Source organism: Notolepis coatsorum (assembly GCF_963971535.1).
Source record: "Notolepis coatsorum genome assembly, chromosome: 8".
Lineage (NCBI taxonomy): Eukaryota > Metazoa > Chordata > Actinopteri > Aulopiformes > Paralepididae > Notolepis > Notolepis coatsorum.
Window position 1 is genome coordinate 82,698,393 of NC_140172.1, and position 288,358 is coordinate 82,986,750.

Below are 288,358 nucleotides of genomic sequence, written 5' to 3' on the forward strand. Positions count from 1 at the left end.
TCGTGTAGAGGAGATCCACCCACCACGGAAAGTCGTCACAGTGATCCTGAACTGAGAGTCAAGTGCGAGGAATCGGGAAGCAGCCATGGGAGACAGCGAGAGGAAAAGCTTGGTGTGGGACATCAAGAAGAGCCTGCTCACTCTACCTGCGGATGAACTGTTTCGCATTGCCGAGGCATTGGAACTGATACCAGGACTGGAGACGTCTGACCGAACTCACCTTACCGTAGACGACGTGGAGGGGTGCTTCAACTTTATCAACGACTACCTGTACAGTAAGGTTTTACTGGAGTTAGAGGATACAGGGTTGTCTTATTTATTACAGATAAAAGATGTAACTGATGGACTTATGCAGAGTGAGGTGGTGGGTCTAGAAGAGGGTGAAACCGAGGGCCTACGGTCCGCCAGTCAAAGTGATGCAGTACCAGTCGACCCCGTTAGCGTCTTTTATGATGTAAGTGAAACCATTGAGGGTGTGCCCACTCCAAAAGTAAGCAACCAGGTTTTACAGTGCCTGCCCAGTGTACCACCACCCACAGCTCAGGCTGTGCCATTGAATAAGAGTGTAACAGACACCGAAAGTAAACAGGAAACCCCTGGTGTGTCGCCAGATAAACTAATATCTTTACGAGAACTGTCGTACCTTCACCGCAGGGAGTTTAAGCTCCAGGGAGGTCAGATAGGAGACCAGGGATCAGACATTAGTTACAACAGTGTCTGCAAACAGATCGACGAAGGTCTGAAGGAGCAATTCAGCGATGCAGAGGTTGTTAGAGCAGTCTTGAGAGTGATCAAAGCTGGCAGCTTTAAGGATATGTTAATGGTAAAAGACGATTTGACTATCGATGAGCTGAAGGGTTTTCTCCATTCTCACCTCGGTGAACAAAGTAATACCGAGTTGTTTCAAGAACTCATGTGTACAAAGCAAAAGGATAGTGAAACACCACAGCAGTTTTTGTATAGAGTCATAGGACTCAAGCAGAAGATTTTACTAGCATCAAAATATGCTGCTACTGACGTTAAGTACAACGAACGAACCGTTCAGGATGTCTTTCTCCACACTGTATATCAAGGTTTAGGACACAAACATGATGACATTCGTAGGGAACTCAAACCCTTACTTGAAGACAGAGTACCTGATGAGGCCATTCTCAGACAGATGAAAAAGGTCATGAGCGATGAGAGTGAAAGACAGCGACGGTTAGGGCCTACCAATCGCAATAGACCCCCCCCATGTACATAGTGCAGGTGCTGAGGTGAAGGGAGCACAGTGTCCCCCCCCCCCACTAGGGAAGAAAATACAGGAAAGAAACTTAAACTAGACCCGATCCAGCAGTTAACAGAGAAAGTAGAGAAACTTACCAATCTAGTGGATCTCCTGCAACAACCACCCCAGGTCAGAACAGGGAGGATAAATAGGCAGAGGGACAGGCCATATGGCTGTAGCAAATGTGTAGCACAGAATTTACCTAATTGCCCTCACTGTTTCCATTGTGGCGAAGAAGGCCATAGAGCGTTAGGCTGTCAAAAGAGACCACCGCGTCAGGGAAAACTGAGGCCGGTCACTGCAAGAGGACAACCATTGACCGGTTCCCCTTTACTGTCCCAACCTGACAACCGTCGTACTAGTGAGCCTGAGAAGGAAAGAGTAAGAGAGGAGAAAACTGCACCTAGAACAGGAACCAAGACGGTAAACCAGATACAGAAGCACACAGACCCCCCTAATTTACCAAACACTAAGAGTGAATGCCTCGCCAAGCTCGTAGGGAGAAGAGCTCTCACCCATTGTAACCTAAACGGTTTAGCAGTCCAAGCCCTGCTTGATACAGGGGCCCAAGTAAGCATGATTGACAGAACTTGGAAGAATAGATACTTACCTGACATGCCAGTCAGACCCCTTAGCGAAATCATCGAAGAAGAAGAGGAGTTGAAAGTCTACGCGGTAAACGGTGAGGTCCTCCCATTTGATGGTTGGGTGGCCCTTACGGTGAACTTAAAGGGGAATGAAGATCCTAACCTGTCAATCACTGTGCCTTTCCTTGTAAGCAGCCTTGTCCTTGAGAGACCCCTACTGGGTTTTAATGTGCTGGAAGTGATGATACAAGAACAACCTGGAAGACTGATCCCAACTCTCACCAGCCTGCTCTGTAACGCCATGGTGATACCAGCCGAGAAGGCAGAACTCCTGGTGAGTTATATCCAGACTGACAGACCCCCTGTCCAGGTTGGTCGCCTACGAACAGGTAAACAAGCCACTGTCATCCCCGCCGGTCAAGTGGCCTGGGTCAAGTGCCAAATCCCCCCCCACGTGGACCTGTCTGACCCCACCTTCCTGTTCGAACCAGATGACAGCAGTTTAGCGCTGGCAGAACTGGATGTTGGAGAAGGCCTGCTGCAAGCGCAAAACCCCAGGAAGCCGTATGTCACCGTGCCTGTGGGAAACAACACAAGGCATAACGTCACTCTCTCCAGGAAGACAGCTCTGGGCAGCATCCATTGTGTTGGGAAAGTCATCACGACAGACTCCCCACGGCAAACCCCCATCCCAACCTACTCACCTGAAATCTCCCAGCCCACGGTACCCCCCAACCGTGCTGCTACAACGTCGGCTGTGCCCAGCTCCATCCTGTTCAAACCCCCCGTCGATCTCAGTCACCTCGACGACGAACAACAGACAATAGTCAACCGGATGCTTTGTGAAGAGGCTGGGTCCTTTGCACAAGACAGTGGTGACATCGGGTGCATCCCGAGCCTGCAGATGACAATCGCTCTCCATGATACTGTCCCGGTCCAGAAGACGTACTCATCAGTACCAAAGCCACTGTTTAAAGAAGTAAAAGAGTACATACAGGAACTGTTAATGAAAGGTTGGATAGTCAAGTCAAAGTCTCCATATTCTGCCCCAGTAGTCTGCGTCAGAAAGAAGGACGGCAGCCTACGGCTATGCATCGACTACCGCCTCCTGAACAAAAAGACTGTGCCCGATCGTCATCCACTACCTAGAATACAAGACCTGACTGACACGCTTGGAGGCTATACCTGGTTTAGTATCCTAGACCAAGGGAAAGCCTACCACCAGGGCTTCGTCGCCGAGGGTTCACGACCCTTCACCGCCTTCACTCCTTGGGGTCTTTACGAGTGGGTGCGCATCCCATTTGGACTCTCGAATGCCCCTGCAACGTTCCAACGGAGCATGGAGGAGATGCTAGGTCCCCTCAGGGACGAATGCTGTATCCCGTATCTTGACGACGTACTCTGTTACGCAAAGACATTTGAAGAACATGTAGAGACCCTCCGCAAGGTTCTCCAAGCCCTTCAACGTCACGGAGTGAAATTGAGACCTGAGAAGTGTGACCTCTTCAAGCAAGAAGTCAGATAGGTGGGTCGCCTTGTGTCAGCAGAAGGGGTCAAGATAGACCCACGAGACATTGAAGCCGTGAAAGCCCTGTCAAGTAAGACACCCAGAACTGTCGGCGAAGTGAGGAAAATAACAGGATTCCTGGGATATTTCCGTTCATACATTCAGGATTTTTCCCGAATTGCCAGACCCATCTACGAGCTACTCCAAATCAAGCCAGGAAAGACCCCAGCCCCAGCGCGGAGTAAGAACATCAAACGCCCCCAGTTGCCCTCCAGAGAGCCCATAGAGTGGACCACGGAACAGCAGAGAGCACTTGAACAACTAATTGACCTTCTCACAAACCCCCCTGTCTTGGCATATCCTGATTTCAACCTACCCTTCAGGTTGCACACGGATGCCTCCGACCAAGGCCTGGGAGCTGTTCTGTATCAACATCAAGATGGAAAACTGAGAGTCATCGGGTACGGGTCAAGAACATTGTCACCAGCCGAACGAAATTACCATATGCACAGTGGGAAACTGGAGTTCCTTGCATTGAAATGGGCTGTGTGTGTGAAATTCCGTGACTACCTGTATTATGCCCCACACTTTACTATCTACACCGACAACAACCCGTTGACCTATGTAATGAGTACTGCCAAGCTCAATGCAGTCGGTCATCGGTGGGTTGGAGAACTGGCAGACTTCCGGTTTGACATCAAATACAGACCCGGAAAGTCCAACATAGATGCAGACACTCTTTCCCGCCTTCCCCTGGATATGGAGAGATATGAAAGGACCTGCACAGAAGAGCTCTCTAATGAAGCAGTACGAGCAACGTGGGAAGGAAGCCAAGCAGCTGAAAGGAAAGACGTGGCATGGGTTGCGGCGCTCAACATCGCGTCCCCAGACTCAAACCAGCAGTCTCACCCACACCTACAAACAATCAGTCACGATGAACTGGTGAAGGCCCAAAAAGAGGACCAAGCCATCAACACGATCAGGGAGTTGAAAGAGTCGAACACGAAATTGTCAGATGACGTACGAAGAACCGTAAGCGCAGCAACCCGAAAGCTACTTCATGAATGGAGCAGATTACATATTGAAAATGATCTCCTTTACAGAAAGACCAATCAATACCAACAGTTGGTCCTCCCTGTAAAATATAGAACACTTGCCCTGAAACATCTACATAATGAGATGGGTCATGTTGGAACAGAAAGAGTGATCCACCTCGCAAGAGAAAGATTCTACTGGCCTTTCATGTCCAGAGAGATTGAAGAATATGTGACCCAAAGATGTCCTTGTATCAAGTCTAAGAAGCCGGTCACCCATGTCCGAGCTCCCATGGGCAGCATTACCTCCAACTTCCCATTAGAACTTGTGTGTATCGACTATCTACATCTGGAAACCAGTCGTGGAGGGTATGAATATATCCTAGTGGTGATCGACCATTTCACAAGGTTTGCCCAGGCATACCCCACCAAGAACAAGAGTGGGAAAACGGCTGCAGAGCGTATCTTTAATGACTTTATACCCAAATTCGGTTATCCCTCGAAATTACATCACGACCAGGGTCGAGAATTTGAGAATAAACTGTTCCAAGCACTGCAACGGCTGTCTGGGGTCGGCCACTTTAGAACATCACCCTACCATCCACAGAGCAACCCAGCGGAGCGGCTCAATCGGACCATACTACAGATGTTGAGGACATTGACTGAAAATGAGAAATTGCGGTGGAAGAACCACCTCCCGCATGTGTTACACGCGTACAACTGTACCAAACATGAATCAACGGGTTACTCACCTTTTTTCCTCCTCTACGGTCGTCATCCACACCTCCCCGTTGACCTGTTGTTTGGGTTAACGAAGAAAGAGGAACCGTACTCACCCAGAGGATACGCGGAGCAATGGGCTGAGAAGATGTCTGAAGCCTATCGGATTGCTTGCGAACATAGCAAAAAGTCCAGTGCAAGAGGAAAAGTAACTTATGACAAGAAAACAAAAGGAGTAGTACTGCAGTCAGGAGACAGAGTTCTGGTGAGAAACCTCAATCAGCGTGGAGGACCAGGCAAGTTGAGATCGTACTGGGAGAAGGCGATCTACGTGGTCAAAAGCCAGCTCGCTGAGAGTCCAGTATACATTGTCTGCCTTGAACATGGAGACCAGAAAAAGACCAGAACACTACACCGAAATCTCTTACTGCTGGTAAATGATTTGCCCGTGGAAATGACTCCACCACCAGCCAGAACTGTCCCTGCGAAGAAAACGAATGACAGACCAAGACAAGGAAGAATGTCGGACACACAAAGACAAGTAGAGACAAGGGACAGCAATGACAGTGATTCGGATGATGACAGTGACAGAGGATACTGGCTAAGGATACCTGTTGAAAGGACAGAGGAAAGATCACTTGGACACCGTGAACGACGACCTGAAGTCATGCCAGGCCTGCGCCCTGAGAGTGAAGACGACAGGGGAGGAAACACGGATGGAAATTTGCCTGTCTTGGCCAGACCGGAGGGAGATGTTAGTGAATCAGGGGAAGAAGAAGAAAGGGAGACCCCCCGAGCTCACTCTCCAATACCCCAACCCCACTCCCAAGCTCACTCTCCAATACCCCAACCCCACTCCCAAGCTCACTCTCCAATACCCCAACCCCACTCCCAAGCTCACTCTCCAATACCCCAACCCCACTCCCAAGCCCACTCTCCAATACCCCAACCCCACTCCCAAGCTCACTCTCCAATACCCCAACCCCACTTCCAGGCTCACTCTCCAATAGCCCAACCCCAACCCCAAGCTCACTCCCCCGTAGCCCAGCTCAATCTCCGAACCCCTCCACTCTCGCCGGTAGAACAGGTCCAGTCAGAGGTTAGGAGGTCTGCCCGTGACAGAAGGCCTAAACAATGTCTCACGTATGATATGCTAGGTGAACCGTCAGTGCAGAACAAGGTGACCGTGAATTCAGTAGTACAGTGGCCACCGATGGTGCCCGCACCACACCACAGTCCACTACCACATCAATTGATACCCTTCGTAATGCCATGGTTGCATTCAATTTTTTACAGCCTTCCACAACATGGCCAGTATGCTTACCGTCCAGCCGTCACCCGCGGTCCGCCCATGGGAAGTTTGTTAGGGGTTCACGCCTGAGGGTGATATTGGATGGGTGTATTTAGTGATTTTCGGAAATGTCAGGAGCCATTTTTTTAAGGTCAGGGAGTGTGTGATGCCCACTAGAAGTGGTATCATGTTAATATCTTTAGATTATGTGTCAAAACAGTGTGAACATATGGGTACAGGATTACCTCCATCAGAAACAAGTTAGAAGAGTCATTTATATGTAATGGGAGACATTAACATAATCTGGTCAATAGGTGGCGGTATAGGACCAGGGGCGGAGCTAGGGGGTGGCTACCTGGGCTCAAGCCCCGGATGTATTCTGAAAAGCCCCGACTCTATTTAAAAAAAAATAAAAAAAAATAAAAAAAAATAAAAAAAATGATTTTTTTTTTTTTTTTTTTTTTTTACAATTCATCATTGTTACATGAAAATATGTTTGCACCAGATTTAGCAGAAGCTAATTTCCATCTGTGGTCTATCCAGCTGCTAACTGTATTTGAGTGAGTTAAGTCTTGGTGTTATGGTAGACTCAGACCTAAGCTTTAAATCACAATCAACAAGTTGACAAAAACTTAATTCTTCCACCTTAGAAACATAGCTAAAGTACGGCCATTTATAAATCAAAAGGACGCTGAAAACCAGATCCATGCCTTTATCTCAAGCCAACTCGACTACTGTAATGCACTCCTTACCGACCTCCCGAAAAAATACGATGATAACTATTTTATTGCAATGCACTATTGCATTATTTTATTCTATTTTACTAACTATTTTATTGCACTGCACTATTTTACTTTGTATCAGTGAATCATAGACGTCTGGCCATAAGAGCATTCGGAGCATCTCTGCTCTCCCACTATTGAACTTGGGGGAGCAAAGGTATGATCTTGCTCCACCACTTTTTGATTATATAAAAAATATGATATATCCCCCCCCAATATATAAATCTAACCATAACTACGTTATGGTTAACTGAGTTTTATAGTGAAAAGAGCAGCTTTATTGGTCAAGATTGAAGGCTCTATATTGCAGGAAATTGCACGTACAGGTTCATTAAATTCAAAAAAAATATGTCCCTTGCCTGCCCAAAAAATAGAAAAAAAAATAAAAAAGATTATATAAAAAAGAAAAAAAAAAAAAAAAAGGGGGGGGGGGCCCATCTGGGCTAAGCCCCGGATCTCCTACAATCCTAAATCCGCCCCTGTATAGGACTGGTGTTTAGTGACTTCGCCTTCCAGGGACCCGTTACTGTGTGCTTAGGAACGCACGAGGCAATCTCAGCCTCACAACCGGGAGGAGCCAGAGTCAATAACATCGTGTCTGCACCTTTCCTTTGTCAAATGATTAACTACAACCTGTTTCATAGGTGGGTAATATACTACAAAACACACATAAAGGTTAACAAGGATACATGCAATGTCGAGGGTTCAAATGAAGTAACTATTGTCGATGTTTGAGTCAAGTTTAAGAAGTTTAAGACGACAGGTAACGTGGTTGAGAAGCAGACCGTCTATTGACGGCGCCACGTTTCGTTGGTACATTTAAATAGTGTTGGAACACAATTGTCCATTTAAGCACTAACGTGTCGAAGTATCTCCAAGGGGATTATAAAGGTTTATGTTTTGAAATACATACTGTGTTGGGTTGAATTGCTGTGTAGTAAATGTGTATATTGTGTACAAGATGGTTAGAGGGAAAGTACTTTAGCTTACCCTACCAAGCAGGTAGCTAAGTACCGGGGCTGTACCACATGCTCTCTCTCTCTCTCTCTCTCTCTCTCTCTCTATCTCTCTCTCTATTGCGCCCTCAGTTAAATGTAAATATAAATCTATTCCCTTGAGTTATACCATGGTCACGGTTTAGCAAATTCCTAGTAGGGTTGAGAACGGCCCGATACAAATATATATATAAATGTACTTTCAGTGCACATTTGAGTTTCAATAGAACTTGAGACAGGAACACAACTATGGATAACACTGAGGTGTGGAGGTATTTTGGTATACTAGAGAATAGTGGATATGACTGATGATAAGTGACTGATGATAAAGGTAACACTTATTGGTGATTTAAGGAATTGTTTGACAGACAATGAGAATGACAGTGTTGGTTAAAAGACATACTATGGTCCCTTCCAACATGCCTAGACATGTCTAGACAGAGGTTAACAGGATAATGTTTCTCTTCTCACGTGCTTATATTTAAGACGCAAAATATGTATAAAGACATAAGTAATCACAATGTACAGTATATAATACTGGATAACTACATTTAAAAGGAAAATGCTATTGAAGTGAACCAGGGTATCCTAAAAGGGTAGAATGTGTGTTGCAATGATGAATATGCTTTTGAATTAATAACAAGTATGGGATTATAATTGAATGTATTGAAGTAATGTAACTAATTGATACAATGATGATACAATGATGACACAATGATGATACAATGATGATACAATGATGATGATGATTGATTGATTATTCTATTGAATGAATAAATGTTGTTGAAATATACAACCGGGAGGAGCCAGAGTCAATAACATCGTGTCTGCACCTTTCCTTTGTCAAATGATTAACTACAACCTGTTTCATAGGTTAAACATATCTCTGCTATCAGGTGCCATATCCTGGTACCTGTAACACAGGCCCCATCTTTCATATACAAATGGAAGTATACCCTAACGAGGAAATGTGGGCATAGGATCTTCTTTATCGGAAGTTCCATGCTCAAAGGGCCCCGTGTATGTCTGGATCACCGTTGACAACTGTGTTCTGACATTTCTTTTTCTTTTCCCTGTTAGGGGAGGGATTAACGATGTTTTCCAAAACGGGTGTTGCTGCAATACATTTAGGATACGACGCGTGTTGTGTGTGAATTGTCTTGTCACTGGTATAGCTTCTCTCTCCATACAAATCGGGTTGTTGTTTTACATGTGTAAAAATGATCTGGTTAGTTGTGTTGAGAACATCATGTGTGTTCAGGTACCGTGAACTCACAACTAAGGTTTTTTTTTTTTTTTTTTTTATCCTTTATTTATCCAGGAATGTCCCATTGAGATACAAGATCTCTTCTTCCAGGGAGTCCTGACCAACACAGCACACAACAAGTTTCAACATAAAACAGGGCATTAAACAAAAAACATACAATTCAAATATAAATACAGAGGGTCATTTGTGCAGTGGCAAGGAGCATAATCACATCAACAATAGCATCAGGTAAAACAGTTACATGTTTCATAAAGGGCTAATCGTAGCATACCTTTAAAAGCATTCACAGTAGGAAGTGCCTGTAGACAAAGTTTCACTTGCAGCGTATTCCATAAAAAGGGAGCATAGTGGGAGAATGCAGCTTTACCAAGCTCTGACTGCATCAAAGGAACATTTAACAGCATCCCATTTGCTGCTCGTCTGGTATTAAAAAAGCAAGTATAAAAGGACAGAAGTCTGGATATATATAAGGGCAGCTTACCTAGCAATGACTTAAGGATAAAAATCAACATGTGTGATTGTCTTCTTTGGTACAGAGAGGACCATCCTAATGACTGATACAAAGTGCAGTGGTGGGTGCGAGAGCCTGCACCCGTTACAAAACGTATGGCAGTATGGTACGCAGAATCCAGCTTTTTAAGCAGGGAGGAAGGAGCATGCATATAGATTACATCGCCATAGTCTAATACAGGCAGAAAGGAACTCTGCACAATTCTCTTCCTGGCTTCAGATGGGAAACGTTAATTAACCTATAAAGCTATGCTTAGTGACATATGAGTGAAGAATGAATTATTTTCTCAGCCTGTAATGACAATGAACAGTGTGTTCACATATTAACAGGGTTACCTGTTCAACTGGGCCGTATCAAGGGTAAGGTAGGAGGGGTGATCCCCCCGGTTCCCTGGGGCTTCCCCACCCTCCTCTCAGACATGTTGTTTACAATATATTGTGTCACTGTGTTTGTGGGGATACGATGTAAACCTTAGCTTAGTTGCTGGGGTTGTGCTAACCGCTTGAGAAACTATATTTTCCTAAAGAAAAGATTGTTTGGTCGCTTTTCGTGTGTGCTTAGCAAGGCCTGTGGCCGATACTAATCAAGGATTCTGTATTCTCTCGTTATGAAAAACGGCGTTCCTCTGTAGCAAGAGTGTACTTGCCATTTTTTTGTTGTGATAAAGGGTTGTATGTGTCTTGTGATCTACAACTGGGTTAGGTTGGCCACAGAAGCACATGTGTAAGTCTGGTACCGGGGCTCTTAAAGGGGCCCTCTCTATTCTGTGTTTTTTCCGTAGTAAAAATCAGATAGCAGGTTAGCACATGAGCTGTGTGAAGCTGTTAGACACTTCATGTAGCTGACTATGACTGTGTCATGTTCTTTTTTGTCATTACATCGTATCATGGGTGTGGGGTCGTAAAGGGGTGAACTGGTAATCCTTTCCTCCCCTTTTGATTGGTCAGGGGTTAAAACATCCTGTCCTTCAAGGTTCCTGTCACGTTGCTGTTCGGCACGTTACAGGGTAAGAGGGGGGGGGGGGGAGGGAGTTTCCTGGTCCCACGCCCTGGCAGATTGGGCGTGTGCACCGCAGAAATTCCCCCGCCATAGAGTACGTCACTGTGCGCGTCTCTGTTGGTAAGACTTCCGTGAGTTGTTCAGGTCCATGTGATGGATCTGTTTCAGGGAGTTGTCAGAGCTCCTCCTCACAAAGCTCCTCCTCGGGCCTTCTGTGAGTTAGGACTCTCCTTTCCTGTGAGGGAGCCTCCTCAGAGTTCAGAGCCTCCTCCTCAGATTGTCAAGGTGAGTAGAACTTCGAAAAGGAGTTCTGCTCTATTGTGTGTGTATTCGTTTCAATTCGAGTATTGAGTGTGTATTGGTTCAGTGCCTCCTCCTCGGAGAGCCCTAACCCAAATATTACATAGCTCAATGTTGCAATATATTCTTTTCAATCTATACAGCTCGCGTGGGAAGTCTCTCTGGGGATTTCCGTCTCCTCCCTATGGGAGGGTGGTGGGATGTAAAAATGTAAAAAAAAAATTACCCTCAGCTGCGTCACGAGGGATTCATGTCAGTCTGTGTTCTTTCTTTTTTGAATAAAAAGAGGAAGGTACATGAAGCACGACGGCTCCGTGTCGTTCTCCCAGGCGACTTGGAGGAACAATGTTTGGTGTCTTGCTAGACTATCCATTGATGTGTTTGGGTCTCGACGCATACATAGTGCTGGCTCGGTGTGTTTCTGTTAAAGAATCACACAGGGGCTAAGTGCGCCTTGGTTGCTTGTTAAAACAGCGTTTTTATAGGGCAACTGGGATGGAGTTTTGTCTCTTCCGAGTGCCAGTTTACTAGGTTGTCTCGATGAATTCTCGTTCATATCTGGGGGATGTTAACGGAATAGATCTGAACATAGGTAGAGGGGTCTCACGCCCTTGGGGTGGGCCACTGAGCACGGTCCAAATGGGACCGTCTGGGTGGCGCCCTCTTTTCATGTTTTAGATCGACACGCATACCTACCCCCTCTTCTGGAGTGGGCATGTCGGCGTGGTTAGGACACGGGACTGGTCTGGTCATGCTGGTCCAGGTCAGTTAACCCGTTGTCCGCCGGGGATGCAGATCTGCTGTTCTGGTACCCTGAGGGACTTGTGCTTTTTTCGGGGGGGAAAATGCCGTGTCGGTCCGGGTGTCACAGGGTTAGGCGCTATGGAGACCCTTTGTTGGGTACATATTGTACTCTGCACTATCGTAATGGCTTACGGCCATGCCAACCTGTACACGCCCGATCTCGTCCGATCTCGGACGTTACGCAGGTTCGGTCCTGGTTAGTACTTGGTTGGGAGACCGCCTGGGAATACCAAGTGCAGTGTGCTTAGGGCTGGTTCTCCATTCTTTTCGCTCCTCTCTCACGTGTGGCGAAGAGGGGGCTGTTGGGGTGGTCTTGGACCTCCTCTGGTAACCCTGTGCTTCCCGTGCCACCGGGCCCGGTCCGAAGTAAAGTTTTGTTGATACCGTAGGCCTGGGATAACCCTTTTTTGAAAACTGAAACACTTGTACTGCGGTATAGCCCGTGTATGCCCGCAGGTGTGTTTTGGAGTTTTTTCTTGAGGGGTTATAGGAACAACCACCGTCGGTACCAAGAGGGTGGTTGATTCCCTGGTGTGTTGGAGCAGTGTCAACTCCCGGGTTACCCGGTTGAGTGTGCCCCTGCACATTCATGACGTCTGCCAATCATGTCAGCCTTCTCTGCCTCGACTCCTCTGGGTGGTTTTTTTTTAATGGAGGCTTTGTCATGCAACAACGCCAGCATACGCCCCTTCCGCCGGGGGGGGGGCTGTTTTCAGCTGACTCCTTTGGCGCCTGTCTCGTCCGCAGTGCTCCAGGCTCAGGTTACAGCCTGTTGCCTGGTTTCCCCGGTGCGCTGCCTGCTTCCGTTGGTTAACCTTTTTTGTGTGCTTACGGCCATGCTGACTGCCTGTTCTGCAGGGTCAGTGTGCCAGGCGGTGTGCTATTGGGGGGAAAGGGCCCGCTCTTGGAGGGGCCTTATCCGAATACGCTGGCGATGTGGGGGGCGGTGTCACTAAGTGACCACCTGGTGGGGTCTTGATGCCTGGCGTCATTGACCTCTCCGGGCCCCCGTTTTCCAGGGGATCCAGTCCCTTCAGTGGGTCTGGGTCTTCCTTCGCGCTCCGCTGCTACGGCCTTGCCACGGGGTTGGGTTTGCTCTTGACCCCGTGATTTCTGGGGGCAGGAACGAGGTTGTTCCTTCCGTTCGTTCCCGGGTGGCATGCGGGTTGTGCGTGTGTGTAGTCGTGGGGTCAAGCCACGGTCTGCTCACCCTGTGCGTTGAGTTGCTTGAGTGCCTCTTCGCACGGTCGGATCCGTCGCCCTCCAGTGAACCTCCAATAGGGGGGGTATCCTCCATTAGGGAGGGTCGGGGGGGCTCGGTCCTCCCCGGTCTGATGGTTGTGGGGGGCCTCAGCAGGGTACATTCGTCGGGCTATGGCTCCGCTCAGCCCCTGTTATGCAGACGGGTGCTGAGCAAGCCATAACGCTACAGAACGAAGGGTTATGTATATAACCCAGTTCTGTGAGTTATGGTGCGCTCAGCACCTGGACGCCGCTGCGGCCCTTGATTTTTCATTGTGGTGAAATTTGTTGGGAAGGAGATGAGTGTGTGGCCCCACCCCTGCTTATGTAGGTAAGCGGATGGGGGTGTGGCCAGATGAATGCTGGCATGTAAAGGTTCATGGTGGAATTTTTTATTCAGTGTATATACGCTGAAGCGAGATATATGCAGACAGGTGCTGAGCGCACCATAACTCACAGAACTCATAACCCTTCGTTAACGGTATATTTTTTTAATGATTCGTTACGGCGTAGTCAATACTTCCATGCGTATAAATTGAGGAAGGCGAGAACACACAGGGACCTCTGCCGCTCTCCGGCGCGCTGCAACACACAGAGCGGCAGGCGTGGATAAGGGGGCGTGCTAGCGCGCGGTCACGTGGGCATCATGAACGCAAGTTAGTTACCTTAAGTGTTCACGCGCACAGGTCGGGCCTTGCTCTTGTTACCTGTCGACCTGGGTTAACCATTTTTTAAACCTGAAACGCCTTAACTGCATTATATAGCCTGTATATACGCGCAGTTGTGTTTTGCCGGGTTTTTTATGTGTTAAGGGAGCAACATTTTCTGTTGGGATGGTTGTCTCCCTGGTATGCCGATAGCGGAGTCAACTCCTCAAGAGGATGCCCCCGCATATTTTATGACATGAACTCTTTCTCTGAACCCCGACCCCGCGGGTTTAATAGACTGGCGGGGTCAGGGTTCATGGCGAGGTCAGTTTACTGGCGGAGTCGGGGTCCGTGACCCCGATCCCGCAAGGTTCGTGACCCCACGAGATTGTGACATTGTGCACGGCATGCCGAACACCCTCCCATCCCCCCCCGCTCGGGGGTGGGCCGTCGGGGTACTGTTTTTTACAGTCAGCTCCTCTAGGCGCTCCTGTGTGTTCACAGTCCTCCGGGCGCAGATCGAGCTTTGCTCTTGTTACCTGTCGGCCTGGGTTAAGGGATGTTTGTCTCCCTGGTATGCCAGCTGACCCCACAGGATTATGGGGGAGAGCCTCCTCTGAGAACTTTGGAGCCTCCTCCTCAGGGAGTTTCAGAGCCTCCTCAGGAAGTTCGTCGGGTCCTGGTGTAACGGGGAAGCCTGTGGGTATGTCCACAGTCACGGAAACAGGGGTGTTGACGAGTGACTGTGGCATTGCGGGCTGGTAAGTTAAACTCACTTCCTCATAACAGTTTTTTTTTTTTTTTTTATCCACTTTTTCTCCCATTTTCTATATTTTCTCCCATCCCAATTTCGCATCATCCAATTCAACCCTCCCCTGTCACGAACGCTGTTTCTTGCCTCCCACAAGCCGGCTGCAATGTGGACTAAGTCATACATAGCACAAGTCCCCTCCGGTACTTGAGGTAACAGCAGTCGCATCTTTTCACCTGCGCAGCTCGATCTCTCAGTGGCGAGGAGTAACGCGTGGGAGGCTCACGCTGCCCCTGACACTTCTGATTCTACTGCGCAGGCGCACCAACCGACCTGTAGGAGTCGCTGTCCACAACGCCCGATCCCCACCCATCAGTTTCCCACCCCCTAATACGGCCAATGTGTATTAGTACGGACGACCAGCTAAACTGAAAGCAAATGTGGAGCGCTGGGCTCGAACAGGCGAGCCCAGCGTCTCCAGATTTCATGGCGAGCGCCTTGCCCACTACGCCATCCTCATAACAGGGTTAACAGACGCATAGGTACGGTAGTTAGGAGTGAATTCACTTCTTAGTGCAGCGGCCTGTGTCGTCGCCCGCGGCGCGGGAGCCCCCTGTTCGACTCCCCCTCGGGACATTAACATTTAACATCAACACAACGCAGACCAATATGATCCGTCACACTGGCCCCTGGACTCGGCGGTAAGCCTACCTTGAGTGGCCTGGGGCTGGGACCTCCTTCGCGCCCCTCTGCTACGGCTTCGCCCGCAGGGTCGGGGTTTGGAATCCCGACCCCTCGGAACGCCTCGCGGGCAGCGTCGAGGTCGTTAAGCTTATGTTTTCACGTACGTTCCCTGGTAGCCGGCGGGGCGCGCAGTCGGGTAGTCGCGGGCCCTTCTGTCCCACGGTCTGCTCACCCTGTGCGTTTGTTGGGTGCTGTCCCCTCTTTCACACAGTTGGTGTCCTGTTCCCCGGACCCTCCCCGGTGTTCTGATGGTTGTGGGGGACCTCAGTGGGTGCATGTCGGGCTCTCCGCCCTGCTCCACTCTTGTGTCCCACTAAGAGCAGAGCGCAGAGCTATTACGAAATATAATGAAGGTTATCCTATAACCCTAGTTATATGAGTAATAGCGAGCGCTCTGCTCTCACTCACTGAGGGCCCCTAATTGTCTTCCGAATAACGGTCAAGACTAGGGAAGAGCGGAAGTACGGCACTATACTTCGTTATGCCCTCTCTATACTCCGTTATGCTCCTCTCTCAATGCTCCGTTATGCTCCTCTCGCTATACTCCGTTATGCTCCTCTCTCTATACTCTGTTATGCGCCTCTCTCTATACTCCATTCTGCGCCTCTCTCTATACTCCGTTATGCGCCTCTCTCTATACTCCGTTATGCCCTCTCTCTATACTCCGTTATGCTCCTCTCTCTATACTCCGTTATGAGCCTCTCTCTATACTCTGTTATGCTCCTCTGTCTATATTAAGCATTCTACATAAGCACTCAAAATTGCCAATATCTCCATTTCAACCTATTTCTAAATTGCGTGACATTTTGGGATTTTCTGAAGAATCGTGAGCTCCTTAACAACCCAACCTAGACCGTGCCACCTGTTCACATTTGTAGTTGCCTGTGTGTTACTCCTTGTTACCCCATGGTGTATCCAGACCGCCAAGGCGCTCTATTAGGCAGTAAATGGGGTGTCTCCATGGTTTACGCCACCAGGCCTAGCCTCATGCCAGAGAGAGAGAGTGACTGAAGTGAGCAGCCATGTTTTAACAGGGTGTGGTGATCCATGATTGGGTGGTGGGTGATGGTTTCTGATTGGGTCTTGGAGTCTTGAAACCCATCCACCAAACAGTGCTGTGCTGCGTTGGAAGGGCAGGCATAGCAGGGACCAATGGTGGAGGACGGGTTCTGGCTGGAGGGAGGAAACAAAATGGAGAACAAGACACACACTGGGGAAGCACATACATTGGGATGTAACACATATATTGAGAGGAATGTCTCTTTTTGAATTCCAGTGGCCAGACAGCCAGTGGTGTTGGGGGGCCTTCTCATGTCCCGAGGCAGCACTGTGGGAAAGGGAGTAAATAGGCCCTAGCAGCTACGCTGGTGGCTACTCTTGAGCCAAAATGGTGGGAGTTATAACAAACTATTATTACTGGCACACAATATGGAAACTTACGAGCAATACTATATCCATGTGTCAACGCCCAACACTGTGGCCACTCTAGTTAGTAGTTACACAGAAAACACAACGTCATTCCCCATAAACTGATGCTAACAAGCAGGCCAACACACAATGTAGGTTTGTGAGTGTGTCAGTGGGCTGTGAATACTTTCGACAACAAATGTTTGTTTCCGCGTGCGAGTTTTGCGCTCTGATTGGCCAGGTCATGTGACATGTGCGCCAATCGTGGGACAGCAAGTTCTGCGCCTATTTTCGGGTCTAACAGCCTGCAAACTACCTGGCGTTCTATCGCCATGCTCTAAGACAAACTCTAACCTTAACCAACTTCGAAAGAGTGCCTAAGCTTAACCGTCGAAAGAAGGGCAGGCGTTCTATCGCCATGCTCTAAGACGAACTCTAACCTTAACCAACTTCGAAAGAGCGCCTAAGCTTAACCAGTGTAGACACTTGCGGTCCCACGATTGGGCGTACATGTCACATGACCAGAAATGACCTGGCCAATCAGAGACGCGGAAAACAAACATTTGCATTTTGGCTCAAGAGTAGCCACCAGCGTAGCTGCTAGGGCCTATTTACTCCCTTTCCCACAGTGCTGCCTCGGGACATGAGAAGGCCCCCCAACACCACTGGCTGTCTGGCCACTGGAATTCAAAAAGAGACATTCCTCACAATATATGTGTTACATCCCAATGTATGTGCTTCCCCAGTGTGTGTCTTGTTCTCCATTTTGTTTCCTCCCTCCAGCCAGAACCCGTCCTCCACCATTGGTCCCTGCTATGCCTGCCCTTCCAACGCAGCACAGCACTGTTTGGTGGATGGGTTTCAAGACTCCAAGACCCAATCAGAAACCATCACCCACCACCCAATCATGGATCACCACAACCTGTTAAAACATGGCTGCTCACTTCAGTCACTCTCTCTCTCTGGCATGAAGCTAGGCCTGGTGTGATTTTGGGGACATTGAACTTGGATAATATTGCATTTGTTTATTGGCCTTTGTAAGTTTGTATTAATGACATTGCATTTGTGTGTGTGGCCAGTGGCCACAGAGAGAGCATTGATAGCTTTAGATGTGTGTAGATTATGTTTGCCATTCTTGTATGTATCTCTAATGTGTTATTTTCCTCTTTTTCAGGAAGCACGGATGGGGTGAGCTGCCATTTCCTTTGGACATTGTTTTTTCCTGTTTTTGTTAGGTAAGGGTAGTTTAAACTTTAGATAATGTAATTTCTTTTACCATAGATTAGGTTGGTTTATTTGAAGAATAGTGGTGTTTGTTTGTTGTTTTGGCCTTGGCTCACCCTTGAGCTACATGTGCTTCCTTTGCATTTACCAATAAATATCCTTGTGTTTACAAATCTGGTCCATCATTTCTTTCAACCAACAGTTATGGGTGTAAAGTACTTGAGTAATTGTACTTCGTTACAATACTTAAGTACTGTTTTGGGGGATTTGTACTTTACTCGAGTATTATTAGGTTTGTATTCATTTTAATTCGTATATTTTAATTGTTTATCTGGCCGAACTACCGTTAACATTATTAATCCTGCGACCGCAGGTAAACAGCCAATCAAATCCCCATCAATGGAAAATGAACCCACCCATGCTGATTGGTCCTTGTGCAACACTAGAAAGCGGATCTTTGATTAAACACCTGCTATCAGAAGAATAGACAGTCAGATCCGCATTATGCTGTGGTTAATATTGTGATATTATTCAGGGTACTCCAGTATTCTGTCTTAATATTGTGATATTATTCAGGATAATCCAGTATGCTGTGGTTAAGATTGTGATATTATTCAGGCTGTGATGTGAATGCTGTCCATGTTAGTTTACCTTCAATGGAGAAGTGCATTAAATAATTTTTATGCAAAAAAAGTGTCCTTTGTTCTTTCATTGTCTATCGCAGAACACATTCCATTGTGGGCAGAGTGTATGCTTGGTTTCATTCCAGCCTTGCCTAAACACCAGCTGATGATTTCACTAATTGGCTCACCTCTTCAACTAACTCACCTGGTGCAATGTATAGTTAAAATGTAAACTTGGCCCACGATGGAATGAGTTAGACCCCTGGTCTATCCCTTTAAAAAAAATTACTTTTACTTTTTAGTACATTTAAAAGTAGGACTTTTTGACTTTTACTCAAGTGTGTTTTTAGCCAGATACTTTGACTTTTACTTGAGTCAGATTTTGAGACTGTACCCATACTTTCACTTAAGTATAATTTCTGGGTACTTTTTACACCCCTTTACCCTTAGACCCACAGGGGTCGTAACAATATGTCTGTTATATTATGATTATTGTAAATAACATCAGCTTTGTTATTCCTTCATCTGCTGTGCTTGTGTGCTCTGTCTGGGAACCTACTACACCGAGTCGATTTAGGTTTGCACTGCATTAGCATAACCCTGTCTGTTGATACTTTATAGATAACAGAACAATGAACACTTGTGGAAAGACAGTTGATGAAATAATTTTTCTATTTTAAACTTTGACTGTTTTCATATCTTGACTTCTATATGTAAGTATATCTAGTTGGAACACAGGTCTTTCACATACTGTAGGACGTTTTCAGCTGAGTCAACTCAAGCAGAGCCGACTTGTATGATGAGTGGCTATAAAAGCCAACAACAATTGGTCTGTGATGTGGAATAATTTGACCAGATTATTCATAGAGGCAGACAACAGGGTCTTTGATTAACCCTTTCACTGCCCCACTACAGAAGGTTAACCCTTTCACTACCACACTACAGAAGGTTAACCCTTTCACTGCCACACTACAGAACGTAAACCCGTTCATTACCACAATACAGAAGGTTAACCCTTTCACTACCACTACAGAAGGTTCTGTTTCATAGTGGATCCGCTCGGCATCACTCATGCACTATCCCCGCATGTGCACGCGCACTGAATAAAATTCCACAATGTACCTTTATCCCAGTATTCGTCTGACCACACCCCTCGTTAGCTTACCTTCATAAGCAGGTGTGTGGTCACCTGCTCTCCTCCTTCTCGCTTTCACCACAAGGAAGTGCCTTCGGTAGATCCCCCTTGACGTGTTGTTAGTTGAAAAGAGTTGTGACGTGTTTACATTGTGCTTAGTTTTTTCTTCTCTCATAACTGTTCAAAGGAAAAAGCTAAGTCATAATGTCTACTTCGGAGAGTAGACCCACTCTTCACCAGCGGTTCTCCATTCCCGCCTCCGTCGTGCGTTCTGGTGCGGGGCTGCTGCCACTTTCGTGGTTGCCGACCCAGCCCAGGAGGCAGCCGATGGATAGTTTGCCTCTCCGAGGAGCCGAGACGTCGGTGCCGTCGCTCCGGCGATGGCATGATCTCGACTCTGGTTCCTCTGGTTCCAGGGAATCGTCCGTTGTTGAACGGACGGTTCTTTTGGTTCCGGAGGATTTGCGACGCAAGCTTTTCGCGTCTGCCCGTTCACGTCGCAAGATGGTGGCATGCAGGCGCGAACGGCCTGGGTTTGGGGAATTGCTGGAGACCAGCGAGGATGCGTCGGGCTCTGCTTGTCCGATGGAAACTGAGGATATCATGGAAGAGTCGGACGGATTCTTGTTTGAAGGTCCTGTGGAGGCGAGTATCCCTCCTATCCAGGAAACACCGGAGGGGGGAGAAATGTCTCCTTGGGGCGCCTTGTTCGAGGATGTCGAGGAACCACCTCGGCCTCTTCAGCAGGATGCCCTGCTATCAGCCACATCAGACTGTGGCTCCTCAATGGGTCGAAGCCTGCTGCATGTGAGGGATGCGGGTTCGGTGGAGGAAAGTCAGCAGGGGGAACTGCAGGCTTTGTTTCCCGAGCTCATGGCGGTAGCTGCCGCTGCAAACGGCGTGCCGCTGCCGCAGCCATTGCCTGCTCCTGTCCCCGATGATCTCATAGGTCATCTCTGGCAGCATCGCCCGGTGAGAGGGGTGGACGTTGTCTACCCATTTTTCCCCTCAATGGGGGCCTATGTTCGTCAGGGCCAGGCGGTGTCTCACATCATGGGACTTACCCCCGCCTACGTACCAGTTACGCGGGTGTTGGGGTTGGTCAAAGGTATGAGAGAGGGCGTGCCACGGCTTGATAGGCCGATGGCTGCTCTCCTCTGTCCGGATGTGGTGTGGGAACCATTATGCAAGCCGGTTCTCCATGGAAGATCGGCTAGGCGATTGGCATATTGGGGTGACCAGTCATTTATCGCTGGTACACAATCGCTGACTGCGGCTTCTAACATCGCCCACCTGGCTAGATTTGTATCGGGGATAATGACGGGCGGCACGGATCTGACCGAGGTAAAATGCGATCAGATCACCCAGGCGGTAGGAGCTGTCCTGCATCTTACCCAGGTGCAGGCCATAGCCTCGGGGAAGACACGCGCCCTGGCCACCCTGACCCAGCGCCACCTTTGGCTGGAGCAGGCTCGAGTGCCGGAGAAGAAGAGAACCCCTCTTCTGACGGCCAGCCTCTCCGATGCTGGATTATTCGGGAAGGCCCTGCAGCTGATGACCTCAACGTGCAGAGAGATGGCAGAGGAGAGATCCGTTCTCCAACCCCATTTTCCGCCTCCCGTCCTTGCCGGTGGAGTCAGAAGGCTTCCACGACGTCGAGCTCCCTCCGCCGTGCCTACCACTGCCTCCGCTGCTGGCCCCTCCAAGAAGGCCAGGAGGAGAGACGGCGCTTCTGCTGCCGCCGGCCCATCCACGACCGGAGGAGACGGTAGGGAACGTCGAGACCAGCAGACAGTTACCTACCGTCCCTCCGGGGCTCCTCGGGGTGGCAAAACTCGAGCGGCGCGAGGTAGCAGATGCCGCTAAAGTGACTTTTCCCTCTGTGTCCCATCTCCTCTACACCCTCCCCGGCCCCTCATGATTGTGTTTTTGTGCCATGAAAATAAAAAGTTCCCTGATAAAAGGGGAACTATATTATTGGCCAAACAAACTGTGTGTTTCTTCAACAAATCATATGATGGGGTTGCGTAAATGTGAATCTGCATTATTACATTGAGAGATGAGTCATGTTGTGTTACGAGATTAAGCAAGACGCTCCACATGCAGGTAGAAACTGGTGGTATATTCCATTGCTTAAACAAAGTAAATGTGTTCCACAACGCTGTTGTGTTAGTTGCAGTAATACTCGTACACACATGTTCCACGGCCTGGCCGTTACTCTCTGTCAGCGTTGCTATGTACGACATAGAAAGCGGGTGTAGGATTCACACACACGACTTGTTTTGTTATAAATCCTGTTCCTATTTTGTGGGTAGCGGGCATTGTATTAGCTTACGCTATACATTAGCATTCTACCGAAGGTTTCAAAATGCTACAGTTGTTATTGTGTGTAGGGAAAAAGGGTTTTGTGAGGGGGTGTCGAATAAACCCCTCCTTTCCACTTGGTTGGTTTAGGAGTCCTCCTTGCTGCGGCTGGATAGGTATTGAACCTCCGGTTCTACAGCTGGACTGCAGGAGGCACAGGCTGTTGTGAGAAACTGGTTGCTTTCTGGGCTGGGTGAGTAATGTTTTGCTATGCGAGCGCCAGTTGGCTGCTAATGCTATGGGGGTTAGCTGACAATTTTACAAAGGCCGGCCCCAGATTGGGGTCCTCTGCTTGGCCTCTTAGGCGACGGACGGAGGGTCCTGGTCGGACGCCCATAATGGTCAAACTAGTGGGCCGCGACCGAGATCTGGTTTGAACCCGGGGTTCTCTGGACGAGCAGATGCTTCTCAGTCCCGTGAAGGCCCCATCTTTCAAATGAAATGTGGGTCTGGATCTTCTTTATCGGTAGTTCCATGCTCAAGTCGGCTGCAGCCCGTATGGGAATTGTGCCGACTCCGCCGTATGTCTGTTAAATCACCGTTGAAAACTGTGTTGACATTTCTTTTTCTCTTCTCTCTTAGGATGAGGAGGGATTCAGGCGGCGGCCTGTCTGAAGTGTGGCTTGTTATGTCGTTGTGTACAGTTCAGGTGATAGCTGCTTAGCTTGCGTGCTAGTGTGTGGCCTACTGTTAGCCAGTCAGCTGTTAGCTGCGGCGCTAGCCCGTTGTGTTCACTAGGCTAGGAAACGTTAGCTTGTTGCTATCAGTCGGGAGTGGCTGTTAGCTTAATGCTACACTGTTGAACGTTACTGTGAGTATAACAAGCCTTAACACTCTGACTACGACGTCATCTTTGACAGAGGATGTTAGTCGACCCTACACCGGGTGCCCTGCCAGCGAGGACTTTGTCAACATGGAGAACGGCGGCTGGGTGGCGCAGCGGACATTTGCCCTCGTCACCAACGCAGGAGACGCCGGGTTCGACTTCGGCTGTCCCATTAACCAGTGTTCACAGTCCTCTCGGCCTGCGCTCAGGGTGGAGGTAGGAGTCCTGCGGATTACGATTTTTTTCCTAGGGAAAAGGTTGTTTGGTCACTGTCATATGTGCTTAGCAAGGCCTGTGGCCAATACGTAATCGAGGACTTATGTCTGTCTCGTTATGAAAAACGGCGTTCCTCTGTACTAAGAGTGTACTTTTGCCCCTTGTTTGTTGTGATGAAGGGTTGTGTGTGTCGTTGAGATCCACAACTGGGTTAGGTTTTGGCCCACAGAAGCACATGTGTAAGTCTGGTACCGGGGCTCTTAAAGGGGCCCTCTCTGTTCTGTGTTTTTCCTTCGTAAAAATCAGATAGCAGGTTCGCACATGAGCTATGTGAAGCTGTTAAACGCTTCATGTAGCATGCTATGACTGGTGTCATGGCTCTACTTTGTCATTACATCGTATCAGCGGTGAAGGGTCGTAAAGGGGTGAACTGGTAAACCCTTCCTCCCCCTTTTTCAGTTTGGCAGGGGTTAAAAACCCCTGTCCTTCGGGCTTCCTGTCACGTTGCTGGTTCGGCACGTTACAGGGTAGGGGGGGGGGGGGGGGGAGTTTCCTGGTCCCACGCCCTGAAAGATTGGGTGTGTGCACCGCGGAAATTCCCCCGCCATAGAGTACGTCACTGGGCGCGTTTCTATTGGTAAGGCTTCCGTGAGTTGTTCAGGTTCCATGTTATGGTTCTGTTTCAGGGAGTTTTCAGAGCCTCCTCCTCACAGAGCTCTTCTTCAGGGAGAAGAGCCTTCTGTGAGTTCGGACCCTCCCTCCCAGTAATAAAAGAAAAGAGGGAGCCTCCTCAGAGTTTCAGAGCCTCCTCCTCAGATTGTCAAGGTGAGTAGAACTTCGAAAAGGAGTTCTGCTCTGTTGTATGTGTATTCGATTCAATTCAATTCGATTATTGAGCTTGGTGGGTGATGCAACGCAGTAGAGACGTGGTTCTTCTGCGCTGCTCCCTACTGGTAGTGTGTGTATTGGGTCAGAGCCTCCTCCTCTGGTGTTTGGGGTCTTCTCCTCTGGGAGTTCAGAGCTCCTCCTCGGAGAGTCCTCACCCAATTGTTACATAGCTCAATGCTGCACTATGTCTTTTCAATCTATAGACATATAGGCTTTAGACACCATATTACAGCGTGTGAAAACTGGACAAAATCCCTGTGAATAAGAATCTGCCATTATAAAAAAGAGAGGTTGACTATTTCAGTCAGAAATAGCGGTCAGAAATAGCCGAGAGGCTAACGTTAGTAAGCACCGGTTATTACTAATCTATTACTAAAAGGTATGTATTGTTTTATAGTGCATGCCTGGTGTAATTATTCTGTTTATTTATCGATATATGATGTGAAAATTAGGGAGGAGATATCTTTTTTTTTAGACTATTGCGTTTTTATTGCGTTTTTATTGCGTTTTTATTAACATGGAAGTGGATGGGATGAAACTGGACGCCAGGGTATCTCGTGTACCCCTATATTACTAATTTATTTTTTAAAGCGGTTCAAATCATAATCTTTTGACATAATGAAAATATATGTAAAATGAAGATATGGTCCCAATTTCATGAAATAATAATAAACACACACCGCTGTGCTCACACACACAAAAAAAAGTCAAGAAAAGACAGAATCGGTACCAGGGAGCCACAAGGGTTAACACTGAAGAATTGTCGCTTTGTTTTGGGTACTGGACTCTGCCTTGTTACTGGACTGCCTACGTTCCTATTAATGACATTCTCAGTTTTTTTTTCTCCACGAGTGGATTATCAATAAGCTGCAGAGCCGCAGAGCCACAGAGCCAACTCTGCTCTGGGCAGAGCCGCAGAGCCCTACTCTGCTAAAGGACATCCCCCCCGAATGCATTTACGTTATTTTTGCTCATTTCTGTTTGTGAAATAAATACGCCCATCGTGTTTGGCTAACTCTGAACTACCTGTCTGTGTCGTGCTGTTGGGGTTGTTTACAAACCATAACATTACGACCCCACCATGTCGACCCCAGCCGACACAGACGGTGTTAGAGCAGCCTTGGCAGGTCAGATACAGGTGACCAACGACCACACCCAACAGCTAGAGGCGGCTGCGGCTGTTGTGCAGGACCTCCGGGCCCAGGTCCAGCCTATCCTATCTCTAGACACTCTAACCACTCAGCAGACTGCGCAGGGTAATCAGCAGGCGGAGGTTCTACACCAGCTGCAGACTCTCTGTGCAGCATTTAACACCCTGCTTTTAACCCCACCAGTGGCAGGAGTCCCAGCCGGACCACCACCCGCCGCCGCGACTAACCCTGCACCCAAGGGCGTAACTCTGTTGTCAGTGGTGGGGGGGGACACATTTGGGGGTGTGGTCAGTGGCAGAGGGGTGCTACGTATAGTTGTATGGTCGCAGGGGTGGGGGTAGGGGGGGTGAAGGGGGGGGGTGAAGGGGGGGGGTCCCCCACTTTTCGTAGATTTTTTTTTTAATCAGTTGTGCAAGTCAAGAGTTGTTTCTATATAATTCACTTATGACAAGTCATAATGCCGCACGAGTCTCGGAACATGCGTATTACGTTGTGTGCATGAGAGAGAGAGAGAGAGAGAGAGAGACAGAGATTGCGCTATTTATCACAGTTTCACACCAAACTGGGGAGGGGTGTTACAGTATGTAGCCTATTTGAGCACACCTGAATACTGGGCTGTTGTTGATATGCAAAGACAGCTGTGGTACTTAGCGCCGGGTGCTCACCTGGCTACTTGACTTTGCATGACAATGGCTCAGAGATGGCCAAGCAGCCGTTTTCCTATCACGTCGCGTCACCGGTTATTATCGTGCAGGGGACACTAACTGCATTCTGAAAACATGCCGGGGACATGTCCCCGGTGTCCCCCCCCATAGTTACGCCCCTGCCTGCACCGCCCGACCCCACTCCTCGGGAGCCCCATCTCTCCAGCCCACGACTGTTCGACGGTAACTTCGAGGACTGTGCCACGTTCATCATGCAATGTGAGTTCGTTTTCATTCATCAACCCAGCAGATTTACGACAGAGGGAGCCAGGTGGCTTACATGACTAACCTGCTCACAGGCCGAGCAGGTTACTGCTTCCTGGTCCATGAGGGCTGACTTCTGTTTTTCATACACAGATTTTGTGGCAGAGCTCCGAAGGGTTTTCCACCACCCAGCCCGTGGCCAGGATCCTGGAGCCCGGTTGGGCACCTTCCAGCAGGGCAGTGGCAGTGTCACCGACTACGCGCTGGAGTTCAGACTGGTCGCAACCGAGAGTGGTTGGAATGACCGGGCGCTTCATCTCACTTTTCTGAAGGGGCTCAACGACGCTGTGAGAGACCAGCTCGCCACCCAGGAGGAGCCCGATTTGCTCGAGGCCCTAATCAGCCTCGCCATCCGCATCGACGGACGCCTCCGGGAGAGAAGGCGCGGGCGAGCCAGACTGGGACCCCCAGCCGTTCCCCAGACCTCCCGCACTCGTGACTGGACTGCTGCTCATCCTGCCTCCTCCGCGGCTGGTGGTCCCTTCACCTCCCGGCCTGTGACCAGGGAGGAACCCATGCAGCTGGGACGCACACACCTTAGCCTGGCCGAACGGGAGTCCCGGCTCAGGTCCGGTCTTTGCCTCTACTGTGGCCTTGATGGACACCTTATCTACAATTGTCCTACCCGGCCAAAAGACTAGGCTTGCTGGGACCCCGGGAGATCCTAGTGAGCCGTTTTTCCTGTTCCCACACCCATGCACCACCTAACCATCTGACGAGCGTCACCCTGGCCTGGGTGGACCAGCGGGCGACGGTGGGTGCACTCGTTGACTCTGGGGCTGATGAGAGCTTCCTGGATTTTGAGTTTGCCACCCAGGCCAACATTCCACTTGAGAACCTCGAGAGGCCCTTGGAGGTCTTCGCGTTAGATCAGCACCGCCTGGCCGACATCACTCAACGCACCTGTCCTGTCCTCCTCACCATTGCTGGTAATCACGTTGAGAGACTCCAGTTCTTTATTACCAGGTCCCCTTCAGTCCCAGTAGTTCTGGGTCGTCCCTGGCTCGTGCTGCATGAGCCCCACATCGCCTGGTCCTCCGGCACCATCATGGGGTGGAGCTCCTCCTGTCATGCCCAGTGTCTTCAGGCTGCGTCCAGTCCGTCGCCCCGGAGTTCCCCTAGTGTGCCGCCCCCAGACCTCTCAACTATCCCCCCTGATTACCACGACCTGGGGGAGGTTTTCAGCAAGTCCCGGGCTCAGGCCCTTCCTCCTCATCGGCCTTACGACTGTGCAATCGACCTCCGCTCTGGGGCTCCCCTTCCCGGCAGCCGCCTTTACAGTCTGACCGTCCCTGAGAAGGCAGCGATGGAGGAGTACATCTCTGAGTCCTTGACAGCAGGCCTCATTCGGCCCTCGTCCTCCCCGGTGGCGGCCGGCTTCTTTTTTGTTAAGAAGAAGGACGGAGATCTCCGGCCCTGCATTGACTATCGCCAACTCAACGAGATCACCATCAAGAACAAGTATCCTCTTCCTCTCATGAACTCCACCTTCGAGCCCCTCACCAAGGCTACCGTCTTCACTAAACTGGACCTTCGGAGTGCCTACCATTTGGTCCGTATCCGAGAGGGCGACGAGTGGAAGACCGCCTTCAAGACTCCCAGGGGTCATTATGAGTATCTGGTAATGCCGTTCGGCCTCACCAACGCTCCGGCGGTATTCCAGGCGCTCATGAACGACGTCCTCCGTGACATGCTCGAGGAGTTTGTGGTGGTCTACCTTGACGACATCCTCATCTTCTCCAAGACTCTCGAGGAACATGTCCATCATGTCCGCCGAGTACTTGAGCGCCTTCTCCACAACCGGCTCTTCGTTAAGGCAGAGAAGTGCCGTTTCCACTCCAATTACGTCGATTACCTTGGCTTCATCGTGGAGAGTGGCCAGACCCGAGCCAACCCCCGCAAGATCCAGGCTGTGGTAGAGTGGCCGGAGCCCTCTTCTCGGAAGGAGCTACAAAGCTTCCTCGGTTTTGCAAACTTTTACCGGAGGTTCATCCGGAACTACAGCCAAGTGGTGGAACCACTTACCAAGCTGACTTCTCCCTCCCTGCCGTTTGACTGGTCTCCAGCGGCCTGCGCTGCGTTCCGTTCCCTCAAGAACAGATTCACCACCGCCCCGGTCTTGCTCCACCCAGACCCCAAGAAGCAGTTCATTGTGGAGGTGGACGCCTCAGATACTGGACTAGGGGCTATCCTTTCTCAGCGGTCGGCGACTGACCAGAAGGTCCATCCGTGCGCCTTCTACTCTCGTCGTTTCCTTCCTGCTGAGAGGAACTATGACATTGGAAATCGGGAGCTGCTGGCAGTGGTGGCTGCCTTGGAGGAGTGGCGTCATTGGCTGGAGGGGGCCGAGGAACCGTTCACCATTTGGACAGACCATAAGAACTTGACATCCGCGCATCCAAGCGCCTCAACGGCCGGCAAGCAAGGTGGGCCAGCTTCCTCAGTCGGTTCGACTTCTCTTTGACCTTTCGCCCTGGGTCCCCGCAACACGAAGGCCGACTCTCTGTCCCGGTTACACTCCAAGGGGGATCCAACCACTGAGGATCTGACTCCCATCCTCCCTGAAGTCAGGGTCACCTGGGGCATCGAGACCGTGGTCAAGCGTGCCTTACATTTCCATCCCGCTCCAAGCAACGTACCTTATCGTCGCCTCTTCGTCCCCGACTCAGTCCGGTCCCGGGTTCTCCAATGGGGCCATACCAGCCGGTTTGCCTGCCACCCCGGCGTCCACGCACCTTCTCCTTCCTGGCTCATCGGTTCTGGTGGCCCACCATGAGGAACGACGTCATGGAGTTCGTACTGCCCTGCACGGTCTGCACCCGCAGCAAGGCCTCTCACCAGGCACCCTCCGGTCTACTACAGCCACTTCCCATTCCGAGCCGCCCTTGGTCCCATGTGGCGTTGGACTTCGTCACTGGCCTTCCACCCTCCCAGGGAAACAGTCCTTCTGACAGTGGTGAATCGTTTCAGCAAGGGGGTTCACCTCGTGGCCCTTCCCAAGCTTCCATCAGCTTCCGAGACAGCGGACCTCCTGACGAGCCACGTGTTCCGCCTCCATGGTTTTCCCCAGGACGTCATCTCGGACCGGGGGCCCCAGTTCACTTCCCAGGTATGGCAGGCTTTTTGTAGGGGATTGGGGGCCACTGTTAGTCTTTCATCTGGTTACCATCCACAGACTAACGGGCAGACAGAGAATGAACCAGAGCGTGGAATCTGCTCTCCGGTGTGTTGCCGCCAAGAGGCCTGCATCCTGGAGCCGGTTCCTCCCCTGGGTCGAGTACGCCATCAACTCCCTGGTCAGCTCCGCCACCGGCCTCTCGCCGTTCGAGGTATCTCTGGGCTACCAACCCCCTCTTTTCTCTGCACAGGAGTCGGAAGTGGCAGTTCCCTCCGTGCAGGTTCATCTCGACCGGTGTCGTCGTGTCTGGGAGATCACCAGGACTGCGCTGCTCCGGGCATAGGAGCGCGCCAGTCGGGGAGCTAACCGACGCCGGATCCCTGCGCCAACTTACCAACCAGGGCAGAGGGTATGGTTGTCCTCCAAGGATCTCCCGCTTCAATCCACCGCCAAGAAGCTGAACCCCCGGTTCGTCGGCCCTTTCGAGATCCGGAAGGTGCTCAGTCCCACGGCGGTGAGTCTCAAGCTTCCAGCATCCATGCGCATTCATCCTGTATTTCATGTGTCCCGAGTAAAGCCTGTCTCTCTCAGTCCCCTGATGCCTCCTGCCCCAGATCCGCCTCCTCCCGAGATGGTGGATGGACACCCCCAGTGGAAGGACCGACGCCGAGGACGGGGGTTCCAGTATCTGGTGGACTGGGAGGGATACGGTCCTGAGGAACGGAGCTGGGTCTCCCGCCAGCTCATCATGGATCCCGCCCTGATCACTGACTTCCATCATTCCCATCCGGAGAAGCTGAGGCCGGGCAGGTCGCCGGGTGGCTCCCGTGGAGGGGGGGGTACTGTGAGGGCTGGCCCAGTACTGCGCGCTTCCAGGTGCCAATTACCATCACGCACCTGAGAGGAGTTCCAATCAGCTCGACGGGAGCCCTCTTATACACGGTTTGCTGAACATTCAGTGTCGGGTCGTTTTGGTCACCACCAGCTACTGCTTGTTCCTCTTGTGTGTTTCTCCAGTACGCCCTTGGAAGTTGCCGCTGTTACCTCTCTCTGCCTCCGTGGACCCGTGCCTCGTATTTACACTTTGCCCTTGGTGAGTTTTTGGAAGTCTATTTTTTGATGCTCTGAATTCCTCATTTTTATTCCTGGACTCAATACCTTCTTCTGTTTTTTGTGTGTTCCTTAACACTGAAGAATTGTCGCTTTGTTTTGGGTACTGGACTCTGCCTTGTTACTGGACTGCCTCGTAATCCCTATGTTTCTATTAATGAGATTCTCAGTTTTCTTTTTCTCCACGAGTGGATTATCACTAAACTGCAGAGCCGCAGAGCCACAGAGCCAACTCTGCTCTGGGCAGAGCCGCAGAGCCCTACACTGCTAAAGGACATTCCCCCCGAATGCATTTACGTTATTTTTGCTCATTTCAGTTTGTGAAATAAATACGCCCATCGTTTTTGGCTAACTCTGAACTACCTGTCTGTGTCGTGCTGTTGGGGTTGTTTACAAACCATAACAAACCTTTCACTACACTACAGAAGGTTAACCCTTTCACTACCACACTACAGACAGTTAACCTTTCACTACAGAAGGTTAACACTCACTACCACACTACAGTCGGTTAACCGTCTGTAGTGTGGTAGTGAAAGGTTAACCGCCTAAAAGGTTAACCGCATTAATAAACAAACTTTTCTTTTCCTGAGGTCCATTAGTTCTTTATGTTGTCTGATGAGACTGTTGCAGTGTGTGTGTGTGTGTGTGTGCGCATGTGTGTTAGAAAGAGAGTATAGATACTATGAGAAGGCTGTGTGTGTGTATATGTGATGTACAAGTTGAAGGTTATGTGTAGAGAGAGAGAGCGAGGGGGGGTAGTATCTGTAGATAGATATGTCTGGGAGGGAAGGCTATGTGTATGTGATTGTGCATGTGTGTGATTAGAGAGGCATATATAGTGTGTTTACAGTGCATATATGTGCGTTAGAAAGGGAGAAAGAGAAAAGGGTGTTGGTATCAGTTGGACACAACTTTTGCTTAGACAGGGGTATCGAATGAAAGCTGTGGTCTTCCCAAATATATTTTTCATTGACACGGCCCAAATTAACCTGTACAGTGTTCAATATACTCTGAAACAATGAAAAGCAAATACATGTGATGTGCTGATTGACACTAGGGTTGTGTTGGTGTTATTGTTGTTGGTATTGTTGGTGTGGTTGAACAGGTTCTATGGTGTTGTTGGTGGTTGAACAGGTTCTAGGGCAGTGGTTCTCAACCTGTGGTATGCGTAGCACTAGTCGTACTTGGTGGTACTGCTGGTGGTACTTGAAATAAAAAATAAAATAAAAAAAGATTATAATTTATTTTTATTTTTTATTTTATTAAATTTTTTACTGTCAGGCCACTGAACTTAGAAGCAGCCATCAGGCCAGTGTTTCTAGTTGCGGCGGCGTGATAGTTAGATAACCTAAGTGGGGAACAACCAGGAGATAACTGTGACAGAGAGTAATGCAGTCTAAACAGTCATAAATCTTTTATTCAACTTCAGCCCTGATCATAACCATTTTTATTTTTAGATTTTTTTGTAATGTCAGATAAAAAAATGTAATACTCCCACTTTTCTGAAAAGAGTTGTTGTTAAATCTGACATTACAAAAAACAAAATCCATAAAAATCTGTGTTGTTGCTAATCATTGACACATGCCTAGCCTGTAATAATCCCCCCCAGAAAAATGTACTTTGCATTTGATATATTGAAAATATTTTACTTTTTGTGTTTTTTTAACAATAATTTGTGATGCCATCACACAAACCGGCATTTAAAGGGTTACAATTCGAAAATGTATTGAATATGTTTTTATTTTGTTTTTTTTACAATAATTTGTGATGCCCATCACAAACACTGGCATTTAAAGGGTAAACATTCAAAAATTCCTGCACCAGAATGCAGTCTTTGTAACAAAATAATTCCTGGTAGGGGACCCCCACTTAGAAAGTGGCCTGACTGGGGCTATATTTCACACTATATTTCCCAGCCTGAATTATTTCCCCAGTCCGGCCCTGCTTATGTGAGTTGTCAATGGACAACAACATTGTGTGTGTGTGTGTGTGTGTGTGTGTGTGTGTGTGTGTGTGTGTGTGTGTGTGTGTGTGTGTGTGTGTGTGTGTGTGTGTGAGAATGAAGGACACTTGCTTGCTGTGAGAGAGAGAATTAAGTACATTTGCTGAAATACAGTTGTTCTTAATTTTCTCACTTGCTATGTGAGAATGTTAGTTATTATGTTCTCAATGCCCCTTGCATTGTATGAGTTGTGTGGAAGAGTTTGCTAGTTCTAGTGCTACTGTAGTATATTTCTACAGAATCCTACAATAATCTAAGGTTATTGTAGTACAGGACAATGGGATTGCTTATCTGGAAGGAGGAGAAAGGGATCATATACGATAGAATTGTTGGTCTCCTCATCTGACTTAAAGCAGATGAAGAAATAAACGTGTAGCCAGACAAACCATGAACTATAGTTCAACTCAACATTTATTTGAGCCAGAGGCCAAGGTGAATAAGAAGTTGCCTTTTTACATATAAACGATTATCAGAAAACATTAACAGGGCTGCCGTGTACAGAAATCACAATAAGGTTTGCATCTCAAACCCCAATATGTACAGAAAGTCACTCGTTAACATAATTTGAACATACATTGACAATACTGTAAGCCCTTTTTGTATGTAAGTAAGCCTGGTTTCTAAGCTAAGTTTACATTATATTCTAACCAAACAGGGTGGTTCCATTTCGGCTTACTCACATTAAAACAGCACAGCAGTAGTCTCTCGATGGTGGGGAGCGGTTGGAGCACGCAGATCTGGGTGGGATCTGGGCTCCAGAATTACACTTTGTGGGCCCTTATATCCTATCATTTCTAGCCAATATTAGCACATGGTTGATCCAATCCAGCGTCTTCTTCTGGGGGTTGGGTCTTGTCCCACGGGTGGGGAGTTGGTGTGATGTCATCAGGTGGGGTGGTGTGAATAGCCCCCTCCTTTGGGCCATAGCTTCTCATGTTTGGACAGAGAGGGGGCCTGCCTATGGCCCCCGTCGTCGTCCTCCTCCCGGGAACAGAAGGGCCTATTACCATACAGTACTAACCAGAATTCTATAACAAGAGTGTAATCACCCTTCAAACCTTTTACCAACTGTATCTCCCGTATATATGAATTTACCCATTTCTAATATTATGGTTTACTCTTTTGATAATAAACAGTTGATTAATAGATAACTTTGTTTGTGACTTAGTGTCCATGATTAATCATTTCTTCAACAAGTCTAAACTGGTCTGCCCTGTGGTCAGCCCAGCTGTCTTTGATCAGCATTTACATACAGTCAGTTCGAAAAGGTGTAGTGGGGGTTGAGAATGGCTCTCTGTTGTTATCTGCTGCCTGCAGCTGTCTCCACTGACAGTTGAGACTGATTTAGCCACTGAGTCTCTCTCTGCTATTGAAAGATACATCTGGCTTTTGATGTGGTCCTCTAATTTATTCACACATATTAATTATGAAATTCAACGTCAATTCTACCACACTACCCCTTTGTACATTGTGGCTGTGTCTGACAAAAGTTAACAATAAATAATGGTATTAGGAATACATTTGCCTCCTGCGTGAACTGTGCATAGCTGAATAGACTGTATTTTAACGTCGGCCATATGGTGGTACTTGGAGAGCCAGCTACGTTCTCAGGTGGTACTTGGTGTATAAAGGTTGAGAACCACTGTGGTGTTGTTGGTGGTTGAACAGGTTCTAGGGTGTTGTTGGTGGTTGAACAGGTTCTAGGGTGTTGTTGGTGGTTGATCAGGTTCTAGGGTGTTGTTGGTATTGTTCCGTGTAATCTGACGGGCCAGATATTATTGCTGGGGGGCCAAACATTTCCGCCACTGTTCTAGGGTATTGTATGAACAAGTTCTACTCTTAGTGCGGTGGCTTAGCACCAGATTTGAGAAGGATGTGGACACGCCGGACAAAAGCACCAAATTTTTCCCACGTGTTCCTCATCATCATAGCTTTCATTTTGGGGTAGGGGCCACGTCATCATGATGGATTTCAAGATGGCCGCCATGTAAAATCAAGGTTCTGCCCATTAATAAATATCTTGGTCCATAGCGCACTCAATATTTGAGCGAACACAAAGGTATTGGTATCCCTGTAAACTAGAGAAGCTAAGCTTTCCATTGGTATCATTTTGGGAAGGGGGTTTTAATAGGCAATGATTCAAAATGATGTTACATTTTCGCCTAGAAAAAACTGCCATGCTCATCTTCCAAAAGGTCCCTTGGCCGTTCACATGAATATATCAGAGTGAACATTGGTTTTATAGGTACCCACAAGCCTCTTCTTTCCAGACATACCCACTTTGTCCAACTTGCATGCTATTTGGGGCAATAATCAAGCAGGTTTGTGCATGTGGTACAAATGTGTTGAACATTCTAACAACTGCCAAAAATGTGAATGTTGGGTTAAGGTTTGTTGTTAGAATGTTGAACATAGAAGATCAATTTTGGTGTCAAACTACAAATTTTCTGGGTCAATAAATGTGCTAATGCTATGAAGAATGTCACCAGATGAATATTTGTACCATTCTAACAACATATTTACATAATCTTTTACTTGTTTAACAGTCAGACATGCATGCATGCATTTAATATGCTGTCAAGCTCCTGCATGTACTCCACGTCAGCCATAGCGTTGAGGCATCCAGTGAGATAGAGGCCAAAGGAGTGGAGCGCCTCTCCGTCATCGGACTTGATAGTAGGCCAGTTCAGTGCATTGTATATATGCCATTGAGATCTTGTATCCATTTCCAAAATGTTCTTTCAAGAGCCTCCTTGCCTCGCGATAGCCTCGCTCTGGTTCCATGTGAAGACAACTTCTTATCAGCTCTCTCGGCTATCCATCTGTGTACTGCTCCATGAAGTACAGCCGGTCTCTGTTACTATCTGTCTTGTCCTCCACTACGTGTTCAAAGGCCATGATGAATAGCCTGTACCGCATTGGGTCTCCCTTGAATATAGGAATCTGTTGAGGGGGCAGAGTAGCATGGTTTTGTTGCTTAACTAGGAAATCCACCATGGCTCGTATTTTGCAGAGACTCTTGTTCCTTCTGTGTAGCACCGCCAGGTGCTCTGGAGCTGCTACTGTAAACAGGTTCTCCTTTTATCGCTACGGCCTGAGGAGTAGGCGTAGCCTGCTCGTGAGCTTGTGATTAGAAGGGCTTCTTTTTCTCTAATGTAAGAGTTCATTCCATCCCTACGGGACACTCTGGATGAGGCTCGCTGGCCCTCGTACTCTTCCAGTACTTTGAACTTAGCCTCTGTGGCAGCTAAAGCAGCATGGACCTGTAAATCCTCTCGCTCTGCTCTTAGCTCCTGTTCCTACCTCTCTGCTCTTAGCTTAGATGAGGTAGCTAAGAGCAGAGCCTCCTGTTCATCGAGTTGTCATTTTTGCTTTAGAGCGGAAGCCTGGGCTAGCAACTCAGCCCTCTCTAATTCAGCTTTCAGACACACGCTTGCAGATGATGTTCTGGGAAATGTAGTGGATGGTGCTCTAGACCCTTTCCTTTTTACGACGCCGGATGCACTGTCTTCAGGCCTGACCTGATCTTGGTGCTTCCTAGACTCCGCTATACGCTGATGCACCTCTTTCATCCATGTGTCAGCCTTTACTGTGAAGTTGTAAAATGTGTCAGCCTTCGGCGTGAACCATTCATCCTGATCTTTCTTCTTCTCCTCTTCTGATGTCTTGCTTAGTACCACCTGGACTGAAGTTTAAGCTCACCGAACTCTCCAAATAGATTGTTGAATTCTACCAATCTTGTACACCTTCCAAGTTACCGTCGTCGTCCTCATCCATTAATTGATTCATCTTATTCATGTGACCAGTTAGTTGACCTAACTTAGCTCTCCTCTTATTGATGGCCTGACAGACATCTTCCTCATAGACCCTTTGTGTCATCTCAACCTTCTTAGGTTCCGACATTTTGTTGTTATCCTTCTTTCAGCGCTCCAGTAGTTTGTGTTGATTCCTTTTTCCTCTTGGAACAGAGTTTTCTTACTTATGAGGGCCGACGTTCCACTCTACTGGTTGAAGTTGCTTACTCGTGAGTAGTACGTTCGTTGATAAAGAAAAATAATGTCCACAGCCGCTCCAGTGTAAAACATGGATATCCAAATGGTTTATTTCTCTTCCACAGCGGTCTTTCTTTACAGAAGTGGTCCTAAAGCTACTTTCCTAAATATTCACGTCACTACTACAAGGTAAGAAAACTGTGTTTTCCCAGTCTCCAAAATCACCGCCGACTCGACACATGAAAATTCCTCCACACTGGAAAGCCGTAAAATCAACTTGCCGGCTCTTTCCAGAGCAAAACAGTAGGCTTGGCACCCTGGTTGAGAAATGCAGGCTTCAGTCTATGTTGTTTAGTCTATCTGTTAAGTCCTGTTCAGTCGTGTTTCAAGCTACACACTGCCTGTTCTTCTTCTTTCTTCTTCTTTAGAATTTCCGGCAGTGTAGACGCATCGTGGCGTATTACTGCCCTCCACAATTCTTTTGATGATCTCTTCTTCTTTCTTCTTTTGAATTTCCCGCAGGCGTATTGCTGCCCTCCTCAGTTATTATACTACACTAGTGGTGTGCCATAGTTAGGCCTCTGGTAAACCAACTTTTGATTGTTTACCCTCTTCTTCTTCTCATCTTCAACACACACTATCTCCTTCTTCTCTGCTCCTCTTGCCTGTCCAATACTAATAAATACAATAACGCTATATCCTCTGGTACAACTCTGAAGCATGCAGAAATGTCAGCACTGCCTCTGTGATCAGCTGGTGGTTCTCATTATCCATGCCAAAGAAAGATTTAAGAGAGAAGGAAGAGACTCCCAACTCTACCAGACTTTTATAAAAGATTTCCCTCTCTTTCCTATACCTTTCACATTTTAGGAAGACATGCCCGACAGTTTCAGTCTCTCCACATTCACACCCCCCATCTGGATGTTTTCCCACAATGCACAAGGTACTGTTCAACCCACAGTGTCCCAGCCTCAATCTACACATCTTCACCCTATCACTCCTCGACCCATATCCATCCACCTTGATTTTGACCCGAGGCTGCAGAGAGAAATAGTCCCTTCCCTTGGTCCCCCTTTCTCACTCAGCCTGCCACTCAGCCTCAACTCCTTTCTTTATCTTCTCTCTGAGTTCTACTCTTCCCATTGAAATGCCTATCTCTTCCTCCCTTCCCAGGCTCTGTTTGGCAAGGGAGTCAGCCATCTCACTTCCCGCAATCCCAGCGTGCCCCGGGACCCAACAAAACTCCACTGACCAGCCTGCCTTCGCAATCCTATATAAAACCAACATTATTTCCTGAATGAGATCAGGGCGAGCTTTAGACCCACCTGCACTCAGAGCCATCAGTGCAGCAGCCGAGTCAGAGCATATAATCACCTGGCTTGGTCCCACTTCCTCCACCCACCACAATTGTGGACTATATATAGACACAAATGTTCTAGAAAGTTCGGTTATGACATCATACAGTCACAAATGTTCCAGAACGTTCGATCATGACATCCTACTGTGACATAACAAATGTTCTAGAACGTTCAGGCATGACATCATACTGGGACGTCACAAATGTTCTAGAATGTTCTATTATGACAAATAAGACGGTTCAATGACTTTATCTAAATCCAATCAATATTCCTAATGCCGTTTCAATGTAAGGTTATAAAAATAAACATATAAACATTCATATAATACAATAACCTAAATATAGCTTTGGCTCCTCCACCATCTGCCATGCTCTTGGGAAAGACAAGTCCACAGCACTTCCCATCTTCCATTCATACACGGGCTGTGACACAACTTCAACATTTTGCGGGAAGGGGAAGAAGTCTGCATGGGTAGCTTGGAATGCCTACCCTCAAGTCACAGAGGCCTTCAACTTCATGGCAGAAAATCCATTTACTCCTGTGACCATAGAAGCCCAGCACTTTCACCTTCTGGAGCGCTTTACCATCATCCTCTATGACAAGACTAGTAAATTGAAACCTGTCGATGAAGCACGGCGAGTGTTGTTCTGTCAAAGAAACAGATCCATGGAACACATTCCACCTACCCAAGATGCACTTCTGCAACATGTAAAGCGAATTGCTTACCAGTCTGGGATCTGGGCGATGTCTGACCTGGCCCAACAGCCGGCACCCAGTCCTGAAGGATGGGGATGGACCTTGGATGGAGAGGTCTGGCTTCCTGTGTGGAGCAATCTTTTTTTGTATTTTGTGCTGCCTTACAACCTACAACCCGCGCTTACTAGTGTTTGCTTTTGCTCCTCAGTGATTCCCCTGGACCTGTCAAGACACCTTGTGACCCCTCTCAAGCCTCACGTTCTCCCAGACGTTCCCTGGACCTCTCCCTCATGCTTCCAGGACTCCAGCCTTCCTACCGCCTGCCCGCTGATGAGGATGCTGACCAGGATCAAGGCCAGCATGCCATGGGTCTAGTGCCAGAACCTAGACACATATATACGGTACAGTCTTGATTCTATTTAGCTTTTCCAGTGTTTTGTATTTTGTGGTGCCTCGCATTCGCTACAAGCTCGTACTTACTCATATTTCCTCTCGCTCCCCAGTGACGCCTCCAACCAACTTTCCCTGGACCACTCCCTTGTGCTTCACAGACCCCAGCCTTCCTACCTCTGGACTCTTGCTCACACACATGCACATATGCTGGACTCTTGCACACACTCTTGTGTGTGTGACTCTTGCACACACCTATGCATATTGGTCATACGCAACATCATTCCCACATAGTCTTTGCACCATATACTTAGTTCCACACTCCATAACAGTTAAATACACCTATACGGGCTAAAGAGTTATGATAATAATAATAATACATGTAATTTATTGAAGTTCCTATGTCTCTGTGCCACCTCCCTCCGCCATAACTTTACGAGATAATTTGTTCTTATACACGAATGATCCTAATAAAATGTCTATTCGATTCATGTATGTCTGACAAGTAAAAGATGATGTAAATATGTTGTTAGAATGGTACAAATATTCATCTGGTGACATTCTTCATAGCATTAACACATTTATTGACCCAGAAAATGTGTAGTTTGACACCAAAATTGATCTTCTATGTTCAACATTCTAACCCTAACCCAACATTCAAATTTTTGGCAGTTGTTAGAATGTTCGACACATTTGTACCACATGCACAAACCTGCTTGATTATCTCCCCAAATAGCATGCACAAAGTGGGTATGTCTGGAAAGAAGAGGCTTGTGGGTACCTATACAACCAATGTCCACTCTGATATATTCATGTGAACGGCCAAGGGATCTTTTGGAAGATGAGCATGGCAGTTTTTTCTAGGTGAAAATTGAACATAATTTTTAATCATTGCCTATTAAAACCCCCTTCCCAACAGTTGGGCTTAATGAAAATGATACCAATGGAAAGCTTAGCTTCTCTAGTTTACAGGGATACCAATACCTTTGTGTTCGCTCAAATATTGAGCGCGCTATGGACCAAGATATTTATTAATGGGCAGAACTTTGATTTTACATGGCGGCCATCTTGAAATCCATCATGATGACGTGGCCCCTACCCCAACATGAAAGCTATGGTGATGGGGAACACGTGGAAAAAATTTGGTGCTTTTGTCCGGCGCGTCCACATTTTATTCTATCTAGAGAAACGATGACGTTACAGCTCAATTTGCGCGTTTTCTGTCACTACATTATTTAACTTTTCAGTTGCTGCCGCCAATGAAAATTAGCTCACTACGCAATGTAAGCATGCTCAGACTGTTCTATGGTATTTGAGATATTGCTTATCGCCACCTACTGGCCTGGCATGCTTGTTGGAGCAATTTATATGCCTTTCTGCATTTACGTCTAGACGGAGGTATTTTTTTAAAACCCTGCCATGCAGGGCTGGACGCGTGTATCACTTCCGCAACGGATTTAGTCGGATTTCGGTTTCCGGGTTCGCCTGATTGGCCACTAAGCCCACGTGACCCTACGCTAGCACGCCCCCCTTACCCCGCTTACGCCTGAGAGTCACACACAGCTAGCGGCAGGCAGAGAGCCTTGCTACTACTAGCCGAGTGATGAATGAAGCTGTATCTGTTTCACCTAACAGCACTATTGATCCGTGATCATAGCCATCCATCTCTAAAGCTAACCACTATTTGTAAAAGCCACAACCACGTTACTATATGTAATAATGTAAATCATTGTGTCGTTGTACATATTGTGTATACACCGTTAGAAGCTAACGTAGCTTAGCTTGGTAGCTGCTGTTGTGTTAACGCCATACCACGACACCCAGCTTGTTAGCCAGCATGAATGCCCGATGTAGAAGGCATAGACGCAGGTCGCTTGTTGGCCGGCATGAGTGCCCGATTTGGGGTGGTTCTCTCCTCTTTGTGTGCCTTTGTCCTTGCGGGTGTTCTGCCGGGGGAGCTTGTGGACGCGACAATAGTGGTGGTTGTAGGGTGTTTGAGCTTGTAGCGCTAGTTAGCTCATAGCTATCGTTAGCTTCTAACGGTGTATACACAATATGTACAACGACACAATGATCAAACACCTTATAAATACTATTGTCATGTCCATAAGTTCCCTGGCAGAATACGTGTGAGGACAATGGTATACAAGGAGGAGAGAACCATTTTAAATCGGGTATTCATGCTGGCTAACAAGCTGGGTAGCTATGAGCTAACTAGCGCTACAAGCTCAAACACCCTACAACCACCACTATTGTTGCGTCCACAAGCTCCCCCGGCAGAACACGCAAGGACAAAGGCACACAAAGAGGAGAGAACCACCCCAAATCAGGCACTCATGCCGGCCAACAAGCGACCTGCGTCTATGCCTTCTACATCGGGCATTCATGCTGGCTAACAAGCTGGGTGTCGTGGTATGGCGTTAGCACAACAATAGCTACCAAGCTAAGCTACATTAGCTTCTAACGGTGTATACACAATATGTACAACGACACAATGATTTACATTATTACATATGGTAACGTGGTTGTGGCTTTTACAAATAGTGGTTAGCTTTATAGATGGATGGCTATGATCACGGAGCAATAGTGCTGTTAGGTGAAACAGATACAGCTTCATTCATCACTCGGCTAGTAGTAGCAAGGCTCTCTGCCTGCCGCTAGCTGTGTGTGACTCTCAGGCGTAAGCGGGGTAAGGGGGGCGTGCTAGCGTAGGGTCACGTGGGCTTAGTGGCCAATCAGGCGAACCCGGAAACCGAAATCCGACTAAATCCGTTGCGGAAGTGATACACGCGGGCTGGACTGGGACCAAAAATCGGCCCTGGCATTTTTGGCCCAGACCGGCCCACCATAATCGGTCGGACACCACCCACCAGTACACCATCCTTGCGGTCACCTTAAATATGCGTACCTACTGTACTATTCCCCCAAACCACTACAAAGCTGGGTAGTAAGTGCCATGGACAAGTGGACCAGTGTACTCACTCGCTCTTGGCTGAATCTTGTTTTGGGTGGTGATGTAAAAACACCTGCATCATAGCAGGCTCAGGATGGGCAAAGTAGTCTATAGCCTGTTCATCCCTGTCTCTCTCCTCCACAACCTGGCTTGACTAGACATAAGGAGAGAGAGATGATTACAATTAACTGGTACATTCAGGTCCAGCATTGTTGGAATTCCCTGACAAAGATGTGCAAAAAGCTGTACAATTTAAACAATACCATACTGGTAATGAGCAAATAGTTGTTTATTCAATTAATGCATGGAGCTGTTCTGTCTTATTTCATTTGATACTAACTACTCAGTTCATACAGATTTCAAGTATTCAAATATCAATGATGAATATTGCATAAGGTTTACACAGTTAATAGATCACCTTTTTGTTTTATATTCATGTTCAGAGAGGAGTAATAGTTAGAGCTTTGTATGTGATTTATATGGCAATTAAATCAATGGTGTGCTTGTTTGTTTGGGAGTTTGACCTACAGTTAATGTGCCTACCATGTGAAGGTGCATGCTCAATGGACAGCACAAAAACTATTTGTGTAGGTGAAGACTAGAGCTACCACAGATAGTAATAAGTTATAAGAGTAAATAATCGATAAAATATATATCCTAATAGTTACCTTATTACCATACTTGGCTGAAAATAAACTTTGCTGCCTGTTGTGAATGTGTTTTTCCCTGTAGGCTAATACATAAGTAGGCATACATGTTTGCAGTTGAGCAAAAAATAGCAGTTGAGTAGGCTATATGTGCTGTGTTTTTATGTTTAATATTATGATGATACGATATGGACCTAGTAGTTGGGTCATCTGTGGCACTTCGTTTCTCAATGGATTTGTCATCTAGGAGGGTTAATAAACAAATTTAGCTGGGGTGTATTTAAAAAAAATGCGGGGGAAATTTGTGAGAGACCAAAATCCAAAATGGCTGCTGTGGAAATTAACTTTTTAATGGTTTGACCTACAATGATGCACAATACATGGTACCAGCCCCCTCTCAGTCATGTATACCAGCCCCCTCTCAGTCATGTACCAGCCCCTTCTCTCAGTCATGTACCAGCCCCTCTCAGTTCTGTATACCAGCCCCCTCTCAGTCATGTACCAGCCCCCTCCCAGTCATGTATACCAGCCCCCTCTCAGCCATGTACCAGCCCCCCTCTCAGTCATGTACCAGCCCCCTCTCAGTCATGGAACACAGCCCCCTCTCAGTCATGTACCACAGCCCCCTCTCAGTCATGTACCACAGCCCCCTCTCAGTCATGTACCAGCCCCCTCTCAGTCATGTACCACAGCCCCCTCTCAGTCATGTACCAGCCCCCTCTCAGTCATGTATACCAGCCCCCTCCCAGTCATGTATACCAGCCCCCTCTCAGTCATGTACCAGCCCCCCTCTCAGTCATGTACCAGCCCCATCTCAGTCATGGAACACAGTCCCCTCTCAATCAATCAATCAATCAATCAAATTTATTTATAAAGCACATTTCACATGACGCGTGTCAACCAAAGTGCTGTACAGAGGGTAAATACACAAGATACATATAGACAACAATCACACTCCGTTTTATGGGAGGGCACACAGGCAAACACATAGAAAAACAGGGCATGAGTCAGTGAACGGGAAAGGCTAGTAGGTAGAAGTGGGTTTTGAGCCTCGATTTGAAGGCATCTATCGAGGGGGCGAGCCTAATGGAGGTGGGGATGCTGTTCCACAGTACAGGGGCTGCGATAGCAAAGGCACGGCCCCCCCTGAGCTTGAGGTTAGACCTCCGGACTGTCAGGAGCCTCTGATCGGCTGACCTGAGGGACCTGGTGTTGGAATAGGGGGATAGGAGGTCTGAGATGTAGGAGGGTGTGTGACCATTAAGGGCTTTAAAAACAAATAGGAGAACCTTAAAATCTATCCTGTAGCGTACTGGGAGCCAATGAAGGGAGGCAAGGACAGGGGTGATGTGGTCTCTCTTGCGGGTTCCGGTCAACAGTCTGGCAGCAGCGTTTTGTACCAGTTGTAAGCGGGACAGGGAAGACTGGTTAATGCCTATATAGAGGGAGTTGCAGTAGTCTAATCTAGATGAAATGAAGGCGTGGATGACTCTCTGAAGGTCTGCAGGGGAGAGAAGGGCTTTGAGTTTGGCAATGGTGCGTAGTTGGAAAAAACATGCCTTTACCACTGAGTTTACTTGTCTGTCAAATTTAAATTGTGGATCAAAAATGACCCCTAGGTTCTTGACATACGGCTTGACCAGGGAGGACAGGTTGCCAAGGCTGTTGGTAAGGGTGGTGACAGCGTCTGGGGGACCGAAGAGGATTATTTCGGATTTGTTTTGATTTAGTTGTAGAGAGTTTTGTGCCATCCAACATTTAACATCATCCAGGCAGGATATGAGACTGTTAAGTAGAGACTGGTTGTTGGGTTTCAGGGAAACATAAAGCTGTGTGTCGTCAGCATAACAGTGAAAAGAGATGTTGTGCTTCTGAATGATTGGACCAAGGGGTAGCATGTAAAGGGAGAACAGGATCGGGCCAAGGATGGACCCTTGTGGGACCCCACAGGAGAGGGAGGTTGAGGGGGAGGAGCAGTTGGCGATGTTGACAGCAAAGCTTCTATTTGTGAGATAGGAGGAAAACCATGCTAATGCAGTGTCACTGACACCAACCCCATGTTGGAGACGATCTAATAAAATGGTGTGATCAACAGTGTCGAAGGCTGCACTGAGGTCAAGCAGCATTAAAATAGAGCAGTCACGGTTGTCAGCGGCGAGGAGTAGGTCATTTGACACTTTAAGGAGGGCTGATTCTGTGCTATGGCCAGTCCTGAACCCTGACTGAAATGTCTCCAGGATGCTGTTCTGGTGCAGGTAGGGAGACAATTGGCACAGAACAACCTTTTCAAGTATTTTTGACAGAAAAGGAAGCTTGGAAATGGGCCTGTAATTACTGTGCAGGGTGGGGTCAAGGTTTGGTTTTTTCAATAGGGGCTGGACTACTGCATGTTTAAAGCAGGATGGAACAGTACCAGTTGCCAGGGAGCTGTTAATAATGGAGAGGATGCTGGGACCGGTTGTGTGAAAAACCTGTTTCAGGAGAGCAGTGGGAACAGTGTCAAGGGGGCAGGTTGCAGGTTTCATAGAGGAAACTATCTCTGTGAGGGTGAGTAGACTGATGGGCTGAAAGCAGGTCAGTGTAGATGAGCAGACCAGAGGGACAGCTACATTACGTGTGGGGGGTAAGATGTTCCTTCTGATATTTTCAACTTTGGTGGTGAAAAAATTTGAGAATTCCTCACACTTAGCTGGGGACACATCCAGGCAGGTGCTGGGGGGGGGGGCTAATGAGAGAGTTGATGGTAGTGAACAGGGTCCTGGGGTTGTGGGAGTTGTTGATGAGGTCAGAAAAATATGTGATTCTCGCCGCTTTAACCGCTAGCTGGTAGTTAATGCGACTGTCCCTAAGCATTTCAAGTGAAACTTGAAGTTTGTCACGTTTCCACTTCCGCTCTGCCTTCCTATACTCTTTTCTCTGGGCTCTGGTGTTATCATTGAGCCAGGGCTGCCCTTTAGGCTTAGGTTTAGGCTTAGTCATGTACCACAGCCCCCTCTCAGTCATCTACCACAGCCCCCTCTCAGTCATGTACCAGCCCCCTCTCAGTCATGTACCACAGCCCCATCTCAGTCATGTACCACAGCCCCCTCTCAGTCAGGTACCAGCCCCCCTCTCAGTCATGTACCAGCCCCCTCTCAGTCATGTACCACAGCCCCCTCTCAGTCATGTACCACAGCCCCCTCTCAGTCATGTACCAGCCCCCTCTCAGTCATGTACCACAGCCCCCTCTCAGTCATGTACCAGCCCCCTCTCAGTCATGTATACCAGCCCCCTCTCAGTCATGTACCAGCCCCCCTCTCAGTCATGTACCAGCCCCCTCTCAGTCATGGAACACAGCCCCCTCTCAGTCATGGAACACAGCCCCCTCTCAGTCATGTACCACAGCCCCCTCTCAGTCATGTACCAGCCCCCTCTCAGTCATGTACCACAGCCCCCTCTCAGTCATGTACCACAGCCCCCTCTCAGTCATGTACCACAGCCCCCTCTCAGTCATGTACCACAGCCCCATCTCAGTCATGTACCACACGACTGGCGGGGGGGTGCTTAGTAAGAGATGTGATTGGGCCAGCCCAGTGTTAGTCAGTACCAATACATGGTACCAGCCCCCTCTCAATCATGTACCAGCCCCCTCTCAGTCATGTACCAGCCAGCCCCCTCTCAGTCATGTATACCAGCCCCCCTCAGTCCTGTATACCAGCCCCCTCTCAGTCATGTACCAGCCCCCTCTCAGTCATGTACCACAGCCCCATCTCAGTCATGTACCAGCCCCCTCTCAGTCATGTACCACAGCCCCATCTCAGTCATGTACCACAGCCCCATCTCAGTCATGTACCACAGCCCCCTCTCAGTCATGTACCACAGCCCCATCTCAGTCATGTACCAGCCCCCCTCTCAGTCATGTACCTGCACGACTGGCGGGGGGGTGCTTAGTAAGATATGTGATTGGGCCAGCCCAGTGTCAGTCAGTACCAATGGGCCGCTGTTCCAGCCTAGTAGTGGGCCGGTCGTTGACCAAATGCAAAAAAAAAAAAAAGTTAAAAAAATATATATATATTTTTTTATAATTTTTTTTTTTTATCATCATAATGGCCCAAATATGCGTCGGCCCACCGGGCATTTATGCCAGATGGCCAGTCCAGGCCTGGACAAGGATTTTTTTTAAACGGAGAGAGAAAATATCCGATTTGAAAAATATCCATATACTGTACGTGTAGTCAAGGCCTTACATTCTGAATAAGATACCTCCGAGTTTAAAGGCCCAATCAGTGACCCAAACCTAAACAAATGGGTAGCCCAATGACTAGTCTCACATAGCCATACCTCTCTCCACACTGTTAGCGCTGTGCCAGTACTGGAGAGAGGTCTGACTGAACTTATTCCAGTACAGGGAAAAATTGCTCTGGCTTGTTTGTATTTTCTTTAAACCAATCGCACTCATCCTGGCGCTAACCTTCAGGATACAGCGACGGTGCCCTTGTCGCAGATAGCGGAAGGGGAGGAGAATTCGGACAGAAATACTCGGCCAATGGCATGTTTATAGCAGTGGCGGCTGCTGACCAAATTCTTTGGTGAAGCACAAATTATTATATTATATTATATATTAAATTATATTTTTAAAACATCCCCAAGGCTGCAACACCCCCATTCCTCCCAGGTGTCAGGCTCCTCATTCGCACATCACCACCACCCCTCCTGCTCCACTACCACCACCCCTCCTGCTCCACTGCCATCACCACCCACACCACCTACCCATTCGCACATTCTCATGTTGACCACAAATTCAACGAACCACACTTCGACCTCCCCGGGCTGAACCGACCACTTTCCGGACTGAACAACAAACTTTTCATCCAAAAGATTTTTATGAAAAAAAAAATATATAAACCAAAAACGTAAACGTTTTTCTGACTTTTAAAAATGTTCGGGACCTCCATGTTTTGGGGGTCTTCATCGTCAAAATCGGATCCAGGATTCAGCTCCCAACAGTCGGGCAAGAACTGCAGGTTTTCAGCCTCTCTCCAGGCTCCTGGACGCCTGAATGCCTTCTACAACAGAACTGCGTTTCCGCGTCTCTGATTGGCCAGGTCATTTCTGGTCATGTGACATGTACGCCAAATCGTGGGACCGCAAGTTTCTAGACTGGTTAAGCTTAGGCGCTTGTTCGAAGTTGGTTAAGGTTAGAGTTTGTCTTAGAGCATGGCGATAGAACGCCTGCCCTGATTCCGACGGTTAAGCTTAGGCACTCTTTCGAAGTTGGTTAAGGTTAGAGTTTGTCTTAGAGCATGGCGATAGAACGCCAGGTAGTTTGCAGGCTGTTAGACCCGGACAGAACTTGCTGTCCCACGATTGGCGCACATGTCACATGACCTGGCCAATCAGAGCACAAAACTCGAACGCGGAAACGCAGTTCCGTCGTAGAAGGCATACACGCCTCCTGGACAGAACGAGCCGCGTGATTTTTTTCCATAGCCTATGTTTGCGAAGAGGCTACGGGAAAAAATCACGCCGCTGTGCGTCTCTGATTGGATCTTAAGTTTGTGTGGCACGACGTGAACGCCAATCAGTCTTGTGCGCAAAGTCTCACTAGCCCGCCTACCCTACCCCATTTTGATTGGATAATTACATTTTTTTTTTATCAACTTTTTCTCCCATTTTCTATTTTTCTCCCATCCCAATTTCGTATCATCCAATTCTACCCTCCCCTGTCTCAAACGTTGTTAGGCCATGCCTCCCACAAGCCGGCTGCAATGTGGACTAAGCCTTACATCACGTGTCCCCTCCGGTACTCGAGGAAGCAGCAGTCGCATCTTTTCACCTGCACAGCACGATCTCTCAGCGTTGGGGGTCTGCGTTTGGAGGGCACGCCGCCCCCGTCGCTTCCTGATTCTGCTGCGCAGGCGCACCAACAGACCTGTAGGAGTCGCTGTCCACAACGTCCGATCCCCACCCATCAGCTTCCCACCCCCTAATACTGCCAATTGTATTAGTATGAATGACCAGCCAAGCTGATAGCAATGCGGAGTGCTGGGCTCAAACCCAGCGTCTCCTGAATTGGTGGTGAGCGCATTGCCCACTGCACCACCTAGCCGCCCGGATAATTACATTCTTAAGCCCAACCCAGTGCAGTTATTTTGCACTGAGTGATTGACAGCTGGCCATTACTGCAGTTATGATCAGGCCAGAGCAGAGAGCTCAGAGCTGTCACTTGGCCAGTTTTGAAGAAGAAAAAATAATTCACTGAAATTTTTTTTTACAGAGGAAAACATTTCTAATAAAAAAAAATATATAATAATAATAAAAAAAAAATATATATATATATGTAAATTAATAAAAAAAAATTCTTCTTCTTTCTGACTGTATATTATGAGTGAAGTACTGCCTCACGTGTTGTCATGGAATAACCTCCACTGGTTTATAGCCACAGTCTACATCCTATGATACAGACTAGCCCATGACGAAAAATAGGAAATAAGAATGAAGGCATGTTTTCATTATTTTGATTGACTGAGCTTTTGATACAAGGACTAATCTTAGACAAAATATCCTTTTTATTGTATTCACTGAGTTTTATGGCTTTTTTGTTTCCATCGTCAGATCAAACTGACGTATGTGGATAAAGATTGGGGCTTTAAGCACCTGGGCAAGTATGAATAACTTTTCTCACTTTATCACATTTTAATTATTCTTGCTCTGTTGCATCATTAATGTATTTTCAAGACTTTTTGTTTTGGTCTGATGCGTGTGTTGGAGTTTAGTAACTTAGTGAATTTCTCCAGACCTCTCTTGGCAGAGCCTGAGGTGTGGCCAGCTGGCAATAGTGACCCCTATCCCCACTCAACTCCAACCTACACATCAGAGCAAAACAAAACATGTAAACAAAGTGCAACATAGAGGTCATTGTTTGACGGCATTACATATTCTACCGGTCCGTTAAACTATAAGAAAGGCATAGTCACAGTTCAGATTGGGTATTGTGGTATAATATGTCCTCATGTAAATATGTTCCCCTTACCTGTGCCCCCCCCCCTCTCTGTGGAATAAGACACCCCCCTCCCCTGTGTCCCCCAAACCTGTACCCCCTCCCCCCCATCTGACCTATCAAATGGGACCACACCCCCCCCCTGTTACCTATATAGATCTCCTCTTGAGATCTATCCAGGTCTTCTTACCTGGGTAAATTCAGCTGATCACCTGGGGGGAAGCCCTCAGCCATTCTCTCTATGTATTCTATCTGTTTGGTTAATAAACCCTTGTTATTATCCAAGCCTCGGTTGACTGAGCACATTCTTCATCAGGATATCTACAAATATCCCACAATTGGCGTCTACGAACTTGTGACGGACTTCTTGCGTCCTACCGGCGTGCTGTATTGTTTCAGCTATACAGAGAAAAGTGAGTATAATAGGATGGTCGACCAAAATTGTATGGCAAGGAATTAAAACCTTCCCGCTTTTCTCTGTGCCAGGTGAACATTACAGAATGTTGTCAAATATTGAGATCATGGCTGAGTAAGAATAATGTGCATTAATATATCTGATCTGTATTGAGAATCGTACCGGGGAAACGCGTGTACCTGGGTCCTTATCTGGACAGATGTTCTGAGAGGATGGGTTGTCTGTGCTATTCCCGGATTTGAGCTGTTGCCAAACCGAAAGTTAGGGCACAAAATAAGGTTGTTGGTTTGCTAACCCAAGTATAGCTGATGCAGGCTAAAATATAGGCAACAAAAGGAGATACGTGAGCTTATTAGAGTGATATCATTGGAAAACGCTACTCTCTTAGAAACTATTCTATGATTCTTTTGGCAAAGAGGCGGGAAGTTAGGACCGAGAAGCTGTTATAATCTAATTAGATTTAACAGAGTAACGATATATATTCATAGATGCAACCTTAAACTAAGCTCACAATCTCTTCCATTCCTGAAAACGATGTATTTGGATTGAATTAACCAATTGATTAATACAGAAAGCGGGAAGGTGACCGGCGATGTCCCGGTAGTACGTGAATGTACAATTAACGGGACATTAGTCGCGGGTTCAAGAGACCGTGAGTATGATTAAAAGGTATATATAATCTAATATATCGCTGGTAAATTTCGAAGTCAGGTTCGGTCGTTATGACTTTAATAACGATGTATAGTTAGATCAAGGGATAAATGCCTTGTCGCAGCAGATGCTGGCCGACTAAACGTACAGCGATCCAATACAGTCAGATATACACACACGTTATCTTATATGTATTAATGTTTGTTTGTCTGTTTAAAGTCTCGTTTGTATGTGCACAGTATAGAACCCGCCGTGGTGCTGTATTGAGTAAAGAAACCGACGGATAGCGCGACGAGCATAGGGAGACGAGTTACCGTTATACAGAGAATAACATTGAAGTGCAGTTCACGCGACAAACTAGGATAGTAATTTCCGGAATCAACAAAACCGGCCCACGGGAACGACCATTTGGGGAAGTATAGTTTTATCGTTTCAGTTTGTTTACGTTTTCACATATGCACAGGCGCGTTCATTCGGTAACAAAACGCTGGTTTAGGAATTCCAGGCTATTGAGAGCTCGTGGGAAAAATACTGTATGAATTGCAAAGCGTTATTTCCGAGGCGAATGAGAACGCACGAACGTCGCATGGAGCGATGACGTCACGCTATGCGCGCCGTGAAGTTATGATTTTATATTAAACTATCCATAGGCGAACGTAAAGTTTAATGTGCCCAAGGCCGAAGGTGCGTGAAATCCACTTGTAGTATATGTTTTATTTGTATATGTATGTGCGCGCTGCTATTGGAAAATGTTGAGTTGCGGTGGCGAGATGCGGGTTGCATTATCCCAGACCACCGGAGAAACGAGCCGAACATTGCATTGACGACACGTAACGTGCTACAGCCTCTGGAACCACTATTCGACTATAATATACGACGTCAACACAACAGCCTTCCCCGGTGAGTATGAAAATCATAATATATATGCTTTGATTGATTGATTGAAAACTTTATTAACAGATTGCAGAATGGGTACAATACAGTACAGCTCAATACACACAAATTGCTAAGGGGATGCAGACCAGAGAAAGACCCTTGTCTTGTTTACATCAGGGTCCCCCATTTTCAATTTATCAGGACATATTATGACATACATGACATACAGATAGTCAATACTGCTACATCTATACATTTATGACATACCAGATTTGCAAATTCAGTACTGTTTGTGATACAAAAGGAGTCAAGAAAAGGGAGTCATTTGACGTAGAAACTGTACATACACAACTATCATCTCAGTTACAGCAAATTACAACTATCTCAGATCACTTGAGTGTTTATGTTGCTTTAATTTACACATTATAAGTCACATAAAGCTAATTACAATGTCTGTTTCAGAATTATAATACATCTGTGGGCATACCGGCCATACTGACCAATACGGAGAGTTAAACAAACACTCCCGGTTTCCAGTATATGGCAGTACAGGAATTGTAGTCCACATAAACAGCGTTAGATTAGGCTTTATAAGCTTTTAAATGTTGAAAACTTGGGCACAAACAACATAGATCATGTTTAAAAGTAAGATGTTTAGGTTATATTCACTTGAGTTAATGTGTTTATCTAAAGAACCAATGAAAGATAACTAGCCCTTTCCATTGTAAGACATTTTTAAACATGATTCAAAAATGTGTGGTTCCACATTCATATGATGCTTGTGTACATATGCGATATGATTGATAAATGATAACACTATCATTACATCCTAGGACGGGATGGATGAGAAATAGCTGATGTTTTGTTAAGCTCACAGACAATCAACAAAGAACCCACTCAAATGGTCTTAGGAGTGGAAAATTAACATGTGTTTTTATTTTCAGTCAGGCTCTGAGGCGAGATGCAGAGACCTACACCCAAAATTGTATCACAAAAGACTGAAGCTCCAACAATTTGCATGTCAACCGAGAGACAGTGCAGAGCTGAGAGACAATCGATTGACCATTTGGAACAAATCTGCATCCAAATACCCACATGTAAATTTCTTCAGAGTGGGCACTTGGGAGACAAAGCAATGCAAATGCCTGCACTCGTGACCACAGACTTGGTGGACTCACCTGGCGGTGGATGGCAACAGAGAACCACTTAATTAACATGAATTAGACACAGGTGATGAATTTGCAGTTATGAAAGGCTACCATATTTCCCATACTAACAGAATAACTAACCAGTTGTTTTCATCTCTCTCTTTTCAAGAAGGCACACAAATTAGAGATATGATGTCTGAATAACACCAAACAAAGTAGAAGTGCCTGAGATGAAAGATCAATGATGAAAACAACTTAACATACTATCCCCTCCTTCTATTCTCTGCTTAACCACTAACTCCTTGCAATTTCAAGTACTTTCCATGACTGCAAATTATCAACCACCAAAATTGAAACACAAATTATCTAAAATGTACAAGATATCAACAACATTGATCATTTAGCTGACACTTTTATCCAAAGCGACTCACAGGTTCTGTACGACAGGACATCAGGCAGGGCACAACTCTATCAGCTGAGTAACAATGTTCATCAAAGTGTTGAGTGCCACAGTGTAGGTTAGTTTTATTAGTGTTGATTGCCACAGTGTAGGTTAGTTTTATTAGGTTGAGTGCCACAGTGTAGGTTAGTTTATTAGGATAAATGCATGACAATAAGGTTAGTTAGAGGTAGATTTTTATTCTTGGTGTATTAGAGGTTAAATTAATTAATACTACTTAGATAGACGAGACAATGAATGAGTATATTCCATGCAAAATACCTGGCTGCCTAGAGGTTTTTGTTGTGTGTTTTTCTCCATGCTTACAGAGCGGCGAGAAAATTGGAAAGAGAACCAGAGAGGTCACGACCCAAACACCGTTAAGGACAGGTTAGTACGAAGATGCATCAACTCAATGGTAAGTAAAATAAAGAACATGCATAATGGTATTACACAATAAATAAAAAAAAACTATGAATTGAATTAACCCTAAATGACTTTCTTCTTTAGCAGAAAGGTGTTGAATCATTTATGTGGAGGTTTTCTAAGGCAGTTTTCATCATCCTCAGATCATGAATTGGTGAGAGGACAGGACGAGTGAGACGACACATGACCTGAACCACGAACGACAGCATAGAATCACCAGGGACGCCGCCAAAGAGCTGCGGACACAACCAGAGACGACGACAACAACCGTGGGAGAACCACCAGCCCACACAACACAGACGTCCCCAAAGGAAGGGGAGCAGAGACAGAAAGGACGACATGCAGCCCCACCCCGGCACTGCAGACCACGGCAGACCAAACCCATCACCTGCAGATGGGAACCAAAGCCCCGACCATCAAGATGGATTCCCATGACAAGATTGTCATCCGTGTGAGAGAGAGCGTCCTACAGACAGGCCAATACACCAGCAAACCCTCGCCCCTCTGGTACCGCGATGACGGGGAGCGGGGGACCAACCACCACACAGCACGTTCAAGACCACCCTACCGCCATGCCTCAAGGCCTGATAAAGGTCAAGCGTGAGCACAGTGGCGGATGTGTGGTGGTGATGGAGAACAACGCAGGCTCCAGGAAAAGAGTCTGCAAGACCACTATAGTTGACTGCTACAGGTGACCCTTGACAGGGAATGAACGGCGACCAGTGAATATTCCCGACTGCATCGTCAAGAAGAGACACATCAGAGACCTGTGGACCAAGAGACTTCTGAACGCCACATTGTCCACATTATTATGTATTTATTTAAATTTTACTGTGTTACTGTATTACATCACATTTGAATTACTTAGGTTACAAAATTGTATTGTCAGACAAGAAAGAATCAGTTGTTTTATTCTCTCATAGAAGAGGACATGTAACGTTGTTTTGCACCTGTATGGTGAACCATTGATAGTATATGCACTAGAATTACATACAGAAGCGATGCATAAGACGTTTTATCTCCTCATTTATAGAGAAGAAATGGAGAAAATTGCCTGATTCTAAGTAAAGACCAACAAAACTGAGGCAATCACAGATGAAAGTGACACTCAAACTACAACTGGATCCTAAGTAATTTCATCAAGAATCATCATAAAATGTGCAAATATATATATATATATTTTTGAACAGTTTCCCATAATCAATCATGTTAGTTTTATTAACCACCAGGTTAACGGTTGTTAAAATGTTTTTGTACACATTAGCCTTATGTGTAAATCCTATTCCTAATAATTATGCACACGATTTTGTGTTTTCACCCTGTGCACTCTGACCACACAGAGACAGTGCATGTATTTAATTGGTTTATTACGATGCCTGTATGCACAACCATCACATTAGCTCCCCTGAGTCACGACATGAACGACTGAAGGTATGCCAAGATATTTGCACAGCTATAGCTTCTAATGATTATGTTAATTGTTGTTTGATATCAGAGTTGAGGACCACTCATTGATATAGGTATTTTGAGCGATTAATAAAAGAAAAGGGTGATATCTATTCCCACATCTCTGATATCAAAATAACACAGACCGCAGTCCAGCCGATCATGTCATGAATCATGTATATAAATAATACTAGTTTAAACTATTAGGCCAACCAACAGAACACATTGGCCAACATTTTCATTATTCCAGTCGATCATGTCATGAATCATGTATATAAATAATACTAGTTTAAACTATTAGGCCAACCAACAGAACACATTGGCCAACATTTTCATTATTTTAATTATTTTCTATTTTATTCATTATCTGATAACCGATGGATTACATCGGTCCCCACTTTTACCTGTTCCAAACAATCCTGGTATATTATACATTAATCTCACCCACATTATAAGAAAGAAAAGTGAGTATTGTGGTATAATATGTCCTCATGTAAATATGTTCCCCTTACCTGTGCCCCCCCCCCCTCTCTGTGGAATAAGACACCCCCCTCCCCTGTGTCCCCCAAACCTGTACCCCCTCCCCCCCATCTGACCTATCAAATGGGACCACCCCCCCCCCCTGTTACCTATATAGATCTCCTCTTGAGATCTATCCAGGTCTTCTTACCTGGGTAAATTCAGCTGATCACCTGGGGGGAAGCCCTCAGCCATTCTCTCTATGTATTCTATCTGTTTGGTTAATAAACCCTTGTTATTATCCAAGCCTCGGTTGACTGAGCACATTCTTCATCAGGATATCTACAAATATCCCACAGTATACACATCAAATCAACCAACCAACCACAACCTCCAGTAATACTACTTTATTCTTTTTTCACATTATTATTATTATTATTATATATATCTTTTTTTAAATCGACAGAAGTCAAGTATCCAAGGCATTTGTAAACTTGTGTGTCCACAAATAATCAAAATGTTTCTTCTCATCAGTGTGGTATTTAACCAGTCACAACTCTTTAAAATAAATACTGATAAAAAAAAGAAAAAATATAGAAGATAAACTCATAATCTATTCAACCTGACGTTCCATACTGATAAACCATCCAGGTCAAGGATTAACAAAAAAAAAAAAAAAAAATAATAATAATAAAATAAAATATTTATTTTATAGTCAGTCTCGAATTGATGGCTGGGCTGTATGTAGTATGACAGCAACAACTTTAAAGGTAAAAGAAGGACGGATCCTTCTTTTAAAAAAAAGGAAGTAATACAAGGACAACAAGAGGAAAAAAAAGGTTAACAGTTAAAAACCAACAATTGGTGGCAGAAGTTTGTGGGATTTCACAGAAAACATGCCTTCCGTGACGTTGCAAGATCTCGGACATTTAGACATCATATGAAAACTAGGATTACACATAAAAAAATATTTAATAAATACACCTGAATTTGCATACAGACACACCCCGCCAGCTCCTTATAAGGCCAGGGTCGTGTGCAAAACGGAAGCGAGAGGGTCAGCGTTGCATCTATGAAGTGCTGATCCTCATATTCAACAGGTAGCGTGGAAACGATTTGCGACGAATCAAAATTAGATTAGATTCAAATGTATTGTCATCATACAGCACACTATAGCTATAGTGGAATAGACTGTATTCGATATTTATACCATCTTGTTGAGCGCTCCTGGCCACCTGCCTCAGTGCACACACACACGCGTGTACTGTATAGCCTACGTGCATAATGAACGAACAGTAGGCTTATATTATTCTAATGACTTGTTTTATTAGGAGATCGCAGATACTGTATGCGCTTCCCTATAGTAGTAATGGCTCCCACAGTCGGGCGGACCAGACTCAGCGTGGCATGACCGCAGTCGTTTGAGGTTTCATAGTCAAGCGAACCACCGCGTACCAATTTCCTAAATTTCTCAAGCCAGTTTACTACATTTAATGCAGGTCAATGTCAACCAACACGCCAAGCATCCTTTTGTGTGACACCGGTGAGCGTTGCGGACCTCTGCGGAAGCCTTTACTACTATAGGGCAGCGCACAGTATCTGCGATCTCCTAATAAAAGTCATTAGAATAATATAAGCTTACTGTTCATTCATTATGCGCATAGGCTATACAGTGTGTGTGCTCGCTGAGGCACGTGGCCAGGAATATGGAATATTAATACAGTCTATTCCACTATAGCTATATCCACATGATTGGGTTTAGTTCTTATTTATTTATCCACTTTCATTTGCAGTGTTGGTGTAGTGTTTTTATTTATTTTCGGACATCACGATGTGTCGTTGAGGCATGACTTAAAAACAGAAATTTGTATCATACAAATATTGTCGTATTTATTATTATTTAATTCCAAGGATGTCTGTAGAATCGACGTGAATGCAATCACCATGATTCCTCCCAAGTAAAGAACACGGTGCAGACCAGTCTGTCCGACTTACAACTGCTCTTCAGTGCTCCTAAATCCTGCTCTTAGCTACGAGCAATCCCAGAGAAGGGACAGTTTGTGAATACCAAAATCGTCCAGAAAAAGTCTCAAGTGGAGCTACGATGAAATTTGCTCTTAACTTTTGTCTTAAGTCCATTGGTGAATGAGATCCATTGTCCTCCCAGAATCGGACTGTTCAACATTCAGCTCCAATCCTGAAGATAAAAAAATCGAACTGAACCCTTGCACTGAAGAACCATATAAGTCTGTTTTTAAATGTTTTGGACTGCCCATGTATTTGCAGTTGTAAAATCAATCCAAATCACTTTGAGTGTGAGTGGGATATATCACAAGAAACTACTAAAACTCTACTGTCTTTAACTATGAATAAACACAACACTCAAACAATCTTTAGATAATAAAGTTTGAAAACATTGTTTCTCTCAAAACGTCAAACAGACGTATATGGTTCTTCGTCTGAGCTACTCAATTAAGGATTACACACAAACAAAAAAACTAAAAGATTTTTGCGTCAATAGTATATTTTCATAACTGAATAAAATAAACTGTCCTCAGAGGAAGATTGGGTCACTGGAACAGAGCTTCCTAGAAGATGTTTGGCTGTGTTCTTCTATCTAGGTCACTGGAACAGAGCTTCCTAGGAGATGTTTGGCTGTGTTGTTCTGTGCAGGACCTACACTTAAGTGTAAAATTCACATTTACTGTATGTGTTTTACCAAGGTTACATTTTATTCACGAATGGTAAACGGACTGCATTTATATAGCACTTGTATCCAAAGTGTTTTTATAACTTCTGCCTCACATTCATTCACACATTCACACACCAACGGTTGGGGGCTCCCATCACACACTGCTCAAAGACACTTACACACTGCCGGGAGGAGCCGGAATCGAACCGGAAACCTTCTGATTACCAGATGACCGCTTATCGCCCCACAGCTTCAGAAACTTTGATTCATCGTGACATAAGGTTAGAATAATTATATAAATGTTTGCATGATCATTCTATGCAAAGAATAAAAAGACTATAGTCACATTTTCCTACCAACTTAGAAGGAACACAGTGACATAGCAGTTTATGGGTTAATAGGATTAATGTAGAACGCCCTCCCTCCAATCAGCACGCACGACTTCGTATTGGTTTGTGTAGAGCCATATGAAATCCGTTTTATTATTTTCCAAATTCCATTTTATTTTTTCCCAAATTCCATTTTTTCCGTTTTAATATTTCAGAATTCTGTATTTTGCCTTTTATGCTCATTTTACCATCAGAAATAGTGTCTAATAAGTGGGAATGAATAAATGTCCACTATTGAATAAGATATAACAGTCCATTTAATGTTTTTAAGTGCTTCAACTCAAATACAGTTCAATTTTACACAATATTTTTCAATTAATATTGTGACAAAATAAAAATACATATTTCAAGTGTAAACAATAGATACAGCTAGCTACTACTGACATTATCACAATGACAATGTCAGTAACCTAGCTATATCTATTATATTGTGATGAAATATAGTAATGCATAATTTAGGCACCTTTAGTTTCGTTTATTTCGTTTATAAAGGACAGTGTATAATGGCAATCGTTTGCATTAAACAAATGGATGAGTGCACCAGATTTAGCAAGAAGCTATCATTTCCATCTATAGTCCTATGTACTGTAACGTTTCATAGCTATTTAAGTTTATTTAGATTATAAAGGGCAGTGTATAATGACAATAGTTTGCATTAAACAAATGAATGGGTGCACTAGATTTAGCAAGAAGCTATCATTTCCATCTATAGTCCTATGTAATGTAACGTTTCATAGCTATTTAAGTTTATTTAGATTATAAAGGGCAGTGTATAATGACAATCGTTTGCATTAAACAAATTGATGGGTGCACCAGATTTAGCTAGAACTTCTAGAAGCTATCATTTCCATAGATAGTCCTATAACGTTACATAGCTATTTAAGTGTATTTAGTTTATAAAGGGCAGTCGTTTGCATTAAACAAATGGATGGGTGCACTAGATTTAGCTAGAAGCTAAACGTCCTAACGTTATAGCTATTTAATCACAATAGTGTCGCAAGTGTTTTTGCGGGTCCAGTCCACGGAACGTTGACAGAATTAGCAAAACACCTTATCACCGGAGGCATAAAAGTCATTAGGATACTGTTCTGCTCTGAATTGAGGGCTTATTGTGGAATTGTTTAGCTTCTTGACGAACAATCTGAACAATCTTCTGAAGCAGCCAGACGCTTGAGCACCGCGGCTGTGTTGTGTGTAACACGCTGTAGCGTCCCCGCCTCCCCGGTCGCGTGTGCACCAAACGTTCCACCCAAAAACGAAATTTCAGTCCAGATTAGGCCAAATTCTGCAATATTCCACGTTTTGCAGTTGATTCCATTTTTATTGGTTAATTCCGCGATTCCGTCCGCGATTCCGTGAACGCGGATTTCATATGGCTCTAGGTTTGTGGCTAATAAGAATCAGCATGGAACAGCATGGCTTGTGCCGAGAAAGGATTCTATTGATCAACAACATCTAAGAAATAGGGGGGGTTCCATCTAACTATCCTATTAAAACGGGTTCTATCTAACTATCCCATTAAAACAGGTTATATCCAACTATCCCATTAAAAAGGCAGAATATCAACTTCTCACATGTTACAATGTCGCTCTTAGAAGCAGGTATTTCACACTGGGGGACATTTATTTATTCTGAAATTGTATGTTTAGTGTGTCCGGTATCCCACGACAGTATTGGTATTGGTGCATCCGTGAATACAAAGCAAATGTAAGAACCTCGGCAGTCGTGATCATGGAAGCAACTGTAATACTGTCCCAACAGCACTTTAGAAATAACAGAGACTCCTGTTCAAACTGTCCTCCTCCTCGTCTAGAAGATGCAGCAATACCACAGCACCGATCATTACAGTTCCATCACTTTTACAATATAGACTTACACCATTTTGGACAAACATGAATCCATTCTTGGCCATGACAGAGACCTTATATACTTGCATCAAAAACACAAAAAAAACAAGTAGCTCAGGTGGCTCTCGTTATCGTTATCAGTGGGAGAATTTCTCCCGGGAGTGATACCCTGCGATACCCATAATCTCACACAAAAACTCCAAACAGTTTTGCACACATTCATTTAGTTCGACAGTTATTGAGAGTAAATGAGTTTGAATATGGTCACCAGTCAGTATTACAGCACCATGAAATGATGTACAGTAGATGAAAATAGCAATACCTTGTCTTATAGGAGACTGCTATCTTATCATTTAATTGAGTTGTAATTAACACCGTCCAACAACCATAGGCGGCTGGTCTATTAGGCCAGGCTAAGCAATGCCTACCCAGAATATTATGCTGGGAATTTTGAAATGTATATATAATATATGTGCGCAGGCTGCTGGCTATTGTGTGTCTTGTGCTGCAGCCCGCTGGCCGAGGTGTCAACGACGAAGGTGTCAGTCGGCTAGGTGACAGCGTTTAACATTCCAGGTACAGGCAGTAACCAATCACGCATAGGCTCAGGTTAAATAATGTAGCCAATCACATCATTCACATGATAATCCTGATCGCGCAGGCCGCGTAAAGCAAACATCTGTGTTCTGAATCTCCGCCCGCCGATCGTTTTGTAGCGAACACCAGCGCGCTATTTTGAGTAAAATTTCTCAAAGCAAAATGGATATACGGTATTTTCCCAAGGCATATAAACAAAGTAATTTAGAAGCTGCACCAGGCTGCCCCTGGACATAACTACGGATCACTGGAGGCTATATGTTGCTTTATCTTGGCATAGAGGGCTTGCTCTAAGAGGACATGATGAGAGTCCGAGTTCATCAAATCGTGGAAACTTTTTAGAGCTACTGTATGTACATTGTTTTCAAAGCATGATGAGATCTAAATTACGAAAGACGTTCCCTTCATTGCCGTCAGCACTGCAACTTGTAATTCAAGTTGTGAACGGTCTTTCTCAGCAATGAGGCACATCACATCCAAAACCAACAATGCGCCAGTCTGCTTCACATTGAAAGTGATCTCGCAGACAAAGTTAAAGCAGAAAAGATCATTGATGCCAAGAAAGACGAAACGTCACATTTTGCTGCATTAAGGTAAGACAATGGTTAATCTATTATTGGATGCCTTCATTTGAACACTTAATTTGCACTGTGTATTGACAAAAAAGGAAACATTTTGCTCGCTCCGCGCTATATAGCCTACCCTAATGTCGGGTTCACACGCCGCCTATGCCAACAACATGTCCCCAATGACATCACTGGTTAGCCATATTCAAACCCATTTACTCTCACTAACTTTCAATTGTCAATGCTATTCTTTCATGTGGGCCACTTAACAGATCTGGGTATGTGGCAATGTGTGGAACACATTGCGAAAGGAAACAAAAGCCATACTTGCAGGTTTGTGGCGCTAGCTGGGGGCAACAAAATACCTTGCATAGAAACAGGAATCTGCTAAAGCCCAGTGGAACCTGTTGTCCAGATGAGTTATTTTAACACAAAGAAATATAAAAGAAAAACTAAAAAACAACAACAATGTGATAGGTATTTTCTTCCTCACACAGCACCAAGCCATCGGTTTCCGTGTCAAACATGTATTGCAGTGCAACACATTTCTGCATTTTTCTTTGTTTCTTGTCCCACGACAAAGATGATAACGTGGTGAGATACAGCATGTTTATCAGGTACACAATCATACAATGATGTCCAAGTAAGTCCTTCTGAAGGAACATCTGCACTACGCACAGACACACACATACAGTATGAGGTAAAGGTAAAGGGGGTGGGTGGGGAGTTAGCTAAAGCTGAGGTATCAGTTCTGGTGGGAGTGTTGTTCTGTGTCACTGGAACAGCTTCCTAGAAGATGTTTGGCTGTTGTTGTTCTGTGCAGGACCTACAATTAACCCTTTCACTAACACACTACCAAAGAGTTAACCCTTTCACTGCGACAATACAGAAGGTTAACCCTTCCACTGCCACACGACAAAGGGTTAACCCCTTCTGATTTCTATACAAGGTGAGCCTGTGTGGGGGAAGGACGTCCAGTGCCTGACTGTGTGACCGTGTGTGTTTTTGGACGTGTGTGCACGTGAGGACTGTAGTGATGAAGGCACACAGAGGGCGGTCGAGTGGGCGGTTTAGAAGCTCCCTGCCTCCCTCCCCCATCCCAGCGAGAACTCAGACCCGGACCGGAACATGGTCCAGCGAGCGGGCGGGGGGAGGGGGGCTCAGACCCGGACCGGAACATGTTCCAGCGAGCGGGCGGGGGGAGGGGGGCTCAGACCCGGACCGGAACATGTTCCAGCGAGCGGGCGGGTGCAGGGGGCCCCTGCTGCACAGGGGGCGATATTGCTTCTTTCAACTGGTTCCCGGGGCAGCTCTGGGTGCTGACCCCCCGGTTGAGCGCCGGCGGGGGGTGCGTGGCCAGCGCGGCGGCGTGCGGCTCGCTGCGCGGGATGTTGACGGGGCAGGAACGCGTACGGGCGTGGCCCTTGTGGCCCCCCGGGTGGCAGGTGAGGAGGCTGCCCACGGTGTCGGTGGGCGACAGGTGGCGCTTCAGCCAGCGCTCCACCCGCTCCTCCTTGTACTTGAGGGAGTACCAGGTGAGGAAGATGAAGAAGAAGGCCACGCACTTCAGGCTGGCCGCCAGGCCGAAGTACACGAAGCGCAGGGAGGTGACGTCATACTCCCAGCAGGAGCCGTGGACCCCGCAGTCCTGCTGCCACAGCATGCAGGTGGTGTCAATCACTGCCCCGAAGTAGATGGGTGTAGGGATGTAGGCTGTGGGGGGTGGGGTGAGAGGGAGGGTGTGAGAGAGAGATGGGGGGGGGGGAGAGAGATAGAGGGGGAGATGGGGGGGGGGGGGGGGGAGAGAGGGGGGGGGGGGGGGGGAGGGAGAGAGTAAGAGAGAGTAGAGAAGGGTGTTGGTGTAGAAAGCCAGTCTGAAACAGTAGACTAGTAGATCCCACGTGCCTGACTTGGTTTCTATCTTCTACGGATTCAAAATAATTTCCGATTCATATTCAAGTTTTTCAGTCTTGTAACCTCAACCAATGCAGTCAGCACTCTAGAGCAGAGGTATTCAATTAAAATCCAGAGGTCCAGTTAGAGAAGAATTCCTTAACTTAGTGCTTTTAAAATAAAGTTATTATTATTAACACATTGAGTGCCAGCAGGGGGCGCACGATTTATCACTTGAATGCCTGATTTTCCGATATTTCATGATTTTCGCGGAGCTATTTCTATATTCTATATTATGGCTATGTGTCTAATACACCCGTCGCTTATCAATGACTTGCTTGCAGTCAACATGTACGAAACGGATTGTTTTTTCATCTGTACATTTCCGTTTGATACCATTTTGAAAAACGGACGTTTTTGGAAATTTCTAGAAAAAGATTCTGCAGGAATCGCCCTTTAGGGTAATACACACAACACGGTGTCATTTTCCGGCTGATTTATGAATCGTTTTCAAATAAACGCTAGATTATAGATAGTATATGTGTACTTATGCACGCTAGAGAAGCGGGCTGAAAAATCGATTATCTATGACCTGGTCAGCGCTAACGTCATATACACACATACACAAATAGGGGACACGTTGTGAAATGTGTGAAAAAAACATCCGATTACCCCAAGACTGGTAAAATAGATTCCTTACCTCATATCAGATGTTCTGCAAAAAGATTATTCCAATTCCTGATTGCCATTCTAAATATCGATCGCGTTTATTGATCCAATGATCCAACCTCGAAACACATATTCCACGCTGCTCTGAGGGTCCCCAATGAATGCAATCGTCTCTGGTTACATGCCTGAGGTAAAATGTGGAATCCGGGTTTTTTCCCCCCTATGCATTTCCATTGAGTCCAATCCAATGGGTGCATTACCATCCGGGAGACGATAAGGGGCGGTATTTGCCCTTTTCGAGGTCAGAGCCAGTCCCAATGATAACGTGAGGCTGAATTGATGAAAAATGAATGGATATCGCTAATAAAAGCAATAATGATTAAATAACGAGCTTTCTCGTTGTTGGCACTCAAAGTGCTAAGCAAAGGTCCAGAACATCATAATGACTAACTTTTTTTTAAATCCACTTTTTTCTCCTCTTTCTATTTTTTCTCCCATCCCAATTTCGCTGTGCCAATTCTCCCCTCCCCTGTCTTGAACGTTGCTCGCATATGCCCCCCACTGGCCGGTTTTAGGGAGGATAGAAGCCTTGCATCACGTGTCCCCTCCAATACACGAGGAGGCAGCCTGTCACATCTTTTCACCTGCCAGCGCGGACTCTCATTGGCGAGGTGTAACGTGTGGGAGGCTCACACTACTCCGCCATTTCCTGTCTCTGCTGTGTAGGCGTCCCCCAACCGACCTGTAGGAGTCGCTGTCCACAACGTCCAGATTACCACCCATCGACTTCCACCCGCTAACTCTGCCAATTGAGTTAGTATGACGGCCGGCCCAAGCCAGAGGCAACGCAGACAGCCGGATTCGAACCCGGTGTCTCTTGCGTTGGTGACAAGTGCAATGTCCGCTGCGCCACCCAGCCGCCCCATAATGACTAACTTGATGATTCAGAGCAACTGTCTAGCAGTTGTATCAATGTCTGTATGTAGTCAACAACTGAAATCAAATCAAATAACGAAAGTACAATTTAATAATATTTCAACAATATTTATTGCCAGTTGTTAACTAGGAAGTGAATGAATGTGTCAGGATTCTGGTGGATCCATCATATTGGGCTCTTAGGTCATTTATTTTCTGTGCCCTTAGTTCAGATTTGAGTGGGTATGTTTTATTAAAAGACGTGTGCTTTGACTCATGCCTCACATTCCCACTTTTAATAATCGCCAGTCTCAGAACATATGAGACAGTGGTTTTGAACTGCACGCCATGTGAAATAACTTTTCTCTTTTTAGAGCACGCCACGTGAAATTACTTTTCTCTATTTAGAGCACGCCATGTGAAATTACTTTTCTCTTTTTAGAGCATGCCACGTCAAATTACTTCTCTTTTTAGAGCACGCCACATGAAATTACTTCTCTTTTTAGAGCATGCCATGTGAAATTACTTTTCTCTTTTTAGAGGATGCCATGTGAAATTACTTTTCTCTTTTTAGAGCACACCATGTGAAATTACTTTTCTCTTTTTAGAGCACGCCATGTGAAATTACTTCTCTTTTTAGAGCACGCCATGTGAAATAACTTTTCTCTGACTGTTGTCACTCACTCTGTGTGTGTGTGCGTGTATCTCCCTGACTCGAGTCACAATGCGTATCTGAATACACAGATTTGATTGGCTGAGTAGCGTCACGTGAGATGACGCTACGACCTGGGACGCTAAACCAATGCCGTAAAGGCTAGAAAAGCTGCACTAGTAAAAAAGAAATAGAAATTCTCCATCAAAATGTATTCACCTATTGGTGACCTCTGCTCAAGAGGATAGACATTCAGCTCATTCTGTACCAACTATTAAACATATTAAGAATGTTAAGGACAGAGAAAACAGAAAAGCATTTCTCAATATTCCAGTATTCCAGATATGAGCTAAGATCCTGGTTAAAGTCTCCAAGGATTTTATATGCATATTGATCCTGATAAACACTATCCCTGTACACATGGGTAAAAATAATATTGCTGGGGATTATGATCTTATCCGGACTACGGTGAATGTTATATGGCATTAATTTGCATGCACCAACTCTAAGACGGAATACACTCGCATTCTGAATAAGGAATGTGTAATGTTCATATAAAAGGACCCTGGCTGTCAATGAGGGATATAAGGTATGCAAATAAGCCATATTAATTCATAAAATCCTCCCTGCACAGCAAACGCCAAGACCCATCAATCTTTTTTCTGACTTCAGTGATTCTATGTGGCAGAAGGTGGTCTCTGCTACATCTCTCCAAATCAATCAGCTCATTATTCAGGGAGGGCAGCCGACGTGATCTGATCTCACTCCTCAGTTCTAAACATAGCCCATCCATCTCCTCCTGACAGGAAGTACAGAACGGTTGTTGTGATGTCTGGGTGTCCGGTGCTGCATGGCCTTGCTACTCACCGAGGGTCCTGAGCAGAACAAACTGCATTCCCAGCGCAAAGGGCCTCTCCTGCTCTGCTACAGACCTGTAGTTACACCACACACACACACACCCACACGTCAATTCCCTTTCAATGATTAATTCACTTATATATAAAATAAATATAATATGGAGTTTCTGAGCACTAGTTGATAGAATCGAATCGAATAGATCTTTATTGTCATTGTTACAACGAAATTTAAAATGCAGCCCTAGGTGCTAGTAAAAATATAAAAACAGTCCTAAACACAGTATTAAATATAAAAACAGGAGTAAGGCATAAATAACATTAATATAAACAGGGGGGTGTAAAAGATAATTGCACTATCCCTTAATGTTGTGTGTGCGTGTGCGTGGGGGGATGAAATTGGCGCTTATAGAGCGCAGTAGGAGAAAGTGTGTATCACATGTTCTTACAGCACAAGCACACTACTAGCATAAGCGTGATGTAGAGCACAAAAAGAGTAGACTGGAGGCGTGAACATGCCCTTGTGCTTCAAATTGATTGGTCTATTATGACATTCATCCTGCCTCCAATAAAATTCTTGAATCAGAAACTGGTTCTTTGTTGAACTCTAAAGTGTCCTATATAATTCATAATGCAACAACGAGGAGTTAAAGCGCCATATATTCGGTGCAGGCCTCATGGCGACTGAGCTAAATAATTGGTTTATGGTCTGACCAAGTAACCGGTATATAAAAGGTATTACAGACATTTATAACTAGATCTTTAGATGCAAATAAGAAATCTATTCTGAAGAACGACTAATTTTACTGACCGGTATCACACCAGTATGGTCTGGCCCAACCCCTTAAAGGTGACATGCATTATAAATGTCTTTTTTCAGTGTCTAGCATTGTATTATAGTAATAGGAGTTAGTATCAATGTGTCTGTGTCTCTAAATAGCATATTGGCGGATTGCCGTCATTCAGGTCATTCATTTCCTGCTCCATTTAATCAGGTCGTTCTGATTTGACTTGCATGGTGACGTCACGTGGCGAGGATGGAGCGGATAGTGAGCCGCTTGGCTCTGTGGTTGTAGCGCACCAAACAGGGTTTGACAGAGAGCGAGCGAGAGAGAGAGAGAGAATCAGATAGACCCTTGTGACAGAGCACACATACACACACGCGCGTCGCGCTGTCGTCTCTCGGTCTGTCTCTCTCTCTCTCCCCCTCTCTATCTCTCTCTCTCGATTCGGGAGCATAACTAACGCCTCGTCTATAGCTGTAGCGTGCGGCACAGTGGAAGACTTCCTCAAACGGGAGAGGGAGAGAGAGAAAGAGAAGGGGACCTGCGTATCTCGCACGCAGCTGTGTTTACACAGTGCTCTCTCTCTCTCTCTCTGTCTGCCACTCGCAGACTGTGTGGATGACTGTCACTGAAAGTGCTTATGGGCGGAGCCCAGCCAATAACAGGCTGAAATCTTGAGGCTGGAAAATTATGCTTTTGAGTACTCCATTAGAAATATAAAACAATGATTTTTTTTTTTTTAAATAAACCTTACAGATGTCTTCCATAGACTCACAGGAATTGTGTAAAGTTGCCCAAATAGTGCTAGGAATAGCAATGCATGTCCCCTTTAATGCCTCAGAGGCAAGTTGCCCAAATAGTGCTAGGAATAGCAATGCATGTCCCCTTTAATGCCTCAGAGGCAAGTCGCTGGTTTCCTCCCTCCAACACACCTGTTCTATCCATGTCGCTATCCATCACTGCATTAATGTCAACCCCTACCACCAGACGGTAACCGTCCAGGTCAAGCAAGGTTTTAGTAAGCAGGTTGTAAGATCTTTTACATAGCACTAAGACTCCCTTTGATTTAGTAGCCGCAGAAGCAGATGCAATTGAGTGATACTTTTTTTGTTGTTGAAAAATTACGTACCACGAAGAAAGTGTGATTCCTGTACCATGGCAACATCCACATCCCTCCGACATAAAAGTTCTAGAATATTCTTATGTGGAATATTTAAACCGCATTGAATATTTACACCTGGAGGATTTGGCATTGAAAGATATACATTTCAGGTCAGACATATTTGAATATTACAAATCTAGAGTACAGTCAAATTGACGTGGCTTGGACCTCTAAAAATAAACCCCAAAACAAATAATAAATTAATAAAAAGAATGAAGGAAGGAGAAAGAAGAGAAAAACTTAATTCCTCCTCTTATGTGTGTAAAACTTGTTGATTTCTAGCATGCTACACATCACTCAGTCCTCCACTCTCTCCCGATCAAACACAGCATAAACTTTAAAACACTACTCCTCACCTTCAAAGCCCTCCACAGCCTGCCCCCCCCCTACCCGACTGATCTCCTTCTTCCCTACCGCCCCACCCGTTCCCTCCGGTCCTCCTCCACTGCCTCCCTCACTGTCCCGACATCCAAACTCAAAAACGTTGGTGATCGGGCCTTCTCTGGCACTGCACCCCGACTCTGGAACTCCCTCCCTCAGTCCATCAGACTCCCCTACACTCTCCACCTTCAAAGCTCGCCTCAAAATCCACCTGTTCTCCCTTGCCTTCAACCCCCCCCACCCATAACCCCCCCCCCTCCAACCCGATTGATGTCCATCTCCTGTCGCTCCGTCTTTTTGTGCTATCCATGCTGACTTCCCCTGATCCCACCATGGTCTCATGTTCCTTTTGTTTTTGTTTCTTTGTTTTTACTCTGGTCCCAACTACTGTCAGCGACTTCGGGTCATTGAGAAGAGCTATATAAAAAAAAATTAATTATTATTATTATGTTTGTATCTGGGAAATTCTCAGATACAGATATCAGCCTTGTTTTAGCCTGGTATCGGTCTTGTTTTAGCCTGGTATCTGCCTTGTTTTAGCCTGGTATCTGCCTTGTTTTAGCCTGGTATCAGCTTTGTTTTAGCCTGGTATTGGTCTTGGTTTAGCCTGGTATCTGTCTCATTTTAGCCTGGTATCAGCCTTGTTTTTAGCCTGGTATCGGTCTTGTTTTAGACTGGTATCGGTCTCGTTTTAGACTGGTATCGGTCTCGTTTTAGCCTGGTATCAGCCTTGTTTTAGCCTGGTATCAGCCTTGTTTAGCCTGCTATCGGTCTAGTTTTAGCCTGGTATCAGCCTCGTCTGAGTCTGGTATCTGCCTCGTCTTGGCCTGGTATCTGCCTTGTCTTGGCCTGGTATCTGCCTGGTCTTAGCCTGGTATCAAACCCATATCAGATAACAGTATTGGTGCATCACTACTACAGTGACATTCACCCCTTAACACATTGATTGCCAGCCATGCGGAGCGCTAAAAGCCTCTGTATGCCAGCGTCCACTTCAATGATAGAGCTCTCATATTTGCAAACGCATAAACTATGTCTTAAATTATGGCTGTGTGTCTAATCTGGCCGTCGCTTATCAATTACTTGTTTGCAGTCAACATTGTTTTTTTTTTTTTTTTTTTAAGTCGGTTCATTTACGTTTTATACCATTTTGAAAAAAGTTTTTTTTTTATCTACTTTTTCTCTTATTTTTCAATTTTTCTCCCATCCCAATTTCGTATCGTCCAATTCTACCCTCCCCTGTCTCGAACGCTGTTAGGCCATGCCTCCCACAAGCCGGCTGCAATGTGGACGAAGCCTTACATCACGCGTCCCCTCCGGTACTCGAGGAAGCAGCCGTCGCATCTTTTCACCTGCACAGCGCGATCTCTCAGCGTCAGGGGTCTGCGTTTGGAGGGCACGCCGCCCCCGTCGCTTCCTGATTCTGCTGGCAGGCGCACCAACCGACCTGTAGGAGTCGCTGTCCACAACGTCCGATCCCCACCCATCAAATTCCCACCCCCTAATACTGCCAATTGTATTAGTATGAACGACCAGCCAAGCTGATAGCAATACGGAGAGCTGGGCTCGAACCCAGCGTTTCCTGCATTGGTGGTGAGCGCCTTGCCCACTGCACCACCTAGCCGCCAACGCTCGTTTTTCAGGAAAATATTAACAACACTTTAATCGCCGTTGACGCTGGAACACGTCATTCCCCGCCATGCTTATTCTGCCGAAGACGCTGGACAGCGTCTTTGATATCAATATTTCAAAAATCTGTGATCGAAATCATATTTCTCCCCCGGAGACATGAGATGTACTGGTGAGCCCCTATCAACTCTCTAACGGTTCAAGAGCGCCATCTGGTGGCCGATCGGCGGATCGCCCAGGGAAGAAACAGGAAGTGGAAGCGGGTGCTCATTTCAATTTGGTCCGATCACTCGGTAATAGTCCCAGGACTCGAGCTGATCACGACGGATAGTGATCCGTTACCAATAACTCGATAAACAACATGATTTGGACGTATATACTATTATACAACCTGGAAATGGATCGTATATTTCGACATCCCATAATAGAAAAAGATTCTGTTCCACGCTCATCTCCCAACGGCGAGAGGAAGCTACGGTGAGTTTCAGCGTTATTTTGTAATGTCTTCTATACTAACTGCTCTAATGATCATATCACCCACACTAGATGAATGATATAACGTTGCCCACGGAATTATAAACGACCCCCCCCCCCATCCGGTCATCATCAGATCATACATAGTAACTTCTAGAAGTACGTCCATTTGACATTTTTTATCTCGCACAGATTCCTACCAAACTGTATTTGATCATCAATATAATGCATTTAGGGCTATAAATCAAGTTCTGGAGAAAGCTGCAGAAAACGATAAAAACATACTTATACTTTAGACCGTATTTTAGTATGAATATGTGAATGAAAAAGTATAACGTTGCTACACCCTGAACAATAGATATATGACGTTGAATGAGCCATAGTAATGTCAATTTAGCAATACAATTTTAAAAGTTATAGCCCTGCAAAGAAGGGGAACGTCTCCATGTTAAATAGGGCTGGCGAGGGATGGTAAATTATGAATTTAACCCCGGCGATCAAGTTGTTAAGATTCTGTGATAATCGCCCTTTACTGGAATATTCTGGAATACACAAAAAACTGAAATCTTTCTGCCTATTTATGAATCGTTTTCAAATAAACGCTAGATTATCGATAGTATATGTGTACTTATGCACGCTATAGAAGCGAGCTGAAAAATCGATTCTCTCATTTCCTGATCAGCACACACACGCACACACACACACAGGGCACACGTTGATATCTCTGTGAAAAAAGTTCTGATTATCCTAAGACTGGTAAAATAGATTCCTTACCTCAGATCAGATGTTCTCCAAAAAGATTATTCCAATTCCTGATCGCCATTCCAAATATCGATCGCGTTTAGTGATCCAACGCTGGGTACTGGAAATATGTATTCCACTGTGGGGGACAATAATGGACAATAGAATTCACATTCATATTCTGTCACCTCCATGTTCAATGTTATGCACAGGGTGTGGTTAGAGGGCATTGACGTTATGTAGTCACACGGGTTGACGTAATGACGTATTAGTTTGTATTAAGGAAGTGGGAAGTAAACATGAGACGTTACGTGTATTGCATCTAAACAACCGTCTGGCAGTCTGTTTGTTCCGCACTCCTACATTGGTGACTCTGACGATCGTTTTTGGACGCTTCCAAAGACTGGATTAAATTTTTTTAACAAGCAAACATGTCTGTGAACGCTGTAGCAGTGAAGCTACCGGAGTTCTGGGAGCAGCAGGCTGCTGTTTGGTTCGCGCAAACGGAGGCGCAGTTCGCTATACGGAGGATAACAGAGGATGATACAAAGTATTATTACGTGGTATCGGCGCTCGGCGGGGCTACCGCATCCAGAGTAGCACATCTGCTCGGGAATCCTCCGGAGGATAGTAAGTACGACACACTGAAAGACGTGCTGCTAGAAACTTTTGGTCAAACGGAGTCGGAGCGTGCACGTCAGCTACTGTCTTTGCCGGGCTTGGGCGATGCTAAACCATCGGAGCTAATGGATCGAATGTTGGCTTTACTACCAGGCAACCACAAGCCTTGTTTTATCTTTAAGGAGCTATTCCTGCAGCAACTACCATGGCAAGTGCGGTCGGCTTAGCTCATTCCCATGTGAACTCAGTGGTTCTAGCTCCTCAAGGCTGTCCAGTACCCTTACTGCCTCTGAGTTCTCGAGTATGTTGGCTGAGTTCCCAGTTCTTACCATGCCAACTTTTTCAGCAGCTACAGCTAAGCACGGTGTGGAACATTATATACCGACTGCAGGCCCGCCAGTACATGCCCGTGCACGGCGCCTGGATCCAGGTAAACTGGCTATTGCTAAAGCGGAGTTTGAGGCGATGGAGTGCCTCGGCATAGTGCGCCGGTCCAATAGCCCCTGGGCCTCGCCACTCCATATGGTGCCAAAGGCCGCCGGAGGTTGGCGCCCGTGTGGTGATTATCGCCGCCTGAATGATGCTACGACCCCTGACCGCTATCCTATACCACACATTCAGGACTTTTCATCTCGCCTTGCGGGGAAGGTCATATTTTCTAAAGTGGACCTGGTTCGTGGTTATCACCAGGTGCCGGTGCAGTCACAGGACATTTCCAAGACCGCGGTAATCACCCCTTTTGGGCTTTTTGAGTTCCTCCGCATGCCTTTTGGGCTCAAGAACGCTGCCCAAGCATTTCAGCGCCTCATGGACAGTGTGTTAAGGGACCTGCCTTTCCTGTTCATTTATTTAGATGACATCCTCATCGCCAGCTCCTCCAGGGCTGAACACATGGTTCACCTCCGCACACTTTTTGAGCGCCTGAGTCAGCATGGCTTGATTCTTAACCCAGCCAAGTGCCAGTTTGGACTGCGAATAATTGATTTCCTCGGGCACCGCATCACAAAGGATGGGGCAGTGCCTCTGCCATCGAAAGTGCAGGCTGTGAGCGAGTTTCCGCAGCCCTCCACCGTCCGGGCACTACAGGAATTTTTGGGTATGGTGAATTTTTATCATCGCTTTGTGCCTGGCGCAGCCCAGCTCATGCAGCCCCTCTACGAGGCACTCAAGGGCAAACCTGCTAAGCTCACTCTCACTTGGACAGAGGAGATGGAGGGAGCTTTTAAAAACACCAAGCAAGCCCTGGCTACAGCGGCCATGTTGGCGCACCCATTACCTGAGGCGCAGATCGCTCTCACAACCGACGCATCGGATTATGCTGTTGGGGCAGTGTATGAGCAGCTAGTCGATGGTCACTGGCAACCCCTTGCCTTTTTTAGTCGGCAGCTCAGAGCCAGTGAGCGCAATTACAGCACCTTTGACCGGGAGCTCCTCAGCCTCTATCTGGCGGTACGGCATTTCCGTTTCCTGTTGGAGGGCCGACCATTCACAGCATTTGTCGATCACAAACCGTTGACCTTTGCTATGGCCAAGGTCTCAGAGCCATGGTCCGCTCGCCAGCAACGCCAGTTGTCCTCCATCTCGGAGTTTACAACAGACATCCAACATGTGGCCGGGAAGGACAACCCTGTCGCCGACTGCCTCTCTCGTGCTATCATCAGTACGGTCCACCTCGGGATTGATTATGCACAGATGGCAGCCGATCAGCTTTCCGACAAGGACGTCCAGGCATGTAGGACCACCGATACAGGTCTTCAGTTGGTGGACATCTCTTTTAATGACACTGGTTCTACGCTCCTGTGTGACATCTCACTTGGGCAGCCTCGGCCTGTTGTCCCTGCCGCTTGGAGGAGGCGTGTTTTCGACGCCCTTCACTGCCTTTCTCACCCGGGCAGGAAACCATCTCAGCTGTTGGTGGCAGCCAAGTTCGTCTGGCACGGTCTTAAAAAGGATGTTCGGGATTGGGCTAATGCTTGTCTAGAGTGTCAACGGGCCAAGGTACACCGCCACACCAAGGCCCCACTAACCCCTTTCAATGTGCCTGAAAGGCGGTTTGATCATGTGCACATAGACTTGGTTGGGCCACTGCCACCATCACACGGTTGCACCCACCTCCTTACCATGATTGACAGGACAACCCGTTGGCCAGAGGCCGTGCCACCATCTTCAACTACATCTGCCGACATTGCACGAGCATTCATCGGCACCTGGGTTGCCCGTTTTGGTGCTCCATCGGATATAACCTCCGACCGGGGGCCTCAGTTTACATCGGAGCTCTGGAATGCTGTGGCCCAGGGTCTCGGGGTAAAGCTGCACCGTACAACGGCTTATCACCCTCAAGCCAATGGACTGTGCGAGAGGTTTCATAGGTCAATGAAGGCCGCATTCAGGGCCAGTCTTCGGGACAATGGGTGGGTTGACAGACTTCCGTGGGTCATGCTGGGCCCCCGATCAGCCCCTAAGGAAGATCTTCAGTCCTCGTCAGCCGAACTGGTTTATGGGCAGCCATTGCGAGTCCCCGGGGATTTCATGCCCAACACCACAACGCCTTGGTCTGCTGGCCAGCAACGGTCTGTTTTCCTGGACAATGCCAAGGTATTTAGGCCGGTGCCTACGTCACAGCACATTGTGCCCCAGGCTTATATTCCACCTGATCTCCATACAGCAAAGTACGTCTTTGTCCGCCATGATGCCCATCGGTCACCACTACGGCCACCTTATGAGGGGCCTTTTCGTGTTCTGGAGACAGGGGACAAGTCATTTGTAGTCGAAATAGGAGGGAAACCGGACCACATTTCAGTGGACCGTCTGAAACCGGCTCATGTGGACCTGGACTGTCCGGTTTCTGTAGCTCAGCCGCCGCGGCGCGGCCGCCCTCCGGCCATCAAAACCTCAGACCGCCCTCCAGGGTCTACTGGTTCCACCATGACGCAGGGTTTCCCCCTGGCCGTTAAGTCCTCAGACCACCCTCTGGTGGTAACTGGTCCCGTCGCTACACAGACTCTGGACACCCGAAGCCGCTTCGGCAGGATTTTACGGGGTCCTCAACGGCTCATGCTGCCAGTTCTTGTGAATTCTGGGGGGGGGGGGCATGTGGGGGACAATAATGGACAATAGAATTCACATTCATATTCTGTCACCTCCATGTTCAATGTTATGCACAGGGTGTGGTTAGAGGGCATTGACGTTATGTAGTCACACGGGTTGACGTGATGACGTATTAGTTTGTATTAAAGAAGTGGGAAGTAAACATGAGACGTTACGTGTATTGCATCTAGGGATGGGTACCGAATTCGGTACTTTGGAGGTACCGAACCGAAACATGTCGGTACTACCGAGTATCGAATCAAGTGAGAAACCGGAAAAAAATAAAAAAAAATATATTTATTATTATTTTTTTATTACTTTTTTAACTTTTTTTTTTTACTTTTTTCTTTTCATGTCAACGTTCACACGCACAATATATGCTTACCTAGGATTTGACTTGATTCAACAACAAAGCAGTCGGAGCAATGGCAAGCCGAAAACTGTCGAAATTGTAGTTATTTGAAGTTTGGATTTTTTTTTTACGACTGAGGTAGGTAAATTAAATTTCTTGAGACTAAAGTAACGAAAAAAGGTACCGTTGGGTACCGGTATCGATTCACAGGTACCGGTATGTGAAAGGTACCCATCCCTAATTGCATCTAAACAACCGTCTGGCAGTCTGTTTGTTCCGCACTCCTACACCACGCTGTTTTGGGGCTCTGCAATGAATCCGATCCTCTCGGGTGACTTGTCTGAGAAGTAAAATGAGGAAGCTGGATTCCCCCCCCCCCCCCCCCCATGTGTTTCATTCAATCCATTCCAAAGGGGTGCAGTACAACAGGGAGAGACGATAGGTGGCGGTATTTTCCTAATGGAGCTCAGAGAGAGTTTGCAGCACTAACGCGAGACTAGATTGATGAAATATGAATTCAAATCGCTAATAAAAAAAAAGCGAGATTTATCGTCGCTGGCACTCAACGGTCGGCATGAACTAACGATAAATCTCGTCGCTGGCACTCAATGTGTTAAGCTGAACTATTTTTTTTATAATTTTTTTACTTACAAACAAACAACACTTATAAAATACCTACAATGACATCAATAACACAACAGTACATCAACATGGGCCCCTTGAATTTGGCTGCGTTCAGCCTCCCAGACCCCCATGAGAGGGACTCCCCCCTCCCGCCATCCGCCCCTAGAAACCAGGCTCCCCCACATCCCAGGTCCGTCCCACGTGGGACCGAGCACTCAGCGACACGGGTCCCTTGAATTTAATTGGGCCAGGTTCAGTGGAGGGGCGAGGGGTGGTACTCCCCCCCCCCCACCGAGCCAAGCCCGCTACCTCCCATGTCACCAAGCCCCCAACACGCACAACGAACCCACAACCCACGAGACCCCACTCTCCCGGGTCAAACCGCGGAAACGATGGTCCCCCCCCTCGACATTCCCCCCCCTGAGCTAAGCCCGTAGAACTCCCCCATATCCCAGGCCGATGCGTGCAGAGCCGGGCCCCCAGCGACACGGGTCCCTTGAATTAATTGGGCCAGGCCCAGCAGAGGAGAGGGACAGATTCTCCCCCCCACCAAGCCAAGCCCGCTACCTCCCATGCCACCGAGAGCCCCACCCCACGCCCACCGACCCCACAACATACAGGACCCCACTGGGCCAAGCTCAGCCGCTCTGACCCCCACAAGAGAAACCCCTCCCTCCCGCCCTCCTCCCCGAGCAACAGAGCATCCCCATAACCTGGTCCACCATGCGCAGAGCCCAGCACCCAGAGCCCCCACCCGCCCCAAGCCCAGTTCTGTTCTGCAGCTGCTCACCCGCTCCTCGCCAAACCGGAAGCCTAAGCTGAACTCTTACCCAGTTATGATCTGTATGATTAAAGCAACAGTGTCTCATTTGCAACCTTATACAGCAATGGTGCTCAACCCTTTTCTTAGCAAGGACCCCCGTTTGATGAGATGTTGTCCCAGGGACTCCCCTTTTTATAAGATATCTGTTGCTAGAAACGAGGTAGTCCAGAATTATACTTACTGTGTAAAAGAGAAAAAGAGAGTGAAACCTATAAACTGAAAAGCCACTCTTATACCTTTTCTCATTGTGCTACAGTAACTTCTAGTGAAGAAAATAGCAGTCAAACAAAACCCCGGTTTTGCTGGGGTCCCCCTGGGAACCCCTCTAGGACGCCTAGGGCTACCCCGGACGAGTCTATTCGAAAGGCAACCGGTTCATGCTTCCGCGTTCGCGTTTTGCGCTCTGATTGGCCACTGCCGTTTCTGGTCGCACCAATCGTGTGATGGCAAGTTCTTTCGCCGGTTAAGCTTAGGCACTCTTTCGAAGTTGGTTAAGGTTAGAGTTTGTCTTAGAGCAGGGCGATAGAACGCCAGCCCTGATTCCAAACTCTAACCTTAACCAACTTCGAAAGAGTCGCCTAAGCTTAACCAGTGATAAACTAGGCGTTAGGTAGTTTGCTGCTGGTCGAGGCGGAAATGGGCGCGTCACGCGATTGGCCGTACATGTCACATGACCAGAAACGTCAGTGGCCAATCAGATTCGCAAAACGCATGAACCGGTTGCCTTTCAAATAGACGCACCCCGGACCACACTTTTTGAGAACCTCTGTTTTAATTAGCACGTTGTCTTGGCTTGGTGAAGGTACCTGAGGGTGACGATTATAGCAGAGGGCTGGGCGCAGGCAGTGATGAGCGTGACGATGAAGAGGAAGATGAGGAAGGGGATGAGGGTGCTGCAGGTGCGGTCACACTTCCCAGACACCGCATGGCCGTTCTCGTTCAGGTAGGTCTTGACGATGACGAGCTGCAGCTGGTTGCTGCCCTGGCCGCCGGAGGACACAGGCGTGATGACCTGCCGGCTTTGGACGCAGGCGCAGTCAGAGTAGTTACGGGTCTGCAAGGAGTGAGAGACAGGGAGTGAGACACAGTGAGAGACAGTACGGATGGGTTACTACTGAGTAACGATTACATTTTTTTTTAAGTCCGATGACATCAACGTTTCATTTACCGCAAAACGAAACCTCTGAAGTGTGCCGCATGTTCACTCGCACAATACAAGCTTAACTAGCATTTGACTTGATTCAACAACAACAAAGCAGTCGGGGCAATGGCAAGCCGAAAACGTTGCAAGCTACAAAGCTAGATGCAGACAACGCTCGCTGCAATATTATATATATATTAACAAATTGTTCTAAATAAATAATAATGATAATAAATAATTTTTTTTTTTTGTATTTTATTTTTTTATTCTTTTTTAAAACAAACATATAAACAAACATGACAACACACGATAAGATATACAAGCATTAATTGTCAGGGCACATGAGATCACATTTTGGTTAGTTGTTTTATATAAGATATACCCATAATACCTGTTATCTAAAAAAAAAACCCTACATACGTATGCTCAGCTCGAAACCCCCCCTCCCGGACCCCACCTTGAGAAGTACCTCCACTATCCCTCGCACCTAACCAGACACTACCATTATAAGCTAGCTTTTATTCTCTCCACCACTTCTAACCACATTGACATTTTGGATTCATTGAGACCCAGAATTCTTGCTGTAGATATTTCATGGTAAATTACATCGAGATATGTAAGAAACCAAACTTTACGGCACATTTTTTCCGGTTGAAACCAGCGTGATGCGATCAGCTTTTTGGCTACTGTGATACCCGATAAAACCAATCTCTTTAGCTGTGGATTCACTGCAAACTCAAAAACATCATTCAACAGCAATACCGAGGGGTGTACAGGTATATTCCAAGATACGAGTTTTGATATTTGTTGGGTCACATCTTTCCAGAATGCCTTAACTGGTGAGCAGTCCCAATACATGTGCATAAATGTCCCTTCGTCCCCATTTGTACATTGGGTGCATTTGGAATCTTGTTTGAGCCCCATTCGGCACAGTCTTATAGGAGTCAAGTATGTCCTGTGAATATAGTTAAGATTGATTTGTTGATGATCCGGGTTCCTTGATGTAAGTCGGACATTTGCCCAGGCTCCTTGCCAATCAAAGTCATTTTCCAGGTCTGGTATATCCCTCCTCCAGACAGAGTCAAGTTGGAGGGTTTCATACGAGGACGTTAGTAATTGATGATAAAATTCTGAAACAAAACCTCTCGATGTCTCTCTTGAGTAGAAGAATTTGTGGTATCTGTGGTGTTCAATTGGTCTGTCTAATGGAACACCGTGAGACTTCAAACATAGCTCTAACTGTTTGTGAAAAAGCCATGTGGACTTGGTGAGATTAAATTTTTTGCGTATTTCTTTATCACTACAAAAACCCTGTTTGTTAAAAATATCCCCTAATGAGTGTATGCCTTGCTTTTCCCATATAGGGAATCTTATAGGTCGTTTTCCAATTAAGAGAGCATTGTTATTGAATAAGGGAGTATGGTTGTGCCATTCTTGTGGGATAGGATTTTTTTTTTGTGATTCACGCCATATCCGGATCGCATGAGTAATTATGGGGCCAAATTTTCGTTCACAGTGCTTGATTGGTAGTTTAGTGTGTGCTATGTCCTTCAGTCTATGTGGGGCTACTATGTTTTCTTCTATTTTCCTCCAAGAGGAAAACCATGTTGTCAATGGACTTAATGAGTACGCCTTAAAATATAGGAAAAAATCTGGAAATGCCATGCCACCATCTGCTTTATTTCTCTGTGCGGTGGATCTTTTTATACGTGGTGGTTTGTTATTCCAAATAAATTTGTATGTGGAGGAGTGTAATCTTTTCCAGTAACCCTCTGGAGGGGGTAACGGTAGCATTGAACAGAAGAAGTTGATTTTAGGTAGTACATCCATCTTAACTATTGATATCCGTGCTTGTACTGTGTTCTTAAGTTTTGCCCATCTATCAAGGTCGTCTTTGATTTTGTTTTGGATTTTTGTGTAGTTGTGCTTCACCGTTTGTCTTATGGTAGGGAATATTTCCACTCCCAAGCATCTGAAATGTTTTACCATCGGTATCTGTCCTGGGAGGGTTGTATCTTTTTTTGCAGGGGTGTTAAGTGGAAGGAAAGCCGACTTCGGCCAATTTATCTTAAATCCCGATAAATCACCAAAGTCCTCAATCAACTTGAGCAGATGAGGCAATGTGGTGTTGGGGTTTTTCATGAACAATATTACATCGTCCGCATATAAACAAATTTTTTGTTGTGTGCCCTTGATTACGATAGGTTCTATGGATTGGGATTGTCTTATATATTGTGCTAACGGCTCTAATGATAGATTGAACAGACCGGGACTAAGAGGGCAACCTTGTCTGGCTGAGCGCGATACCGGAAAGATATCGGAGATGATTGTGCCTGTTATAATCATGGCCGATGGGTCTTTGTATAATACTTTAATCATATCGATGAATCCTTTTCCTAACCCCATCCTTTCTAGCACTGCCCACAGATACGACCATTCCAGCCTGTCAAAGGCCTTCATAGCATCCAGGGACAGTATCGCCTTAGGTATGGTATCCTCTTTGTCGGCATCAAGTACGTGCAGTATACGTCTTATGTTCTCAGTGATCAGGCGGCCTCCTATGAAGCCAGTTTGGTCCGGGTGAACTAAAGACGTCATATGCTTTTGTAATCTGATGGCTAATACCTTAGAGTACAGTTTGATATCTGTTCCGAGGAGGCTTACAGGTCTATAACTACCGCACTCGTTGGGGTCTTTGTCTTTTTTAAGGAGGACTGTTATGAGTGCAATATTGTCGGTTTTATGGAAGTTCCCCTCTTTGACTGAGTATAAGATCATATTTAGTAATAATGGGCCAATTATGTCCCAACAAGAAAGGTACATTTCTGATGGGAAACCGTCTCTTCCTGGAGCCTTACCACTTTTCATTGCGGTTATGGCCATCTTGAGTTCCTCTAGTGTGATCGGTATTTCTAACTGTTTAGCGTCATCCTCTGAAAGTTTAGGGAGAATAATTTGATTAAGAAATGTGTCCATTTTGTTTTGATCGAAGGTCATTTCTGATTTATATAAATCGGAGTAGAATACTTTGAATGTATCGTTTATTTTTACCGGATCTGTTACAAGTACTTGTTGTGCTCTAATGGTAGTTATATCTGCAAATGTTGCATTAATTCTTAATCGCATGGCTAATAGGTGGCTGGGTTTGGAACCATGAGAGTACTGCTGTTGTCTTGTGCTGCGTATTTGTATTTCCGATTGTTGTCTGTATATGTCATTGATCTCTATTTTTAGTACGTTAACTTGATTTTCTAGTCGAGTTGAGTTGTTGTATTTCAGAGAATTAAATAACGTTGAGTAAAGCGTTTCCAGCTCCTCCAGTTTTGTGTTTTGATTCTTGCGCATTTTGGAGGAAAAGCTATCCGTGAAGTCTTTGATCATTCCCTTTACCGACATCCATATTATTCTGGGGTCTTGCACCGAGTTTACATTCTCCCGTTGGAATACTATAAGAGCTTCTTTGAGTTGTGTAATGAATTCCTTGTTGTTAAGCAGCAACGAGTTAAATCGCCATCTTGGGGCTCGGGAGGATAGTATACCAAATGTACCTTTAAGGAGTAAATAACAGTGATCTGATAGTGCGTTGGGTATCATTTCCACTTCATAATTATCAAATAGTTTCTGTGATGCAAGGACATAATCTATTCTGGATAGTGTCTTATGTCTCGCAGATCGACAAGAGTACTTTCGGGTCGTGGGGTTAAGTAACCGCCATAAGTCCTTTACACCTGTAATCTTTGACCAATCCTTTAATGCCTTCGATGAATTCTTTTGTTCGCTGGAAAAGGCGAGGTAAGATTTGTCTATCCTTGGGTTCCAGATGGCATTAAAATCCGCTCCTATTATAAATGAGTAATCGGGAATGTCTAACATTGCATTGGTTAGTGTAGTGAAGAAATCTTCTTCGTACAAATTTGGGGCGTATACCGCTATCAACGCTATTTTCCTGTTCTTATGTTCAATCTTAGCTATAGTTATCCGACCTTCTACATCAGACCATACTCCCTTTAGTACAATATTCAACTTACGTTTAACGACTATTGCTACACCCCGAGTTCTCGTACCAATAGAGGAGTGACTGATATTATGGTATATGTTGTCCGCTAATTTACCTATGTCTTTCCCTAGAATGTGTGTTTCGCTTAGCAGAGCAATGTCCACATGTTCTTTTTTCATCAGTGTGAGCACGCTTTTGCGTTTAAGTTGGTTATTTATTCCCCCGGTGTTCCATATCATTATATTCAAACTAGCCATAGTCTATACATGTTGCATTGTAATTTTTGGTAATGCTTCTAGAGTGCGAGGCAATACTAGATATACATCCCACTAGTGAGGTCCCGTTGAGAGCCGAGCTTAAAAACATACATATATACAAATAAAAATCCCCTACCCTTCCCTCCCACCGAGAGTCGTACAGGATTGTGTTCCATGAACACAACCTTTGCGTATGACTCTCTCCCTTGCACCACCGGATATCCCAGAATGATCCAATTATCCTTAACATTCCTATGTATACCATAGGATCTAACACTCTAAATTCTACCATAAGTAGAATGTCGACTGTGGCTTGGCCACTTACCCGTAAAAAATAAATAAATAAAAATTTAAATGAGATAAACTAAAAATAAAGACCAAAAATAAGCTTCAATTGTCATGCCTTAATCACTTACATTTTATATGAACTTGTAATTTATAGTAATTTATAGTAACCCATGAATAATATGAAGGTATTGAACTGAAGAGAGAGCCTCAATAAATCAGAGAGAGCGGATGAAAAAGAAAGAAAAAAAAAAACAAGTAAAAGGAAGAGAACATTAACTTAGATCTTAAAAGAGCATTGCTATGCTTAAACATCTAAAGTATTAATTGGAGAAGTAGTGAAATTATTTCCCATTAATAAAAAAACAATTTTTAAATACGTATATGCAGCATTTCCCCCGACCGGGGTGGGCGATGATCGTTGTGTAGAGTGATCTTTCAGCCGGCCGGCTATGATGGCTCTGTGGTTTGCCTCTAGATAGCTGTTGATTATTCCCCCGAGGGGCTTCTGGTAGAATGAATGACCACGTATTGCTGATATTCCAGAATGTTCCATATATCAAAGAATGCTTCGATGTTCTAGATTATTCCAATATGTCATTTTTACATTGTCTGAATGTTCCAGTATGTTCTGGAGTGTTCCAATCTTAAATCCAATATGTCCGCAATAATATACACGTCGGGGAAAGTATTCAAAAACTCTGAGCACGTAGGTCTCTCTGTCCCAAATCCTTGATTATTAAAGGTTGTACTATATGGTGACCTTGCATAACTGAGATTTAAAAGGCCATTTATACATTAATCTGCTCCTGTTCAGACAGGAATTTGGCTGCCTCTTCAGGCGATTTGAGGAGAAATTTTGCTCCTTGTTTGTCGACGGCGCGAAGTATTGCAGGGTATATTAGTAGGGGTCTGTATTTCCCCAGATATAGTTGAGACATCACCGTCTTGAACTTGGCACGCAGTTCCACTACCTCACGACAATGATCTTCAAAGCAGTGTATTGGTACCTCCATGTGTTTCAGATTGCCTTTCATCCTGCGAATTCCACGCATAATCATTTCTTTTATTCTGACTTGGCGCAGTACAACTAATATCACTCTGGGCTTAGCGTTGCTGTCACTGGAGCGGGGTCCCAATCTGAAGCTCTCATCCACCTCCGGTATTTTAGGAAGGATTCCTGTTCCCAAGATTTTCTGTAATTCTGTGGCAAACTCTTCAGGGTTTTCACATTTCACTGATTCGTCCAGACCGACAATGCGAATATTCAGCCTGCGTTTTTGATATTCCATCTCGAATATTTTGGCTTTCTGTTCTTTATTGATTCGCGTGAGCTCCTCCGTTATTCCGCTGAGCTCCGTCTTGATTTCATTGTAGTTCCCCTTCATCTCGGCAGTTAGGTTAACTGTGTTAGCGTCTACTTCTTTGTAGATGTGAGTGAATTTGATTTCGTGGGCTTCCACTACTTTCTCCAGAGCCTCGGTGCGTTTATTCTGTGCTTCGGCGTCCGCTCTCAGCGCATCGATTTTGCCTTCAATAGATTCTTTAATAGCATCTACTTTTTGGGTTATTATCTTCTGTGATTCTGTGATCATTTCCTCCATTCTCTTCTCCATTGTCTTCCCCATTTCTTCCATTTTCCGGATGATATGTTCGGTGTCTGCGGAGGTCTTTGATGGGGTTGAACTTGAAGCGGCCTCTGTCGAGTCAATACTTTCTGCTGCCCGCTGTACGTATCCTGGGTTACGTAGCGGGATCTCTTCGACTAGTTTTTGGTCTTTCCCTAGGTTTTTCCTTGATGGCATCTCGATTCTTTTGGTCAATATAGTTAGTTGATAGTCTCAGTTGATATATGCGTCAAGTTTTAAACGCATTAATGGTATATAATTATGATTTTAAAACGAAAAAAAAAATAACGGGTGAGCAGCTGTGTCACATGCGACCTACTCCATTCCACAGCTAAACCGGAAGATCGATAATAAATAATTTGAAGTTTGGATTTAAATATTTATTTTTTCAACTGAGATAGGTAGATAAAATCTTTAGAGACTAAAGTACAGAAAAAAGGTATAGTCTGATACCGGTATCGATTCACAGGTACCGGTACCGGTTCAAATGTGAACGGTACCCAACCCTAACTCTCAGGGTAAAATATACTATATTCTATATATCTATATACATGGGCGGCTGGGTGGCGCAGCGGTCTAAGCGCTCGTCACCAACACGTGAGACAACGGTATCGAATCCGGCTGTCAGCGTTGCCTCCGGCTTGGGCCGGCCGTCATACTGACTCAATTGGCAGAGTCAGCGGGAGGGGAGTCGATGGGTGGTAATCTGGTCGTTGTAAACTCCTACAGGTCGGTCAGGGCGCTTGCACAGCAAGGACAGGAGATGTCGAGGGTAGTGTGAGCTCTCACACGTTACACCTCGCCAATGAGAGTCCGCGCTGGCAGGTGAAAAGAAGTGGCTGGCTGACTCCGCATGTATCGGAGGAGACATGTGATAGATTCTTCAACCTTCCCTACGACTGACCAGTGGGGGGCACATGCGAGCAACGATCAAGACAGGGGAGGGGGGAATTGGCATGACTAAATTGGGATGGGAGAAAAAACTGAAAAAGAAGGTGAAAAAGTGGATAAAAGAATATATATATCTATATACATGTAGAGACGTCTCACCCCAGTGCTGTCGTTGGCCACGGCGCTGCAGCCGGCCAGGCAGGGGTTAAAGTAGGTGATGCCGTCAGAACCACACACTGGAGCGTACTCATGGATCTTACAGCCACAGTTCACGTTACAGCCACCGGTCAAGTTCCTCTGGGTCATCGTCAGTGTGGGGCTGGAGAGGAGAGGGGGGGGGGGGAGGGAGGAGAGAGAGAGAGAGAGAGAGAGAGACACAGCCAAGTGTTAATACAGCTGTTATATGTAGCTAGCGTAGCCAAGTGTTAATATACTGTACAGTACAACTGTGATATGTAGCTACTAGCATAGCCCAGTGTTAATATGGCTGAGAGAAAGACAGGAACCAGTAGAGAAGCAGATCCTGAGACGAAAGTGGGGATGGATAGACCACACTTTGAGGAAACCGGCAACCAGTACTACACACCAGGCCCTGACTTGGAATCCCCAGGGGAAGCAGAAGAGGGCGGCCTAAGAACACCTGGAGGTGGGACACTGAGGCAGAGCTCAAGAGACAAGGAACCAGCTGGGGGGAGGCAGAAAGGACAGCCCAAAGCCGTGTTGGATGGAGAATAGTCGTAGATGGCCTATGCTCCATTGGGAGCGATGGGCCTAAGTAAGTAAGTAAGTGTGATATGTAGCTAGCGTAGCTCAGTGTTAATATACAGCTGTGATATGTAGCTAGCGTAGCCCAGTGTTAATATACAGTGGCAATATGTAGCTAGCGTAGCTCAGTGTTACAGCCAGGGGACCAGCAAGGGTTTAGTGCCACTACTCCCCCATGTTTCTCAGACATAGATTTGTTTGTGGCAGCCCGCCACAATATCCCCACCGGAAATACCAGAATTCTTTTTCCAGCACTGCGTGTCTGGTATTAACACATTGGTTGCCAGCTGGATATGACGATTTATCCCTTGGATGCCAGCACGTTAATCAATGGGAGGATGAGCACATTTGCGAGCGATTAAACTATATCTTAAATTATGGCTATGTGTCTAATACACCCGTCGCTTATCAATGACTTGCTTGCAGTCAACATGTACGAAACGGATAGTTTTCTCATCAGTACATTTCCGTTTTAAACCGTTTTGAATACGAGTATAGTTTGAGATTTCTAGTAATTCCAGAGAAATCCGCGATAATTGCCCTTTACTGGAATACACAAAACACGTTGTCATTTTCCGGCTGATTTATGAATAGTTTTCAAATAAACGCTAGATTATCGAGAGTATTTGTGTTCTTATGCACAATACAAAAGCGGGCTGAAAAATAATTTATTCGTGCCACGCTCAGCACCTAACGCCACACACACGCACACACGTTGTGAACGCTGTGAAAAACAACTCTGATTAACCCAAAACTGGTAACATAGATTCCTTACCTCAGATCAGATGTTCTGCAAAAAGATGAATCCAATTCCTGATCGCCATTCCAAATATTGATCGCGTTTATTGATCCAACGTTATAGTCCGAAACGCATAATTGAAAGCTGCTCCGAGCCTCGCCAGTGAATCTGGTAACAAACACTGCTTGCCAGAGATGGGGAAACCCTGGACCGGAGTTTTTTCTCTGATGCACTTTTTCACTCAATCCAATCCAATGATGTGCATTATCTTCCGGGAGACGACAGGTGGCGGTATTTGCCCTTTTCGAGCTCAGAGCCATTCCAAATGATAACGTCAGGCTGGACGGATGAAAAATTAATAGATATCGCTAATAAAAGAAATAACGATTAAATAACGAGAAATCTCGTTATTGGCAACCAACGTGTTAATGATGTGTCTTGTTACCCAGTAGTGTAAGGTATGTTGTTTTTTTTTATCATTTTTTTTTTATTATTATTCACATGAAACAAAACACATTAAACACAATCACAATACATAGAACTAGGGTTGGGCACCGAAAACCGGTTCTATTAGGAACCGGTTCCTAACTTCCGGTTCTGGAAAAAAAAATAAAAATAAATCTCCTTCGAAATAAGCTGTGACCTGTTTTGACCTGCACCTCAAAGAATCGGAATCGAGAATCGTTTAGAACAGGAATCGATATGGAGAATCGGAATCGGAACCGGAATCGTTCAAATCCAAACGATGCCCAACCCTACATAGAACTCCACAAGAAAATAACAAAAACAATAATAATACAGAATAACAATTTATACAGACAAAGAGAAAAGAAAACAGAGTTCAACCTTCTAATTTCTAAATCCAAGGGGTACTATCTAATAAATGGTCTTTCCCAGTGTTCAGCCCCGATTCCCGGCCGTGTGACCTTATATTAATAAAATGTACATCTCCAATTCACCACAAGGACCACTTTTTGAGAACACGACCCGAAAACAGAGCAATGAACCTTCATGAAAAAACAAAAACCTGTAGAGGTGTTCCATAGACTCACAGAGACCGTGTAAAAGTGACCAAACAGTGAAGAAAGTTAAATAGCTGCCCCCCCATTAAATCCCCAGCTAAACTCAAGAGGACAAGACAAAAGACAAGACAGACAAAACATTTCCTCCTCCCCCTCCCAAGAGACCGCCGGACCCCCCCGATCAAGCACCCCAACCCCGCTCAGCCGCACACGGCGGTCCTTACCTTCTCAGCTGCTGCGAACCACAGGTCAATGCCAGCCTGTCCTACCCCAATCACCCGCGCCGTGGATATCTCAAGATAAATCACATCCAATAGTGTTAGGGACCAGTTAATCACTGTAAGCTTCTCAGGCTCCTTCCATCTCATTGCTATTAGCTTCTTCGCTGCTGTGACACCCGCTAGGACAACCCTTTTTAGTTGAACGGACGCAGGTAGTGTCGTTATATCGTTCAGGAGTAGCGTAACAGCTGTGAATGGGATAGTTAAGCCACACAGGTCTGAAAGTTTGTCCGTTATTGACCTCCAGAAGCGGGCCACTGGTGGGCAATCCCAATACATATGCATATAAGTGCCAGTGGCCTTTTGAGAGCACAAAGTGCACCGAGAGTCGGTTATCAGTCCCATAGCAAATAGCTTCCTAGGTGTAAGATAGGTCCTATGAATATAATAAAAATTAATTTGCTGGTGATAGGGGTTGCGGGAAGATAATGCCACATTTGCCCAAACATCATCCCAGTCAAACTCGGGGTCCAACTCCGGGATATCCACACGCCAGATTGTATCCAATGATACATTTTTATACGTGGATTGAATTAAGAGCGTATAAAAGTCTGAGACAAACCCTCTGGATGTCGTCCTGTCCACTATGAGCCTGAGGAAGGGGTGTGGGTGCAAAGCTTGAGCCCACGGCACGCCATGCGCCCTCAGTGCTGACCTTAGTTGAAGGTAAAGAAAGAAGGACTCGCCGGGAAGATCATAAAATTATCTTAAGTCCTGAAACGCACGGAGGCCGTTCTTATCATAAATATCCTCCAGAGTATGCACTCCCCTCCTTTGCCATTGAGGAATATTAACCGGCTTGTGCCCAACAAGTAATTGCTGGTTATTAAAAATTGGAGAGTCCAGGTGCCATGGGCATTTAACCCCACACGACCTCTGTACATTACGCCACGTTTGGATCACGTGAGTTATGATCGGTCCATACCTCAGCCGGCATTTCGAAATAGAGACAGTGGAGTACACTACATCCTGCAATCTTAGCGGTGAGACCGCCGCCGCTTCTAAGGAGCGCCACGATATAGCCTCTACAGGGTCTAGCCAGCACATCAGAGGTCTCAGTGAAAAGGACCAGAAATAAAGCTTAAAATCAGGGATTGCGAGGCCCCCATCTTGTTTTCTATGTTGAGTAGTAGCCCTTTTGATTCTCGGGCGTTTGTTATTCCAGATAAACTTAGATACCATTGATTGTACCTTGCGCCAGTGGTCTATTGGAGGGGGCAGGGGGAGCATTGAGCTAACAAAATGTATCCTAGGCAGGACGTTCATTTTGATTATGGAAGCCCGGGCTTGTAAGGAGTTAGGAAGGGGCAACCACCTGTCTAGATCCTGGCGTATTTTATCATAAGTACCCGTGAAGTTGTACTTAGTAGTTTGGTTCAGCGTGGGGAATATCTCTATGCCCAAGTATTTAAAATGTTCTACTATGGGATATCAGCTGGTAGTCGTACCGCCTTGGCCAGCTCATTAAGAGGTAGGCAGGCTGATTTGTCCCAGTTAATCTTAAAGCCTGACATTTTACCAAAGTCGTCGATTATTCTCAATAATTTTGTGGCCGACCGGGAGGGGTCGTCCATGACAATCAGGTCATCCGCATAGAGAGCAATTTTGTGTGGAGTATTATTGACCATTATTAGATTATGTCCTCCGATTGCCTAATAAATTGGGCCAAAGGTTCGAGGGAAAGCGCGAACAGTCCTGGGCTCAGAGGACAACCCTGTCTAGAAGATCTGGAGACTGGAAAGAGTGTGGAACAGTTTTTGCCTGTCAGTATCATCGCAGACGGCGAGGCATACAGGACTTTAATCATATGAATAAAACTCTTCCCAAGACCCATGACCTCAAGTACCTTCCACAGGTATGACCACTCAAGTCTGTCAAACGCCTTCATGGCATCCAAAGACAGAACTGTGGACGGAGTTGTATTGTCTTTACTGTTATCGATTACATGCAACAGCCTCCTAAGATTATCTGTAGCCAGACGCCCCGGGATAAAACCAGTTTGATCGCAGTGTACCAATACCGTCATAAATCTCTGCAGGCGGCGGGCCAGCACCTTGGCAAACACTTTTAAATCGGCCCCGAGAAGACACAAGGGCCTATAGCTACCACAATCATTGGGATCTTTGTCCTTCTTGAGAAGTAAGGAAATCAACGCCATGTTGACATCTCTTGAGAACTCCCCTTGCTCGATAGCATAATTGATCATATCGAGCATCAATGGACCCAGTTGGTCCCAAAAAGCTAAATACACCTCGGGTCGAATACCATCCCAGCCTGGTGCCTTGCCCCTCTGCATTTCAGCAATCGTCTCCCTCAACTCCATAAGAGTGATCGGTTTCCCCAGTTCCTTGGCCTCTTCCTCAGAAATGTGGGGTATCTCAAGCCCGCCAAAGAACGATTCAAATTTAGAGTCGTCGAGATTAACCTCTGAGCTATATAACTGCGAGTAAAACTCTTTAAAAGTGTCGTTGATCCTTTTCGAATCAGTAGTGATTGTACCCTGTCGCGTCTTGATTGAGGGGATATCCGAGAAATGATCATTCAAGCGTATTTTCATTGCCAATAGATGGCTAGGCCTGGAGCCGTGAAAGTAGTAATTTTGCCTTGTCCTATGTATCAAGAACTCAGACTGTTGTTGAAGTATGGAGTTTATTTCCTTCTTGACTATCTTACGTTGTGTGTTTAGTCGATCACTATAGTTAGTTTGCAAAGATGCGTATAGATCCGCATATAATGTTTCCAGTCCTTCTAGTTTTTTTGACCAGGATTTACGTAAGTTGGAGGCGAAAAGTGTGACATGACCCCTGATAAATCCTTTCAATGCGTTCCATAGGACCCTGGGGTCATCGACCGTGCCAACATTGATCTGCAAGAATTCAGCTAGTTTACTCCTGAACTCAGAGCAGAAATCATCGTTCTTTAATAAGGTTGAGTTAAAACGCCACCTGGGAGCTCTCGTGGAGAGCCTGCCAAAGGTTGCCACAAGGAAAATCCCCTTGTGGTCCGAGAGAGCCAGGGGAACCAATGAGACGTCGAAACTATCAAACAAATTAGGGGATGCGAATGCATAGTCTATTCGAGAGAAGGTTTTGTGTCTGGCAGACAGGTGAGAGTAATCCTTGAGGGTGGGATTGGATAAGCGCCATAGGTCTGCGAGCCCAGTGTCCTGGGCCCACATCCTGAGGGCCTTAGAGGACCGTTTTTGGTCGCTTGTTTCAGAGGATCCGGACCCATCCATCTCCGCATCCCAGCACGCATTAAAATCGCCACCCACAATGAGAGCGTATCCAGTAAGTTCCAACATATTCTTCGTGATTGTATTATAGAACGCTGAATCAAATGTGTTAGGGGCATACAATGCTATTATTGCCATCTTCCTATGAGAGAACTCAACTTTTGCTATAGTAATTCTTCCCTCCGTGTCCGACCACACATCCAGGACTTTGATATCAAGGTTACGTCTTGTAACTATGACGACTCCTTTCGTCTTATCATCGGCTGAGGATGAGGAGATAACGTGATATTGTCGATTTGCTAGCCTTGACACATCACCCACCAATAAATGCGTCTCACTAAGGAGAGCAATGTTAATATTTCTTCTCTTCAATAACCAAAGGACACTGGCACGCTTGTGTGGGGCGTTAAGACCTCCTGCGTTCCAAATTAAGATATTCAGTTTAGCCATGGTCGAGTTTGTCTAAATGCGTAGAGAACATACCAGTGCAGCCAGGCTGAGTACAGAGGCGCTGATCCAGGCGGGCCCAGACGGTCAATCCCAGGAGTTCAGAGGAGGAACAATTACACACATATAAGACAACAGCACATAAAACACATAAAAATACCACCCCAGTTACAACCCCCCCTCCTTCTACTCTAAACCCTAACCCACCCGTCCTATTATAAGCCCTCCTATACCCACTCTCCAATCCCCACCCTATGCCCCATCCACTAAGGATGGTCATCTTCCTATCATTTCCCTATAGAGTCATGGATCCAATAAGACGCTCCCCACTCCGACCCCCCTCTAGATAAACCCCTGATTAAACCCCCACTAGTCCAATAAACACAAATAATAATAAAAATAAAATTCAATAAAGATATCGGTCGAAAACCACCTGAGCCTTGGCCCTAACATGAGATAACCATAATGGAAAAAATAGCCATTATTATATAATAACTCAACATCACACCTGCAACCATCTATTTCCGAGTCTGCGCTTCAACGTTGCAATGTTATAGCACAAATGGACAGTGATGGGAATAACGGCACTATAAGTAACTTCGTTACTAACGGCGTTTGTTTTTTCAGTAACGAGTAATCTAACGGATTACTCTTCCAATCTTAATAACGTCGTTACCGTTACTACAAAAAAATGCGGCGCATTACTATGAATGAACCTGTTTCTTTCATCAGACATATCTCTGCGCCGAGAGGCAATAATAATGTTCTTCCTTGTTTAGTGGACAGTGCGCGAGCCAAGCATACATGCTGACGATTGGCTGAGGTTGAATACAATGTCATGGTAAGCCAATCAGAGGTGGAGGTGGGCGGGTGTCTAAAGCATCCAGAGTCTGACACACAGCGCGACAAGACAAGCGATCACTGATCAGTGATCAGTCAGCATGAGAGCGCGGTCCGTGTAGTGTACGTTTTGAGCTCAAAAACGAATCCAACGAACAACACAAGCGACTCAGTCAACATGAGACCGCGGGTCCATGAGCGTTTTGTGTTACTCTTTGCAGCGCAGGGCACTGAGTGGCCCTACTGCAGTGCTGACAGCCTTATCAACAGTGCTGCACTTCCTGGTTTAATAGGCTTCAGGTGCTCAGAGATATAATATATCTGTATGTCATGCATGTCTTAAATGTAATGATTAGATTAGTTTAGATGATTCGATTAGATTCTTATATCTGTATGTTGTGTATGTCATTGATTGATTGATTGAAAAGTTTATTAACAGATTGCAGAATGGGTACAGTACTGTACAGTACAGCTCAATACATACAATTGTTAAGGGGATGCAGACCAGAGAAAGACTTTCGTCATAAATGTCATGAATTGAAAATGGGGGACCCTGATGTAAACAAGACGAAACTCTTTCTCTGGTCTGCATCCCCTTAACAATTGTGTGTATTGAGCCGTACTGTATTGTACCCATTCTGAAATCTGTTAATTAAAATGTTCAATCAATCAGTATATATTTGTTATTTATTTTTGGCATAGTGCTTAACAAGCATAATTTAATGTTGCCCAGTTGTGGCCTGTTGAGGGGCAATACATATCAAAAGTTCCAAAACATCTATTCTGTTTGTATTTGTATGATCCACTATATAAACATAGTAATTATAATATCTACATAGCCTACATGGCATTTGATTGAGAGGCTAGTCTCACTTTGTCCCACAGCAACATTAAAATAGTTTAGATTTGTGTATGTTGTTTATGTAAAAAAAAAATCTTGAAAGTAACGCAATAGTTACTTTCTGAAGTAACTAGTTACTTTTATAATTTGTAACTGAGTAAGTAATTTAGTTACTTTTTGGAAGAAGTAACTAGTAACTGTAACTAGTTACTTTTTTAAAGTAACTTGCCCAACACTGCAAATGGATAAAGGAAAATTCAAAACAAAATTTTATTAAAGCATACCAGCCGATAGTCTAAGGCAGGATCGGGTCACAGGTAAATTGTGCAAAATTGTGCAAACAGATGTCATTTAAACAACGACAATAATAAGAAAGGGAAAAAAGGGGGTTATGGTCAAAGTGCACACCTGTAACAGTCCCTCTGATCAGGCACAACGGCTGAAATGACATAACCTATGTAAGAATAGAATTAAACACATTCATTAATCCGGGGATGGTAATAGGCAATACCTGACACAACCTGTTATCATATATTGTTTCAATAAAGATATCGGTCAAAAACCACCGTGAGCCTTGGCCCTAACATGAGATAACTATAATGGAAAAGGAAAAAAAAAAGTCATTATTATATAACAACTCAACATCAACCCTGCAACCATCTATTTCCGAGTCTGCGCATCAACGTCGCAATGTAATAGTACAAATGGATAAAAGAAAATTCAAAACAAAATTAAATTAGAGCATACCAGCATATAGTCTAAGGTAGGATCGGGTTCCAGGTAAATTGTGCAAACAAATGTCATTTAAACAACGATAATAAGAGGAAGGGGAAAAGGGGGTTATGGTCAAAGTGTACACCTGTAAGTTCCCCTCTGATCAGGCACCACGGCTGGAATGACATAACCTATGTAAGAATAGAATTAAACACATTCATTAACCCGGGGATGGTAAAAAGCAATACCTGACACAACCTGTTATCATATCTTGTTTATATATATATTCAACCGATCTTCTCCTACCGGAGCCCAACGCTCAAAACAGCCTGGATATAAAAATAACAGCATACAAGAAGTTAGTTAAGGACCCGATCACAGTTGAATTGTGCAAGCCGATTACACTTAAACAGCAACAACAACCAAAGTGCGTAAATAATAACGGGTCTCGAATGTCTCAGCGCAGACGATAGACGCAGCCCGCTAGCTAGCCCGAGGCTAGCGCGTAAGCTAGTGATGAATCCGGATAGCACGTTAGTCTATTATGTACATTGTTCAGCTAGCTCGTTAGCTTCCAAAGAGGCGATACACAAGTACGACCATGAGGTCAGCTTTAGCAAGTAACAGAAGTCATTGGGAAGCCCCGCTAGTTGGATGGGCAGTGGGCAGTTAGCATGTCTGGGCATGACAGCAAGTGTTTGTGAATAGCCGGCCCTAACAATGTATTCAGGCCCACATCGCCACGTCACTCACCCGATATAGTTATCAAGCTACATTCTCGGGTATCCCCTCGAGATATTCCTTCGCTTTATCCAACGACCAAAATGAACGCCGACCATCGACCTTATCCAACACAGATAATTTCGCGGGAGCGAATAGTGTGGGCCTCAGGCCTAGTTTCTAAAGCCTGGACAAGACCACTTTGTATTCGCCTCTCTGTGCTTGAACCTCCGGTGTAAAGTCTTCGAAAATGGCCACTTTGTGATCGCCAAGCCTCAGATTACCCCTTCTGGCACGAGCCGACCGCATGATGAGTTCCCTCTGCTGAAGCCTGTTCAGCTTGACGATGATGGGCCTCGGCTCTTTGTTCACAACAGGAGTGGACCTGCCCGCTCTGTAGGCCGACTCACAGACCGGAGGCGAGGGGAGGACGTCATTTCCCAGTATTTTTTGCAGCAATTCCGGCATGGTCTCAGAGAGACGGCCTTCCCTGCTGCCCTCCGGTACTCCAACAATCCTGATGTTGTAGCGTCTCTCCCGGGACTTTATTTCCTCAATTACCGACTGTAGTTTGGTAACTTCAGCCTGCCTAGCCAGCAGGGAGGACTCGAGATCCACCATCTTCTCGCCCTGTAATGATACCTCCGTCGTTAGCGCAGCTAGCTCGATAGTATTAGCCAAGGAGACAGCGTGCAGCGACTCCATCTTGTCTATCAGCGGGACGAGCGCCAGCCTTATTTCCTCTGATATCTCTCGATGAAGGTTGACACAAAAATCCGCCAGCACTTTCTTTTGTGCTTCAGCGGAGCGTGTCTCAGACTCTGCATGTAGCTTGGTCATGACCAAGAGCACAGCTTCGCTTATCTCACCGACACCGGGCGATGGTGCGGCCAGGCCCGGCGATGGTTTGCTGGTTGGGGCGCTCATGGATCTGGTTTCCACCACCGACATCGCAGAAAGTCGAAAAAAGTCGACGACAGTATTTGAAACACGACAACTTAGCAAGCAGACAAAAAACTAATAAAAATAAAATAAAGACTAATGGGGAGAAACGTATATTCTGCACGGTAGAAGGGAGCTCATGTGAAACACGTCTACTCCATGATCGCTCAGCTCCGCCCCCCTAGTGTAAGGTATGTTGATGCTCACCCAGTAGTGTAAGGTATGTTGATACTCACCCAGTAGTGTAAGGTATGTTGATGCCTCCCAGGGTGATACTGTCGCAGCCCACGATGAAGAGTGTGGAGAAGCAGAGGAGGGACACGCCGCTGCAGATCATGGCCAGCTTGGCCGACTCCCTGGCGCCCAGCTTCAGCTTCTTGATGATGTAGCCCCCCAGCACAATGCCTACACCGGCACTGGGCACAATGATCAACCCTAGGTGAAGGGAAGAAGGGGGGGGGGGTTACTGGTGAATGATTAGAGACCGCCCCTGTAGGTTACAGGTTTGATTCCTGCATGTTTTCGATCTTTGTCCAATGAAGTGTCCCATTTCTCCCCTTGGCCCTACGCCTCTGTTTTGCGCATTCCCGCGAAGTGTAGGGTTGTCCCATTTCACTTTGGATCAAGGGGTAGTGACGTTTCAGCCCTCTAGATGCCCCTACAAACGGAGTGTGCCAAGATGCAGGCTCGATAACAAGGGCAAGATGATATTTCCCAGAATGCACTGCAAACCTTTCGCACATTTTTCAAAGAAGAAAATGGCGGAGAGCGGTTCCAGTAATTTATACAAATGTAACATTGATTTCTCCGTAACGAATCATTAAAAAAATATAGTCAACTGGAATATGTTAGTTGTTTACACATATGTTGGATTATGTAGTTGGTTTGTCATGACAAACTAATAAAAAATCGCTAATTTAACCTGTCTGAACCTTTCACCACAGTCAGTACATCCTATGGTTTAAGATTAATAACACAATTCATATCCAAGACAGCAGATGAAATCCAATATGGCTGGCATAACAATGTTTTTAAATAAATTTTTTAAATAAAAATGAGATATTTTCGTTTTCTAAGAAGATATATTACTCAGAATAATTTTTTTGCCAAACCACTGCTGCCTGGGCGCAGTGATCTCCTCACCTTAAAAGCCCAGTTTTTCAAAAAACAACAGGGCTTTTGAGGTGATGAAATCACTGCGCCCAGGCAGCAGTAGTTCAGCAAAAATTATTTCTGCTTAGAAAATGTCAAAAAGATTTAAGTATTTCTCCACGTGGTAAATACACAGGTCACAACATGTTTACATGTTCTATCCAAGCTCCCGGAGGGTCATCAAAGAGAAGCCGCCTATTCTCAGTCCTTGCCCCACAATGGTGGAATGAACTACCCATCCCAGTTAGGACAGCCGAATCCCGTCCAATCTTTCGCCGTCGACTAAAGACTCACTTCTTCAACCATTATCTGAAATGATAAAAAAAAAAAAAAAAAAAAAAAATCTAACCCCGACTAACCTTACTGTCATGCACTTGTCCTAATAAACTAACCTACACTGTAACACTCAACACTTTGATGAACATTGTTACTCAGCTGATAGAGTTATACCCTTCTTGCTGTCTTGTCGCACAGAACTTGTAAGTCGCTTTGGATAAAAGCGTCAGCTAAATGACTAAATGTAAATGTAAATGTAAATGTTTACAGGAACGTTTTGGAGTGTATTTTGTGACTGTTGGGAACTAGGCTACACTGGCACACTGACGCTAAGCTAGGCTAATGGTGCGGCTGTTCCCTAAGCCTAATGCATGCACAGAGAAGAAAATGTAATGCATCTGCTCGTCTAACTCCAGGGTAGATGGCAAATAAGCTAATTTCCCAAAAAGTTGGCATGTTCCTTTAACTGTACAGGATGCAGGCGTGGCTCGTCACCCTCACATCCCCAATAACCAATGGGACGGAGATAAATCATGACCCGATTGATGGATGTTGATAGGAGTTGGGGTTATTGTTACAAAATGGCTTTCTCATGCATGGCAATAACTTCTTCTGATTCCGATTCAACTGAACGGGAAAGTGCATGATTAAACGGACCTACAATACCTGATGAGTATTCATCATACCAAACTCAAATAAACGCACAGACTTTTACCTCACGGGTCCAGAAATACTGTACCACACATCTATCATCAACAGCTAAAGAGGAGTACTACAAGCATACCAAGATAAGCATAATCTCGACTGGAGGACCCTTGCGTTCCCTTTTAAGCATCTTGACCCATCAAAGACGCCTCTGCAACAGCTCAGAGTGGTTTCTCTTATCTTTGAGATATTACAATCGCTCCTCCTATCTACAGTATGTATGCGTCTGCTCTGTGTCCCAGCTGCCCCGGTCATTTAAAGACTAGTCAGTTTGCATTATGAATGGCTGCTGACTCACAGCTGCATCACTGTCTGTCTGAAAGCCTTGCAAAAAAAAGGGCTTCTTTCATTGGAATTTTTAACTGAAGGTATATAATGTTGACATTCAATTACCCAAAATGTTAGAAGTATTTAATTGTCATGCAGATTAACACACGTGTGAGATGGGCGACCCACAGGAACACACAAACACATGCACTGATGAAATGTCTGTCTACACTTGACCCATCCCGTCATCCCCCCCCAAGGGCAGCCGGGAGCAGACATGGGCTGCGGCGGCCGGGGACCAATCCAAGTGCTCCTGTCCGTCTTCGTCAGGGACAGCGTTAGCAATCTGTTCTGCATGTCTTTCCATTGGGTTTATCTTATCGGGAGGGGAGAACATGCAAACTCCACACAGAAAGGCCCGGGAGACACCCCACCTTATAGGGAGGTGTAGTCTGACGTCACTTTGGACCGCCCGCGAGGTCCACCCGTATAGGGATTTATCATTGGGAAAATGGATTATCGGCTATTGTAACAATTCTGCCTCATGAACATTGGCAAGCTTTCCATTTTTGCACAAAATGAGTTCCCTTCTATCACTAACATTGTTTAACCCTTTGAGGCCCAAGGGGCTTTTTGCACCCGTGGGCGGAGAACAAAGGGATTTAGAATGTCTTCCAAATGCTCAGTAAGTTGCGCTTTTCAGAAATCGGTAGAAATAGAAAAATGCCAATTTCTAGTGCTTTGAGATGTAATCTATATGTCTCCTTACTTGCTAAACGTAATACGACTTGTAAATATGTTTAATTCTTGCTAGATGGTATGAATTATGAATGATATGAATTATCTCCGTTTGCCAGAGAACGCGCATGCACACACAAGAGCAGCGTGTGGCGCTGTGAAAAGGTGAAAAGGTGAGAGGTATCAGCCTACCCCCCATCCAAATTCTAAACAACAGATTGGCTTTTCTGTTCTGCTTTTTTTTTCTTTTTATGGAGCATATGAGCAAATTCAGTAACTTTCTGAACTTGTAAGTCGCTTTGGATAAAAGCGTCAGCTAAATGACTAAATGTAAATGTACATGTACATATCCATTATTAAAACTAACAGCCTGAAAAAACAATTCAGCTTATTCAATTGTTGTAGAATGGCTATAGCCAATTTTACACACTGCTTAGCCTATATTTCTGACAACGTGATTGGTTCAGATGCATCAAACCTGCCAGCTCTGTAACAACTCATCTCGAGTCTGCGAGCAGCGGTTCCAATAGTCGTGTATTATACAGGCTGTATATACCCACGTTGCGCTAAAACATTAACTACTGTAAAGTTATCGGCTAACTGAGTATTCCAGCTAAGCAGTCTCTCTCTCTCTCTCTCTCTCTCTCTCTCTCTCTCTCCCTCCCTCCCTCTCCCATGCAGAGTTTGGGCTTTTCCTTTGTACCCTGAGAATTGTTTTGCAGAACTCTACATGCAGGATCTCAATTGGATTTTTGTCCCATTTTGCCCAATCCGTTACTAATAAAGGGCCCCATACCTCACTGCCGTACAGTGCAATCGATTCTATTTTTGCCTTCTCCTTGAGTTCCTTTACAGCTGAACAGAAATGTCCAGTGGAACTGATTTGTAAACCTAGATAACCTAATATTAGTAACAGTGTTTCCCACAGGATTTTGTGAGACTGTGGTGGGTGAACCTCGGCCCCTCTAGGGGGGTCTATTTTCATCCGTCTATATCTCTGTATCTCTCGCTTTCATTTTTTTTTTGTTATCACATTTTTTTAATTTTCAAACATGAAACACAGTTCACAACATAATAACAATAATACAATACATACAATAATAATAATAATAATACATAAAAAGACACCAAAAACATCGACTCAACACTACAATGACTAGACAATAAATAAAACAGATTGTACGATTAACACCCTAAGCCATAGCCATTGGATAGATCCTGAAAAGATCGGAGACCAGTCATAGAAGATATCCCCCAATGTATGGATGCCTTTCCCTTCCCACCTAGGGTATCTAATGGGTTGTTGTCCAATAAGGAGTAAATTGTTATTGAATAGGGGGGAATGCGTGTGCCATTGATGGCGGTTAGTGCGCGCTTTCTGTCACGCCAAATCTGGATCACATGTGTGATAAGAGGGCCAAATCGCAATTTGCATTGCTTAATTGAAATGTTGGTATACACAATATCTTGAAGTCTAGGTGGGGACACCATCTTCTCCGCCAATGGTCGCCAGAACACGGCTGCTTGAGCGTCAAACCAAGTGATGAGGTCTCAAAGAGTAAGCTTGAAAATAATATTTGAAGTCTGGAAATGCTAAACCCCTGTCGAGTTTACTCCTCTGTGCAGTAGATCTCTTTAAGCGTGGGCGTGTGTTGTTCCAGACGAATTTATATGCAGCAGAGTGCAGTTTTTGCCAGTAACCAAGAGGAGGAGATAACGGTAGCATGGAGCTGATGAAGTTAATTCTGGGTAAAACAGTCATCTTAATTATTGAGGCACGGGCCTGTAATGAGTTTTTTTATTTGGACCACCTGTTAAAATCATTCGTAATCCCGTCACCCAAGCTGGAGTAGTTATACTTTACTGTCTGGTTAATAGTGGGGAATATTTCAATCCCAAGACACTTAAAGTGCTCTACCATGAGTATGTTTGCTGGGAGGATGGTTGCCTTCGCAGTCTCATTGAGTGGAAGGAAGGCTGATTTTGGCCAGTTGATCTTAAAGCCGGATAGACTGCCAAAATCATCTATTACTTGGAGAAGATGAGGTAGAGCAGTGGTTCCCAAACTGTGGTGCGCGCACCCCTTGTGGTGCGCGAGCGCCCTCTAGGTGGTGCGTGACATGAAAAGGCTAATGGTGGTAAATAAAATATTTTTTTTCTTTATTTTTTTTATTTTTTAACAATACAATTTCATAAAAATCTTAGTCAAACCTTTAGTATTATGGATATTAAACATGCTGGCAGAGTACATGCATCCATGTTGTCGTGAACATTTTAATTAAATAAAGAAATTCCCTATCCATAGTCGCCGTGGGAAGAGATAAAATAAAAAATAAAATCTGTGCACGGAGACCAGCAACAATTTTTTCTAACAGAAACCCATTGGGGGGTGCGTCAGCTAGGTCGGGAGGTGACAGGGGGTGCACGGCCAAAAAAGTTTGGGAACCGCTGAGGTAGAGAGACGGCAGGGTTCTGCATGAATAGGAGTACATCATCTGCGTATAAGATGATATGGTGATGTGTGCCCTTAATTGAAACAGGGGATATAATCTGGGATTGTCTTATGTACTGAGCTAGAGTTTCGAGCGACAAAGCAAAGAGTCCGGGACTAAGAGGACAACCCTGTCTAGAAGAGCGTGAGACAGAGAAGAGTGGCGAGCAGAGTTGACCTGTTAAGATCATGGCCGTTCTCTGTAGAGAACTTTGATCATGTGAATGAACCCCTCACCTAACCCCATCCTTCTAAGGACTGCCCACAAATAAGACCACTCCAATCTGTCAAAGGCCTTCATCGTGTCTAAGGACATGACAGCCGTAGGGGTTGCGACATCCTTGCTGGCATCAATCACGTGTAGTAACCGTCTGATATTATCCGTGACCAGTCGGCCTCTTATAAAGCCAGTCTGATCGGGGTTAACCAGAGATGTCATATGCTTTTGAAGTCGGATGGCTAGCACCTTAGCATATAGCTTGAGATCGGCTCAGAGGAGACTTAAGAGTCTATAGCTGCCACATTCGGTGGGATCCTTATCTTTCTTGAGTAGGACAGATATAAGTGCCATATTGACATCCCTGGAAAAATTGCCCTCTTTGACTGAGTGTAAAATCATTGAGTAATAAGGGACAGAGTACATCCCAGAACGCAATATAGAGTTCCGGTGGAATGCCGTCCCAACCAGGAGCCTTGCCCCGCTGCATGTCGGCAATCACCTCCCTGAGCTCATCTAGTGTGATAGGTTCAGCTAACCGTTTAGCGTCATCCTCTGAGATTTGTGGTAAGTTAATTTGACTAAGATAGTTGTCCAGCTTGGTATGATCATAGACCACTTCTGACTCGTACAGGTTGGAATAAAACGAGCGAAATGTATCGTTGATTTTGTTGGGGTTGGTGGTTATCTCCCCCTGTTGGTTCTTAATGGCAGGGATATCCGCAAATTGTTCACTGGCCCGTATCTTCATAGCTAGTAGGTGACTAGGTCTAGAGCCATGAAAGTAGTAGTGTTGTCTTGTTCTGTGCATTTGAAATTCAGACTGTTGTCTTAAAATAGAGTTAATCTCCTTTTTCACCACCTTAATTTGGAGCTCCAGTCGGCTAGAGCAGGGGTTCCCAAACTTTTCAGGCCAGGACCCAGAAAATAAGGCGTCAGAGAGCCGCGGCCCAATGCACATCGTCAGGCTTTTTTATTTTTTATTTTTTGCCAGGCGACCGATTTTTTAAGCCAAATATCACTTCAATCCTATTAAGTTAGTTCAAGTTAGTTATTCATTTATATGTGCTATTTATGAGAGGGCTAACTTGTTGCAAAATAATAATGATAATAATAATAGTCTCATTAAAATACTATTGTTGCTTCGGTTGTTTTCAGCGTTTTATGTGCATAATCTGTTATTTAGTTTGAAATGTTTGTTGAAATAAGTAGACTTTTCGTTTTTGTTTATTTATTAAGTTAATATAAAACCATATAGTCACATTTTAGAATACAATAGAATAGAATTTTAGAATACAACTAGAAACACTGTCCTGGCCTGCTTCTAAGTTCAGTGGCCTGACAAAAAAATAATAAAAAATGTAAATCATCCCGCGGCCCACCCATGGCTGCTCGCAGCCCACCTTTGGGTCGCGACCCCGACTTTGGGAACCACTGGGCTAGAGTAGCTGTGCTGCATAGAAGACATCATTGTTTTATGAAGCTCTTCCAATTCTACCAACTTGGAGAGACGACCCTTGCGGAGATTGGAAGCAAATAGAGTGGTGTTACTTCTAATAAACCCCTTAACACTTTAACTGCCGAAGGTTAAATTCATGATATACCATCCCTTGCCAGCTCTATTTGTCTATGGAGAAGTTCCCCTTCTTTGCAGGGCTATAACTTTTTAAATTCTATTGCTAGATTGCCATTATTAGGGCCCATTCAATGTCCTATATGTATTGTTCAGGGTGTATGAACGTTAAACTTTTTCATTCACATATTCATACTAAAATATGATCTAAAGTATAAGTATGTTTTCATATCTTTCTGCAGCTTTCTCCAGAAAGTGATTTATAGCCCCAAATGCATTATATTGATGATCAAATACAGTTTGGTAGCGATCGGTGCCAGATGAAAAATTTCAAATGGACGTGCTTCTAGAAGTTTCTACGTATCATCTGATGATGACCGGATGGGCGGGGGATCGTTTATAATTCCGTGGGCAACGTTATACCATTCATCTAATGTGGGTCAAATGTTCATCATAGCAGTTAGTGTCGAACACGGTAATACTACACGCTAAAACTCACCCCAGTCTCCACGGGCCGTTGGGCGATCAGCGTGGGGTAGACAGTTTTCCATTATGGGATGTCGAAATACCCGGTCCATTTCCAGGTTGTATAATAGTATATACGTCCAAATAACGTTGTTTATTGAGTTAGGGCGAGCGATCTATTATCGAGTGTTTCAAGATGGAGTCGCGGGAGCTATAGAGAGTGGCCGGAAGTAATATGGGTGATCACCACTTCATCCACATGACTTCCTGTTTGGCGCTTCTGCCGATCGGCCACCAGATGGCGCTCTTGAACCGCTAGAGGATTGAGAGGAGCTCAGAACTGTGTGTGAAGGCTGCAGAGGGGAAATATGATTCCGATTAGGGCTGCAACTAATGACTAATTTGGTAGTCGACTAATCTGCAGATTATTTTTTCGATTAGTCGACTAATCGAAAACCAATGTAAACAACAACACATTTTTTTTTTTTTTTTTTTTTTTTTTTTTAATTGCCTATCTTTGTGAAAGTGGCTTCTCAGCTCTGGTCCAGCTGAAGACAGAGCAGAGGAACAGATTGGACATTGAGCATGACCTCAGAGTTGCTTGTCTACCATCACCCCAGACTTTGAGACTCAACATCATAACATGATGATCCCATAGCAAATTAAAATAATGACTCATGAAACATTTGAATTTGGATCTTTAAGCCACTTTAAATGAAAATTTATTTGAAGAACAATACAGCAATCACTCATAACAAGATAAATAAATTAAATAATACAAATTAAAGTGGAAGTGTACTTTAAATAACTTTTGTTTGCTGTGTGTGAGAGGAGTCCGTGTGTGTGTGTATGTGTGTGTGTCTTACTCTGATCGCTGTGTGAGTGAGAGGAGTGTGTGTACTGTGTAATTTGTGTGTGTGTCTTACTCTGATCGCTGTGTGAGTGAGAGGTGTGTACTGTGTAATTTGTGTATGTGTGTGTGTCTTACTCTGATCGCTGTGTGTGAGTGAGAGGAGTGTGAATGTGTGTGTGTCTCAGCGTTTCCGTTAGCCGGTAATTACCGGTATTTGACCGGCAAAATCTGTTGAAGTCCGACATATTTAATCTCTCCGGTCTTAATGTCCGGTGAAAATAATTCCCTGAGTCTAAGCACAATTTGATTATTTGAATTGTATTAAAATAGGCTAAAATTAAATAGCATATGCGATGAACGAAACGATCATTACATTTGTTTCCTCGTTGCTTCTAATAATGACAACGACGTTGTCAGCGAGAGCTTAGTGCTGGGTGTGCGAACTTTTGTGAAGCTGCAGAGCCGGAGCAGCAGCAGCACAATGCAGTATTCCAGCAGTACTCCAATTCAGCCATTTTAAATTCAATGTTGGGTGGGGGGCGCTGCTGTGCGGTCCCCAGAAAAGAGCCAATAACAGCTGAATCAGCTGCTCTGCAGCACCATACTCTTTGCAAATAAGTCGTTGCGAGGTGGAGAGAGTCGTCACGCAAACCCACGATAATGTTGCCGTCTCTCTCTGCCAAATTTCTCAGTTCTTCGCTTGATATAATTAATACAAATGTCCAATATAACGGAATTCGTTAGCTCATAAAAATGTGATTATAACAGACTGTTGTTTATTAATGTCGGGCGACTGCCCACAGACACCTATTTAAAGTCGGCAGCAGCACGAGTCTCGGGACTTATTTTATTTGGAATATAATGACTTTATACGCAAAAGTAGCCTAGTTTTAAAGGGGAACTATCTTATAAATGGCCTTTTTGAGTGTTTAGCATTGTTTCCTAGCTATGTGAACTTATATGAATATGATCTATGTCTCAAAATTCTCATATTGGCGCATTCTTCCAATTCTCCTCTCACAATATTCACCCTCACTGAACTGAGTCGTTTGAAAATGTGCCTATATGTGATGTCATATAGTCACTGCTGCATGTTAATGTTCAGGCGACGACGACGCTCCGCAGTGGTTTAGGTGGCACCTGCAGCCCAGGCTCAAAACAGCTCGAGATCTTGAGGTAGAAAAATGCTGTTTTTGAGGACTTGATTAGAAATACAAAACAATGAATAAAAAAAAAAATATATTACAGAGGTGTTCCATAGACTCACAGGAATTGTGTAAAAGTGCCCAAATAGTGAAAGAAATAGTAAAATAGTTCCCCTTTAAGTAAAAATATTATAAATCTACATGCCTTGATGATGTCATTCTTTTGTTTTGTTGTCATTCTTTTGCCTATCAATTGTTTTTAAGCTCAATAAACTCTGACCGGAATTTCTGTCATTTGACCGGTAGATTGAAATCTACCGGACACTGAGGCCGGCAACAATTTTTTCTAACGGAAACCCTGGTGTGTCTTACTCTGATCGCTGTGTGTGAGAGAGAGGAGTGTGAATGTGTGTGCGTCTTACTCTGATCGCTGTGTGTGAGTGAGAGGAGTGTGTATGTGTGTGTGTCTTACTCTGATCGCTGTGTGTGAGTGAGAGGAGTGTGTATGTGTGTGTCTTACTCTGATCGCTGTGTGTGAGTGAGAGGAGTGCGTGTGTAATGTATTGTGTGTCTAGTCTGATCATCATCTCCTGCAGGGGAACAATGTTTTCAATGTCCAAAATTTGCTATGGGATCATCATGTTATGATGTTGTCTGGAACCCTGAGAAGCCACTCTCACAAAGATAGGTAGTGCAAAAAAAAAAAAAAAAAATTAAATAATTTTTTTTTAATGACTAATCGACGCAACAATTTCTCGTCAACGATTTTTTATAATCGACGTTGTCGATTATGTCGACTAATCGTTGCAGCCCTAATTCCGATCACAGATTTTTGAAATATTGATATCAGACGACGTCCTAGGCAACTTGAGCATGGCTAGGAAAGACGCCTAAACACGTTTTCGGCACTTAAAGTGTTAATTTAACCGAATTCCATAAAATTCTGGGGTCCTGTACCGATCCAGCATTAAACTGCAAGAATTCAATGAGCTTCTCCTTAAAGGAAAACTCCAACATTTTGGGAAATTAGCTTATTTAACATCTTCCCTGGAGTTAGACAAGAAGATACATACCTTTTTTGTCTCTGTGCATGCATTAGGCTTAGGGAACAGCCGCTCCGTTAGCGTAGCTTAGCTTCATCACTGGAAGTGGGGCAGAGTTAGAGCCCGACGTTCCCTACAGTGCCCTACAGTCACGAAATACACTTCAAAACGTTCCTGTAAACATGTTGTGACCTGTGTATTTACCACATGGAGAAATAAAAAATTATTGAATTCGACGATTCTTTTTCTTACGATTAATTGCGAATATTTTCATGTTGAGCTGTATAGATTGTGGATGAATACGCACAGAAAGGTACACCGTGCAAATGTTCATGCTTTATTTGTTTTAAACGAGACGATTTAGAAATGGGCAATGGGGAAATACGTTGCAATTTTGCGAGGTGGACCGGCTGGAAACCGCAATGACGTAACCACTACACCTCCCTATAATGAGCTGGAGGGGCTCCCAGTTTGTGAATGAGTAACGTACGTTCATTCTGGGGTTCGCAGCTGTGATCATTTGGCAAGTTAAGACAACCTCTCCAAATATTGTATGCTCACACAAAGGTAATGTATGATGGTGACTTTACACTGCACCAGAAATAAAGGGAGATAGATATTGATAGATATCGGAGGTAGATATGGGAGATAGGTATTGATAGATATGGGAGATAGGTATTGATATACAATGGGGGAAATAAGTATTGAACAGTCTGGTGCAAATTTCGCTTGAATACGCTCATTGGAAATACATTTACTGAACAAAATGTTGATGTGTTCAATACTTATTTCTCCCATTGTATATGAGAGATACATATTGAAATATATGGGAGATACATGTATATATTGATAGATATGGGAGATACATATTGAAAGATATGGGAGATAGGTATTTATAGATATGGGAGATACATAGTGAAAGATATGAGAGATATGTATTGATATATACAAGAGATTATCCTCCTCACCGGTGTAGATGCTGGCGCTGGAGGCCGGGATGCCAAACTGGGACTCGATGAACTTGGGGATGAAGGTGATGAAGGCAGTGACGATGGCACTCTCAGCTGTGTATGACAGACTGACAAACAGGAAGGTCACGTTGCTCAGGATCCTAACTGCTGCCTTCGGCAGGTCTGGAGACAGGAGAAAGAGAGAGCGAGAGAGAGAGAGACAAAGAGCATTCAAAGATGTCAAATGCACCATGGAGAGAGCAGAGTATTTCTTGCTGGACCGTGCTGCATAGTTGTGCAATTCGGCAGAGGTCAGTATAACTGAAAGTCCCGGACTGTAGTGTACTCAAATATGTCAAAGATGTTCAATATTAACCTCTTAAGCCCGATCAGCCCGTTAATGGGCTGAGATTTATTTCACGTCACAAATAGATCAATACAGTCCGTATTAAGTGATGTTGTGTTTCTTTTTCAAATGTAGCCAAGAGTAAAGACCCTAACCCTATCAAAACAGCAGTCAAGGTGTATATTTTCAGCATTACGTTTGTTTAGCAATGATTTTAAGTAGGGATGTTCGATATTGGCTTTTTTACCGATCCCGATATACCGATATTGTCCAACTCTTAATTTACGATACCGATATCAACCGATACCGATATATGCAGGGTTTCCCCCCCCCCCCCAAAAACGGAATAATTTCAGGTAATTAACATTACATATATCTTGTTGTGGAATTAACACAACATTATGCATACTTTTGACAATAAATAAAATCAGAATTAGTTCTTACTTGCTTGCCTGGGTAAATAAAGGTTAAATAAATGTAAAATAAAAATAAAATAAAAAGATTCTTTTTTTTAAAACCGATACCGATAATTTCCTATATCACATTTTAATGCCAATATCGGCAGATAATATCGGACATCCCTAATTTTGTGTTATTAGCGAAATATGAGCTTATAAAAATATCTGCGCATTGCATCGGAAATTGGAGGATTTACAGTAGACGCGAGGACAGGAAGCAGTCATGAAATTGTTGTAGTCCTAAGAAAGAGGAGACCCAGAGCTTTCGATGGACATCTAAATTTCATAAAACTACACTACCCAGCTCACACCATCTGCAGACGACAAAGGAAGGCCAACAATTATTTTCTAAGAAATATTGACGTGAATATCGTGTTTATATCCCATGGGTCGAACAAACCTCAACATTATTGTCATAAACAACGTACAACGTACCGTACTTTTCGGACTATAAGCCGCGGCTTTTCCCCCCATTTTTTCGACCCTGCGGCTTATATAACGGTGCGGCTTATATGTGGACAAAAACGAAAAAAAGAAATACAGCTTTTTTTACTGCATTGAAATGTTATTTATCTGTTCCCTTATTTACTTAATACAACTTGTAAATGAGTTAATTCTTGTTATTTGTCCGACAGTATTGTGTCCCAATGGGAGTCATTCTCTGTAGAGGTGGGAACTTAAAGCTCAATATAAGAACGGCTATGCACCACCACCCACAGAATCGAGAAAGAGCAATCAATCTGTCAATCCTTTCCGTGTCCGGGCCGGGTGAGGTTTCCCGTGTTGAGTCAAATTAAGCCGCAGGCTCCACTCCTTACATATGGTAATTAAACATTAAAACACATGCGGCTTATAGTCCAGTGCGGTTTATATATGTACACATCATTCAATTTAGCTGCTGCGGCTTATAGTCAGGTGCGGCTTATAGTGCGAAAAGTACGGTATATTGTTTATTTAGCTTTCTGTGAACGTCTATGAAAAAACCATGTCTCAATCCGAAAGAAATGGCGGAGCTATGGACATTAGGGGTGGGAATCACCAGAGACCTCACGTTACGATACTATACGATACTATACTTGCATCACGATACTATACTTGCATCACGATACGATAGTATTGCGATACTAAATATATCGCGATAACCTGAGTATTGCGGGGGGAAAAATTACCTTTTTTCAACTGGCAAAGTAAAACTTTGTCAACATGTTTTATCTAATAAAATAAAGTTCAGTCTGTTCATCTCACTTCAATCATTTTTATTGCCGAACATGGTATTTTCTCAAGCAGACAGATGTAAACACTGTAATCTGTGTTGCATGTACCTGACAAACTGAACTGTTTGTATTACAGTCATATTCCAACTGAACTGAATGCACATGTGTGTGTGGACTACTGTACTATTACAGGTATTGAAATTAACAATGCAACTTCCTTATGAATAATTAAATATCAATACTTGGCGTCCCTGTATCGATACAGTATCGCCACGCAAAGTATCGCAATACTACTACGTATTGATTCCCCCCCCCCACCCCTAATGGACATTATACATATAAGTATACATTGTGGGAGATATCACCCCCCCTCTCATGGATATGTGAAAGACGGGAGATATTACTGCCACGGAAGGAGCGGAAACAATTAGGTAGCTGATTAGTACTGATAGAACACACCTGTGCATCATTAGTTCACCCACATCCCACACCCCAGACGGTGTTAAAAAGAGGAGATTTGGGCCGATCCATAGATGTATGACTAGGCCATAATAAGGTAATTTATAGGCCTTATATTCTTTTTCTTTTTTTTATTATCTTTTCCCACCTCCTTTTTCCGTTTTTCTCCCATCCCAATGTTAGTCGTTATGCCAATTCCCAATCCCCTCCCTGGTTGTTGCGCACTCTACCCCCTACCGTCGGTCTGGGAGGGCAGAGACTATCACATGCTTCCTCCGACACATGTGTAGCCAGCCCACTGCTTCTTTTCACCTGGCAGCGCAGACTCTCACTGGGGGAGTGTAACGTGTGGAAGGATCACACTACCTCTCCCAGATCCTTCCCTTGCTGTGCATGCAGGCGCCCCAACCGAACTGTAGGAGTCGCTGTTTACAACGACCAGGACCCACCCCACCGGCTTTCCCACCCACTGACACTGCCAATTGTGTCAGTATGGACGGCCGACCAAGCCGGAGGTACCGCAGCTGGATTCGATCCCACTGTATCTGTGGTGGTAGACAGGCGCTTAGTCCGCTGCGCTACCCGGCCGCACTTATAGGCCTTATATTCTATATTCATATAGCATGTGTCCGGATGGCAAAATGCAGTACTGCATCTACAAAAAACCCTGTAAATCATCTGCCTTTTGTTCATCTGCTTAGATTTTTTGTACACTTGATCTCAAGAAAGTGCTGAATTGACTTTTGGTCAATGTTAGCATGGTGTTATTCACTGTCAAAGATGAAAAACAAAACCTAATAATAATAATAATTTATATTCTCCTTTGGTTCATTACAATCTACTCAAGCGTAGTAACAGACACAATATTTCTGACACTGGGAATACATTCCCTGAGGTCCATAGATGTCCCTAGATACCAAGAACATGCAAATGGACCTTGTAGAAGTGGAGAAATCTTCCATTTACCTGGGTATGTACTTTTAGGCGAATTTTCTGAACATAATGGCTAGGGCTTAAGTGGTTAAGTAAGAGTACTGATATCAGTACTCAAACCGACCCCTGCCCCTCACAGCTACCTTTGATGTCCTTGCCGAAGCCCATAGAGGAGGTGACCGTCTGGCCCTTGCTCTTCTCCTTCAGGACGTCGTCGTCACTCGACAGGTCGTCCATGCTGACCTTTTTCCTCCTCTTCTTCTTCTTGTGTCGCGGCGGCAGCTTCTTGGGGAAGGTGAACATGGGGAAGATGACCAGCAGCATGGCCACGGCACACAGCAGGAAACCACTCCACCTGGACACACCAGGGTTCATTGCTAAATTAAATCCAAGGACTTTCAAGTACTTTCCAAGCACTATTTTTTCATTTAAAAAAAAGGGCATTTAAATTATCCAATATGTATGGCTTAAAACCAATTTCCGACAATTAGTTACACTATAAAAAATAAATAGATTTCTTGATTCAGAAATCATGGATGAACAGAACTTTCAATGTGAATGGTTGATTTGATTTTCAAGGACTTTTTAAGGACCTTGTTAAGAAATTGGCTGTTTAAGGAATTCCAGACCTCGACTTTTTTGGGTAAAAAAATCAAGCACTTTAAGCACTTCAGGGAGCTTGTGCGAACCCTGACAGTACACTGTCCTGTTAACACATCCTGCGCCAAAAACGAGTTTACTGGAAAATGGATCTAGCATCAAACAATTGGAATTTTTTTCTCCAGACTCATCGGCCACAGGTAAGAGGAATCTAACGTTAATTCCAGCTCGTTTGTGCATTTATTTCATTGCAATCCATCCGATCAACGTATGATGTCGTACTAAAGAAAGCCGTTACTGACAGTGACAATCAAGGAATCATAAACGACCCCCCCCCCCCCCTTTCCTTCACGCATGATGGAGCTTTTGAATTTGAATCTTTTTATATAGCGTGTATAGGAACGAAACGCCAATCGATTATGTATAATATGCGTCGGGGCCTATAACTCGCGTTCTAGGAATTACTGCTATACACTCTAAAAACACTTATATTCACGACGGTACTAACACGACAATGTATGAATGGAAAAATATAACGTTCCCACATCCGAAACGATAGATACCCGATGTTGAATGGGCCATAGTAATGTCGATATAGCTATAATATTTAAAAAGTTATAGCCCTGCAAAGAAGGTGAGCGACTCCATAGGGTTACAGCACTAGCAGAGAGTGGTATAAGATTGGCAAACTGCATGGCAGATAATGTGTTAAACATCCCCTCGAGGTGGATTTTGAAACCTTTACCTCTTTTCTATATTAAATAACAATTTGTATGAAATAGTTTTTTCCACCACATCATTCGATAAACCACTGAAAATGGCTTAGCAGCATCTCAACATGCAAGGATCTATGGACACATTGATATTTACCAGGAATTCCAAGTCAGCAGGTTATATTCTTTCAAGACATTCAATACCTACACTAGGGCTGTACCGAATATTTAATTTTTTTTACATTCTATTGAAACTTCGAACTATTGGCTACAGCCTTAACCTACACATGATGTTTTTGTGTCATGCTGAAGCTAAAGGTTACCACATATATTGGACCGTGATAGGTTTGACCTATAAGTGACATCACACATGCAACTCAGATTTCAGGGCAGTACAGAGAAGCTCTCCAGGGGAATGTGAAAAAGGTGCTCTGGTGACGTTCTACACAAATAACAATCTGTATAGTCAAAGACATGCCTCCAAGAGGAGTTCTGTATCGTATCGCTCTCGCTCGGCATCGCTCTCTGCACTCTCGCATATGTGCACGCGCACTGAATAAAGACCACAATGTACCTTTAATCCCAATATTCGTCTGACCACACCCCTATCAGCTTACCCATATAAGCAGGGGTGGGGCCACCCACTCGCCTCCTTCTCGCTTTCACCACAAGGAAGAAGTGCCTCGATAGATCCCCACACTTGACACCATGATGGAAAGGATTAGGAGCAGCTTTGGGAAACAAGGATACGTTGACATCATATCTTTATTTTCTCTCTCACTATTTTCGAGAAAATACGGCGATATTGTCTTCGTACTGGAGTGTCTGGAAGATGTTGATCATTCTAAAAATCCTCCACCGGTTTTCGTATTGGGAGCACGCCGCTGCATGCTTCTCAACTGCAGTTCCTTGCTGTGTTTGTTGGGGTGAAACCTGTCAGGCCACAGCTGAACTGTCGGACATGCCGCTGTTGTGAGAAGCGATGCGTTCCAGGTTGGGTGAGTAGTGTTTTGCTGGCAGGCTCCACTTGTCTGTTAGTGCTATGGGGGCTACTTGACAATGTTTATGGAAACCGGCCCCAGGCTAGGGTCCTTTGTTCAGCCACCTAGGCGACAGAAGGCCTTGGTCTGAAGACCATTATAGTTTTAACTAGTGGGCCGCGACCATTAACACTGGTGATCCCTGTGTGTTCTGGACGAGTGGATTCTCTCTGTCACCGTGTTAAGGCCCCATCTTTCATATCCAAATGAGAGTATTCCTTCACGAGGGGATATGTGCATGGATGTGCGATAGCGGCAGATCCATGTTCAAGTCAGCTACACAGGCCAGTTTGGTATTGTGCTGATTCCGTCGGGTGTTGGTAAAATCACCGTTGTGAAGCGGTGTTGACATCTTGTTTTCTCTTTTCTCTTAAAAAGTGAGGAGAGGTTCAGAACGGCGGCCTGTCTGGGTGAGTGTTATGTCATTGTTTACATGTTCAGGTGATAGCTGCTTAGCTTACGGTTAGCCGGTCAGCTGTTAACTGCTGCGTTAGCCTGCTGGATCGCTGCATGGCCTGCTTAGGTTGGGCCTACTGTTAGCCAGTCAGCTGTTAGCTGCGGTGCTAGCATGTCGTGATCACTAGGTAACGTTAGCTTGCTGCTATAGGCCATGGCCTGGCGCGGGGTAGCTTAGCTTCTCGCGCGCCGCCATGAGCTCGCTTCTGGTCGCATACGCCGTTAGCTCGGCGTCTCGCGAGCAGGAGCAGTAGCGCCTGAACGGTTGGAGCGGCCGTTAGCTTGATGCTATTCTGTTGAACGTGCTTTGATTTTAACATGTTTTACACTCTTGACTACGACGTCATCCTTGACAGGGGATGTTTCGTCGACCCTGCCCTGAGCCAGGACGGCAAGGTTGCATCAACAAAGAGGACTGTAGTGCGGGTTGGAGCGGCGACGCTGCCCAGTTCGAACAACACAGGAGCGGCTGTGTTCCTATGGTGTCTGTGACTGCACTTCGCTGATCTACGTTCCAGGTAGGAACAGGTTTGAACAGACCTTATAACACGTCTTCTGGTTTTACTTTTCTAAATGTATTGTGAATAACGATGTTTTTCCCAAAACGTGTGTTGCTGCAGTGCATTTAGGGTACGACGCGGGTTATGTGTGAGCTGTTTTTGTCACTGGCAGTTAGCTTCTCCGTGCAAATCGGGATGTAATGATTTGGTTGTTGTGTGAGAAACATCATGGTGTTTATATGTACCGTGTACTCACAACTAAGGTAATTAACCTATGAAGCTATGCTTGGTGACAAGTGAGTAAAAGAATGTTCTTTTCTCAGCCTGTGATGACAATGAACAGTGTGTTCACATATTAACAGGTTTTCCTGTTTTAACTGGCCGTATTGAGGGTAAAATAAGAGGATTGTGTTTCCCCCCGGTTCCCTGGGGACTTTTTCATCCTCCTATCAGACATGTTTGTGCACTAATTGTGTCTTTTGTGTGGTAGGGATGCGATGTAACCCTTAGCTTGATTGCTGAGGTTGTGCTAAAACTGCTGGAGAAACTTTATTTTCCTAAAAGAAAAGATGGTTTGGTCGCTGTCGTGTGTGCTTAGCAAGGCCTGTGGCCGATACTAATCGAGAATGATGTATTCTCTCATTGTGAAAAACGGCGTTCCTCTGTTGAGTGTTTTTGCCATTTTTTGTAGGTGATGATGGGTTGTGTGTGTCATGTGACCTACAACTGGGTTGGACTGGCCACAGAAGCACATGTGTATGTTGGACCGGGGCTCTTAGAGCCCTCTCTATTCTGTGTTTTTCCTTAGTAAAAATCAGATAGCAGGTTAGCTCATGCGCTGTGTGGAGCTGTCAAACGCTTCATAGAGCTGACTATGACTGTGTCATATTCTCTTTTTGTCATTACATCGTATCATGGGTGTGGGGTCGTAAAGGGGTGAACTGGTAACCTTTCCTCTCCCCCTTGTTTCTGTCGGTCAGGGGTACACCCCCTGTCCTTCAAGGTTCCCGTCACGTGGCGGTTCGGCACGTTACGGGGGGGGGGGGGGTTTCCTGGTCCCACGGCCTGGTATATTGGGCGTGTGCACCACAGGAATTCCCCCGCCATAGAGTACGTCACCGTGCGCGTCTCTGTTGGTAGGACTTCCGTGTGCTGTTCAGGTCCATGTGATGGATCTGTTTCAGGGGGGTGGTCAGGGCTCCTCCTCACCAAGCGCCTATTCGGGCCTTCTGTGAGTTCGGACTCCTTCTTCCATGTGAGGGAGCCTCCATCAGAGTACAGAGCCTTCCTCCTCAGATTGTCAAAGTGAGTGGACCCTCTAGAAGGGTCCTATTCTATTGTATATGTATTCGATTCAATTCGATTATTGAGTGTGTATGGGTTCAGTGCCTCTTCCCCGGAGAGCCCTAAAACCAATTTTTTACATGGCTCAAGGTGCAATATATTCTTTTCAATCTGTACAGCTCGCGTGGGAAGTCTCTCTGGGGATCCCCGTCTCCTTCCTATGGGAGGGTGGTGGGATGTAAAACTATGATTTTTTTTTACCCCGGCTGTGTAGACTGGGATACATACTGTTGATGCTTCCTTCTTTTCTATTCCAGAAGTGTTGGAGTTAGGGAGTGTCACACCCCTCTTGTCGTTCCCCTGGGCGCCTTGGGGATTCAATGACAGGTCTAAATAGCCTGTTCATTGATGGGGGTGTGTCCCGACGCACGTATAGTGCTAGCTCGCTGTAAACAGGCGATTGACTGGCACGCCTTGGTTGCTTGTGGTTGAAACAGCGTTTTTATAAAGCAACTGAGATGGGGGTTTTTCCTCTTCCGACGACCAAATCCCACGACCTGGGTTGGTTTTTCGACGGATTCTCGTTCATGTCTGGGGGATGATGACGGGATGGATCTGAACATATGTAGAGGGGTCTCACGCCCTTGGGGTGGGCCACCAGGCGCGGTTCGCCCGAACGTCTGGGTGGCGCCTTCTTTTCATGTTAAGATCGACACGCATATCTGCCCTTCTCCTGGAGTAGGCATGTCGGCGTGGTTAGGGCACGGGACTGGTTCTGGTCACGCTGGTCCAGATCAGTTGAACCCGTTGTCCGCCGGCGATGCAGATCTGCTGTTCTGGTACCCTGAGGGACTTGGGCTTTTTTTCAGGGGGAAAAATGCCAGGTCGGTCTGGGTGTCACAGGGTTAAGCGCTATGGGGACCCTGGTTGGGTACGTTTTTACTCAGCACTGTCGTAATGGCTTACAGCCATGCCATTCTGTACACGCTCGATCTCGTCGGATCTCGGCCGCTACACAGGTTGGTCCTGGTTAGTACTTGGTTGGGAGACCGCCTGGGAATACCAAGTACGGTGTGCTTAGGGGCTGGTTCTCCATTCTTTTTCGCTCCTCTCTCACGCATGGCGAAGAGGGGCCTGTGGGGGTGGTTTTTGACCTCCTCTGGTGACCCTGTGCTTCCCGTACCGCCAGGCCCGGTCCGAAGTAATGTTTCGTCGACCCGTAGGCCTGGGTTAACCCTTTTTTGAAAACTGAAACACTTGTACTGCGGTATAGCCGGTGTATACCCGCAGGTGTGTTTTGGAGTTTTTTCTTGAGGGGTTATAGGAACAACCACCGCATTGGGTAACACCGAGGTGGTTGATTCCCTGGTGTGTTGGAGCAGTGTCAACTCTCGGGTTCACCGTTTGAGGGTGCCCCTGCACGTTCATGACGTCTGCCAATCGTGTCAGCCTTCTCTGCCTCGACCCCTCTGGGTGGGGGTTTTTAAATGGAGGCTTGGTCATGCAACACCGCCAGCTTACGCTCCTTCCGCCGGGGCGGCTGTGTTCAGCTGTCCCCTCTGGCGCCTGTCTCGTCCGCAGTCTCCAGGCTAGGGTTAACAGCCTGTTGCCTGGTTTTTCCCCGGTGCGCTGCCTGCTTCCGTTGGTTAACCTTTTTTGTGTGCTTACGGCCATGCTGACTGCCTGTTCTGCAGGGTCAGTGTGCCAGGCGGTGTACTATTGGGGGGACAGGGCCCGCTCGGCTTACGGCCATACCAACCTGAACACGCCCGATCTCGTCCGATCTCGGAAGCTAAGCAGGTTCTGGCCTGGTTAGTACTTGGATGGGATTCCGCCTGGGAATACCAGGTGCAGTAACTGAGGGGCCTTTGTCCGAATACGCTGGCGATGTGGGGGGCGGGGCACTACGTGCCCACCTGGTGGGGTCTTGATGCTGGCATCATGGACTTCTCCGGGCCCCCATTCTAGGGAGTCCAGTCCTTTTGGTGGGTCTGGGTCTTCCTTCGTGCTCCGCTGCTACGGCCTTGCCACAGGGTTGGGTTTGCCCTTGACCCCGTGATTCTGGGGGCAGTAACGAGGTTGTTCCTCCGTTCGTTCCCGGGTGGCATGCGGGTTGTGCGTGTGTGTAGTCGTGGGGTCAAGCCACGGTCTGCTCACCCTGTGCGTTGAGTTGCTTGAGTGCCTCTTCGCACGGTCGGGTCCGTCGCCCTCCCGTGAAGCCCCTAATAGGGGGGGTGCCCGCCATTAGGGTGGGTCGGGGGGGCTCAGCCCTCCCTGTTCTGATGGTTTGTGGGGGGCTGTCAGCGGGGTGTATTTGTCGGCCGTTGGCTCTCGCTCGGCCTCCCTTGTGCAGAGAGCGATGCCGAGCGAGAGCGATACGATACAGAACGTTAGGTTATGACTATAACCAAGTTCTGTTAGTATAGCGACGCTCGGCATCCGACGCCGCTGCAGCCTTTGACCTCGCCTTGTGGCGAAAGCTTGGGAAGGAGGCGAGTGGGTGGCCCCACCCCTGCTTATATGGGTAAGCTGATAGGGGTGTGGTCAGACGAATATTGGGATTAAAGGTACATTGTGGTCTTTATTCAGTGCGCGTGCACATATGCGAGATAGTGCAGAGAGCGATGCCGAGCGTCGCTATACTAACAGAACTTGGTTATAGTCATAACCTAACGTTAACCATAGCAAACACATGTTCCTGAAGACAGTATTTAAATATGGAATGGCATAATAGATCGACCATTGAAATTTGGACTGTTGCCAACTAACACCACCATTGTAAACAATGGGAAATCAATGAAATATAGCAGTTTCAATATTAACCACATTACCATGCTAGCTAAGAAAAAAGTATGTTTACAAACATTACAGCCTACCCTATCGGCATGTTAGTGTATTTGTCTCTGTTTGAATGGCGTATTTATAAAGATCAACCTCAGGATATGTTTTAATTTGGTTGTATGCGATTTATCCGTATTTTGGTTGTTTGAATATGAAATAAAGTTGTATATATCCAGAAGTGACCACATTTCGAGTCAATCCATACTTAATACGACAATGGAAGTAAGACATGGAGAGGCAGGGTTACTGTAAGTGGCAAAAACACACTAGCCCTGGATTCTCGAAGTCAACTTCCTGTCTGTTGTTGCTATGCAACTGCGGCACGGGGGAAAATTCACTCCCGGTATATTGTTTACGCTTCATTTAGTGCAGAAAACGGATCGGAAAGCGGCTAATTAAACATAATCAAGGGTAATTTTTCTTCAGTGCATCAAAATGCCAAAGAGCTGCTGTGTGATGTTTTGTAAAATCAAACTAAATCAAAACTCAAGTTTTATATAATACCAGTTGATGCATCATGGAGGAAAAAGTGGCTGGCGGCTATCAAGAGGGCACACGTAGACACAGACGGGAGAGTCGATCAAAGCAGCAGACACTGGTCCCCCAAGTCAAATCATACGTATGTCTGCTCTACCCATTTCATAACAGATGAAAATAAGGAACAAATATTTATATCGTAAATTAATTATTGGCTGTGAGGCTGTAAACAGCAGATACATGTTAGCTGCTAGCTACTTCACCATATAGTCCATTCTCAGTGTATGTGCACTGGAGGCTTCAAGTAGCCTACATGCCTTTTTCATGTTTATATGTAACTTAGTTACTACTATTTAAAAAACAGAGCTCACTTTTGCTCGTACACACCCGTTTGTTGTCCCCTAAAGATGGCGGCGGTCTTGTGACGTCAGAGTGTCTTTGAGAATATCAGATTATCCCAAGTGAAGGCAATGTGCTGTGTACAGCTAGGCTCCTCTCCATTGAAGACATCCAAACATCTTTTAATCAATACATCTGTAAAGGTGTTTCCCCCATTGATGGCATTCTGCAAATGAATGCAATCATGCAGAATGACCCCTTTAACACTTTGAGTGCCACTCACGAGATTTCTCAGGTTTTTTTATAGGTGGTTGCTAGCCACTCACGAGATTTCTCGGAATTATTATTATTTTTTTTTTTAGCGATCTGAAAAATGATTGCATCACCCGAGCCTATCCGAGTATAGCCGAGCGGCGCCGACGATCACTGTGGAAAAAAGCGCCCCCTGTCGTCTCCCAGATGACATAAGTGATTTTGGAATGGACTCATGAAAATGAATGGGGGAAAAATCCGGTACTCCACATTTTCCAGTTCACTGATCCAGCCAGGGTTACCACAGTTCATTCTGGAACCTCAGATCCCCGCGGATCATGGAGATCTACAGTATCGCGTTGGATCCATACACGTATCGATTTTTTCGAATGGTGATCAGGAATTGGAATATACCAGTTGGATACCATCTGATGTCAGGTAAGGACTCTATGTTATCAGTGTTAGGATAATCAGAGTAAGTTTGATGAAGTTATAAGCCGGTTTGTGAAATGTCTTCTTTCGGTTTCACTGTAAAAGTCCGTGAGGAAATCAACGGAGCGATTATCCGTGCGTGACCGTAATGTGCTTGCGTGCACGTATAATATTGATCATCTAGCGTTTATTTGAAAACGATTCATAAAAAGGCCGACGAATATCAACGTTGTGGAATATTCCACTAAAAGACGATTTTCATAGAATGCTCCAGAATGAGCTGTTTTTTTTATATCAAAACGGGGGCTTTTCTAACTGCTCTGAAACGGAAACGACGCGATAAAAAAACAATCTGCCTTGACAGCACTGACTGGAAAATAGTATTTGATAATGCGATGGGCAGATTAGACACATAGCCATAATTTAAAACATAGATTAGGCGATATTAACGTTAACATTGGCGCCGATGGTGGCATTCAGCCGGTAAAACGGAAAACCAGGCGTGGCGCTCAAAGTGTTAAGTACGGCATTATGTGACATGTGCTTACCGTCTTCTACAGACTCTGACAAGAAGATATACCAATTACCTCTCTGTGCGTTCAGTAGAAAGCTATCCGGCTGCAAGCTAGCCTAGTTTACAGTAGCACAAATTAAAGAAAGTGGATGTGGACCAGCTAGCCTAGCTGTTGGCCAAAAACTCCTCTCCCTGAGTTCTAAGCTAGGCTAGTGGTCCGTATCCGCTTACATTAATTTGTGCTAAGCCAGGCTAGCTTGCAGCCGGATAGCTTTCTACTGAACTACTAAAAAAAATACATTTTCGTTAATGAATTCTATGAAAATAAACAAAATACTCTAACAACAGCCCAGTAGCTGGTCTCTCACCAGTTTCCAACGAAGCGCGGGTCGCTCTGGTCTATATCGACCATGGGGTCCACATAGAAGCCGATCATAACTCCTCCCAGCAGATACCCGGCAGCAGGGCCCAATGCTCCCATCACATACATGATAGCTGGAGACAAAAGAGAGGAGGAGGAACTGGCATGAAGACATGTTAGTGCGTTTGGTCTCAACAGTTTGCATTGTTAACATTTACAAAAACGAGACCAGTTGGGGCAGCTGGGTGGCGCAGCGGACATTGCGCTCGTCACCAACGCAAGAGACACCGGGTTCGAATCCGGCTGTCGGCGTTGCCTCCGGCTTGGGCCGGCCGTCATACTGGCTCAATTGGCAGAGTCAGTGGGTGGAAGTCGATGGGTGGTAATCTGGACGTTGTGGACAGCGACTCCTACAGGTCGGTTGGGGGACGCCTGCACAGCAGAGACAGGAAATTGCGGGGGTAGTGTGAGCCTCCCACACGTTACACCTCGCCAATGAGAGTCTGCGCTGGCAGGTGAAAAGATGCGACAGGCTGCCTCCTCGTGTACCGGAGGGGACACGTGATGCAAGGCTTCTATCCTCCCTACAACCGACCAGTGGGGGGCATATGCGAGCATCGTTCAAGACAGGGGAGGGGAGAATTGGAAACAGCGAAATTGGGATGGGAGAAAAATAGAAAATAAGGAGAAAAAGTGGATAATTCTTTTTTTTAAACGAGACCAGTTCTAAATGTAACTTTAGCCCCTTTTAAAAAAAGAGATCCTGCAATATTGCCATAAAGAAAAACCCTCATTCTGCCAGCTTTGCTTTTTTTTAATAATTTTTTACATGGAATAGCATTTGGATAGCATGCCAGCATTCCGGAATCGGAGGCGTGACCCTATAGACATGAAGTGCAACACAACAGCATCGGGTGGCAGTCCTGTCAAATGCACCATGGATAGTAGAAGTGCATCTCACTCTCAGGTCTCTTATTATTATGTCATGACCACTAAACACCTCAACCATATTGTCTTCCTCCATAGCCCCAAATATCTGTCATAAACTGGATCTTTAGAAAATGATCAGAAGCTTTTGTTTGTTCTAAAAAGGACAGGGATATTGCCATCATACAATTATAAACTGTTGAATGACAGGAGGGAATACCCACATGAAGATAAACAGAGTACTTTTGATTTGTCTAACTGGCAGGCAGGCTACTAGGGCAGGAGTCACACTAGCTGAAGGAAATATAATCTATTTAAGATAATAAGATAAGATGATCCTTTATTGATCCCCTTGGGGAAATTCAGGTGTCAAAGCAGCATGGGGGGGGGGGGGGGTACAGGGTGGGGGATGCATAGCTCCACAGTCCTATTATACACTGTAGGTACACAGTATAGATACAAATACAATATAAAAAAAAGTACAAACACAAGATAGTCCAGTGATGAGAGTCCAGTGATATTCTCCCTGTGTGTGTGTGTGTGTGTGTGTGTGTGTGTGTGTGTGTGTGTGTGCACGCGTTTGGAAAGACCAGATGAAGTATAGTATATTTATAGTAAATGTACTGAGGATGGACAGATAATGTTGATATTTAAACATAAAAAATAGAATACATGGGCGGCTACGTGGCGTAGTGGGCAAGGCGCTCGCCGCGAATGCGGAGACGCTGAGCCCAGCTCTCCACATTGTTTTCAGTTTAGCTGGTCGTCCGTACTAATACACATTGGCCGTATTAGGGGGTGGGAAACTGATGGGTGGGGATCGGGAGTTCAAAACGTGGCACTTTACAGGTCTATTTGTATTAAAAACAATAGATTGTTTTTCATTTAAATGTCTGGAAGAGCTCAAAAATAAAAATGTCAAATGATATTTCCGTTGCCTTTTTTGAGTTGATCTAAATGTTACTGATTGTGTTAAATGGTCATATAATATAGTCTCATATCGATCGCAGGCACCTGAATCGAATCGCATCGTGGCAGACTGTGATATCGGCAAATATCGTATCGTTGTCCAAAGAATCGATATTGTATCATATCGTGATGAAACTGGTGATTCCCACCCCTAACTAGGTCAACACTATACTATAGTTTAAGGCTACTTTCACTGTTTTACTGCATTACAGTACTGTTATATTGTCGTTTTTTTATCAATAAAAAATATATATTACATACCGGTATATATTTTTGGTGCTCCTTACATTTTGGTGGGTGCTCCTAAATTTTTGCTGGTGCTCCCAACTTCACCAGTGCTACCAAGTAAAGAAGTTTATTTCGAGCCCTGTATACACTCCCTATCCAACAAAGGTAGTCTATGAGAACTGCACAAAGTGTGGCTCAACATTTTGTTGGTAGGGCTGACAGTGGCTCAGGAGGTAGAGCAGTGTGGTAATCGGAAGATTCCTGGTTCGATTCCCACTCCTCCTGGGCAGCGTGTCGAAGTGAGCGTGTCGAAGTGTCCTTGAGCAAGACACTTAACTCCTAACTGCTCCCGATGAGCAGGTTGGCACCATGGTTGCCTCCGCCGTTGGTCTGTTAATGTGTGAGTCTCTCTCAGACCCAAACGCATTTCCTTTGATTTAATTATACATCAAATGATTTATGAAGTTAACTTTTCACCTGGATAACGTCAACATTCAGGGTGAATGTAATGTGAGAAATTGAATTATTTGGGTCTGAGAGTGTGGCTGGTCTGCCGTTCTGCAGCTGGATACTATTGGTTTGTTTTGGCAAAATTCTTCTGCTCTGTGTGACAATAAATAAATGAATGATGATATGCAATTTAAAACCAAAACTAAGGCCTCAGTATGAGTTTAAGACGTGAACATGGTCATGTTTGTTGAATAAAAATAAAAAATAAAAGAAAGTTAAAAAAACGTGATCGGATCGGGACATCCCTACTAAACACGTTTCGCAATTATGCCACAACAATGTGGAACGCCCTACCCACAGCCGTAAAATTATGTGAATCCCTACCCTCCTTCAAAACCGCTCTCAAAGAGCACCTACGGGAGGCTGCAATTCGAAACTGGCCCTGGTAAATGTCCAAACCCCCCACCCACCCAACCCCCTCCAATGTATAGTTTCTTATGTCGTAAATGTCTGGATGTAACAGTACTAGTGTTGTCACGATACTGGAATTTCGACTTCGATACAATACCTTGAAAAGTATCGATATTCGATACCATTTTCGATACCAAAAATATATATATATATATATATATATATATTTTTTTTTTTAACAAATTTTGCTTTTGTTGCTGGTTGATTCTCCTCAGCTTCTCTCTGGTACTATAAGAGAAGATAAATATAACACTTTTAAAACCATTTGTTTATCTTTAGATCAGACATTTAAAAATAACTAAATTATCTAATCTAAATCAAACCCCTCTTAAAAACAAAAACCTGTTTAACCTAGCCATCTATAAAACATCATGCTAAAACTGTGAAACAAACTCCCATAAAGAAAGAAATACATAGCAAACATTACTCAGTTATGCAATAGTGCTGCTGCTTTTTATTTGGTTAAAACAACAACAATTTTCATGACGGAGAGAGAGAGAGAGAGAGCGAGAGAGATTTCTCCGGAGCTATGCTCGGAGCATTTATTAACGTTACATTTTCAACAAGATTGCTGCTAATTAAACACTTCATGGAAACGGGGTAACGTTATGTGACGTCGAGTTCATACGTGTACTAGAGTGTAGTATGAACTCGACTTAACGTTACTCCGTTTCCATAAAGTAGTTATAAAGGTGGCCAGCTAGCTAGCATAAGCTAACGGAGGAACGACTAGCTAACGTTAGCTAATAGCTGTATCGTTGGCACTGCTCTGTAACAACGCTTGCAAATGGGCATCGTGGCATCTTTAGCTTTTCCTTCGTCGTTTACTTCAAACCCGAAGTACTTCCAAACAGCACTTTGCTGTTTTCTTTATCCACAAGCACAAGTTGCGGAGGCTCTGCACTTGCCCTCTTCGGAGCTAAAAATCTTTGTTGACAAACTGAAGACAGGTCTGTGAGGGGAGGGCTGCAGGGAGGAGGAGGAGGAGGGGCAAGCGTGCTCTGCAACAGCGTGTCTGTCTGTCAACAACTTGCGGTAGAACACTGCGAGCAAGCCAGCTGATATCGATACTGCAGAAAGTATAGATATTTTGGGAAATGAGTATTGAAACCGTTTTAAATATTCAGAATCGATATGTTTTTTTTTTTTTTTTTTGTCAGGCCACTTAACTTAGAAGCAGGCCAGGACAGTGTTTCTAGTTGTATTCTAAAATTCTATTCTATTCTAAAATGTGACTATATGGTTTTATATTAACTTAATAAATAAACAAAAACGAAAAATCTACTTATTTCAACGAACATTTCAAACTAAATAACAGATTATGCACATAAAACGCTGAAAACAACCAAAGCAACAATAGTATTTTAATGAGACTATTATTATTATCATTATTATTTTGCAACAAGTTAGCCCTCTCATAAATAGCACATATAAATGAATAACTAACTTGAACTAACTTAATAGGATTGAAGTGATATTTGGCTTAAAAAATCGGTCGCCTTATTTTCTGGGTCCCGGCCTGAAAAGTTTGGGAACCCCTGGTGTATGTCATAAATGTCATGATGAATAAAAAATGTAAAGAAGACGAAAGTCTTTCTCTGGTCTGCATCCCCTTAACAATTGTGTGTATTGAGTCGTACTGTATTGTACCCATTCTGCAATCTGTTAATAAAGTTTTCAATCAATCAATCAATCAATCAAACTTTGGACCTGTACTAGATAAGACTTCAGGCTATGGAACCGTTATGTTTTCCAGCTCTTACCTCTCAGCTGGAACTGTGTTCAGTTCAAAGTGTGTTCAAACCTCTGTAACTCTATTACATTTAGGGATGGGTACCGAATTCGGTACTTTTGAGGCACCGAACCGAAACACGTCGGTACTACCGAGTATCGAATCAAGTGAGAAACCGAAAAAAAAGAAAAAGAAAAATGTAAAATTTTTCTTTTTTTACTTTTTTCTTTTCATGTCAACATTCACACGCACAATATATGCTTACCTAGGATTTGACTTGATTCAACAACAAAGCAGTCGGAGCAATGACGAGCCGAAAACTGTCGAAATTGTAGTTATTTGAAGTTTGGATTTTTTTTTTACGACTGAGGTAGGTAAATTAAATTTCTTGAGACTAAAGTACCGAAAAAAGGTACCGTTGGGTACCGGTATCGATTCACAGGTACCGGTACCGGTATCGGTTCAAATGTGAAAGGTACCCATCCCTAATTACATTAGCACATTAGTTGTGGAAGAATGTTCAGAATGTTTCCTTTCAAAAAGGGACCAGACTCATGCATGTGCTGGGTATGACTTTGGGTATGCAATTGTCAGGCATGTTATTCAAAACTAGCCCCATTTTTGCCTGATGGATAAGAGGTTAATGATTATTCTCCACTACAATTGTCTTACAGCCCGAAATTAACTTTTTGGCTCACCTGCCAAGGTCTCCTGTATTATTGTGCTACTTGTAAGACTACTATGTCAAGATACTTATTAGATATTTAAGACTATTTCATGCTTTTTTAGGGCCTTTTATTAGTAAATGTAAATTTAAGACATTGTAAGACTTTTTAAGTACCCGCAGCCACCCTGGGAATGACCCTAATCTAGCATTAACAGGAGAGTACAATATAGGTCAGCTTTGTGGGTCATGTGTGGAGATCATATGAGGAAAGGGAGAATTTGAGGCTGCTGGACAATACGATTTCCTCCAATTAGAGAGACTTAACATTTCCAAGGTCTATAGTGGTGCTGAATCAAACCCAAATCCCAGTGGCGTGACTGGAGAAAGGCCCCACCAGGCACCGGACTGTAATGTTATCTAATGTAGGGGCTTTGTCAAAGGAATGTCTTGGGCCGAGGTCAATGAGGTTGGTCTACCTAAAAGTTAAGGGGAAGTTAACAGCATTTGGGGCAAATAAGTCGAGGACCTACAAAGCTTCATATTAGTGGTCGACTGATATTTCAGTTTGACTATATTGGTCCTTATTCCCGAACTGACTTACGAGAAAAGTTATGAGCAAATTTTCTCGTGACTCCACTTAACAGTTACAGCCATTAGGACTGTCTACCATTCTACCGCGGAGATTGATTTACCGAACAAATATTTTTTTTCAAATTATCTTCACCTAATTATATCATAAATTGCTAAAATACTTTATTGTAATACGCAACGTGAGAAAACGGTCTCGATCTGCGAGCACATTCGCACTGCGTATTGGAGGGGCTCGCAGCATTTATAACCACAGGATAGTGAATAGGACAAAAACAGAATCAGAATTAATATATTCTTATATTTAACATTTTAAGCATTTTATGAATTCGTTAGATTGGACATTTGAAAACCGTCGATCTGCGAGTGCATTTGCGCTGCGTATTCAAGCTGAGAACACAACCCTCGGCACAACCCTCCCTCCCCTTTACCTGGAGACGAAAAGTAACCTGGTGTAACCCGAGTGCCCCTACTGGTTGATACCGTTAATACAGCAACCACCGGCTACATCTGTATAAGCTTTCAGGTTGATTTTGGCTTCTTCTCTGGGATTCGCTCGTAGCTAAGAGCAGGATTTACGAGTGTGGAAAGGAAGTTGTAAGTCGGACAGACTGGTGTGTGCCTGTGCTTCATTTGAGATAAATCGTTGGTGATTGTGTTCATGTCGATTCTACAGACATCCTCGGATTTAAATAATTATAATAATAATTATAAAAGATATGACAATATTTGTATCATTAACTCATTCAGCGCCAGTCACGATAATAGTCGGGTTAACTCGCCATCGCTTGAGCGCCAATCACGAGTATAGTCTGGTTTTAATCGTTATTTCTTTTATTAGCGATATCCATTAATTTTCATCCATCCAGCCTGACGTCATCATTGGGAATGGGTCTGAGCTTGCAAAAGGGCAAATACCGCCGCCTATCGTCTCCCGGATGGTATTGCACATCATTGGATTGGATTGGGTGGGCATGTGCATCAGAAAAAAAGTCCGGTCTGGGGTTTTCCCTTCTCTGGCAAGCAGTATCATATACCACATTCACTGGGGAGGCTGGGAGCAGCTTTCGATTATGTGTTTTGGACTATAACGTTGGATCAATAAACGCGATCAATATTTTGAATGGCGATCAGGAATTGGATTAATCTTTTTGCAGAACATCTGATGTGAGGTAAGGGCTCTATTTTAACAGTATTGGGTTAATCAGATGTTTTTTTCTCAGCCATCGCAGCGTGTCTGTGTGTGTGTATGACGTTAGCGCTGACCAGGTCATGGATAACAGATTTTTCAACCCGCTTCTCTAGCGTGCATAAGTACACATATACTATTGATAATCTAGCATTTATTTGAAAACGATTCATACATCTGCCGAAAAATGACAACGTGTTTTGTGTATTCCACTAAAGAGCTATTATCGCGGAATTTCTCTGGAATTCTCCAAAATCTCCAAAACTATACTCTTATTCAAAACGGTATAAAACGGAAATGTACCAATGAAAAAACTATCCATTTCGTATATGTTGACTGCAAGCAAGTCATTGATAAGCGAGGGGTGTTTTAGACCCATAGCCATAATTTAAGATATAGTTTAAGCGTTTGCAAATTTCCCCGACCTCCCATTGACTTCCTTATTGGCACACTAGCCCATATATGGTCAAAGGGGCGTGGCACTGAATGTGTTAGCGATATCGAGTCATATGATATCGTTATCGATATCGTGATATCATTTTTGGCCATATCGCCCAGCCCTAAATAAAACAACACATATGTACATGCGCAATAGCAACTGAGGTACATAAGTAATTTTTTTTTAAATGTTAACACATTAATTGCCAATAACGAGTATACTCATTATTGGCCGCCATGCGTTGAGTGCCAACAACAAGTAAACTCGTTGTTATGATCGTTATTTCTAGGGATGCCCCGATCGATCGGCCACCGATCGTTATCGGCCGATAATCAGTATAAATATGCGATCTGTGAATTCCGATGAGTCATAATCGCCGATCGCGGAAACCGATCAAGCGGAGATCTCACTCGCTGTCTGTCTCAGACACACAGGACCTGCAAACTGCCGCCGCTGCTCCTCCTCCCTAGCCCCGCCTGCACCCGTGTACAGTTTGTAAACACAGAGGACTGAGAGGCGGCTCCTCTGCTCGAGTCTATAGTGCATTCGACCTGAGCTAACGTTAGCTACCTAGCTATCATTACTGTTTAAACAAAATTACCCAGTCAACTATTCACTTTTAGTAGGCAATATTGTCTAACGGTATTTAGCCGGCTACCTACTGATAGCTCCCGATATCAACAAATGCTCCAGCAAGTACACACAGTCAGACAGTGGAGCTGTTTGCAGATAGCGAGCATTTTGACTTGTTGCGTGGTGGCGATGTCTCGCAGATAATACAAGTACAAGTCTAATTATATAATATATATATTTTATAAAAAAAAAAATTATAAAATAATTTTTTATTTCTTTTTAATCAAAAACGATCGGTATCGGATCGGTATCGGCCGATATGGCTCACGACGATCGGTGATCGGTATCGGTGGCAAAAAACGTGATCGGGGCATCCCTAGTTATTTCTTTTATTCGCTATTGGCATTCATAATTCATCCAGGAAGCCTCCGGGAGCCAGCTGGACCCTGTCTGATATTGCAACGCATCAATACAGCCACCTGGTGGATTTCGGGCTAGTTACACTCCACTCTAAACCGGAAGTGGCGCTCGGTGCATCGGGGAAAAAGCTCGGTGGACGGTATGGTCTAAAATGTATATCACGGTATAATTTGAAGCATAGACGGTAACGGTATATATCACGGTATCATCGTTTTTGATAAAAAAAAATTTTTATTTAATTTTATATAATTTTTTTTTATAAAATATATATATTATATAATTAGACTTGTACTTGTATTATCTGCGAGACATCGCCACCATGCAACAAGCTCCACTGTCTGTGTGTACTCTAGTAGCCTCCAGCTACGGCCAGGATTCTCCGGAGCTGCAGCTGGACCTATACTCGAGTAGCCTCGAGCTACGGCCAGGATTCTCCGGCGCTGCAGCTGGGCCCTAGTATTGGTATAACGTTAAATCACATTCACAAGCCCTCAGCTCGAATACGCATCGAATCAGTGTTATAAGACATTGATATCAGGAGCTATCTGTAGCTACTGCTAGCCGGATATATAACGTTAATACAACGCCTCAGTGAATTATTTAGTTCAATGGGACATTTCGTTTTGAACGGTGAACTAACTTGCGCTAACGTGAGCTAACAGGTAGCATACATGTCTCTACTAGACTTTGTGGAGCGTTTGTTGATGTCAGGAGCTATCGGTAGCTGGCCGACTAGATACCGTTCGGTTAGACAATGCCTCATCATGTATTAAACTAAAAGTGAATAGTTGACTGGGTCATTTTGTAACGGTAGCTAAGCTAACGTTAGCTCAGGGAGACGCCGCCGTGTGACCATGTCCCGTCCCACTAGACTACTAGACCCGTGTTTACATGCGTGCGGTAGGGGCTGCGCGAAGCCTCCTAAATAACTTTTTCCAGTTCGCACATATCTATTATCTATGACTAATTCTATCTATTTTTAGGGGCAAATGCGAGTGAAATAGTCGCGCTGTGGTTACATGACGTCATTGCTATTTTAGAGCTGCCCTACCGGTTACACGGTATAGTCAAAATCCATACCGTAGAGCAAATTTATACGGCCAGATTAAACCGAATATATATATTTATTATATATATATATTTAATTGTATTTGTATATTCTCTAATATTCCCTGATATCCCTTGTATATTCCTTGTACAATATGCATTGAATATCCATTCTAGCCTACTGAACATCCCATAATAGTCTCCATTCTACTATTGGTCGAGACCTTGGTGCCAGGCTGCCATACCCCCCAGACCCAGTTCAAACGTACCGCTCAACATGTACGAACAAGTCCTAGTTCCGCGTAGGAATCTGGCTACCGCACCACTAATGGTACTATTTGTTCATAGTGCGTATATATACTGCGCTACTAAAGTAGGACTTTCCTTTTAGTCCAGTTTCTTACCCTCCAATAGAGTGACAGACGTAAAGCCTCCCCGCGACGCCACGTGTGGGAGTAAGGCTAGTAAAGGCTAAATGTCAAGGTTCGGAACTCAAAATATCAGTCATATTCCATTTGGATAAATGTATGCGTGTTGACATTACTAAATAAAGATGTCAAGCTAAGATGTCATGTTCTACAGTATGGCTTACTACTATAGTAGTTGACACACATCAACAAGGTGACAAAAACATAATTTCCCCACCTTAGAAACATATCTAAAGTACGGCCGTTTATAAATAAAAAAGATGCTGAAAAACTGATCCATGCCTTTATCTCACTTCTCACCGGCCTCCCAAAAAAAACACAGAACGACTCCAACTCATTCAAAACTCAGCAGCTAGACTACTAACTAGAACCAATAGGAGAGACCACATCAGTCCAGTATTAGCTAACCTACACTGGCTTCCGGTAACATTTAGAATCGATTTCAAGGTCCTCCTCCTTATATACAAAGCACTATATAAAAGATAGAAAAGAAACTATCGTCTACAGCTCAACATCAGCAAGACGAAGGAGATGGTGGTAGACCATCGGCGGAGCGGGAGGAAGCCCCCAACTCCCATCATCATCGAGGGGGTGGAGGTGGAAAGGGTGGAGAACTACAAATTCCTGGGTGTTCTCATGAACAATAAACTGGACTGGACAGACAACACTGAGGTCCTACAGGAAGGGACAGAGCAGACTGTTCTTCCTGAGAGGGCTCAGGTATTTTAATGTCTGCAGCAGTCTGTGGTTGCTGGTGCCCTCTTCTTCACTGTGGTATGCTGGGGGGGAAACACCAACACAGACAAAATAAACAAACTGGTAAAAAAAAAGCAAGCTCTGTGGTGGGAGCGGACCTGGACAGTCTGGAGGTGGTGGCAGAGGGGAGGACGAGGAGGAAGCTGTATGTATGCTATCCTTGAAAACCCCTGCCACCCCCTCCATGATGAGCTGACCGCAATGTGGTCCACGTTTAGCCACAGACTTATCCCCCCCCCCCCCTCGACATACCACAAAGCGCTTCGGGCAGTCCTTTGTGCCGGTGGCAATCAGGTTCCACAACCAGGCAGGGCCAGGACGGGCCAACTGCCGTGGACTGGAGGAGCTGGGTTGTGGACTGTAACCAATTAATTTAATTATTTAACATCATGATTGGACTAGTTTCTTTTTCTTTCATCATTAACAAGGCGGGTTAGACCGTGCCGGGTCACATATTGTCTGTATTTATATAATACAACTATAACTAATATCATCCTTTACTTAACTTTCCAAGGATTACAGAAGTGCCAATCTGCCAGAGGCTGTGAAGTGTGCAAAGCTGAAGAAGCAGGAGCAACATTTACAGCTTGTGGGCTCAGAGAGGGCGGTTTACAACTCCATGCTTAAAGCCTCCAAGGAGATCTGTGACGGCTTTTCTTTGGGTGGTCATGTGACACCTGCAAGCAGGCCCATGAAGATGCATTAAAGTTTCGACTACGCTCAAAAGGTGACTACATACCAAGCCCTGATACATTCTTTCACAACCCAATCCTGTTATAATTGTTATAACTACTGCATTACTCCCTTTTTTTCTTTCTAAAGTCCTTATTCATTCATTGCAGGTTCACTACCCATCAGACCCCCTTCAGCCAGGCCCCATGTACTTCTTAGCTCCCCGCAGGTGTGGCATATTCGGTGTTTGCTGTGAGGCGATTCCACAGCAACTATTTGGTGGATGAGATCCAGACGACACCGAACGCCACTACCCAGTATATTGCTAGCCAATGTACAATCAATTGACAATAAACTGGACGACATCCGAGCAAGGATTCAATTCCAGAGAGACGTTAGAGACTGCAATGTTCTCGGCTTCATTGAAACGTGGCTGTCGCCAGAAACCCCAGATCACGCCATACAACCGGCCGATCACTTCTTCATCCACCGCAAGGACAGATCAGCAGAGTCCGGCAAACAGCGTGGAGGAGGTATCGCCTTCATGTTTAACAACAATTGGAGCGATCCAGCTAACGTGAAGGAATTATCGAACCACTGCTGCCCAGACCTGGAATATATAACCATCAAGTGTCGTCCTTTCTTCCTCCCGAGGGAGTTAACGGCGATCGTCCTGGTCGGAGTGTATATTCCACCGCAAGCCAGCAATAGTGTCGCGCTCTCCAGACTTCACGATGAGGTAAATAGAATCCAAGCGGCGAACGTTAACGCCGCCATTATAGTGGTGGGTGATTTCAATAGCGCCAATCTGAGAAAGGTCTTACCTGACTTCTATCGGTACGGTGGTGTAGTGGTTAACACTGTCGCCTCACAGCAAGAAGGTCCAGGGTTCGATTCCCGCTTGGGGACCAGGTTTCCATGATGCCAGTTACCCAGGTGGGGTATCTCCCAGGCCTTTCTGTGCGGAGTTTGCATGTTCTCCCCGTGCTCGCAAGGGTTTCCCCCCCGATAAGATAAACCCAATGGAAAAACATGCACAACAACAAGATCGCTAACGCTGTGGCGTCCTTGACGAAGACGGACAGGAGCACTTGGATTGGTCCCCTGGCGCGGCTCACGTTGACGCCTGTCTGCTCCCGGCTGCCCTTGGGGGGGAAGGACGACGGGATGGGTTAATCGCAGATATGCATCGCATGTGTGCCAATTGATGACCTCGGAGCAGGTCCTAAATTATAAATTATAAATTATTATCAGCATGTGACTTGTAACACCAGAGGCGGTAACATCCTAGATCACTGTTACACGCAATTCAAGGGTGGCTACAAGGCTCATTCTGCTAGTGGCTTTGGTAAGTCGGATCACGCGGCCATTTTCCTTTCACCAAAGTACAAACAGAGAATCAAAAGCACTCCTGTAGTCTCGCGAGAGGTGCAGAAATGGGATTTGACGTCAGAGGAGACGCTCCAGGCTGCGTTTGACTGCACAGACTGGAGCGTGTTCCGCGACACAGATAACATTAATGTCTACACGGAGACAGTGCTGGACTATGTTCGTACTTTGGTGGAAGAAACAATCCCCACTACCACAATGAGAGTTTACCCAAATCAAAAACCCTGGGTAGACAAATCCGTCCGTGAAGCTCTGAGAGCGCGCACCAAAGCATACAACGACGGCCTAGTGGCAGGCAACATGAATGACCACAAGGTGGCGCGATACAACGTAAGGAGGACAGTGACAGAGGCCAAACGGCGCTACAGGGATAAAATTGAACTCCAGTTTGAACAGGCTGACTCTAGAGCTATGTGGCAGGGGCTCAAAACGATGACAGACTACAAAGGCGCCTCCCTCAAACTGAACAGTGACATCTCCTTAGCAAATGACCTCAATACCTTCTATGCGAGGTTTGATGCTGGTAATAACAACACCAGCCCACAAGCCACGGCAATGGGGGGGGGGGGGTCTGCTGCTGATGGAGACTCAGTGTTCAGGGTAACAGAGCATGAGGTGAGGCGGACCTTTAAAAAAGTGAATATCAGGAAGGCAGCAGGTCCGGACGGCATCCCCGGCCGCGTCCTAAAAGTCTGTGCCGACCAACTGGCCCCGGTATTCACTGACATATTTAACCTGTCCTTAGAACAGGCTGTCATCCCCACCTGCCTGAAGAAGTCCACTATTATCCCTGTACCCAAAAAATCCAAGCCTGCTTGCCTCAACGACTACCGCCCTGTAGCTCTCACCTCCATAGCCATGAAGTGCTTTGAGAAGCTAGTAAAGGGCTACATCTGCTCCTCCCTCCCCATCAACATGGACCCCCTGCAATTTGCATACCGCCCCAACAGGTCCACGGAGGACGCCATAGCCCATGTGCTGCACACAGCAGCATCACACCTGGACAAGAGGCAGGGGAACTATGTGAGAATGCTATTCATCGACTACAGCTCGGCATTCAATACCATAGTCCCCTCCATACTCATAGCCAAGCTCAGGGACCTGGGCTTGAACTATGACCTCTGCCAGTGGGTCTTGGACTTCCTGACGGGCAGACCCCAGGTGGTGAGAGCAGGCAACTGCACCTCCTCATCCATCACCCTCAACATAGGGGCCCCCCAGGGCTGTGTTCTGAGTCCCCTCCTCTACTCCCTGTACATACACAACTGTGTGGCTCAGCGGAGTAGCAATACAATCATCAAATTTGCTGACGACACAGTGGTGGTGGGCCTGATCTCTGCCAACGACTAGAGGGCCTACCTGGAAGAGGTCAAGGTCCTGGCGGGATGGTGCCAGGAAAACAGCCTCTCCCTGAACGTCAGCAAAACAAAGGAGATGATTGTGGACTTCAGGAGGTCGGGGGTCAAGGACTACAGCCCCCTCAGCATCGACGGGGCACCGGTTGAGAGAGTCAACAGCTTTAAGTACCTCGGAGCCTACATATCCGAGGACTTGACATGGACCACACACATTGACAGTGTTGTGAAGAAGGCACGACAACGCCTCTACTTCCTCAGGCGCCTAAGGAAGTTCCAAGTCAGTCAGAAGATCCTTAAGAACTTCTACTCATGTACAATAGAGAGCATCCTGACTGGCAACATCGCCTCCTAGTTTTGGAATAGCACCGCACATGACCGCAGCAGACTGCAGAGAGTGGCTTGATCAGCCGAACACACAATTGGATATGGGCTTCCCACTCTCCAGGACATTTACACCAGGCGTTGCAGGGCCAAGGCTAAGAGAATAGTCAAATAACTGCCTCTTTGCATTGCTGCAGTCAGGCAAGCGCTACCGGAGTCTCATGGCCAGTACAGATAGACTCAAAAGGAGCTTCTATCCCCAGGGCCCAGTAGTTCAAAACGTTTAATCTCAATCAGATCTGATCCGATTTTGAAATCACATTTTTTGTGATCCAGGATCAGACAACTCTGACAGATTTTGTCCTGGTATTTCAAAGCAATTCAGGATAGGATCACCCTGATCCAGACTTCAAGATTACTAGATCCTGGGCCCAGTAGTTCAAAACATTTAATCCCCATCTGATCGGATCAGATTTGGATTTTTGGTAGTTCAAAACAAAAAAACAGGATTAGGATCACTTTGATATCCTATCAGATAAGAAAATCAAATCCAAGCTTTAATCTGGATCAAATCTTCAAAACAGGTAGTTCAAACCGACAACACAGGATTGGGATAAATTTGATCGCAAAAAACTGGGTTATCTTGATCCCACCAGAGGGGTGGATTTCTAGTGGATTACCAGAGAAAAATGTACTATACAATTTATTTAAAAACATGTTTCAATATAAATAAGATGGCAAAGTTTGTTAACTGAAATAATAAATATGGCAAATAAATTATATTTTTGTGACGTTTGTGGTGGCCTATTTTTTTTCCAACAAAATGTTGATGACATACATGTTTATGCTATAAAAGTATCACAACTTTCTCAACTAAAATTGTTGAACTACTGGGCCCAGGCCATCAGGATGCTCAATGTGGACTCTATTTCTACACTGTTTTCATATTTATTATGTGCTGTATTTCTCTACATCATTGTAAATAAGACCTTGCTCTCAATGATCTGAGATTAAATAAAGATTGAATGAATTAATAAATTAATGAATAATTAGCAAGCATAGTGTAGCTCGTCCTGTCTACAGTACTTCATACCATGCTGAAAGATCGGTTTGTTTTAATTGTTTCCGCTGGTATTGCCTCAACGTTTCCACATGTTACTATCATTGGATGACATTTGGCCAGATGGTGGCGCTATAACAATAAACTTTATGCATATCTCGAAAACCTGTTTCATCCAATTTACGGGTGTATTGCTCATGATCCAAGGGAATGCAGTGTCAAATGTGGTGCCATTTGGTCAGATGGTGGCGCTATAACAATGAACTTTATGCATATCTCTAAAACCTTTCATCCAATTTACGGGTGTATTGTAGGGGTGGGAATCGCCAGAGACCTCGCGATACGATACTATCGCGATACTTGAGCGATACTCGATATATCGCGAATATTGCGATATATATATATATTTTTTTATCAAATTTTTTATTTATTTTTTAACTGCAAAGTAAAACCGTCAACATGTTTTATCTAATAAAATAAAGTTCAGTCTGTTCATCTCACTTCAATAATTTTTATTGCAGAACATGGTATTTTCTCAAGCAGACATGTAAACACTGTAATCTGTACCTGACAAACTGAACTGTTTGTATTACAGTCATATTCCAACTTAACTGAATGCACATGTGTGTGTGGACTACTGTACTATTACAGGTATTGAAATGAACAATGCAACTTCCTTATACAAAAAAAAAGTTTTAATTTTTATTGTATTTTTTATGAATAATTAAATATAGATACTTGGCGTCCCTGTATCGATACAGTATCGCCACGCAAAGTATCGCGATACTACTACGTATCGATTCTTTCCCCCACCCCTAGTGTATTGCTCATGATCCAAGGGAATGCAGTGTCAAATGTGGTGCCATTTGGTCAGATGGTGGCGTTATAATAACAAACTTTACATTTTACACATTCAGCATTTCCGAGGGCCAAGCAATCGGCCAGTTCCGAACGGGCATGCACTCTGAACAAGCACGCACTCTGAACAGGCACTGCACTAGTTAATGAAAAATCAAACCCTTCCACTTTAAAATTTTTATGAACTCCTCTTGGAGCTTTCTCTGTAAATCCCTGAAATCTGAGTTGCATGTCTGAGGTCAGTAATAGGTTGAGCCTATCATCGTCCAATATGTGGTAACATGACACCTTTAGCTTCAGCTACACAGAACTCTGAGTAGGTATAGACCTGTCTTGAAAGAATATAAGCTGCAGACTTTAAATTCATGGTAAATATCAATGGGTGCTTGTTGCTAATTTGCATATTCATACATCATCTTCGTTTTACGTCCTTTTTCCCCACTACAGTGAGGTTGGACGGGGCGATGACTCCACACCACTGGGCATGGTTTTCAGACGTGCAAATTAAAACAAAGAACTTGTTTGTCTTCTCGTTGCAATCAGCGCTCATCTGGGATCGCTTTTGGAGCAGACGCTCAGCTACAACAATGGTCAATAATTTTCACCATCAGCGGTGACTGGTCAGTTCAAGACTGTTTACAACCGGACGTGATCACTCGTCGGAACGGCTTGTCAAATGATGCTTGCCGGATATTTCGTCTTGTAACTCGAGACCCAAAGCACACAATAGGTTGAGTGTGGTGACGATCGAAAGGCAGCAAATTCAACTTTCCAACAATGTATTGAATGATTGGGAGAAAGGCAGCCCGAAGCCGACGAGAACAAAGTGCTGCGATGTGTGCGCATCCGTATGAGGGCCGTTGTACATTAAGAGGTTAAGTTAAGGGTTAAGTTTATAAAGAAAATAGCAGGGTGACTTTCTGGAGACAAGAGTGCATTTTCTGGTACAAAAAAAACATTAAAAACCACCGGGTTGCAAATCGAACACACCCACTGAGATAGCTTTGACAGCTTCTCGCTCATAGATCTGTAAAGTATTACTGAACATAATAATGCATTCTATTCTGTATTCTAAGAACTTCCGGTTTAGCTACAATATGTAGCGCACGCGTTTGGTAACAGCTCCGCTCCCGTCACCGTTAATTTCGTTCAAAAACATTATTTTAACAAATACCAATGAGATTAAACCACATCGTATGTATTGATAGGAACTTCTACTAACTATATCAAAAGACATAAAGACTCAACATGGATGGTAAGGATAAGAAAAAGGTTGGAAAGAAACACGAAGCAGTAAATCCAACGGCGACGATTGAGACACGTTCAAAAAAAATAACAGGCGACGCGGCGGCAGATCCGTTGTTGACAATCCCCGATGGGGGGAATATAACGGAGAATATACCGGGACCATCGGCGACTGGCTCCGAGAGGGAGACAATAGAGGACAACATAACGGGAACGACAGGAAAAAGTACCGTGAAGGACAAAGCAGAGGATTTTGAGAAGATAATAGCTAACAAATCCATCGGTCCCATCACTGCACCTACAATATCAACTGACACAGGCAGTGCAATTACACAACCCGACTTCAACTCTCGGACTAGCCTGATTAAGGAACAGATGGTAGCTTTCAAATTACACGTCGCACACATCGATGCTAAATTTGAAGAAGTTATGAAAGCGGTCGCTGTACAGTCCGTGCGAATCACGACAGTGGTCAGTGGAGAATACGGTGACAGAAATTACACGGGCAGTCAAAGAGAACGAGAAGAACGTCAACGATGGATTGATAGAGTTAACGAAGGAGATAAAAAAGGTGGAAGAAGCATGTCGGAGGAAAATACAAGAAGTCAAAGATGAAGCAATGGAGAGGCTGCTCGAGACCCAACGTTACTACAGGCGAAATAATATCCGCATTGTGGGACTTGATGAATCAGTCAATTGCACAGACGACAAGTTTCCAACAGTGTTAACAGAGATTTTGGGTAACAACATTCTAACCACAGAGCCGATAGTGGACCAATGTTACAGAATCGGTACTCGAGAACAAAGAGGCAACGGTCCAAGAGTCATCATTGTTACTCTGCGCAAGACGGCAATAAGAGATGACATCATCAGAGTTGCACGCAACCAAAGGGGGAAACTGAAATATGGTGAAAATTCAATATTTATCTACGAAGATCTATGCAAAGAGGCCATCGCTCAGCGTTTCCCCTACAAGGAGGTGATGCAGAAATTGTTCAAGTGTGGCCTCAGACCAAGGCTAATATACCCGGCACTATTATCGATCGTGGGAAAAGACGGCCGGAGGGAAGGATTACGCACGCCTAAAGACGCAGAGGAATACTTGAATCTACATGGAGCAGGTCCCCCAGGGCAGAACGCAACACTGTCTCGCACCAGATAAGCCTACTCATCTCTCTCTTTCTCTTTGTATTTCAGTATTAGAATGACTTTACCACGACTCAACAAAAGTAGCAGATGATATGCATGCCGGCAACACCAAGGCACAAGGTGTATAATATGGTTCGTAATGCATTATATTTACAGACTTCTGGTCTCCATGGAGACAAGAATATATCATTGACACTGAACAATCTGGAATATTCTGGGCTCATCGCTCGACTGCTCTGGGACACTAAGGAATATCCCGAAAATACTAGTAGTCATGAACCCTGGGTAGGAAGATCATTCTGGAACATAACAGCAGTCTGTTCGTATATACTAGGGTATTCTACAACCTTCTAGAATATAATGCACCATTACAACGAAGGCCTGCAACTTTAACATTAACATCCGGTGTGTATAAGCATATGATCAATTGACTGAAGTTTAATCAGGCCTTAATAAGGCTTTAAAAAAAAATCAGCCACACCTAAATGTATGAGCACAACAAGGTTATTCTAATAATTTAAATAATCACTCCACAGATTTAGAGATTGGCACAATGTAGCACTAAAAGTCTCTGTTTTTCTCTTTTATCTATGTATTCAATTTTATTCTAGTGGTTTCTCCACGTTGAGTTTTATTTTAGCTCTCACTCCCTTTTTTTATCTTACATTGTTCTTTTCTATTTTTCTTCATTTTAAGGTGTTAGTGTTTGTCTCCAATCTTTTCCTTTTTCTGATGTTTCCTACATAAGTTAGTAGAAGGTTCAAATGAATATATCAATGAAGGTATTCTTTTTTTCATTTTTCATAATATTTTACTACATTAAGGGAAGGCGCAAGACCAAAAGCGACATTCTATTGAATTAGAATGAAAATGTTAGATCCTATGGCAATTAGCATAGGAAGAGTAGGATTACAAAGCTCAGTTTGGGCAATCCGGTGGCCTAAGGGAGGGAGTCATACGCGGAGGATGTGTCTATGGAACACAGGCCTGTACGACTCTCTGGGAGAGGGGGAAAAAGGGGATTTTTATTTGTATATATATATGTTTTTAAGCTCGGCTTTCAACAGGACCTCAATAATTGGATGTACATCTATTGTAGCTTCGCACTCCAGAAGCATTACCAAAAACTACACAACAATGTATAGATTATGGCTAGTTTGAATATAATGATATGGAACACTGGTGGGATAAATAAACAACACAAACGCAAAAGCGTGCTCACACTGATGAAAAAAGAACATGTGGACGTGGCTCTACTAAGCGAAACGCACATTTTAGAGAAAGACATATACGTTAGCGGACAACACATATCATAATATTAGTCACTCTTCTTTTGGTACGAGAACTCGAGGTGTAGCCATAGTCGTTAGACGTAGGTTAAATATTGAATTAAAGGGAGTATGGTCGGATGCAGATGGTCGTATAACTATAGCTATGATTGTACACAACAGGAAAATAGCGTTGGCAGCGGTATATGCCCCAAATTTGTACGAAGAGGGTTTCTTCTCTACACTAACCAATGCAATGTTAGACCTTCCCGATTACTCATTTATAATAGGTGCAGATTTTAATGCCATTTGGAATTCAAGGATGGACAAATCTTACCTCGCCTTTTCCAGCGAACAAAAGAATTCATCTAAAGCATTAAAGGATTGGTCGAAGATTACAGGTGTAAATGACTTATGGCGATCACTTAATCCCACGACCCGAAAGTACTCTTGTCGATCTGCGAGACATAACACATTATCCAGAATAGATTATGTCTTTGCATCCCCGAGACTATTTGATAAATATGAAGTGGAAATGACACCCAATGCACATCAGATCACTGTTATTTACTCCTAAAAGGAACATTTGGTATACTATCCTCCCGAGCCCCAAGATGGCGATTTAAATCGATGCTGCTTAATAACAAGGAATTCATTACACAACTCAAAGAAGCTCTTATAGTATTCCTACGGGAGAATGCAAACTCGGTGCAAGACCCCAGAATAATATGGATGTCGGTAAAGGGAATGATCAAGGATTTCACTGATAGCTTTTCCTCCAAAATGCGCAAGAATCAATGCACAAAACTGTCTGAACTGGAAACGCTTTACTCAACGTTATTTAATTCTTTAAAATACAACAACTCAACTAGACTAGAAAATCAAGTTAACGTACTAAAAATAGAGATCAATGCCATATACAGACAACAATCGGAAATACAAATACGCAGCACAAGACAACAGCAGTACTCCCAAGGTTCTAAACCTAGTCACCTATTAGCCATGCGATTAAGAATTAATGCAAAATTTGCAGATATAACTACCATTAGAGCACAACAAGTACTTGAAACAGACCCTGAAAAAATAAACAATACATTCAAAGAATTCTACTCCGACTTATATAAATCAGAAACGACCTTCGATCAAAACAAAATGGACACATATCTTAATCAAATTATTCTCCCTAAACTTTCAGAGGATGACGCTAAACAGTTAGAAACACCGATCACACTAGAGGAACTCAAGAAGGCCATATCCGAAATGCAAAGTGGTAAGGCTCCTGGAAGAGACGGTATCCCACCAGAAATGTACCTTTCTTGTTGGGACATAATTGGACCCTTATTACTAAATATGATCTTATACTTCCATAACTTCCATAAAAACGACAATATTGCACTCATAACAGTCCTTCTCAAAAAAGACAAAGACCCCACCGAGTGTGGTAGTTACAGACCCTTAAGCCTCCTCGGAACCGATATCAAACTGTACTCTAAGGTATTAGCCATCAGATTACAAAAGCATATGACGTCTTTAGTTCATCCGGACCAAACTGGCTTCATAAGAGGCCGCCTGATCACTGATAACATAAGACGAATACTGCACGTACTAGATGCCGACAAGGACGACACCATACCTAAGGCGATGCTGTCCCTGGATGCTATGAAAGCCTTTGACAGGCTGGAATGGTCGCATCTATGGGCAGTATTAGAAAGGATGGGGTTAGGAAAAGGATTCATTGATATGATTAAAGTATTATACAAAGACCCATCGGCCATGATTACAACAGGTAGTCCAAAATCTTTCCGGTATCACGCTCAGCCAGACAGGGTTGCCCTCTTAGTCCCGGACTATTCGATCTATCATTAGAGCCTTTAGCACAATATATAAGACAATCCCAATCCATAGAACCAATCGTAATCAAGGGCACACAACATGAAATTAGTTTATATGCGGACGACGTAATATTGTTCATGCAAAACCCCAACACCACATTGCCTCATCTGCTCAAGTTGATTGAGAACTTGTGATTTATCGGGATTTAAGATAAATTGGCCGAAGTCGGCTTTCCTTCCACTTAACACCCCTGCAAAAAAAGATATAACCCTCCCAGGAGAGATACCTATGGTAAAACATTTTAGATGCTTGGGAGTGGAAATATTCCCCACCATAAGACAAACGGTGAAGCACAATTACACAAATCCAAAACAAAATCAAAGACGACCTTGATAGGTGGGCAAAACTTAAAAACTCAGTACAGGCACGGATATCAATAGTTAAGATGGATGTACTACCTAGAATCAACTTCTTCAGTTCAATGCTACCGTTACCCCCACCAGAGGGTTACTGGAAAAGATTACACTCCTCCACATACAAATTTATTTGGAATAACAAACCACCACGTATAAAAAGATCCACCGCAAAGAGAAATAAAGCAGACGGTGGCATGGCATTTCCAGATTTTTTCCACTATTTTAAGGCGTACACATTAAGACCATTGACAACATGGTTTGATCCCCAAGCATTAGTATCCTGGAGAAAATTAGAAGAAAACATAGTAGCCCCACATAGACTGAAGGACATAGCATACACTAAACTACCAATCAAGCACTGTGAACGGAAATTTGGCCCCATAATTACTCATGCGATCCGGATATGGCATGAAACACAAAAAAAATATCCTAACCCACATAAATGGCACAATCATACTCCCTTATTCAATAACAATGCACTCTTAACACTTTAACTGCCGGAAGACGTGTTTAGGCGTCCTTCCCCGCCATGCTCAAGTTGCCGAAGACGCCGTAACTAGTCTTTGATATCAATATTTCAAAAATCTGTGATCGGATTCATATTTCCCATCCGCTGGCCTGAGACCAAAAAGCCCCACTGAACCCTCTAGCGGTTCAAGAGCGCCATCTGGTGGCCGATCGGCGCAATCGCCTAACAGGAAGTTACTTGGACGATGTGCTGTTCTCCCATATTACTTCCGGGCACTCGGTAAAGGTCCCGGCACTCTAGCTCGTCACAATACATAGCGATCCGTTGCCAATAACTCGATAAACAACATGATTTGGACATATACCATTATACAACCTGGAAATGGACCGGGTATTCCAACATCCCATAATAGGAAAATGTATACTCCACGCTCATCGCCCAACGGCGCGAGGAAGATACGGTAAGATTCAGCGTTATTTTTCAATGTCTTCTATACTAACTGATCTGATGAACATTTGACCCACATTAGATGAATGGTATAACGCTGCCCACGGAATTATAAGCGCCCCCTCGCCCATCCGGTCAACATCAGATGACGTGTAGTAACTTCCAGAAGTCCGTCCAGTTGGATTTTTTTATATCGCGCCGATTGCTATCAAACTGTATTTGATCATCAATATAATGCATTTGGGGCTATAAATCACGTTCTGGAGAAAGCTGCAGAAAGAGATGAAAACATACTTATACTTTAGATCATATTTTAGTATGAATATGTGAATGAAAAAGTTTAACGTTCATACACCCTGAACAATACATATAGGACATTGAATGGGCCCTAATAATGGCAATTTAGCAATAGAATTTAAAAAGTTATAGCCCTGCAAAGAAGGGGAATTTCTCCATAGACAAATAGAGCTGGCAACCTATGGTATATCATGAATTTAGCCTTAGGCAATCAAAGTGTTAATTGAAAAACGACCTATAAGATTCCCTATATGGGAAGAGCAAGGCATACACTCATTAGGGGATGTTTTTAACAAACAGGGTTTTTGTAGTTATGGAGAAATATGCAAAAGATTTAATCTCACCAAGTCCACATGGCTTTTTTACATACAGTTACGGCTATGTTTGAAGTCTCACGGTGTTCCATTAGACATACCAATTGAACACCACAGATACCACAAATTCTTCTATGAAAGAGAGACATCGAGAGGTTTTGTTTCAGATTTTTATCATCAATTACTAACATCCTCGTATGAAACCCTCCAACTAGACTCTGTCTGGAGGAGGGATATACCAGACCTGGAAAGTGACTTTGATTGGCAAGGAGCCTGGGCAAATGTCCGACTTACATCAAGGAACCCGGACCATCAACAAATCAATCTTAACTATATTCACAGGACATACTTGACTCCTATAAGACTGAACAGAATGGGTCTTAAACAAGACTCCAAATGCTCCCAATGTACAAATGGGGACGAAGGGACATTTATGCACATGTATTGGGACTGCCCACCAGTTAAGACATTCTGGAAAGATGTGACCCAACAATTATCAAAACTCGTATCTTGGAATATACCTGTACACCCCTCTGTATTACTATTGAATGATGTTTTTGAGTTTGCAGTAAATCCACAGCTAAAGAGATTGGTTTTATCGGGTATCACAGTAGCTAAAAAGCTGATCGCATCACGCTGGTTTCAACCGGGAAAAATGTGCCGGAAAGTTTGGTTTCTTACATATCTCGATGTGATTTATCAAGAAATATCTACAGCAAGAATTCTGGGTCTCAATGAATCCAAAATGTCAATGTGGTTAGAAGTGGTGGAGAGAATAAAAGCTAGCTTATAATGGTAGTGTCTGGTTAGGAGCGAGGGATAATGGAGGTACTATCCAAAGAGGGGTCCGGGAGGGGGGGGTTCGAGCTGGAGCATATGTGTGTAGGTTTTTAGATAACAGGTATTAGGGGTATATCCTGTATAAGACATTGGTATAAATGGTAATTTCGTTGGATATACACTGTATATTAATGCTTGTGTATCTTATCGTGTGTTGTCATGTTTGTTTATATGTGTGTTTAAAAAATAAAAAATAAAATAATGCATTTTATCAAGATCACTACCAATATATCTTTTTCCCCCTCCTTTTTCCGATTTTTCTCCCATCCCACTGTTAGTCGTTAGGCCAATTCCCAACCCCCTTCCTGGTTGTTGCGCACTCCCCCCTACTGTTTGTCCGGGAGGCCGGAGACTGTCACATGCTTTCCTCCGACGCATGTGCAGCCAGCCGGCAGCCAGCCTGGCAGCGCAGATTCTCACCGGGAGAGTGTAACGTGTGGAAGGTCACACTACCTCCCTCCAGATCCTACCCTCGCTGTGCAGGCGCCCCGACCGAACTGTAGGGGTCGCTGTCCACAACGCCCAGGACCCACCCATCAGCTTTCCCACCCCTAACACTGCCAATTGCGTTAGTATGAACGACCAGACAAGCTGATAGCAACGCCGAGAGCTGGATTCGAACCCAGCGTCTCCAGCGTTGATGGCGAGCGCTTGCCCACTACACCACCTAGCCACCCAATGCATGTGTAAGTTGACGTGCACTAACAACATGCATGTGTCAGTTGACGTGCACTACCAACGTGCATGCGTCAGTTGATGTGCACTACCAACGTGCATGTGTCAGTTGACGTGCACTAACAACGTGCATAGTAAATTGATGTATTAAAATGTCAGGTGGCTGCAGTGCAGCAGAATATGGAGCACTAAACAGAACATTATTATCACACTATCAAAGAAATATTGTACTGTATTCTAATGGAAGGATGTTACACCTTTGGGTATGATCTTTGATTCAGTATAATACTGTATAATACTGTACCAATATGGTGTAGAATAAATAGTATGATTTAGTTATCTTATAATAAAATAGAAATTAGATAGTATATAGAAGTATAATACATTATATGTGTGTGTGTGTGTGTGTGTGTGTGTGTGTGTGTGTGTGTGTGTGTGTGTGGGGGGGTGTGTGTGTAAATGAATGAACCTAAATATGTAGTTTGACGGATAGATAGACAAAATGGGTTTATTTATGTTGATTTAATTTGGTTGTGTTGATGTTAATATTTTTTTTGCAAAATGGGTATATTCTGTTTGGTTTTACACAATATGTCTATCGGTGTGTTGTGTGTGTGTAGGGGCAGGTATATATACGATTTTTGCTTCTTCCTGTTCCTTTCGGCCATGGTATTTTTGGTGAATTATATGAATATGTACTGTGGTAATTCCATGTACGAATAAATGACGACGACGACGACGACGACGACGACGACGACGACGACGACGACGACGACGACGACGACGACGACGACGACGACGACGACGACGACGACGACGACGACGACGACGACGACGACGACGACGACGACGACGACGACGACGACGACGACGACGACGACGACGACGACGACGACGACGACGACGACGACGACGACGACGACGACGACGACGACGACGACGACGACGACGACGACGACGACGACGACGACGACGACGACGACGACGACGACGACGACGACGACGACGACGACGACGACGACGACGACGACGACGACGACGACGACGACGACGACGACGACGACGATGATGATGATGATGATGATGATGATGATGATGATGATGATGATGATGATGATGATGATGATGATCTTTGATTCAGTGACCATAACAGTCTGGATGGACCCCGAGTCTTGCAACTGGAGCACCACAGCCCCCAGTACCATAGCACCACAGCCCCCAGTACCATAGCACCACAGCCCCCAGTACCATAGCACCACAGACCCCAGTACCATAGCACCACAGCCCCCAGTACCATAGCACCACAGCCCCCAGTACCATAGCACCACAGTCCCCAGTACCATAACGCCACAGCCCCAGTACCATAGTACCACAGCCCGAGTACCATAGCACCACAGCCCGAGTACCATAGTACCACAGCCCCCAGTACCATAACACCACAGCCCCAGTACCATAGCACCACAGCCCCAGTACCATAGTACCACAGCCCCAGTACCATAACGCCACAGCCCCAGTACCATAACACAACAGCCCCCTCATTTCATGTGAATTTGGGCCCCGTTTCAATTGCCTCTTTACAAACCCAATGGTTGCTAAAGAAAGCTTTTGTCCCAGCAGCAGTGTGATGTCAGTCCCTTGTTCTTATGATCCACGGCAGGGCAACAGCCCACACAGTGAGCTACCGGACGGCCTTGTTAACCTGGCTGGGCCATCGGACTTAAGAACCACAGGAATGTAGAGCCTTGTGGCGCTGCCTCCCACACTACCAGGGCCTTTCCTGCTTAATCAACGACCAAGAATAATACTGGAACAGACAACATGGTACATATTGATTTGGGTTCATGTTATAGCAACACCATCACCGATCTCTAAGAAGGGAGATCCCCCCTTGAACGGCCCTTCTAAGGTTTCTCCCCTCCACATTGCCTGTGGTGCTTTTTCCCTATTGCTAGGTTTTTAGTGAGTTTTTCCTTACCTTCGCGTGGGGTATGTCTGGGAGTGTTGCATTAATTTAATTGATTTATTTTACATTTTATTTAATTCAATTTTGGATTTCCTGGTGTTTTTGTCTTGTTTCTTCTTGACTTGTTTAATACTATGGCGACCGCAGTCTTGCAGCGATTTATGCCTCAAGGCCTCTACATGCTACAGCAACTTCAAAGCAACTGCAACACAACATCGACAAAGCAACGGTGTTGCAGACACTCTGCCTTTATGCTTCTGCAACATCGACGAGCAGCCTATGCAACATTGTACCCCGGATGTAGCTAGGTTCCCTAGATAGATGAAATTTCCCTTCTCAACCAACCCATTGATAACAAGCAGAAAAAGAAGCATTATTTTTACTTCCGGTCGGGGGATTTCAAAATAAAAGAGCGACGTCTAAAAGCACCGTAAATACGTTTATTTTGTACATTATCTAACGTTAACACGAACCTAAACTAATCTAAAGTTAGTTTAGGTTCGTGTTAATGTTAGATAATGTACAAAATAAACGTATTTACGGTGCTTTTAGACGTCGCTCTTTTATTTTGAAATCCCCCGACCGGAAGTATTTGTGATGTATTCTGCTTGTGTAACTTTAGGTTCGTTTTAACGTTAGCTAGCAGCAGGGATGGTCGCCTTTGTGCAAATGCAGGCAGCTACAGGCACTCGAGGTCAAGGAAGAGCTGCTGAATTTAATCGGCAGGAGGAGAGAGAGCTCGTCAAAGCTGGATATATCCCTGTGGCTGTGGTTGTAGGCACGAAAATGCAGCTCGAACTACCCATTATATTAAATTAATTGATTGCTGTTTAACAACTTGTCCGTGTCCAGTCCTTTCGAACTGCCCCACCGTTCATTGTAAACAATGATGCATGTAATTATATTAACGTTACTGTGTGTTGTTGTAGCTATGTTAATAAATTCTGAATGGCATTGACGTTAGTTGGGTATGATAGAGCATTGAATAGCATCATCAACGCTAGCTGGCTGGCTACAACAATGGAGGATGGTATTCCTCGCTGCGGGACCAATATTATTCGATGACAGCCCCGCCCCCATTCACTACCAACCAATCACTGCTACGCAATATCAACGCAACGGTTGTTTAGATTAGATTTTGGGGAGATGTACGCAACATCCTCGCAACACAGTCTACAAGACCCTCTGCAACAACCGCATTGAAATCGCGCTGATGTTGTGTTGCAGTTGCTTTGAAGTTGCTGTAGCATGTAGAGGCCTTCAGAGGACAGCGGTTTGTAAACAAACCGATGTACTTTCTAAGAGCTATATATATCATTTATAGTATTGCTATCTGTCCATTCTCATTGTCACTTGAGTGCATAAACCGTGCCTTCATAATGGCTTAAAGAAAATAAAAATCCATCGGTTGGTTGTCATTTTATAGCGTCGTGAATATAAGGTTTATCGCGCTTTTCGTCTCTTCTTTTTTTCAGGAAGCTAGATAATAGGGTAAACGTTGGCGCCATTATATCAAACGCCATTTCTGCTGGATATATACGAATGAAATAAACCAAACTGCGTAGCATCCGGACTATTACAGAGCATCTATGGATGAAATGGGGGCGGCGGGGAACGCCGATTAGTATTATTGATTAGCAATAGTGTGCGCGTTCAGGTAGCCAATGTCAGTGGTCTATCACGTTAGGTTTTAAAACAATGTCCAATCCAGCTGTAATTTGGGGTAATTGTATCCTACCATCAGGCCATGTGATCGCCGGCAGCATTTCTTCATTAGTCATCGGATTCTGGTAGATCGATATGTACATTGGCTAATCATAAATCCCATTATTCCAGGCTGAAATATGCGATCGGTAACGTGATCAAAGATGGAGGATGTTCGGGCGCCCCAGTGGCGAACCACATATCGCGCTCAGCCGCGACACGGCCGTCGTTATTTGCCGAATGTCTTCCCCCCCACTCTCTCCCATTCCTCCTCTGTCTCTCTCTACTGGACTGCCCAGTAGCAATAAAGCGATAAAACGCAAAAAAAAAAATCTTAAACAAAAAAATAAAAAATATTAAAAGAAAAATTGATGTTTGGCTGGGATCCTGGGCCCTCATTCATCAACGTGGCGTAGAAAATGTTCTATTTCCACACGTAAGCACAGAATGTAGAATCAGTGCACGCACAGAAGAAACGGGATTCACCACACGTGCGTACGCAGGTTCTACGCACACCTGTCATGATGAATATGACTTTGATCCTACGTTTGAGCTTGTGCACTGTTTTAAGTATTTGCATACCAGAACCGCCCAGATTAACCATATACGGTAATGGAATACCCCCATGAAATGTGGAAAAATGGACTAAGCCGAGGGAAGCGTGTTATGAGACAGGCTGACAGACGTGTACACTTACGGTGATGTCGGATATGATATCTATTAACCATTGCTGCCTGGGCAGCGCAAACACTAATAAAGACCGTGCTGGAATATGACTGCCTTTTCCCGTGTTGTTTGATTAATACCCAGGGATTAGAGTTCTCCTAAATTTTATTCCAAATCGCGATGGATCTTCCGTCAATTTTCTACCTGCTGCATATGATTTCTAGAGGCATACTACAATCTATTTTGATGTCAGTATTGGGTAGCCTATATAAACAATAATACGAGAGCATATACAAGAACAATGAATCTCACTGCATGTATGATGTAGCCTGCCTTTCAATACATGAACTTGAATTCCATCATGTTTGTGTGCGGGACTCACAAGGCGTGGTACCGGTACAGTAATAACAGTCTACACAATATCACGATGGACCATGCCATAGCCTATGTTCTATTATGACATGATCTGTGAGACAAATGTTCTAGAATGTTTGATTAAGATATCATACTCTGACAGCATGCCTATGATCAACAAAAACGCGAACTTGAATCCCATCATCATATTTACATAGTCTGTCCACTATCTGGTGTCATTGCAATGCGTTTTTTATTCTTTCTTATACAGTAAAAAGGGGGAAGAACACTATATCGTGGGTGTTCATATGACTTGTATTCTGCTTACAGCTTCGGAATTCCACTTGTTTCGTTTAACGTAAAGCCTTTTAAATATAATCAAAATGTTCCCGTGTTTCTGCGGTCTGTGCGCAAAATAATAACGAGTTGAGCTACGCGGAGCGCAGTCAGTCAGTACACCCCGTATATTCCGATAACGCTATATAAACCATGCTGCATTCATTCTGAGAGAAAGATCTATTATTCCAAATGCTATTTATAGGGTTTTGACCATAATTACACTACTGTTGCTATTTTACAATGAACTATAATGAATTACGGTTCATACAGAACATGCCAGTGTTGAAACTAATGCACAGAAGCTCATTTCCTTGTTGTAATAATATATTCTACCACTGGGCGTCAGCTAAGTGTGCTCCGAGCTGTGCGTACACATAAGCACGAAGTCAAGTTCAAGTTGAAATTGATGAATCCCACTCTTTGCTTAGAAATGGTCGTACGCACAGGTTAAGCACATATCTGTGCGTAAGACACGTTGATGAATGAGGGCCCAGGCTCATATGATCCGCCCCCGTATGATCCGCCGGCTGTAAAAGATTTTTTTTTTTAAATCCCCTCAATGATACTGCAGTGGAGCGATGGCGCCCCTAAGCGGATCTGGCCGGTATTGCATGTTTCGAAAATCAAATATGTGGGTAGGTCATGGATCTCGATGGCGGACTGTAATAGCGTTATAAATATGGAATAAAACAATAACAACTTGCCACGAGTATATACGTGGCTCTGGTCCTCAACGGGTGGAATCGAAACACGTATATACTCGTGTCTGGTCCTTAAAGTGTTAAAGTAGACGTGTCCGGCCCATGGGGACATTAACGTGTGTTGTCAGGCCTTACAAATAAGTTTGATTTGATATAGGGGAACATGCCAGGAACTGCCCCACTTACTCACTAGCTTGAACCATCTGCATTTAAAGATGGGAGCAACTGAAGAGATAACGCCAAGGGAATCAAAATGCCTGCCAGCTGGTGCTCTATCTTGATTCTTACGAGTCTTAAGATTTAGCCCAAGAGACAAGATATCTCTCGCCTGACATCTCTTCTCCTCAAAGTAATACAATCGTCTATTCTGGATTTAAAATAATAATAGCAAAAGGGCCTTTTCGAGACGTGGCTAGAATGCAATTACATACAATGGACTCCAGCAGATCCCATTTTAAGGGTGGTAGATATAGGAGCTGTATTTATGGATCCTCCCATTAGGGTGACCGGACAATCTGCCAGTTGCTATAAGGGGTTTTGTTCACTCTCATGGGCTACCTCACCGCTCCTTTCCTTTCCTCTCCTCTCTACTTTCCTCTGCCTCCACCCCTGTGCTCGCTGAGCCACCTGCCCTGCCCTGTTCAGGGTGTTGAGTTGGTTTAATTAAGCTTTACCTTGTTTCAGGGTACTGGGGTGTTGAGTTGGTTTAATTAAGCTTTACCTTGTTTCAGGGTACTGGGGTGTTGAGTTGGTTTAATTAAGCTTTACCTTGTTTCAGGGTACTGGGGTGTTGAGTTGGTTTAATTAAGCTTTACCTTGTTTCAGGCTACTGGAGTGTTGAGTTGGTATAATTAAGCTTTACCTTGTTTTAGGGTACTGGGGTGTTGAGTTGGTTTAATTAAGCTTTACCTTGTTTCAGGCTACTGGAGTGTTGAGTTGGTTTAATTAAGCTTTACCTTGTTTCAGGCTATTGGGGTGTTGAGTTGGTATAATTAAGCTTTACCTTGTTTCAGGGTACTGGGGTGTTGAGTTGGTTTAATTAAGCTTTACCTTGTTTCAGGGTACTGGGGTGTTGAGTTGGTTTAATTAAGCTTTACCTTGTTTCAGGGTACTGGGGTGTTGAGTTGGTTTAATTAAGCTTTACCTTGTTTCAGGGTACTGGGGTGTTGAGTTGGTTTAATTAAGCTTTACCTTGTTTCAGGGTACTGGGGTGTTGAGTTGGTTTAATTAAGCTTTACCTTGTTTCAGGCTACTGGAGTGTTGAGTTGGTATAATTAAGCTTTACCTTGTTTCAGGGTACTGGGGTGTTGAGTTGGTTTAATTAAGCTTTACCTTGTTTCAGGGTACTGGGGTGTTGAGTTGGTTTAATTAAGCTTTACCTTGTTTCAGGGTACTGGGGTGTTGAGTTGGTTTAATTAAGCTTTACCTTGTTTCAGGGTACTGGGGTGTTGAGTTGGTTTAATTAAGCTTTACCTTGTTTCAGGGTACTGGGGTGTTGAGTTGGTTTAATTAAGCTTTACCTTGTTTCAGGCTACTGGAGTGTTGAGTTGGTATAATTAAGCTTTACCTTGTTTTAGGGTACTGGGGTGTTGAGTTGGTTTAATTAAGCTTTACCTTGTTTCAGGCTACTGGAGTGTTGAGTTGGTTTAATTAAGCTTTACCTTGTTTCAGGCTATTGGGGTGTTGAGTTGGTATAATTAAGCTTTACCTTGTTTCAGGGTACTGGGGTGTTGAGTTGGTTTAATTAAGCTTTACCTTGTTTCAGGGTACTGGGGTGTTGAGTTGGTTTAATTAAGCTTTACCTTGTTTCAGGGTACTGGGGTGTTGAGTTGGTTTAATTAAGCTTTACCTTGTTTCAGGGTACTGGGGTGTTGAGTTGGTTTAATTAAGCTTTACCTTGTTTCAGGGTACTGGAGTTAGGGATGAGTTCGAATTTTCGAATAGCCGTGCCAGTCTCCACATTCGATTTTCATGTCAGAGTCGAAAAAAATATATATAATTATTTATTATTATTATTTTATTATTTTATTTATTTAATAATTTATTGTCGGTCAGCTGAGCCGATCAACGTTCTGAAGGATTATCTGAAGTGCCTATTTATGTGCAATACCCTTTGATTTGAATGATCAATTCTATTAACACATTCCCTGCCACTGGTTATATCCATCAATATAGCCAGTCTGCCACCACTCTAAGCCTATGGAGATGTTCACCTTCTTTGCAGGGCTATAACTTTTTAAATTGTATTGCTAAATTGACATTACTATGGCCCATTCAACATCGATTATCTATCGTTCAGGATATAGGAACGTTATACTTTTTCATTCAAACATTCATACAAAAATACCTTCTAGAATATAAATATGTTTTTATCGTTTTATGCAGTAATTCATAGAACGTGAGTTATAGGCATAAACGCATATATAGATGATCAATTGCCGTTTATTCCCTAGACACGCTATATTAAAAAATGCAACTGTATATGATCCTATACGTTATGAGTCATCATGCGCGGATGAAAGGGGGGGGGGGGTCGTTTATAATTCCGTGATCGTCAGTAAATGCTTTATGTAGTATGGGTGATATATTGATCAGATCGGTTTGCAGTGAAATGAATAAACAATTGGGCTGAAAATAGCGTCAGCGTCCTCTTACCGTTCGCCAATGAGACTGGCGGTGAAAGATCCCAGGTATAGGACGTCGATCGCCTAGGTACATTTCCGGTTTGTATGTCGCAATAAACGCCGAAATCATATCGATTATCAAGTTTATAAAGCGATCCATTATGTACATAGTAGTGTTGTCAAAAATATCGAAATATCGATACATATCGATACTGAATATTTAAAATGGTTTCGATACTCATTTCCCGAAGTATCGATACTTTCTGCAGTACCGATACCAGCTGGCTTGCTCCCACAAGTTGTTGACAGACAGACGCGCTGCCAGAGCACGCTTGCCCTTCCGCCTCCTCCTCCTCCTCAGAGACCGGCAACAGACACAAGCTGCTGCAGCCTCCTCCCCCTCACAGCCGGGAGCCCTGTCTTCAGTTTGTAAACAAAGCTATTATTAGCTAACGTTAGCTGTCGTTCCTCCGTTAGCTTATGCTAGCTAGCTGGCCACATTTATAATTACTTCATGGAAACGGAGTAACGTCAAGCCGAGCCCACCCACACTACACCAGTACACGCATGAACTCGACACAACTACCCCGTTTCCAACGTTAGGTCGAGCGGAGCCCATCCTACACTAGTACACATATGAACTCGACACAACGTTCCCCCGCCTCCATGAAGTGTCCAATTAGCAGCAATGTTGTTGAAAATGTAACGTTAATAAATGCTCCGAGCATAGCTCCGGAGAAATCTCCCTCTATCAAGTACCCTTTTTTTCGGGTCATAACTAGAAAGGTGCGCTCAGTAGACCTCAAATCTCCAGCAGCCACTCTCTCTCTCTTTCTCTCTCTCTCTCTCTCTCTCTCTCTCTCTCTCTCTCTCTCTCTCTCTCTGATCTAAAGATAAACAAAGGGTTTTAAAAGTGTTATATTTATCTTCTCTTATAGTACCAGAGAGAAGCTGAGGAGAATCGGGCAATAACGTTTTAAAGCGTTTCCGGCGGTGGATGTGTTAAAAATAATAACTGAATTTAACTGAAACTGAACATTTGAACTGAATTTAAACTGAAACAGAAAATAACAATTTCGTGTGTTTTTTTATGTTGGGGAGGGGGGGGGTTGAATTTTGAAGTTTCGTTATTTCTTTTATTCGCTATTGCCATTCATAATATATCGAGGCACCTTGTGCATGCTGTCCTGAATGTGTCTGAGATTGCAGACGGCCAATACCGCCGCCTAACGCCTTGTGGCCGGTATTGCACTCCATTTGAAACGATGTGGTTTGTTTTCTCGGCCGAGCTGCGGCGTGGGGGCGGGTTCTAAACACTCCGGCAAAACAAGCGCTTATAGGGATGGCTTGGACAACTGACCCCGCCCGTCCATTCATGTGCAATGCTGGATAACATCAGAAACAGGATCACTGTGGATATCTGGAATGGCGATCAGATAATTGGATTATTCTTTTTGCAGTACATCAGAGACAAGGTAAGGACTATATATTACCAATCTTGCGTTGATCCGATATTTTTTTTCCCGCGATCGAATCGTGTCTGTGTGGTATGTGTGTGTGTTGTGTCCCGTTGGTCACATCACAGCACGGATGGGCGCCCCGCTCCAAGCCCCCTTTCATGCGTGCATGATGAAAGATAATACCGATAATCTAGCGTTGATTTCAGATTAATTGTTGATCCAAGCGAGGAATGGCAACGTGTTTAGTGAATTCCAATAAAACGCTGTTTTCGCGTCTTTTCCTGGGAAGAAACCCACTGACAATCGACAGTAGGGATGCCCCCCGGACCCCGGTTTTAAACGGGAACCGGTACTATATTAGAAAATACCGGAGTATTTATAAGCTCTGACGTCCTCGGTACTGCTATCGATACTCTAGAGAAATTATTATTATTATTATTATTATTATTTAAAAGTTGCGAACGATCCTCTCTGTCTCTGCACGAGAAGCGAGCCGCAGCCAGCGAGTCAATTATTACACACACTCCTCGCGAGTCGCTCGCTAGTGCTACACATAGACATCCGGGTACTACATACGGGTACTCCTTAATGAAAGTCCCCGACGCCCCGTGCTATAGCGCTCTGCACACAGACAGCAGCTCTGCATGCACTGAGTCGTGATCATGGCGGATAGAGCGAAGCGTTCTAAAGTATGGATATACTTTACAAGGGTCAATGCCGACAATGCACGTTGCCACAAGTGCAACAAAACATTTGCCAGTAAGGGTGGCAATACGAGCAAATCAATTTATCAAAACATCTGTTGGCAAAACATGATATTAGTGTGCAGAAATGCGCGTATTCGACTGCCTTGCGCGCAGTGTTCCATCTGCATCCACTGCAGCCGTAACCGTAAGCCAAGATACGGAGTTGCCTAGGCTAATAACGAATTATTACAAATAGGCTAATAAACAAAACAATTGTTTAGCTACAAATACTACAATCTAAACTTTTTATAGATCGTCAAGCTGAGGCGTCAGCCACTATGTCCCAGGCCAGTGAGCCCAGGGCCACCACATCCTCCCTCTACCTCCCTCCACCACCCAAAGTCCTTTATCCCTAGCAGCTAGAGGAAGGATGACAGAGGATAGGGTGAACCAGTGTCACAGTTCTGTTAGCCTTTTGCATTTGTTGTTTATTATAAAAAGTCTATAATTCAGAGTCAGACACATTTAAAACATTGTTGCTGAAGAAATTATATTAATTTATTATATTTATTTATAAAGTTATATAAAAGAACATTGCTGCTGCTGTTGCTGAAGAAATTATATTTATTTATAATACTTATTTATAAAGTTGTATTTATAAATAATAAAGCAATGTTGATTCTGTTCTTAATTAATTGTCTTTTTTTCTTGCAAAAAAAGAACCAAAAAGAACCGATAAGAGTATCGATAAAGTACCGAACCGTTAAGCAGTATCGATAAGAGTAGTAGTATCGATAAAATCCTAACGATACCCATCCCTAATCGACAGCGTTATTAGATCCATAGCTATAATATAAAATATAGGTTTAGCTCTACAAACAAGGTGAGCGTTTACATGGGGTTAATGGGTGGCATGGCCTATGCACTTCCAGGGAGGGGCGTGGCATGCAATGTGTTAACACATTGGCCGCCAACAACGATTATATACGCGTTTGTCCGACAACCGTTGAACGCCAACCACGTATATATTAGGGGTGTAAAGGTACACGTATCCGCACCGAACCGTTTCAGTGTGTACCGTACCATACCGAACGGCTGTGTAGTGTACCGAACGAATACAATGGTATGTTAACCACTAACGATCACCCACCGGGGGCTGTTTTTTTCACAATCTAATATAATTTATAATTTTTTTTTTTTTAATGTTACAAGTCGATTATTAATTTCAATATAGAATATTCGTTGACAGCCCTACAAATACAATTAGTTACTGCACACTACATCACCCCTGAGTGGAACAAACATTCAAACATTCCCCTACTGTACTGAAAACTAGGGGTGGGGGAAAAAATCGATACGTAGTAGTATCGCGATACTTTGGTGGCGATACTGTATCGATACAGGGGCGCCAAGTATCGATATTTATTCAGAAAGAAATTCTTAAAAAAATCTTATTTTTTTTGTATAAGGAAGTTGCATTGTTCATTTCAATACCTAGGCTAGCCATATCACTGAAGAAGGACATAGTTCCGAAACATGTCTGTTTCCAATTCAGGCTGCCATTAAAACTATTGAACCTGAGAGTGCTGGTCCGGCTATCCTGCTTTTGTTATATTTATTTCAATACCTGTAATAGTACAGTAGTCCACACACCCGCATGTGCATTCAGTTAAGTTGGAATATGACTGTAATACAAACAGTTCAGTTTGTCAGGTACATGCAACACAGATTACAGTGTTTACATCTGTCTGCTTGAGAAAATACCATGTTCTGCAATAAAAATTATTGAAGTGAGATGAACAGACTGAACTTTCTTTTATTAGTTAAAACATGTTGACAGTTTTACTTTGCAGTTCAAAAAAATCAAAAAATTTGATAAAAAAGAAATTGCAATATCGAGTATCGCGATACTATCGTATCGCGGCTCAAGTATCACGATAGTATCGTATCGCGAGGTCTCTGGCGATTCCCACCCTTACTGAAAACCCGTACCGAACCGTGGTTGTTGTGTACCGTTACACCCCTAGTATATACGTTATTTGTAGGGCTGGGCGATATGGCCTAAATATGATATCACGATATTTTCTGACCTTTCGGCGATACACGATACACATCACGATGTTTTTATTTTTTCCCCCAAACAATTCATTATGAGGCTTACCAAGACAGTATTTGAGTTTGCAAGCTAACATTAAAGACAAAATAAAATACCCATGCATTTAGCATTTTTATATTATATATTAGATTTAGATTATTGGATTATTAGATTATATATTGCATATATTTAGCAATGAGATATTATATGATTTAGATATGAAATATGATGAATTGAAAATGGGGGACCCTGATGTAAACAAGACGAAAGTCTTTCTCTGGTCTGCATCCCCTTAACAATTGTATGTATTGAGCTGTACTGTACCCATTCTGCAATATGTTAATAAAGTTTTAAATCAATCAATCAATCAATAAATAATAGCATTTTAGCATTTTTATGAAACTACTGTATTTTGTATGTCTCTAAATGTTTTGATGAATTGAAAATGGAGGCCCCTTATGTAAAAAAGCTGAAAGTCTTTTTCTGGTCTTCATCCTCCAGTCCACTGTTGTTGAATTGAGCTGTACTGTATTGTACCCATTCTGCAATCTGTTAATAAAGTTTTCATTCAGACGGCAAACAGAATAATTTTGATTGACAGTCGAGTCTGCCAATTACGTCATACCGCTTGCACCCGCCCTGCTGTTCTTAGCACCAATTGGCAAGCGCGTATTCATGTTTTACTTCCGCTTTTGTCCGCCATTGATTTTGACGAGAGCTCTCAACAACATCAACAACGTTAGCTCCCCGCGGCCGACGTTTAGCTTTTAGCTCCGCAGGATGACTAAACGAGGCATAATGATTTTACTGCAACGAATGTTATAATAAAAGCCTTTCCATGCATCTGTCTGATTGAAAACTTTATTAACAGACCGCAGAATGGGCACAACTTACTCAGCACGGGCTGAGATATGAACGAGAATGCTTGCTATCTATCTAGGTCTAGGTTGCTATGTTCGGGTAAATACGCTGATGTTATTGAACGTGTAACTATATAACGTTAATGCCACAAAACGAATGCATTTGTTAATCATAAGTAGTAACTTTGATGCAGTAGTGTGTGTGTGGGGCGGCGTTGTTCAAAAGTTTGAACGCATGGACCAGATTGACGCGACACAATCCTCTTGGGCAAAACATCACGATATCCACGATACGTTTAAAAAGTGTATCGTTAATGAACTGTACCCGATATTTATATAATCGTCATATCGCCCAGCCCTAGTTATTTGATTGTTATTTCTTTTATTAGATATTTCTATTCATTACAGGCTGAAAGAATAGCACTGTGACGAGTTGATTACTGGCTGAGAACACGATTATCCAACAACTTTCAGGGGGAACGACACGAGGAGCTAGCTTCAGCTAACAGGAAAGGCTTTGGCTACCCACTGGGCCGCAACCATCATCGAACTGGTAGCAGGAGAGACCGGTAGAATTAAGGAACTCAATAGACTTTTCAAAGACTTTCAGAACCGTTTCCACCTTGTACAGAGGCTATGTTTATAGAATAAACATCAACATCAAGGAAAGGTATCACGTTTCCAGTGTGTCATTTTCTTCTGAGTCGGATGCATTAACGGGGTGGAACAGTGTTACAGCCAGTACGGGGAAGGTCGACTTCAAGTTCCAAGTAAGATAAACAACACAATGCAGAAACTTCACGGAACCACAGGTGACAAGTTGATTACTGGCTGAGAACACGATTATCCAACAAGGCGCACGGACTCTGGGTTATCCTCATGAGAATGTAAAAGTGCAATACCGGCCGCATCACGCTAGACGGCGGTATCGAGCACCCTTTCTACCCTTGTATCTTTTTCTGTGGGACGGCCCCAGGTCTCCGGTTTCACTTTTCCTTGTTGTCCGAGTGGAGCGGTTCTCCCGGTTCCATTGAAGCAGGGTTAGAAAAAATGCCCTCGAAAATTGACCAAATGCCCTCGAAAATCAGTTAAGGGGGGCAAGAAAAGCCCTGACAGTTTACTAATTATATATATAATTATATATATGCTCTACAGTGCGAGCATTTCCCTCGTATTTGCCCCTAATAATATGTGTGTGTGCGACCCGGAAAAATCATTTACTCGCAGTGTGCGAGACGAGTGAATATTACAAAACAGCTCCGCTGTTAATAGTTCAGAAACTGGACTGAAATTCAGTTTTTGGGTGGAACGTTGTTGCAAGGAGGGAGGGAGGCGGGGATCGCTGCGTGTGGTACTTGAGAGGTGCGAACACAGACAGACAGAGAGCTCTGCTTTCATCAAGCATGCATAGTGTAACATTAAGTTACACTGCTATCTTAACGTTAGCAAGCTAAGCATCTGCATAGCGCAACCTGTGTAACGTTAAGTAACTTGTGTTCCGCGGGGAAAGACTGTTCCATTTGTAACACAACTCCAAAGAATAACATCCAAATCCAATCCCGATTCCACAGCGCTGAGCGCGCAACGTATTTCATTGATACTCAGTCTGGCCAGAGCCTATACTCGCAAACGTTCCAATGCTGTCTTCGGGATCATTTTAATCCAAACGTCCATTCAAAACTTTTTGTTATGAAATAATTCTGGGATGTCTGACTATTTCCCTATGCATTGGTGCGAGTTCAGCTGACAGTCGCCATAAAGTCCATGACATAAGTTCATGTCTGAGATGCTCTGTTCTTTTGTTGTGTTTGAGGTGGATGTTGTTGTGTGTGGGGTTTTTCATGTATCAATTTGAAACAAGCCTCTTGACTGTTGGAATTAGGGATGTTAAAAATAGCTGATATGAAAATTGGCCACCGATACCGATACCGATTGTTCAACTAACACAATCGGCCGATACCGATACCGATAATTGTGGCAAAAAATAATTTTTTTTTTTTTTATTTTTTTTTTTTATTTTTTTTTTAATTTTTTTTTTAATTTTTTTAATGAAACTACTGTATATTTGTATGTGTGTTTGTATTTGTAGGCCTCTTTACTTACTTAAAAAAGGAAACATCAAGAAATATGTTTATGGTATCACTGATCCCTCTCCCAGTATCGTCTGGCGGCCTGCAGAGGGATACTATTTTCTCAACCAGAGCTTTCAACCAATGCAATGGAACCATTCTGGCGGCCTGCAGCGGGATACTATTCTCTCAACCAGAGCTTTCAACCAATGCAATGGAACCATTTTGATTGACAGTCGATTCGGCCAATTACGCCACACCGCTAGCACCCACCTCCTGCTTACCACCAAGCGAATATTCATTTTTCTACTTCGGGGCATGCCGCCATTGATCTGCTTGTGAGAATGCGAGTCAAACTCAGAACCACAACAAGCTAATAAGTTAGCTGCCCGGCAGTGCCCGCCGACCAGCGCGCTCCACAGGATGGCCAAACGAGACACAATGATTTTACTGCAACAAATGTTATAATAAAACAAAGCCTTTCTATACATTTGTCTGGTTGAAAACTTTATTAACAGATTGCAGAATGTGTAGTTGGGTACGGAATGAGCAACGGAATGTAACCGAGCTATGCACGGCTTGCTTGCTATCTTCGGGTAAATACTATGCTGATGTAATTGAACGTGTAACTAACTATAATAACGTTAATGCCACAAAACGAATGTTTGTGTCATTTTAACAGCAGATACTTTCTTAAATGCCATCCTCCCGACAGAGCGGTGTTGATGGGGAGCTCTGATGGATTCGCTTGGTTGTGTTATTACATTAGCATTGAACAGCTAACCGAAAGCTAGGGTTAACTAATGTTAAAGGTTTAGCCATAACGTTACGTTGGCTAAAGTTGGGGCTATTCTTAATCCAGTAATAATGGCTGCAGACCTGCAAGCAAAGTACAGCAAGTTGGCAAAGGAGTATTCCAACGTAAATCACATTTTCACCAGTAACGTTAGTCGTCTGCCTCCCGGCTATGAACGGACTCGGAGTAATGCCTTGCTGCTATGGGTAATAATAATATGCTGATGTTATTGTCCGTGTAACACTAACTATATAACGTTAATGCCACAAAACGAATGCCTTGTTAATCATAAATAGTAACTTTGATGCAGTAGCTTGTGTGTGTGTGTGTGGGGCGGACGGCGGGCGTTGTGCAGGTAGGTCGCGAGTGAATTTTTTTTTTGTCTTGACGCTACACAAATGGATGGTTAGTTATCGGCGACTGCTATCGGCACATTTGAGCTTATCGGCCGATAGGCCGATAGCAGTCAACAAGGCACTTATCGGCCGATACCGATACCCGACCGATATATCGGTGCACCCCTACTAATAATATTATTCAATATTAGACATTCATTGATCCAGAGGCAACCGGCTATTCGTCTGCTATTTGTAGATATATCAAGACAACAACACAACTTGCCCTCAGGGACAATAATATTTCATCTATTTAGATACAGTATGTATGTATTTACAGATAATTGAAGACCCTCAAAACATGAAACCAAGCCATGTCACACATTGTGTGTGTGTGTGTGTGTTACTTGAACAATTTTCACTGTGCTCCTAAATTTCTTTGTGTGCTCCTAAATTTGTATTTAGATTTTACTTATTAACATTTTATTTAGGAGCACATGTGCTCCTTGGGAAAAAGGTTAGCGTAGAGCCCTATATATGGAGACATTAACATTACGTTATCAAACATAGGGACGAAGACTGTAAAAAAAAGTGTCAACAATGTTTTATAATCTTTATGTTAATTTTCATCATAAAAATTCTGTGCCCCCGAAATACAAATAAAAGCCCCCGAAAATCTATCAAGGGGGGCAAAAAAAGCCCTTGAAAAAAAATGTAAATTTCTAACCCTGCATTGAAGCACGTCAAATATCTCCGATCCATATGTTGTGGTGAATTATGCCGTTGACGAAATGGACATTGGGCCTCATGCATGAAGCGATATAAGAACAGATTTCGTTCTTAACTAGCATTTCCTCTTACTTTGTTCTTATATTACCTGGGATTCAGCAAAGTCTTCTTATTGTTGCTTTTTTCTCAGGCAAGAACAAATTATAAGAGTGGTCGAGAGCACTCTTACCAAAATAAGAAACTCTTACCCAAAATAAAAATGTAATTAAAAAAGCATACCATTGGTTAATTGCCCCCAAATACGACTTTAAAAATACAGAACTTTTCAATAATTATTATTATTATAACTTATTGCGTGCGTTCTGTCTGAAATGGATTATATATTACTGTTAGAACAGTTATGCTCTGGCCGCCCAGGCCATTGATTGATTGAAGATTTTATTAACAGATTGCAGAATGGGTAAAATACAGTACAGCTCAATACACACAATTAGGCCTGCCGCGATAAGCAATAAATCGATTAATTGCCGCGATAATTAAAATGAATGCAATGATTTTGACGGGCGCGATTAATTGCTATTTGCGCGTTTGTTTTAATGAGGCGGAACCAGTGCCCCTTGCAGTCTCTCTCCGTGTGGGTTGGCCGCTGGCGTTACTACAGAGCACAGCACGGGAGCTCCGTGGGGCAGTAGCAACGCCACATAGCTTAACTACATTTCTCAATAGTGTTGCTCCTTTTAACCAAGTAGCGTTATTTGTAGTGTAACGTTAGAATAACACAGAATAACGTTAATACAATTACATGCATCATTGTTTACAATGAACGGGTGGGGCTAGTCAAAGCACTGGAGACGGGGACAAGTTAAACATGAATTAATTTATTATAACGGGTCGTTTTCGAGTCGTGCTGCAGTGCCTACGCACCACAGCTATTCTATTATATACTGCTTTGACGCGTCCTCCTCATCGTTGATTGCCTGTAGTAGCTGCATCTAACGTTAGTAGCTAACGTTAAAACTAAAAAACACAACCAGACGAGACAAGTTGTCGGCTAGGATAATCACAACAATACTTCCGGTCCGGTCGGTGGTATTTCTCAAAAAAATTCTCTAACCGGTCGCAATAATATCGCTTATCGCGATATTTTCGGGGGCAATTAATCGCCCAGCAAAATGTGTTATCGTGACAGGCCTACACACAATTGTTAAGGGGATGCAGACCAGAGAAAGACTTTCGTCTTGTTTACATCAGGGTCCCCCATTTTCAATTCATAATGACATACACAACATACAGATATAGATCATGACATTTATGACATGACATACAGATATGCAGTACTGTATACGTAGCATAGAACGCATATTTAGAGATCGTCCATATCAGTGGTTCCCAAACTTCTGTTTTATGTGGACCACTAGATTGTTATCAAGAACATTTGCGGACCACCTCGTATGCAAACAGTAAAACATAAATAAATAAACAACAGACTTAAACCCAGTAATACACAAGACCCTCTTCTTGGACCAAGTAAGGTTTCGTCGATAATCCGATGTACCCCCACCCCGCCTAGCCATCCCCCCCACCCCACCCACCCACCTCCAATGTACAGTTCCCCCCCCCCACACCCCACCTACCCCCCCCCCCCCCCCACCTCCTCCAATGTACAGTTTCTTCGTCAAATGTATATACTCTTTTTTTTTAACTCTTTTTGTATCATAAACAGTACTGTAAATCTGGTATGTCATAAATGTATAGATGTAGCAGTACTGTCTATCTGTATGTCATGTATGTCATGTTATGATGAATTGAAAATGGGGGACCCTGATGTAAACAAGACGAAAGTCTTTCTCTGGTCTGCATCCCCTTAACAATTGTGTGTATTGAGCTGTACTGTATTGTACCCATTCTGCAATCTGTTAATACAATTTTCAATCAATCAATCAATCAAGACCCGCGTCGCGGGCACTGCATTCCGTTCTCAGAATGGATTTGAGAGAGATGGGTCAGTCATCAGCAGGCTATATATGCGGAGATATTCAGACTCTAGATCTATTTGCAGAGCCAGATGAGATGAGGCAACCTGTGCGATTGGCTCTTGATAACCTTCAATATTGACAAAGCCTACAGTACTTTGCTGGAACGATTCATTTTGCACGTACTGTATACAGTACGTGTGTATGCGCGCACTGCGGGAGGTGGTCATAAGCGCGCAACTAGCCAACTACTATTGTTGTGAAGGGCCAGATTAAACCGAATATATATATTTATTTATATATATATATTTAATTGTATTTGTATATTCTCTAATATTCCCTGATATCCCTTGTATATTCCTTGTACAATATGCATTGAATATCCATTCTAGCCTACTGAACATCCCATAATAGTCTCCATTCTACTATTGGTCGAGACCTTGGTGCCAGGCTGCCATACCCCTCAGACCCAGTTCAAACGTACCGCTCCACATGTACGAACAAGTCCTAGTTCCGCGTAGGAATCTGACTACCGCACCACTAATGGGACTATTTGTTCATAGTGCGTATATATACTGCGCTACTAAAGTAGGACTTCCTTTTCAGTCCAGTTTCTTACCCTCCAATAGAGTCACAGACGTAAAGCCTCCCCGCGACGCCACGTGTGGGAGTAAGGCCAAGTTCGCCTACCATCGGTATTGAGACATCGTGTATATTAATATTTGAATAGTCATATTTGGCACTATATCGTCGAGTTGGACGTAGTCTATTAAGCTAATAATAGTCTGTTAATATATAGTGCTTCGTGCGGTGAGAATACTACCGTAGTCAGTACCCCATCGTTTCGGGCAGAGAACTGGCTGCTTATCCAGGGTGGTTGACCCCACGTGAAGCTGCACCCGAGGAGCCCCAGAGCCGACGAGCGAGTGGACCTGTATACCGGATTATTCTACCGACGACAGCCCGCCTTCCCCGGCACGGATTATGCTTTGTATACTTTGATTATTCCATGGATAAAGACCCCCGACACTGCCGTGTGTTGGAACCCCCCCCCCCCTGGAGAGGACGCAAGGTGAGGAGACGCTCTGCAAGACGAGGTCGCTTCACGTCTCTCCTCCGTGGACCGGATGACGCCGGCCCACAAAGAGTCCATCTGCTTTCATCTGTGGTCCAAGGATCGCCGGCGCATTGAACGGCACTACAGTGGGTTCACCTGGGATACCCTTGGCTGGATGAGGCAGCCGGATTCTACCCCCCCCCCCTCCTACTCCTGTCGGCTTACAAGCGACCGGATTAACCCCCCCTAGCGTATCCAGTATATAATCATTAAAGTATCATTGCTGTTATTCCTTAAACTATTCCAGGTCGTATATGTACCACCTGCGCCTTCAGAGATTGGACATTCTCTATTGATATACCGACGAATACTCTTGCCATAAAAGTGCATACTAATTTCCATTCATAAATGTGATTGATTTGATTAAGTGCTTGCTCTACACACCATCGCTGTGTAGAAATAAAGACCTATTTCTAATTCGTACATTTGTGTTGGATCCGTTTCATCTACGTGACAGTGTTCATCATAATATATTTATGCCGTGTACTGGGTGGCCGAATATTAAGTACAAAGGTAGTGGTAGTAAGTATCATATCTAGTAATACAGTCAGGGAATTGTACCCCTCAGTTACAACTATTATATTACTACTATATTAATACAGTCTATTCCACTATATAGCTATAGGTGCTGTATGATGACAATACATTTGATTTCTATCTCATTTTGATCCATCGCAAAGCGCTACAGCGCTTGAATACGGCCGGGGGATCCACAATGCAGACCCACGGCTCTCGTATTATAATGAGCCCGCGAGGCGTGTCTCTGTATGCAAATGAATGAGTGGGATTCACCATTCAAATCTCCTGGGTACGCACAGATTTCAAGGTTAAGAACAGCTTGATGAATGTGGCGGTGGCTTTTCTTATTGTTCTCTTAACAGACAGGTAAGCAAGAATATAAGACAAATAATAAGAGAGTATTGGGGCCTTGTGGTGGCGAGGAGGGCAAAGGGCAAGGTGGCTATTGGGCGGTGAGGGACAAAGTGCTTTAGGGTGACGAGGTTTAACACAGGGAGGTCGCCCTCGCCGCATCCAAGTGAGCTGGCTTAAGCCGGTCCACCGAGACATGTTCTGGTTTACCGCCAATGTCCACCACAAAGGTCTTACTTCCCGGCTGTAGGACCCGAAATGGGCCATCGTAGGGGGGTTGAAAGGACCCGCGGTGGGCATCGTGCCGTATGAACACATATTCCGTGGCCTGGAGGCCGGGCGGAATACGAGTCCGTGGCAAACCATGCTGCGAGGTGGGGACCGGCACAAATGCCCTAGCGTTCTCTAAGAGCGAAGCCCGCTGTTGGGTCGAAGACCACGGGTCTGTGGTGTCAGGTACAAACTCCCCGGGGACACGCAGCGGTTGGCCATAGACCAGCTCAGCTGACGATGACTGGAGATCCTCCTTGGGGGCGGTCCTGAGACCCAACATGACCCACAGGAGGCTGTTGACCCAACTACCATCGCTAAAGGTAGCTCGGAGTGCGGCCTTCATAGACCGGTGAAACCGCTCAGACAAACCGCTAGCCTGCAGGTGATAAGCGGTAGTGCGTGCAGTCTCACGCCCAAGTTTCTGGCAATCTCAGACCAAAGCTCTGAGGTGAACTGAGGTCCGCGGTCCGATGAAAGGTCAGAAGGAGCACCGAACCGGGCCACCGACGTATATCAGTGGACGTTGTGGATGACAGCGGAACAGCCTCTGGCCACCGAGTGGTTCTGTCCACCATTGTGAGGAGGTATGTGAAACCATGCGATGGGGGTAATGGACCCACCAGGTCCACATTCACATGGTCAAACCTTCTTTCGGGGACGGAGAACTGGGCCAAAGGAGTTTTAATGTGGTGGTGCACCTTAGCGCGCTGGCACATCACACAGGTCTTAACCCAACCGCTCACATCCTTTTTCAGCCCGTGCCAAATGAACTTGGCTGCCACCTGTTTTTGAGATGCCCTGTTTCCGGGGTGAGAGAGACCATGTATGATATCAAAAACATGACGTCTCCAACTGCTGGGCACAACCGGTCGTGGCCGTCCCGTGGAAACATCGCACAGAAGTGTGCCGTTAGCCTCATTAAATGCCACATCCTCCAGCCTGAGTGCTGTGATGGCCGTCCTGTAGGGCTGAACGTCCAGGTCGGAAACCTGGTCTGAGGCCATGCGTGCATAGTCTAAACCAACATAGACGGCCGACTAAGGCCCGAGAGAGACAGTCTGCCACTAGATTGTCCCTGCCTGCGACGTGCTGAATATCTGTAGTAAACAATTTACAGTAAGGTGTAATGAGGTATGGGTTGTAGTGCAAATTCTTTACCAATAAATATAAAGTGCGCGTAGGTGTTCTAAAGTGGTTAAAGTGGGTGCTGCAGTGAGTTGTTTGTTTAAAGTGAGTGTGTGCGTGTGGATGTGTGTGCTGTGAGTGCATTTGATGGTTGTTACATAGTGTTATTGTTCGTTGAGCATCCTGATGGCCTGGGGATAGAAGCTTCTTCGGAGTCTCTCTGTGCTTGAAATGAGACTCCGGTATCGCTTGCCTGACCGCAGCAGTTCAAAGAGGCAGTTGTTTGGGTGGCTGGCATCTTTGATAATTCTCTTAGCCTTGCCCATGCACCGCTTGTTGTGCGTTCGGCTGAACGGGCCACTCTGTAGTCTGCCCATGGTCTTGTGCGGTGCTATTCCCAAACCAGGAGGTGATATTGCCAGTCAGGATGCTCTCTATTGTGCATGAGTAGAAGTTCTTAAGGATCTTCTGACTGACTTGGAACTTCCTTAGGCGCCTGAGGAAGTAGAGGCGTTGCCGTGCCTTCTTCACAACACTGTCAATGTGTGTGGTCCATGTCAAGTCCTCGGATATGTGGACTCCGAGGTACTTAAAACTGTTCACTCTCTCAACCGGTGCCCTGTCGATGCTGAGGGGGCTGTAGTCCCTGACCCCCGACCTCCTAAAGTCCACAATCATCTCCTTTGTTTTGCTGACGTTCAGGGAGAGGCTGTTCTCTTGACACCATCCCGCTAGAACCTTGACCTCCTCCAGGTAGGCCCTCTCGTTGTTTGCAGAGATCAGGCCCACCACTACTGTGTCGTCAGCCAATTTGATGATTGTGTTGTTGTTCCGCTGTGCCACACAGTCATGTGTGTACAGGGAGTAGAGGAGGGGACTCAGAACACAGCCCTGGGGGGCCCCTATGTTGAGAGTGATGGATGAGGAGGTGCAGTTGCCTGCTCTCACCACCTGGGGTCTGCCCGTCAGGAAGTCCAAGACCCACTGGCAGAAGTCATAGTTCAAGCCCAGGTCCCTGAGCTTGGCTATGAGTTTGGAGGGGACTATGGTATTGAATGCTGAGCTGTAGTCGATGAACAGCATTCTCACATAGTTCCCCTGCCTCTTGTCCAGGTGTGATGCTGCTGTGTGCAGCACATGGGCTATGGCGTCCTCCGTGGACCTGTTGGGGCGGTATGCAAATTGCAGGGGGTCCAGGTCCAGCCGGAGGCAATGCTGACACCCGGATTCGACACCGGAGTCTCTTGCATTGGTGACGAGCGCAATCTCCGCTGCGCCACCCAGCCGCCCCCAACAGCATAGTCTGAAGCATCAGTGGTGATGCCTTGCGTCTCTCGTCCGTCCAGTCCACCACATGTTTGGCGATTTTACCCCTCAGAGCCTCGTACAGAGGTTGCATTAGCTGAGCAGCCCGGGGGACAAACCGATGGTAAAAATGTACCATGCCAAGGAAGTCTTGCAGAGCCTTGATGGTGGGTGGCAGTGGAAAATTTGCTATGGCGTCAACCTTAGATGGGAGCGGAACTGCCCCATCTTTGGTGACGTGGTGCCCGAGGAAATCGATCCCAGACAGCCCAAACTGGCATTTAGCTGGGTTAACCATGAGCCCATGCTGACTGAGTCGGTGGAAAAGGGTCCTGAGATGGGACAAGTGCTCTGCCCTGGAGGTACTGGCGACTAAGATGTCATCTAAGTAGACAAACAAAAAAGGCAGGTCCCGTAACACAGAGTCCATCAAGAGCTGGAATGTCTGTGCTGCGTTTTTAAGCCCAAATGGCATGCGCAAGAACTCAGAGTAATCACCGCTGTCTTAGGGATGTCCACTGGGTGGACCGGCACCTGGTGGTATCCTCAAACTAAATCTATTTTTGAAAATATGCGTTTCCGGGCCAGGTGGGTGGAAAAGTCCTGAATATGTGGAACCGGGTATCGGTCCAGTGTAGTTACCTCGTTAAGGTGGCGGTAATCCTTGGGGACAATGTGAAGGGGTGAAGCCCATGGGCTGTCAGAACAACGGATAATACCCAGGTTCTCCATGTTGGAAAACTCTGCCTTGGCAACTGCCAGCTTGGAAGGATCTAGGCGTCGGGAGTAGACTGGCGCACCTGCCGTAGCGATGTGATGCTCCACACCGTGCTTGCTGGTGGAGGACGAGAAAGTGGGCTGGGTAAGGACAGGGAACTCAGCGAGTGGCTGGTGAAACTCATCTGTAACAGACATGTTAGACAAACCCACAGGAGGCGCTGCCCCGACAGTACATTCAAATGAACAAAAGGTGGTGGCATCAATCAAGCTATTGTTCCTGACATCCACCAACAATCCATAGGCACACAGAAATTCAGCACCCAGCAGGGGCACAGACATATCAGCGGTGATGAAGTCCCAGCTAAATCGCTGCTCACCAAAACACAGCTCCACTAGCCTACTGCCATACATGCGGATTGTAGTACCATTGGCAGCTTCCATAGGGGGGCCGTGTCCGTCGGCCAGGGTGTCCACCAGACGCAGGCAGCACGCTTCTCTGTGCCCCTGTGTCGCACATGAAACGCCTGCCTGAGATGGTATCCCGAATAAACAGTAGCCTGCCGGCCCCACCAACGCTCATGGCCACTATTGAGCGCCGGCCCGGGCGTTTCCCGGACCCTTGTAAGTACATGGGGGACGGCATTGGTTAGCCCTGGCTCCATACTTCGTGTGAAAGAAACACCAGTGTCTCAGTGTCTCTCCCTCGCTGGCGAGGGGCTGCCACTGCAGCAGCAACGGTATAATCCCCATGGTGAGAGGCAGAGGGTTGGTCCTGGTAGAACACGGCTGCACAGTGTTGTAGTTGGCTGGCCAAAAAGAACTTATGTTGTGGTATGCACGCTATGCTAGGGCTGGGTGATATAACGATAAATATCGCGATATATTTTAATAATCGATATCAAATATCGAAATTAAAAAAAAAACGAAAAACCGTTTTTTTTTTTAATTTTTTTACCTGCAACAGGGCAGTTTTAAAACCAGAGACAGTGGACAGACTTGTCTTTCTTGCCTGCAACTTAAAGTAATGGCTTTGCTTGTCCAAATGACAATACTGACCAAATTCAGATTTATTTTTCTCTTGTCCATTTATTTTGTTTGCTTTCTAATTTAAAATACATTTTGAAACCGTCTGTACACAGTAGGCTATGTGTGCTAGCAGAACTAGACTCCAGTCACGAGTCACAGTGCACATGTGCGGTGGTTTGTCCACCAAAAAAGCGCCAAAAGATCGAAAATAAACGAGCAGAGCCAGAACTGTTCAACTCCTCTGGAGCCACAGCCAGCAGAGAAGCCGGTTTACTTTAGCTTTTAAACCAGCTGCAGCCTGAGAACTGGAGTGTGAGGGGATGTAACACTAAAGATGGTGGCAATGACAAAGAATTGCTGCAAAATAAACATACATCTGTTGTTAATTTTTATTTTAATTTTTTATTTTTTTTTTAATACTTATAACAATTCGATAATTATCGATATCGAGAAATAAAATAAAATTATCATATCGTTATCGCGATATGATTTTTTTCCATATCGCCCAGCCCTACGCTATGCTAATAAATGACGCACACTTGTTGTGGTCAAAGAAACTCAACTCTCTCTGGTCGTGATTTCCCACTTCCTACATTGGTGAACCTGACATCCTTGGACGCTTTCAAGAACGATTGAACAATGGAACAGGCAGTCGCGCTGAAACTTATGGAAGCAGCAGTCTTGCTGAAATTGCCAGAGTTCTGGGAAACGCAAGCTACTGCATGGTTTGTGCAGGCGGAAGCGCAGTTTGCAATAAAGAAAATAACGGAGGATGACACCAAGTATTATCACGTCAGGGTCACCAATGTAGGAAGTGGGAAATCACGACCAGAGAGAGTTGAGTTTCTTTGACCACACATCAGTGTGCGTCATTTATTAGCATAGCGTGCATACCACAACAAACCAAGCAAAGAGTTAATATGGCCGCTCTAGCTACCCACAATGCCCTGTGTCCTTAAAGTGACAGTGTAGGTGGATTATGCCCAGTCCATGTAAGTGTCCATGTAAGTGCCCACTACACCTGTATATTTTTGATTATTAAGACATGAGAGTTTACCCGCGATTAGTGAGAGAGGGAAAAACAAAAAACAATGCCAACACAACACAGCTCCTATAACTAACTAACTACTTCAGCACTTGATCTGAAGGGGTGCCCTGTACGTACTTCCAGGTGGTGAAAGTAGGGAAGCTGGTAGTATGGCCATGGCCCCGCTTATGTGTGTGGGCATGGCCAGGCAGGTGTGGGGGTGCGTGCATGTGGTTGAAAGTTTTCATGATAGCATATGATTAAAAGGGACAGTTCCAATAGAGCAGAGCGCAAAGCTATACGAAATATAATGATCTTTCCAGATCCGATCTTTCACATTAGTAACCAATTTGACGCATTTGTCAGAAACTGGCGAAGCGAGACAAGTAGGACTGTATTAACTACTTTGAAGCTTCGTTCGATGGGCATGGGATTCGAATATGAAAATAAAATTTGATTATTAAAATATATATATATGATTTGTTATTATTTATTTTTTTGCAAAATCAACTCTGCCTCTCTTTAACACTTTGATCGCCATGGTTAAAATGCATAATTTACCATCCCTCGCCATCTCTATTTGTCTATGGAGAAGTTCCCCTTCTTTGCAGGGCTATAACTTTTTAAATTCTATTGCTAAATTGCCATTATTATGGCCCATTCAATGTCCTATATGTATTGTTCAGGGTGTAGCAACATTAAACTTTTTCATTCACATATTCATACTAAAATATGGTCTAAAGTATAAGTATGTTTTTATCGTTTTCTGCAGCTTTCTTCAGAATGTGATTTATAGCCCTAAATGCATTATATTGATGATCAAATACAGTTTGGTAGGAATCTGTGCGAGATAAAAAATGTCAACTGGATGTGCTTCTAGGAGTTACTACATATCATCTGATGGTGACCGGATGGGCGGGGGATCGTTTATAATTCCGTGGGCAGCGTTAGATGATTCATCCAGAGTGGGTCATATGTTCATCATAGCAGTTTATATGGAACACGTTAGAATATAACGCTGAATCTTACCGTGGCTTCCTCGCGCCGCTGGCAGATGAGCGTGGAACAGAATTTTTTCTATTATGGGATGGAGAAATGCCCGATCCATTTCCAGGTTGTATAATAGTATATACGTCCAAATCATGTTGTTTTTTCTAGTTATTTGCACCGATCAATGTTCACTGTGTCAAGACGGAGTCTCTCTAACGATAGCGAGTGCCCGGACCACATATGGATGAGCACTACCGGTTCAAAGGGTCATTTCCGGTTGACGATCTGCTAGAGAGTTGAGTGGAGCTTTGCAGTGTGTCTCAGGGCTCCGGAGGGGAAATATGATTTCGATCACAGATTTTTGAAATATTGACATCAAAGACTTCGGCAAAATGAGCATGGCTAGGAATGAAGTCTTAACTCGTCATCGGCGATCATAGTGTTAACTACAACAAGCAATGCTGTTTGTTATTTAAGATGAGGTCGACTCGGCACTGACAGATTTGTGTTCATTGTGCTGCTTTTATAAAGCCTCAAATGACGGTTTACAATATTTCATGAAAGCAAAGTGTTTTTATTTTTATATATTTTTTTAATCTCGAAGCTTCGAATAAAAATCGAATCTCGGCCCCGAAGCTTCGAATTCCAAGAGACAAGCCCCTCTGTTGCCTCAATAGCCCCAGTCGAGCGCGGCGGCTCACATTACATTCACCCTGAGTCCCTGAGAATGTGCTTCATACGAGAAATATTCAAAGTTTCAATCTGTTTGCACATTAGTATACATTCACAGTGTTCGACTTACGTAATGATTTGCTCCATTTTGGTCTGAAAAGCCGACAATAATCCTCACAAAGCGAATGTTGACGTTATCCAGGTGAATGTTCTTCATTCAAGCGAGGCATTGCAATCAATACAGCTGTTTGGCAAAACACCAGCCGCCGAGTCCCCCATTCCTTTGCTCGCTCTAGTCACATAACGTGACGTATTAGATTGGTCGTGTTGAACGCAGCTCTGTTCTTTCCTCCACTTTTTTCTTTTCATGTCAACGTTCACACGCACAATATATGCTTACCTAGGATTTGACTTGATTCAACAACAAAGCAGTCGGAGCAATGACAAGCCGAAAACTGTCGAAAATTGTAGTTATTTGAAGTTTGGATATCTTTTTTTTTACGGCTGAGGTAGGTAAATTAAATTTCTTGAGACTAAAGTACCGAAAAAAGGTACTGTTGGGTACCGGTATCGATTCACAGGTACCGGTACCGGTTCAAATGTGAAAGGTACCCATCCCTACTACTGTATGTATAATTGTAAATAAGTTAATTTATGTGTTGTAAATAAATAGTTAATATTTATTTACCTAATTTATGTGCAATGATTTAATTTCAGCTCAGTGTAGAGAAATGCACCTATACTAACAACCGCCTTACTGCGCGCGTCTATGACGACACTGTTGACACTAGGGCTGCAACCATTAGTCGACATAATCGACGACGTCGATCATAAAAATTCATCGCCGCGGAATTTTAGTGTCGATGCGTCGTATAAAAACAGAGAGCCGGTAACGTTCATTCAAAACTGCGTACATGCACTACAGGAAGTGCTGGGGCAGTATCATTTCCCTTGTCTGCCATGACTGCATTCTGTGTACTAACGACAAAGAAGAAGAAAGCAGTGATGCACGAGCAAGCAGGGCCGCCGCTAGGGGCGTGCGAGCAGTGCGGTCGCACAGGGCCTCGCGAGAAGGGGGACCTCGCAAAAAAAAAAAAAATATTAAAATCCCTTTTTTTTTAAATAAAAATAAAAAGAAATAGAATGTTAACAATCACTTTCCATCACAGACCTAAAATATAGTTTTGCTTACATGCTTATATATTTCACATTAGACACGTTTGTAGAATAGTGTTCCGGGCTCTGCAGATATACTATTGGTTTCATTCAATGAACCGTTTACTTTTGTGCAAAGCATTGTGGGAGGACTAACACTAGGGGGAGCTGGTTGGCGTCGGTCTGGTAATCGGTAGAGAGATGTGAAGAAGACCGTATTATCCACAAGGGGAGGGGGTACAGGTGCAGGGTCTATTCGGCGCTATCCACGGGAGCGAGTGGATGTCTTGGCCAAGAGCATCCTACTTTTGAAAACCAAATGTGCAACATCGGAGCAGAAGAAATAACGCAGCGTGCCGTAAGCTTATCAATACCAAGTATAGTGATTAGGTTATGCCAAGACGAAGAGGACATTCGGCAGATGGACTGAAGATGAAAGTTGTTGCCTGTTAGAACGTTCAGTCAGGCTAGCCATGTCGGCCAGTAGCTTAGCTAAAGGCAGGGACAGCTAACTAGCGTTAGCTACGTTATCGAGTGCTAACGTGTGGCAGATAAACTAGGAACAGACTCCCCAAGTTCATCCCAACGGGGGGGACAATATCATGGGACTGGTGAACTTTGTCATCTCCACGGTCGTCTCCTTCCTCTTGGATCTGATTCTGCGTTAGGGTGAGTTTTTAATGCAATCTATTCTGTTCCCGCGATGGGGGGGTCTCTCTCTCTCTCTCTCTCTCTCTCGCTCTCTCTCTCTCTCGCTCTCTCGCTCTCTCTCCCTCTCTCTCCCTCTCTCTCCCTCTCTCGCTCTCTCTCTCGGTCTCTCTCTCTGTGTGTTGCATCGTGCAGTTTGTGACGTGTGTACTAAGCTTATAGAGTTCGATTCAAATAAGGCAAAACTGCAAATCTGCATGTCGTGCTTGAAAAATTTACCTGGCTTTAAGCTTGTTTATCTGGTTCCAGGGGTGTTTTATGCATTTTCCCTGTTACTGCCAGGTGTACGACTGTACAGGTGCATTGCCACTAAGCCTCGAGCAGCGCTATTATTTAAGAATACGTTGACTGTATGCCCAGCCTCTGGCAGCGCTATTATTTAAGAATACGTTGACTGTATGCAAAAATAAATAATGTATAAAAAAAAGAATAAAAAATTATACAAATTTTTTTTCTTTTAATTTTTTTTCTTTAGGGGGGGGGGGGCTCGCGTTTAAATCTCGCACAGGGCCTCGCATTTCTCCCAGACGGCACTGAGAGCAAGCACCCTGGAACCGTGATGACAGCTACTCGGATCATGGGTACGTTTTAGCTTACATGTTGGAAAACAGAATGTCTCATGGATAATGCTTGCTAAGCGAACGCTATTTCAGTTAATATGTTGTTGAGGCTGCGTGTACTGTCCACCAACGAGCTGTATGTAACGTAGGGCTGGGCGATATGGAAAAAAATCATATCGCGATAACGATATGATAATTTTATTTTATTTCTCGATATCGATAATTATCGAATTGTTATAAGTATAAAAAAAAAAAAAAAAAAAAAAAAAATTTAACAACAGATGTATGTTTATTTTGCAGCAATTCTTTGTCATTGCCGCCATCTTTAGTGTTACATCCCCTCACACTCCAGTTCTCAGGCTGCAGCTGGTTTAAAAGCTAAAGTAAACCGGCTTCTCTGCTGGCTGTGGCTCCAGAGGAGTTGAACAGTTCTGGCTCTGCTAGTTTATTTTCGATCTTTTGGCGCTTTTTTGGTGGACAAACCACCGCACATGTGCACTGTGACTCGTGACTGGAGTCTAGTTCTGCTAGCACACATAGCCTACTGTGTACAGACGGTTTCAAAATGTATTTTAAATTAGAAAGCAAACAAAATAAATGGACAAGAGAAAAAGAAATCTGAATTTGGTCAGTATTGTCATTTGGACAAGCAAAGCCATTACTTTAAGTTGCAGGCAAGAAAGACAAGTCTGTCCACTGTCTCTGGTTTTAAAACTGCCCTGTTGCAGGTAAAAAAAAAAAAAAAAAAAAACGATTTTTTTTTAATTTCGATATTCGATATCGATTATTACAATATATCGCGATATTTATCGTTATCGTTATATCGCCCAGCCCTAATGTAACGTTAGCTAAACGGTGCCAAGCTTACAGCCTACTAGAGCACACTAGAGCTTGGCTAGGCTACCGGTGTTTACAGCTCCGTGAATTAGCACCAAGTGTCGTATTTTTGCAGACTGGAGTATTAATTAGGTAAGTTAAGATAGCTAGTGCTAACGTCCACTGTCAGTGTCTATATAGCGCCATGGTCTAGACTAGGCTGCTTTTTTTTCTCAGTTGAAAAAAGTTGAACTTTTTGGGCTAAGACTGCAGAGACAGGGAACGTTAGTGCTAGCTATCTTATATCTGATGATTTATAAGTTTGCTATAGCAATGCAATCACAGGTTCCTTTATGGACGATGTCATTTGTAAATAGTGTGTTCCCCTGCAGGAGATCAGAGTAAGACACACACACACACACACATAGCTCCTCTCACTCACACACAGCTAGGGATGGGTATCGTTAAGATTTTATCGATACTACTACTTATCGATACTGCTTAACAGTTCGGTACTTTATCGATACTCTTATCGGTTCTTTTTTATTTAGCAAAAAATAAATACAAAATTATTAAGAACAAAATCGACATTGCTTTATTATTCTTTTATATAACTATATTACTGCACATGGCTACTTTTTTATCAATTAATAAAAGGCAGTCAGATAAATTAATTATTTTGGGACTTTCTATTTTATTTAGAAAGTTCTTAAATCAGAATGTCCCACCCAATACCCAGCTGTTAAAAACGGTTCAATACTCCATGTTATTAGTAGAGGCTGTGTGTCTTGGTGCGCTCCGGGTTCTGTTTACGGTTTGCGTTTTGAGCGTGTAAGCTTGCCATAGGCGATGATTAGGGATGCCCCGATCGATCGGCCACCGATCGTTATCGGCCGATAATCAGTATAAATATGCGATCGTGATCGGTGATAATGCTTTATTTTCGCCGATCGTCAGAACCAATCGAAAAACATGATCCAATTCTTAGCGGAGATCTCACTCGCTCTCTCTCTCAAGACACACAGAGCTGCCTGCAGGCCCCTCCTCCTCCTCCTCCTGCCCCTCCCGCACGCCTAAATATTAAAGGCAACCAACTTGTGTCTAGCCACGCCCAACTTGCGTCTAGCCACGCCCCCGCGGCAGCAGCAGAGCGGAGCGGCAGCATTATGTAGCAGTAATCCCCCCTCTTTTAACATCGACAACTAGCTCAACTGGTAGCACCGCCTTGCTGTGGATCCTGCGGTCCGTTGGTGACAAGTTCGATTCCCTTAAATTTTTTTTTTTTTTTTAACGTGCATTCTTTCGCCGGTTAAGTTTAGGCATGTTAACTTTAAGCATTGTTTCGGAGTTGGTTAAGGTTAAGGTTAGGCATTGTTTCGGAGTTGGTTAAGGTTAGAAGGGTTAAGTTTAGGCGCTGTTAAGGAGCTGGTTAAGGTTAGAGTTTGTCTTAGAGAATGGCAATAGACAGCCTATTTCCGCGCTGCAGCTCTCTCGCGCTGCCGCGGTCACATGGGCGTAGTGGCCAATCAGAGAAACGCTAAACACAAGTTGGTTGCCTAAAATATTCACGCCTCCCGCACCCATGTAAACACGAGTCTAGTCTAGTCTAGTGGGACCTCCGTGAGATAACGTTAGCTACCGTTACAAAATGACCCAGTCAACTATTCACTTTTAGTTTAATTTAGTTTTAATATGAGGCATTGTCTAACGTTATCTAGCTGGCGAGCATTTTGACTTGTTGCGTGGTGGCGATGTCTCGCAGATAATACAACTACAAGCATAATTATATAATATATCTATTTTATAAAAAAAAATCAAAAGAAGTATATAAAATAAATAACAAATAAAAATGTTAATCAAAAACGATCGATATCGGCCGATATGGCTCAAGACGATCGGTGATCGGTAGGGATGGGTACCTTTCACATTTGAACCGATACCGGTACCGGTACCTGTGAATCGATACCGGTACCCAACGGTACCTTTTTTCGGTACTTTAGTCTCAAGAAATGTAATTTGCCTACCTCAGTCGTAAAAAATCCAAACTACAATTTCGACAGTTTTCGGCTTGTCATTGCTCCGACTGCTTTGTTGTTGAATCAAGTCAAATCCTAGGTAAGCATATATTGTGCGTGTGAACGTTGACATGAAAGAAAAAAAAAGTAAAAAAAAAAACTTGATTCGATACTCGGTAGTACCGACGTGTTTCGGTTCGGTACCTCAAAAGTACCGAATTCGGTACCCATCCCTAGTGATCGGTAGCAAAAAACGTGATCGGGGCATCCCTAGCGATGATGTCACGCTCTAACGTCAACACAGGAAGAGTTTTAACACATGGTGGTGGAAACTGGATGCTGATATAAAGAAACAAATAACCAATAAATATGAAGTTATATTTGAACCTCTGTTGTCAAGCCTTGTCAATATAACCCACCCCCTTTTCTCACAAATGGAACTGGTGTTGTGGAGTCCGCTTTGAGCGTTTTCCAGGGTTAGCGGCTAACGCTAGTTAGCTAACGCTAATTAGCTTAGCCTTAGCAAACATTGCTTGCATCAATTATATTGCATGTCATTGATCTACCGGTCGATCACGGCCGACTGGTTGGGCACCACTGGTCTATAGAAATAAATGCATTCGAACAAGAAACCAATGTATAGTAGACATAGCAATGGCAAAAAAAGTTGAGTGTGAGTAATAATGGCAGAGAGAAGAGAGATAGTTCGCAACGTTTAAATTCCTCGAAAAAAAACTCATAGTAATAATAATTTCTAGAGTATCGATAGCAGTACCGATAACGTCGGCGCTTATCAATACTCTGTTTTTTTTCTAATTTAGTACCGGTTCCCGTTTAGAACCGGGGTCCGGGGGGCATCCCTACTGACACAGCAAACAAAAGACCTAGAAGTCTGTCTGATCTGACTCATCCACCTCCTCTCCTCTCCCCCTACAGCTGTTGGAGATGGTGGAGCCTAGTGAGTGGATCCACGTCACCCTCTTGGACCAGGTTAACAGCCCCATCAGAACCGCAGTGCTGGGGAAGAGGCTGCTACTTTTAAAACATTATTTGCACATTATCTTTACATTTAAACTTGCACTTTAATTTGTATTATTTAATTTGTTTTCATTATGATTGATTATTGTATTTGTTATTAAAATACATTTGATTAAGCAAGTAGCTTAATTAAGATCCAAATTCAAATGTTTCATGAGTCGTTATTTAAATTTGCTATGGGATCATGTTAAGGCAGAGGGAGGGTGACATTCACAGGTGTGCAGACTTGAGCATGTGAGGTAAAACATGCACTGGAGCCCTGAAAAGGAGCCGCGCCCACAGGAAGCAGAGATGGAGGGTGTGACTGAAATAATCGTTAGATTAGTCGACTAATCGAAAAAGTAATCGACAGATTAGTCGACTACCAAAATAATCGTTAGTTGCAGCCCTAGTTGACACCACGTAGGACACGCGTGCCCCACGAAAACACTAGTAGTTTTGAGGGCCTACCACCCGCCCTGAAAAAAATCCTAGGGGAAACACTGCAAAAACACCTGCACCACATGCTCCCTTACCTAAATACACAAACACCTGCACTACACGCTCCCTTACCTAAATACACAAACACCTGCACCACACGCTCCCTTACCTAAATACACAAACACCTGTCCTGCACTACACGCTCCCTTACCTAAATACACAAACGCCTGCCCTGCACCACACGCTCCCTTACCTAAATACACAAACACCTGCACTACACGCTCCCTTACCTAAATACAAACACACCTGCACTACACGCTCCCTTACCTAAATACAAACACACCTGCACCACACGCTCCCTTACCTAAATACACAAACACCTGCACCACACGCTCCCTTACCTAAATACAAACACACCTGCACCACATGCTCCCTTACCTAAATACACAATCACCTGCAACACACGCTCCCTTACCTAAATACAAACACACCTGCACCACACGCTCCCTTACCTAAATACACAAACACCTGGACCCATAATGCTACCTTACCAAATACACTTCAACCTACTTTATTTTCCTTTCGGAACTTCATTTGTGCAGTGGTTAAAAGACAAACATACAGTCACAAATAATACATTGACACTCACCACTATAAAAAACACAAACTACATTAAAACAGTAAAAAACACCACTAAAAACAGCCTTAAGCATTTACGTTCATAACGGCGATGAATACATCCTAAAGAATCCTTGACTTATGGCACAGGTTTGAAAGTGGAAATGGTATATCTTTTAACACATTCTGGGCCGTCTAATATCACTCTAGACGTTTGTGAGGCTGTTTGTAGAGCTAAATCTATACTTTATAGTATTGCTATCTGTCCATTCTCATTGTCAATTGAGACCATAAACCGTCCCTTCAAAATGGCGTAAAGAAAAAAAAATCATCAATACGTTCTCATTTTATAGCCTCGTGAATATAAGCGTTATATGGGATTTGAACTAGTATATTTCCTGGAAGGCGAGATATAAGGCACTACGTTAAATCCAATGGCATTTCGGTTATAGAGAAGCTAGAGTTAAAAATCAAACTGCATTTGATCGATATGATGGTCCACCATGAATGCATGAAAGGGGGGGGGGGGGGGGGGGCGCGGGACATCGTTTCTGATTATTGATTAACAATAACGGCATTAGCCTCAGTAGCCTCATTCGCTGACCGGGTGGATGGCTATCAAAGCAAGGCCCGACCAAGCTGAAATTGACGTCAAATCGATCTTACCTGTGACCGGTTGGACTGCAAAAAGGATTTCCCAGTTATCGATCGTCATCTGGTAGATCGATATGTCCATTGGCTGATCATATATTCCTTTACTGCACACTGAAACCGCGTCCCAAAACGTATTCCGTGCTACATGCTACAGGCATAGCTTCAGGTTAGCAGAAAACTACATTGAAGATTCAGAAAAAACAAGACAACTTCTGCCACAGGGAACACTGCATTATCGAGACAGCGCCCCTACGAGGATCTGGCCGGTAATGCACTTTTTCGAAAAGAGTAGGGTAAATCTGCAGTGCCGCTTGGTGACATTGAGTAGGTTATTAACACTTTAAGGACCAGCCACGAGTATATACGTATTTCGATTCCATGCGTTGTGGACCAGAGCCACGTATATACTTGTGGCAATGCCTGAGGCTAATGTCGCAGGTTTCTCCACCCTCCTTTCAGCCCTTGCAACCTCCTTCAACAAGCTCTGTCCCCTCGTTGAGAAACCTGCCCGCCGTTCCCCACCCAGTCCATGGCTGACAGATCCAGTGAGAGAACAAAGACAGGTCCTGAGAGCAGCTGAAAGGAAGTATAGAAAGTCACGCCTCACTGCTGACATCGACACATATCACAACCTCTTGTTAACATTCTCCAAAACCATCACTAATGCCAAAGCTTCCTTCTTCCACCATAGGATCGAGGCCTCTGCCAAGTGAAAGGCCTCTCCTCTGTCCTGATTCTCCTAGATCTATCTGCAGCCTTCGACACAGTCAACCACCAGATCCTCCTTGCGGCCCTCGTTAGGAATGGGAGTGGCTGGCTCTGCGCTGACATGGCTGTCATCATACCTCAATGACCGCTCCTACCAAGTGTCATGGAGAGGGACCCTGTCGGCCACCCGCCCCCCTGCGGACGGGTGTCCCACAGGGCTCGGTTTTAGGAACCCTTCTCTTCTCCCTCTACACTAAATCACTGGGTAACATTATCACGTCTCATGGCTTCTCCTACCATTGTTATGCCGACGATACTCTACTCTTCCTCTCCTTCCCTCCCTCAGATATCCACGTCTCTGAGCGGATCTCGGCCCGTCTGTCCGACATCTCCGCGTGGATGACGACCAACCACCTCAAACTGAACCTAAGCAAAACAGAATTGCTCCACCTGCCGGCCAAATCCTCCCCCCTAACAGACCTTTCAATCACAGTCGAGAATGCAGCTGTGACTGCGTCCCCGACGGCCAAGAACCTTGGTGTTGTCCTCGACAACCAGTTGAACTTCTCTGCTCACATCGCAGCAACGACCAGAACCTGCCGATTTCTCCTGAGCAACGTCAGAAGGATCCGCCCCTTCCTGACAAAAGAAGCCACCCAACTCCTCGTCCAATCAACAGTCATCTCCCGCCTCGACTACTGCAACGCACTGCTCGCTGGCCTCCCGGCCACTGCCACTAAGCCTCTTCAACTCATTCAGAACGCAGCGGCCCGCCTGATCTCAAACCTACCGAAGTTGGCCCATGTCACCCCACTTCTTAGGGACCTGCACTGGCTCCCCATTGCTGCACGAATCCGCTTCAAGGCCCTCGACCTAGCATACCGTGCGGCAAAGGGAACCGCTCCCGCCTACCTCCGGTCAATGGTCTCTAACTACACACCCTCAAGACCCCTACGCTCTGCATCTTCTGGCCGCCTCAGACCTACTCCTATCCAAGCTCCGGGAGGGTCATCAAAGAGAAGTCGCCTATTCTCAGTCCTTGCCCCACAATGGTGGAATGAACTACCCACCCCAGTTAGGACAGCCGAATCACGTCCAATCTTTCGCCGTCGACTAAAGACGCACTTCTTCAACCATTATCTGAATTTAAAAAAAATTAAATAATCTAACTAACCGTACTGTCATGCACTTGTCCTAATAAACTAACCTACACTGTAGCACTCAACACTTTGATGAACATTGTTGCTCAGCTGAAGAGTTGTGCCCTTCCTGATGGCTTGTCGTACAAAACTTGTAAGTCGCTTTGGATAAAAGCGTCAGCTAAATGACTAAATGTAAATGTTATTGTTTTATTCCATATTTATAACTCTATTAACGTCCGCTATCAAGATCCATGCCCTACCCACATATTTGATTTTCGAAACATGCACTACCAGCCAGATCCGCTTAGGGGTGCCATCATTGAGGGGATTTAAAAAAAAAATCTTTTACAGTCCTGTGGGCGGATCATATGAGCCTCGATTCCAAACGAAGACCCTCCATCTTTGATCCAGTTACCGAACGTATTTTTCAGCCTGGAATAATGGGATTTATGATTAGCCAATGTACATATCGATCTACCAGAATCCGATGACTAATGAAGAAATGCTGCCGGCGATCACATGGCCTGACGGTAGGACACTATTCCCCCAAATTACAGCTGGATTGGACATTGTTTTAAAACCTAGCGTGATGATGAGGAACATGGCTGATTGAACGCACACTATATTGCTAATCAATAATACTAATCGGCATTCCCCACCGCCCCCATTTCATCCATAGATGCTCTGTAATAGTCCGGATGCTACGCAGTTTGTTTTATTTCATTCGTATATATACAGCAGAAATGGCGTTTGATATAACGGCGCCAACGTTTAGCCTATTTTCTAGCTTCCTGGAAAAAAGACTAGACGAAAAGCGCGATAAACCTTATATTCACCAACCGATGGATTATTATTTTCTTTAAGCCATTAACGGTTTATGCACTCAAGTGACAATGAGAATGGACAGATAGCAATACTATAAATTATATATATATCTCTTAGAAAGTACATAGGTTTGTAAACAAACCGCTGTCCTCTGAGGCATAAATCGCTGCAAGACTGCGGACGCCAAAGTGTTAAAATGGAATAAAAGCCAAAACAACCTACCGTGGTTGGCCCTCTAGCATTGGATCCGAAACACGGACATGTCCGTGGTTGGCCGGGAAACCGTTAAATTGTTATTGGGTTTTTTTCTGTTTGTTTGTTTTTGTGCAGTGTGGGGGGGGGGGGGGTAAACAATTTTGAATGGCAACTGATATGAATTGAAATTATGTGAAATATAATTGATATTCCCAAATAAAATAAAATATATAAAAAATATATATAAAAAAACACCACTATAAAAAACTACATTAAAACTACAGTACTTAAAAGCATGATATATTAAAATCCATATGGAGCAATTCTATATGTATATAAATAATAATAATACAGATGATATGCATCCATCAGGTGGAAGGGGAACACAAACACCTGCACCCACACACTCCCTTACCTAAATACAAGGAGGCGTTGTCCTTCTTGACGTTGTCATCCAGGTAGGTGGGTCCCAGGGTGTAGATGGGCGTGGAGCCCATCCCCACCAGGATCTGGGCGACGACGAAGAGCGCCACGTACAGGTTGTGCTCGTTGCCCTCCTGGTCCCGGGGGCAGGACGCGTCCGCGCGCTCCCTCCCGCTGCCGTTGACGCACAGACCCTCGTTGCCCAGGGAGGACTTGACCTCCTGGATCTGATAGGGAGGCGAGATGAAGTGAGGCAAGGAGAAGAGGGCGGCGCCCACGGCGATGAAGACCCCGCCCACCGCCAGCCAGCGGGGCCTCTGGCCGCGGCCACCGAAGTAGCTGATGAAGACCACAACCACCAGGCTGCCGATGTCGAAGCAGCTGACCAGGAGGCCAGACTCGGAGCTCCTCAGGCTGTACCGCTTCTCGATGGTGGTGATGACGCTGCTCAGGTAACCCGACACCATCAGCGACTGGATGAACGTCAGGTAACACATGCAGAACAGGAAGCAGCGAGAGTCCTGCATAAGGACACTCAGGTACTTCCTGCTGGGTAAACGGATCCAACCCAACTTGGAGGCAAAGAAACCCGGCTCTTTTCTCCTCGCCAGGTTTTTACTCCTGCGAGTCTCCGTGTTCTGCATGTAGGAGCTAGGCCGACTCAAGGCCGCCTTCCCAGGCTTGGATTCAGCCTGAAAGGACTCAGTCCTGGCCGGGGGTGGGATGAATTCAGTGCTCTCCTCCACCGTTATCGACATCTGTGTGGAGCTAGCTAATAAGGTTTCCTCTTGAGGAGCGATGTTGTGATTCAAGATAGGCAGGCTTTTGGATTTGAAGTCGGCGGCAGCTTCCTCATGCTCACTGGAGTACTCATCCTCTTTCCGAAGGGACTCGGACAGCTCGGCCTCTTCGTGGTCAGCCATTATCTCCAGTTCAGCCTGCCTTCCTTCAGTATGCAAAAACAACAAAGTCCCAAGTTTCAAGCCTACATTTATGATTCAGAATCTGTCAACGTGTATACCCACAAAACGTTCTCTGGTATCAAGCAAGCCCCCCCCCCCCCCCCCCCCCACAAAGAAAACGGGCTTGCGGTTTGTACATTTGCTATTCTGCAGTGCAAGTAAGAGTCTCTGGTCCCGGTTATCTTCTCCTGCACACTTCCGCCACCATCTGATCCGACTCTCACGCCTCCACACCAGCTCCGGTACTGCAGCTCTGCAGACAGGACTCACTGCAGACGCTCACAATTCTGTACTTGGCAGGTGAGCTTTGGTGGACAGGATGATGTTGTCGTTTGGAGACTTGCAGGACGAAAATAAACTCAGGGGTTTGGCAATGCATCTCTTGCAACCCTGTTTTAGATTAGATAAAAAATGTATCGTCATCGTACAGCACATAAAGTACAGCGAAAAGAAGTTGGCATCTAAGCAGAGAGCAAATGTAACAGTAAAGTGCATACAAAATACATGATTCATGTACAGTATAATTATGTACAGTGATGCAGGTATAAATATACTATGGTACTAACTAAGCCATACTGGCCAGTGGTATAACACAATGACAATATATTGCATTTATTTATATATTGCAAATGCAATATATTCCAACATAGGTTAACACATTTTATTCCTCGCCAAGGGCAACAGGGCTGCCTCGACACCACCATCACCACCACACCAAGAAGACTGGCTTACGGTAGAACGTTAGCTAGCCATTGGAAATAATTCCAACTGTAAAATCGTGCACCGGTAAATGCGTGAAATAAACGTTGAATACGTGCATGTTTGGAAATGAACAAGACTCTTGACTCTTGAATAGGTTCCAATAGCAATGCAATGGCGAGAAGCTCGGTCGTGTTGTCGCGAAGAAACGCTGCAGTGCTAGTGTCTCTGGACTGGAGCTGGTTGGAGTCTGCGGTGTGTGTGTATATGCATACTGTAGTCTCTCGACTAGCTTGCTTGTAGTCAGCTAACACTGCGCCATATAACATAACATCGCCGTTACAAACCTCAGGGTTAGAGGGACGGACGGTTGGGCAGCTGGGTCCTCTCAGTGGAAGCCGCAGATCCTGCTTCGAGGACAAGCAGAGCTCGTAGCATCAGAGACAAAGAACACGGTGCTGTCAGAACATCAGAACAGGGCAGCTGGGGGAGTTGTTTACCAGCGCGAGGGTGTTGAGTCCCCCCTCATATCGCTCTCTCTCTCTCTGCAGGGTCAGAACCCGAACAGCCTCACTGGTCCGATTTTACTGGGGCGGAAGTGTCGTCAGAGCATAGACAATTATGCCCCCTTTCCACTGCATGAATGAATGGATGAATGAATGAATGAAAACTTTATTTAACAGATCAGAATGGGTACAATACAGTACGGCTCAATACACACAATTGTTAAGGGGATGCAGACCAGAGAAAGACGTTTGTCTTGTTTACATCAGGGTCCCCCATTTTCAATTCATATTGTAATGGTAATAATGGTCATGTAATGCATGGTACCTACTCGACTCTACTCGGCCTTTTCGGTTTTCCATTGCCAAAATACCTGGTACCAGGTACTTTTTGGGTACTTTTTGAGTCCCTGCTCTGTCGAGGTTCCAAGCGAGTACAAGTGGTACCAGAAAAGTAATGTGAAACACTGCAGACCACTGATTGGTCAGAAGAGAGCAGCGTCACAGTTGGAGCGTCTGCACAAAAACTATTTTACTATTTCTTTCACTATTTGGGCACTTTTACACAATTCCTGTGAGTTTATGGAACACCTCTGTAATTAAATTTTTTTTTAATTCATTGTTTTGTATTTCTAATCAAGTCCTCAAAAACAGCATTTTTCTACCTCAAGATCTTAAGCCGTTTTGAGCCTGGGCTCCAACCACTGTGGTAACTGTGTGGGTGTGTGGCGGCATCTGCCACATTATCATGCAGCTGTGTCTCTCTGACATCACAAATCAGCACATTTTCAGATGACTCAGTTCAGTGAGGGTGAATATTGTGAGAGGAGAATTGGAAGAATGCGCCAATATGAGAATTAGAGACATAGATCATATTAATATAAGTCCACATAGCTAGGAAACAATGCTAAACACTGAAAAAGACCATTTATAAGATAGTTCCCCTTTAACACATTGGGTGCCGGGGGGTGTCTATATTAAAGGCAGCCCAAAAGTGCTTCCGCATTGGCGTTTTGCGCTCTGATTGGCCGAGCGCGCGCATGAGCCGCGACGCGCTCCTCTAGCCAGGAATCGAAACTCCGTTTAAGCTCCAGAGAGCGAGGCTGAAAATCCGCAGTTCTTGCCCCACTGATGGTAGCCAAATCCCGGATCAGAGTTTTCTGATGAATACCCCCAAAATATGGAGGTCCCGAACGCAATTAAGTATTGATTACGCCGTAACAAATCATTAAAAAAATATACCGTTAACTGGAGTATGTTGTTTCTTTACATATATGTTGGATTAGTGTAACTGAGGGGTACAATTCCCTGACTGTATTGATAAGTATGGTATCATTAAACCACTACCGCTTTATGTACTTTAACTACTGGCCATACAGTACACAATATCTAAGTATGATGAACACTTTCCCACATATGAAATCAGGTCCACACAAAGGTAATAGTCAAATATTTAATATATAGCAAAAGGTACATATAATAGTTACGTATTACATTTATGATTTGAATGCACTTGTAAGGCAAATGAGTATTCGTAGGCAAATCAACACTGAATGTCCAATCTCTGGTTACGCAGGAAGCAAGTATACAACCTGGCTCTTAGGGAATTATAACGATGGCACTTAATGATTATAGCGGGATATACTGTAAAGGGTCCTGCCGGTTGTAAGCCAGTAGGGGGGGTAGGAGAGCCGTCGGCTGTATCCCGTCTGGTCAACGATTTCTAGGGAGAATTCAGGTACAGAACACAGTGCCCGTAGAATCTTGATCCACAGATGAATACACTTGGGCTCTCTTGTAGACGATAGCTGTAGCTGTAGCTGTAGGTCCACAACGGAGAAGAAGCGAGGCGACCTCAGTCTGGTCTGAGCGCCGTCTCACCTTGGCTCCTCTCGGGGTAAATCCAACACTCACCGGTGTTGGCGATTATCCGCTCCACAAATCAAAGCACCAAAGCAAATAGATATTCCATGCCGTATAGGGCTCAGCAGTCGTCGGGGTAGGTAATCCAATGTGCAGGTCCACTCGGTCCTCGCCTAGAACTCCTCGGATGAAAGCACCACGCGTGGTCTGCCCAACCTGGTTAAGACTCTAGATAACACGAGGAAGCGATGGGGGTGCTGCTCACTTTAGAACTCTAACCGCACGATGCACCATACATAATAGACTATTATTACTTAATAGAAATACGGTGCCAAACTCTGGCAATTCAGCTATTAATTCGCACGAGGTCTCACTGCTATTCTAAGGCCAAACCGGCCATACTACACCGCACGCGGTATCGTGGGGTGAGGCTTCACATCTTGTTACTTAGTTGGGTAGAAGGGTAAAGGACTAAGAGGAATTCTACATTTCTTGCGCCATATTTATATGCACGGTGGACAAGTAGTGCCGCTCTGCTTTCGGTAGCCGTATTCCTGCGCGGAGCTGGGGCTAGTAAGGGCATGTCTCGTCGGTACCTTTGAACTTGAACGCCAGGGGCTGGTCCCTGGCGCCTGGTCCTTTTGTCCAATAAGAGAATGAACTATTATGGGCTGTAGTAGAATAAAGGGATATTCAGTGTATATGTACAAGGAATATACAAGGGATATCAAACGATATACAAATACTATTCAATATATATCCATAAATAAATATATATATTCGGTTTAATCTGATCCTTCACAACAATTAGAGAATTGGTTTGTCATGACAATCCAATAAAAAATTGCGATTTACCCGGTGGTACAATGAACGGTGGGGCTGGGCTGGGGCGCGCGGTGCTCCCAGGTGGCGGCGGTTGAACGATGGCGATGCCGAGGACGAGCGCGCGTCCGTGGGGAGCACCGCGCGCCCCAGCCCCACCGTTCATTGTTTTTTATTGGATTGTCATGACAAACCAATTCTCTAATCCAACCTATATGTAAAGAAACAACATACTCCAGTTAACAGTATATTTTTTTAATGATTCGTTACGGCATAATCAATACTTAATTGCGTTCGGGACCTCCATATTTTGGGGGTATTCATCAGAAAACTCGGATCCGGGATTCGGCTCCGATCAGTGGGGCAAGAACTGTGGATTTTCAGCCTCGCTCTCTGGAGCTTAAACGGAGTTTGGATTCCTGGCTAGAGGAGCGCGTCGCGGCTCATGCGCGCGCTCGGCCAATCAGAGCGCAAAACGCCAATGCGGAAGCACTTTTGGGCTGCCTTTAATATAGACGCTGCCGGGGGGCGTCTATGCCAAATACAACGCTGTTCGGTTTCCGGGTTCCTCTGATTGGCCACGACACCCACGTGACCCCGCGCTAGCACGCCCCCTTATCCACGCCTGCCGCTACGCCGCGCCAAGCCCCTCTGTGTGTTGCAGCGCGCGGCAGAGCGGCAGAGGTCCCTGTGTGTTCTCAGCTTCCTCAATTTATACGCATGGAAGTATTGACTACGCCATAACGAATCATTAAAAAAATATACCGTTAACTGGAATATGTTGTTTCTTTACTGTATATGTTGGATTATGTAATTGGTTTGTCATGACAAACCAATAAAATCGCAAATCGCTACTTTACATCAGGGTGAACGCTGTTGGTAACACCACCCACTTCAATGACAGAGCTCTTGACTCAGAGTGGTGTTGCGCGTGATGCGCGACAATATTATAAAATACAATATTATAAAGCACTAGCAGCACTTAGCACTTTAAACTTACCAAAACTTTAGCACGCGGAGGCGGAAACAGGCTTCGACAGCGACTTTAGAAGCGGCTGATTAAACAAGACGAAAGCGAAATACGAAAGTGAAAGTCAAGTCGTCGCCACTCATAGCAAATATGAGAGCTCTGTAGCGATTTTATTGGTTTGTCATGACAAACCAATTACATAATCCAACATATGTGTAAAGAAACAACATATTCCAGTTAACGGTATATTTTTTTAATGATTCGTTACGGCGTAGTCAATACTTCCATGCGTATAAATTGAGGCGCTCTGCCGCGCGCTGCAACACACAGAGGAGCTTGGCGCGGCATAGCGGCAGGCGTGGATAAGGGGCCGTGCTAGCGCGGGGTCACGTGGGCGTCGTGGCCAATCAGAGGAACCCGGAAACCGAACAGCGTTGTATTTGGCATAGACGCTGCCGGGGGTTGTGCCCATCATTATACCCAGTCTGCCACCGTTGAAAGCCTATGGAGATGTTTACCTTCTTTGCCGGGCTATAACTTTTTAAATTGTATTGCTATATTGACATTACTATGGCCCATTCAACATCGATTATCTATCGTTCAGGATGTGGGAACGTTATATTTTTTCATTCATACATTGTTGTGTTAATACCGTCTAGAATATAAGTATGTTTTTAAGGTTTTCTGCTGTAATTCCAAAAACGAGAGTTATAGGCCCTGATGCATATGATAGATTATCGATTGGCGTTTCTTTCCTATACACGCTATATTAAAAAATTCAAATGTATATGATCGGTATACATTATGCTTCATCATGCGTGAAGGAAAGGGGGGGTCGTTTATAATTCCTTGATCGTCAGTAACGGCTTTATTTAGTATGGGTTGATATGTTGAGCAGATGGTTTGCAGTGAAATGAATAAACAATCAGGCTGAAAATAACGTTAGTGTCCTCTTACCGTTCGCCGATGAGACTGGAGGAAAAATATCCCAATTATTTGACGCCGATCTCCTAGATCCATTTCGGTGCAATAAACGCCGAAATCATATCGATTATTGCGTTTAGAAAGCGATAGTCTATCAGTGAGCTGGATACAATCCTACCTGGAGGTGAGAGAACAGATGGTGGAGGTAAACGGTACCCTATCCCCCCCTCCCAGTGAGCTGTGGTGTTCCACAAGGAAGCATACTAGGACCGCTACTGTTCCTAATTTATGCAAATGACATGTCGTCAGCTTGTGACTGCAACTTGTTCCTGTTTGCGGACGACTCAGCCCTGCTGGTCTCTGACAAGAACAAGTTACAGGTTGAAAAAACCCTCAGCTCGGAACTAGGCAAAATCTGCATATGGCTCGCCGATAACAAACTATCATTACACATGGTCAAAACAGAGTCCATTCTCTTCGGTTCAAATAACAAACTCAGCAAGACCGACGGCTTCTCAGTTACAGTGGGTGACAATATTGTCACAAGGAAAGATGAAATTACCTACCTAGGTTCCATCCTAGAGGCTAATCTTTCCTGTGACAAAATGGCATCCAATGTAATAAAAAAAAGTCAACCAACAAACTCGATTCTTGTACCGGATCTTCTCTCTGGTAAACAAGAATACCCTGAAGACTCTGGCAGGAGCATTCATTCAAGGGTACTACGACTATGCTTGCACCTCATGGTACCAAAGCACCTCAAAGGCACTAAAAACAAAATTACAAACATCTCAAAACAAACTGGTCCGACTACTGCTTGACCTGACTTCTAGAACCCACCTCACCCCTGCCCACTTTGACAACCTAGGATGGCTTAGAGTAGACGACAGAGTACAGCAACTTGCAATGGGCCTGGTCTACAAGATACACTACACGACCAAGGTACCCATGTACATGTCAAAATACTTCCCAAAGGTCAGTGAATACCACGATCACAACACCAGAGGGAGCTCCACAAATCATGTTAAACCCAGATTCGGCTCAAACAAGGGACTAAACACGTTTTGCAATTATGCCACATCAATGTGGAACGCCCTACCCAAAGCTGTAAAGGAATGTGAATCACTACCCACTTTCAAAAACACTCTCAAAGAACACCTACGGGAGATTATACAACGGCATGCAAATTTCTCGATTCTGATTGGCCATTTACACGTCTTTATTGGCAACAATCCACGGTCCTGGGCTCAGGACCCGCCCACAACCGAATCACATAATCACTCTGCCGGCTCACTCCGGGAGAATGTTGATAGCGCCAGAATGTTGATAGCGCCATAAGCCCATAACGACTAAATATGAAGCGATTCTGTCAAGGGGAATGTGTGAGTCCTTTAAACAATGTTGGATGATGTAATTGATGGGTCTTGAGTCAATCTAGAACAAAAGAAAAATCGCGGATTGATTGATAGATTAATTGATTGATTTAAATTTCTACTTCCTTCCCACTGACTGCAGCGTTCACTCTCACACTGTCCGACGCTGGCGTACCCACAAACACACACACACACACACACACACACACACACACACACGCACACACACACACACACACACTCCTGTCTGCAACAGCGGGGGAGTCAGAGAGAGAAGCAGCGCTGTTTTAAGTGAGCATGGTCTATTGAATTGATTGATTGGTTGATTGCTAATTTTATTACTGTACCCCTGGTTTCCAACTGGTTAAGTTTAGGCTAAAAGAAATAAATAAAAAAATAGGACGAAGAAAACGTTTTTTTTCCTATAGGGCAAAGAAAACCTTTTAATTTGTTTTACCTACTTTATATAGAAGCATCTAAGAATGACGTTTTATGGAAAGTAGGTCTGCATTCCCTTAACAATTGTGTGTATTGAGCCGTACTGTATTGTACCCATTCTGCATCTGGTAATAAAATGTTCAATCAATCATTCCAATAATACACAGTTGGATGTGTTAGTTGGTTGGATGCACTTCAAGCTGCTTCCACATGAGGCAACTTCTCTCAATCATTCCAATAATACACAGTTGGATGTGTTAGTTTGGTTGGATGCACTTCAAGCTGCTTCCACATGGAGGCAACTTGTCTTTTTTGTAGTTGTGGGAACTACTTTTTCTGGCGGATGGTTTTTTCAATAAATCTTCGATTAATGTGTGTTTATTGTATAGAAATAAGGTTGGATGAATCTGGCAGTTGTATAAAAGCATTACATCACGCGCAGGAGTGGTTTGTGACCAATAAACCATGCCTAGGGGTGGTCGTTAGGCCCGAGGCTGCGCCTCGGGCCTAACGACCACCCCTAGGCATGGTTTATTGGTCACAAACCACTCCTGCGCGTGATGTAATGCTTAACTGCGATTCGAAACTGGCCCCTGCAAATGTCCTAACCCAACCCCCTCCAATGTACAGTAAATGACCAAGTATGGCTTTGTCAATATTCCAATGTACAGTGTCCCCCACCCACCCCCTACCCAACCCCCCCCCCCACCCCCCCCACCCAACCACCTCCAATGTACAGTCCCCCCCCCCCACCCAACCCCACCCCACCTACCCAACCTCCTCCAATGTACAGTTTCTACGTCAAATGTATATACTCTCTTTTCTGGACTCTTTTTGTACCACAAACAGTACTGTATTTGCAAATCTGGTATGTCATAAATGTATAGATGTAGCAGTACTGTCTATCTGTATGTCGTGTGTGTCATATATGTTATGATGAATTGAAAATGGGGGACCCTGATGTAAACAAGACGAAAGTCTTTCTCTGGTCTGCATCCCCTTAACAATTGTATGTATTGGGCGGCTAAGTGGCGCAGTGGGCAAGGCGCTCGCCACTAATGCAGGAGATGCTGGGTTCGAGCCCAGCTCTCGGCATTGCTACCAGCTTGGCTGGTCGTTCATACTAATACAATTGGCAGTATTAGGGGGTGGGAAGCTGGTGGGTGGGGATCGGACGTTGTGGAAAGCGACTCCTACAGGTCGGTTGGTGTGCCTGCGCAGCAGAATCAGGAAGCGACGAGGGCGGCGTGTCCCTCCCACACAGACCCTCGTCGCTGAGAGATCGCACTGTTCAGGTGAAAAGATGCAACAGCTGCCTCCTTGTGTACCGGAGGGGACACGTGATGCAAGGCTTGGTCCACATTGCAGCCGACGTGTGGGAGGCATGGCCTAACAGCGTTCGAGACAGGGGAGGGTAGAATTGGACAATACGAAATTGGGATGGGAGAAAAATAGAAAATGGGAGAAAAAGTTGATAAAAAAAAACAATTGTATGTATTGAGCTGTACTGTACTGTACCCATTCTGCAATCTGTTAATAAAGTTTTCAATCAATCAATCAATCAATCCAAATGCACTATAGTGTTTGTCTGGATCCACGTAACAAGATATTACTGCCGGAGCGATTTCCTCGATGCACCAGCGCCACTTCCGGTTTTGGCGAGAGTGTAACTCGCCCGACCATCCACCAGGCGGCGGTATTGAGGCGTTACAATCTCATACAGGGTGCCGCTGCAGTCCGGAGGGAGACTGGATGAATTATGAATACCATGGCAAAAAAATGAAATATTGATCCTAAAAACGATTTACGCCGTTGTTGGCGTTCAACGCATGGCGGGCAAAAACGGCGTAAGCCATTTTTGGCGACCAATGTGTTAATGCCTCGCTTAGGATTCATTATTTGTTTGCTGCAGGAACAAGTGCAATAAACAAAAAAGGATACATTCACTGTATTTTGCCTAATTTATTGATGAAACAAAACCAACATCAACACAATTTACCACCGAGCGGAGAGTTTAGTCTCACAAAAAGATAGCTGATTTGTTAAAGGCCAACTTGGAGGTTGTATTTTTGTTCAATAAACAATGTGACTAGGGCAACGGTGACTTTCATGAAGAGGGGATTTTTTTTCTTCGAAATTTACCCAGTTTTAGCGTTTTTATCAAACATTTTGTCGACCAAACCACAACCTGCACGCACATGCATATTTTAATCCATGGTTTCATAGCATGCATGTGTCATATTAATGATGACGTCACACTGGGTACAGGGCAGCAGGGGCTCTGAGGCAGACAGCAGGAAGCAGAGAGCCTTCTTGTTACTACTAGCCGAGGAGCTAGTCTCTGTTTCACCTAACACTATTGCTCCGTGATCATATAGCCATTCATCTCTAAAGCGAACCACTATTTGTAAAAGCCACAACCACGTTACCATATTTGTAATAATGTAAATCATTGTGTCGTTGTACATATTGTGTATATAACGTTAGTAGCTAGCTAAGTTAGCTAACGTAGCTTAGCCTAGCTTGGTAGCCAGAATTCTCGAAACTCATAACAATGCCCAATTTAAAATGGTTCTCTCCTCTTTGTATACCTTTGTCCTCACAAGTATTCTGCCAGGGAATTTATGGACACGACAATAGTAGTAGTTATAAGGTGTTTGAGCTTGTAATGTTAGTTAGCGCATAGCTATCGTGACTGATGCACCGAGTGGGGCTAAAATCGTATCAACATGCCGGGACGTGTAGCTTGCTAGCCGGCATGATGTGTGTGCAGTGCTTTGCCCCCCAGGTCTGAGAAGAGGACCTGCACATTTTACTCGTTCCCCAAACTCTTTTGCATGGCCCGATTTAAAATGGTTCATGACAGTAGACATAATGCTAACGTTAGCAAGAGCCATATAGCCATATAGCCAGCCCAGTAGTACTATGACCCGGACGGGCATAAGGCATATGTTGCCCCGAGTGATGTCACGGCCGTGCTAGCGTCTGATAAGCTTTTTTGATTCGCGCGTGCATGTTATTCGTGCATGGACCTTTTTAACCCTTTCTGAGTGGCATTTCCGGCGTCAAATGGAAAAAAAGAAATAATGAAATTAGATACCAATGATGTAAACTACCCATAATTGAAGAGTAGGGTTTAAACTGCAAGTTGGGCTTTAAGCTTGTTGTTAGCTTACATGCTAATGTGATTGCGTTTTACCATGGCTAGCGTACATAGCGTGATCAATATAACTCGCTATTGATTGTTTGTACTAGTAACGTTAATACTAGTAGAATAGACACAACGTGAGGTAATCATCATCCATTTTAAACCGGTTATTACCTAATGCTAACGTTAATGTTAGCAGATACATGAGAGGTAACGTTAAAGCTTGTTGTTAGCTTACGTGCTAATGTGATTGCGTTTTACCATGGCTAGCGTACATAGCGTGATCAATATAACTCGCTATTGATTGTTTGTACTAGTAACATTAATGCTAGTAGAATAGACACAACGTGGGGTAATCATCATCCATTTTAAACCGGTTATTACCTAATGCTAATGTTAACGTTCAATTGATTGACTGAAACTGTGTTTGCTATGGGTTGCTCCAAGCCCTCACGGAGCTCTCATGCTGTACTCTCATGCTTAAACCCAGATTCGGCTCAAACAAGGGACTAAACACATTTCGCAATTATGCCACATCAATGTGGAACGCCCTACCCAAAGCTGTAAAGGAATGTGAATCACTACCCACTTTCAAAAATACTCTCAAAGAACACCTACGGGAGACTGCAATTCGAAACTGGCCCCTGCAAATGTCCTAACCCAACCCCCTCCAATGTACAGTAAATGACCAAGTATGGCTTTGTCAATATTCCAATGTACAGTGTAGAGTGTCGCCCACCCACCCCCTACCCAACCCCCCACCCCACCTACCCAACCTCCTCCAATGTACAGTTTCTACGTCAAATGTATATACTCTCTTTTCTGGACTCGTTTTGTATCACAAACAGTACTGTATTTGCAAGTCTGGTATGTCATAAATGTATAGATGTAGCAGTACTGTCTATCTGTATGTCGTGTGTGTCATATATGTTATGATGAATTGAAAATGGGGGACCCTGATGTAAACAAGATGAAAGTCTTTCTCTGGTCTGCATCCCCTTAACAATTGTATGTATTGAGCTGTACTGTACTGTACCCATTCTGCAATCTGTTAATAAACTTTTCAATCAATCAATCAATCACGCCAGTGGCCCCGCCTCCCCACACGGAGACAAACGGAGTACTACCTGCAGTGGGAAAGGAACGAAGTACCAGGTACCTAAAGCGAGTAGAGTAGAGTAGGGTAGAGTCGAGTAGGTACTATGCAATGGAAAAGAGGCATTAGACAAATAGACAAAAAATAGAAAATTCCGCGCAGGGAAATTGTGAAAGTGTGGGTGATGCCTGTGCACCGCCGGCCAACGGGAGAGGGTCTGTATTGTCTCTATGACAAACAGTTCAAAAGATACAAAAAGGGGGCACGGCCTAAGGACGTGGTCAATATAGACCAATGAAAGAGGATATCCCTACTGAGTACAATGGTACAACCCGCAAGTCTCTATGACAAACGGTTAAAAAGATACAAAAAGGGGGTGTGGCCTAATGATCGGGGGAGTGGTCAACATAGACCAATGAAAGAGGACATCCCTACTGAGTACAATGGCACAACCCGCAAGTCTCTATGACAAACGGTTCAAAAGATACAAAAAGGGGGTGTGGCCTAAGGATCGGGAGAGTGATCAACATAGATAGACCAATGAAAGAGGATATCCCTACTGAGTACAATACCACAACCCGCAAGTCTCTACGACAAACGGTTAAAAAGATACAAAAAGGGGGTGTGGCCTAAGGATTGGGGTAGTGGTCAACATAGACCAATGAAAGAGGATATCCCTACTGAGTACAATGGCACACCCCGCAAGTCTCTACGACAAACGGTTCAAAAGATACAAAAGGGGGCGTGGACTAAGGCATAGCTGTCAACATTGGCAGGAGACAAAACGTGTACATTTTAGTCCCGCCCCTTTCCCCGGCCCCGCCCCCTCGGCCCCGCCCCCCTCCCACCCGGCCCCACCCCCTCCCAATGGAGCTGCCTCGTCACTGCCATCTGCTGGTCAAAACCTGTATGTACCCAGCCATTCGTTGTAGGGTAAACTTTTCCTACTTTAAGTGTAAATGCTATGTAAATTATGGTTTTGTTGAACATTTGTATTTCACAGGAGAGAAACTGTATTCAAAGAAAGCTATTAAAATAGTCTTTGAATCTAAATATACTTTATTTGTGTTGATTTTACATTAATTCCATGATTTTACTCAAGTAAATATCTGTTACAAGCTTCGGTTTTATGTAGAAAAATGCTGTTTTTAATCTAGATTAATGTAGATTGATTACAGAAAATTGTGAGATTGATTAGTTAATTTTCTTTTATCTATTGGCGGCGCTGGTGTATATATTATATATATATACATGTGTATGTGTATATATGTAATGTGTGTATATATGTCAGAGAATCAGCCCCTTGCGTCCTTAGTGTATAGCATATGACATGGTGTATGTTTGTTCATTGATGTGACAGTGTCTGGCAACATACTATTGTTCTTTTTATTTCTTTTTTCTTTGTGTTTGTGATTTGTCTTGATGTGTTTGTGAAACTATAAAAGCTGAAATAAAATATTATAAAGTGTAAATGCTATAAAAATACAGTAAATTACATTTGATCAAAATATTAACCATTAAATAAAGGTTGTAATCTGTAAATGTATTTGATTTGACTGTAAATGTTATGAATTGAAAATAGGGGAAGTCCTTCTCTGGTCTGCATCCCCATAACAATTGTGTATTGCACAATACTGTATTGTACCCATTCTGCAATCTGTTAAATTTAGCAATCAATCAATGTATTACCATAGTGTCTTTATACCTTCATCACTGTAGGCTACATATTAATACTACAACTCGTTAAAGCTATAAAAAATACCTATGGTCATTAATTTAGCAGTGGGAATATCATTTTTGGAACAGTGTGTGTGTCTACAGAGAAACGTGAGATAGAAAAAAAGCCAATGCGATTTTGTGTTTTTCCTCAATATCTCTGCAATGCCTGCGAGTTACCAGTAACTGTATTTGTCATACCAAATATAAATCGCATTCAGGAAATTGGGCGTCAGTGAGTGAAGGCATGCTCTCCGTGGAGGAATGGGAGGAGGGGACGCGTGAACCTTAGGGGACGAGCAGAGCAAACGGCTGTTCACCAAGTTCCAACACATTTACACATTCCTGCATCACATACAGTAACTTTGTATTGTTTTATCCACAGAAGATTTGCAAACCTTTTGTTCCAGAGACAAAAGCCACAGAGTGGGCAATCAAGAGACACTGGCTAAGTTGATTTGACACCCTCGGTGCATCAGTCTCTCTCTCCCCTGAGCTCTGAGCAAATCCACTCGCTGTTCTTACATCCACTCGCTGTTCTTCTTCGGGTCGCAACGGTCTGACTTCCTGTGATAACGTTCTAATCTACACTGCTGCCACCTGTCGTCACAGAGGGGAATTGCAGCCATTTTGTAAAAATTAATAAGTACAAAATACGTGCCAATACGTGAACCGTGAACAGGGCGTGAAGAGGGTTGAAAAAACAGGAGAATCCCGGGAAAAACGGTAGGGTTGACAGCTATGGGACTAAGGGGGTGTGGCCTAATGATCGGGGGAGTGGTCAACATAGACCAATGAAAGAGGATATCCCTACCGAGTACATTGCCACAACCCGCAAGTCTCTACGACAAACGGTTCAAAGGATACAAAAAGGGGGTGTGGCATAAGGGGGTGTGGCCTAAGGATCGGGGGAGTGGTCAACATAGACCAATGAAAGAGGATATCCCTACTGAGTACAATGACACAACCCGCAAGTCTCTACGACAAACGGTTCAAAAGTTACAAAAGGGGGTTATTCGCCTGAGAGAGTCATGCACACCTGCTATCCATTCTAACTGACGAGGCTATGGACCCAATGTATTTCAATGAAGGCTGAAGCGTCCTTCACTCTCACGATGATTAAAGCAAAACGATAAGAGATGAAGCTTAGTGGTCGTAATATGAGCACTTGAAGGGTTATGTGAAGGGTTTTGTGCGATATTGTGTAATTCCGTCGACAATTGTGGCCTGGGTGGCGATCGGAAAACAAGGGAAGGAACGGTAAAAAATCTGATTTTAGCTAGAGTGGAGAGCCCATTCGTGTCTATGTGGAGCATGACTCTCAAAGAAATTGTCATAAGTTGAGATAGAAATGTCCAATTCCATTTATTTTGTGAGCGAGGGCACAGTCGTGTCATCGTTTTGATGTGTTGTTTTTATATCTACGTCCAAAATTGAGATCACTGTCGCAATTTACAAAAGGTGATGATAAAACAAAAGCTTCTACACGCTAGTTCTGCCATTCATTCCTTATGGACCGAAATGTCCTGTTTAAAGTCGATTTATAGCCAAAGGGTGCAACTCGAGTTGGACCAAGCCGGTCGTTTTGATACCTTACACGTGTATGTGGTGCGAAAGCTCTGGGAGGAGTTAGCGGACGAAAATCGGCGGAATAAATAATAAATAAATAAATAAAATAGTATAGATTACAATAGTGTGGGTGGTCACCCACACTAATAAATGTCTGTAGGTGTATGATTAATCATATTACACTATTAATTGAAAATGGGGGACCCTGATGTAAACAAGACAAACGTCTTTCTCTGGTCTGCATCCCCTTAACAATTGAGTCGTACTGTATTATACCCATTCTAAATAAATAATAAAAATTCATTCATTCAGTAATTTCATAAACATATTAATTTCTTCCCAAAGCTGTCAAAATATCAAAATATGCACACTTTACAGGGTCTTTGTTCAGTGAGTTGTATTGGTTTATTCATTATTGTATTATTATTATTAATAATAATAATAATAATAACCTTTATTTACCCTTGGTGAACACAAGTGCTCTTTCTCAGCAATGCCCTGCTTCACACTTGCCCAGTTACTTTCCAGTTACTTGCCCAGTCCAACCAGTCTGACACTGTTGACCACTAGGAGCTGCCCAGTACAACCACAGTCTGACGCTGTTGACCACTAGGAGCTGCCCAGTACAACCACCGTCTGACGCTGTTGACCACTAGGAGCTGCCCAGTACAACCACAGTCTGACACTGTTGACCACTAGGAGCTGCCCAGTACAACTACAGTCTGATGCTGTTGAACACTAGAAGCTGCCCAGTACAACCACAGTCTGACGCTGTTTACCACTAGGAGCTGCCCAGTACAACTACAGTCTGACGCTGTTGACCACTAGGAGCTGCCCAGTACAACCACAGTCTGACACTGTTGACCACTAGAAGCTGCCCAGTACAACCACAGTTTGATGCTGTTGACCACTAGGAGCTGCCCAGTACAACCACAGTATGACACTGTTGACCACTAGGAGCTGCCCAGTACAACCAGTCTGACGCTGTTGACCACTAGGAGCTGCCCAGTACAACTACAGTTTGATGCTGTTGACCACTAGGAGCTGCCCAGTACAACCACAGTCTGACACTGTTGACCACTAGGAGCTGCCCAGTACAACCACAGTCTGACACTGTTGACCACTATGAAGCAGCCCAGTACAACCACAGTCTGACACTGTTGACCACTAGGAGCTGCCCAGTACAACCACAGCCTGACACTGTTGGCCACTAGGAGCTGCCCAGTACAACCACAGTCTGACACTGTTGGCCACTAGGTGCCCACTGTACAACCACAGTCTGATCGCTGCCCAGTACAATGACAGTCTGACACAGTTGACCACTAGGAGCTGCCCATAGCAGTTTGGGGTTAAGTGCCTTGCTCAGGGGCACGTCAATGGTGAGGAAGGAGGGTGTTACTCATTCACTTCCCCATGCAAATTACTACACAGTGTTTACCAAACCACTATACTTGTTTTATTTTATTATAACTATAATCTTAAAGGAGCACTTCACCCAACATGTATATCAATTACTCACCCCCCAATGTAAGGGTCTACACATCCAAATGTATATCAATATGGGGATCTACGGTCCAATGTGTATATCAATATGGGGGTTTAAATCATTTAGAATCACTGCTTTAGGCTATATGTTTTGTTAAGATACCAAACTTTCATCATATTTGACCTATTTACTCAACTCACTAAAATTACACAATTTTAAAAGAGTGAATTATTGCAGTGTTTATCCATGTGCTCATGTCATAAATCTTACTAAATTAATCTAAAGCCAAATGGAAATTTCCAGGAGATGTGTAAATATTGGTGTGCTGGGAAGCCAGACAGTCGTTTGACCAGATGGTAGGTGATAAGAGCTACAGGTGTCTCTATCTATCTCAACTGCTATTAGAGATAGAACCCTGTGGCCGCTCGATATCCCCCGGCGAGGTGCTAAACTCACCAAGTTCTCGAGTCAATTACTAATCCTAATCACGCCTACTTCATAGTCACTAGTTAGTTATATCCAGTTCATATGAAATATAAGCGTAGAAGAGTTGTTAACCTCTTCGTTATGTGTAATAAACTGAATGTCTGTTTGGGAAAAACTCCTTTTCATCAAATTGTCATATTCACAACACTATGCCTATAATAATAATTATAGGAGGGGAGCTCCAGTAGCTCACCGCGTACTTCGGACGCTATTTCGGCGTCTGGGACAACCGTGCGCGTCACGGATCTGGGGTACACGAGTTCGACTCCCGGACTCGCCGTATTTTCTCAGAGTGTCTTTCCCCCGATCTATACCCCATTCAACCTGTTTCTGTCGGTCATGCTTGACCAGAAAAAGCGATAAACGCTAAAAGAACCAGCCGACTGGTCAAAGTAAAAAAAAAAAAAAAAAAAAATTATAGGAAAAGCCCCAGAATAATAATCATTTGTAAGCCTCAGAACCTCCGATCAGTTTGACAGACCCATAACTCCGTGGCTTGATCGTCCGGCCCTGCAGTGGCCAGACTATCAAATTCCCACAAATCCAATAGGCCCGTCGCATCTAGAGATACTGGCGCTTGCAAGCAACAAATAGTGATATATATATATATTATATCATTTATATAACTTTAGCTAAAAGCAGTAACCAGAAATTGATTTAATCTGTATTTCAGGCTACCAGAACATAGTCACCTCAGATGAAAGCAAGGCGCGGCCAGCGTCTCGAAACATTGTGATAGAGCAGCACAAGAAAACGCAGTCCACGAATTGGTAAAAGTATTTTAACAAAGTTGGTTTAATTAGAAAAAGTTACAAAGATTCTGTCTTGGAAATGTCCAATCCAGTGATAATAATATAAAAACAACAACATGGCTTAAAGAACAATAAAAAAACTCTCTTGTAAAAATCATCTAAAAGATTTAGCTACAGTAAGAGCTTAGCATAGCTCTTTGAATCTAAAAACAGAGTATTGTCATAGGGACTTTACTTTGAAAAATACCCAAGCTAGGCTCCATACACCGCTCAGCCTTGCCTGGTTCTATAAAAATCTAGCCCTCAGAGCGAGCGGGCAGAACCTTATATACCCAAGTCTGCATCATATCAAGACATCTTATTATTGGTCTAAAAATATTTATGTCATTCTACCAGCCAATCAACACACAATTCAGTAAGGATGAACCCTCCTCCCTTTCTAGTCGTTTACAGTAACTGGAAAAGTAACACATTACTTTGTGTTGGGGAAAACCCTAATACATTAATGTCATGTTTATGCATGTTTGCAATGATCTAAGTTTTACAGAAAGATAGATATAGCATATATATACATGTACAATACAGTACTCATACTTAAACACTGGTTGATATGTTCACACATCATACATGTAGTTTTAAAATGTATAATGGCTCTCTGCCCCAGGACTGCAAGGGTTAAAACCATGCAGAAGCGATTCACTTCTCCTCGCTGACCGTCAAGGTCAGCACACTGTGGCCACATTCCTGGCGTCACGAACAGTAAGAAGAGGCCCCTTCTCTATCCATAGTATAGCCATACAAGTTACAGGTATATATTCTATAGTTATAGTATAGTATACAGGTTTACACAAGTAGGGAGAAAAGAATACAAAAAGACATCCGTCATATCAGAGGCCTACTCGTCTTGTTATCAAGCTTATAATACATACTTATATTTAATCCTCTATATATACATGTTAAATGCTCAATATACCACATCATAATTATAATCATAATAGTATATATCATAATCATAATAGTACATCATACAAGTGACATAGAGAGAACAGGATGTCAAAAATAAAAAGGGTCACTTCGTGGCACTTTCAACAGTAGGTCAGTCACAAGAGGCGCTGGGAAACCACAAGGGGTCAGGAAGATAACATTCTATTGCTAGTTTAACTCAACAGGTCTACGGGCAGCTGCACCAATTTAGAATACAGTAGAATATTTACTTCTATAGAACCCACCAAGGATCAAAGGGAAGCGCCCTAAGGCAGTATTGTATTGGGGCAGGACAAACAATGGTCGTGTATCTATGCATATTGAGTAGCGGAGCGCAGTCCTGGGAACACAGAGTTCACAAGAACGTGTTAGGAGAATAGCAGCTGAAAGCAACCAGAGGCTATTTGGAGAAGCAGGACTGTATTTGAGGTTTTGACCTCTATCTCTCTTAAGATACAAAATAACTGGGTTACCATGTATTTCATAACTAAATAGAACCTAACAAGTGATTCATATTTCATTACTGTACCTATGTCAGACCAAAGTGCTTTAAGGCTGATCAAGATATTATGTGACAAACAGTTACATTAACATAGAGGGAGTCAGGAGGTATCATTCACTTGCTAAAGCAAGGACACCCCCCCTTGCAGCAGTCGCAATTTAAATATAGTAGGACATTTACGTATATGTTACGATTCTGGTTCCTGACTACGGTCGGGAACCACCCACCTTCTCTGTCATCTGTCACCTGACTGCTGTCACTTGTTTTTCCCTGTCATTTAGTGCTGTCACTTAGGGGTTGACTTCTGATTGGCTGTCACAGGGGTGTGTGTGGAATGTTGGTATTTGGTGGCTATTTAACATTCCTTTCCTCTGATTGTCATTCGTCAGGTCTTCACTATAGGCGGAGATAACGCGGCCGGTTCCAGTTCTGGACCACCACTAAGCTCCATTATCTATTCTCTCGTTCCTTTGCCTTTGGCATAGTATCCTAGTATTACTCTTTGTGTTCTTTACTATTAAAGTCGAACCTGTTCAAGAGTATACCTTCTCCGTCTCTGTGATTGCCTACAACAATTGGAACTCACCTACCTCCATCCTGACAGAAGACCTGACCATCAGAGTTCCATGGAGGCAATCATGGAGATGCTCCGGGCACAGAAGAGTGCACAGGAGCGCATGGAGGAACACCAACATCTGGTCAGCGCCGAGTTGTTTCGGCTGGGCGGGATCGTCAGCTCGTCGCAGGAGACGGCGCAGTCGGCGCTACTCACAGCCCAGCAGGCACAAGTCGAGGAGGCTGGGGTAAGGACGATGGCAGGAGAGGCGGCGTTCAACACCACGTTCAACACGAGGAGAGTCGGGGAGCTCTTGGGCACCAGGATCGGACCCAGGAGCCACGGCTACCCGCACCAGGCCGCTACGCGGGAGCACCGGAGGGATGCAGGGAGTTCATCACCCAGTGCTCACTCGTGTTCCAGCTGCAGCCACGCTCATTTCCCTCTTCCAGAGCACAAGTCGCATATATTATCACCCTCCTCACCGGTTAAGCACTCCCCTGGGCTACGGCCGAATTGGAGAGCGGTTCGTCTATCTGCGACTGTGTGGACGACTTCACCGGGGAGTTGAGAAGGGTATTCGACACTTCCCGAGTACTCTCGATCTTCGAGGCCGGTGGGCGGCTTCTCGCCTGCCGGCTGGGCCTCCGCACGGTCTCAGATTACGCCATCGAATTTCGGATCGTGGCTCGGGAGGCAGCTTGGCCGGAAATTCCTTGTGTGGTCCTGTTCTCCGCACGGATGAGGGACGAGTTCGCCGTGCGTGATATCCCTGAGCAGCTGGAAACGCTCATCAACACCGCCATACGGATGGACAACCGACATCGGGAGTGAGAGAGGGAGCGTGAAGATACTACCCAGGTACGTGTCCTTTCTCCTCCCGTTGTTGATACTTTCCCGCATTACACGAGTGGGCCACTGGGTGATGAATCCATGCAGCTTGGGGCGCTGTCGCTCTGACGACGAGCGGCGGCGCTTCATCGAGGAGCGACGCTGCTTCCGGAGCGGCCGCACCGGTCATCGTTTCGGCAGCTGTCGGGAACAGGCTGGCTCAACTCGGCGCCAGTCGGGAAAAGGAGGTGCTCCGCCGGGCCTCGAGAGGGCGCCAGCAGTTGGGCTCACCCCAGCACTACCATCAGACACACATACATTTCTGGAGGTGGCGGTTAACTGTGGGGGTAACGTTAGGGGAACGAAGGCTCTCATTGACTCAGGGGCGGCGGGCAATTTCATTCACTTGGGGTTGGTGAGAGAATGGGGAATCCCGGTAGAAGAGTTGGGGGTTCCTATTCCGGTCTACGCCCTGGACGGTCAGCCCCTGGGCAGTGGGAGCGTCACTCAACGCTCTTTTTTCTCCTTCTTCTCTCTCCAGGATGGTGGGGAGCGTAGCAGATTCTGTTCCACCCTCTAATCCCGATTTGATAGGGGTTCCTGAGATCTATTGGGACCTGGCGGGCGTTTTTAGCAAGACGCGTGTTAAAGCACTACCGCCTCATAGATCATACGACTGTCCCATTAATCTCCTACCCGGTACCTCCCCGCCTCGCGGGCGAATGTTCTCTCTCTCACACCCCGAGACCTTGGCCATGAACACCTACATTGAGCAGGCATTGCTTGCGGGGCACATACGTCCTTCCACATCCCCGGCCGGCGCTGGTTTCTTCTTTGTTGATAAAAAAGATGGGGATCAGCGTCCGTGCATTGATTATAGGGGATTGAATGACGTTTCCATCAAGAACCGATATCCTTTACCTCTCATGGACACAACCTTTGAGTACTTACAGGGGGCGCAGGTCTTTTCTAAACTTGACTTACGTAATGCATACAATCTGGTCAGGATTAGAGAAGGAGACGAGTGGAAGACTGCATTTAATATGCCTAATGGTCACTATGAGTATTTGGTCATACCCTTTGGTTTGGCTAATGCTCCGGCAGTCTTCCAAGCCCTGGTTAACGATGTGCTGCGAGACTTGATTGGGGTGTCGGTGTTTGTTTACCTAGATGATATCCACATTTTTTCTCGCGATATGGTGCAACACCAACTGCATGTTCGGGAGGTGCTAGACCGTCTCCTCAAGCATCAACTATTCGTTAAGGCCGAGAAGTGTGTGTTTCACACTGATACCGTTTCCTTCCTGGGCTTTGTGTTGACGAAGGGTGATCTACGCATGGATTCGGCCAAGGTGAGTGCAGTCTTGGAGCCTTCGTCGCTCAAGGGGTTACAGCGTTTTTTGGGCTTTGCAAATTTTTACAGGCGCTTTATTCGCAACTTTAGCGCCTTAGCCAATCCGTTAACAGCTCTCACTAAGGCCTCTCTCCCTGGCTTTGAATGGTCGCCTAGGGCAGAGTCGGCCTTCTGCGATCTCAAACGTCGGTTTACATCCGCTGCTGTATTGATCCGCCACGATTCGGAGGTTCCGTTCATTGTGGAGGTGGATGCCTCTGACATCGCGGTGGGGGGGGGGTGCTCTCTCAGAGGTGCTTAAAGGATGGGAAAGTACACCCGTGTGCTTTTTTTTCTCACCGTCTGTCACCAGCCGAGCGCAACTACGACGTGGGTAACCGGGAGTTGTTGGCTATCAAATTGGCACTGGAGGAATGGAGACATTAGTTGGAGGGGGCGGCACATCCTTTCATTGTTTGGACCGATCATAAGAACTTGGCTTACATCCAAGGGGCTAAACGCCTTAACGCTCGCCAGGCCAGGTGGGCGTTATTCTTCACACGATTTCGATTTACCATTTCCTATAGGCCCGGGTCCAAGAATATCAAACCCGACGCGTTATCGCGCCAGTTTGATCTTCCTGGTCGGGAGGAGCAGCCCCATCCCATTATTCCACCGGCCTTGATTTTGGCACCTGTGTCTTGGGGCATAGATAAGGTGGTAAGGTCGGCGCTGACGCGGGAGCCCGATCCTGGCGGGGGCCCTCCGGGGTGGTTGTATGTGCCCAAGGCGGCACGCTCACGTTTGCTGCAGTGGGCACATGCCTCATCCCTCACCAGCCACCCTGGGGCCACCAGGACCCTGGAATTTATCCGTAGGAGGTTCTGGTGGCCGACAGTGGAGGGGGATACGCGTTCCTTTGTGGCAGCCTGCTCGATGTGTGCGCGCAGTAAGACCTCTCGCCGTGCACCAGCAGGTCTCCTCAGGCCGCTTCCTATTCCTAAACGGCCCTGGTTGCACATATCCCTGGACTTTATTTCTGGCCTCCCCCTTTCGGACGGGTTCACTGCCATTTTGGTGGTGGTGGACCGGTTCTCTAAGGCGGCTCACTTTGTTCCTCTCCCCAAGCTTCCATCGGCCCGAGAGACTGCTGATCTGGTGATACAGCATGTCTTTCGGGTCCACAGGCTTCCGGTGGATATCGTGTCGGACCGGGGTCCTCAGTTCGCTTCCAGATTCTGGAAGGCGTTTGCCGCCGAGACTCGGCGCCTCCGTCAGCCTTTCGTCTGGGTTTCATCCGCAGTCGAACGGGCAGACGGAGCACGTCAACCAGGACCTGGAGGGGGTCTTGAGACGTGGAGTAGGAGGTTGGCATGGGCTGAGTACGCGCATAATACCCTCCTCTCCTCTTCTACCGGTATGTCTCCCTTTCAGTGTCAGTATGGTTTTCAACCTCCTCTGTTTACCGAGCAGGAGCAGGAGGCGGAGGTGCCCTCGGCCCAGGCACACATGGCTCGCTGCCGCAGGACGTGGAAGCGGGTCCGGGCGGTGCTGCAGAAGGTTTCGGTTAGTACCCAGCGGCAGGCTAACCGCAAGCGTCGTCCAGCTCCGGTTTACCGTCCTGGGCAGCGGGTTTGGCTTTCCACCCGGGATCTCCCTCTCCGGGTGGAATCCAGGAAGCTGGCTCCTCGCTTTATAGGGCCCTTTAAAGTGGTACGTCGGGTGAATCCTGTGGCTTACAGGCTACGGCTTCCGAGCTCTATGAGGGTTCATCCGACGTTTCATGTGTCCCTGTTGAAGCCGTTCCTCTCATCGCCCTTGGCCCCGCCACTGCCTATGGTTCCTCCGCGTCGGTTTATTGGTGGTCAGCCCATTTACACGGTGCGGAGGATACTGGGTTGTAGGCGGAGGGGTAGGGGGTTTCAGTTCTTGGTGGATTGGGAGGGGTACGGGATAGAAGAGCGTTCTTGGGGCCCTCAAAAGGATATTTTAGATCCCAGCCTGATCGTTGATTTCCGGCGGCTGAATCCCGAGGCCCCCAGGTGAACGTCTGGTGCCGTTCGTCTGGGGAGGGTACTGTTACAATTCTGGTTCCTGACTACGGTCGGGAACCACCCACCTTCTCTGTCATCTGTCACCTGACTGCTGTCACTTGTTTTTCCCTGTCATTTAGTGCTGTCACTTAGGGGTTGGCTTCTGATTGGCTGTCACGGGGGTGTGTGTGGAAAGTTGGTATTTGGTGGCTATTTAACATTCCTTTCCTCTGATTGTCATTCGTCAGGTCTTCACTATAGGCGTTCGGAGATAACGCGGCCGGTTCCAGTTCTGGACCACCACTAAGCTCCGTTATCTATTCTCTCGTTCTTTTGCCTTTGGCATAGTATCCTAGTATTACTCTTTGTGTTCTTTACTATTAAAGTCGAACCTGTTCAAGAGTATACCTTCTCCGTCTCTGTGATTGCCTACAACAATTGGACCTCACCTACCTCCATCCTGACACGTATACATAGCCTCCCAAATGGTCAAGGGGAAGCGCCTTAGTACAAATGTTACAGGAAAGACTAGGTTGTGTGTCTATAACAGATACAAAACAATATCTAAATGTTAAGTTAAAATAACTTAGTATAACGGGTTAAAATAGATTAAAACTAATCTCTCCCAATGTGTGCTAAATAACGTTGCAGACTGCCCCTTTAAAACTTCAAAATGGCGGTCGACAAATGTAATTGGACGAACTGTTACCTACGTCACGGAGGTGACGTCGGTTAAGAGGTGTGTCCTCGTGAGTGTTATAATCCCTCTCTACAGGCCAGGAGGGAGAATAGAAACGGACTTCGAGACGAAACCACACCTTCCACAGTCACCAGAGAGATGCTCTGCGTCCTGCTTCCAAGAATACCACTGAACTGAACTTAGTTAGAACTAATTCGATTACTTGTTCTTAGCGGAATCCTATGGAGTATCTTGTCCTAGCGAACTCCAATAGGTTCCAACTCTAGTCTAGTGTGCGTTTTGAATACAATAAAACGCCTTCTAGGTATTATACCCTGGTCACTTGTCTGCTGGATTTCCTTCAACTCTCCGGCGGCGCCTTATCTCTGAACCAGGCGACCAGACAGCCAATATATACTTAGAGCAACGCAGAGTAGCCCACAAGATCCAACACCACCACGATAGGCCTTTAAGACCAGTTACGTTAGATGGTGCCGCGACTTTTGGCTGGATTCGACGATCTGATCTTCAAACCGACTGCAAGAACCTTCGGCCGACTGCAAGAACCTTCAGCGGCAACTCAGGTGAGAATGGGGGATTAAGGGAGTCGAGATCGGCGACCAGTAAAGGCAGGGGTTGGCGGACGTAAGGCTAGAGACAGGGGGAAGCGGGACAGAATGACGGGTTTTTAGCTCTGCGTTTTGGTGATGGCCTGAGCCGAAGCCTTATATAATACAATAAAGGCTTCTACTCAGGTCACGGAGAGCGCCGGGATAAAAACAGGGACCAGTGTGTAATGAAAGGTGCTCGACCGTGCGTGTTGCAAATCCAGTAGATGCCTTGAGGGACAGAGTTAGGGATTACGGGCATTGGGAGTTTAGGGTGTAGGGACAGTAGTACGGATTAGAGACATATTATTTATCTGCCAGCCACACGTTCAGCTTGTGAGGGCGGGTGAATAATATACCCTTCTGCCTGCCAGCTTCGCGTTCGGATCGTGAAGGCGGACAGAGGGGAGCTAATATAATGGATACGGATTAGGATAAGAATTATTTATCTGCGGGCGGCTACGTGGCGTAGTGGGCAAGGCGCTCGCCACGAAATGCTGGAGACGCTGGGCTCGTCAGTTCGAACCCAGCGCTCCACATTTGCTTTCAGTTTAGCTGGTCGTCCGTACTAATACACATTGGCCGTATTAGGGGGTGGGAAACTGATGGGTGGGGATCGGGCATTGTGGACAGCGACTCCTATAGGTCGGTTGGTGCGCCTGCGCAGTAGAATCAGGAAGTGTCGGGGGCAGCGTGAGCCTCCCACGCGTTACTCCTCGCCACTGAGAGATCGAGCTGCGCAGGTGAAAAGATGCGACTGCTGTTACCTCAAGTACCGGAGGGGACTTGTGCTATGTATGACTTAGTCCACATTGCAGCCGGCTTGTGGGAGGCAAGAAACAGCGTCTGTGACAGGGGAGGGTTGAATTGGATGATACGAAATTGGGATGGGAGAAAAATATAGAAAATGGGAGAAAAAGTGGATAAAAAAAAAAAATTATTTATCTGCCAGCCTCACGTTGTCATGGGGGCAGGTAAAACCCTTTTGCTTGCCAGCCTTACATCCCAGAGTGTCTGCGTGGGAATGCTCTCTCTCTATCTCTCTCTCTCTCTGAAGAGGGGCGGTATTTCCAGGTAGGCTTGATATACGGTTTTGCAAACTTCTGAATAGTAAACCGGGGCGAATATTAATGTTGTATTAAAAGCTGGAGGTCGAGTGCGACGAGAAATTAAACAGGGTGCGTTAATTCCGAATGGTACGGGACGGGCAGAGGAGATGTCCTTTGCTTGCCAGCCTCGCGTTCAGATCGTGAGGGCGAGCAAAGGTAGCTAATATAATATTCGTCTGTCGGTTCAGTACCAAGGGTTTTGAAGCGTTTGTTTATGAGGCTCGAATGTTAAGAAAACGCCCACGTTCAGTCAGGTGGCGTAACGGAGATTGCGTTCGTCACCAACCCCGGAGACGCTGGATTCGCCTGTTCGAATCCAGCTCACAGCTCCGGGGTTGTCAACAGCTTGGCTGGCCATTCACACTAATACAATTGGCAGTATTAGAGGGTGGGAGAAGCTGGCGGGTGGGTCCGGGTTGTTGTAAACAGCGACTCCTACAGTTCGGTCGGGGCGCCTGCTAAGCGCGGATAGGATCTAAGTGGGATAGTGTGATCCTTCCACACGCTACGCCCTCTCAGTGAGAGTCCGCGCTGCCAGGTGAAAAGAAGCGGTTGATTGGCTAGACGTGTGTCGGAGGAAGCATGTGATAGCCTCCACTCTCCCAGACCGACTGTGGGGGGTAAGTGCGCAGCGACCAGGAAGGGGATTGGGAATTGGCATAACGACTAACATTGGGATGGGAGAAAAATCGGAGGAAAAAGGAGGGGGAAAAAGATCAATACCAAAAAAATAAAAAATAAAAAACGCCCACGTTAAGTGTTTGTTTGTGTATAAAAATGTGATAACACAAGTCCGGCCGGCTTGTCCGTTATAAACATAGTTAAACTTAGTTAGGGTATAAAACGTTGCACTAATCTGAAGTGAATCAAACTGAAATTGCCCGGAGACGACGCTGGCCTAGCCGTTAGCTGTAAAGCTAGCCAGTTAGCTGTGAAAGCAGCCGTGTTAAAATGTAGGCGATACAACTGTTGTGCTAAAATATTGGTGGTAGACGGAGTGAGATATGTATATTAGCAAACTAGTCGTGCCGTGCATTCATGAAATTAATGCTGTATTAATGGCGAAATTTAATGCGGTAATAATTGAGATGATAATACTGTGTCTAGTGGAGTGTGTGCTTCCGGGTTCGTGGAGCGCGTGTCGCCGGCTGATGACGTAGGTTGGGTCAGAAGGAGCGTTTGTTATTGATATAGAGCGGGACCAGGCGGGCGGAGAGCGTGTAGATGGTTTTTTATTCGTTTTGGACGGTGGATCGCGCACTTATTAGAAATAATTGGGAGGTTCGACTGCGAGACCAAGTCAAAATGCACTAAGTGTTGATGGATTCAGCGAACGGGAAAATATAGTACTTAGGTATCGTTGCTAAGCGGAGCTAACCAGGCTAACCAGGCTGGTAAGATAAATATTTCGTTATGAACAGATGTTTTTGGTGTCGGAAAACGCGCGTTATGTTGCTATGTACTGCGTGAAACGTGGGCTATGTTGGTGTCCAGGAGGGGATGTTGAAATGATTATAAATAAATTGTAAATAAGATGTTATGTGAAAAGAAAGATGGAATATTAAATGTAAATGTTGATTGTGATGTTAAGGTGTAGGAATAAATTAATTTTAGATTTTCCCATAGTAGAACATGGACAGTAAGCAAACGAGAGGAGCATGTTACATTTACATTTAGTCATTTAGCTGACGCTGTTATCCGAAGCGACTTACTAGTTCTGTACGACAAGTCATTAAGAAGGGTACAACTTTATCAGCTGAGTAGCAATGTTCATCAGAGTGTTGTGTGTTACAGTGTAGGTTAGTTTATTAGTGCATGACAGAATGTTAGGAATGATAGGCCTCTGTGACACTAACTATGATTGTCTTTTAAGGAGGACCAAAAGCGATACCGGAGCGGACAGAGAGAATAATGCAATTTTGTATTCCTCTGAGATTCATGTGAGGGATCCACGACAAAGTGATTGGAAATCCAGAGTTTTCCAACTGGACAACGGAGACAAAACAGAGCTAAGGCCGTTTGCTATGTTTAAATAAATTACAAAATCTCCCTATAGTTTTATTAGAGTAGAAAAGCCCAGTATTCTGAGAAAGTAAGACACTAGAATGGAATAAAGTGGGAAGTGGCACTGACATTAAGTGCATGTATTTTTCTTTTGTCTTGGCAGGTTCTTGGTGAGGACAGGATTGTGACGACTCCAATACCAACGGGGGCAAAAACGGCTGAAAGAAGCCTGAGGGTATTGTATGAAAATAAGAAGGTTATCAGTTCCTGTCTGCACCAGTAAAACCTAAAAGTGTGGGTGACCTTAACCCAAGTTGATAGATAAGTAAACACAGAGGAACTTGTTTTTACAAACGGTAAAATTACAGTGTCTGGAGTGGGGAGAATGTCGAATACAGAGCAGGTAAACCTTGTTAAGACTTTGTTAGAGGCGACTGGAGATTTGACTTTGATATGCTTATTTACACAAGTAGAGCCAAAACAGAAAAAGAAGCCACGATGGGCAAGAGGCCGATACAGGGCCAATGGTGGGGGACAGCCAGTGACCTCTGCAGACACTCCCCAGACAGTGTTGTCCAGTGAAATTAACCTGATCGATTTAGACATGGCAGACTCCCATCATGAGACAAACACGGTGGAGAGTATTGAAGTGATTGCTTTGACTCCGACACAGGGGGTTATCGAGGAGGGGCAAACAGGGATAACTGTTTCAGTCCAACAAGAACAAGAACAAGAACAAGGGTCAATGGGCCCGATCCAGACTGGGGTAACCACTTCAGGTAACCACAGAATGACAAAGAGAAAGAGAAGGGCTGCATTGTTACAGCAGTCAGAGCAAAGCAACCCTGGCCGTACGGCTGGAACGGAGACTGGACAGGAGCTGGGGAGACCAGGGGAGTGGCCACTACAGCAAGGTTCTGAGCCACGGGGACGTGGGATCGACAACCGGTATGGAAATATGCATGAGGAACCACCTCAGCCCATAAGTTCCCCCTACCCAGGTCTCTCCCAGCGACAGAGCCAGGGCGGGGCGAAAGGCCCAGCGACAAGGAGCCAGACAGCCAGCGCCAGGGTGGAGGAAGAGAGGCAATCATGTCTCTCTCATGAAGGACAGAGGGCGCTTGTGGAGGCATCCAAACGAGGTGAGGCAGTCCGCAGAGACCTGGTGGAGGTTGTGCAGGCCGCACAGCCACAAGCCGAAATGTATACAGTCGAGGAGCCGAGCCACCCTGTGCCGATACAGCAAAAGGAACAGAAGGGCCCTCCACCAATGCAACAGCAGTACCAGAGGGGACCAGGCTGGCCGCCACAGAGCCAGAATGGAAACCGGTGGGGAGGACAGAAGGGATACCAGCCCTGGCAGATAGAATGCTGGCCTGTGGAGGACGAGGACACATAGCCAGATCTTGTCCCCAAGGAAATATGACCCCCTATCGAGGAAATCAATTCCAAGGACAGAGGGGGTATGTCGGGGGCAGAGGAAATATGGGGGGAAGTAGTCATGGACAGCGATGTTGGAGCTGTGGACAATTAGATTACTGGCAAAGGGACTGTCAGCAAAGGTTGTGTCTGCAGAGGCATCAGGCTAGAAGGAACGATGAGGCAATGCAATGGAGGGGCTATGCCGCTCCGGAGAATAGATATAGGTATTAGATATTACATAATACATAATAAGTGAGTAAAGAATTGAAAAAGAAAGAAAAAAGAGAAAAAAATAAAAATAAAGTAGGAAAAGAAAATGGAGGGATAAATAGAAAAATATGTATATAGCTAAATTGGCTAATTGGATTATGTATGTGAGTTACAAAAAATCTGTGGGTAAGTGGAGTGTGAAGAAGGCGAGTAACTGGCTATGCATGTCTAACAGTACTAACAGACTTGGAGTTTCAAAACATTGTAGTGTTAAAAAGAAGGAAAATTATATAGAACTACTTCAGTTAGAGACCGGTAGTAATTGTCCATTCTTGATCAGTGAATATCATTGGTCTAAGGGTGGAGTGCACAAATGAAAAAAAAAAAAATATATATATATATATATATAAAACGATATAATGGAGATATATAAATATAGTTTTATTCTTTCATTTCTTTCCTAGTTTTTGCAGGGAGAATTGCGCATATCTCCCGATAGATATTTGTTTTTTATTTGATGAGTAGATTATGAGTTGTGTTGCATGAAATGAAATTCACATTTTGTTTGTTGTTTTTGGTTTTTGGTTTTCTTTTTCTTAGGCACCGGCAGGCTGGGAGAATGCTCTCGTCTGTCGGACAGGATGGTAAAGTGACACAACGAGACTGATAGCGGAGTCTGTATGATGAACTGGAAACTGAGGCGTGAACTAGAGCAGATTAGGGAGGGGGTAGGCTCCCCGAACCTCTAGTCTGCAACAGGTGGCAGTGGGGTCGCAAGATTCCGAGGATACGTTAAACGTTCACTATAGTGCTGAGGAGATACTGAAGGCCTCTGTGTCTAATGAGGTATGAATCAACATATCACTGTGGAACCGTCTAGTCGGCACAGATGTCGCATGTAAGGAAATGTGGGCACTGTGTGGTACGTTGATGACAATCAACACCTAGCAGAGGGGGCGATGTGCCAGAGGGGCAGTCCACCTTTGTGAACAGGCAAGGCTGGGGAAAACGGTCAATATTTCCATACCCAGAGCAAGCGGGATGGGGACAAGACCGTCGGTTTCTAAACTGAGTGGCTGATAGGTACTACGGACAGTTAGCCACTTGGGGTCCTGACTCGATGACGGGCTATGAGGTTGCTATCGACTGGGTCGCCAGTCGGTCAGATAATCATTATGGCAAGGAGACCATAAATGCATCTGGCGGGTCCTACTAATCACCCCAAAGTACCAGAAAATACCAGAAAATACCAGAAAATACCCCAAAATACCCCAAAGTATACCCCAAAATACCAGAAACTACCCCAAAATACCCCAAAGTATACCCCAAAATACCAGAAACTACCCCAAAATACCCCAAAATACCAGAAAATACCAGAAACTACCCCAAAATACCCCAAAGTATACCCCAAAATACCAGAAACTACCCCAAAATACCAGAAAATACCAGAAAATACCCCAAAGTATACCCCAAAATACCAGAAACTACCCCAAAATACCCCAAAGTATACCCCAAAATACCAGAAACTACCCCAAAATATCCCAAAATACCAGAAAATACCAGAAACTACCAGAAACTACCCCAAAATACCACAAAGTATACCCCAAAATACCAGAAACTACCCCAAAATACCCCAAAATACCAGAAAATACCAGAAAATACCAGAAACTACCCCAAAATACCCCCAAAGTATACCCCAAAATACCAGAAACTACCCCAAACTACCCCAAAATCCCAGAAAATCCCAGAAACTACCCCAAAATACCCCAAAGTATACCCCAAAATACCAGAAACTACCCCAAAGTATACCCCAAAATACCAGAAACTACCCCAAAATACCCCAAAATGCCAGAAAATACCAGAAAATACCAGAAACTACCCCAAAATACCCCAAAGTATACCCCAAAATACCAGAAACTACCCCAAAAGATCCCAAAATACCAGAAACTACCAGAAACTACCCCAAAATACCCCAAAGTATACCCCAAAATACCAGAAACTACCCCAAAATACCCCAAAATACCAGAAAATACCAGAAAATACCAGAAACTACCCCAAAATACCCCGAAGTATACCCCAAAATACCAGAAACTACCCCAAAATACCCCAAAGTATACCCCAAAATACCAGAAACTACCCCAAAATACCCCAAAATACCAGAAAATACCAGAAACTACCAGAAACTACCCCAAAATACCCCAAAGTATACCCCAAAATACCAGAAACTACCCCAAAATACCCCAAAATACCAGAAAATACCAGAAAATACCAGAAAATACCAGAAAATACCCCAAAATACCCCAAAGTATACCCCAAAATACCAGAAAATACCCTAAAATACCAGAAAATACCAGAAAATACCAGAAACTACCCCAAAATACCCCAAAGTATACCCCAAAGTATACCAGAAACTACCCCAAAATACCCTAAAATACCCCAAAGTATACCCCAAAGTACCAGAAAATACCAGAAAATACCCTGAACGCTGTTTCTTGCCTCCCACAAGCCGGCTGCAATGTGGATTAAGTCATACATAGCACGAGTCCCCTCCGATACTCGAGGTAACAGCAGTCGCATCTTTTCACCTGCGCTGCGCGATCTTTCAGCGTCAGGGGTCTGCGCTTTGGAGGGGCGCCGCCCCCATCGCTTCCTGATTCTACTGCGCAGGCGCACCAACCGACCTGTAGGAGTCGCTGTTCACAACGCCCGATCCCCACCCATCAGTTTCCCACCCCCTAATACTGCCAATGTGTATTAGTACGAGAACCAGCTAAACTGAAAGCAATGTGGAGCGCTGGGCTCGAACAGGCGAACCCAGCGTCTCCAGTATTTGTGGTAAGCGCCTTGCCCACTGCACCACGTAGCCGCCCCTGTGATCAGTGTTTTTGAAAAGAAAATGCTGGGAAGCAGAGGGATAAGGTGTGTCGATTCAGAGGAATCTGGATTGTATCGCCTAAGAATTGGAAAGGGACCCAGCCTTATACTGCACCCGAAGGTAAAAGAAGGGGACTTTTTCCGTTCACGGGAGGAGACCTTGTCCCGGAAGTGGAGACCTGCATCTCTGTTGGGGGAAAGGGGTCCGGCGTTGGTTATACAATGAGGCCCTAAGAAGCCGATTGGTCCGACGTACATGCTACCTGAACTCAAGTAGGGGAAGTAGTGCATCCGAACGGGAGAAGGGTACTGGAGGGAGGTTGAAGGTTCAAAGCGTCATAATTCTATTTTCCGCTCATTAGATCCAGATGTAGCATCTGGGCGGTTGTGTCACCTTTTGTTGTGAGTAAGAGTTGGGGAAACAAGGTTCTCTGTAAATAGATAAGCTCTGGTAAATGTCGTGGGGGGTGGGGGAATAATCTCCCCTCATGTGGATTTTGGTCGAAATTGGCCAAAATGGTTGATTGATGTAGGGTGCAGACATGTGATACTGATGATTGTCTTATGAATGGCTCTGCGGTAGCTTGTAAGAGGCTGGCAGAGTGTGTGAAAGACGTGAGGTTAAAAGAGAAAAATGGTTTGTAACCGTACGCAGGGTTTTGTTGGTGGAGGAGGCCGTCGGAAATGTTTTATTTTTTTTATTTTAAGTTGCATACAAGTAATATGTGTTTTTAATTTTTTAATTTTATACAGGTAGTGGTAACGGTGTGATTAATTTAGAGTGTTTTACTGGTTGTTTGTGAGAATTATATTCTCAAAGGGTCGATTGTCGTAAATCTTACTAAATTAATCTAAAGCCAAATGGAAATAGCCAGGAGATGTGTAAATATTGGTGTGCTGGGAAGCCAGACATAGTCCTTTGACCAGATGGTAGGTCAGTCACAAGAGGCGCTGGGAAACCACAGGGGGTCAGGAAGGTAACATTCTATTGCTAGTTTAACTCAACAGGTCTACGGGCAGCTGCACCAATTTAGAATACAGTAGAATATTTACTTCTATAGAACCCACCAAGGATCAAAGGGAAGCGCCCTAAGGCAGTATTGTCTTGGGGCAGGACAAACAATGGTTGTGTATCTATGCATATTGAGTAGCGGAGCGCAGTCCTGGGAACACAGAGTTCACAAGAACGTGTTAGGAGAATAGCAGCTGAAAGCAACCAGAGGCTATTTGGAGAAGCAGGACTGTATTTGAGGTTTTGACCTCTATCTCTCTTAAGATACAAAATAACTGGGTTACCATGTATTTCATAACTAAATAGAACCTAACAAGTGATTCATATTTCATTACTGTACCTATGTCAGACCAAAGTGCTTTAAGGCTGATATTATGTGACAAACAGTTACATTAACATAGAGGGAGTCAGGAGGTATCATTCACTTGCTAAAGCAAGGACAACCCCCCCTTGCAGCAGTCGCAATTTAAATATAGTAGGAAATGTACGTATACATAGCCTCCCAAATGGTCAAGGGGAAGCGCCTTAGTGCCGCTGTCTAAAGAGATTAGACCCTCCCAAGTAGTTTCAGTAATTCAAACTAGAAAGTCTAATAAAGGCTTAATTTAAACTTAAAGTGCACAAGAGAATAATATCATTGTTTAGTCATTTAATAGATGAATAGATGAAGATAGATGAAGCATGTTAAAGTAAGCCATATCTCCATTTCACATATCTGCATCTGTTTGAGGTTGTTTGGCGGTTGGTTTAAATTCATGTTTGGTAAATAGATATATGTTTGAGTTAAAGACGGGTTTGAGGGAGATTAATTTGGGTTGAATTTAAGTATCGCTGCTGACTTCCGGTATGAGAGCAGACGGGTAACACACGTGCGGTAGAGCTCCTGGTCAAATGAGCGAAAAAACGGATAAAAAAGGACCCGAAAAGTGATTAAAAATGAAAATGCACACGAGAAGTAAGGAAGAGACAACGATTGTGAAGGAAAGAGAAATGGAGAACACACGAGAAGAGGAGAATTTGAAGAAACAGAGTCCCCGAAGCGAAGCCGAGAAGAGACAGGCGGAAGAAGGGGGAGGTCCCGCTGAGGCAGACACGGGAATGCCAGGATGGGCCGTGGTCATGCAGGCCGGGATATTGGAGAACATAACAGCGGCGATAAAACTGAACACGGACACGATAAGGAATGATATTGGGAAGCTACGGGAGGAATTGAGGAAGGAACAGGAGGACTTCAGAGGTGAAATGAATACAGAACTCAAAAGGGTGGATGAGAAGATGGCGGAACAGGACAGAAACGTGACCGAGTTACAGACTAGAACGGCGCAAGCGGAGGAATGGAACACAGAGTTACACGAGGTATTAACATGTGCGATTCAGAAACAAGAACAGATGGAGACAAAGATATCGGACATGTAGGGGAGGTCACGGAGAAATAACATCAGAATATGGGGATTGAAAGAAGGAGTCGAAGGGGAATCGGTGACCCAATATGTAGAAAAGCTTATCAAAGAGCAATTGAAGGAGACGGGACTGGAAAAAATGGAGATTCAGAGGGCCCACAGGGCGTTGGCTCCGAGACCGAAACCGGACAGACCTCCGAGAGCGGTGATTATTAACTTTCTGAGATTTGAGATTAAGGAATTGATACTCAGAACCGCGTGGACCAAGAAGATAGAAATCGAAGGGAAAAGACTATCGTTTGATCACGATTACTCGACAGCGGTAGCAATAACACGCAGGTCCTACGTGGGACTGAAGAGAATTCTGAAAGAAAACGGAATGAGATTCCAATCACCCATGACCTCGCTAAGGATTCACTGGGAGGAAGGGACGGTGACGTACGCGACGGCACGGGAGGCGGCGCAGGAGATGAGACGACGGGGGATGCAGATGGCGGAGGACGGAGAAGGAAGGAGACAGGAGGACCAGACGCGGAGCCTGCAGCAGAGATTGGAGGGGGCACGCAGATGGACCAGAGTAGGAGACCGAAACCAGGGAGAGGAGGGAGGAGAGAGGAGAAGGCCGAGGTGAAACGTGACAGACCGAGGGCGGAGACGGACAAGGAGGCCAGAGATGGAGAAGGAGGGGAGAGGAGGCGGGAGGAGGCGAACGGATGAGTACACGCACAAGAGATTGAAAAAACTATCCAAATAGAGACAAAATATAGAAACTGAAATAACATATGCATAAACACACATTCCCAGGTAGAGGCAGGATATAGAAATGAACATAACGTATACATGGACACATAATACACATGCTGATGGAGGAAATAAATGGAAATATAACTAGGTATGATAGACGAGACACAGAACATACTGAAACAAATACATAGACACACGCTGCGAGTAACACAGTTGGAAGGGATTAAGGGGATAAATGGACATCACATAGAAAATAGAGGGGAGGAAAAGAAAGTAAAAAGGGGTACACAGGAGACACCACACACGGGTTTGGGAGGAAGGAGGGACATTGAAACATATGAGACACATTGAGAGGGACCTAGGAAATGAGGGTCTTTGGTCAGAATGAAGGACAGAGCGCTTTTGACCAGGAGCTCGACAGCAAAAAAAACAGTAAGAAAGCTGGACAAATATGACGAGCGGTTGGGGGTAAAGGCTTCAAACCCCAAAGCCGTCAGGAGGAGGCCTCTCGCTAGGAGAGCAATTACTCCTCACCCATCAGCAGGGGACAGGGGGGGACACAGGGACCCCCCGAATGCCTTGGGAGCACTTTATGTAAAGTTTATGTTTTTTATTTATGTTAATCATTATATGTATTCGGTGAAGAGAGCAGAGGCTCCAACCGGAGGGGGGAATGAATGTGACATGGGGGGGGACTGACAGACGAAAGAAGAAGAAAGATGACAATGGTTAAAGGTATAAAAATGATGTTGTTAAACGTTAATGGAATGAATAATGCGATAAAGAGGGGCAAAGTGATGTTGAAATGTAAAAAAAGTGAGATGGAAGTGATTTTTCTGCAGGAGACACATTTGGTAGCACAGGATCATGAGAAACTGAAGAGATTTGGATATGAAAATGCATACTATAGTTCCTTTAAACGGAACCCGAGGAGAGGAGTAATCACGTTAATCAAAAACACAGTCAAATTTGAATTGATCAAGGAAGTAAGAGACAAGGAGGGAAGGTTTGTTCTGGTGAAGGGGAAAATGGAGGGCCAAATGGTTACGTTAGTGAATGTTTATGCACCCCCAGAGAGTGAGAGGGATTTATATGAGACCATTTTTGATATGATAGTGATGGAACTAGAAGGGATATTGATATGCGCAGGATATTTTAATGTAGTACTGAATCACGACCTAGACACCACGAGTACTAGAAAAGGACGAGCACCCATCAGTAGATATATGAATATTCAGATGATGGAAATGGGAATTACAGATGTTTGGAGGGGGATGCACGCCATGGACAGGGAATACACACATTACTCACACCCACACGTGACATATGCGAGAATAGACTATTTTTTGATGACGACGGGGACAGTTACAGGGTACGGGAGAGCAGAATAGGAGTAGCGGACATATCGGATCACAGTGCCATATATCTGACAGTAGATCTAGAAGGGAGACGGAGGAACACGATCTGGAGACTAAATGTAGGAATACTAAATAACAAGGGGGTGGTGAGTCAGATCAAGGAGGAGATAGCCAGGTATAAGGAGGAAAATGACAACGGGACGGCAGACCCGAACATTCTATGGGACACACTGAAGGTGGTGATAAGGGGGAAATTGATGGAGAAGACAGCAATGCTGAAGAAAGCCAGAACGGAGACATATCACAATCTGATAGGGAAGCTGAAGGATCTAGAGGGGAGACACCAGATATCAAAAGAACAGGGAACACTCGGAGAAATCAAAGAAGTAAAGGCCAGGATAAATAGGGAATTATTGACGGAAATAGAAAAGAAAGCGAGGTTCATGAAACAAACGTACTATGAAGGGGGACCAAAAGCGACCAGACTGTTGGCTAGGAGAATTAGGACGCAACAGAAGTTGAACACGATACACACAATAAGGGATACAAAGACTAATGAAATATTGAGAGACCCAGCGGAAATAGAGAGGACATTTAGAGAATACTATGAGAAACTATACACACAGCCAAAAGCAGCGGGAGAAGAGGAAATAGAAGCATATCTGGAGAAGCTAGAGCTACCATCGATAGTGAAAGAACAGAATGAAGAATTAAATAAAATAATTACGGAACGAGAACTGGAAGAGGCAATTAGTAGAGCTAAAAACAACAAGTCTCCGGGGAGCGACGGATTCCCATCGGAATTCTACAAGACATTTAGAACTGAATTAGCACCCATGTTAGGGGCGGCGTTCAGACACACGATGGAAGAGGGAAAAATGCCCCCCTCGTGGAAGGAAGCCATAATCACCACGATACCAAAGGAAGGAAAGGATAGAGAATTATGTAGTAGTTTCAGACCTGTGTCCATACTCAACGTGGATTACAAGATGTATACATCGATAATATCAAAGAGATTTGAGACGTTTATGCCAGACATTATAGATGAAGATCAAACTGGATTTATTAAAGGGAGACAGACACAGGACAACGTGAGAAAGACATTACACATAGTAGAGGAGATACAAAAACAAGGAGGTAGCGCGGTACTGATTAGCCTAGATGCAGAAAAAGCATTCGACAGTGTGAGCTGGAAATTTTTATATAAAACATTGATGAGGTTCGGACTGAACGGGAGGGCGATGAAGATGATCAAGGCGCTATATCAAGAACCGACAGCGAGGGTTAAGGTGAATGGCAGCTTGACAGATAGAATCAGATTAGAGAGGGCTACCAGACAGGGATGTTGTCTCTCACCGACGCTCTTCGCCGTTTTCATAGAACCACTGGCACAACTGATCAGACAGACCGAGGACATTAAGGGAGTAAGGATAAAGGGAACGGAATATAAACTAGGCCTATTTGCGGACGACGTGATAGTATACATGAGGCAACCAGACAAGAGCTTCCTGGCACTGATGGATCTACTGAAGGAATATGGCCACTACTCAGGTTACAAACTAAATGTGACAAAGACACAGACCTTAGCATGGAACTATACCCCAACGACGGAAATTAGGGAACAGTACGGGATAAGATGGGACATGGACAAGATTAAATACTTAGGGGTGAACATCACGAGAGGGGTGGAGAAACTATATGAGGCGAACTATACACAGATAAATCAGAACATCAAGAGAGACTTAGAGAGATGGACAGTAATGCCCTTGGACTTCAATTCAAGAATAGAGGTCATTAAAATGAACATACTATCAAGGTTACTGTACCTATTCCAGTCACTACCAATACAAATACCACAGAATCAATTCAGGGAGTGGGACAGACTGATATCGAGGTTCATATGGGCGGGGAGAAGACCACGGGTCAGATATAAAACACTACAACTACCAAAGGAAGAGGGAGGGATGGCAGTACCCAGCCTACAAGATTATTACTATGCAGCACAACTGAGAGCAGTGACGTGCTGGTGTAACGACAAGTATGAGGCAAGATGGAAAGACATTGAAAAAGAAGGGGAGGGATACAAGGTACAAGCTCTGGTGGGAGATAGGGAACTATTTAAAGAAAAAGAGGGACTATTAGATCCAATCACCAAATACACCTTGACCATATGGAACAGAGTAATAAAAACACACAAATTGGAGAAGCAGTCAGGGGTCCTGAGATGGGTAGCACATGACAAGAGATTCAAACCAGGGAGGTTAGACCATGGATTCAGAAGGTGGGAGAGGGGGGGGGGGGGGCAACAGCGATATGCAAAATGATAGAGAAGGGGGAAATGCAGACACTACAAAAATTAAAGGAGAAATTTGGACTAGAAAACAGGGACCACTTCAGATATCTACAGGTTAGAGACTACTACAACAAAGAAATAAGGGGGGCCAAAGACGAAGAACAGAATGGAATAATAAAGATGATAGTATGGGCATACGAAGGGGGGCAAGGAAGAGTAATATCAGCAATATACCGGGCTATAATGAACAGCAAGGGACACACGACCGATTACATAAGGGAGAAATGGGAGAGAGAGCTAGAGATAGAAATAACAGGGAAGGAATGGGGGAACATATGCGAGGTACAACATTCAACAACAGGATCGAGAATATGGAAAGAGTTTGGATGGAAAAACATAATCAGATTCTTTATAACCCCAGAACTGAAGGGAAAATATGCACCAACACAAAGAGCTTGCTGGAGGATGTGTGGGAAGGAGGGGGCAAATCACACACACATATTCTGGGGATGTCAGAAGCTGAAGGGGTATTGGGAGGAGATAGGGGAGGCAATGATCAGAATACTAGGATACGGATTACCACAAACAGGACTGGTGCTTTACTTAGGAGACCTGACACACGAGGGAATACAAGGGGGGGACAAATATTTAATAAAGATAATGTTGATAGCGGCCAGAAAAGCAATAACGAGACTGTGGTACAAGGAAGACCCACCGACAATAGCACAATGGGTAGGAATAGTGGAAGAGATACAGGATATGGAGAGGATAACACACATGCTGAGGTTACAGGAAGAGAAATTTGGGGAAAGATGGGAAAAGTGGGAGGACTATAAGGGGAACGAAAACGACATCACAGAGGAAGAAACAAATGCAACACAAGAGGGAGAAGGGTAAAGGAGGACAGAGGTTCAAGGAGGGTCTCTGAACCCATGTCACACATTTTTGCTTTAGTTAGTATTCTCTATCTCTATCATTTGGGTAGGACGATTGCTTTATATTTTTTCAATTTATTATTTATGTCTGTGGAACTTTTGCTTAAGTCGGTATTTATTATTTCTGTTTTTGGGTATTACATTTTTTCTTTATTTTTTTCTTTATAATTTGTCTGTTTAACGGTGTTGTACATTATGTCTATATAATATGTACCTGGAAGACCGACTGAGAGGATAATAATATTCAAATATGATGTTGTTTGTATGCTTGTAATACAAAAATGCAAATAAAAATTGAGTTTAAAAAAAAAAAAGTATCGCTGCTGGCGGGACAAAACCTCATAACTCCATTAATTTTTTTTTTTATATAAATCAACTCGGTAGATCATCCTCCATATGTGTGTGTGGGTTTTACAAAGTTTAAACAATGGGAAAGCATTAAACCGATCATCTGTCTAAACCTCCTAACTCTATTCGCGTTATGAGGTTTTGTCCCGCCAGCAGCGGTATATAGGTTGAGTGTCATGGCGCCGCGTCGTCATGGCATGGTTTCTTTGAGCTTGGTAAATTGATGTATGGTAAATAGATATATATTTTTGTACAGACAGAAGGAGGTTTGAGAGAGATGGAGATTAATTCACGCTCTCATTCACCTCCGCTCTCTCTCCCTCCCGCTCTCTCTCTCCTTTCTCTCTCTCTCTCTCGCTCTCCTGCCCTCTCTCTCTCTATCTCCTTTCTCTCTCTATCTCCTTTCTCTCTCTCTCTCTCTCTATCTCCTCTCTCTCGCGCTCTCTCTCTCTCTCTCTCTCTCTCTCTCTCCCTCCCGCTCTCTCTCTCTCTCTCCCTCCCACTATCTCCCGCTCTCTCTCTCTCTCCTTCTGATTGATGGTTAAACATTCAAACTGTGATAATTATGTATCCATGATCATGTTTTGTAGCTAATAGTAATGAACTTGTTATATTGAGTTGTAAGTTATTCTGGTATATGTTTCATGGAGGTCTAAACGTTGTATTTTTTCCCTTGCCTTTCAGGTAGCAAGTGCTGCTGGGAAATATTCAAATGAGCCAAACAGTAAGCTGATTATTTGTAAATATAAAAACATATTTGTGAGAGTGGGACTGTATCAGCTCAGTTTTTTCTCATATTTCCAATATGGTAGTCTGGCAGTGTAAATTGTGTGCAGGCTTTTTGACTTCTAGAATACAGTTATTTAAACACTACAGACTGCAACACAGCCACTTTTCCAGAGTCAGTCCTCTTCCATGCCTCTATACTGATTGTATGTGTACATTTCAGACGCTTAATGCACTAAGTACTCATTTGTCAAGATATCATACTGCACAGCTTAGCAGTAGACCAGAACAGCTGCAGAGCTCTGTGGTAATAAAATGCCCTTTGTGCGCATTTCAGGAACCCTTTTCTGAATCAATTTTCTTAAGTAATCTCAGAAAGCATTTAAAAAAATCATGAAACAGTGACATGCCCATATAAGGATTGTAGCTATAGCACAAATGTTTACTCTTCATTCAATTCCCATAAAAGCAGAGAACACCAATTAAGTCTTGCATCAGACTTAAAAGCTGTCGTTGTTGAGGAACCCCAAGACAGGATTTCTGAGGTCACTAGTGATTTGCATGAAGAATGTCCAGGCCAGGGCATAGAAGTGGTGGATGATGATCAATGTGACACTGACAATCTAAGAAATCAACTTAAAATGAACGTATCTTCCTTGTTCCTAAAGATGCAGGCTATCCTCCATGTCTCAAACACAGCTATTCAAGTAATAGTAGACCACTTGAATCAGGTCTTCTCCTTATCTCAGCCATTGATCAAGGAGGCAGTTAATGACATATTGCAGAGAAATGGTCACAATATTGCAGAACCTACACTTGATGAAGTTGTTGGCGCTGTTATGAACTGCAATGTTCTGTCTACATCTACCTCTAAAGGTGCAGAGTTGTGTTCAACCAAGCGCAGAAAAAGCTTTATGGAGCGCAACTATCCATGTGTAATGCCAGTAGAGTATCAGTTGGAGCAACCAGGACATACCAGCATGTATGTTCCCATCCTTTCAATGATTCAAGAGTTGTTTAAAAACACAGACATCCTTGACAAGATTACAGAACCAAATACTACATCTGGTCAATATGTGTCATGCTCTGATGGCTCCCATTTCCTTGAAAATGAGTTACTGTCAACAGGGAATCTCATCCTACCACTTCAGCTATATATAGATGATCTGGAAATTGCCAATCCGCTTGGCACATCACGTAACTGGCACAGACTGGAGCGTGTTCCGCGACACAGATAACATTCATGTCTACACGGAGACAGTGCTGGACTATGTTCGTACTTTGGTGGAAGAAACAATCCCCACTACCACAATGAGAGTTTACCCAAATCAAAAACCCTGGGTAGACAAATCCGTCCGTGAAGCTCTGAGAGCGCGCACCAAAGCATACAACGACGGCCTAGTGGCAGGCAACATGAATGACCACAAGGTGGCGCGATACAACGTAAGGAGGACAGTGACAGAGGCCAAACGGCGCTACAAGGATAAAATTGAACTCCAGTTTGAACAGGCTGACTCTAGAGCTATGTGGCAGGGGCTCAAAACGATGACAGACTACAAAGGCGCCTCCCTCAAACTGAACAGTGACATCTCCTTAGCAAATGACCTCAATACCTTCTATGCGAGGTTTGATGCTGGTAATAACAACACCAGCCCACAAGCCACGGCAATGGGGGGGGGGGGGGGTCTGCTGCTGATGGAGACTCAGTGTTCAGGGTAACAGAGCATGAGGTGAGGCGGACCTTTAAAAAAGTGAATATCAGGAAGGCAGCAGGTCCGGACGGCATCCCCGGCCGCGTCCTAAAAGTCTGTGCCGACCAACTGGCCCCGGTATTCACTGACATATTTAACCTGTCCTTAGAACAGGCTGTCATCCCCACCTGCCTGAAGAAGTCCACTATTATCCCTGTACCCAATAAATCCAAGCCTGCTTGCCTCAACGACTACCGCCCTGTAGCTCTCACCTCCATAGCCATGAAGTGCTTTGAGAAGCTAGTAAAGGGCTACATCTGCTCCTCCCTCCCCATTAACATGGACCCCCTGCAATTTGCATACCGCCCCAACAGGTCCACGGAGGACGCCATAGCCCATGTGCTGCACACAGCAGCATCACACCTGGACAAGAGGCAGGGGAACTATGTGAGAATGCTATTCATCGACTACAGCTCGGCATTCAATACCATAGTCCCCTCCATACTCATAGCCAAGCTCAGGGACCTGGGCTTGAACTATGACCTCTGTCAGTGGGTCTTGGACTTCCTGACGGGCAGACCCCAGGTGGTGAGAGCAGGCAACTGCACCTCCTCATCCATCACCCTCAACATAGGGGCCCCCCAGGGCTGTGTTCTGAGTCCCCTCCTCTACTCCCTGTACACACACGACTGTGTGGCTCAGCGGAGTAGCAATACAATCATCAAATTTGCTGACGACACAGTGGTGGTGGGCCTGATCTCTGCCAACGACGAGAGGGCCTACCTGGAAGAGGTCAAGGTCCTGGCGGGATGGTGCCAGGAAAACAGCCTCTCCCTGAACGTCAGCAAAACAAAGGAGATGATTGTGGACTTCAGGAGGTCGGGGGTCAAGGATTACAGCCCCCTCAGCATCGACGGGGCACCAGTTGAGAGAGTCAACAGCTTTAAGTACCTCGGAGCCCACATATCCGAGGACTTGACATGGACCACACACATTGACAGTGTTGTGAAGAAGGCACGACAACGCCTCTACTTCCTCAGGCGCCTAAGGAAGTTCCAAGTCAGTCAGAAGATCCTTAAGAACTTCTACTCATGTACAATAGAGAGCATCCTGACTGGCAACATCACCTCCTGGTTTGGGAATAGCACTGCACAAGACCGAAGCAGACTACAAAGAGTGACATGTTCAGCCGAACGCACAATTGGAGGGGGGCTCCCCACCCTCCAGAACATTTACAACAAGCGTTGCAGGGGCAAGGCTAAGAGAATCATTAAGGACTCCAGTCACCCGAACAACTGCCTCTTTGAACTGCTGCGGTCAGGCAAGCGATACCGGAGTCTCAAGGCGAGCACAGAAAGACTCAGAAGAAGCTTCTATCCCCAGGCCATCAGGCTGCTAAACGAACAATGAACACTACACAACAACAACCATCAAACGCACATAGCACACACATCCACACGCACACACTCACTTTAAACAAACACACTGTAGCACCCACTCCACACACTTTATAGCACACACTCACTTTAAACAAACACACTGTAGCACCCACTCCCCACACTTTATATTTATTGATGAAGGATTGCACTACAACTCGTACACCTTACTGTAAATTGTACCTAAATTGTACCTCATCCCATTTCTGCTTTGCACTATATAGTACTGTACATTAGTACACTGCATAGTATTGTATATTATATGGTAACTCAGTTACGTCTATTCTGCATCGAACATTGTACATATGTCTATACTGAACACTGTGACCTCTTTTTCTACTTCTAAATTACATGCTATACTATGTTATTTGATACTATCTTGTCTAGCACAGTCTCTGGAGCGTAACAGTAAGAAGCATTTTGTATGAAAGTATTCTGTACTTCTGTATGACAACTATTAAAGAAACTTGAAACTTGAAACTTAAAATTCACAAACTTTGTGCTATATATTGGGTCCTCGCCAATGTGCCACCAAAATACCGATCAGCATTACACGCTATACAGCTGGCAATGCTGGTAAAAGTGACAGACCTCCGTAGGTATGAATATGCAGCTGTACTTGCTCCATTGCTGCGTGATGTTCATACTCTGGAACAAGATGGTGTTTTCATTGAAAGAGTTGGTCAGAATGTCAAAGGCACAATCTGGTGTGTTTCTGCCGACAATCTGGGCGCTCATGGATTCGGTGGCTTTGTGGAGTCATTTAGAGCAGGCTATGTTTGCAGATTCTGTCTGGCCACAAGTGAACAGTTTCAAACAACTGAAGTCAGAGAAGGAGAGTTTTCTCAGAGAACCAAAGTCAGCCATGACCTGCATGTACAAACTGCACATGACACTTCGAGCAGCCATTTTGGTGTTAAAGGTGGCTGTGTCTTACGTGAATCCCTGAATTACTTTCATACAATCACAGGGTTTCCTCCAGATATACTTCACGATCTTCTGGAAGGTATGGTTCCCGTGGAGCTTTCTCTCTGTGTTAAAGAGATGATTCGGCGAAAGTACTTTACTTTAGAGTATTTGAACCAAAAGATTGCATCATTCCCGTATCAGCACGCTGATAAAGTGGATAGACCTCACCCAATTCCCCAAACATTTGTTTCTCGAGGAACAATAGGAGGCAATGGGCATGAAAATGCCACTCTGCTCCGACTGCTTCCATTACTTGTAGGCAGTGTAGTACCAGCGGGTGATGTGTGATGGCCACTAAAGTGGTATCACGTTAGTGTAATTGATTAGTGATGTGTCACAATGTTTTGAGAGTGCTTATATTGTATTTTCCCTGTTAAACCCAGGTAGTGTCATTATATTGGTTGTCACCCAAAAACAACAATATAACTTTGGTCAATAGGTGGCAGTATAGGACTGGTGTTAAACTACTTCGCCTTTTGAAGCCGTAGCTTCGCTGTCTAGGGCGCACATGACGAGGGCACTCTCATAATTCAGAGACGCCTCGTTGAAAGAACATCACGTCTGACTTCTCTATTTCTTCTAACCAACATTAACCTGTTTTATAGGTGGGTAATACTTTACAAAGCACACAGAAATGTTGTTAATTGTAGACTAAATGTCTAGAGCCCACTGAGTTTATGTTTGGGTCGAGTTTAAGAGTTTAAGACATTGAGTAAAGAATTGTTTGAAGAAGTTGACCGTCATGAAATGGCGTCGATCCTCGTGTAACACATTGGTCGTTAAGTGTTCAAGTTCAAGTTCAAGTTCTTTAATAGTTGTCATACAGAAGTACAGAATACTTTCATACAAAATGCTTCTTACTGTTACGCTCCAGAGACTGTGCTAGACAAGATAGTATCAAATAACATAATAACATAATATAGCATGAATTTAGAAGAAGAAAATGAGGTCACAGTGTTCGGTATAGACATATGTACAATGTTCTGAGTTACCATATAATATACAATACACAATACTATGCAGTGTACTAATGTACAGTACTATCTAGTGCAAAGCAGAAATGGGATGAGGTACAATTTTAGGTACAATTTACAGTAAGGTGTACGAGTTGTAGTGCAATCCTTCATCCATAAATATAAAGTGTGGGGAGTGGGTGCTACAGTGTGTTTGTTTAAAGTGGGTGTGTGCTATAAAGTGTGTGGAGTGGGTGCTACAGTGTGTTTGTTTAAAGTGGGTGTGTGCGTGTGGATGTGTGTGCTATGTGCGTTTGGTGGTTGTTGTTGTGTAGTGTTCATTCATTGTTCGTTTAGCAGCCTGATGGCCTGGGGATAGAAGCTACTTCTGAGTCTTTCTGTGCTCGCCTTGAGACTCCTGTATCGCTTGCCTGACCGCAGCAGTTCGAAGAGGCAGTTGTTCGGGTGACTGGAGTCTTTAATGATTCTCTTAGCCTTGCCCTTGCAACGCTTGTAGTAAATGTTCTGGAGGGTGGGGAGCCCCCCTCCAATTGTGCGTTCGGCTGAACGTGTCACTCTTTGTAGTCTGCTTTGGTCTTTTGCAGTGCTATTCCCAAACCAGGAGGTGATGTTGCCGGTCAAGATGCTCTCTATTGTACATGAGTAGAAGTTCTTAAGGATCTTCTGGCTGACTTGGAACTTCCTTAGGCGCCTGAGGAAGTAGAGGCGTTGTCGTGCCTTCTTCACCACACTGTTAATGTGTGTGGTCCATGTCAAGTCCTCGGATATGTAGGCTCCGAGGTACTTGAAGCTGTTGACTCTCTCAACCGGTGCCCCGTCGATGCTGAGGGGGCTGTAGTCCTTGACCCCCGACCTCCTGAAGTCCACAATCATCTCCTTTGTTTTGCTGACGTTCAGGGAGAGGCTGTTTTCCTGGCACCATCCCGCCAGGACCTTGACCTCTTCCAGGTAGGCCCTCTCGTCGTTGGCAGAGATCAGGCCCACCACCACTGTGTCGTCAGCAAATTTGACGATTGTATTGCTACTCCGCTGAGCCACACAGTCGTGTGTGTACAGGGAGTAGAGGAGGGGACTCAGAACACAGCCCTGGGGGGCCCCTATGTTGAGGGTGATGGATGAGGAGGTGCAGTTGCCTGCTCTCACCACCTGGGGTCTGCCAGTCAGGAAGTCCAAGACCCACTGGCAGAGGTCATAGCCCAAGCCCAGGTCCCTGAGCTTGGCTATGAGTATGGAGGGGACTATGGTATTGAATGCCGAGCTGTAGTCGATGAATAGCATTCTCACATAGTTCCCCTGCCTCTTGTCCAGGTGTGATGCTGCTGTGTGCAGCACATGGGATATGGCGTCCTCCGTGGACCTGTTGGGGCGGTATGCAAATTGCAGGGGGTCCATGTTGATGGGGAGGGAGGAGCAGATGTAGCCCTTTACTAGCTTCTCAAAGCACTTCATGGCTATGGAGGTGAGAGCTACAGGGCGGTAGTCGTTGAGGCAAGCAGGCTTGGATTTTTTGGGTACAGGGATAATAGTGGACTTCTTCAGGCAGGTGGGGATGACAGCCTGTTCTAAGTGTTGGGGTATTACATCTCCATTTGGTGAGGAGGTTTATGTTTTGAAGTACATACTGTTTGGCTTGAATTGCTGTTTAGTAAATGTGTATATTGTGTACATGTACAATGTTAAAGACTGTTAGAGGGAAATTACATTAGCTCACACTAGCTGGACGTTAGCTAGACACTTGGTGGTTAGCTTGGTCCCTCGTGCTCTCTCTCTCTCTCTCTCCTTCATGTAGTTGTAGATATACTAATGGTTACAATGTATTGTCACGGTTACTGTTATACTGTATGCAAGTCCTAGTTATGCTTAGAGCATAGATACATAACAAATGCACTTTCGATGCAAGTTAATAAATGACCCAACCAAACTTGGGAGTTAAATACCAACGAGAGTGAACCAGGGTATCCTAAAAGGGTAGAATGTATGTTGGATCAGACGGTGTGTAGATCTGATGTAGATTGAGATGAGACAGATGAGACTGCTCCATCCCAAATAGCAATGTTTAGACTGAGAGGAGACAGATGAGACTGCTCCCTCCCAATAGGTCTAGGTTGAGATAAGACAGATGAGACTGCTCCATCCCAATATGTCTAGAATAATAGTGACACAGAAGTACAAGGTGTTTCTGTGTACTATATTGGGGATATGACTGATGATAGACTGATGATAGTGAATGCTTAATAGATATTGATGGTATTTTAACTGGTTGACAGACAAGGAAAATAACAATGTCTTAAGAGGAACAGATGAGACTGCTCCCTTTCATGTGCTTAGATTAAGACACAACAAATATGCATTATGGCATAAGTAATTACATGTACAGTATGTAATGATTGGTAACTAAATTTAAAAGGACAATGCTGTTGAAATGTATAATGACAAATGATGACAAATGTTGTTGAAATAAAGATAATTCAGAGACGCCTCGTTGAAAGAACATCACGTCTGACTTCTCTATTTCTTCTAACCAACATTAACCTGTTTTATAGGTAAATATATCTCTGCTACCAGGTGCCATATTCTGGTACCTGTAACAGATGCAGCATGGGCAGTTTTGATGGAGCTGAAAGAGGTGCTAGAGTTAGCATTGTGCCCATCATATACTGATGAAACCTTAGACTATTTTCAGTGCAAAATCAGTGATCATAGACAGGTACTATTAGAGGTTTTCCCTGCAGTTAGACTCCGTCCTAAACATCACTTTGTGGAGCATTATCCCGCTCTAGTTAAGTGTTTTGGACCCCTGCTGCATGTTTGGACCATGCGATTTGAGGCCAAGCACCGCTTTTTCAAAAGAGTGGTGCATGACACTCAAAACTTCAAAAATATCTTGAAGACGATGGCAATCAGACACCAACACATGATGGCATATCATCTTGCTTCACCATCATATTTCAAGCCAAAAACCCAGGCATCCAGGCAGTGGCGGCCGCTGTGAACTACATTTGGGTGGGCGCGAGTTCATTCATACTACACTAGTACACGTATGATCATCAATCCAATAATGAACACATATATATCTTGTCATTTTAAACAAGTTACCATTCATTCATTCAGCCATTATGCATCACGCGCTGCGAAATTAACATGCTGTGTTGAGAGCGAGAGAGAGAGAGAGAGAATTAACTCACTTTGTTTGGTGGTTCAGCCGGAGGTCTTGATAAAGTGTATGTCCACTGACTGTCCCACAGTCCCAGACTGTTGTCGATGTATATCCACTGCCCACTGTCCAGACTGCATCACAACAGCGTCGAACAGCCTGCAAACTACCTGGCGTTCTATCGCCATGCTCTAAGACAAACTCTAACCTTAACCAACTTTGAAAGAGTGCCTAAGCTTAACCGTCGAAAGAACTTTCCGTCAGCCCGTCACTGACCTGTCCAGACTGCATCCGACCAACAGCTGCAAAGTGCAAACTACCTGGCGTTCTATCGCCCTGCTCTAAGCCAAACCGAAAAATGCGGCTACGGAAAAGTACTGGCGTCGCCGCGTCGGCTAATCAGAGAGCGTCTCCGAGAAATGCGGCTACGGAAAATACTGGCGCTGCTTGCTTAGATGATAATAGATCGCTTTAAAACGCGCCCGGCTTCCATCATAATACATCATATTTCAAGGCACAGCGCATTACGCACTGATTGGCTGCGACGGATACAGCGATGAAACCAGTGCACGCCCACTGTAAGCGCTATTGCGTCTAGCCAGAGAGAAATGCGGCTACGGCTAGCCCGAGAGAAATGCGGCTACGGAACGTATTCTCTATCAGACAGTCACTTCCTGTTAACTGAAAACAATTATTTATATTTGATATATTAACGTTATATTGTGCATTGGAAACACAAACATACTTAAAATGAGTAAATATTATTCATTTTAAACATGTTTATTTTATTTATAGGGCTCTAAAAAATAAAAAAAAAATAAAAAAAAATGTCTTCTTCTTCTCTCTTTTAACCAGGGAGGGCGGCGCTCTAGCACCCCTATTGACCAGCCGCCACTGCATCTAGGGTTGACTCTGTTCTGGTTTCATCTCTACCAGCAGTAGCTCAGGTAGTGACACAATCTACCAGACATCAAAGGTAACCATTGATGGCACAGACTATGTCTGTGGAATGTTTCTCTCCGTCAGAGTCAGTGGTGGACTGTCTAAATTTAGCCAAATAAAACAGATCTACCTTGTGAATAACGAGGTTTCTTTTCTGTGTCGAGACTATGACTCCTGGTATATAGAACATCTTAGGTCCTATGAGCTGTCAACCACACAACCACATCTGTCCATCTACCTACAGTCTGGTCTCAACGATACAGTCCCACTCTCAGCATACAAGATCGATGGTCTGCTGCTGCTGACTCCCAAGCGATTCATTTAAGTGAAACGGAACTGAGTCCAGCTAATGGTGAATAGTTATTTTATTAATCAATTATTGTGTCTTTATTCACTCGTTGTGTAATTGACCAGTTCATATTCTGTATAAGTTCATATTCTGTATATGTTAATAATGACGCTTTCTGTGTTGTGTTTATGACTCCTCCTTAGGTCCTTGAGCTGCTGTCTGTCGACCGGACCACATCTGTCCACTGTCCATCTACCTGCAGTCTGGTCTCAACGATACAGTCCCACTCTCAGCATACAAGATCGATGGTCTGCTGCTGCTGCTGACTCCCAAGCGATTCATTAAAGTGAAACGGAAGGTGAATAGTTATTTTATTAATCGATTATTGTGTCTTTATTCACTCGTTGTGTAATTGACCAGTTCATATTCTGTATAAGTTCATATTCTGTATATGTTAATAATGACGCTTTCTGTGTTGTGTTTATGACTCCTCCTTAGGTCCTTGAGCTGTCTGTCTGTCGACCGGACCACATCTGTCCACTGTCCATCTACCTGCAGTCTGGTCTCAACGATACAGTCCCACTCTCAGCATACAAGATCGATGGTCTGCTGCTGCTGCTGACTCCCAAGTGATTCATTAAAGTGAAACGGAAGGTGAATAGTTATTTTATTAATCAATTATTGTGTCTTTATTCACTCGTTGTGTAATTGACCAGTTCATATTCTGTATAAGTTCATATTCTGTATATGTTAATAATGACGCTTTCTGTGTTGTGTTTATGACTCCTCCTTAGGTCCTTGAGCTGCTGTCTGTCGACCGGACCACATCTGTCCACTGTCCATCTACCTGCAGTCTGGTCTCAACGATACAGTCCCACTCTCAGCATACAAGATCGATGGTCTGCGGCTGCTGCTGACTCCCAAGCGATTCATTAAAGTGAAACGGAAGGTGAATAGTTATTTTATTAATCGATTATTGTGTCTTTATTCACTCGTTGTGTAATTGACCAGTTCATATTCTGTATAAGTTCATATTCTGTATATGTTAATAATGACGCTTTCTGTGTTGTGTTTATGACTCCTCCTTAGGTCCTTGAGCTGTCTGTCTGTCGACCGGACCACATCTGTCCACTGTCCATCTACCTGCAGTCTGGTCTCAACGATACAGTCCCACTCTCAGCATACAAGATCGATGGTCTGCTGCTGCTGCTGACTCCCAAGCGATTCATTAAATGAAACGGAAGGTGAATAGTTATTTTATTAATCAATTATTGTGTCCTTATTCACTCGTTGTGTAATTGACCAGTTCATATTCTGTATATGTTAATAATGACGCTTTCTGTGTTGTGTTTATGACTCCTCCTTATGTCCTTGAGCTGCTGTCTGTCAACCGGACCACATCTGTCCACTGTCCACCTACCTGCAGTCTGGTCTCAACGATACAGTCCCACTCTCAGCATACAAGATCGATGGTCTGCTGCTGCTGCTGACTCCCAAGCGATTCATTAAATGAAACGGAAGGTGAATAGTTATTTTATTAATCAATTATTGTGTCCTTATTCACTCGTTGTGTAATTGACCAGTTCATATTCTGTATAAGTTCATATTCTGTATATGTTAATAATGACGCTTTCTGTGTTGTGTTTATGACTCCTCCTTAGGTCCTTGAGCTGTCTGTCTGTCGACCGGACCACATCTGTCCACTGTCCATCTACCTGCAGTCTGGTCTCAACGATACAGTCCCACTCTCAGCATACAAGATCGATGGTCTGCTGCTGCTGACTCCCAAGCGATTCATTCAAGTTTCCATAGCACAATAGCAGCTGCCTCCCCACAACCCATGATCCTTCGTGTTGTTGAGACAGACCGGGCTAGAAAATTAAAACTCAGTTCACGACCAGACTCTGTTGATGCACTGATCAAGATTATAAAAGAACAGTTGGAAATAGACCTTGACTTCAGTTTGCTGTATGAAGATCCAGACTTTGATGGGAAACTTACTTCCCTTGATGATGTCGTAAATTAAATTTATCAAAATGACCCGTATAAGCATTACAGGAGGGATCAAAATCATCTAGCGGTTTCTGGAAAAGGCCATAGGAGAATTCAGTCAAAGGCTAACAGTGCAACCTTTCACCCTTCACCTAGTAGCTATAGGAAAAAGCCCGGAGTACCATAAAAATAAGAACAGATCAAATGGCAAACAGATGAAACCTCTTTCCCCACACAACAAAGTGGGATGGAGGGCCCAATACTTAACTTTAAGTCAGGCCTGAAGGCCGGCACCAGAGTTCTGTTTACTTTAGCTAAGCAGTCCAAACAGACCTTTCTGGAATACCCACTGTTAGGTTGAGTGGGTACTATATTTCCATCTGTATGAGGGTCGCATTCAGGGACACTTGGGTAAATCATTCTAAAAGGAAACTAGTTCACATCCCCTCTGTAAGGTCACCTTGTAACGCTGCTTCGCAAGACCCAAATCACTTAGAGGGGAGACCAAGTTAAACAAAATAGAGGTTTAGAACTTAAACTAAGACAAAGTAAGATTAAAACAACTATTACCTTTTCTCCTGATACATTGATTAACTATGGAGTTTATGCATCAAACATTGTACACATGTTTTCACAGAAAAACTGTGACCTCAATTGTCTAATTCTGAATTAGGATTATATAGTCTAGCACAGTCTGGAATGTAACAGTAAAAAGCATTTGGTAAAACTAGAATAATAATACTGTATTTCTCATCTGTTGGAAAGTTGTGTGTGTTAAGAAAATGCTAATACTATGAATTGAAAAGTGGGGACCCTGATGTAAACATGGACAAAAGGGGCTTTCTCTGATCTATATCCCCTTGGCAGAATTGTATGTATTGTGCTGTGCTGTACCCATTCTTCAATCTGTTAGCAAAGTGTTCATTCATTTATTCAATTAAAATTCAATGTTAGTCCGTTTCATTACAAGGAAGAACGAGCCGAAAATAGTCATTTCACTTCCTTATTGGTCAGGGAACCCAGTTCTTTCGTGTTAAGCCAATTAGAGCAGGAACCGGAGTCTCTGTTCTGTGACATCACGGGGCAGAGACTCGACCACTGGGCGGGGTTTGGGTGATTCCTATATTTACCACAGGTTGAGAGACATGAAAAGAACGCACGGAGACCAGCAGACCACGTCGACGCACGGAGAGCATCATCTTGAGACGACCCCCAAAACCTACGCTGAAAACTATCCAATCGAGACGTGCTGCAGACGCTGATTAGACATAGAAAAGTTGACAAGAACTTTAAGCTGTTTGGATCTTCCAATAAACGACGGCTAGACTGTCTTTGTACCTTTCGCGCCTGGCTCCGACTCCAAATCATTTATAAGAACATTTGAACAAAACGTGTGAGTACCACAGCAGAGATACGATAGAGATCCACTATACGATCCTGAGACTTTAGTAAATAGAATCCTTGAAGAGACACGTTAATCACATTACGGAATTGCCACAAAAAGCTGTTGTGCACATTTCACTTTCGCTCGACTCCAGCTCTCTCGCATCTACTGATATACTTTCAGATATGTCATCTCCAGAACGTCTAAGCAAATGGCCTCCAGGTCCTTTTCCTGTTCCTACATTTGCATTCGATGTTGAGCTGAAACTTAGAGACGGAAACAACGAATTTGAGAAGAACAAGAGACACCTTAAGTTGACAAGAGACCTAAAGCACGACATCTTAGAAAAGCTTGCATCTACAATGTATGCTTTCAAGGCTTATCCAAGTGATAAAGAGATAGCAGTGGCTTCTGCGGCTCTTGTCGCCAAACATCCCTGCTTGAAGGAAGCAGGATCTGAGACCGGCTGCAATGGATGGAAGAACAGCATCAAATTCAAGATGGGCAATTTCAGGAACAAGCTGAGACGGGCAGGATGTGAGGAGGTCACTGTAAATGCTGGAAAAAGAGGTAGAAGCAATCCTGATGGCGAACCTTCACATTCCAACATTAAAAGACCCAAGCAAGCAGAAGTAAACTTCCTACCCAACTATCCCCAAGGAGAGGATTCCTTGAGGCTTGAGCAGTTGAGGCAGACAATTGCTGAAGAAGTCAAGAAGACTGAGAAGAACCTGCCCCTCATTAGAAAGCTGATGCAGACCACATTTGCCCTGCGCCGACAGACCATAGTGAAGTCCAGCCCACCAGTGAACGAGCTCATGGACCTCTGGCCCCCCACTCAACCCCACCCCACCTACCCAACCTCCTCCAATGTACAGTTTCTACGTCAAATGTATATATACTCTCTTTTCTGGACTCTTTTTGTATCACAAACAGTACTGTATTTGCAAATCTGGTATGTCATAAATGTATAGATGTAGCAGTACTGTCTATCTGTATGTTGTGTATGTATGTCATATATGATGCGTGATAAAGTTCGCAATAAAGTTGAACAAAATCCCACTCCCCCCACTAAAACGGTACAAATTCAATAACTCGCGTGACTGACATTTCCCGATAGCGCGATATCTGCAAACTCATCCACTTTGTTTACCTTACCTGTGCTGTATATAAGTACATTATTATGAAACTGTACATAATTATGTATATTAACCCATTCTCTGCCACCACTTTGATCATCCTAAACCAGGGGTGGGCAACTTTGTATATGGTGAGGGCCACAAAATGTCCACAATCAATCTGGGGGGCCGCATTGTTTATCGGCAGTCCCGCCAGTAGTACCCCATCACTCAAATAGCCCATAATAGTCACAGATGTGATAAATAAGGTATATAAACAATTATAATTTGTTGTAACTTTGTTTTTATTCCATTTCAAATGCATTTAGTAATGCAATTTCAACTTTATGAATTTATAAACAGCTGAATTTAAAAGTATTGCTGTGACCCCAAATATATACAAACATGATCAATTATAATTAAGGCTTCGAATAAAATAAATGTATGAACTTAAAGCCCACTGCTCAACAAACACAAAGCAGCATTCCTGCTGCATTTCACTACAACAGTAAATCAAAAGTGCAATAATAAATGATTTTGTTAAATGTATAAACTTTTATCCTGCTACTAAACAAAACATTATAACACTGAAATGCATGTTATGGATATGAAGCACTCAGGAATGTTTTGTTTAGTAGCAGGATACAAGTTTATACATTTAACAAAATCATTTATTATTGCACTTTTGATTTACTGTTGTAGTGAAATGCAGCAGGAATGCTGCTTTGTGTTTGTGTTATTAGTGTTATCTGAACACTACAAAAGTAAACAAGTAAAGTGCAAGTAAAGTAAAGTGCAATACTACATGCCTCCCATTGACTCAAACTGGCATGACATTCACCCTCGCCCCACAGTGGGTCAATAATGGTTATAATAATAATAATAATGGTCCCCTCTCTACACCTCTCCATCATCTCCCCCCCCCCCTCTCTACACCTCTTCATCATCTCTCCCCCCCTCTCTACACCTCTTCATCATCTCCTTCCCCCCCTCTACACCTCTTCATCATCTCCTCCCCCCCCTGTCTTTAATGAGACACTTGTGGTCTCTCCATTTGGTGCACAATAGCAGGAATGTCAACTTCAATGTTTGTGCATGCAATCTGTATCAGATGAAATAATGTTTCATCTGACAGCCTGTTTCTCTCCTTTGACTTGATGTGCTTCATGTTTGAGAAATTGCTCTCACGTATGTATGTGCTCCCAAACATACTGGCCATAGAGAGGGCAAAGTCCCTGAGGAGTGGGAAGCGGGGCTCAGGTAGCAGTTTCCAAAACGAAATTCCCCTCTCATTTCTCTTTGCTTGAAAAAAAGGATCTGACTGTAGCTCGCACAGTTCAAGCTGCAACGGTGGGGGCTGCTCTGACACCGTAGCGGTGAGGGGGCCGGCAAACAGCTCTATCCGTGACTGCATGCCGTTGAAATCTTCAAACCGATCATTGAATTGCATTTGCAGTGTTTCAATGTCGCTCCTGTACTTTCCGACGGCTCAGCCATCGGATTTCTGTGTGTAGCTGCAAGTCGCCATAATCAGTGTCCATCTCTTCCAAAAAGGAGACAAACTTTCTATGGTTTAGTGACCTGTTGCCTCCACGAATTAGATTGGTAACCGTGGTAACCAAATCCATAACATGGCTGTATTCAAGCTTCTTGGCACAGAGAGCCTCCTATATCAGATAAAAAAAAAAGAAAAACTATTTAACGACTCTCGCATATAATTTGACTACACTCGACTCGCATTGGTCATTATAGTGACGCACAATAGATGGAAATTATGTTAGCGAACTTACCTGATGTATAATGCAGTGCAGCATTGGACACTCAACGCCACTCTGCCTTAGAAGCCCGGCGAATCCATCGGTAACAACAGCCGACAATTTATCAAAACCCCCATATTGCTGCACGGCACTTTCAACAGCGTTGAATATGTGCACACTAGGGCTGACCCCTATTAGTCAAATAGTCGACTAATCGATCGAAAGGAGCCATAGTTGACTGCCAACTCTTCTTAGTCGAATACAATACAAAAAAAAAAAAAAAAAAAAATTTTTTTTTTTTTTTTATATTGGCCTGGGGCCGCATGGAACGTCGGTGAGGGCCGCATGCGGCCCGCGGGCCGCCAATTGCCCCTCCCTGTCCTAAACCATCCTCTGCCAGCGCTATTTGTCTATGGGGCTATAACTTTTTAAATTGTATTGCTAAATTGACATTACTATGGCCCATTCAACATCAATTATCTATCGTTCAGGATGTAGGAACGTTTAACTTTTTCATTCACACATTCATACTAAAATACCGTCTAGAGTATAAATGTTTTTATCGTTTTCTGCAGTATTTCATAGAACGTGAGATATAGGCATAATGCATATATTAGATTATCAAATGCAGTTTGATACCGATCAACGTTATATTAAAAATGTCAACTGTACATGGTCCTAAACGTCATGACTGATCATCTGTGGGTGAACGGAGGGGGGGGGGGGGGGGGGGGTAGTTTATAATTCAATGGCCGACGTTAAATGATTTATGTAGTATGGGTGATATATTGATCAGAGCCGTTTGTATCGAAAATGATAAAGAAAAACGCTGAAACTCACCCCAGTCGCCTAGTAGCGTTGGGCGATGAGAGTGGAGCAAACAGATCCCAATTATGGGATGTTGATCGATGCGATCCATTTCCGGTTTGTATATTACTAATACACGTCCAAATCATGTTGATTATTGAGTTATGCAAAAGATCCATATCGATGGTGTCTGTATTGAGCCCCGGGACGATAAACGAGTGGCCGGATGAAAATAGGGGACGGACCGAGCTCCAATGGCCACTTCCGGTTTGGCAACTCGCCGATCGGCCACCAGGTGGCGGTATTGAAGCGTTGCAGAGTTGTGATGGCTCAGACAGCATCAGCCAAGACTCCGTGGGTGAAATATGAATACCATGACGAAAATATGAAATATTGATCTCAAACACGCCAGGCGGAGAAACCCGCCTTAACACGTGATTGGCGGAGAATGGGTTAATATGTAAAACTACTAATTAATTAATTAATATTAATAAACTACTCAGACAGTGACTGACGCCCCTTAACAGCAGCAGCGCGATATCTCCGAACGCATTAATATGAAACTGTACATACTATGTATATTAATATGACTGAGACAGTGACTGACGCCACAGCAGCACACAGCGCCCCATACCGTTTTAGTGGGGGGAGTGGGATTGTGGCAGGGAGTAGGATTTTGGCACAACACCGGCACGTAGCCCTTTCGTGACTGTGATGCAAGGCACTTTATCATGCATTTGAAACGGCATCACCCGAATGTGAATATCACTGGTACAAGGAAGAAACAGACCCTAGTGCAAACCCAGCTTCCCGTGGCATTCAAGCAGCATCTCGCTATTAATTCAGACCGGGCCAAAGCAATAACAAACGCCATTGGTGTTTTTATAGCAGCAGATCTGTGACCATACTCCGTTGTCAAGAACACAGGGTTTAAGCACATATAGAGCATAGAGAGTAATAGAGCCCCGCTACCTAGTTCCCTCTCGTCCGTATTTCAGCCAGCAAGTCATACCAGCTGCGTGGGATGAACAAACAACATCCGGTTAGTTGTGCACGTTATATTAGGGCCGGGGGGATTTAAGTTCTGCAAAAAAATAATCTGTACCGTTGCAATCGTTCAGTGCACAGCGCGTACTGTACCGGAGGACCACATTGAGGCGGTACAGTACGTATTCGCGTACCATTACACCGGCACCCCTAGTAGTAATACAATAATCCTCTCGTTTTCCAGCCAGTATACCAGTCTGTCATTAATCATTCTTTCCATCAGCTTCCCCATTTGGGATGTTAATGCTATGGGCCTATAATTACTACGGTATTTTGCGTCCTTGCCAGGCTTTTTAATTGGGATGATGACTGACTGCTTCCACGTTTCTGGAATCTCCCCTTCAGACCATACTTTATTAAAAAGCCTCAGTACCACTTCTTTGGATATGTCACTCAATTTCTCCATCATAGAGTAACAAATACTGTCTCTACCTGGTGTTGTTTTCCCTACTTTCCTTAGAGCTCTATTCATTTCGTGCACTGTATATGCTGTATTTAATACCCTATCCTCTCCATCTTCACCAAAGTCTACATTTCCTCCAAACCTATCCACTGTTAACTCTCTCCCTTCCCTTTCTTCTTGAGTTAAATTATCAGAACTATACACTTTAACTAGCGCCTTTGCTATTGCTTCTGCTTTTTCCACGCTATTAGTAATAACTCTTTGTTCTAGAACCAGAGTAGGGTAATCAAGCTCCCTCCCAACCCCTCTCATCTTTTTAATTATACCCCACACCCTCTGGATTGGCGTAGCCCTTCCTAAAGAATCACAAAACTTCTTCCAGTACTCCTTCACTTTCTTAATTACTTTCCTCACTATTGCCATCGCTCTTTTATATTCTATTAATTTTCCAAAGTTATGGGTCCTCTTTAGTTCTCTAAATGTTCTATTCCTTACTTTAATTGCTTCATAACATTCCTTAGACCACCAAGGGTGTTAAAGTTAGAGGTTCTATGTAGGATTGTTAGTAACTGTCTAACTGCATATATAACTGTTTCCACTAGAGGGGGCTCTAGGCGGAGCCACTCATGATACCACCAGGTGACGAGTGTCTCCTCCCCCTCTACCTCTTTCTCCACCAGCCTCTCAGTGAGAGGAGAACTCATGTGCTGCTGCTCATACCATGTGAATGAATAAACCACGCCAAAGGCTAAAGATAGAAACCATGCCTCTTGACCACATTATTGTCGCCCCATAGCCAGATTCTGTCAACAAATGGACTAACCTATTCACCCTCTTCTGCCCAGTCTTAGGAATTGCTACTTCTGCAGCTACAATAATATTATTAGTAACATCACTACACATGGAATCAATATCTAGACTCTCACTATTCATACCCATAAGCCCACACTCACTCAATAAGGAATAAGACTCCCAATCAGCCTCACCCAATTTCCATCTCCCTCCTCTCAAAACACTCTCCCTGATAGGGTTCATCTCCATCTGTAACATAATAGGGTAGTGATCGCTGCCAACTGTACTATCAGCCAATACCTCCCACTTACGGGGAGACACTGCAGGTGAATAGGGTAAAAAAATTAACGAATAGATATCACAATGAAACTTCCCCAGTTGATTACTTATATTAAGACAAGACTTTTTTGTATTACAAGTTTTCTGAAATTGTATGTTTAAATATGCAAATGAGGCATGATCTACTTAAATATGCACTAATTTGCATATAATTCCAGGACAGAAATCTGAACATTGGATAAAGCCATTTCAAAATTATAGTTTCATTTTGTTGACATATTAGAGCCAAAGGTTATTACAGAGGGGATTTTGGATATCTCTTTGTATCACTCCATAAATCAAAAAATATTCCATTCAGTCAATTTGTATGGTAAAATTCCATATTTCGCCATGTTTTTAGGAATAAAATGTGATATAAATCAGGGTATGAATGCGATATCAACAAACCCTTCTGTAAATACCTTCAGAACATAGATATGAATAGAACTGGAAGGTTTGGTGTATGTGAGTGCTACTGAAGTGGAGATTTCTGGCTCAGAGTATGAGGAAAAACTCTTAAAACTCATTTTTGGGAAAAACGCCTTCAAAGTTCTGTATTGTAAAATGCCATACTTTTTTTTTTGAAACAGATATTTACAAACACAATACCTAATCAAACCATTAGTAATAGACAACCTAAACACATGCCTGATAACTGAATAATAATAATAATAATGATGTTATTGAACTGAACAGAACTACAGAAGGGGGGCTATGTGAGACTGTTGTTCATTGACTACAGCTCAGCGTTCAACACCATAGTCCCCACCAGACTGGTGGACAAGCTGATCGAGCTAGGTCTGAGCTCCGCCCTGAGCGCCTGGGTACTGGACTTTCTGAGTGAAAGACCCCAGGCGGTCAGGGTGGGGGGTCAGACCTCCAACACCATCACCCTGAGCATCGGGTCCCCCCAGGGCTGTGTTCTGAGCCCCCTGCTGTACTCACTCTACACCAGTGGAGGTTTCTCTATGACAACACGTGAAACACAAATTCACTCATAATTCATAATTATTATTAATTTACATATATATATACATTTATTTAATTTATATATATATAAAAAAAATATTTTTTTAATTATTATTATTTTATATTTTTTTATTAGAAAAGTTTTCCTCTGTAAAAAAAATTTCAGTGAATTTTTTCTTTTTAAAAAATTGCCAAAATTGACAGCTCTGAGCAGGCCTGCACTGCAGTAATGACTGCAGTAATTATTCGTGAAGAAAACTTCACAGGTGTGACCCAATGTTATATAAATAATAAATAACAGCCAATCGAAATAGGCTATTAACTTCGTCTAAGCACGGTCTGTGCAGTTAAACTCTCGCCATTGAATGGAGGATTGAATGATTGACAGCCCTTGCCATCCAATACATGGAGGTTGAATATGATTGGCAGCCTTGCAAATCCAATCAGAGATTGCTGCATTGCAAAGTCAAAACGGGTCCATCTGCAGGGTAGGTTTAGCTCTGGCCAATCTCAAGTTTCTCAAGTTTCTTTATTAGTTGTCATACAGAAGTACAGAATACTTTTATACAAAATGTAACTGAAATAAGCATTTTGTATAAAAGTATTCTGTACTTCTGTATGACAACTAATAAAGAAACTTGAGAAACTTGAGATTGGCCAGAGCTAAACCTAACCTCCGACCCTGCAGATGGACCCATTTTGACTGTTTGAAAGAGCAAGGAAGTAGTTTAGTTGTTGTTTAGTAGAAGTAAGCTGTACAGCTATAACAATTAAAGTCAGGCTAAATTAAACTTTGCGCCAACATTAGGACCGAAGTATAAACCAGCAACTGAGCAACATGAAGAAGTGGATCAGAAAAAACGTTGTGGATGAAAAAGTAAGTAGGCTAGTGTTTGTAAAAGCTTGTATGCTAACAGTAGCTAGCCATCTTCTTAGCCTACATCACAATGATAATCACCAAGCTAACTTACTGTACACACTGTAGGGCTGGGCAATTAATCAAAACAGAATCGCGATATCGATTCATAGACCTATGCAATCTCATTTCTAAGTTATGACTATTTTTTTTATTAATTTTTTTTTTTTAATTATTTTATCTGGGTTGAACATGATTTGTGGAACTCCCTCTGGTGTTGTGGTCGTGGTATTCACTGACCTTTGGGAAGTATTCCGACATGCACATGGGTATCTTAGTGGTGTAGTGTATCTTGTAGACCAGGCCCATTGCAAGTTGCTGTACTCTGTCGTCTACTCTCTAAGCCATCCTAGGTTGTCAAAGTGGGCAGGGGTGAGGTGGGTTTTAGGAGTAAGGTCAAGCAGTAGTCTGACCAGTTTGTTTTGTGATGTTTGTAATCTTGTTTTTAGTGCCTTTGAGGTGCTTTGGTACCATGAGGTGCAAGCATAGTCGTAGTACCCTTGAATGAGTGCTCCTGTTAGAGTCTTCAAGGTATTCTTGTTTACCAGAGAGGAGATCCGGTACAGGAATCTAGTTCGTTGGTTGACTTAGTTTTATTACATTGGATCCCATTTTGTCACAGGAATGATTTGCCTCTATAGGATGGAACCCAGGTAGGGAATTTCATCTTTCCTTTTAAGATAAGATAAGATATTCCTTTATTGATCCCCTTGGGGAAATTCAGGCATCATAGCAGCATGGGGGAAGGGGGGGGGTACAGGTAGTGAAAACAACACAAGCAGTGTAAACAAATAGGTCAATATAATTTACTATCTAACTAACTGAAATATATTTTCACAGTGTCACATAAGGTGCAGTATGCATAAGGTAGTGTTATAATTTACTATCTAACTAACTGAAATATACATTATTCATTATTCACAGTATCACAGTATCCACATAAGGTGCAGTATGCCTAAGGTAGTGTAAGTTGTCCTCCTTGGGTTCCTATAAGTCCCAGGTCGATGTCTGGCAGCAGTTGCTGCCCACTGTTGCGGAGCCTGATGGCCACTGGTATGAAGGACTGTCCGAGGCGGTTAGTTGAGTGTCAGGGGGGTATGAGTCTGTGGCTTCCTTGTCACCTTCACCTAATATGTTTTGATCTGGTCAGGTGCGCTGTCACCTAAAATGTTTTGATCTGATCAGGTGCGCTGTCACCTAAAATGTTTTGATCTGATCAGGTGCGCTGTCACTTAATATGTTTTGATCTGGTCAGGTGGGCTGTCACCTAATATGATTTCATCTGGTCAGGTGCGCTGTCGCCTAATATGATTTCATCTGGTCAGGTGCGCTGTCACCTAATGTTAATATGTTTTCATCTGTGTCCACTGACCACTGACACACAGTGGGGGATGTTTTAAAAATATAATTTAATATATAATATAATAATTTGTGCTTCACCTAAAAATTTGGTCAGCAGCCTCCACTGCTCTACACACACGACTGTGTGGCCAAGTTCAGCTCCAACTCCATAGTGAAGTTCGCAGATGACACGGTGGTGGTGGGGCTGATCTCGGACAACGACGAGAAGGCCTACCGGGAGGAGGTTGAGGTACTGGAACGCTGGTGCCAGGACAACAGCCTGCTCCTGAACATTGGCAAAACCAAGGAACTGATCGTGGATTATAGGAGAGGACAGCAGGAGACACACACACCACTGATGATAAACGGGGCTACCGTGGACAGGGTGAGCAGCTTCAAGTACCTGGGGGTCCACATCTCAGAGGACCTGACATGGTCAACACACATAGACACAGTAGTAAAGAAGGCGAAACAGCGTCTCTACCACCTGAGACAGTTAAGGAAGTTCAGAGTATCGGGGAAGATACTCCAGTCCTTCTACTCAGGAGCTGTAGAGAGCATCCTGACTGGAAACATCACTGCCTGGTATGGAAACAGCACGGCACAGGACAAGAAGGCCCTACAGAAAGTGGTGCGCTCAGCCGAGCGTACCACGGGTATTGCACTACCCCCCCTGCAGGTTCTATACAACAAGAGGTGCAAATCCAGAGCCTGCAGGATAATGAAAGACCCTCACCACCCCAATAACAGCCTGTTTCAGCTGCTGAGGTCAGGCAGACGCCTGCGAACCCCAGCTACTAGGACAGAGCGGCTTAGGCTCAGCTTCTTCCCCCAGGCCATCAGAGCCATGAACAATGAACATTGAGTGCTCAGAACATTGAACTGTCCACACACAAGCACACATGAACACACACACGACACGCACACTGTGCACGCTCACACACAAGCAGCCACTTAACACTTTAACATGAGCGGGCACACACTCATGTCGCACACACGCACACTTATGGCCAAAGGAAAGGACACTTTAAATTAGAATAACAGGAACAGTGTATTGCACTACCAAAGCTAACTAGCATGTCACACATGCTCTGTAAATAACTATGTACAGATACCGAGATGTCACTCCATGTTACCTGCTACCTGTTACTTTACAATGTTGTTTCTTCTTTTGATTCTATTATATGTACCACTGTATTGCACATCGTTGCGGGCAAGACCACCCGCATTTCATTGTATACCTGTATGCCGTGACAATTAAAACTCTTGACTTGACTTGACTTGACTACACACAGGCTACAACCAGTGTAGTACAGTATAGTACCCCCTAATAGGCAAAAAATATTTGAATAGATATCACTATGAAACTTTCCCAATTTGTTATGTACATATAAACTAAGAAAAAATATATTGCAAGTTTTCTGAAATCTATGTTTATATATGCAAATGAGGCACTTCCCCATTAAATATGTGCACATTTATGGATGCAATAAGGCAAAATGATGTAAAATAAACAACTAAATGTGTGTTATTGACGTTTTATTGTCACTAGTTTCATAGAAGACATGTTTAGGAAGCAAAATATAACAAAATCTCAAAATCAACAAAAAAAGTATATTTGACTATTCACCTGCAGTGTCTCGCCTTACACCTATCTGCTAACGTAGACATAACTATTGTTAAGTCTATAGCAGACTCCTTCCTCTTGTGGTATCCACCCTTGTGCTTGCTCCATCATTCAAACATACCAGGGCCCTCATTTATCAACAATTCTTAGAAAGTGTTCTATTTTCGTTCTTAACACTTTAACTGCCACACACGAGATATCTCGGGTTTATTTTTATGTGGTTGAAAGCCACTCACGAGATTTCTCTGATTTTTTATTTTTTTTTAGCGATCTGAAATCATATTGCATCACGCGAGCCTACCCGAGTATACACGAGCACCGCCGGCGATCATATGTGGAAAAAAGCGCCACCTATTGTCTCCCAGATGACATAAGGGATTTTGGAATGGACTCAATAAAAATGGATGGGGAAAAAAATCCGGTACTCCACATTTTCCAGTCCACTGATCCAGCCGGGGTTACCACAGTTCATTCTGGAGCCTCTGAGCCCCGCTGATCATGGAGTTCTACTGTATCGCGTTGGATCTATACACTTATCGATTTTTTCAAATGGTGATCAGGAATTGGAATATACCAGTTGGATACCATCTGATGTCAGGTAAGGAATCTATGTTATCAGTGTTAGGATAATCAGACTAATTTTGATGAAGTTATAAGCTGTTTTGTGAAATGGGCTCTTTCGGTTTCACTGTAAAAGTCCAAGAGGAAATCAACGCGGTGATTATCCGTGCACGGCCCGAATGTGCTTGCGTGCACGTACAATATTGATCATCTAGCGTTTATTTGAAAACGATTCATAAAAAGGCCGACGAATATCAACGTTGTGGAATATTCCAGTAAAAGACGATTTTCATAGAATGGTCCAGAATGGGCTGTTTTTTTATCTCAAAACGGGTGCTTTTCTAAATGCTCTGAAACGGAAATGACGCGATAAAAAACCAATCTGCCTTGACAGCACTGACTGGAAAATAGTCTTTGATAAGCGACGGGCAGATTAGACACATAGCCATAATTTAAAACATAGATTAGGCGATATTAACGTTAACATTGAAGTGGATGGTGGCATCAAGGGGGTAAAAAGGAAAAACCCGGCGTGGCACTCAAAGTGTTAAGCACAGAATTTAGAATGTGTGTACGTACAGAAAAATTGGGATTTATCACACGTGCGTATACACGGGTCGTACGCACACTCCGTGTTGATAAATACCATTTGTTCTTACCGTCAATGCTTGTGCATGATTATCCATATATGGTAATGAAACACCCCCATGGGATGTGAAATAATGGACTAACCCGAGCGAACTCTGAGAAACTTCACGAGCGAGATTGTTCACGGAGGTCTAAGCAAATAATTTAACGCGCTGTCGAACCAAGAAGACACAACGCGTGTTATTATGGGATAAATACACGACAGGCTGGCGGACTTTTACACGGTGATGTCAGATATCAACGACTCCCTAAGACCATTGCTGCAATTCTGCCTGGACAGCTCAAAATACTAATAAAGACCGTTAACCACTGTTTGGCGTTGGTGTGTCATTATAACCATGCTGGAATATTGATGCCTTTATTCGTTTAGTTCGATTGGCTACCGGGTATAATATGATTTGTAGAGGCATACAATCTATTTTGTTGTCGGTATTAGGTAGCCTATATAAATTAGATATAATAGCAGCCATAGCCTACATTATGCAACAGTAACTTGCACATATATAATAACACATGGCACAGCCCTGCGAAGCCTGCATACAGTAAACTAACTTGATCGTTAATCTAGCTGTTGTATCTTTATGCTTATGAAAACATTAAATAATATGTATAGGCTATAGGCCGTCATTTTGCATTAATAGCCTATATTCTCAAATGGCTATCCGCTGTGGGCTATCTCCTTGCTGACGGACCAGTATACCTTTATATCATATCATATTCCTATATGTCTCCAAGGAATCGTGGAGCTCTGGGGAATAAAGGTTGAGAACCCCTGCGATAGCCCACTTTATAATGTTATAGGCTATTTTATTTATTTATTTATATCAGCCTACCCAGCATGTAATACATTCTTTGTTAGAACTCAACTCGTTATTATTTTGCGCATAGATTGCAGAAATACAGGAAAGTTTTGATTATATTTAAAAGGCTTTTACATTGTAAAACGAAATAAGTGGAATTCTGTAAGCAGATTACAAGTCATATCACCCACACGATATATGCTACCAGAGCATGTATGCTTTTCATTCATTTAAGACACATTTATTGCAAGGGTTTTGTAATACACATAAACTCAATAAATAACCTCTGTTCTCGTTGCAATGCGTTTTTAATTCTTTCTTATACAGTAGGAAGGGGGAAGAACACTATATCGTGGGTGTTCATATGACTTGTATTCTGCTTACAGCTTCGAAATTCCACTTATTTCGTTTAACAATGGCAAAGCCTTTTAAATATAATAAAAACGTTCCCGTATTTCTGAAATCTATGCGCAAAATAATAACGAGTTGAGTTACGCGGAGCGCAGTCAGTACACCCCGTAGTATTCCGATAACGCTATATATAAACCATGCTGCATTCATTCGGAAAGAAAGACCTATTCCAAATGCTATTTATAGGGTTTTGACAATAATTACACTACTGTCGCTATTTTACAATTAACTATAATGAATTACGGGGGGTCATACCGAACACGTCAGTCAAACTAATGCACGAAAGCTTATTTCCACGTCTGCAGTCTCCATATTCTACCGCTGGGCGGCAGGTACGCATGGTCCGAGCTGTGCGTAAATATACGCACAAAGTCAAGCACACGTTCAAATTGATAAGTCCCACTTTGCTTAGAAATGATCGTACGCACGGGTCACGCACATATCTGTGCGTACGCACCATTGATAAATGAGGGCCCAGGTCTTTTCCCTCCAAAAATTCTTCTATCACCTTACCATTTGCATCATTCTTATCTCCCCATAGTGAACTATGCGCATTAAAATCTCCACACCAAACTACTTTATCTCCTAACCCATCCCACATTTCATCTAACTGTCCCAGCTCCATCTGCCTACATGGATTATAAAAGTTAATAATTTGAATACTGCCCCCTGTAGCCCATACTTCAATACTAATGTACTCCAACTCCCTACCTATTCTCACTTCCCTATATTGCAACCCTCTCTTTATAAAGGTAACACACCCTCCTCCATTACCCCCCCCCCCTATCTCTCCTAACACTAACATATCCTTTAATTACAAAGTCTAATGTGCTCTTAAGCCAGGATTCCTGGATGCAAATCACATCTGGTTTGATACTTAGATCTTGAATAAACCCTTTAAGCTCCTGACCATTTGCAATTAGACTTCTTGCATTCCATTGCAAAACCACTAGGGTTGACTTGGACCTATCGATGATGGCAGAGAGGTAGACTCCGGAGTTTCGCCCATTCTATTGAGGTCATTATTTATCTTTTCCCAAGACAGGTTACTCATATTTAGGAATTTACCAGCAGCTTTCACAATGATTTAGATTTTCTCAGTTCTATTCTTAGACTGCTCAGCACAATTGATTACATATGCTATAAAAAGCACCAACTTCTCCGGGTTAATCACCACTTGATCCACCAGCCGCTCTGAATGAATCACTTCTTGCCCCCGTTGGTTTCCCAGATTACTGCTTTCCTTTTTATTCTCTAGATCCACTACTTGCACAGCCTCAGCATGTCATGTTTTTAGCTGCTCTCACCTGTTGTACTACCACCGCATTTTTACTGACCGGACAGCCACCATAGCCAGCTGTATGGTCCCCACCACAATTACAGCATTTCCTCACTGCACCCTCTCCACATTGTCCATATTCATGGTCCCCCCCACACTTTCCACATCTCGGTCTACCTTTACAAACTGCGGCCACGTGACCAAACCTCTGACATTTAAAGCATCGAATAGGCTGAGGGATATATTCCCGTACTGTGAAACTCATGAACCCTATCATTACTCTCTCTGGCAACGTTCTCTCACTAAATTCCACCATCACCGACTTACTTCCCACTCTCACCCCATCTCGCTTTGCCATTAGTCTTTTCATATCCACAACTGTTCCTCCTTTAATGACTCTGTCGTAATCATTCTTGAAGAATACTGGTTTCTGGGTTGTCTATGGTATCCCAAAAAAGGTGTGGTGCTGTAGAATGACTTGGAGACCACAAGTTCGCTCGAGTGTTCAAAAAGAAAGAAGTGTTTATTGGCTACACACACATGACCAATTCACTCCTACACGGTTGTACACTCTAAAAATGGGTGGTCCCATAAACGCACACTATATCACGTACGCCACCGTTATCCAAAAATTACACCGTTTACAAGATATTGTACAAAAAGCGACCTAAGGCGAGCCAAGAGCTTTGCCTTCTATTAGTCTATGACGAATCGATCTTTGAATGTCCTTCACAGATGAGATTTCTTCTGTTGGAGGATGATCTTCTTCAGATTTTCTCATTCCATCGCTCTTCTTCCCTCTCGTGTTCCCTGGCGCACTCCTTTTTATAAAAAAGTCACGGGTACCTGCGTGACGTCACAGGAAGTGACGTCCCGAAAGTGTCTTTCCCAATCAGAAGCTGGTTACGTTCAAATTTGAAAAAAGGGTCTGTCTCAGCAGCCCAAACGGCTCCTCGCCATAACTTTTAACTCCAAATAGTTTTTACTATTAAATTGACTTAGCATTTGTGTTATCCGATTCCAAATATATATTCTCAAACTGGATTTACCCTGGGGCTACACACACACACATAATTTTTTACTAGATGTCCTTTTGATGGCAAACGAGAATCAGTGTTTGAAGTTAGCTACCCTCTTATTTTCCTTCTAGTAATTAAATACTAACTTAATTCAATAATTCCTCTAACCAGTTATCAGTCATATCATTTTCAATACTAATAATTTGAGTTAAAGGGTGCTTTATTCCAAACTTCGTGATACTGGCCACAACCAGTCATTCTTAATATCATTCTAATCGGTAGAATTAGCACATCTCAACAGGAATTCTTGCAGTTTAATTAACGTCATATTTAGTATAGAAAAAAAACACATTTTAATATAAACTCATTTCAAAAGATATTGAGACTTGGTTCCTCCCCTAAAAGTGCAGCTGTTTTCTCAAGTTTTTCACAGAGGAAGCCGGCAGGATCTTCAACAATACATTCTGTGCCCCGAGGGGGTTACACCTATATGTTAATTAGGTTCCCATGTTGATCCCATTCCAATCTTTGCAACTCACACAATAGGCTTGTTTTGATGTTTTCAGGCGTTGTCATTAGTCAAATTAGGTTTCAAGAAAATGAAATGAAATGATCAAGATACTAGTCACTAATTGTTTAACCTGGAAATATGAGGCATTCATATTACCACAAATCTTTTAAGAAATTCCATGTCTTCTCCCAGGGCCACCCCTGAAATAACGTTAGGTTATGGCTATAACCAAGTTCTGTTAGTTAGGGGTGACGCTTGGCATCACACTGCACTCCCTCACGTACGTGCACGCGCACTGAATAAATTCCACAAAAATGTACCTTTAGTACCAGTATTAGTCTGACCACACCCCTCATCAGCTTACCTTCATAAGCAGGTGTGTGGTCACCTGCTCTCCTCCTTCCCAAGCTTTCACCACAAGGTGAGGTCAAGGGCTGCAGCGACCGTCTGATGCCAAGCGTCACCCCTAACTAACAGAACTTGGTTATAGCCATAACCTAACGTTCTGTTCCGTTAGGGGCTCTGCTTGGCATCACACTGCACAATGGGAGGCCAAGCGGAGCCGCTGGCTGACAAATACACCCCGCTGACAGCCCCCCACAACCATCAGAACAGGGAGGGCCGAGCCCCCCCGACCCCCCCTAATGGAGGGCATCCCCCCTATTAGGGGCTTCACGGGAGGGCGACGGACGCGACCGTGCGAAGAGGCACTCAAGCAACTCAACGCACAGGGTGAGCAGACCGTGGCTTGACCCCATGACTACACACACGCACAACCCGCATGCCACCCGGGAACGAACGGAGGAACAACCTCGTTACTGCCCCCAGAATCACGGGGTCAAGGGCAAACCCAACCCTGTGGCAAGGCCGTAGCAGCGGAGCGCGAAGGAAGACCCAGACCCACCAAAAGGACTGGACTCCCTGGAATGGGGGCCCGGAGAAGTCCATGATGCCAGCATCAAGACCCCACCAGGTGGGCACGCAGTGCCCCGCCCCCCACATCGCCAGCGTATTCGGACAAAGGCCCCTCAGTTACTGCACCTGGTATTCCCAGGCGGTATCCCATCCAAGTACTAACCAGGCCAGAACCTGCTTAGCTTCCGAGATCGGGCGTGTTCAGGTTGGTATGGCCGTAAGCCGAGCGGGCCCTGTCCCCCCAATAGTACACCGCCTGGCACACTGACCCTGCAGAACAGGCAGTCAGCATGGCCGTAAGCACACAAAAAAGGTTAACCAACGGAAGCAGGCAGCGCACCGGGGAAAAAACCAGGCAACAGGCTGTTAACCCTAGCCTGGAGACTGCGGACGAGACAGGCGCCAGAGGGGACAGCTGAACACAGCCGCCCCGGCGGAAGGGGCGTATGCTGGCGTTGTTGAATGACCAAGCCTCCATTTAAAAACCCCCACCCAGAGGGGTTGAGGCAGAGAAGGCTGACACGATTGGCAGACGTCATGAACGTGCAGGGGCACCCTCAACCGGTGAACCCGAGAGTTGACACTGCTCCAACACACCAGGGAATCAACCACCTTGGCGTTACCCAATGCGGTGGTTGTTCCTATAACCCCTCAAGAAAAAACTCCAAAACACACCTGCGGGTATACACCGGCTATACCGCAGTACAAGTGTCTCAGTTTTCAAAAAAGGGTTAACCCAGGCCTACAGGTCGACGAACATTACCTCGGACCGGGCCTGGCGATACGGGAAGCACAGGGTCACCAGAGGAGGTCAAAGACCACCCCAACAGGCCCCTCTTCGCCATGCGCGAGAGAGGAGCGAAAAAGAATGGAGAACCAGCCCCTAAGCACACCGCACCTGGCCTTCCCAGGCGGTCTCCCAACCAAGTACCAACCAGGACCAACCTGTGTAGTGGCCGAGATCCGACGAGATCGAGCGTGTACAGGTTGGCATGGCCGCAAGCCATTACGACAGTGCTGAGTAAAAACGTACCCAACCAGGGTCCCCATAGCGCTTAACCCCGTGACACCCGGACCGACCTGGCATTTTTCCCCCTGAAAAAAGCCCAAGTCCCTCAGGGTACCAGAACAGCAGATCTGCATCCCCGGCGGACAACGGGTTCAACTGATCCGGACCAGCGTGACCAGAACCAGTCCCGTGCCCTAACCACGCCGACATGCCTACTCCAGGAGAAAGGGCAGATATGCGTGTCGATCTTAACATGAAAAGAAGGCGCCACCCAGACGTTCGGGCGAACCGCGCCTGGTGGCCCACCCCAAGGGCGTGAGACCCCTCTACATATGTTCAGATCCATTCCGTCATCATCCCCCAGATATGAACGAGAATCCGTCGAAAAACCAACCCAGGTCGTGGGATTTGGTCGTCGGAAGAGGAAAAACCCCCATCTCAGTTGCTTTATAAAAACGCCGTTTCAACCACAAGCAACCAAGGCGTGCCAGTCAGTCGCCTGTTTACAGCGAGCTAGCACTATACGTGCGTCGGGACACACCCCCATCAATGAACAGGCTATTTAGACCTGTCAATGAATCCCCAAGGCGCCCAGGGGAACGACAAGAGGGGTGTGACACTCCCTAACTCCAACACTTTTTGAATAGAAAAGAAGGAAGCATCAACAGTATGTATCCCAGTCTACACAGCCAGGGGTAAAAATTGTTCACATTTTTACATCCCACCACCCTCCCATAGGAAGGAGACGGGGATCCCCAGAGAGACTTCCCACGCGAGCTGTACAGATTGAAAAGAATATATTGCACCTTGAGCCATGTAAAAAATTGGTTTTAGGGCTCTCCGGGGAAGAGGCACTGAACCCATACACACTCAACAATCGAATTGAATCGAATACATATACAATAGAATAGGACACCTTCTAGAGGGTCCACTCACTTTGACAATCTGAGGAGGAAGGCTCTGTACTCTGATGGAGGCTCCCTCACATGGAAGAAGGAGTCCGAACTCACAGAAGGCCCGAATAGGCGCTTGGTGAGGAGGAGCCCTGACCACCCCCCTGAAACAGATCCATCACATGGACCTGAACAGCACACGGAAGTCCTACCAACAGAGACGCGCACGGTGACGTACTCTATGGTGGGGGAATTCCTGCGGTGCACATGCCCAATATACCAGGCCGTGGGACCAGGAAACTCCCTCCCCCCCCCCCCCCCCCCGTAACGTGCCGAACCGCCACGTGACGGGAACCTTGAAGGACAGGGGGTGTACCCCTGACCGACAGAAACAAGGGGAAGAGGAAAGGTTACCAGTTCACCCCTTTACGACCCCACACCCATGATACGATGTAATGACAAAAGAGAATATGACAGTCATAGTCAGCTCTATGAAGCGTTTGAAAGCTCCACACAGCGCATGAGCTAACCTGCTATCTGATTTTTACTAAGGAAAAAACACAGAATAGAGAGGGCTCTAAGAGCCCCGGTCCAACATACACATGTGCTTCTGTGGCCAGTCCAACCCAGTTGTAGGTCACATGACACACACAACCCATCATCACCTACAAAAAATGGCAAAAACACTCAACAGAGGAACGCCGTTTTTCACAATGAGAGAATACATAATTCTCGATTATTATCGGCCACAGGCCTTGCTAAGCACACACGACAGCGACCAAACCATCTTTTCTTTTAGGAAAATAAAGTTTCTCCAGCAGTTTTAGCACAACCTCAGCAATCAAGCTTAAGGGTTACATCGCATCCCTACCACACAAAAGACACAAATTAGTGCACAACATGTCTGATAGGAGGATGAAAAAGTCCCCAGGGAACCGGGGGGAAACACAATCCTCCTATTTTACCCTCAATACGGCCAGTTAAAACAGGAAAACCTGTTAATATGTGAACACACTGTTCATTGTCATCACAGGCTGAGAAAAGAACATTCTTTTACTCACTTGTCACCAAGCATAGCTTCATAGGTTAGTTACCTTAGTTGTGAGTACACGGTACATATAAACACCATGATGTTTCTCACACAACAACCAGATCATTTTCACATCTGTAACAACAACCCGATTTGCACGGAGAAGCTAACTGCCAGTGACAAAGACAGTTCACACATAACTCGCGTCGTATCCTAAATGCATTGCAGCAACACACGTTTGGGAAAACATCGTTATTCACAAGACATTTAGAAGAGTAAAACCAGAAGACGTGTTATAAGGTCTGGTCAAACCTTGTCCTACCCGGAACGTAGATCAGCGAAGTGCAGTCACAGACACCGTAGGAACACAGCCGCTCCTGTGTTGTTCGAACTGGGCAGCGTCGCCGCTCCAACCCGCACTACAGTCCTCTTTGTTGACGCAACCTTGCCGTCCTGGCTCAGGGCAGGGTCGACGAAACATCCCCTGTCAAGGATGACGTCGTAGTCAAGAGTGTAAAACATGTTAAAATCAAAGCACGTTCAACAGAATAGCATCAAGCTAACGGCCGCTCCAACCGTTCGGGCGCTACTGCCCCTGCTCGCGAGACGCCGAGCTAACGGCGCACGCGACCAGAAGCGAGCTCACGGCGGCGCGCGAGAAGCTAAAGCTACCCCGCGCCAGGCCATGGCCTATAGCAGCAAGCTAACGTTACCTAGTGATCACGACATGCTAGCGCCGCAGCTAACAGCTGACTGGCTAACAGTAGGCCCATCTAAGTAGGCCATGCAGCGATCCCAGCAGGCTAACGCAGCAGCTAACAGCTGACTGGCTAACCGTAAGCTAAGCAGCTATCACCTGAACATGTATACAATGACATAACACTCACCCAGACAGGCCGCCGTTCTGAACCTCTCCTCACTTTTTAAGAGAAAAGAGAAACAAGATGTCAACACTGCTTTACAACGGTGATTTTACCAACACCCGACGGAATCAGCACAATACCAAACTGGCCTGTGTAGCTGACTTGAACATGGATCTGCCGCTATCGCACATCCATGCACATATCTCCTCGTGAAGGAACACTCATTTGGATATGAAAGAAGGGGCTTAACACGGGACAGAGAGAATCCACTCGTCCAGAACACACAGGGATCACCAGTGTTAATGGCCGCGGCCCACTAGTTAAAACTACAATGGTCTTCAGACCAAGGCCTTCTGTCGCCTAGGTGGCTGAACAAAGGACCCTAGCCTGGGGCCGGTTTCCATAAACATTGTCAAGTAGCCCCCATAGCACTAACAGACAAGTGAAGCCCGCCAGCAACAGTACTCACCCAACCTGAAACCCACCGCTTCTCACAACAGCGGCGTGTCCGACAGTTCAGCTGCGGCCTCACCCCAACAAACACAGCAAGGAACTGCAGTTGAGAAGCATGCAGCGGCGTGCTCCCAATACGAAAACCGGTGGAGGGTTTTTAGAATGATCATCATCTTCCAGACACTCCAGTACGAAGACAATATCGCCGTATTTTCTCGAAAATAGTGAGAGAGAAAATAAAGATATGATGTCAGCGTATCTCCTTCCTTGTAAACAATATTTTTCTCCACGTCAACTAACAACACGTCAAGTGGGGTACTACCGAGGCACTTCCTTGTGGTGAAAGCGAGAAGGAGGAGAGCAGGTGACCACACACCTGCTTATGAAGGTAAGCTGATGAGGGGTGTGGTCAGACTAATACTGGTACTAAAGGTAAATTTTTGTGGAATTTATTCAGTGCGCGTGCACGTACGCGAGGGAGTGCAGTGTGATGCCAAGCAGAGCCCCTAACGGAACAGAACCCCTCTTGCGCCTCGCTCACCAAACTCTCTCACTTCCTCTATCCCACGCCCGCAAATCATTTTCTCTTTCATCATTTTATCCTTGTGTTTTGTCCTTACTTTACCAACACCTTTGCCATCTCTACTTCCCCACAAACCTTCCTCACTCCCCTAGTTAGCTCCATTACCCCTATATCACTTAAATCAGTTCCTTCCTTAAACTTAACTATTACCTTCAAATTATCCAAATGCTCAGACTTTTCTTACATCCCTACCGATCTGCATATCCTCCTCCTCCCGCTCTTTCCTTTTATTTTCCTCCCGTGCACTGCCTGCCGAACCCTGGTTACAATTCCCTTTACCTTTCCCTTGCATCCTACTAGTACTGCCGACTACCTGCTCTACTTCACTGGGATAATTTCCCCCTTCCATATCCTACTCATTCCTATCCTAACTCTAATCCAGATCCAGTCACAAATCAGTCTTACCAAATCCGCCACGAATCTCCACTGACAACTGACTCGTCCCACAGCTGTCACCTCGCTTTCCGATGTTACCACCTGGAACTACAGAAGGATCACTCCCATGATGTGTCGTTTGCCAATCTTGGTTGTAACTGCAGGTCCGTTTCTTTTTACTGCTTTCCATCTTGATTCATAGTTCGCTTGTAATGTTGTTGTGTTTTCTTTTTTGACAGCTCGCTAAACGTTGACAGCGTGCTACATTTTGTTGCCAGATGAAAAATTTCAACTGGACGTGGTTCTAGAAGTTACTACGTATCATCTGATATTGACCGGATGGGCGAGGGGGCGTTTATAATTCCGTGGGCAACGTTATACCATTAGTCTAGTGTGGGTCATATGGTCATCAGAGCAGTTTATATGGAATACGTTAGAAAATAACGCTGGATCTTACCGTATGTTCCTCGCGCCGTTGGGGGATGAGCGTGGAGTAGACAGTTTTCGATTATGGGATGTTGATCGTGATGAACCATTTCCAGGTTGTATAATACTATATACGTCCAAATAACGTTGTTTATTGAGTTAGGGCGAGCCATTGATTATCCAGTGTGTTGAGATGGGGTCCGGCTACCGATCGCGAGTGCCCGGACGGATTATGGATGAGCACTTCCTGTTTGGCGCTCCCCTCCCTCTCGGCCGATCGGCCACCGGATGGCGCTCTTGAACCGTTAGACAGTTGAGTGGAGCTCACCAGTACATCTCATGTCTCCGGAGGAGAAATATGATTTCGATCACAGATTTTTGAATTATTGATATCAAAGACGAGTTACGGCGTCTTCGGCAGAATGAGCATGGCTAGGAATGACGTCTAAACACGTCATCGGCGATTAAAGTGTTAATATGACGTTATTATTTATCTCCGACCGCACCCCCAAGTCTGACTGACTTCCCGCGTGCCTGCCTACTCCCATCCGTATATTCCCTCACTCTGTCTGGCTTTTCTATCACGTTTGATCACACTGTGATTGTGCTCACCTGTCCCGTGCACGTCTGACACAGGTGAGCTGCATCGGGCTGATGCTCTCTGCTCAGCCGGGAGTCTCACTCTCACTCAATATATATGAAACATAGTACCCCCCCCCCCCCCCCCCCCTTGCACTCCAGAGTATCCCAATTGTGGGCTTTAATGATAATTCATTCATTTTTTTTGGATCCACTTTTTCTCATTTTCAATTTTTCTCCCTGCTGGCGGGGAGTGTAACTGCAACTGCAAGGTTGTTTTGGCTTTTATTCCATTGTAATACCGAGGCTACTCAATGTCACAGAGCGGAGCGGCACTGCAGATTTACCCTACTCTTGGAATTCATTGCCAGATCCTCATAGGGGCGCTGTCTCGATAATGCAGTGTTATTAAAGCAGCGTGTAGCCGACGCATGAACCAGTTGGGATTCGAATAGATGCGGCCTGGAAGCGTCAACGCGGAACTGGAAATCTGTTGGTAAAAAAAAATAGCGGCCTGGAATAGTTTTTGGGACGCTCAGACAATTCGCAGTAAAGGAATATATCTGTCGGCGATGTTGTATGCGGGAACGAATTGCAGAGGGAGGACTGACTGAAGTGGAGAGTGTGTTTACTTGTGTCTCAGAAAAGAAATGTCTCAAAAACGAATATCTGATTTCTTTAATAATAATGAGCCCAAAGGCAAAAAAATAAATACACTCGACTCAGAGTCTGAGTCCCTGCCGATGGACACAGACGCCAGCAACCCGGAGCCTCCGGAGGAGAGAACACACAGTGTTCGGTACGTTCTAGACTGTTAGAAGCCTATATTCATTAATATATACATCATTAATCTGTTTAATCTATACTTTGCATTGGTTATACGATCCTGTGCGGTGTGCGAAAATCATGAATGATGCGCTTCGCGCATGCATTTAACACTTTGATCGCCATATATGATGAATTGAAAATGGGGGACCCTGATGTAAACAAGACGAAAGTCTTTCTCTGGTCTGCATCCCCTTAACAATTGTATGTATTGAGATGTACTGTACTGTACCCATTCTGCAATCTGTTAATAAACTTTTCAATCAATCAATCAATCAATGGTTCAAATTCATAATTTACCATCCCTAGCCAGCTCTATTTGTCTATGGAGAAGTTCCCCTTCTTTGCAGGGCTATAACTTTTTTAATTCTATTGCTAAATTGCCATTATTATGGCCCATTCAATGTCCTATATCCATTGTTCAGGGTGTAGCAACGATATACTTTTTCATTCACATATTCATACTAAAATATGGTCTAAAGTATAAGTATGTTATCGTTTTCTGTATTTTATTTTTTTATAATTTTTTAAACAAACATAAACAAACATGACAACACACGATAAGATATACAAGCATTAGTTGTCAGTGCACATCCAATGAAATCACATTTTAGTTAATTGTCTTATATAGGATATACCCCTAATACCTGTTATCTAAAAACCTACACAATTATGCTCCAGCTCGAACCCCCCCCTCCCGGACCCCTCTTTGGATAGTACCTCCACTATCCCTCGCACCTAACCAGACACTACCATTATAAGCTAGCTTTTATTCTCTCCACCACTTCTAACCACATTGACATTTTGGATTCATTGAGACCCAGAATTCTTGCTGTAGATATTTCTTGATAAATCACATCGAGATATGTAAGAAACCAAACTTTCCGGCACATTTTTTCCGGTTGAAACCAGCGTGATGCGATAAGCTTTTTAGCTACTGTGATACCCGATAAAACCAATCTCTTTAGCTGTGGATTTACTGCAAACTCAAAAACATCATTCAATAGTAATACAGAGGGGTGTACAGGTATATTCCAAGATACGAGTTTTGATAATTGTTGGGTCACATCTTTCCAGAATGTCTTAACTGGTGGGCAGTCCCAATACATGTGCATAAATGTCCCTTCGTCCCCATTTGTACATTGGGAGCATTTGGAGTCTTGTTTAAGACCCATTCTGTTCAGTCTTATAGGAGTCAAGTATGTCCTGTGAATATAGTTAAGATTGATTTGTTGATGGTCCGGGTTCCTTGATGTAAGTCGGACATTTGCCCAGGCTCCTTGCCAATCAAAGTCACTTTCCAGGTCTGGTATATCCCTCCTCCAGGCAGAGTCTAGTTGGAGGGTTTCATACGAGGACGTTAGTAATTGATGATAAAAATCTGAAACAAAACCTCTCGATGTCTCTCTTTCATAGAAGAATTTGTGGTATCTGTGGTGTTCAATTGGTACAGTATGTCTAATGGAACACCGTGAGACTTCAAACATAGCCGTAACTGTATGTAAAAAAAGCCATGTGGACTTGGTGAGATTACATTTTTTGCATATTTCTCCATAACTACAAAAACCCTGTTTGTTAAAAACATCCCCTAATGAGTGTATGCCTTGCTCTTCCCATATAGGCAGCCTTGCAGTGCTCGTATAACTCGGTATGGCGCCGTGATACCTCACTCACTGAGGCTGAAGTACGCGCAATCGCGCACGGAAATGTTCCCGCGTGTACGCGCAGTCACTCACACAAAAATCCGCTGTTCCCATTCGTTGTAACTAAGTGCCGGCTCGGCGCGGCCACCGTTTTTACATAACAAAAGCACAGGTAGAGTCAGTGTCTCCAACCACGTCCGCGAGTAGTCGTTATAAACGGATCATTTTGACAACAACAGTATCATTCATGTTGAACTTGTTAATCTACCTGCAACGCAACATGCCACCGCCGTCCAAGAGAAGAAAGATGCCGCAGCAGCTCGTCCAAAGCAAACTCAGTTTCGCTTTACCTCCAAAGCCTCCGAGTCCACTGAGTCCAGCAGTCCTCTTGCCACTCCAGTACAAGTTCAACAAGGCAAGTAGTAACGCATTTAAAATAGCTTTTCTTTTTTTCTTTATTTATCCAGATTGACTAAGCTATAGGCTATTTGCCTGTTTGTTTATTATCTTGAAATAAATAATCGTGGCACAGTCACTGGTTCTGTGGTTCATGAATCATGAGATTGAGACATGACAAATGCGTGTTTTGTTTACAGAGTCAAGAAATAATCATGTTTTAATTCAATGTGATCACTGATTAATATTGTATTGACAAAATGCAGATATATTCTTACAAAGAAATGTATTTGCCACGCAATCACATTGGAAGAATAATCATTCAGTAATGATTTGCCTTGCTATTGATTGAAAAATGTATTAACAGATTGCAGAATGGGTACATACAACAAGATACAAAGCATTCAGTTGACTAATTGTATATGTTCTAATGTTCTCTGTTTTGAAACAAATAATGTAAGTGATTGATTGAAACGTTTATTAACAGATTGCAGAATGGTACAGTAGCCTACAGTACAGCTCAATACACACAATTGTTAAGGGGATGCAGACCAGAGAAAGACTTTCGTCTTGTTTACATCAGTAACATAACATCATAACATACACCAGATAGACAGTCTTGCTATCTTAATATGCTGGTTAAATCGGCTGTCTTTAACCTGAATTAGCAAACAAGATACAAAGCATTCAGTTGACTAATTGTATATGTTCTAATGTTCTCTGTTTTGTTTATTCATCAACAGGACCATGAAACGGTGCCCACCACTTGTACAAAAAGTACCCTGCCACCATCACTGAATGAAACGAATAATGTAAGTGATTGATTGAAACGTTTATTAACAGATTGCAGAATGGTACAGTAGCCTACAGTACAGCTCAATACATGCATACAATTGTTAAGGGGATGCAGACCAGAGAAAGACTTTCGTCTTGTTTACATCAGGGTCCCCCATTTTCAATTCATCATATGACATACACAACATACAGATAGACAGTACTGCTACACCTACATCTATACATTTATGACATACCAGATTTGCAAATACAGTACTGTTTGATACAAAAAGTGTCCAGAAAAAGTGTATATACATTTGACGTAGAAACTGTACATTGGAGGTTGGGTGGGTGGGTGGATGGATGGGGGGCTGTACATTGGAGGTGGGGGGGGGGGGGGGGGGGGGGACACACTGTACATTGGAATACTGACAAAGCCATACTTGGTAATTTACTGTTTTTTGAGTGTTTTTGAAAGTGGGTAGTGGTTCACATTCCTTTACAGCTTTGGGTAGAGCGTTCCACATTGAATCCCTGATTCCCTGCCCCCCCTTATCAAGTTTGGTGTGAACGATGGGCTGTGTCTGTGATTGCCATGGAATGCCATTCTATCCATAGAGGCCATTAGTGACAGTGTCATTGTCTTTCATATGCTGGGAATGATGTTCTCATGTTTTTTTCTGTCTTTGTTGTTTTTTCAGCAGGGAGATGGAATTGTTCAACCTGATTCCAGTACATCCTCACCGATACCTGACCTATGGTCAGACAAGATGTGGGAAGAACGACAGGCCAACTACCCGTGGCTGGATTGTAAAGATGGGAAGTTCGGCTGTAAAGTGTGCTCAGCCGCAGACGCTCAGAAAAGCAGAGGTCAACGATTTGCAGCAGAATGGACTAACTACGAGATCACACACAGTGGAACAGTAAAATCTGCTATGCTGATGAGTCTCAGGAGAAAGGTGTGGATCCACAACAACTCAAATGCGCATCTCCAAGCAGTACGTATTCTCAATGACGCAAAAAAACAGAGAATTGAGAAATCCACTCACTGACACCATGCTCGTATCAGAACTGACGGCTACAAATAATGTTTTCCATTCTGTGTACTATTTAGCAGAGGGGGACAAGCCGTTTTCAGATAGTGTTGATCTGCTGGCTTTAATAGAGAGAACTGGGTCTGACACTGGCTACAGCTTGCACTCAAGAGAGAGTGCAGCAAACATCACCACGCATATAGGTACAGAAATGCGCAAAATGTTTTGCAAACAAATCCAATCCATAGAAGGTAAAATTTCAGTTCTGATTGATGAGTCAACTACCCATGCAGCTAAAACTACACTGATTGTGTACCTCAAAACTGAAGTTTTCAAGCACCTGGACCCACAGTTCTTATTTTTAGATCTGATTGAACTTCCCAACCAAAAAGCAGAAACGATTATGCACCATCTGTTGAAATGCCTCAGTGAACATGGCTTTGATGATGCATATTTGAAGAAGCACTTGGTTGCATTTGCAAGTGATGGAGCCAGTGTCATGTTGGGACGCAAAGCTGGTATAGCTGCAAAACTGACTGAACTGTATCCTAACATATTGACCTGGCATTGCTTAAATCACCGGCTGGAACTTGCTGTAGGTGACACAGTTAATGATATCACAGCTATGAACCATTTCCAGATCTTTATGGATAAATTGTATACTGTGTACAGTAGATCACCACTAAACCGAGAGCAACTGAACGAGTGTGCAGCCGGCCTGGAAAAACAAGTGAGAAAAATTGGCCGTTTGCTAGACACAAGATGGGTATCCAGTTCTTTCCGCACAGTGTCTGCAGTGTGGGATGGTTATGATGCACTTTGTGCTCACTTCAGCATGGCAATGACAGACAGGGGACAACAGAACGCTGATAGGAAAACATATGAAGGTCTATTCAGGAAAATGACTTCATATCAGTTTTTGCTAGATTTAGCACTGCTGTACGACACCACTGCATCTTTTAAGGGGTCATCATTAGTGGCACAGAAAGAGTCTGAAGCACAGTATGTTCAATTGCTTGCACAACTCCAAGTTGTTGAGTGTAAAAGCTGGCCAAAAGAAATGCCACTAGGATTTGGCGAGGTGGAAATAAGGCATCTGTGCAAAAGATTCAAGCTGCCCCTTAACAGTACTATTGATGGATTCAGGGACTTTGTTGAGAGCAATGGAGAAATGATACCCGATGAGCTTATTCCTTTATTGAATTGCACAAAAGTAATTCCATGTAGCACTGCAGAATGTGAAAGGGGATTCAGTGCCATGAATCAAATTATCACCCCAACACGCACAAGGTTAATGATTTCACGGGGTAGCATCTTTGATGTTCATTAAGATCAACGGGCCACCTCCAGAGATCTGGGATTCAACAACATATGTTGCAACTTGGCTGAGAGGCCATCGCTCAGCTGAGGACAAGAGAACGAGGATAGCAAAACCAAATCATAGGCCCAGCACCCTATGGTGGGGGCTTGCTTGACTGATTGTATGGTAACTCAGTTACTTCTAGTCTGCATCGAACATTGTACATATGTCTATACTGAACACTGGGGCCTCTATTTTTACTTCTTTTTACATGCTACTTTATTTTATTTCATACTTATCTTCTCTAGCACAGTCTCTGGAGCGTAACAGTAAGAAGCATTTTGTATAAAAGTATTCTGTACTTCTGTATGACAACTATTAAAGAAACTTGAAACTGTTTTGAAACCACTGTTGTGAAACAAATTACATTGAACAAATTTAAGTGATGTGTACTTTTTCCCCTTCTCAAAATAAAGAACCAAGTAAACACAAGTTGTCTGATTATTTTAAGTTTGCTTTTGTGTTTGTCTGTAAAACAATTTCTTTAATTGAATTAACTTAAACTAAAAGTAAATACAAACTAAATTAACAATGTAACTTACATTGTTAATTTAGTTTGTATTTACTTTTCTAGTTTAAGTTGAGTCAATTAAAGAAATTGTATCAATACATTTAAAACATTGTTTGTTTTTCAACCATATCTGTTGACAATATAGGCAACATCCTGCTACCTTTTTCAGCTTCTCTATTTCAAGGCAAAAAAAAAAAAAAAAAAATGTGCCCTACTGTCAATTTGCCACTGCACCACTGCATATAGGGAATCTTATAGGTCGTTTTTCAATTAAGAGTGCCTTGTTATTGAATAAGGGAGTATGATTGTGCCATTTATGTGAGTTATGATTTTTTTTTTTGTTTCACGCCATATCCGGATCGCATGAGTAATTATGGGGCCAAATTTCCATTCACAGTGCTTGATTGGTAGTTTAGTGTATGCTATGTCCTTCAGTCTATGTGGGGCTACTATGTTTTCTTCTAATTTTCTCCAGGATACCAATGCTTGGGGATCAAACCATGTTGTCAATGGTCTTAATGTGTACGCCTTAAAATAGTGGAAAAAATCTGGAAATGCCATGCCACCGTCTGCTTTATTTCTCTGTGCGGTGGATCTTTTTATACGTGGTGGTTTGTTATTCCAAATAAATTTGTATGTGGAGGAGTGTAATCTTTTCCAGTAACCCTCTGGAGGGGGTAACGGTAGCATTGAACTGAAGAAGTTGATCCTAGGTAGTAAATTTTTATCGTTTTCTGCAACTTTCTCCAGAACTTGATTTATAGCTCCAAATGCATTATATTGATGATCAAATACAGTTTGGTAGCGATCGTTGCCAGATGAAAAATTTCAACTGGACGTGGTTCTAGAAGTTACTACGTATCAACTGATATTGACCGGATGGGCGAGGGGGCGTCTATAATTCCGTGGGCAACGTTATACCATTCGTCTAGTGTGGGTCATATGGTCATCAGAGCAGTTTATATGGAATACGTTAGAAAATAACGCTGGATCTTACCGTATATTCCTCACGCCGTTGGGGGATGAGCGTGGAGTAGACAGTTTTCGATTATGGGATGTTGATCGTGATGAACCATTTCCAGGTTGTATAATACTATATACGTCCAAATAACATTGTTTATTGAGTTAGGGCGAGCGATTGATTATCCAGTGTGTTGAGATGGGGTCCGGCTACCGATCGCGAGTGCCCGGACGGATTATGGATGAGCACTTCCTGTTTGGCGCGCCCCTCCCTCTTGGCCGATCGGCCACCGGATGGCGCTCTTGAACCGTTAGACAGTTGAGTGGAGCTCACCAGTACATCTCATGTCTCCGGAGGAGAAATATGATTTCGATCACAGATTTTTGAATTATTGATATCAAAGACGAGTTACGGCGTCTTCGGCAGAATGAGCATGGCTAGGAATGACGTCTAAACACGTCATCAGCGATTAAAGTGTTAATATGACGTTATTATTATTTATCTCCGACTCCGACCGCACCCCCAAGTCTGACTGACTTCCCGCGTGCCTGCCTACTCCCATCCGTATATTCCCTCACTCTGTCTGGCTTTTCTATCACGTTTGATCACACTGTGATTGTGCTCACCTGTCCCGTGCACGTCTGACACAGGTGAGCTGCATCGGGCTGATGCTCTCTGCTCAGCCGGGAGTCTCACTCTCACTCAATATATATGAAACATAGTACCCCCCCCCCCCCCCCCCCCCCTTGCACTCCAGAGTATCCCAATTGTGGGCTTTAACACTTTGGTTGCCTAAGGTTAAATTAATGATATACCATAGATTGCCAGCGCTATTTGTCTATGGAGAAAGTCCCCTTCTTTGCAGGGCTATAACTTTTTAAATTCTATTGCTACATTGCCATTATTAGGGCCCATTCAAAGTCCTATATGTATTGTTCATTGTGTAGCAACGTTAAACTTTTTCATTCACATATTCATAGTAAAGTATGGTCTAATGTATAAGTATGTTTTCATCTCTTTCTGCAGCTTTCTCCAGAACGTGATATATAGCCCCAAATGCATTATATTGATGATGAAATACAGTTTGATGGCAATCAGCGCGATATAAAAAATTCCAACTAGACGTACTTCTAGAAGTTACTACACGTCATCTGATGTTGACCGGATGGGCGAGGGGGCGTTTATAATTCCGTGGGCAGCGTTATACCAATCATCTAATGTGGGTCAAATGTTGATAATATCAGTTATTATCGAAGACGGTAACGTTACACGCTGAAACTCACCCCAGTCTCCGCGCGCCGTTGGGCGATCATCGTCGAGTAGAAATTTTATCATTATGGGATATATTATTACCCGGTCCATCTCCAGCTTGTATAATGGTATATACGTCCAAATCATGTTGTTTATCGAGTTATTGGCAATCGATCGCTATGTAGAGTGACGAGCTAGAGTCACGGGACATGTACCGAGTGGCCGGAAGCAATACGGACGTCTAGCAAAACCTCTAGTGCGCTTCCTGTTAAGCGCTTGCGCCGATCGGCCACCAGATGGCGCTCCTGAACCGCCAGAGAGCTCAGTGGGTCCTGCTGGTGAATCTCAGGCCAGCGGAGGGACATTATGAATCCGATCGCAGATTTTTGAAATATTGATATAAAGACGACGTACAGCGTCCCCCGGCAACTTTAGCATGGCCAGCAAAGACGTCTAAAGACGCCCCCTGGCAGTCATTCATTTTTTTTGGATCCACTTTTTCTCATTTTCAATTTTTCTCCCATCACAATTTCGTGTTGCCAATTCTCCCCTCCCCCGTCTTGAACATTGCTAGACTATGCCCCCCACTGGTCGGTTGTAGTGAGGATAGAAGCCTTGCATCACGTGTCCCCTCCGGTACACGAGGAGGCAGCCTGTCGCATCTTTTCACCAGACAGCGCGGACTCTCAGTGGCGAGGAGTAACGTGTGGGAGGCTCACGCTGCCCCCGATACTTCCTGTCTCTGCTGTGCAGGCGTCACCCAACCGACCTGTAGGAGTCGCTGTCCACAACATCCAATCCCCACCCATTGACTTTCCACCCGCTGACTCTGCCAAATGAGCCAGTACGACGGCCGGTCCAAGTCGAAGACAATGCTGAGACTGGGATTCGATACCGGAGTCTCTTGCATTGGTGACGAGCGCAATCTCCGCTAAGCCACCCAGCTGCATATGATAATTAATTCATGATGCTGGAGCTTCTTCTGCAAGTCTCAACTTCATTTTCTGTTTGGAAAACATGGTATTATTTGTATCCCGAGTGATAATGTACCATCAAATACATCTGTCTGCATGTTATTCCTCTCCATTAAACGTTGCCCCCTGCTGTTCTATAGAAAGCATTGCACATAATAGACCAATCTGATCATGTACTGTATATCATGGATGACAATTACTGACTACAATAATAAAAACTCCTGAGAGTTCAATGGGATTTTCTCAGATCAGAGTGAGGAATAATCGTTACAGTATGGATGGTTAGCGATCCAAATGGAAATTGAGAACAAGGTTCACTTTTTGTTTATGTCCATTCTACGAGGACGTAAGGGGTGTACTCTTTTTGTAAAATGTCCTCCATTTATGTAGATTTTCTCGAGTGGGATGCATATGAATTTTCTTTTGTGCTTCAGGAAGGGAACCTTTTTTTGTAGATTTTATTTGCCAAGCTTGGGATAGAAGGCAGACTACTTTGTTCAAGACCGAGCTGTAATCTGTATTTATGTAATGAAATTAAGTGTAATGTAATAATCAGGGTTTCCACAGACATTGCAAAATGAAATTCAATGACTTAAGTACTTTTCCAAGCACTATTTTTCATTTTCAAGGATGTCACTCGAAGGATACAATTCACTTTTAAATGCTGTTTTTTTAAGCATCTTCTTGGCCTGCTTGCCAGTTATATTTCGTATTTGCATCGCGTCCCGCTCTGAGCCTTACGAGATACTCTGTGATACATATTGTATCTCCCACGAATAAAAAACACATGCACCCCACCTGTATGGGGCCCCGCCCCTAATGGTGGCCACCACCCATATAACCATGACTCTGGTCATGAAACACCCTTCCTCTGTTTTCGTCCCAGCGTATTGGATGCGTGCACCATACGAGTCTAGCGGAATGAAAAGATTAAGGAAGATTAATAATGTTGGAAGCTTACCGGAGGTTGCTGGCCCCTGGCATCTTCGATGCATGTTTTCGGCGACACGACGGGCCTGTGTTGATGTTCCTCGTTTGATGACTGCACATCGAGGTTCAGCTGTACAAGGCTGGCTGTCGGGCCAGCTTGTACTCAGGTAGGCCCTGTGTCTTCAGGCATGGGTATTAGTGTTAGTAATGCTGGTTTGTTTTGTTAACACAACCATGTTGTGTGTTGGCGCCGGGGGCAGGATGGTTTGGTGAACGTTCTCTGCAGGGAACGGTTTCCAAGCTGTCTTGGGCGTGCTGCTAAAACATCTGAAGCTATGCTACATGCTATCGCTACTGCCGCATGCTATTACTACTGCTAATTGCTATGCTGTTTTAATGTCTCCGCCGTGAGATGTTGTCACTCTCCCGCCTCTTGCCCGGTTCATCAATGAAGGTCAGTCGGTAGCTGTTGTGGGGTTTTTGAGTTCTATTTACCTTTTTCGGGTAAATGGGTTGACAACGGGGTAGGTCGTGGCTAGGTTCCTAGCCAGGTATTTTACCTTGTGTTCCGGCGGGGTTTGTTGAACGGTGTTCCCATCTGGGTTGGCGTCGGGTAGTGGGGCTATGGGTCCAGCCGACATGATAAACATGTTGCGTGTCTGTGCACAGGCAATTGTTGTCTTGGGTCCCACATTGCCTGGCGTTAGGCTGCAGTAGTATAAGGGCAGGGCCGCCTGGGAGAAATGTGAGGCCCTGTGCATTTTTAGACGCGAGGCCCCCCATCTCCTGGGGCGGCCCTGTGTAGGGGGCTATTGTTTCGTTTTGTCACTCTGCTATGAGAAGGTCTGTCTTGCTACAGCTTTCTCTCCTCTCAAACCATTCATACTGACGGTCAATCGGTATACTGGGGGAGTAGTGCGGGGGGGGGGCTTTGTTTACCTTTTTTGGTAAATGGGCTAAACTAGGGCTGGTGTTCTGTTGTGAATATTTTGAATGAAGACGGGTCTGGTCCGTCTCCCCTTAAACTTTGTGTGTATGGGTTTGCTCATTCTACAGTTTTTTGTGGTTTAGCTCTTTTATTCATTTAACCCTTTCATGGTGCACACCACAGTGGAGGGTGCTTTTCGCAATCACCACTGGTGCTCCATGTTAACGTCAGTCCTTTGTTTTTGATATATTGAAACAATGCCCCGCCCGGCCGACACCATGGGTGGGTCGGCCTGGCGAGTGGCTGGTGGGCTGTTAAGGCTTATACCGCCACGGTATGGAATTGGCAACGATTAGAACTGTGTTCGAATTGGTGTTTTTTCTATTAAAGAAATGGTGTCTGGTGGAGGGGCCTTGAGGGCCAGCCGACGTCGACACATCGCGCGAGGTTGTTGACGTTATTAGCTTTGACCCAGCCGCAAGCTATAACCGCTCAGGGTTCCCCTCTCCGCAGGGGATTTTGGTCTTCTGCTGGAGCGCGGGCGGTATTGTCCTAGGCCCTACACCGCCTCACACCGCGCAGCCAGAAGAAGAGAGAGCACGGCCTCGTCAGCGGCGATGACGGGGCCCTCGACAGGCGGCCATGTTTTTCCCCCGCCAGAGGTATCCTGGGCGTTGATTCGACAGGTGTCCACAAGGCCGACAGCCTTGGCGGCCGAGGGATCGGCCATGTAGGATGGGTTCGGCTTGAACAAACAAGCCGTCACCGTCCTGCCGCGAGCAGCCCGCTCTCCGATCACTCCCTTCCCCAACACCAGCGGGAGAAGTGGGCTCTGATTGTTTCCTTTGGCTGCGGGCCGCGTGCCTTCGTTGATGCGCGGGCGGCCCCACTTTTCGCTTCTCATGGGGACAGGGGCTGACACCCAGTTGATGGCTGAGCCTGGGTCTGTCCGTGAGAATGTTGTGCTGTCAAGCGGCTCCCACACCTTGAACTGTGTTGGTTGAGCCTGGTGTTACGTCTGCGGGGGGACCGGGCCAACTATCTACAGTTCCTGGCGGACCTGCGCCACGTGACGGCGGGTGCGTTGGGAGTGTCGTCACATATGACTACGGCAGTACCATATGTCGAGGTAGATGGAGAGAACGGTGAGGCGGGGACTTGTGTTTACACAACCCCACCCGTTTTCAGGTTTGGTACAGACCCTGTTGTCGGGGTCTCCAGCAGGGACAGCTCTGGTCGACGAGATCCAATCTCTGTGGACGAAGCAAGCCATCGTCGTGGCGTTCTCCTCCCGGTGTTCTCAGCCCGAGAAGTCGGGAGGGAGGGGTGTAAGACCCAGGCTGGACCTGTCCCATGGGAAGGTTCAGCATTTTTTGGATCGTCTCCTACCTGTTGAACACTGTCAGGTGGGGGTCTGGTTCTCCTCCATAGACCTGTAGGATGCGTATGCGCATCCCCGATCTTCCATCCTAGGGCTTACCTACGCTTCCTTTGCAGGGTTAGCGTATGAGTACCAGAGGCTGCCGTTCGGTTTTCTCTGGCTCCCCGCATCTTCACCAAGTGCGTGGAGGCCGCACTGGGGCCTTTGCGTCGTCCGGGGTTACGGAGTGTTCTGCCCTGATGACGTTCTGGTCCTTCGCGGTCAAGGTGGATCGTCAGGTCTCATACCAGGCAGGTCTCTACCAGCCTGGGGTTGCTGTAGACTGGATGCAGAGTATTCCTCTTCCCAGTCAACGGTTGGAGGGCTATGGGCATCCATTTCAGAGCGTGTTGTCAACACGCTCGGGAGGTTCCGTCCTAGGACGGTTACGGCGCTGTCTCACGTCGCGTTTTCACCGACGCCTCCCTCGCTGGTGATGCGTCGGGCCAACGCAGTAGGGGGCAGCTGGCAAACCATGCTGCCCGGTCTGCGCTACGTTCAATGTGTTGGTGTTGAAAGCGGTCCTTCTGGTCCACAAATGGTGTTGATCAGGACGGACGTTACGACGTCAGTGTCGTGTATCGACAGACAGGGAGGAGTACGCTCCCCCTGTCTGCACCAGGCAGCGGGCGGCTGGCTATGGGCGTCCTCCATCTGCGCGGCCTGAGGGCTCCCCACATCCCCGGCAGGGAGAATGTGGGTGCAGGTGTACTGTCGCGGGGCGGCCCTCATCCTGACGGGTGAGGATTGCGTCTGGACATGGCCAGGCGGGTCTGGGACCGATGCCGTGCCGCCAGGGATTCTTCCCCATACATCTGTTAGGTCAGTTGTTGGGACGGGTACGTTGAGGGGCGCAGGTTCTTGATCCTGATGGTGTTACCATCTGGAATGCGCATGCTCCCTCCACTGTCGCGCTTACGCGGGCAGATGACATATGTTCCAAGTGTGGTGTAAGGTGGGGGGCCGGGACTCAGTCTCCTGCCCCCTGGATGCTGTCCTTAGTTACCTCCAGTCTCTCCTTGATAGACTGTCGGCTTCGACGGTGAGGGTATATGCAGCAGCTATATCCTCCTATCATGAGGGGTTTGAGGGGATGTCTTGTTCAGCCACCCTCTTGTGAAGCGTTTCCTGCTTGGCGCTCGACGCGTTAAGCCGGTGCAACGCTCCTTGGCTCCGACTTGGGATCTTCAATTGGTCCTCGGTCGGTTGTCCTTGGCCCCGTTTGAGCCGCTCGAGCGGGCGCCGTTGGGACAGCTGTCCTTCAGGACCGCGTTCCTTCTGGCTGTCACTTCCGCTAAACGCGTAGGTGAGCTCTGTGCTCTCTCGGTACGTCCAGAGTGCCTGTCTTTTCGGACCGATTGCGGTGTCACTCTGCGACCTGATCCTGCTTTCGTGCCTGAGAATATCCGGAGTTCCTTCCGCTCCCGGGATATTGTGGTTCAGGCGTTTCGTCCTCCTCCTCACACTAGTGAGTTAGATGCGGGCCTTCACCTGTCATGTCCAGTCCGTGCTTGGGGATTTACCTCAGCCGTACTCAGGATTTCAGGGTTACCGACCAGCTTTTTGTCTGTTACGGTGGGGCTCGTGCTGGTAAGGCACTGTCGGAGCAGCGTCTGTCCCATTGGTTGTGCGAGGGTGTTGCCCTCTGCTACACGCTGGCTGGGCAGGATCCCCCTGGGGGCGTCAGGGCGCACTCCACTCGTGGGGTGGCTGCCTCTGCCGCTCTCCTGGGTGGGGCCTCGGTGGAGGCCATCTGTGCTGCAGCTTCATGGTCCTCCCCGGGCTCCTTTGTAAGGTTTTACCTCATGGACATGACCGGGGGTTCTGTCTCCCAGGCGGTTCTGGGGTCTGTGGCCTTTCCTGCTTCCCGTCCTTTGGTCGGGTAGCAGGAGTGTGTGGGTATGGGCCACAGTGTGTTGGGTCACACGTGGTTCCGCCTGTACGGTGTGTTCAAGGGGTTCTAGCTCTCTCTTGTTCGCATTCAGGTGGAGTTGACTGCGCCCCCCCTTCATTAGGAAGGATGGGGTGACAGGGCTCCCCGCACCCCTTGATGTGGGCTTACGGGTCCTCAGGGGGTACATCTGTCGGGTCTCGCGCCCGCTCTTCCCCATTATCTCGTAAGGCTCAGAGCGGGACGCGATGCAAATACGAAATATAACGAAAGGTTATGTAGATAACCTAGTTATATTAGTATTGGCTGAGCGTCCCGCTCTGCGCGCCCTGAGTTCCCTCTTGAGGGATCTTTTCCTGGGACGGGTTTTTGGCGAGGAAGGGTGTTTCATGACCAGAGTCATGGTTATATGGGTGGTGGCCACCATTAGGGGCGGGGCCCCATACAGGTGGGGTGCATGTGTTTTTTATTCGTGGGAGATACAATATGTATCAGAGTATCTCGTAAGGCTCAGAGCGGGACGCTCAGCCAATACTAATATAACTAGGTTATCTACATAACCTTTCGCTAACGATGTCTTGATTCAGAACAATTTGATCATGGATGAACAAAACATTCAACGCAAATGATTGATTTGAATTTCAAGGCCCTTTTAAGCACCTTGTTAAAAAATTTGCTGTTTTCAAGGAATTCCAGGCCTTGACTTTTGTTTTGTAAAAAATCAAGCACTTTAAGGACCTTGTGCGAACCCTGAATAATGGAACACTGCAACAGTATTTATTATGTCTTATAAACCCATGAGGATTGGCCACTTTGTGTGCATGACATGGAAATAAAATAATCAATGAATGTAGTGTAACATGTTTAGCTAAATGTGCTATATTGCGTAAGGGCAATATGCCCAGACCAGAGACAATTTATGTCCTTGTAGAGCCAATAAAAAGGCACAAGCAAGCACACTCAATAAAAATAATTTATTTACAATGGCATAAATCATAAATTAGAAAGCAGCATTGGCAAAAGAAACAATTAAGAGTCAACAGCTTGCATAAGGTGTGAACGTTGAAACGTTTGCATAATAAAATGCTCACACTTCCGGTATACCGTGCATTGCTACAGGTGAACACGGTGGTGATATTTAATATGAATATCACAGCTGGAGGAAATGAAAACCTCTGAACAACAAACACTGATAAACCCCCTCATAAAGCAACACTCTCCTTATGGTTTGACATAATATTGCTCTCTGATTCACCACTGTACTGCTTACATACACAAAATTATACAAATAATTACAATCCACAACTGATCAACAAAAATAAAATCACACAAGTAGACTGTGAGAAGAAAGCGAAGGTAGGTTACCACGTCTATGGATTCAGCAGGATCAGACTACACATGCGTATATGAGAACACCTGTAAACTTCACAGTAATCCACCTGACAGATTGAAAGAACATACTGTATCTAAGGCATTATGCTAGGTCTTTAGCATTTTAAGGTACTTGCATGAATTATTTAGCAATGGATAATATAGCCATCTATACAGATCTAGACATACAGTATTTCGTCAATATAAGTGTATATGTTAGGTAAATGTGGGAAAGCAGTGATTTTGCACATTTCTCATTATGTTGGTAAATGTGAGATTATTTTAGGCCAATAATATGAGGCTCTGATACAGTTGGTTTATATCCTGATCTGATTCAATTAATCTTTTTAGTTTTTACACATGTTTACACATTCTTACCCTAAAGGGGCACTTCGCCAAGAAACGATGCAGTTTTATTTTGCACATAAGTCTCATGTGTGTACTGCAAGATTATGCGCGCAATTAATCACTATTGTTTTTTGGTGAAGCGCTCCTCCTTTAACCTCACTAGAGACGCGATGCGTTATCCCTGACCTAAAATAGAGGTCACTTGCAGAAATATAGCAAATAATTAGTGGTTGATATCGTGATCCGTTTCAATTATTCATCTAGAAATAGATTTGCACTTGCACCAGCGCGGTTGTGGTGCATTTTCCTCTCAGTTACCCACCTGGGAACATACTTATTAGGAATGCACCGATACGCGGCTAAAACAGAACCAGTATCAGATAGCGGTCCGATACCAGGCTAAAACAGAACCAGTATCAGATAGCGGTCCAATACCAGGCTAAAACAGAATCAGTATCAGACATCGGTCCGATACCAGGCTAAAACAGAATCAGTATCAGATAGCGGTCCGATACCAGGCTAAAACAGAACCAGTATCAGATAGAGGTCCAATACCAGGCTAAAACAGAATCAGTATCAGATAGCGGTCCGATACCAGGCTAAAACAGAAGATACTGGTATCAGATAGCGGTCCGATACCAGGCTAAAACAGAACCAGTATCAGATAGCGGTCCGATACCAGGCTAAAACAGAAGAGACTGGTATCAGATAGCGGTCCGATACCAGGCTAAAACAGAAGATACTGGTATCAGATATCGGTCCGATACCAGGCTAAAACAGAACCAGTATCAGATAGCGGTCCGATACCAGGCTAAAACAGAAGATACTGGTATCAGATAGCGGTCCAATACCAGGCTAAAACAGAACCAGTATCAGATAGCGGTCCGATACCAGGCTAAAACGGAACCAGTATCAGATAGCGGTCCGATACCAGGCTAAAACAGAACCAGTATCAGATAGCGGTCCGATACCAGGCTAAAACAGAAGATACTGGTATCAGATAGCGGTCCGATACCAGGCTAAAACAGAATCCGTATCAGATAGCGGTCCGATACCAGGCTAAAACAGAAGATACTGGTATCAGATAGCGGTCCGATACCAGGCTAAAACAGAACCAGTATCAGATAGCGGTCCAATACCAGGCTCAAACAGAACCAGTATCAGATAGCGGTCCGATACCAGGCTAAAACAGAAGATACTGGTATCAGATAGCAGATCAGAGAAGTTCCCCGATACTAAAATCTGATATCAAGAAACACAGATATCACTATCTCCACTACGTACAGTATGGAGGAAATGTGCAAAAATCACAATTTCCCCACATTTACCATCACATTATGTCAAAATCAAGAGGAAATTATTCACTTTTATCTAACTAACAAATTACTGTACACGAGCGGTTATGCAAAAGTTTGTCTTTGGAGGGGTCAAATAACTTATTACATTTTTTATTCAATCAATAAAAAATATTAAAGAGGAGTCATTCTAAATAATTTCTTTATAGACTGAATAGGATATCAGAAACCTTTTTATTTTCTTCTAATGGCAAAGGATTTTACGTTTTAGGTAGAAAATTCACATCCTGAATTGATTGAATCTCAAGCGGATTGGCCCCAATCCCTGCAACATTACATCCATCAGAATCAAATTAAAGGGGAACTATCTTATAAATGGGCTTTTCCTGTGTTTAGCATTGTTTTATTTTTTTTAAAGATACATTTTTTAGCATTTATTGCTTTTTCATGACCGACAGAGGAGGAGAGGATGAACGGGAGAAGAGCGGGGGAAGACATGCGACAAATGTCACCGGGAGGCGAACCCGGGACGGCCGCGTTGGTGTGCGAGGCACCATGAGGGCACCCCTTAGCATTGTTTTCTAGCAATGTGGGTTTGTATCAATGGGGTCTATGTCTCTAATTCTCATTTTGGCGCATTCTTCCAATTCACATCTCACAAGATTCTCCCTCATTGAATTGAGTCATTCTGAAACTTCGCGTACCCCGGACGTCCAAGAATTCTCATCTGCATAATAACGCCCGCCCCCTCTATGTTTGTTGCCACCCACCGCAGGTGCACACACTCAACCATTATTTATTGCAGTACGCAAACAAATGCGTGGAATTGAAGTTTAACAGTGAGTTCGCATTTAAAAACGTTATGAGCAAAACGGGCAAGATATGTTGTGCTGTTCCTGACTGCCGAGCAGCGAATATGTCCTTGCATTCATTTCCTGATGATGTCGTGATCCGTCATCAATGGGCCAAGTTTGTGAGCTATGGCGATCGCGACTTGTGGAGACTATTAGAAGAGGACAAAACAATCACACTTATGGATGATAACGTGCGTTTTCACCAGACTACATTGGACTCAGCACTTCTGGTAAATCATAAAAATACTATAGTCAAACCAGCCGAGGAGGTAACATTATTTGTCGCCGAGTTGAGAGCTCCCCAGACTACAGCTGGGCGATCGCCTACAATGGCGAACTATTGGATATTATTATGAAGAGGAAGAGGAAGAGGACAAACAGTGATGATCCATCCATAACATAAGGTGATATAATGATATCGTGCTCCACAAGCAATGGGCCAAGCTCGTTTTGGGATTTTTGCAAAGACGAGGGACTGTATAATGCTGCCGTGATTTCCTGGCTGTTGCTAAAGAAGGGAGCTAGCCTGTACCAAGTCTTAGGGACAGAAAGAAAGCATCGAATCAGTAAGTACATACAGTACGTCGTAATTAGTTAATTAGCAGTAGGACCTCGTTCATTAATCCGTTTGTGTATTACGGTACACTTCCGTGTGTGTGTGCGTGCATTTCATATGGGAGTTGAAGCTGAGCCATTGATTCACTGTCGGTTATATTTATTATGGACAGAAGTTGTCAAATCATTAATTCGCAACTGTCAACCGTCTGCACATGTGTCAATAGTGTATTAACGTTACTATTACTGTAGCGTTTCTGCGTTTTGCGATTTTCCTCTGTCTTATACAGTAGGAAGGGGGAAGAAGTGGGTGTTCCTATGACTTGTATTCAGCTTACAGCTTCGAAACTCCACTTATTTCGTTTTACAATGTCAAAGCCTTTTAAATATAATCAAAACGTTCCCGCATTTCTGTCCGCTTTCTCGTTTTATGACAGAAATCTGATAGTGTATGCGCGTCCGCACGAGGGGGAGTCGGATTCGGCACAACACCGGCCGAGGCATTATTTGTTGCCGAGTTGAGAGCTCCCCAGAGTCCAGACTACAGCTGGGCGATCGCCTACAAGGGCGATTGCCTAGAGCGAACTATTGAATATTATTATGAAGAGGAAGAGGATAAACGGTGATGATCCATCCATAACATAAGATGCGCTTTCAACAGACTATGTTGGATTCTAGTATTTTCAGGCTGGATGTAACGTTGGTTGGTGACTGTCACTCAAAGCGATTTGCGACTATGGGCGGAGCCCAGCCCAAAACAGCTTGAAATCTTGAAGTGAAAAAATGCTGCTTTGAGTACTTGATTAGAAATACAAAACAATGAATTTTCTTGAGAAAAACCTTACAGATGTGTTCCATAGACTCACAGGAATTGTGTAAAATTGCCCAAATAGTGAAAGAAACAGTAAGATAGTTCCCCTTTAATGGTTTTTTGAAAGTGATTTTTCACTTGCCCCCAAAATCAACAACTTAAACCCAAGAGACCAGGAGATCATAAAATATATTTCTTTGTCGTGAGAGGAAATCAAAATATCCTTCAAATGCTCTGGGACAAAAGAAAAAACAAAACAAAATCAATATACAGTATATATTTCATTCCACCAATTCACTTTGCAGTTAGTTTGTAATTTTCACATTCATCTTAAAAGGAAACAATTACAATTAAAACAATGAATGAAATGTCACCATTGGTTACAGTATAAATTATGTGCGTACAGAATATGAGCCAACTAGACTACAGAATGGGGGCATGTAAAAAAAATAAAGATAAAAAAGAAGAAAAAAACATATTACCTCATTAACAGTCTATCTTTTTTCGTTTGTAGGAAACATTACCCAGGTCTGTCTTTGTGCTAGGGGGTTTAGTAAGATTAAACATTGCACAGAGGTAGCCACATGAGTCCCATAATTCACACTGTCATCAGTCTTCATCCGTCATGACTTTAGTCTTGAAAATAGTCCATGTTTTTTAGTTTTTTTTAATGATTCTCAAATACCAGATACAGTGAATATATGAGCACATTATAAATCTCTATTTATGTACAAACTATAAACATTCATCTTCATAGTACAAACAGTATAAGGGGGGTTCACCTGAAACTAGAGGACCTCAAAAATATAGTCACGGTAAAATAATCTGTACCATTTGTTTTTGTTTTTAAGTGTGTGTGTTTTTTTGTGTGTTTTGTGTTTCATACAAATGGCATTTCTAAAACTTTTCAAAACTAGAAATACCTTCAAATCTTTGTTACATACATCTTTGACTACTTTAGTCAGGCTTTGTAATAACTTGTTTCGCATTTACACAACACACACACACAAACACACTTCCTCTCGCTCTCATACACTCACGTGCACCCTGTTTCAGAGAACACCTTAGAGAGGAGTGTTTGAATCTAGAAGAATACATTCAGTTCCACAGAAGAGCTGTGGAGGGTGATCACTAAGTGTGTATGTACTGTTAGTGTGATTGGATGTGTGTGTGTGTGTCTATGTGTATATATTTGTGTATGTGTGTGTACCATTTGCTACACTGCAAGAAAATCTCAATCTTAACAAATCATTGAACCTTGGATTTAGTCTGAGCATCTTTTTTTCTACATGAGAAAATCGACCAATGGGGTGAGATCAATTCACTGGTTCTGAACCACACTCCTACGCAGAGCTGTCGCTACACCTGTACGCAAGAGAGACTTAACCCTTTCACTACCACACTACAGAAGGTTAACCCTTTCTGTAGTGTGGTTGTGAAAAGGGTTAACCCTTTGTCGTGTGGCAATGAAAGGTTAACCTTCTGTATTGTCGCAGTGTAAGGGATAATCATTTGGTAGAGTGGTAGTGAAAGGATTAATGCACAGGCGTACAGGTCCACGGAGGCCAGGGGCCCAAAGACATGAGCTTAAAAAAAAGTATAATTTATATATATTGTGAAATTGAATATTTGCGTTGCAGTCAAACATTTTTGGGCGAGGAAAGTCACTACCACTGAGGTTGGGTTTCCCTTGCATAGCTATAATCAGTGCACTGTAGTGTACACAACTAAATATATCAGAGTTTTGTAATTTGTCAAATCAGCAATTTTCTTTTACTATGTGCCACTGCTGTCCATCGATGCAGGTGCTGAATGAACGTCGCCGTAGCAACATTTTGAAGGGAGGCGTGCACTTGGGAAAATTAACCCTTTCACTACCACACTACCAAATGGTTAACCCTTTCACTGTGACAATACATAAGGTTAACCCTTTCACTGCCACACGACAAAGGGTTAACCCTTTCACAACCACACTACAGAAGGTTAACCCTTGTAGTGAAAGGGTTAAATGCACAAGACAGCCTAGTTATATAAAATAAGTGACAGGGCTTTTTTGTCTTTGTTTTTAGAAAGGACTTCACGGATGGAATACAACCACGCTAGCCTACTTCACAAGAACATGACACTGTAAAAAATACACTTAAAAAAAAAACAGCCAATCAAATCCCCATCAATGGAAAATGAACCCACCCATACCCATGCTGATTGGTCCTTGTGCAAGACTAGAAAGCGGGGATCTTTGATTAAACACCTGCTATCAGAAGAATAGACAGTCAGAAAAAGTTTGAACTTTTACTTTTTAGTACTTAAGTACATTTAAAAGTAGAAACTTTTTTACCTTTACTCAAGTGTGTTTTTAGCAAGATACTGTGACTTTTAATTGAGTACGATTTTGAGACGGTACCCATACTTAAGTAAACATTTTGGGTACTTTTTACACCGCTGTCATTATCACAATATCACGAAGCTCTGGGTATGTTAGTTTGTGTTAAAGTGCTTAAGACACTATTTTCGTTATAGGTGTAATTCATGTTTTCACTTTGATTGAATATGTTGTTTAATTAGTTTTGATCAATGCACACTTAATTAAAGTGAAGGCACTATCTTATTTATTACTTTTTTTCTTTATTGTGCCTTTATTAACACATTCCCGCCCGACCACGGAGATGTCCGTGTTTCGAATCCAACGCTAGAGGGCCATCCACGGACATGTCCGTGGGAAGCTTGTTTTGGCTTTTATTCCATTTTAATAACCTACTCGATGTCACCGAGCTGCACTGCAGAAGTACCCTACTCTTTGAATTCTGAAAAGTGCGTTACCGGCCAGATCCTCTTAGGGGCGCTGTCTCGATAATGCAGTGTGCCCTGTGGCAGAACGATGCACTATTTTTTTTTACTTTCAATGTAGTTTCCAGTTAGCTGGATTCTATATGTGCAGCCTGTAGCTTGGAATACCTTTTGCAACGCCGAATTCACTAT

At 44.6% G+C, this 288,358-nt stretch overlaps 1 protein-coding gene across 1 annotated transcript; it reads right to left on the reverse strand.

Moving 5' to 3' along the window:
• Positions 1-55,936: 55,936 nt before the first annotated feature.
• On the reverse strand, positions 55,937-187,142 carry LOC311233838 (solute carrier organic anion transporter family member 5A1-like). Its single transcript, XM_084320877.1, has 9 exons — positions 186,191-187,142; positions 120,955-121,081; positions 111,282-111,493; positions 107,747-107,911; positions 96,090-96,288; positions 85,467-85,626; positions 77,915-78,162; positions 66,443-66,507; positions 55,937-63,159 (listed from the first exon to the last, which is right to left on the reverse strand). The coding sequence occupies exons 1-9, from the start codon at positions 187,119-187,121 to the stop codon at positions 62,657-62,659; spliced, it is 2,610 nt and encodes an 869-aa protein (XP_084177003.1). The 5' UTR covers positions 187,122-187,142; the 3' UTR covers positions 55,937-62,656.
• Positions 187,143-288,358: the final 101,216 nt, after the last annotated feature.

Excerpts from the sequence above, each read along its gene's own strand:
- LOC311233838 (XM_084320877.1), bottom strand. The coding sequence starts at position 187,121 with ATGGCTGACCACGAAGAGGCCGAGCTGTCCGAGTCCCTTCGGAAAGAG. Across the intron at positions 107,912-111,281 it reads CTTCGGCAAGGACATCAAAG|ACCTGCCGAAGGCAGCAGTT; the intron begins GTAGCTGTGAGG and ends TCCTGTCTCCAG. Across the intron at positions 96,289-107,746 it reads CAGCGCCAGCATCTACACCG|GGTTGATCATTGTGCCCAGT; the intron begins GTGAGGAGGATA and ends CCCTTCACCTAG.